Genomic DNA, 288,358 nt, shown 5'->3' on the forward strand with positions numbered 1-288,358 from the left:
GCAGAGGCAGATGTGGTGGTTGCATGAGTGCGAGACATAAAAACTGATGTGTGATAACGAGCGACTGAGAATCGGGCAAAAGAAGGTCATCGGGGATAAGTTAGGTTTTAACGGACAATCCCCCCTCTGATGCCCTAGTATCAGAGGGGTGAGGTTTAACTAGTCCCGGCCACATCAAAGTTACGAAGGACAGGAAGGTTCGACTTAGCGCCAAGTTGGTCGACGCAATTCTGAGGGGGTTTTTAGTTTTAGGAACCCATTCCCCACCTAGTGATAAAAAAACTTAAAATTGAAAACGATGTCTCTTATCCTGTTTGTTTGTTGAATGTGGGTGGTTTTAAAATTTTTGTTATTCTTATTTTACTTGATTCAACTATGGAAGGTAATGAAGCTGTTTGTATAGATTTTACGTTACTTACTGTGTAACGATTAGATAAAGAAGCTTGGGTATTGATTTTTCTTTCTAACTCAATTGTTTGTCGTTTTAAATTAGATTGTAAATCGTTTTTATGTTGTATTAGTTTATTTTATAAGTCGGTTTTTAAATTGGTTTGTTGTTCTACTATTATATTTTCTAAATTATTCTGTTGTTCTTCTAATTTATCTATTCCAATCGTGATTTGACTTACCTCTAACTGAAAATTTTCTTGAATTTAAGATAAACTATTTATGATTTGTACCTCTACTTTTCTACGCCTCTTTTTCTCTTCTTGTCTACGCTTCTCCTTGACCTCTCTATGCTTTTAATTCTTTAGGTAGTGTAGTAGTGTCATCAGTTTTACAATTCTTGATAAATAACTTTATTGATCACCAACTTGTTCACAATATTTAATACAAATACAACTATAAATTTCAAAATCTCAACATACTACTATCATTAACTGTCACAAACATCTATTTGTGACAATTATATATTTTCTGATGTTCCAAACTTCACTAGGCATTTCATAAATTTTCGATGTCATCTTGAATGTTCTCAAACTACTTCTTTTTATTTGCCAAGGAACTTTTTGTTCAAACTGTCCCCTTGAATTATAACAAGTTCACCTACACCAAATTTACTTTTGGAATAAAACAACATTGCTTATAACGTTCACCAGCTCTTCTCCATATCCTAGGCTGCCCATTTGATGAGTATCTATTAAGTCTTGATTCATCCAAGAAAAGCACAGCATTCCAATGGTCAACACCCCAATTAAGATGTTAGCGATCAAAGTGTAAACGTTGCCTCCGATGATCTGCTGTTAATAGACCTGTGACCGCTATTCTGGACCTTAATCCATATTTATTTAAGCGTCTTCGAACGGTATAAACAAAAACTGTGTTTCTATGGACATCATTTAATCGTTGAGCAAGTACTGATGCTGATAACGTACGATCGCGTCACGCTTATAACCTAAGAAAGCGATCTTTAACTTGATTTTTGTTTCTTCGTCTACCTTTACCTGGCCTCTTGGTGTATTGTCCTGTTTCTCAAAATCTTTATGTTGCTGTATTGCATCAAACACTGAGCTTCGAGAAATTACTAAAGGATTTTTAATGTACCGACTGCTCCGCCCATCATCCAGTAAAGCAACAGCTTATGCTACTTCTTCTGGTGTTATATTGTTTTTATTGCAAGTTTTAAACAGGAGACAATACAAAAACCGAGGTGTCAACGGGAACTGGACGAGTTAAGTTCTGTGTGTGAAGTACCGAAATTTTTTCAATATTTTTGGATATAAACAAAACTGTTATAAAATTTGAATAATATAGTTGATGGAACACAGTCAATCGTGAAATGATGTTATTACTGACTTAAAGTGAGTTTTACATTGGTTAATTTACTTTATATTATCTTGAAAACATAACCAACAAAGATACTAGTTCTGTCAATTGTAATAAATATTGTTCTGTGATACTAACATATAAGAATAGTCGCTAACCCAGTTTTACGACATGTCGTATTTAAGTTTGATATTTAATACAACTGAAAGTAACAGCCCTCCAGTTTCATATGCTGCTGCTGCCAGATCTATACCTAAAACTACGTACCCAAAAAAAGAGCAGTCTATAGTGTTCCATATAACTGATAACAATCTTAAATTATTTGACTACGTCAAATTAATTGGAAATATTATTGGACCAAAAATCAGCTTCGCTTCCAGAATCTCAAACAACCGATTGTGCATTTACCATATTCCATATTCTTTCCTTCCGTAGACAGGTCTACATAGTCCCACCGAATGATAATTACGAGATCCAAATTTCATTGGTTATTCTATTTAAAGGTAATGCACATCGCAAATTTTAGTCTACCGATAAAATGCTCTGTTTTTTATGCACACAATCTGGACATGTAGCTAACGATTACCCAAAATACAAATGTCCGTTCAGTTTCTACAGAGAATCCATCAACAACTGAAGAAATGCCATCCTCACCTGTCCCTGGAAAAAAGAGAGCCTTTTCGAATTTAGTAGATTTTAACGTAATCAACTTGTAAGAAACACAAGAAGAAATTTCATCTGCAATGCCTCCTCCTTATTAAGATACAAACAGCAAACCAATGAAACGGGAAATAGGAAGAAGTTAAAAAAAGATTCGTCTGATAGATTCAAAATCACGGATGCGTCAAAAAAATCAATAACAGACTGTTTTAGTAAGTCATCACACTCTTTTTCCACTTCTGTAGACAATTTCGTAAGTTTTCCTGAAAATAGTTACGGTAGTAGCAATCTATTATCTGAAGCCCAACAGTTTACACATGACATCAAATCATTACTCTCTGACATGACAGATTTACAAGAATATCAAAAAACTTAAACAAGATTTTTAGTCCAACACAGTAGACACAGTGAGCATAAATTCCCTGTCATCACTGGAACCTCCGGATGAAGAATATCTCTCAGATACCTCCCAACATTTCCAAAAATCCTTTTTTTAATAAACTTCAATTTAATTCAATGGAATTATGATTAGTCTTACGCTAGACTTAAACACCTTCAAAAATGAGCTTCCGGTCAAGTTTGCACTCTACGCAGATGATTTAATAATTTTCTGCCAAGGCAAAGACACTGTTGTCACTTGAAAATTACTTCAAAATGCTACTGACCAATTGCTTGAATGGACTTCAGTAAGTGGATTAGCCGACTTACTGAATGGACTTGTATGGACTTTAGTAAGTGGTAAGGGGATAAGCCGGCAACTCCTTTTAAAATATTCGTCTCAACTCTCAGCTAATACCGAAAACCCAGCTTATAAATTATTAAGTAATGAACTTTTATACTCTCCTTCTCCTACTAAACTTCAGTCTATGCCACAGTATCTCTCACCACATCTGAATAATATCGATCTTTTAGTCACAACTCCAATATTAATATTACCTAAACCTCCCTGCAATAAATTGATAGCAGATTTTAATCTCTCGTTAACTAATTATGATAAGCACCAGACAAATCCACAATTTCTAAGGCAAACCTTTAAAAAATTAATTTCTAACAACAGATTTGACCAAATTTTATACATATATGCTTCTAAGAGTCATATAGCTGTTGGATGTGCTGTAACTTCAAACACAGATTTAATCATATCTTTTAATCTTCCGCTCTTCTGCTGCATACATACTACTGAATTATTCTCTATTTTCGAAGCTACAAACTTTCTATTTCCAAAATATAAAAAAAGTAGCAATATGTACAGACTCTTTAGCGTCAATATATTCTCTCAAAAGTATGTACACGGTACACCCTTTGGTTCAAGCTATTCAAAACTCTTTCGATAGTTTAATCTCAATGGAAGTATCCATAACCATGATCTGGATTCCTTCTCACGTAGGAATCCCTGGTAACGAACTAGCCGACCTCTTTGCAAAACAAGTCTCGTCTTCTAATATGGAGGCTGAAAACATACAACTACATACAGATTTACAATCGTATTTTAAAAATATCAACCAAATATCTTGACAAGATCACTGGAATAAAATCCCTTCCAAGCTTCGTGACATCCATCCCAGCGTTAAAAAGCTTGAGTTTCCTTCCATGACACGAAAAAACAAAATCTTAATTCGCCGACTTGGAATCGGCCATACAAGACTAACTCATAAACATTTAATGACTTCCTAAGATACACCTACATGTACACACTGTGTTAATATTTTATCTGTTAAATATATTCTCGTCCCCACCTTAACAACGAAAGAAAAAATAATCTTTTGAGTCGAAACCTACAAAATAATATCAGTTCGCCAGATCAATTCCAAAACCTTATTAATTTCCTCTATGAAACCAAGCTTTACCAGGATATTTAGAAGAAGAAACGTAGTTTAGAATTTGATAAATAATAATTATACCAATATTAAATGTATTTAATGTATTTCTTTAATAATTGTAATGTTACTGTATATTCTTGTAATGTAATGTAATAAAATTGTACCTGTATCAGTGACCTACGCTGTCGAGACACGTAAAGCTAAATAAAAAAAAATACAAAAACCTACAGCCGAAAATCAGGTACACTACACAATAAACTTAACTTAATACTAAGTCAATATTTCACATTAATAACAAAACGTATTAATTACTATTTAAATGGGTATAAGCCACAATTAAAGGTTAAAATACGTCTATTGACGTTTTAGTTTCCACTTCGGAAATCGTTCTCAAAATACAAACATTAGTTTTAAATATAAAATATATAAAATTTAAATACTAATATTTGTATTTTGAAATCGATTTCCATAGTGGAAATTGAAACGTCAATAAACGTATTTTAATCTTTAATTGTGGCTTATTCCCATTTAAATAGTAATTAATTTAAAATGCCACAAGAAAATAGCTTCAGAACAATAACAAAACGTATGTGTAAAAGTTTTGTTGTTCGCACAAAACATCTAAACAGGTTCAAACAATTGCTAATAAGACATAAAATATAGTTTAAACTATTTGATCTAAACACAAAAAACAAAAGTTTGTAACTAATTAAACACGTTTTGATCTAAACAAAATCTGATTTTGCAAAATCCGGTTAATTTTGCACCCCAGTGTATAACACAAATTAGATACTTCAATGGAATCTCTTTATCTAAAAATAAAGAATCAGTAAAATCTAGATAAGGATGGTCATACATTCTATGAAGATTAAAAATATTTTACTTAGTTAAAGTGCCTTAATCTCGATGCAAAATAGTCAGCTTTCAATAATAATGTGTGTTTAGGTGCTTCATTAAAGTCATGATAAACCAATTTTTACAGTAGGTAGAAAGAGGTATATATAAATCAGCCCAACTTTTATTTATTTTTAGTTATTTTACTTCATATAAGTATTAGTTAATTTATTTTTTATAATTTGTTAAATTTTTAACTTAAATATTATAACGGACAAAATGGACACTAAATACAACCTCCTAAAATGTTCGTATAAATGGCTAAGACGTCGCACAGAAAACTTTTTAACAACTTTTTGGTCTAATTGAATTTTCATCAAGAACATAAAACGAAGTTATCATAATAAGATAACGCTTTAAGGTAGTTGGTGCTGGAAAGTTGTAACAACTTCTTTTGTGTGAATTTGCAAACATGCAAATTATCCACAGATTTTGGAAGCGGGCGGGATAGATAAAAAATTCATTTGGAACGTAGTTGGGCCTTTAATTTTTTTTATTCCTTCTAAAATCTAATTCTGGTATGACGCTTTCTTAAATCGATAGCATGAAGTTAATAAAAACAAATATATATGTTGAAAAACGGAATATTAAAACAAGGAAGAATTATTTAATAAAAAAAACTTAAATAGAAGTAAGTACTTCAATGTAAGTTTTTTTTAATCTATGGTATACAGCCAACCACTGAAATTTTCCCCTTTTAATTTTTTTATTTAAAACGTAGACTTTACAATAAATTTTCTACTATATTTAATATCAATAAATAACAATTTAAATTCAAAATAAGTTATATTTGTAGATTCGACTTCCATTTCAGAAACAGTTTTTAAAATATAAATTATACAATTTGTGGCACATCATGAAACAAGTGGAAATTGAAACATCAACTATTTTAGTTACAAATGTTTATAGATGACAAGTTCTACAAGAAATTAGGGTCACTAAAACCACACTTAAATAAAGGTTAAATCATTTTTATCATTCAAAGCGTGAACCAGGATTTACTGTTTATCTTCATCTTACGTCCTGTGTTTTCTTCAATTGGTTCAACAGTAACAGCTAAGACTTTCCACCAACTTTCGTACCAGCTCGTAGGCGGTTATTCAGGCTCTCAGTGTGTATGGGCGTTTTAATTTAATAATTGATGCAGTGAAAGGAAAAGTGGTGTAAGACACTTTTTTATACAATAGAAATAAGTCCATATTCAAAATCTCCATAGTTAAAGCTATCAGAAGCAACAGTGGTGTTGGTCATACCTCTTCTATTTGCTCACAGATAGCAGCACAAACTTGACAGTCAAACAAGTTCTCTATAGTAGTAGGGGAAATAGTGGAGCAAGTCATACTGACACCACTATTCCTTCGTTCCTAAGGCAGTGTTCAATCACAAGTTAACCCCTTAATTTGTAATCTCACATTATTTTTAACTTCTTAATCTATTATAGTTTCACCGTGTATAAGTGACATTGTGAAATTGATATCGAGTAATATTTTAATAATTAAAGTCCATACGGATTTACTGCTGGAAAGTCAACTACACATCAAATTCAAGCACATAGGCAGATTCTAGAAAAGTCATTAGAATACAACATAGAAACACACCATCTCTTCATTGACTTCAAAGCAGCCTATGGCAGTGTGAAAAGTACTGCATTATATAATGCAATGATAGACTTTGGGATCCCACCTAAGTTAGTTAAGTTGACCCACCTAACAATGCAAAACGTAAGCTCATGCGTTAGAATTGAAGGAGAAAACTCTACGTTCTTTGACATTAATAATGGTCTAAGACAGGGGGACGCGTTGGCGTGTCTGCTCTTTAATATTGCCTTGGAAAAGGCAATCAGACAATTAAATATTAGAATGAATGGAACTATTTTTAATAGATCGACGCAAATTCTCGCATTCGCTGACGATATAGTTATAGTGGGCAGAAGTATGAGAGACATGGTGCAGTGTTTTACAAGGATTGCGGACGCAACAAGTGAATTAGGACTTGTGGTAAACGAGGAAAAAACCAAATATATGTTGGTTTCTAAAAACCCTCAAAATATCCAACAAAGAATTCAAATTAACAACCATACCTTTGAGCAAGTCAAAGAATTTACATATCTTGGATCGCTAGTAAACGCAACAAACACGACAAGCGACGAAATAAAAAGACGCATAGCAATAGCAAACAGAACTGTTCACGGCCTCCAGAGACATTTAAAAAATAAAAATATAAAACGTGCACTAAAGCTTAATATATACAGGACCTTAATAAGACCAGTTTTGATATATGGGGCTGAAACGTGGATCTTATCTCAAAATGATAAAAGACTTCTTGGTATTTTTGAGAGAAAAATTCTTAGAAAGATTTTTGGGGCCGTAAATGAAAATGGGCTATGGCGTCGAAGATACAACTTTGAACTGTATCAGTTATACACCGATCCAGATATTGTGAAATTCGTTAAAGTGCAGAGACTTAGATGGGCTGGACACATTGCTAGGATGTCAGATCACGAATACACGAAGAGATTAACATTTTCAAAACCAGAGGGCACAAGAAGCAAAGGACGACCACGAATGAGATGGATTGATGATGTGGAAGAAGACCTACAGATTCTAGGGGTTAGAAGATGGAGGGAAGTTGCCAGGAATCGACAGGAGTGGCGACTTCTTTGTGAGCAGGCCAAGATCCACAACGGATTGTCGAGCCACTTATGATGATGAAAGTCCATTCACCTGTTAATGAATTGTCGAATAATATATTTTTTCTAATTGAACTTCCTAAGTGTTGCAATGATGGCAATAATAGTTCAAAATTGGTATGGTATGATAGGAAGCAATAACCTTTGTGCTTAGGTATGAAATATTTGTGAGATTATAAATTGGGGATTTGAGCTCATTTGAACACAGTCAATCATAAGTAGTTACCTAACGAACATCATATTGTGTAATTGCCAGTAGCTGTCATAAATCAACACTTTTACTCCACAACTTTAACCTTTTATTATACCTATCATCGTCGATCGACAAGAAGCGGACAAAGGGGCATTTACAAATCAATTCGAACCTCAAATCCAAGTTCGAAACTTTCCATTGGTCCTTCGACAAAACATCATCAAAAGGGCGTTAATTGGTTTGGAGTTTCGAAGGAGACGACCCTTAGCGACCTAAATAGCTGTTTCCCAGTTTCGTACAAGATCGACGATCAAATTCGAAGTGTGGAGAAAAGAAAAAAGAAATTAAAAAGACCAGAAAGCACCGAAATTCGGGGTAGGAGCCTTAGGAGAACCTTTCATTACAAGAGAACCTGAATAGCAGTCCTTAAGTCTACTGTTCCATCAGTTTGGAGATCCAGTTTCCATCAGAAAAATCTAGTAGCATCCAGAGATCCAGCTCACCAGTTCCAGTTGCAGTTCTAACAAGGAAGCAGGAACATACAAGTGAACGTCAGGATAAAACTGTAAGTTTTTGAATATTTATTATCATTTAGAGCAGTGCATTTTTTTTATAAATTAAAAAGATTGTTAAAGAAACTTAAGATTCAAATTTAATAATACTGAATTGAAATCTTTTTATTCTGCATACTTTTAAAAAAGTAATAGTTTGTCTACAGCTAATTCAAATCTAATAGCTTAATTATTTTAATTCTAATTATACTCGATAATTTTGATTCTTACAATTTAAAATTCTTAAAACATTTGATTTTCATAATATAGGGAAATATCGTGACAAATCGTTATTTTTATACAGATTCAGAGTTCATTCATTCCTAGCTATATGGGTCTGTGGTTATATGGGAACAATTAGTAGTATCGGGTGAAAAAATTATTTGGCGCGAATAAACATTTTTAGTCAAATCAGTACTTCTTTGTGGAATGCTAAGTAAAGCAGAACAAATTATAGGTGAGTAGATAAATACCTTTGTTACACATGTTTTATCTGATTTGAGTTGAATTAATTTCAATATTTTTGTTATGCCCCATTTTGCATACTCCGCCTGTAGGCGGACTTGTGCATTCTGGCGTAGTAAAAATTTATTTGATGGCTTATTACTAAAGCGTTGTGAGATGTGGTACAGTACATTTTTCTTTTCAGATATGGCACAACGGGGTTTCATACTGTCTGAAATGACTAATGCAGAAATCTGGGAGATGTTGGATCATATATCTGCTGCTGACGCTGAAGCAACTGATGTTGAAAGTGACTATGATTCTGATGGTAATAATAGTTTAGCTAATCCTGTTGCGAAGGATGCTGCTAATTTAAGTGCTGAAATGGAATCGGATAGTGCAGCTTTAACAGTTGCCTAGATAATTCAAGAGCAATCCAATACAGATCAACTAGTGCAGGGAGCCTCACAACCTTTTCGGCGACAGAAACGTCCTCAAACGCCAGTGATGTGATGTGAACAACATGTGATATTGTTGTCATGAAAAATGATTTTAGCGAATTTAAATCTAATGTTTGGGAAAGTAAACACCATTAACTTCATGTAAATGAGGTGGTATTTCGAGGCCAAAAGCATTTTCCAGAAAAAATTACGAAATTAGCCACTCCATACGAATGTTTCTTTATTTTCTTGACGACACAATGGTTGATCAACTAGTGGAGCAAACAAAATTGTGCGCTCGGCAAAATGATATACAAATAAAATTCAGTATCCAGTCCGACGATATTCGAAAATTTGTTGGCATTCTTTTATATGTCCATTTATCGCTATCCGAATGTCCGATCATATTGGGGAAAACACTCTTTTGAGCCAATTTGTAAGACTATGCCTTTGATTCGGTTTGAATTCATACGCCGGTACCTACACTATAATGACAAGTAGCTGTGGAAAGGAGTAACCCTGGATACGATCCTCTGCATTAAGTTTGTCCGTTAGTAAAACATTTCAAGGATAGGTTTCTATCAGTCCCTATGCCTTCTAGGTTGTGCGTAGATGAACAAATTTGCGCTACAAAGATCACTAGAAGTGACCTCCGACAATATATGCCCAACAAGCCACATAAGTAGGGCTTCAATTTTTTTTGCCTTTGTGACACTTCTGGATTTTCGTATTCATTTGAAATTTACACTGGTGCAGGAGACAACATAATCTTGAACGACACTCCAGATTTTGGGGCTGCCTTGAATGTTGTGGTTCGCTTATCAAAGCGCATTCCAAATTTCGTAAATTACATTTTATACTTTGACAATTTATATACGTCTTTGGGCATGCTTACCTATCTCCGAAGTAGAGGAATATACAGCTTGGGAACAGTGAATAGAAACAGAGTACCCAATTGCAAATTATCGACCGACGCAGATTTGCAACAGAAGTAAGTTGTCCGTGGCTATTTAGAAGAATTTGTTGGTATCACATTATATGGTATAGATATTACCTCTGTATTGTGGAACGATACAAAATATGTGCGACTTCTGTCGACTTATGTTGGCGTAAAACCATTTGCATCCAAAAATGATAGCCTACAGACCCAAAAAATTAGACGGTGGGAGAGAAAAAAAAGAGTTCACGATGAAATCGATTGTCCACAGATCATCAAAGAATATAATCGGCATATGAGAAGTGTTAATTTGATGGATGGACTATTAGATCGGTATCGCATTCATATGAAGATCAGAAAATGAAATAATCGTATTTTTTACCACCTCGTAGTCCATACGGATTTACTGCTGGAAAGTCAACTACACATCAAATTCAAGCACATAGGCAGATTCTAGAAAAGTCATTAGAATACAACATAGAAACACACCATCTCTTCATTGACTTCAAAGCAGCCTATGGCAGTGTGAAAAGTACTGCATTATATAATGCAATGATAGACTTTGGGATCCCACCTAAGTTAGTTAAGTTGACCCACCTAACAATGCAAAACGTAAGCTCATGCGTTAGAATTGAAGGAGAAAACTCTACGTTCTTTGACATTAATAATGGTCTAAGACAGGGGGACGCGTTGGCGTGTCTGCTCTTTAATATTGCCTTGGAAAAGGCAATCAGACAATTAAATATTAGAATGAATGGAACTATTTTTAATAGATCGACGCAAATTCTCGCATTCGCTGACGATATAGTTATAGTGGGCAGAAGTATGAGAGACATGGTGCAGTGTTTTACAAGGATTGCGGACGCAGCAAGTGAATTAGGACTTGTGGTAAACGAGGAAAAAACCAAATATATGTTGGTTTCTAAAAACCCTCGAAATATCCAACAAAGAATTCAAATTAACAACCATACCTTTGGGCATGCTTACCTATCTCCGAAGTAGAGGAATATACAGCTTGGGAACAGTGAATAGAAACAGAGTACCCAATTGCAAATTATCGACCGACGCAGATTTGCAACAGAAGTAAGTTGTCCGTGGCTATTTAGAAGAATTTGTTGGTATCACATTATATGGTATAGATATTACCTCTGTATTGTGGAACGATACAAAATATGTGCGACTTCTGTCGACTTATGTTGGCGTAAAACCATTTGCATCCAAAAATGATAGCCTACAGACCCAAAAAATTAGACGGTGGGAGAGAAAAAAAAGAGTTCACGATGAAATCGATTGTCCACAGATCATCAAAGAATATAATCGGCATATGAGAAGTGTTAATTTGATGGATGGACTATTAGATCGGTATCGCATTCATATGAAGATCAGAAAATGAAATAATCGTATTTTTTACCACCTCGTAGATGTGGCGGTGATCAACGCTTACCTACTGCACCACAGAATTCATTCCCAAAAATGAAAAATTAAGTTGTCAAGTAGCTGAATCGCTCTGCTTGTGTGGCATGGCTCCAGTCAAACAACCTGTTGGCCGACGTTTCAGTTGTGCACCTAAAACCACTACATGAGCACCAAAGAGAGCATATCTTCCGACGGAGGACACCTGTTACGATCAAATAGGTCACTGGTGTGTATTTCGAGATCTTACTGGTAAAAAAAGTGCAAATTGTCAAAATGTACATCCGAAACCCAACCATATTGTAAAAAATGCAATTTATCTTTATGTAATTCTAGCACAAAAACTTTTTACGATTTTCATAATAAACAATAATTTCAATTTCAGTTTTTATTTGCTTAGTTTGATAATAAAAAAAATTAAATGTTGTTACCTTAATGCATGGTTACTGCACAAGTACGCCTCAAGGCCGATGTCTATTTTTTCCTTTTAGAGGTAAACCTGACAGTAATATAAATTTTTGCCTCAGTACATTTGTGTTCGTAAGTGCAAAATCTAACTTTCCTAAATTTTTCAGCTCGAACAAAAATTTATGCATTAGAAAGTTAACTTTAGCCTATTTTTTGGATCTTCTTTGGATTGACGGCTATATTCTATTTTATAGATCTGTTTTTAGACTCTCAGGAGTATTTCTGGTGTACTTGGGGTATTGGAAGTGTGTATGGTGTACGATAGTTGATATCTCTGCTTTGTGTAGTACTCTGGCTCCTGATGTCCCAATTTCGGACAGGCCTTGTCCTATTCGAACCCTAAATTTCCTGTCTGCCAAGTACAAATCGTACCCACATATTGTTATTATAAATTTTGTTGCTAAAGGCCAGTGGGTTTTAGCTAAGACTTTCCACTTTATTCTGAAGAAAACGCAAAGGTCTTGTTTTTTTTCTTTCCTTTTTTTAGATAAACAACACGTTTTACACAATCTCCAGCTCTATACTATTTGCTAGACTTGCTATGGATTTAAAATCCGGAGTTAGGTATTTATGTGAGTATGGATATAAAATCAACAACTCTTTCTTAGTGTTTTTTTATTTTATATTACATCTACTTTGTGTTAATATTTATTTTTTTAATATCACAAAAACTAGAACTTTATAAATAGGGATAGAAATAGCAAACCCATGTATCAAAATCATCATTCAATTCAAATATTTTCTTGAAATAAGAAAACGTGGGTTTCGAGTGAATCCGTGCAGTAGTTTAGAGAGAAACGAGCTATCCATCATCATCAAGCACATTAGACCCATCAGACATGCAGAATGTTTCAATTTTTCTGGGACGTGAAAGGGAAAGACAATGAGCGCACTAAGTGAATTTTTCACTCGACATTTGTATTCTCTCACGTGAAACAGTGAAAGAGAAAACTTTCAGTGGTTTTCCCGCGTGGAAAAACAAATGAATTTTTAGAAAGTATTTGTCTGGAGTTCCATGTTCTCTACCGCTAGAGAAATGTATCACTTTACAGGCAAATGTATATGTGTTTTAGGGAAAATTGTTTGGATGATACATGAGGATTGCTTTGAGAAACTGCTTGATTTACTCTCATTTTATTTAACTGAAGCTTGTCAAAAATGGTCAGGAAAAATATATAAATCATTCTTAAACAGTTTTATTTCTATATAATAGCATTTAAAAAACATTATTGTTTGTTAAATTTATAGCTATTTCTAGTTATAGAGTATAATAAATCTAGACTAATAGCCCGTATATTATAATACATAAAATAATATAGTACGAGTAATATAATAATACCCAGTAATATAACCTGTAGTAACTTTATTAATTCTAATTTATTGCGGTGTTTCTACATCTTCATTTTTAACTGTCAATATTCCATCTATTTGTAGTTTATCTATTTTATTAATTTAAAATTGTGTGTGTAATAATATTTATTAGTTAGATTAAATTTAAACTTTATTTTTATATCCTGGGATCTATTACTACCCCAATCTCTTTTTGTCTCATATAATATACATTCCAATAAAATTATAAGTTTCCAGGAATCCCATACATTTTATAGATTTGCATCAACTGAGATTCCTGTAGCCAAAAAATAGTGGGAACATATTGGAAGTATGTTGCTCAGAACAAAGATTGATAGCAGAATTTGGGAAAGGCTTGTGTCCAAAGATGAACGATAGAAGACTAATAACAAGAAAAAGAAGTGTTTCTTGTACCTTTACATAAAGTTCTTATACCTACAAAATGAGCAATATAACTATTTTGCGAAATAATATATTTTAAGTTAGCCACAGTCAGTTAGTCACTTTTCGCATACATATCATACATACAGTCACATATATTTTCTACTTTTCGTAAAAATAAAGTTTTATTTTTAAATTTTTTTGCGAAGACACCGATTTGTGGAAACCGGTTCGTATAGAAATTTTTAGTTATTATTCCTCAGTTTAATCGTATTCAGTGTAAGAAAATGCCTCGAGTTCGAAGACACCAAAATTACCACCATGTTAGCGACTTTGACAGGAGTAGAATTATTGCATATAGAGATATCTGGTCATCCGAAGCGTACTACAGAGCGTTAAGATAGGCGCTTTAGATTACTGGCTCTGCGTGACAGTTTTGCTACTACGCGTCAAATTGCTGACCAATGGTTTAGTGTTGTAGGCAGACCTGTTAGTATGCGTACACTGTACTGTCGCATTCGAGCCTTTGGACTGGTTTTATTCCGCCCACGACTAGTGCTTCCTTTGACTGCGGACCACTGTCATCAACGTTTGAATTGGTGCAGAGAACGGCACCAATTCAAAAAGAGAACGTGGAGAGCAACGAGATATCAGATTTGCTGTTGAGAGGCATGTATATAGGACAGTTGGAGTAATGGTTTGAGGGACTATTGCCAATGGTAGCCGATCACCATTTGTGTTTATTCGAGGCAATATAACAGCTGCACGTTATGTTGATGACATCTTACAAACCACTTTACTGTTTGTTTTATCTCTCGACGGCCATCGAGACGCCCTTTTTCAGCAAGACAACGCACGTCCCCATATTGCTCGTCAAATTACGGACGTTCTCCAAGAAGGTGGCGTTAATGTTTTGTCGTAGTCACCCCGTGCTCCAGATTTAAATTATATCGAACCTGTATAATATGATAAGAAAGAGACTGTCCACTTCGCACCATCCTCAACAGACTCGGGCACAGTTAATACATGAACTTCAAGTTGCTTGGAACGAGGCGCCACAAGCAGACATCGATCATCTTATTTTGTCAAAGCCTAGACGTATACAGAAGTGTATTCAGCTACGGGGTCGCCAAACACATTATTATTATTATTTTGATTAGTTCCTAATAAAAATTCTTGACGACGTTATCGTTTCATTCTTGATGTAAATCTATCATGGTGCCAAAAAAAAGGTCAAGAAATTATTCCTTCTGGGTGTAACACTTCTAATGTCACTAAGTATATATATATATATATATATATATATATATATATATATATATATATATATATATATATATATATATATATATATATTATATATATATTATATATATATATATATATGTATGTATATATATACTTAGTATATATATATATATATATATATATATATATATATATATATATATATATTATATATATATATTATATATATATATATATGTATGTATATATATACTTAGTATATATATATATATATATATATACATCTAGCGGTTAATGTAAGCTCCGTTCTAAAACGGTATTATACTAACTCCAGTAGAATATACACCGTGTATTTTATTATCTAAGTAGCGCTTTATGTAGACTCCGACCAACACGTAGGATTAAGTGGACTCCACAAAAGGATAAACCATTTTTGGGATCCGTATTTACGATATTGCATATACTTCTAAACTCCTGCGATGTTGCCAATAATTGTATTAGTAGTAGATTTTCAAATTTTACAGCAGATACATTCTGGAACTTGAAATTTATTTAAATATCCATCAATTTAATCATGGAGGAATTTAAGGACTATTTGGCTAATTTATGTAGTTAAATATAAATTGTTAACCGCCATATACCTTTATTTTACTTTTTAAGTTTTAATAAGCAAGGCGGTAATTTATATTACTTTTATATATTTTCAAACATAAGAAAGTGTGTATTATAAACTTGGAAAAGCGAAAATTTCCGTTTTTATTAATTAGTATTTTTTATTAAAATGCATTGGCACTAAAACATTTAGTACATAAATGTATGTATATCAAATAGAGTAATCGTGTAACAGTTTCTGAAATTAGAAGCCCCTTCGGTAAGATTATAAAGTTTGTTACCACAAAAAATCTACTAGCATGCACAGAGATGAGAGAGACCTACACAGAAGAAGATTTATTTTTAGCGAATGACAGGGCAATTTATGTAGCCAACCATTGGAAATACAAAATTTAAAGCTGTTGGTGTTCCGGACACGGAAAGTAAAGTAAGTACAAAAAGAGGTAAAAGTAAAATGAAAAAAAAACTAAAATACTTATATGATATGTAGACCTGCAAGTGCACCGGAGGGTTTGAAATAAGAATTTACCTAAGGAATGAAATAAGAATTTACCTAATATAAAACAGATCTGAAAGAGAATAAAAAACAGATCAAAGAATTAATAGAGATTAAGTACATCCTTAAGTAACATATCTCAAATCCGCCTGCAGTTTTTTTGGGTAGATCGAGTAGCTCGACAGAACTGTTGCCGGTTCCAAGCCCAAATAAAGGAGGAGGGGGTCTACAGCCAGTTTAGCACCCTACTGATAGACTTTAAAACCATACAGCTCATAGAAACAGAATTATACCTCGGGACAGGAATGATTTCATTACGACGACTAACGGGAGAAAGAGAACAACGAATTTGTGGTAAACGAGAAATACACTTCGCATCGGTGCTTTGAACGTAAAGTCTCTACAAGAGAGCAAAAAATTACAAAAGAGCTTGTAGAAAAAAAATATAGACATGTGTGCGTTAAAAGATACAAAGAAAAAAGGAAAAGGGTCAAATTATTATAGATGACCATCTCATGATTTACAGTGGTGTTGCCAAAGAAACCAGAAACCATTTTTTACACCAAGTATAAAAATAGTAAGTGTAAAAATTATACTGGATGTTAAACCTCTGAATGTGGTAGCAATTCACTTCCAAAGAACAACAAAGATACCACCACAAGGGAAAACTTCTAGGAACACCTTCAGACTGTAATAAACGAGACCCCAAATGATAAATATATAATCATTATGGGTGATTTTAACGCCCGTGTTGGCAATGATTTAGTTCCAGCGATAAAACAGCGATGTAACGAAAATATCAGAAATGAAAACGGAAACCTTCTAACGGACCTCTGCAGCAAAAACCAGATACGTAATAATAATACATTTTTCCCTCACAAAGAACAATACAAATACATTTTTGAAAACAGTAGAGGACAAAGATCTATTATAGACTATATTCTGTTGAATAGAGAGCACTAACATCAGCAGAAATAGGAAGCGATCACAAATTGGTATTGTGCCGAATGAAAACACATATATGTGATAACAAAACACCGAAATACACCACAAAGATAAAAATCGAATGCTTACAGGATGACTCGACAAGATACCTATTCCAGAAAAGAAGAACCGAAAAAAACAGAAATACATATATCACAGAAAGTGATGGAGTCGAAGAAAGCTGAACAATACTTAAGTCTAATATCTTAGCCTCGGCCAAGAAAGTTCTCGGTAAAAGAAATATAAGTAAAGTGAAGGAAAAATGTAAAGAAAACAAAAAAGCTTACCTGAATTACATGTCAATCAAAACACAAGAGGCATAACATAATTACAAGACAATTAGAAACGAAACACATGCACTTATAAGAAAAATAAAATGGTCACTGGGAACGTTTTTCGAAAGAAATGGAACATAATTTTTCTCGTCTGCAAAAGGAAATATAGCGCTTCATCAGACGTCAAAGAACGAAGGTAAAGTAACTAATAGAACTAAAATACATAGAAAATGATACGTGGATTGACTACCTAAAAAAGCTATATACAGGAGAAGAACAAACGACGCTAGAACCGGAAACATCAGAAATTACAACATATAAAGAACTTAATATAAATATACAGGAAGTTCGGAAAATACTTGAAAACCTGAGGAACAGAAAAGTAGCAGGTCAAGACGAGATACCAAACGAATACTGAAATATTGTGGAGCAGCAATGACAGAACAATTAACAATATTAATTAATAAAATTATAAAACACAATAAAATGCCGGAAGAATGGAGAATGAGCGAACTAACTCTACTATATAAAAAAGGAGATAAAAACAGACAAAAAACTACAGAGGTATAAACTTGTTAAATACTACGCTAAAACTTACAACTAAAATTTTACAAGTGCTAATTAATCACAATATAAGTTTAGCAGATGAACAACCGGGTTTTTTAAGTGGTAGATCGTGTACAGATGCAAAATTCGTTATAAAGCAAATTACTGAGAAATCACTGAAGTATAATAGACTAGCATTTCTGTGTCTGATTGACCTAAAGAAAGCGTTTGACAGAGTAAGACTGAAAGATGTAATCCATCTTCTGTATAATAGAGAAGCTCTCCTAAATATTATAAAAACTGTCGAAAACATCGACCAAAACAGCAAAATTGAAGTCAGAATAGAGGGACAACTTACAGAACCTATAGAAATAGGCAGCAGAATAAGACAAGGGGATTCGTTGAGATTGAGCCCCATGCTCTTCAATTTGATCATGGATCAAATCATCAAAAGCGTTAACAAACGAAGAGGATACAGAATGGGAAACAAAGAAATTAAAATACTCCGTTACGCAGATGACGCAATATTAATAGCTCAAGATGAAGATAGTCTGCAAAGATTTGTCCACAAATTTAACATAAGAGCAAAAGACTTTAATATGACAATATCATCTGAGAAAACTAAAACAATAGTAGTCAGCAAAGAACCACAGATGTAAAATAGAAATTGATGGCATTAGCAGAAACAAGACCCGACACAGCCACAACGCAAAGAATAATGGACGCGGCAGAGATGAAAGTACTGAGAAGAATTACAGGAAATACTCTGAGAAATCGAAAAGAAAATGTAACGTATAGTGTATAAATGAATGGATACAAAATAGAAAAAAAGAATGGAATAACCACATAGGTAATGGAAATAAAATATCTGGCATTATGAATTTATTATGACAATCTCAGAAAACTAAAACAATAGTAGTCAGCAAAGAACCAACTAGATGTAAAATAAAAATTGATGGCATCAGTATTGAACAAATAATGAAAATAATATACTTGAACTTTATTTTACTGTCGTTTTGAAATTCTTAACTTTCTAGTGGGTATCTTTATGTCTTTATTACCAATTGTTATTAACATGCGTTTACACAAAGTTAAAACGTTGTGTATTATAAAAGTATTCTATTTCTTTTTATCGTAGTAAGTCATTACTCAGACAAAATATTTTGGTGTCTTATGGTATTGGTAACTTGATTCTGTAATAAAATTCATGGCAGACGACAAGCGGTTTCATAACCACTAAACATATCTATTTCTTTATTGTTTCCGTATATATTATGTTTTACAGTTATGATATTATGTTCGGTCTAATTGTTTTAAAAACTTTGTCGCTTGTATAAGCTTTAACTTTAATAATAATTTTATAGACCTTAATCATTTAGAAGTAAATGTATATATAATTTTTTTTCTGTCACTTGGTTTAAATATATTTCTTATTATATATATGAGCAGAAAATAACACTTATTTCAGTTCGTACGATTTGCGGTAATTTATTTAATGTTAATTCTGGAATTTCACGTTTATACTCAGTTTCTGTTGTTCCGCTTATTTATCTGAGAGATGTTACTTTTTTTTTCTTGTTATTATTTCTCTTTATAAGCAATTTTACTTGTTCATTGGTGGAATAATACCTCTATGGAAGGTTATCACTTCATTTTTTGCGCGATCGTCCGATACTTCTTCTGCCGATTCGTGACTTATCTCTTCCAATTTTGACGTCACGGGTCTCCTCCATTCTGCTTATGTGATTATTCCATTCTTTTTTTCTATTTTGTGTAAATTCATTTATACACTTTACGTTACATTTTCTTCTAATGTCTTCACTTATCTTTTGATTTCTCAGCGTATTTCCTATAATTGTTCTCAGTACTCTCATCTCTGCCGTTTCCATTATTCTTTGCGTTGTGGCTGTACCGGGTCTTGTTTCTGAAGAATATGTCATTATTTGTCTTACACTGGCTTTATAAATTGATATCATCTTAGTGTTAATGTGTCTGTTTAGCCATATAGTGTTATTAAGGCATCCTGCCAGTCTATTTGCTTTTAGTACTTGATCTCTCATTTCTTTGTCCAGGTCTCCGTAGCTAGACAGTGTAATTCCCAGGTATCCCAGGTAGATATCTCTACTCCCCGATTTCAGCAAGCAGTCACCAAACTATTAAAACTGCTACATTCATGCTTCCTATTATCCAACGATTAGCCAGTCCATGACTATATGCATTATTATGGTACTGATATTGCTGCTGCCCCTCATAAGTAAATAGAATATGCAAGGGCGATTTTGGCAATTTAATAGGATTTTTGTGAGTTAGAATATAATTTCTCCGAGAAAGTAAAGAATATCTATCCGCTATCCGGATTTAATCCATAGATTAAATATTAGAATACTATAGAATAATGCTATTAGCAGCAAAAAAAACGATATAGTAGTCAGTAACGAGAAAACCAAATAAATGTTCATTAACAGACAAAAGAGACGATGTAGTAGGGCATATAACTTAACAATAGATCCCTATAATTTTGAAAGATAGGAGCGTTTTAGATATCGCAGATAATGTTTTCACATAAGAGATCAAAGGGAAAATTCAGGTAGCAAACTAATATATGTATAACCCTCATAACAATTTTAAATCCAGAAGTCTAACACGAACTACTAAAATGAGGATATATAAAACAATGTAAGTAAAACTCAGGTATTAATTAGATCAGGATTGCTAGGAAAACCCCCAGAAGTGTTTTACGACCGGGAACTAATGCTAAGGTCAAACAGGTATAAAGATTGCAACGTCGTACAGGAAACTAAATCTCAACGCCAAAGTTATTGTTTTGCACTCTGTAATGATTGGTGATTCATAAGATTCATATATTTCTCTAAGAATTCTTCTTTCTGCGACGCTCAATCGGCTCTTATTTTGGTTTTTCATTGTCCGTGTTTCACTTACATACGTAGATTCTTATTTTTGGTACTGCGGGATGTATTTTTGGATTTAATTTTTTTGCTTAAAACGTAGCAATGACCAGCTTGTATTCTGTTGTTATTCTCTTTTGTAGTGTTTTTATTAAAAGTGCTCTTAAATCCCAAATATTTAGACCGATGAACCATTTCAAAGTTGTACTAGTCTATTGAAATATTATGTCCTATCCTGTTTCGTAGTGCTCTTCTTATGATAGCCATATATTTTTTTGTCATCGTTGATTTGGAGGACCCTTCTTTGCGCTTTTTCCTATTAAATGTCTTAATGTTTTTTTCTTACTAATAATTATACTTGCTACTATATTTAACTCATCGTCGAAAGTCTGTATAATGTAAGGACCTTGCTTATTAAACTGAGATTTTCTGTATTTACTTTGCGGGTGATGCTCTCCAACACGATGGTAAACACGATTGGAGACACGGCATCTTCCTGTTTGAGGTCACTGTACATTTGAAAGTAAGTTGACAGTTAATTTCCTTAGGTATGCCTAGTTCTGCCATACAATTACATAACTAGTGTAATGTTTTTTTTATTTCTAACATTTTTTATTATGTATATAATTCTGAATATTTGATCAATGGTTCATTCAGTTTTTCCAATTTCATACTAATCTTTCCTAATTTCACATTTGTGGTTGCTGTCTGTCAAAGAAAACACCATTTTCTAGAGCTGATGCTATGATTTATATTTGTTGTTAAAATTACTTTGCTGCTGTATCGAGTACCGTTTACTGGTATATGAATTTGGTTACGAATTTATCTTGTGTGCTGAACTATTAAATCTTTTACCGCGAATTGAAAAGAATGTTTTAACCTTTATTTGTAACATTTTTATCGTTAACGTTCAGTGAAATATTTTACGTTTATCTAAATAAGTATTTACTATATTGTATAATGATTGTACATGTTTCCTGTTTGAGATCAATGTACATTTGAAAATAAGTCGATAATTTTTCTTGAAATATTACTTTACTTGTACGTTACTCCTTGTTAAATTAATTAATTTCTTAGGTAAGCCTAGTTATGCCATAGTATTCCATAGTTTTATTCTTATTATTATATCATGTGTTTGTTCAAAATCTATAAATAACTAGTTTAATGTTTTTTTTGTATTCCCAACATTTCTCATTAACTGCCTAATTGTGAATAATTGATCAATGATTTATTAAGTTTTTTCTAATTCCACACTAATAGTTTCCTATTTGATAGTTCACCTATTCACTCAATCGTTATAGGTTTATTAGAAAAAAATCTGTATATCCTAATAATTAATATATAGCTTATACCGCTATAGTTTGTGCAGTACATTTTATCATCCCTTTTGTGTATGGGTATGCTTTTCAGCAAGTTGGTACTTGCTCTTACTTTTAAATTGACAGGTTAGCTGTTTAACTGCCTATACTGAACTTTCTTCTTCATGTTGCAAATATATATAAAAATTAATAAAAACCACTCTGACATACCGTTGACTGAAATATTGGAGACCCTATATTATTCAATCAATGGAAATACTAAGATCACACGGGGGGAATATTATGGGTTATTTCTGGTTTCGTCATAATTTACACTAGTAAGTAAGTAAGTTCGTGTAACCTTCTGGCTAAGGTCTAGTGTTAGGGTTTTCAGGTCGCGCAAGCGCCCCTAACATGACTTAACGACTACTTTCGAAGCCGGGACCGACGGCTTTACGTACCCTCCGAAGCACGGTGGCAGCGCAGTTAAATTAGAAATTGAAAATGTTGTCGGTGCCAGGATTCGAACCCGGACCCTCCAGCTTTTTAAGCCAGTAACACAGCCACTGAGCTACGGCTACCACATAATTTACACTGAAAATACTAACAAGAGAGCTCTCACTTCCACATGTTAAAATTGATATATAGTACCAACAGATGCTAGTTATATACCATCAGTACTAATAAAATGGAAACTATTAAATTAATGTCAATTTCATTTAATCAAACGTACTAACCTTAAACATGGTCATTTAAGGAAACACCTCAAAAATATTGACAAAAAATTAAAAATAGCTTAAGCGTTATACAAGTAACAGAGCAGCAAAGCTCACAGCATGAGAATATTGCCTCGTACTTTTATATAGCAATTTGTTCTCACAATTTTATAGTTTTTCGAAAAATGAACTCCGATTAGAAGATTAAAACGTCAAACAAAATGTAAAAACCTATTCATATTTTGTGATACAAAATCTTCAATTTCGATATTGAATATTCTTAATAAATGTATAATCTAATATTTAAGCCTGTTTATGTTTTACAGACTTGGAAAACACTAAACAGACAAATATTTATTCCTTTATGTACTAGGTTCTAAAAAAAGTGTACTCAAAACAAATAAATATTATCTACCAAGTGTTTTATTCCAGTTTCATATGAAAGCACCAGATATTATATATGTATTATAAATTTCGTCATAGGTGCAAATTTGAGATAAAAACCAAATGATAGAGCATATAGTGAAATATAAATATCTTAGAATAGCTGTATCGAGCGAGGATAAGATAAGGTTATTGATGAGGAAAAAAAGACCTATCGCTGAGGAAGTGAAAAAGTAATTGGCAAACGCAAATGAAATATGCATTACAATCTATCACGATACACATATATTCGTACTGCAGAAAGAAGACAATTAATAAACACGTTAAGGGAATCTTAATAATAAGCAAAATTTAACTTTTAATACACAGAAGAAATAATGATATGCAGAAGAAACACAAATTAATAAACGTTATCCACTTATTGTACGCAAGAGAGATACCTCTAGGAAAAATCAAAACGACCGAAAATATATACCAAAATAACACAATAAAAGTAAAAGGAGAAGAAGAACCAACCGACCCTAATAAAGCTGACAATGGGATAAGACAGGGATATTTCCTGAGTCCTCTATTGTTCAACCTGATTATGGATGAAATAATAAAAAAGTAAGAACTAAAAAAAGATACCAAATGGAAGAAAAACAAATTAAAATTGCTGTGCAAACGATGCAATACTACTCTTTCAAAATGAAGATGATTTACAACGTGTGCTGCACCAATTTCATATAACTGCCAGAAAATTTAACATGTTCATTTCCCCAAAAGAGACAAAATTCATGGTTACAACAGCAAATTTACTAAGATGTTAATTGGAGCTGAAAGGTCAGATAATAGAACAAGTGATGGAGTTAAATATCTAGCCATCCAGTGAATAGAGCAAACAGAGCCGCAGGCTGACTAAATGAAACAATATGAAGCAATAAAACTATCGGGAAAGAAACGAAAGGCAGAATTTACAAAACAGTCATCAGACCAATGACATACGCGGCAGAAACAAGACCTGACACAGAGAGAACAAAAAGGATATTAGAAACAGCAGAGATGAAAACACTTAGAAAAATTGATGGTAAGACACTATGGGACAGAGCTAGAAGTACAGATATACGACGTAGATGCAAGATGGAGAAGATCAAGAACTGGTTAAGAAATAGAAGAGTAGAATGGAACGATCATATAAGCCGAATGACAACAAATAGAGTAGTAAAGACGGCAAGAGACGGTCAACCCGTAGGAAGACGATCAGTAGGAAGATCACGAAAACGATGGAACGGCAACTTACTGGAGGCACATTGAAAAATGAAAGTCATGTCTATATAAATAGAAGAAGAAGAAGAAGAAGATACACAGGATAAACATTAAAATTTCTGCAAGAAAGATAAAATAAATCAGTCATATTAATGTAGAATAGCAGAGGACAGAGTGTTTAGAGAAAATAATGAATCAGTCATATTAATGTAGAATAGTAGAGGACAGAGTATTTGTCATACCTTTGGACAAGTGCCCAATTAAAAAAAGAACACAGGTCGTTCAAAAAAGACGGAACTCTAAAAAAAAAATAGAATAGATTTAAAAAAATAAAAGCATAAACATGTCTTTTCCTACTTTTTTAATATTGAAAATACGTAAATAGAACATTGAATTAAAATGTAATCTTTGATAATCTGTGATAAACCCATCACCTGAACAGTGGCACCGATATATGTAGTTGAAATTGTTTACACTTATTTTAACTTTTTATTTTGTTATTATCTAGATATGAGTTGCGACCGATATCACAAACTTATTTATTTTTCACAAAGAGGCTCTTTAATACCTAAAATTATTACTATACAAATCTGATTCGAAATATCGTCAAAAAGTAATACACGGCATGTAAAATTTAAATTTTTAATAAAAAGTAAAAGATTAGGCATTACTTATGGGATTCAAAGAACGCGCGTTAAGGAAGATTGAAGTACTAATAAGATCACCGCAATCGGGCATACCCCGGGTAATGATTAATTCATTAATCGGCTAATTCTTCAGTCACCCCTTTAATATGATTTTGTCAAATTGGTCCTTGTTAGAACCAACTGTTCTAATAACATATGTCTATAACTGTTAAGGGTATATCTAGAGATCAAGAAACTTTACTTTACTTAAACTTATCAGACATATGAGCTAAACACGAATGTAACTTAGTAGTATATCTCTAGTGCAGAAAACACATATAGGGCCTAACCTAGGGTATTTGGTATATAGCTGATCGCTGAAAACCACATCATAGATATAGACATGCTATTTCTGTCGCAAAAGAAGCAAAGAATAACTTAAAGTAAGAAAGGACAAAACCAGTCAGCCGAGAGAACCTTTTAACGATGTTGAGCTTGGATCCACCATCTACATATTTAATGAAAAATAATACAACTACCGACATTGAGGATCTGAGCACAAAGCTTATTACGAAACCTGGACCAAAAACACTCTACAATGGCTTATCCGCATGATGAAAAACTGTATTCAAATTATGGAGATAGCCAAAATTTAGAGACAAGCCAAAGTTGTTACCTTGCTTAAACCTGGCAAAAAAAGACGGGTACGAAAAATATCCGGTATCAGGGGTGGTATTTTTCAATCTAAATGCCGCTTACGACACCTTAAATTACAGAATATTTCTCCAAAAACTATATGATATCCTCTTAGATAACAAGCTCACTTACATTGTCTGCGTATGCCAACATAAGAGAATATTTTTTGTATCACTCACTGGTAAGAGTAGCAGATGAAGAACGGTCTAGCTTGGGGTAGCATAAAGGCACCTACACTGTATAACATTTACACAAACAAACGATCCATACCGGTAGATACTAGGACTTCTATTATATAGACGAGACACCTATTATTGCACAATAAAAATAAACTATGAATAAATTTTCAGCCAAAACCCCTGAAAAACTCGTGGGTGCTCCTTCAATTTCCTCAACATAGACGTTTTCACAAAACTGAACATCCAATCTTGTCATACAATCATTGAACTGTAGACTTCCTATAAATTCCTTGAAAATAGTTTGTATCACACCGGGTCAGTCATAGATTATTGTTTAAAACTAAAAGGTAAATTGAGGTCCAGAAATAATATTCTTCGCAAGCTTGTCAGCTAAAAATGAGGCGCACGTCCTTCCGCCCTTAAAACATAGACGCTTGTACTATATGCTTCTGCTGCCGAATATACCTTGTTAGACAAATTAACCATTCTTTCTTTTTGTGCACACTACTACCCATTTTAACACAAAAATATCTATTGTAGCACTTAACCATATTTATTTTGAGATAACCTTCTATCGAAATATCACATGTAGTACACAAATAAGACCAGAACTAAAATATTAAAAAAGCTTTATACAATATATCGCAGAAGATTAAATAAAATAAAAGTAGTTTTTATTAATCAGATGCTTACATAAAATGTACAAAGACACTCACGTAAACAAAATATATTACGAAATTTCTGTAATTAAAAAAAACATCAAGTTCGGCATTGAACTAATAAAATTATATTAAATGAAAAAACAACATCTTTAAAAATACAGAAAAAATAAAATTTTCTATGCAAGCGAACATTCCATTCAATAATAAGCCCAAATCCTTTTGTATCTTCATACCTGTTTTTTAAAGAACCAGTTACATTTTAGTACGTAGTTATACCAGGTAATATGATATCCTCTGTTACACAGTGTTATGCGTATGACATTCCACCGTCTACAAACAGTAGATAAAAATAAGGAGCCCATATAAACCGTTCAGGGTATATGTTGAAAATATACGGTATAATCGCACAGTTGCCAAACTCTCAGAGCTTAGTTAAACCGATAAACGTATGGTTCAAATATACAATGAAGAAGATCTGAACGACCCCTATAATATATACACGTGAACTAAGCGATATACATTTATGATACAGGGATATTTACGGGCTCCAAACAATTTTTATAAATTATTAAACTCTACATGCTGATGAATCGACTGAACCAATATTACGGAATTGTCAAGTGAGCTCCGTATATCGGTATCCACTTGACCACGGAGCTCAATTGAACCTGAATTTTAACATGGGCGGAGTTCACTTAATGCCGTAGATATATATATATATATATATATATATATATATATATATATATATATATATATATATATATATATATATATATATATATATATATATATATATATATATATATATATATACTTATTTAACTCTTCCGAGTTGAACGGAACTCTTCTTCAGGGCTTCAGCGGTCTCAGTCTCCCGAGCCCCCAAACACTACCATACTTACTAGTCACTTCACAGTGAAGTGACTATTGAGTGACTTCATCGTCACTCTCATCTATATCATGCCACTGGTTTTCATCATCATTTTCAGATTCAGATATTTATTCGTTTTCAATTTTTACCTCATTATTATCATCGAATAAATCTCCTCTACTTATATCACTGTACGTTTCACCTGAAGAAATAACATAGTTTTTGTCTATCACAGAATCGTCAGAATCACAAAGATGGTCTTGTTTATTTTCACTGTTACTATTGGGCAATTCTGCAATATGAGCTCTTAAATCAGTTTAACTTTGGCGCGCATTTACAATACTTAGTTATATTCGTTATATTTGTTTTTTTTTTCAACTGAATTACACGGTTCGTTACACTCTTAAATTGTTTTTGTTTTGTTTGTATCATCTTTAAGCTAAAAACAAAATCTTTTTAATGCTAGGTGACATTTTTAGAGTATTAAAAAACGAACGTATCCACACCTGCTATTGAACTAAAAACAATACTAAAGATCGATTGTCTTCTCAAGTATGCATATATAATTATACGCAGGTCCCTTAGGACCGCTTTCGTACCTGAGTAACAAATTGTAATGTCTGTACGCTATCGGTAGCGTAAGCAAAAGAAATGTTTTCAAAAGCACGGTACATTTTTTTCTTTGAAAATTTTTCGAATGTTGAGACACGTTATAATACTGTTTTTAGCATTTAAAACAAACAAATATTAACGAATATATGCTTTCTGAAATTTGTAAAAACAAACGGCCCCAGCAGACCGGTAATGCAGTTAATACGTACAGAAGGTATTCGATCAGTTGAAAGGAACTATTGAAAGTAGTCCTTGGAATAAGCCTTGCTGCTTAGGGATTGTTAGTCAATTCCGTACAAGAAATATATGGAAATATTACATAACCTAACTTGTATAATTCGATTATATGTCTTTCTTAAAAGACAATTTGAAATAAAATAAATGAAATGAAAACACGTTTAAATCCATTTGCTTCTTCTTCTTCTTCAGTGCATTATCCGGTCCAGATGTTGACGATCATCAAGGCTCTCGCGGTTTTGTTGATTGCTCTGCGAAACAGCTCCGCGGAGGTCATCCCAAACCATTGTCGGAGGTTTTTCAACCACAAGATACGATTCAACCCATTTGCTTACTTTTGCAAAATGTATAGGAGTGTAATTTGTCGGTAATGTATCAAAATTTATCTAAAAACTATACCATTCAAAGTCAAATCTAATTTGACTGTCTAAAGCACTACAAATTAAACTTATTATAAAAGGCATACACAAATATTTCGTGTTTATCTGACCAAAAATTTATCGATGTAAACATTATACGGTTCATTTGTATTAATTTAAAAATTTATATTTGAATTATTTAAGTGTTGAGTAAATTTTTATTTTCGGTATTTACCCATACAGTGTTACAGAGTATTTTATGTTAAGTTTTATTTATATATGCATGTATAAGTAATTTAACAGTACCTGTGCCTCTCCACATACTCGTATACTAAAAGTATTGTGATTACCAACACTCGTATATACAATTTCGTTTATCACCTGATATTAAGCTTTTTGAAAAGGATAGTTCAAAGAGGCATAAAACTAGTATGCAAATGCCTTTTAAATACCAATAATAATTTAATAATGTTCTGAAGCTATTTTCTTGTGGCATTTTAAATTAATTTCTATTTAAATGGGAATAAGCCACAATTAAAGGTTAAAATACGTTTATTGACGTTTCAATTTCCACTTCGGAAATCGTTCTCAAAATACAAACATTAGTAAATTAAACAAATTTGGTTTTTTGTTACTTAGTGAAAAATATTTTTTATATATATATATATATATATATATATATATATATATATATATATATATATATATATATATATATATATATATATATATATATATATATATATATATATATTTGAGAACGATTTCCGAAGTGGAAATTGAAACGTCAATAAACGTATTTTAACCTTTAATTGTGGCTTATTCCCATTTAAATAGTAATTAATAATAATTTAAGTTCTACAGTACGATATTCAGGCAAAATGTGAAATTATAGGGCTCTAAAATCCTGCAAACAAATTCTACCGAAATTATCCCATTTATTTTGCAATCCTTTCATCTTCAAAATCAGTCCGTCGACTCCACCACCCCAAATCTCAGTCCAGTGTTTTATTGTGCATTATCATGCCGATCGGTTTTTTCTCCAAGAATTATGGTAAAAGGGCGGAAGTGAAATAAATTATTGACTTCGACGGGAAAAGGGGTTAAAATACAAAGCATAACAAATGGTGCAAAAAACGATTCGAAATATACTGCATAGCATCGATATTTATTTTTATTGAAACTGAAAAACGTTACAATCGTAAAATAGTATATATATATATATATATACATATATATATATATATATATATATATATATATATATATATATATATATTGTCATACTTCTTCTTTTTCAACCAAAGAAAAAAATAAATAAAAAAATTATCAAAAAACCCCTTTGTGTAGAATTAGAAGACATTTTACCTGTAAGTTAATCTTGTCATTGTTTGTGTATTAAATTACCATATTCTAATCTTTGGAAACAGGTATAGATTGTGTATTAACAGACTGAGGATAGAAAAATCAATTTTTATTTATTCTTTCTCTGAAACAGTAATTTGGTCTTCCCAAATGATACACAGAATTTTTAGAACAAACATTAACAGTAGTAAACAAGATTTGAGCTTTTGATTGGATAATCGTTTTTGAATGGTAATGGGATTAGCCTGATTAGAAGACGGGGAGAGGCAGTTGTAATTTGGCTATCGAAGGAAACAGTCGTTTGTTAGAAGATATGGTGTGGTTCGTGAGTTTGAATACCGGCATTGTGAAAAGAAGGGAATAGTTTTGCAGAAGGAGATAACAAGTAGAGTAAAAGAGGTCCTTGTATCTACCGCGGGCAAGTGAATGTGAAAGTAGTTTTACGGCATCAAGTTGACAAAAGGAGGTCCTTGTGTCATAAATAAGTAGCTGAGTAACTCTAACACGGAGTAACTCTACAATTCTAAGTTACGGTAAGATCAATAATGTTTTAATAGATAATATATGGTAGCTAATTATAATTTATTCTCTTTCAGCCCTGAAGAAGCCAAATTAATTCTCTTTGGCGAAAACGTTCGGCGAAACAATTGATACACATTAGAGTCTTTCTTGCAGATTTCCCCAATATTTAAGAGTTTACTATTTAACTAATCTGCAAAGATTAAATTTCTTTTCTATATATATATATATATATATATATATATATATATATATATATATATATATATATATATATATATATATATATATATATATATATATATATTGTTATGATATGTAAAATCGAGAAAAATATTGGGTTGATTAAAATATTTCAAAGTTCAAAAACATTTAAATAATTCAGATAAGTAGGATAAGTAGGATAATAACCAACAAACATTTCGAAGAAGGAAAGTTATTAAATTCTTGGATTACCTGTACTAAACAAAATGTAAGCTATGCCTAAATTATTTCTTTGTTATACTTGAGTGACCCGCATAATTTTAAGTAAAATCCAAAGACAATTGAACCGGGTTTTCCAAATACATTAATGCAGTGATTAAAGACAATAGAAGAGATTTTAGAAAGAGGTTTTTGTTAGTTTTTAAGAATTATAGAAAAATATTATTTGTAAATAAGTTTTAGGAAATTTTATAATTATAGGTAAAAATTTGTTTGTTATCGAAATGAAAAAATGGGGGAATTGTGACGAGTTTTGATTGGCGGAGATTGAAAAAGGTGGGATAGGTATGTAGGAATGAAAGTTTAGCTAGATTTAGGAGAGAGAAAAGATAATCAGTTGGTTTTCCAAGTCTGTAAGACGAACAGTAATTGTTCTCTGGCGGTTCCCGAGAAGTAGCAAGCAGTAGTATTGAATGTTAGTGAGTTTTTGTGGAGTTAGTGTATCTGACAGCAGCTGAAGCAGCAAAATATTGTAAGTCATATTTTTCTACTTATATTCCAAGAGTCACTGTTCAGGCCAACGAGAGATTCAGTTTATCGTAAAGAGAAGATATTCCAAGAGTCATTTTTCACTCGGGCCAACGAGAGATTCAGTTTATCGAGAGGAGAAAGGCTATCATAATTTGAATGATTTGTGCTTTTGAAGGAGATCAATAAGGACGATATACTTGCAACAATCTGTTGTAAGATTGCTGATTACATAGGGAGCGGTTGAGAGGAGATAATATAGTCTACAAGGAACAAGGATTTGGACCACTCATCATCAGAGAGAGATATTTTTGTTTTCTGCAGTTTTTTCTTTTATTGATAACACAATTTTTACACTTAATTTAGAAAGGATATAAATATTTTGATTAGGAGAGTTAGAATAGTTTGGGATTTTGAGATTTCAATGACTATTGTTTGTACCATTAATTTTGATTGTTCACGTACGTAGAACAAAATTTTGAGAATCATTATATGAGATTTGTTTATTGAAAACTTTTGAGTGTGAATTATTTCATTATTTTTATTTCAATATATAGTGTTAGATCATATGTGTTTTTTATTATTCCGGCATTCTTTAGACCTTACCTTTCACATGTAATAGCATAGATATTGAAGCTCGAATTTAACCCTGAGATAAAAGAATTAAAAATTGTGATAGAGTCATAATCATATCATTTAAATAATTTTAATTAATTAATCAAAAAAAATTAATTAGCTAATTATTGCTTGGCGCACCAAGACTTTAAATATCACAATAACTGGCTTCCAAAACGTGGGGCTTGAAAATATCGCAGCTTTACATTTGAAGGAAGGGAAAGAGATCTGGAATAAATACAGGTGATCCGGAGATAAAAACATATAACATTGAGGGAATTTGAATTTGAAAGTATTTTGACAATTTTTCCAGGGAATATAAATTTGATTTATTGATTGATAGTAGTTAGTGGATATTTACTGCTATTGAATTATTTGATTTTATTTTCTTTACCAATCGTACATTTGATATTTATTTTGAATTATTTGAATTTTACTGATTGCATATTTGATATTTCTCGTGAAAATTTAATACATTTGGGGAGAAATATTGTCGTGTTCTGAAACATATAGAGTGTTGTAAAATTTCACATTTGGCGGGGACAAAAACATTAACGAAAAGAAACAACATGTCGACCACAAGGAGTCAAAGCAAAATGCAAGAACGGAAGGAGGATAACAGAGAAGAGGAAACAATTGTTGAAGAAGGATCGGATAATGAAGGAAATGTTACAATAATTGAGGAGAGAAAAGAACTATCAGGAATAGATAAAATATTACAACTAATGCAACTCCAGTCACAAAAAATGGATGAAACAAAACAAACAATGGCAGAAACAAAACAAACAATGGAAGAAAACCAACGGGAAACAAGGCAAGCAATAGAACTAAATAACAGAAATATAGAGCAGCGTTTGGAAAACTATGAACAAAAATTAGAAGAAAATGATAGGAAAATGGAAAAGCGTTTGGACAAATATGAAAAAGATGTAAAAGTCTGTTTAGAAAAAGTCAGAGAAGAAACAGAGAGGAAATTAGAGATGCAGAGAGAAGAAATAGAAACTAAAATGAAAGATAGTAAGACTGTCCAGAAAAAGGAATTAGAACAGTTAGAAGAAAAATTTGAAATGGCGCTACAAGAAGACAGGAAGGAAGTAGAAAGAAGATTAAAGCAAAATGAAAAACAAATGGCAGAAATTGAACTAAGAGGGGTAGAGAGAAAAGAAGTTATCATCCATGGAACAAGCGAGGCGAAAATACAATTTGGCGGGGATATTCGGAAAACACACCCAGTACCGTTTGTTAAAAATTTGAAAACCAAATTACAACATATTAGATATTTTGACGATTGCAAAGAAACAATTAGAAACCATTTGAAAGAAGAAGCAGCGTTATGGTATGAAAGCAAGGAAGATGAGTTTGAAAATTGGACAGATTTTGAAAATAAATTTCTCAACTATTTCTGGCTGAAAAATAAACAGAGAGAAATCAACCAAGAGCTACAGAATGGAAAATATCACGAAAAAATGGGAATATCTGAAGAAAGATATGCTTTGCAGATATATAACAATTCAAAATATCTAGAATACAAATATTCTACCGAACAGCTGGTAGAAATGATCAGCAGACATTTTGAGGAGACGTTGGAAGATCACGTGATTTTGAGAAACTATCAAGATATTGATAGTTTGTGCCAATTCCTTCAATTAAAAGAAGCGAAAAGAAAAGAAATGAGAAATAGAAGACAACATGACCAATATAATGGACCGGAAAGAAGGTTTTCATCAAATTATGACCAGAGAAACCGACATCCCAGATCAACAAACGAATATAGGCCGAGAAATTACAATAATTACAATAGACAACAAAATTACGATAACCGGAATGATACACAAAATAGAACAAATGAAAATCACAACAGGAATAAAGATGCACAAAATCCTCCGAATAGGAATACTAACGAACAAAGGGACGATAGAAATAACCAGAGCTTACAACAACAAAATAGAAGGGAGATGAATCATGTAGCAATAGGAAACGAAAGACAAATTTCTAATTCTAATCTAATATTTTTAGATGCATTTATAAAACATAAAGCGATTAAAATTGTGATTGATTCTGGCTCGTAGATATCGCTAATCAATAAAAAACTAGTAAAAGAATTAAATTTGGACAGATTTGTGTATAAGATTCCTAGGGTTGATTTAGTGGGTGCAAACAACAAAAATTTGACGACAGTAAACGAAGGTTTGGGAGTACAGATAAGAGTGGGAAACAAATTCCATATTATGAAATGTGTGGTGATTGAAGATTTAAATCATGATATGATAGCGGGAATTGATGAATTGAGGAAAAAAGATATCACCATAAATTTTTCGGAAAATAAACTGGAAATCAGAGCAGAACCAGACAACACAGGAGAAAAAAAGCAAACAGATAGGAAAAAAAATTCTGGAAGGATCAATGCACAGGAAAAACGCAAAGAAATCGATATGACTGTAGAGGATAAACCGAAAGTACAAGAACAAGATCTAACAGAAGAGAAAAAGAGAAGGAAGAAAAAGAAGAAGAGTTCGAAAAGAAAGCAGGAAAATAAGATGGAGACCAGAGAAAAACAGGAAATAGAAGGTACAGAAGAATTGTTGGCAACCCACGATAAAACAGAATGGAAGCAGGAAGAAAAAGAAGGTATCATCAGAGAAATGAAAGGAATAGAAACATGGTGCTCGGAATACCAAAGGGAATTAGAGGATAAAAAGAAAACAGAAGAAAAAATGGCACTTATGGACGAGAATCCAGAATTTTGTGAAGAAGTATTATGGACAGTGAACACATGTGAACAAAAGGAGGATGAAAGAAAAATAAATTGTGGAGAAAACATGGGAAAGAAAATAGAGAAGATTTTAGGAAACCATGGAGATCTTGTTAATGAAGTAAACCGAGTGGCTAAAAATTATGAACTTTCTTTTAAGGGAAAATACTTGGAAAAATTTAAAACGAAAATATATCCAATCCCGTATAAAGACAGGCAATATACGGGGTATTTTAACATTCACGACATTTATCAGTATCATAAGTAGATTTTAATAACATAGTGAAATAATTTGATCCTAGAAAACTTTTGTCATTTTTAAATTTAACAAAGAGTTTTCGGCAGATCAAATGGCGGGGATTTGTTATGATATGTAAAATCGAGAAAAATATTGGGTTGACTAAAATATTTCAAAGTTCAAAAACATTAAAATAATTCAGATAAGTAGGATAATAACCAACAAACATTTCGAAGAAGGAAAGTTATTAAATTCTTGGATTACCTGTACTAAACAAAATGTAAGCTATGCATAAATTATTTCTTTGTTATACTTAAGTGACCCGCATAATTTTAAGTGAAATCCAAAGACAATTGAACCGGGTTTTCCAAATACATTAATGCAGTGATTAAAGACAATAGAAGAGATTTTAGAAAGAGGTTTTTGTTAGTTTTTAAGAATTATAGAAAAATATTATTTGTAAATAAGTTTTAGGAAATTTTATATATAGGTAAAAATTTGTTTGTTATCGAAATGAAAAAATGGGGGAATTGTGACGAGTTTTGATTGGCGGAGATTGAAAAAGGTGGGATAGGTATGTAGAAATGAAAGTTTAGCTAGATTTAGGAGAGAGAAAAGATAATCAGTTGGTTTTCCAAGTCTGTAAGACGAACAGTGATTATTCTCTGGCGGTTCCCGAGAAGTAGCAAGCAGTAGTGTTGAATGTTAGTGAGTTTTTGTGGAGTTAGTGTATCTGACAGAGGCTGAAGCAGCAAAATATTGTAAGTCATATTTTTCTACTTATATTCCAAGAGTCACTGTTCAGGCCAACGAGAGATTCAGTTTATCGTAAAGAGAAGATATTCCAAGAGTCATTTTTCACTCGGGCCAACGAGAGATTCAGTTTATCGAGAGGAGAAAGGCTATCATAATTTGAATGATTTGTGCTTTTGAAGGAGATCATTAAGGACGATATACTTGCAACAATCTGTTGTAAGATTGCTGATTACATAGGGAGCGGTTAAGAGGAGATAATATAGTCTACAAGGAACAAGGATTTGGACCACTCATCATCAGAGAGAGATATTTTTGTTTTCTGCAGTTTTTTCTTTTATTGATAACACAATTTTTACACTTAATTTAGAAAGGATATAAATATTTTGATTAGGAGAGTTAGAATAGTTTGGGATTTTGAGATTTCAATGAATATTGTTTGTACCATTAATTTTGATTGGTCACGTACGTAGAACAAAATTTTGAGAATCATTATATGAGATTTGTTTATTGAAAACTTTTGAGTGTGAATTATTTCATTATTTTTACTTCAATAGGTATATAGTGTTAGATCATATGTGTTTTTTATTATTCCGGCATTCTTTGGACCTTACCTTTCACATGTAATAGCATAGATATTGAAGCACGAATTTAACCCTGAGATAAAAGAATTAAAAATTGTGATAGAGTCATAATCATATCATTTAAATAATTTTAATTAATTAATCAAAAAAAATTAATTAGCTAATTATTGCTTGGCGCACCAAGACTTTAAATATCACAATAATATATATATATATATATATATATATATATATATATATATATATATATATATATATATATATATATATATATATATATATATTGTTATGATTCTTGATTTATTAATTGCGAAAACTCTTTTAAAAATTATATATGCAATCATCTGCTTTAGAATTTAGATATAAATAAAGATATTATTGTACTTCAGTGAAATGTGCGCCACAGTATTTAAATTGATTTCAAAAACTATTAATATTCAATAAATTTGAAATCACAAATATAGGTTTAACAGTTTTATGAAACAATGAACATTGAAAATTAAAATAGAGTTTCGGGTTTTTTCCTAATATTAAAATATATTTATAAGAAATTGTACCTAGAGACAAATAGTAAAGATAAGGATTTAAGCAGTAATTTACATAATTTGTTTAGGAATAATAAAGAAATAAAGGTTTCTAGGACATCCGACCACAATACAGTTTGACTTCATGATATTCCAAATGATGGTATGACGTAGATTTTGTTGTCAAGCCAGAGTGGGAAACATATGTTTTTTATTGGAGTGTTGGTTGGTCAAGGAAGAGATTTTAGGAAATGGTATGAAAGAAATAGCTTTGGTTTTGAAAAAAAAAAGAATTTTAAACAGAGTTCGAAACGAGATTTTGAAGAGAAAGGTTGTTTTGATTTTCTTCGTTCTACGGTTCCAAATAATAACGATAAAGTTTTAACATATCAGATGGGAAAATATGTCAATAAGGCGGTTTGAAGAATCTCTTCATTTTCCATACACAAAGACATCCCATTGCAGCATATAAGATCGGCGGCTGACGTCGAGACGCAGAAGACCCTACTTATTACCACCGGCACCGCGAGCAATACTGACATCTTAGGCGATAAATCGTAGAAGTGATTATATTAACTTCTGATTAACTACTTCTTTTTGCTCGGGGTTATCGGGATAGACCAACTCTATGGCAAGGAAAAGATCTTTCTACCCCGGTGGTTCAGAAATACTTTTCGAACGAATACAGACCATCATAATTAGTATAAGCTGTTATATTACGTGCGCATCGCTCTTGTGAAATGCAATAATTTAAATGAATGGTCTAAGAAATTTGATGTTTTAAAAGCATTTACGCTTTCGGGAGAATTAAAGGCAAAGGTGTTTCTCAGAGCTTAACATGTCTAAATCTAAATAAACAACGTCGACCGGCTACGAAATATTAAGGGATGATATTCAGTCATTAGCACAATGAAGGAGTTTGGTTAGATTAGAGCGACTAGAAGCAAAGCCATGTTGTTGTGTTGGAATTACATGTTCATGGAGAATGAGTTTGGTCATCTCCTCGAAAATAATGGCTTCCATGATTTAGCCAAGTATTGGCAGCAAGCTAAGTGGACAATAATTGTTGGGGTCGAAGTTGTTTCTTTTTTTAAAAACGAGAGTGACGGATGTTAATTTCCAACTAGGGGTTAAGGAATTCTAGATTAAAAATTATTACGTTCAGATAAAATAGCTTCTACTAATTTCTTTGCGTTTGCCCAAACAACCGACCTATTCTCTTTACATTCACTTGTTTCAATATTAAAATTAAATATAACGCCTGTATAAAAATTATTGAGAATTTCATCTGTGTCAGACATTTTTTAATATATATCTTCCGAAACAGATTTCTTTTTAAAAGAACAATGTAAAAAATTTGTAAATTTTTTCATCCGATCTAAAGATGAAAAGTATACTGATAGTTATTTAAGTTTTTCAATATTTTAAAAAAATGTAATAAAAACTATAAAATGATATTAACCTATAATAGGTTATCTATGTTAAACATGCCACAAGAGAACAGTTTCAGAAACGCTTTAAAGAATTTCTAGACCAATAACCAGACTTCAGTTTTAAATTATTCTCGTGTTACGGTTCATGTTTCTCCGTGTAGTAATCAACTCCACATAATTGTTGACACAGTAAAAATACCCACAAAGAGTGACGCAGAAAATGTTTGAATAAGGGAGTAGGTATTAAATCAAGCATTCGAGTTGAATTCGCAAAAGCACATTTCAATTTGTAGCCAAAGTCAATACATAAATTTGGCGGAAACCACTTTCTGAAGCAAAAACGAAAGGAAAAAGTGGAAGGGAACGGAGTGGAGTGCTACTATCAGTGCCATTAGTCGATGTGGAATTTCGTTTTTATTGGGTATGTGTATGTATCGAAGTAAATAAAGCTGTGTTGTGGAACTTGTTAAGTCCTTCATTTTCAAAATAAATTCAAAGAGTGTGCCCAAATTAGTTTGCAACAAATGAGTTATAATATAATTAAAATAATATTATTAATATTAAGACAAACAACACTAATTGTTGTTGCGATACCCAACAATAATCTTCGTGTTAAACAGAACGAAAAGATCGCCAAGTACATGGATCTGGAAACTCAAATATGAAGACAATGGAAAATGGAAAGTACCCAGACAATGTCTATTATTCTCTCTACTACTGAAGTCATTTCGAAGATCGTATAAAAAGCTAGGTCTGAATAACCATGTCTCCAAGACCATGCAGAAAGATGTACTAATCTCAATGTCCAGATGTCTACGAACATTTTTGGGAGACACTTCAGCATATCAAGTCACCTATAAGTATCGATTTTAGGTATCGATAACACGTAAAGAGTCCTACCAGAGCTCAATCCTTTTAACCCTCCGTTAGTCGCTAGAAAGAACTGAGCATTAAGAGTCGCTACGGTGTCTGAGACCGACAATTAAAAAAAATATTTATTGCTATAATATTCATACAAATATTTTATGTTGTATATAGAAACGACTGAAAAATATTTTTGAAAATATTTTATTGAGAAACAACAGATACAAAATGGAAAACACTAGTATAACAATATACTGTTATTATATCAGTGTGTCTAGCATCCCGACCACGAACGGGTATTTCTTATTGAGTCTATCTATTTGTTCGTTCTTTCCACAATCATTTCTAACATAGCGTGGTTCACAAAATATTTCCAAATAATACTGGGAGTCTTCAAGTCACGTGTAGGTAATCTCGACATCGGCAAACATAGCTACGTAATTTTCTTGTCTTTTTCTAACATTTCGCGGTGGAACGGCCTTTTTCAATCTGTTAACTCCATCTTTTTCAATAAACTCAAAGGTATTACTTCCACTTTCTTCTTTCTCGTCTGTCATATCTTGTTCCGTTTCACTTCCGTCATAGCGTTCCTCAATTTGATAGATTTCGTTTTCACTTCCCTCATCGTCAAAATAATTTTCATCGTCGGTAGGAACCATTTCCCATAATTTTAACATGAGTTTTTGTTCGGCTTCAAAGGACATCTATAAATAAGAATTGACAAAACTTACCGATAAAATGCAATAATAAGATGCTAAATATTTACCTGATCTGCAAGTTATGCCAACAAGTAATAGCTACACCCTTAGTCGCTACGGAGTCTCGCACCGAAAATAACTATAAAACTCGCACAACTGTACCCAGGCAGGTAAGAATGTGCACTAACACGAGTTTGGTTGATAGAGAGAGGTACAGAAAGTGGCGATATAAAAGTAACAGTTATTTGTAAATCCCGAATGAATAATTCTGTCGTCGGTGTGTGACACCGATAGCAACTAACGGAGGGTTAATACTGTTGGTATCTGGAATGAGAGAATTTTCCCCGTAGACGAAGTGAGAGCCGTGTGACTACATCTAAATAGAAAAATTTGGATGATCAGTATGAATTAAACTAAAAAGTGTAATGTAATGTAGCGTAAAAAACTGTTAATAAAGTAATAATAAAAACCAGAACTATGTATCTAAAAAGTAACTGCATTTAGTTTTTTTATTATTTTCAAAATATATATTATTTTTATTTTTTGGCAATGTGGTTTTTATTTCGTTTTACAAACAAGCATAAACCTCGTTAAAAATAAATTATTTAATTTGTGGAATAAACCACTTTTCAGATATTCCTAGATCTCTTTAAATTTTCAATAAAATTTAAATTACCAAAAAGTACAGATATATTGGAAAGTATTATTCATCGAGTATCAAAATTGAGGTAGTAATATTAGTCTTCAATTCATTAGTCTGCGGCCAAATCATCCTTCAACTAATTTTATACTAAATATGAAGATATCAATTCTCGAAATCTAATTTTGTTGACCGATATTTTCTATCACGTCTAGATACTCTGTTATTAATTTTTTTTCTCAAAATATTTAAAATTTATGAATTTTGTTATTTTTTGTATCAAAGCTATAAATGGTGTATATACACACAAGATGAGTTTTAGCGAGTAGTAAAATAAAGGCAGATGGATTCGTAAGTGAATTCTATATTAGTACGTATTATATGCGAACTAGCAGTTTTTGCTCAACTAGCTTTTTTTAACTTCACAGCAGCTAGTTTTAATTGTTTACGGTTTGCATCGAATATTTTGGTAACTTTTGCACAAAGTTCATATTTTTTGTATGTTAATAAAGTATTTTATATGTACTTTATGTATTTACCTAAGGATTCAGCCAATAAATGTATCAAAACTATTCTAAAATCTTCTTTTAAAAATTTTCTTTTATTTTATCTATATTAGAGATGGTCAAAGAAGCCTATTAGCTTAATATTTGACTTCCTATCGATAAAGGGCTGCCAAAATTATGTTGTACCTGTTGTTCAAGAACGTTCAATTCAATCAAAAATTTGTTAAATTTTTTGCTCTATTTGTTATTTTCAAGTATAGTTTTTGTCGTTGGTGATTATATGTTTCACAGTACCCTATATTGTAACTATTTTCAGTTTTGTGTTGTTTCTATTAAAGACCATTACCCTGTTTTTTTTCCATTTATTTTTATTTATCTATTTCTATTTATTCTATCTGTTTTACCCATATATTAGTTATGTTCTAAATTTTGGTCAATTAATTTATCTTTAAATATTATGTCGTCTGCGTACAGTACGCCTTTACCTCTATGAGTTGTGCTGATTGGTAATCTATTACTATTTGTAGTCAAACACTTTTTACTTAAATAATTCTCATCAATTCGTTCAATATAATTAAAATAGCAATTAGCTGGGATTATCTCCTTGTTTATTACCTTTTCCAATTTAATGTTTTCGAACTTTCCCATACTATTTTTAATTTGATTTTTTAATCCTATTATATATATATATATATATATATATATATATATATATATATATATATATATATATATATATATATATATATATATATATATATATATATATATGTTTATTATAAATTTTAAGAGGTCGCTGGTTAAATGATATTAGATAAATGAAGAAAAAATGCAATATTTTGTAGTTATTTGTAAGTCGTATTCTTAGCCAGTGGAATCTCGTTGGTACCACGTCGGGACGCCCGGGAACGCCGAGGCTCGATGGCACGAGAGCCAAAAAACTTGGTGCGTTTCGTTCGCTGTCTTGGGATGAAGTGATTTTAGACTTAAGACGGTCAGAAAAGAACCCTCAAACCGTTACGTGTGGTCTGTATACCAAGAGAGTACACCAATAAATCACACTATTGTATTGCGATTTTGAGTGGCGATAATTTAAGTTAATTGTCACGGTAATACGAAACCGTACACTTGTTTCTATTTTTGTGACCCATGATACAAAAGAGAAGCCAAATTCTCCGCACTTAAAACATAATAAATGAGATAGCTAGTTTAACAACTTTAAGAAATAACAGGAAGCAATATATTTTAACAAAGTCGTTAGAATACAGCATTGAATTAGATCGCATTATAGTACACTAAAAGGAAAATATTAAATGTAAAAATATGAAAAGAAATAGTACATACTTTCCCAAACAATATATATATATATATATATATATATATATATATATATATATATATATATATATGTGTGTGTATGTGGTGTGTGTGTGTGTGTGTGTGTGTGTGTGTGTGTGTGTGTGTGTGTGTGTGTGTGTGTGTGTGTGTGTGTGTGTGTGTAAAAGCTACCAAGAAGGTATAACCAAATAATTAATACCCGTGGATCAATGTAGTTACAAATTTTAAGATTAAATACTTATACATACATACACCATACTTAAAAGTATCAAGTCACTCGGACACATCATAAAAGCTCTGGGTATAAAAATAACAAATCTGCCGGAGCTCCAAGAAGTTGTATAAAAGTCAATTAAAAATAAAAGAAGAGGTTATTCTTTGTATGTGGGTATATTTTATTTTATAAAAACCCTTAAAAGGGCAACATTACAAGCACGAACGTTTTCGGAACAACTGTTCCATCATCAGGTTAAAATGCCTAAAATAAGTATAAACCATTTAGTTACAACAAACGTGGTTTAAAATTTTGACTAAGGTTAAAAACAATGAAATGGTTATACTTACAGGTTAACATGCCTGAGCCACCAAAATATTTGGGTAAAAACCCTTTAAATTGAAAAATGTTACCGAAGAATGTACATGATGTTTATAATATTATATGATGTTTAATATTTTAATTAGATTTTACTTCAGGTAACATACACCCATGCTTAAGTGAGTTCCAGTGTCCGGAGAGTACACCTCTTCAAACGGACTACGGTTGGCAACTGATTGATGAAATACTCATGAGCGGTGTCAGAAACAAAATGTCAATGAACCATGAAACAGTGTTAGTTAAACATTATATTACTACAGCCAAAAGATTAAAAAAACTTTGATGATATTAAAATGATAACAGTAATCCAGGTGTTGGAATTTAAAAATTTCTCTATAATTATTTAATATTGGATGTAAAAGATGTAAATTACTGGTGTTGTTGAAGGTCATGTATAAGAAGATGACGTATGTATTAGGCAGCTTATTTTACTCTTTATCGTATGGAGTGTGGTCTAAAAGGTGTAATTTGTGAAGAATTAGCTGAAATATATGGAAATGTCCTTTTATGTTGCTAACATCTAGGACAAGGAAGAATAATTAGTATATATTTGTAGCTAATGTAAGACTTTTTTAAGTAGATGAAATTGTTTAATACTGCTAGTATCGTAAAAATTTTTTTAATATAAGTGAGTCCAATAGTTTGAGAAAAAATGATTGAAAATCTTCCGGCTGAAGGAATTAAAGTTATAATTTATGTGATTAAATTTAAAAATTTTATGGAAAGACTGAGATCCTCAGAGACCTGGCAGGAATAACAGTAAATGGAATGACTAAAGAATAAAGGGGAATGGGTTAAAGGGAAATGAATGAGTTAATCAACAAAATTAGAGATGATAGAGGTCCTTCATGCTTAAAGCATCTAGCACCCTGAACAAAATATATTTTGGTTGTGTTAAAATCTGATACATAAAAGTTTGAAATTTTATTTGTGAGTATGGTGTAGTAAGTTGTTGACTAAGAGAGGGGGGAGCAATGGTTGATTAAAGGTTTAGGTAAAGTGGGAGAAAGTGAATTCTGATGAATTGCTGGATTGTGTTTAAAGGTTTAGGTTTGGAACTAATGGGTGGATGGTGGATATATGAAAAGACAGAGAACTAGCAAAAGAAAAAAGAATGGACAGGAATATGGTGCAAAAGTGAAGATTGTAAAATAATGAAATAGTGAGGTATAAAAGATATGATGTTAACAATAGGGGGCTGAAAAATTCTTTTGGAGGGAGTGTTTTGACAGTAGTGTAGAGAGAATGGTTGTTTTTTAAAAACAATAATTGTTGAGAAGGATTAAGGTGTTGACATTTATATGTCAATTTATGTGTATATTTATATTTATAAATGTCAACACCTTAATCCTTCTCAACAATTATTGTTTTTAAAAAACAACCATTCTCTCTACACTACTGTCAAAACACTCCCTCCAAAAGAATTTTTCAGCCCCCTATTGTTAACATCATATCTTTTATACCTCACTATTTCATTATTTTACAATCTTCACTTTTGCACCATATTCCTGTCCATTCTTTTTTCTTTTGCTAGTTCTCTGTCTTTTCATATATCCACCATCCACCCATTAGTTCCAAACCTAAACCTTTAAACACAATCCAGCAATTCATCAGAATTCACTTTCTCCCACTTTACCTAAACCTTTAATCAACCATTGCTCCCCCCTCTCTTAGTCAACAACTTACTACACCATACTCACAAATAAAATTTCAAACTTTTATGTATCAGATTTTAACACAACCAAAATATATTTTGTTCAGGGTGCTAGATGCTTTAAGCATGAAGGACCTCTATCATCTCTAATTTTGTTGATTAACTCATTCATTTCCCTTTAACCCATTCCCCTTTATTCTTTAGTCATTCCATTTACTGTTATTCCTGCCAGGTCTCTGAGGATCTCAGTCTTTCCATAAAATTTTTAAATTTAATCACATAAATTATAACTTTAATTCCTTCAGCCGGAAGATTTTCAATCATTTTTTCTCAAACTATTGGACTCACTTATATTAAAAAAATTTTTACGATACTAGCAGTATTAAACAATTTCATCTACTTAAAAAAGTCTTACATTAGCTACAAATATATACTAATTATTCTTCCTTGTCCTAGATGTTAGCAACATAAAAGGACATTTCCATATATTTCAGCTAATTCTTCACAAATTACACCTTTTAGACCACACTCCATACGATAAAGAGTAAAATAAGCTGCCTAATACATACGTCATCTTCTTATACATGACCTTCAACAACACCAGTAATTTACATCTTTTACATCCAATATTAAATAATTATAGAGAAATTTTTAAATTCCAACACCTGGATTACTGTTATCATTTTAATATCATCAAAGTTTTTTTAATCTTTTGGCTGTAGTAATATAATGTTTAACTAACACTGTTTCATGGTTCATTGACATTTTGTTTCTGACACCGCTCATGAGTATTTCATCAATCAGTTGCCAACCGTAGTCCGTTTGAAGAGGTGTACTCTCCGGACACTGGAACTCACTTAAGCATGGGTGTATGTTACCTGAAGTAAAATCTAATTAAAATATTAAACATCATATAATATTATAAACATCATGTACATTCTTCGGTAACATTTTTCAATTTAAAGGGTTTTTACCCAAATATTTTGGTGGCTCAGGCATGTTAACCTGTAAGTATAACCATTTCATTGTTTTTAACCTTAGTCAAAATTTTAAACCACGTTTGTTGTAACTAAATGGTTTATACTTATTTTAGGCATTTTAACCTGATGATGGAACAGTTGTTCCGAAAACGTTCGTGCTTGTAATGTTGCCCTTTTAAGGGTTTTTATAAAATAAAATATACCCACATACAAAGAATAACCTCTTTTGTTATACGTGGTATACAGCCAGCTACAGGAATTATTTTCCTTGTGGATTTTGTCAATTAAAAATGGTATACTAGCCAATTGGCCGCTTTATATCTACAGTAAATTAGAAGGTTTTAAGACTAAACAAATTTGCGCGAAAAGTAGACGATGTCTTTTGTATTAAATTAAATATAACAGGAGTTTTAACTAAAATATGAGAAATGAGTTGATACTATTTCGTAATGGCCCTTATTTTTATCTCTCCTACGGAATGTATCTGGTGGACGAAAAAGAAATTCAAAACACACCCTCTATCTGATTGTGTTCTATTATACAAGTTATGTAAGTCGATCAATCAAGATCTCCGCACACAATGACAGACCCTCCGATATATTTAAAATAAGCGTTAAAGGAAAAGTGGCGTGCAAAGGGTGTAAACCAATTTTCCCTTATGATGAGAAAAAACGATTTTTTCAAACATTCTTGACGGGGAAAAGCTTTTCTCAATAATGGCAAAAATATTTTGAATCCAGTAGGGTGGTTGACCTGTCCTTCTTAATGTACGGACAAAGTTTTCTCATTTATCAAAAATATAACATCATATATATATATATATATATATATATATATATATATATATATATATATATATATATATATATATATATATTTATATATATATATATATATATATATATATATATATATATCGCATCTTTTTCTTTCATTTAATGGTTCGTAGAGACAAGGTTTTTGCCCACTTTTTTATTTTTTTAAACTTACCGCTTTATTGCATTGGCGGTTGGTAACTCGCCTTGTTGTTTGTCAGGTTTTGACATCAAGGACACTGTCTTTTTACGTGATAGCTACGTGGATCTGAAATGGGCTCCCATTTGCCGGGTGTTTCCTGTAAGCATTGGAAGCTTTTTGTAATAACTTCATTACATTTTTTATAATATTGCTATAATAAACTCTTAATCTTTTCAATAATGTTACCTTAAGTAAAAATAAAATTAAATTAATATCATAATGTCAGAAGTGTGATCTTATGATCTTGTTAGTTCTCGGCAAATAACTCTACGTGTGAAATTGCTTGGTAGGGTCACATATCAGATCAATTTACGGTTGCAAAAGGCTTGAGACAGGGAGATCCTTTATCCACTACATTATTTAACTTAGTGTTAGAAATTGTAATCAGAAAATGCAGCATGAAGGTGGAAGAAATGATCATGAAAAATGAACACCAGTGCTTGGCATTTGCTGACGATCTAACGATCCTAGCAAAAACCGAGAAAGAATTAAGAATGGGTGTAGTTTTCAAAGAAAATGGAAAAGAGAAATGGGAGCTCGAAGCCAGAATAGTAAAAGGGAATAAAAAAATTAGGTAGTTTAAGAGCCCTACTGAACTCAAAATACATTTCTAGACAAGGTAAACTCAGAATATATCAAACAGTAATTCGACCCACAGTAACATATGCCGGTGAGACATGGACATTAATAAAGACGAAGGAAAAGGATACTCTGGAGAGATGGGAAAGGAAAATATTGAGACGCATATTCGGAGGAAGGAAGACAGAAGATGGTTGGGAGAGCAGAACCAATAATGAATTAATGGCTTTATACAAAGAACCTACCATTATCAAGTTCGTCAAGTCACAAAGAATTAGATGGTTGGGACATGTTGAAAGAATGGCAGTAAACAGAATGCCTAAACTAGTAATAACCAGAACACTAATCGGCCCCAAAAAAAGAAGTAGACCCAGAACGAGGTGGATTAGTAAGGTGGAGGAAGACCTTAAACACGTGAAGGTGAGGGACTTGAAAAGAAAAGCAAAAAATAAAATCGAATGGAGAAATATTGTCCAACAGGTCCTTTAGAGTAGTTAAGAATGTTGTATATACATATTTAAGTTAAAATTTCGTTTAAAATAATTGTAATTAGTTAATATTAAAATTATGTTTAAAAAATGCCCTAGGCCTTAACGGCCTGTTGTGCGTAATAATAAATAAAACTACCGCCAATAGTCAAACTGTTACATGTTTAGTATAGGTATACCGATTTTCTTGCAAAAATGAGATTTTAAATAAAATTTTTGAATCGTTAAAATATAAGTGGACTCACCTTTTTATCACAAATAGTACAGAAAACACTTTCATTGTCTATAATCTTCATTTCACTGTTGCCACCAACACAACTCCGCATAGACTCCACATTTTTGTTTCGCTACTTTCGGCATATTTTTAAAAAAGAAATTATTTTTATTTTATAAGCACAATATTCAAAATCACAAGTTGCTTTGCCAGCTGGTAAAGAGAATTTAAAAACGAATGTACTGTATAATACCCACCTACAGGTTGGCCCTATTCTTCTGATAAATAATTCCCAGATGGGTTTTCCCAAACAATAAAACTTATAGATTTAGTAGATATTTGTATTAAAATTATCACGTAATTACATTATCTAGTTCCTGCTATGAATAATTCCAAGAAACTATTATTGAAATATGTATAGAAAACCATTTTATTTATGTGATATTTTCAAATATGTAGCAATATACTCCTAATGAAGTAAATATGAATAGCATATGCATTTATAAAGAAACCCTCAAATATGCTGCATATATATGCACATGCATTTTGAATATAATCCAGTCTCTACTGATATCTCATGATTTACTGTCATTAGTGTATAATTATTTTTATATGGGCGTATCATTGATGTTTTCGAAAAAAATAAAGTGGAGATATGTTAGGACTTTAAGAGCTTTTTATGATGTTACATTTATTATTATTTAAATCAGATTGAAATATATTTTATTTAGGTTTTGTGTATCTTTTTTGTCATTTATTGCGTTGGAATTTCTTTTTATTTCTATTGATTCGTGTATCTCCCTCTTCTTTTTGTTTTGTTCGGTTTTTAAAATTTTGATGTTTTCGAAGTCAAATTTATGCTTCTTCTCATTTTCATGTTTTGCGAGCGCAGTGACATTGTTCTTGTCATATTTATGAGAACGAATTCTGGATTGAAGCAGTTGACTGGTTTGCCCGATATAGACACCTTCACAGTTAATACATGTTATCTCGTAAACAACATGTGATTTTTTGAGTTTTGGAGTTTGTGTTTTTAGTTTAGTGAAATATTTATTAAACAGGTTGTTGCCTTTGTATATATACATATATTACACTACCTCTATGGATACAACTACTTACACGATATTCATGAAAATTGGTTAATGGTGGTTTCAAGTTTTATGACAATCAGCTAATCCATTTACAAACAAAATGCCTTAAAAACTTTTGCACACAAAGAATAGATAACATTCTTTCAGTAATTTATATCAAAATCGAATTGCTAGTTACAGGGAGTTCACAAATGATACGTCCTTTCATTAAATTTCAAACAATAGTAAGTCAATAATTTTAAATAAACATTATGTATATGTATTTTAATTTTAAGAAAAAAAGAAATAAGTTGTGTTTCAATAAGTATTAGGTTCTCTTCACCTAAATTTAATATTTGTAGAGATGATTGTGGTCTATTACTGAAAATAAGATATTTATTGTTTTATTTTAGCAGGCCATGTATAAGATAGAAAGATAAAGCCCCCTAAAAGAAGAAGAGACAGCTAGCTGTCAACATCGCAAAAATCTGACCGAACGCAACAGACCTTAAGACCTAACATACGAAGAAGAAGGTCGTGTATGAATATGTCATGGTCATGGTCATTATTTCTGGTTATTGGCACTTTTGCAAGTTAATAGAAATGGCTCGTTAAGAATTAAACAATAAAGAATGCACAAGTTTACTTTTAAAACATATAAATAATGTAATAGTTATTACTAGAACATAGGTATATTTTATTTGCTACAAAATATCGACTACGAACTGCCTGTGACACTGTGAAGACATTACTTACATTACATTACATTAATACATTTTGATAGTTTAAGCATGTAAACAAGTTAACAAAGCGTAATCTATTGCCGATATACTTGTTTCAATGTACTTTGCAATTCTCCTATCGTATAAATCTCCCATAAATTTTCTCTTTTTATATAAATCCTTTTAAGCCTCCTCTCGGTGTACTTCCACTCCACTTCCACTTATTTTTTTGTTTATTTTTAAGTTTATTTTGTATTTTATATATTTGTGAAAAATTAAAACTTCTGTGTCCAGTACGTATCATTTTGCAATTTCTCTTATTATCTGCTGGCTCGCTACCGTAATGTCGATGTGTGGCTTCGATTGATCTTTTTTGAACGTTGGTTTATTAATATTTAATAACACCAAGTCCATTTTTGCTATCCACTCATTTTATATTTTTCCTTTTTTTGTCATTTCCTGGAGCTCCCCAAAAAATGGACCTTATGGAGTTTACATTCCCCACAATTGTATATAGTCTATACTTTCTTGTGGTGTTTATTATACTCTAAAACCTTTCTTTTTTTCATACATATTAAGAGGTAGTTTGGGGATACGCAGCAGGTTATTATAGTGTAATTTTTAATTCTAGGCTTATGTCATATTTTTTTTATGGTTTTTATTTTTTCACCTATATTTAGGTGTTTTGAGGAGTTTTAAATTAAGTAAAGGCAGTTCTGTACTTCGCGGAAGACGGCCGGGCGGAAGAGTCCTCAACTATCATACGGCGCATCCCTTTGGCTGATAGGAAAATGTCCTACAGATATGTCGAATAGGAGTAAATAAGGTATTACCAAATAAGCATCCAGGTATATATGCCCATAACAAATGCCCCAGATAACGACATTGGTGACATTTATTACAACATAAAAGACATCTTAAAGAAAATCTTACAAAAAGAGCCATTATATATTATTGGAGACTTTAACGTCAGGGTGGAAAAAACTGAAAATAAACCACATTAGAGAAATATTGTCGGGTCATTTGGCTTGGGAATTAGAAACAACAAAGAAACAATGGAACGTCTCCTACAGTTTACCAGTGAAAACAATCTGGTGATAACAAATACACCTTATAAACACCACCCAAGAAGGCTGTCAACATGGACTAGTCCAAACAAAGAACATTAAAGTCAAATAGACTATATATTTATGCAGAAAAGATGAAAAGCCATAGTATTAAATGTGAAAACTATGCTTGGAGCATACTGTGGATCAGATTATAAACTGCTTAAAATGATCTGCAGCCTCAAACTACATACAACTAGAAAAATACATCATACAAAGCAGCTAAAATTCCAAATGACACCGATCAACAAAAAAAGCCACAAATATTAGAAGACATAAATAAAACGTGGAATGGAATAAAAAGCTAGATATATTTAGCGAAATAAATGCACACCGCGTGAAACCTAAACGAACAAATATTAAATATCTGGAGAAACCTTAAAATTAGTGAAAAAAAAAAAGATTCATTCTACAACATACAACAAAAACAGGAAGCCGCACTCAAGAAATAGTGGAACTGAACAAAAAATTAAAGGTATGTGCACCATAGCATATTAACAGATAAAAGGGAAGAATTACAAAATATGATGGATGAATTAAATAGCGAATCAATAAAAATAGGTCTACAAATGAATTATAATAAAACGAAAATTATGACCAACCAACCAGAAGAATTAATAATTACAATTGCACAAACAACTAAAGGACAAGTAAAAGAACATGTATATTTGGGACAACTAGTTAAATTAAATAAAGAAAATCAGACCGCAGAAATAAAGAGAAGGATACGGTTGGCTTGGGTATCCTTCGAAAAACTTTGCTATATACTACAAAATAGAAAATACCCCAAATATTTAAAAACAAGAGTCTTCAACCAATGTATACTTCCTGTTCTCATCTGCGGTTCTTAAACTTAGACGTTTACAAAGGAAAACATGGAAAAATAGCAAAGACCCAAAGAGCCATGGAAAGGCAAATGCTGAACATCAGGCTATCAAATAAGAAAAGAAATACATGAATCCGCAACAAAACAAAAGTGACCATTGTATTAACGCAGATAGCAAAACTTAAGTGGAAGTTTGCTGGACATAACATAAGACAGAAAAAAGACAGATGGAATGAGATGATTATACACTGGAGACCATATAGTTACTAAGGAAAAACAGGAAGGCCACAAATTAGATGGTCAGATAACTTAAAGAAACACGCAAGCCCGAAATGGATACAGACTGCCTACAATAGAGAGACGTGGAAGAAGGAAGAGGAGGCCTATGTCCAAAATTGGACAGCAAGGGCTGTATAGATAGATAGATGTGCACCATGGATGAAAATAACCATAAAAGTAACGTGTGTCAAGAACTGGAGACACGTGAAAACCGCCATGAAAGTCATGCACTATTTAAAAATTGTAAATATTAAGTAGAGATGGCTATCAACCAACTAAGAAATAAAAATTTCACAGGGGTCAATGACATACCAGCGGAGACTAGAAGTAATGGGTGAAATTGGCATAGATGTAATACTGGATATGGGCAACATAATGTATGCAAAAGGGCCTAGAACCAACCCTGTCAATTCTGGAAGAGTTTCCTCTCAAAGAAAGGTTATTAAAAAAAGTAAACCGAGCATACCTAGTCACATAGCTAGAAGAACGGGGATCATAGAACTATTGGTAGTACAAGGAAAGATAGAACGCCGAAGACCAAGAGGAGATATCCAACACGATAGGCATATGATCGCAGCCAATAGAGGAAACAAGTCCTTTTAACAAGTGTTAGCAAGCTCTGACAAGGGCTCAAGGAATGAGGAGGAGACATTTTTATTTCTAGTGAATACTGCTACATCTTTTATCTAAACGCTGGATCGAAAATCATTGTGAAATACTAAACAACTGCTAGAACTAATTTTCAGATTACAAATAAATTACTCAGAAGTCCATATTTTTGATAAGTTGGTTTTAATTAATTTAAAAATTATTTCATTTTATTCTATTAAATAAATATACCAAACAGTGACATTATTGCGTGACGTTATTGATCTGAAATAATTATTCTTTCTTTCAAGCAATAATTGATTACTTTTCACTTTGAACACAATAATCACTATTGATGTTGTTCACGCCAAAATAAATAAAAAATAATTAAAATATTAATTAAAGTGGACTGACTAGGTTTTTATATCAGACAAAAATCGTTACATAAGTATAGGTATTCGGTTAGTTTAATCTTACATTAATATTAAAACGCCTGATACAACAATCTTTTACAAAATTTATATTGTGTAAACTATATACAATCTTACTTATATAATATTTTCTGGAACTTTTATGAAAAATTACAACAAGCCGTTCACCTTCACCCCTCCTTATTGTATCGTCTCGCAACCATTTTATAAAAGTGATCTATATCAAAACTTCTTTTATATGTTTTTCAAAACTGCTGGTGGCGTCTTGCTCGGGATCCAAAAGGTGCAGAAAGAATCTTTACGACATTTCTCAGACCATTTGGTCCATTTATCTGCCAGTATTTCTGTCGGATTTCCATAACTGCTACGCACGACAAATAATTCAGAAGTTCTTGAATGTTTCAATGACTTTACGACGGCCGTATGGGGGTGTTTTCTTGGATAATGCCCTTTGCTGCACAAATTATGGCTAAAGGGGACAACTTATTGTAAATTGTCTGAAATATTGAACGAATATGGATGTTTGCCCAAAATTTCGGTAAAACTTAACAGTTTTATAAATTAATAATAAATTAATTTAAATAAAAAAAAAAGAATTAGATTGTATTCTTATAAGTCGTAGATTTTCTTTCGAGTCATTATTAGAAAACAAGTTAATTAGTCTAATTTTTTTTTCCTTAAATTATTTTCGATTTAATCTAATTTCTATGAAAAAAGATATTATAGAGTAGGAAGTAGAAGCTATAGACTAAAATGGAAAAATGGAAAATAATTAATAACTTCATTCTTCTATATATAATTAAATTATATACTTAAATACAGGGTGAGTCATGAGGAACTTTACATACTTCTACCATATGTAGAGTCCATCAGGGAGCATATCATGTGGCCACTAAAAAATGTCAACTCCTCTTCTTTATTAATTAACAGGGTGATTTGTGTAATCGACCATTTATTTCATTTTACTGTAGTGTTTATACGGCTAATTTGATTTTTTTAATTTTTGCATGATACAGTACACTACTATCAAGCATTCGACTGGTATTAGCTAAACTAAAAAATTCCAGGACTGGCTTTGGAAAAATTAATTTAGGGATTCGTATTAAATATTACACCCTGTATATATATTTTTTAAAATGCAATAAGTGATTTTCAAACTACATAAATAGCCAATGAAAACGACATATGCGACAATGTTGTCGCACTTTTATTAAATTTTTAGTGAACGATCAAATCTTACCAAAAATAGAACAACCATAATGAAGTATCAAATTATAAGGTAATTAATTTAAACAAATGTTATAAATTTTAAACATTTTAATTGAAATGATAAACTGAGTCACTGCACAACAAAAAACAGTAACTACTAACAATAACGAAGAACAATTTAAAAAAAAAACTAAAAATATGTACATAGTTATGATAAACCCATAAATTAGAACTGGAAAAGATACAATAATGGTAACAAAATAAAAATAATTCAATATAAATTTTCGAAATGGAACCCTGCAGCCTGTACACATTTTTGTTGCCGAATTGTTAATTGACGTATTGAATTACGGATACTCTGGGGATCGTTTCTAATAGTATTATAACAATGTATAATTCTATCAATTAATTGTTGTCGGTTATTAATATTCACTGCGTAAACTAGCTGCTTTAATCGTCCCCAAATATGGTAATCAACGGGATTGAAATCAGGGGATCTTGAAGGCCACGAAATAGGACCTGCACGTCCTATCCACCTGTTGCCATAAACATTATTAAGATGTTGTCTCACTGCCAGTAAGAAGTGTGGGGGTGCCCCATCATGCTGAAAATACATCCCTCGGATAGCAACGTTCGCGTTGGCTAGCAAATTCAGCAAAATATTTTGTAGAAAGTTCAAATAGACCTGCCCTGTTAAACGACCATCAAAAAAGTGAGGACCTACTAATTGGTTATTTATGACACCAATCCATACGTTAACCGAAAACCTTAACTGAGAACGACGTTGTAACCTGTATAGCGTTGGTCGATTATTGTTAATCCATCTACAAAATTCCAACCTATCGATCTCATCTCCAGCATGTAGTAGCTGAACCATTTGAATGTGATATGGGTATAGATTATTTTTTTGTAAGACTCTACTTACTTTTGATTGACTAACATTGAGTTCTCGACTTACTTGTCTAGTGCTTATTGTAGGGTTCATAGTAACGGCGTCCATAATGTCATCTTCCTGCGCTTCATCTACATGTCGCTTTGTTGTTCCACTAGGAAAAGTGCCATTTTCTCGCAAATAATTAAAAACTGACCCAAATGTTGGATGACTGGGAGTTCGACGATTAGGAAATCTTCTGCGATATTCTCTACTAGCAGCCCTACCATTCCCATTACAGAATCCATAAACAAATATTATGTCTGCATATTCTGTGGTCGAAAACTGATGTGGCATTTTTAACGAAAGTAACAAAAGCTCTACCAAAACTAACACAATGTACTTAACGTAGATATGACAGAAGAAATATGTATTCTTGTACACATAAATAACAATTGATAATGACAATAATGACAATGGGTATAAAATATCAAGAAACGTCAAACGGTCAAACGGTCAAACTTTTTTAGATTTATTTTTATTTAGTACAGTTGATGTAATGTATTATTATTTGACACACAATTTTAATCATTTACAATCAACAAAAACTAACACATACAAGAGGTTTGACTTTTGAATCAATTTAATTTATTATTTATCGAAAATAATGCCCCAATACGATCTATGAGTAAAAATTTAAAATTGAAAAACAATTGATTCTATCGTAGAGATAATACAAAGTGACAGTAAAGATGTTGATTTTCTACGTATTAGATTATGTTGTAGGAACTCATTTTAATTAAAATGTTTGAAATTTATAACATTTGTTTAAATTAATACCTTATAATTTGATACTTCATTATGGTTGTTCTATTTTTGGTAAGATTTGATCGTTCACTAAAAATTTAATAAAAGTGCGACAACATTGTCGCATATGTCGTTTTCATTGGTTATTTATGTAGTTTGAAAATCACTTATTGCATTTAAAAAAAAATTATACAGGGTGTAATATTTAATACGAATCCCTAAATTAATTTTTCCAAAGCCAGTCCTGGAATTTTTTAGTTTAGCTAATACCAGTCGAATGCTTGGTAGTAGTGTACTGTATCATGCAAAAATTAAAAAAATCAAATTAGCCGTATAAACACTACAGTAAAATGAAATAAATGGTCAATTACACAAATCACTCTGTTAATTAATAAAGAAGAGGAGTTGACATTTTTTAGTGGCCACATGATATGCTCCCTGAGGGACTCTACATATGGTAGAAGTATGTAAAGTTCCTCATGACTCACCCTGTATAAACTATTGTCACCGAATGTCGTAAATTCAACACCTTTTACTTTAGCGTCTCAATGGCAACTAAATAAATCATATACCGACGCGGTATGCATCGGAATTAGCCTTATATAGTTATTTGAATATAGACGGACAAGCACATACATATAACTAATAATTGTTAACGAAATCTTGAAATTGGTAAAAAGTCAGCATACAGGAACGACATCAGGTCCGCCAGAGGGCCAAATTAAAAACACCACGGCGTGTAAATGTAGCTTCATCCGTTAATAATATTCTATCGACGAAATAGTGGTCAACATTTTCCCTTTTTAAATATCATTTCGCATTCGTACTCCGACTGTTGACTAGTAAAAGGTGCTATCATACGCTATACGAAGTGACATCGGTATTTGTAGGTTATTTGGTCCTCATTATTAGTTGTAAGTATATTAGTTTGTGTTTAAAAGGAAAACTACTGTAAGTACATTTTGATTTTTTTAATATTTCTGCCCTGGACCGATGTTTAGGGAAAACAGTCCATCCACCAGCGGCAAGGGGCCGCCGAATGGTAATTTTAATAAAGATAATCGAGTCAATGTTCTTGTTGAGAATATTAAGGATGTTCAGGTCATGAAGATATTAATATGTATTCACAGTTTATGTATAAATAATAAAAATAATAATCAATTAAATGGATTATCTGGTACCGATTCACTCGACAAAAACTTGGAATGCGACAAAAACTCGTATTATGATAAACAACGTTTATTAAATCAATTAATAAATAAATTTAAACCTAATGATTTGGGACCGTTTCATGTTTTTTTTTTGAACATTTAGAATTAAATATTGGGAGATTACATGCAATGAAACTGTGTGACAAGTTAATATATTTAAAAGGGCATGATAAAAATATTAGTGAAATTAGTATGGTTGGTTGCAATCGTATAAAAATCAAATTAAATTCGGGTAGTATTGCCAACAAATTAGTTAAAGATCCATTCTTTGAAAAGAATAATTTACTTGCATATATTCCGGGCCATCTTATAGGGAAAATACGGATTAGTTCGTTCAGTTGATACTTCCTACAGAGAGGAGTTCCTTCTACAAATGATTAATTCTAGTGTACCTATTAAAAAAGTAAAACGCATGACTAGAGTTAACCAAAAAGATAACAATATGTAACGTGTTCCTCGTCAAATGATCATTGTTACATTTAAAGGAAAACTAATTTCACAATTTATTTATATTAATAAAGTTGAACTTATATTAATCCAATTATGCAATGTTTTCGTTGTGTCCGATACGCCCATTCCAGCTCACAGTGTAGGAGAAAGAAAAGGTGTAAAAATTATGGGCCAGAAAATGAATCTGTGTGCGAGGCATACAATATTTTTTGTGTTTATTGCAAAAACAATAGTCACAAATCTACTTATAACAAATGTCCAGAATTTAAAAAGCAAATTAGAATCAAGAATGATATGACTAATTTGAATACATTTTTCAAAGAAGCTGAAAAAATTATTAACAATCCGGCCTATTCTAGCCTGATACCAAAAAAATAAATTTGCTTTATTAATTAATTCAGCTATATAATTTCCTGTTTTAAAAACTTTTACAGCACAACTTCCTGTCCGTAATACTTCTTCTAAATCGAACGTTAGGTCAACACATCGTCAACCATCTTCTCCTAAACCCTTGCAAAAAAAAAGAAAAACTAGTGATTCATCTCCCAACTTTCCGCCCATTAGACGAGAATATAATACTAGCTTTTGTGCACGACCGGTTTTCTAGTTTGGAAAAGAGCCGCAAAATGATTTTTCATCAATTTTCAAAGAATACATTATCAAATAGTAGTTTAAATTTTGAAGATATAGAGTTTAAAAATAAAATTATAAACATTATTTATAATATATTTAAAACCTAACAAAACAAAAAAAAACTCATAGATGTCCCTTAAACAAAATCTTAAAATTATTCAGTGGAACGCTAGACCTCTTAAAAACAACAAAAATTCTTTTTACCAAATTTTAATGGAGGAAACGTTTGATATTGCAATAATTTCTGAAACATGGTATAAGCGTACTGAAAAAATTAAGTTTAATCACTTTAACGTCATTTCAGTTAATAGAGATGAAGGTTATGGGGGAGTAGCAATTTTCATTTCACATAAAATTATATACGAAGTCATTCAATTTAATCATAATATTAATCAAAAAATTGAAGTTTGTGGAATCAATATCATTCTTGGTAACCACAGACTGGCTATATTATCTTCTTATAAACCCTCCGATGTTACTTTAATGCCCATCATGGCATGTGAGGATCACCTGCATGTTCACATGATGGCAGAGTTTTGGTGGATGCTTTACATTATTTTTCAAACTTGATTGTTATAAATGATGGATCTGCCACAAGGATTTCCCCTCCTGGTCAGACTAAATCTGCCGTAGATCTCACAATTGCTTCATCTAAGGTATGTTCTACACTTGGTTGGTCTGTTAGTCAGGATACGTATGGATCAGATCATTACCCAATCAGTATTACTCTTAATAACTATTATCACAATGATGCAATCACGTCCCCATTATATACACAGTCTATAAATGAAGCAAATTGGACCTTATATACAGCTAAAATAGAGCAATCATTATTTTACGCCACTAAACTGCTTCGATACCAACGGTATATGTATATTTTTAATGGAACAGATTACGAATGCTGCAAACAAAGCTTGCAAAATTCTAAGACCATCCTCAAATATATTATTCAAGTCACCCAAATAGTGGGACGAGAAGTGCCGTGAGATATCAAATAAGAGAAAACTTGAATGCAAAAGGTACAAACAAAATATGTGTCTGGCAAATTTTGTTGAATATTAAAAAATAAATGATAAATGTTAACGAACCTTTAAACAGAAATGCAGAAACAGTTGAGCCAACTTCTGTCTCAATCTAAACAAACAAACTTATTCAACTGAAATATGGGATAGAATTAAGAAAATAAAAAAAATTTAAATCTGTATGTGCACGACGAAAATATCGTTGAAAATTTGTTTTTTAAAATAGCTTCTTGCTATGTTCCTTATCCAATATATTCCACTAAAGATAAATTTAAATTACATTTTTTGTCATCTCCTATTAGTATCAATGAACTAACTGCTAATATCAAGTAGACTAAGAGATCCTCCCCTGGGATTGATGGTATTAATTATCTTATGTTATATAACTTGCCTACAATAGCACTTCAATGTTTCCGTGATGTTTTTAACAATCTTCTAATTAAAGGTGATAACTGTGATTCTTTGAAGCAGTGTCTTGTAATACCTATCCCAAAAGTTAATGATCCCAATGTCCTAAGACCGATATCTCTTATGTCATGTATATTGAAAACATTTAAACGAAACATGAAAAAGGAGTTAGAATGGTGGATGGAAAGCAACAACCTATAATAGACGGTCAGCTTAGGTTTCGTAGAAAGAAAGGTACTATGGATTGCATTTCACACTTAGCAACCGATATCCAGTTAACTTATTCTAAAAACCAATATACAGCTGCTTTATTTGTGGACATTTCTGGTGCATATGATAACGTTATTCTCGACCTTCTGCTTGATCAACTTGTTAAATTAGGAGTGCCTAGTAAATATGCTTATGTCCTAGTCAATCTATTTACAAATAGACAAGTCCTATTTCGTTTAAATAATTCACTGATTGGCTCAAGGATAGTTAACAAAGGATTACCTCAGGGCTCCGCAGAATTTGGTGTTTATTGAAGGTAAACTAAATGCACGACCAAATACTTACCATGTCGGGATAGTATAATGAGGTTTTTTACTGGTTTTTCCCTCATAATTTACTATGGAATCACTAACAGGAGAATTTTACTGTCATCATGGCATGTATTTGTCTTTTTAAAGACAAATTACATGCTATGATCTTTTCTGATGGATATTCTTAAGTTAATGTTGCTTTCATGTAATCGAATGAACTTCTTATAATAAGTAAAGTCGCCCCAGGAGCGCAACTCAACAATATTGGCAATATCATTTTAAAGTCGTCTACTTTAAAATGTATAATGTATGTCTGAATTGTCAATATAAATAAGTCAGATAAAATTAAATTATTAGAAGAATTTTTCACTTCACTTAGAAGAAGTATCAAAAAAACAAAAATTTGTTTAATTTACTAATGTTTGTATTTTGAGAACGATTTCCGAAGTGGAAATTGAAACGTCAGTAAACGTACTTTAACCTTTAAATGTGGCTTATTCCCATTTAAATAGTAATTACTGCATCTTGAAAGTAAGTCTAATGGCAATAGATTCAGCACATGTTTAAAATAGTAAATGGGGAAATGCTCACGGTGTTGGATTTTTAAAACTAAATTTTTCTGATTCCTTACATTGACAAAACGGTTTGGGTACCTTCTTAAATATTTCCTTTTCGCTGCATGTTCGTTAAAATATTAGAAAAATTATGATGCTTCGGCATTTTCTGCTTTTCTACAAAAGTCTTCAAAATAAACTACATATTAAAAAGTCATAAATCGAAATAATTAATTAAAATTAGACCAATTTTTAGTAGTTAAAAGCATTTATGACATGATTTTCAATAATGCATTAAAATAAGACTGGGGTTGCCTAATGATCACATCAAAACTGGCTGCAAATGAAACATTCATCGTCCATAACAATACATTTTGTGGTGTTACATACCACAAATCTATTCCAGATTATACGTCACTGATCTTACCTTGCAATTACAGTAACCTATATTTTTAGAAATTTTGCGAAAAAATTAATTACCGTGAAGTTTTAAAATTTCCTATTAAGAATATCTGAAACATCAATTATTTGTAAAATGAATTATCAATAAATCAACAGTATCGTTTCAAGAACAAAATATGATTGAAATGTCAGATGTTCGTAGTTCAGATTTCTTTCCTACATGGCGTAGTTACCTTACTGGACAAACAGTCTGACATGTCATCCTAGCCTTTTATGTAGGTAGATTTCTGTATACCCTACGTCTTCAGCCAGTCGGGTAGATTTAAACTCAAACACGGAAAGTCAGTGTGTACCTACTGCTATTTCTAATATTCTATAGTAAGATACCAAAAACGCCATCTATTTTGGTAGCCTTAAACGAAAACTACTGCCGTTTTCTCTCTTTTTAAGCTGTACGAAATGTGTAAAAGAATAACAAATTTCAGAAAAAACTTTGTTACGACTTTGATGAATTGAGACGCCGAATATATGAAAATAAACGACGAAAGGAACACAGTTCGTCAAACTTCCCGTGTACAAATTGGTAATAATACACTGCTATAACGTTATTCTGTATGCCCTACATCTTCAGACAGTCAGGTAGATCCAAACTCAAACACGGAAAGCCAACAAATGTGTCCTGCTATTTCCACTATTCTAGTGTAAGCTGCAAAAAGCGCCACCTATTTTAGTAACTTTAAACTTAAACGACTGTAGTTTTCTTTCTTTTTAAGCTGTATGGAATGTGTAAAAGATTTACAAATTTCAGAAGAGCTTTGCTACTAATTCAAAAACTGAATCTGTAAATTGAAATTTATAAAAGTCACAATAGGTCCGGTCTTTAATTTGAGGTACCTCGTGGCTTAGATCATGAAAATGCATTTGTTTAATTTGTGAATTGTTTATTGAACCAACTAATTTGTTTAAACAAATTAAAATAAATATATGTTTTGCAAAATGTTACTTTTCTCTTAGTATTCTTAGTAGAAAAGGTTTGAAATAATAAGCAAATTAAACATTTATGCAATATAGTTAAAAATAATATCTTTTAACAATAAATTTTACGAAAATTAATTTTTTATTTAAAAATCAAATCTATGCTTGGTAATTGTTTTTGAATTAAGCTTATTATTTATACAATTAGTTTTTTTTTAAAACATAAGATATATTTTAAAACTATTTTTTTTTATAAACTTTATAATAATAAATAATTAATAATATTATTTTATTATAATTAATATTATAATTTAAATAATTATAAATTAAAATTATGGAACTAATCTGTATATTATAATTTTATATATATATATATATATATATATATATATATATATATATATATATATATATATATATATATATATATATATATATATATATTGAAATGATATTGTTTAAGAAAATAATTTATAAATTATATACTAGATAATATTAGATATAAAAAAGTATTTGGTTATTTTAAGAAGTTATATACTAGAGAATTTAATAAAAATTATTTATGTGAGGGCAATTTTAAGAAATTAGCATATAATAATTATAAAAAGTTGTATTTTAGTAATTATAATGTGGTAGATATATTTAAGTGAGCCATGTGACTAGGCAACCAAAAATACTCTTTAAATTGACAGACAGGAATTAATAAATTACGAATATAAAGTGGGGTTATAATAATAATGTTAGTTTAAAATGTTTAATTTATATATATTTAATGATTTAAGTGTATATTCTGATCTGAAAAGCCTAAATGTCAACAAAATTATCAATAGAACATTAACGAATTCTCCAGAATTCAGAATTTGACCTTTGTTTATGTTGGAACATTCTGGAATAATGATTATGTCGGTGGATCGAACAGATAATTTTTTCGAGAACATCCATATAGAAGAAATAGAACTAAATCGAACATGATTTCTTACCAGATGGTTCTGGAAGATTGAAAAGATATAAATACCCGTGATTTGGATTCAAGATGGCAGTTTATTATGAAAGTTAGTAGAAGATAGACTCATTTAGTTAGTGAAGTCAATTGTTCAGAATTTTCAAGACAGTCAATCAGTTACAAATAGTCCAATTGTTTAATATAGTGAGTTAAATGAAGATTAAAAATTATGCACATTTATAATTATACACAAATAATTATTGAAGATTAAAAAAGTATATTAGAAGAATATTGGAAGAAATTAAAATTATATTATGATTGGAGATTAGTATAAATCAACTTATAATAATTGGATATTGGTATATTGAAAAGAAGAATAAATATAAATGCTGTTTTGCTGGTTTGCTTGGTGGTTTATAAATGCTGGTAAAGAAAAATATATCTTAAATTGGTAGAAGCTGATAATTGGAAAAAGTAATTTCACAAAAACAAGGATAACTGAAGTACGAAGACATTTAGTGGTGATTAGAATCTATATAGTGGAAAACAGTTCATTTAGGCATTCAGTGAAAGAAAGGTACAAAATTTTGTTAATATAATTTAGTTAGTGTCATAACAATTTCAATTTTGAAGATAGTTTGTTTAAATTTTACATTGTCTATAGAATTTAATTAGTTTTATAAGAATATCAATTTAAAGATAGTTTATTTTAAATTTACATTGGCTAGGTTAGATATATATGTGTGTTTCATAATAGATATAATAAAGATAATTTAAAAAAGTACTTACAAACTAATTCTTTGAGAACCGCGATAAAAACCCTATATATATTATATTATTAAAAATACTCATTGCTCATCATTCAAACAAACAATACATCATAACAATATATATATATATATATATATATATATATATATATATATATATATATATATATATATATATATATAATATTTACAATTTACATATTTATTTTACTATTTTTGTTTAAAATATACAAAGTTTATAACAATTAATTTGTTTAAAATATATTTGTAATGTTTTCAGATAAGAAAAGTACCCAATTGTAAAATAATAATTGTAAAATAATAATATTTGAATGAATTTGAATTTATTTATTTTTTTGTCAAATTTATTTTAAAAAGATATAATTCATACTATTTATAAATTTATATTTGTATTAGTTACCCATAAAACATAAATATATAAGTTACCGATCTTTTTATAACGTTTTCTACCACAAATAAGAAGAAAAAAGTAAAATTTTGCAAAATAAATATTTAGTTTCAATTGTTTAAACAAATTACTCGATTAAATGAATAATTAACTAATTGAATTTTTACAATCTATACAACGAGGTACCCCAAATAGAAAAAAAAACATTCCTTTATTTTAATTAGAAACAGAGAAATAAAAAAAAAATTCTCAGGTTCTAAGAGTCGTAGGATATTTATTTTTTTTTAATTCGTATAAAAATGCTTACATTTCGAAAAAAAAAATATTAACTTCCAATATGTTCATACGTTTGAGTTATTTTAAATTTTGATAAGCTTAAAATCACTCTATTTTATAAACCTATTTTACAATATTTATCAATAATTTTTTAATCACTTAAAAGTAAGCCTTTCTGTCCAATTTGGTGCTTTCAAAATTTATGGAGGCCTAATAGTTTATGCATAATAACGTTGTAGATAAACGCTTTTTGGGATAACTACTACTACTAATTGTCGGTTTATAACGTTCTCCGCCGTTTTCCGACTTCCAATCGCCACTTAGACCGGTTGTTCCATAGACCTTCTTCTATGGCCCTCTCTCTCAGTTCTTTATTTATTCCTTCGCTCCAACTTTTTCTCGGTCTACCTCGTTTTCTCTTTCCTTCTGGTTGCCACTTTAGTATTTCTTTTGGCATTCGTTGTTCGTCCATTCTTTGTAAGTGTCCGAACCAGATAAGTTGTTTTGTTGTTAGGTCATCTGTGATTGTTCGTTTGATTCCCATTATTTCTCTAATGCGTTCGTTGGTAATCCTTTCTCTTCTAGATCTTCCTGCGGCTCTTTTCCAAAAATCCATTTCCGTCGCTTTCAGCGTTGACAGTGTTCTTTCTTTCAGTGGCCATACCTCACAGCTGTATAAAGTGATACTTTTTACTATAGTCTCATATATCCTCTTTTTATTTTCTTTGCTGATGGATTGGTCCCATAAAATGGTGTTTAACATTGTGATGGCTTTTCTCCCTGACGTATTTCTCTCTCTTATGGCTTTGTCTAATGTTCCATCTTGTGAAATAGTGATACCTAGGTATTTGTAGTCACAGCAGTGCTTTATCGTAGTGTTATCGTCTAATATGAGATCTTTTTGTTCTGCTCCAATGCACAGGTATTCGGTTTTCTTTTTATTTACTTCTAGACCCCATATATCATACTCTTCAATTAATTTTCGTGCCATATAGTTTAAATCGTCATAATCTTGAGCCATTATTACTTGATGGTCTGCAAAGTTAAGCGTATATACCATAGTATTGGTGAGCGGTATCCCCATTGTCCTGCATTTTTTGTTTCCATCTTTTTAAAGCACTTTCGAGGTATATTTTAAATAAAGTGGGAGACAAGTAACATCCTTGCTTTAATCCTTCTGGGATAAACAATTCTAATTTTGCAATAACTGTTAAGTATTTGAAACTTCTTGAAATTTTTACAGTTAAATACATGGGAAATTCCCCCTGTTTTTGCAATATTTAAGCAACAAATTAACCAAAATACCTTTACGAAGCCTCATTTTAAAGGATTTTATGTGATTTTTCAGTAAAATTGTATCATTTTCCATATATTTGTCCCGTCTTCACCGTTAGTATTTAAAATCAAAAAGCGATCTTATATTGTTTATAAGTAAAAAATGACGTTTCATCTTTTACGTATTATGTATATTACAAATTTTTATCACCAAATTTATCAAAAGCACTTGTTACATACCTGCATCAAAGATTGTCACGAAAAAAGCTTTTTATTTGCTAATCTCTCTGGTCTTCACATATATGGAGAACAGCTGTAATGAAAATTTATTTGCAAAATGAGAATAATGACTATGTGATATACTAGATATTATTTAGAAGCACCGTAATTACAACCTCTTTAGAGCAAAAGAAAATGTATTTATTGTCCAGTCAGGAAAAAGTAATCTTGTTTTCAGAATATTTCACGAGATAAATAGACAATATGTGAAAAAAAACGCATTATCATAATAAAACAATATTACATAATATGTCGAAAATATGATATTCGTGTTGATGTACAATAACAGAAAATATGGTTACAACATGGTATACACACCCAAACATTACCCAAAAAATTGTAAAAGAAATATTATATGTAATTAGACATTAATTTTTATCGTATCTCTAAACTTATGATCTAACAAAAAGATTTGTTTTTTTCAAACTAGCAATAAAATTATTCTCGTATGTCTCTATTCCATTTCAAAGGTCTATTTAATTTAATACTTTCCCTTTTTGGAAACGTATATCACCAGAAACGTATTTCTTTTTTATATATAAGACGTACAGTGAAGAGAAGTGCATTCTATTTTGAGATAAGAAATTCCAGATACGTATAGAAAACCCCTCCAAAATTATAGCAATATTTCAGCCTCCAACCCGATACAGATGTGATGCGATTTTCTGTTGCTAACATGTTTGTCGGTATTGATTTTACGTTAACTTTATGAAAAGTATATTCTAAAAAGAAAATTTAGAAAACTAAAATCACAAATAATAGTGTTCTGGTATATTAATTCATTTATATAAACAAACTAGATGTTATTTTAACGACAGTAATAAAGTTAATGTACCTCAACTGTCGTGGTAATTGATAGAAAAACTGTAATCCATAATATTTGAACAGTAAGGAACAGACTTTGAAGATTAAGGATCATTAATAATTAATAGTGTAACAGTTGATTAAAAATAAGTATATATAGATAACAATAAGCTAGCATACATACTTAGTATTTAATAACAGTGATTATTATTGTACAATTTTGTCTACTTTGTCTACTTGTGAGGAAAAAAGTTTACAATTTTTTAAGAAAACTAATTACGTCACTCATTGTGTAATTAGCCTAAAATAATATGTATCTATAATTGATGTCGTGAACACTATGGTCTTCTTTGTACTTGCAATATTCGGCAACAATGTGGTTTACATTTGGCCTGTAGGTACAATGTTTACTAATATTAATTAGTTCCTTCGAGAACCGTGAAATAGATAAGTTAAAAATCTTTTTTTTAAGGCTTCTCATCGAAATTTCCTCCTTTGTTATTATTTTGCTATGTAGGATCAGTTAAATTTATTAAATGGGGTTTATTTCTGTATCTTTTCAATGATTTGGCCACTTTTTTTTCATTAGATGATGCATCAACCACACAGGGTTATTAGCGTGTATGGATTGTGATACAGAGTTAGAACTTAGAGAACAGAATATTAACCATAGCAGTACAATAATAGAAATAATCCTAAATCGATACAAAGTAAAATATTAAATTTTTGATAACAGCTTGCAATCTTTGAGAAAGGCGAAAATATTTTTAGTATCACCACAGTATAGATAACAACCAGTATTCTCACTCTACCGCGGTACCTTTGATCTTTTTAGACAAAATTCGGTGACCTTGACGCCATATTGTCTGGACGAAAACCGTGGACTGGCCCTGCACATATGGACGCGACAGAGCCGACTTTGATTTATTTAACAAAATTGATTTTAATTTCAACCAATTTCAAAACTCTTCTTGCTACTCTTTCATTCTTCGAGAAATTAAAAAAAAAAAACCTAAAATTGTTTCTTTCTCTGCGTTGTATTTATGATTTTGTTTTCTAACGTATCACAACTATTTGTTACAGGACTGTCTTATACACTATCAAAAAAAAATCAAATGGAGAGTTAAGCAACAGTTTTTAATAAATATGCTAGTTTTAAAGCTGTATGGTTATAAAGTAGAATAAAATGCAAAGTTTCATTTCAAAATTCAAATACAGAGTTTGAAATCAGTTAATATATTTTAATTATATGTCACTAAAAACACAAGAGGATGTGAACAAAACTCCTAAATATGTATATTGATTAGTGATTGATCTTACCTGTTCATTGTAATAGACTATTTTGACTTGTTATTTCGATATAAACGATTAAATAATCGTGTTATTGATGTTTCCAAATAATCGTTTTATTATTTTTTTCTTTTAGTTTTATTTTCATATTTTTGAGTATTGAAATTTCTGTTGTTGAATTTTAATAAATAGTACAAACGTATACGGCTAAATAAAGTTGTACAATATTTTTTGAGTATTGAAATTTCTGTTTTGAATTTTAATAAATAGTACAAACGTACAAGGCTGAATAAAGTTGTACAATATTTGAGTGGTCTTTGTTCAAAAGGTGACTAAAATTTATGGTACTAAATCGAAAAACATGTTTTAATAATATTCGGTTGTACAGCTAATATTTCAAAATTCTTTTGAAATATAATGTCAAGTGTACCTCCTTATAAAGTCAACAGAATCAACAGTAGGGATTTTTAGATTATCAAATGTGTCACCGGTTGTATTTTTATAATACAGTCTTATCCTACAAATTAGTTACACTTTTTGAGTAGCTGTCTGGTATATTATTTTTAAATAATATATTAGGGCTGGGTAAACAAAATTTGCTACACAAAACATTTTTGTAAAACTTTTGGCCCCTTGAAGTACATCTTAAACCAACTAATTACTGAATCTTCTACCTCTTGCCTTTTTTCTAGACTGTAAAATTTGAACATTAATGAAATTAGCTAAATTTAACGAAGGACAAAATTTAGATGTAAGTGCCATGTAGTCTTCAATTGTCACATTATCGACACATTTCTTTTCTGTAGAATGTACAGAATGTTTTCTGAATTTTTTATTTAAATAATGGTTTTCCTTCCATAATTTTATAACTGTACTTCATAGCACAATTTTTCTTTGAGTTTTTTCTTACAATCCTTGTTGATGTACATTAGATGTCGTACAAAGGAATCGTACAAAGTGCTAAAAGTAGCGTCATCCTGTTAATGTTAAGAATGTATTTGTGGAAATAAAAAATAAATTTTTAAATGAACTTCATTTATTATTACATGTTGCATTAGATATTACATTTATTTATTTAATAATAACAAAGGTGACAGACCCACTGTCAAAATTAGACAAAAATACATTGTAGATAAATACAATAACAGATAAAAATCAAATATACATGTATAAAATAAGTACACATTAAGTTTACAAAGTATCATTTTGTAGTTTAAAATTTCAGAAGTTAAACAAATTATATCTCATGAGCACTGATTTGCATGTATGAGAAGTCAGATCATACCTATATTTGAACCATAATTAGTTCTGCGATGAGATACATGGAAATGTAAATTCTGAAGAAGTGACCGGGAAAGAATATGAAAAGAAATTAGCTAAAGCAATTTAGGAGTATGGACTATTCTCTATGGATAATTAATTGCTTTTGTTCAAATGTGATTTTAAATGATATTTTACATTGTTGTTTACTTGATCTTGATTAATGTCAATATAATTAATTATTAATGAATTAGAAGAAACGCTCTAATACATTTTTATGGAATATGATCAGATATTTTAGTTACATCTCACTAAAAACATAAGATAATGTGAAGAAAGCCCCTGAATGGGTATATTAATTATTGATTGATATTATCTGTTCATTGTAATAAAAAAGAGTATTTTGACTTATTATATTGTTATAAACAAGTAAATAATGTTTTATTGATGTTTCCAAATAATCAATTATTATTTTTTCTTTTGGTTATATTTTCATGTTTTTCAGTCTTGAAATTTCTCTTCATGAATTGTAATGAATAGTACAAACATACACAGCTAAATAAAGTTATACAATATTTTATTTTAATAATATTCGGCTTTGCAATTAATATGCCAAAAGAATATGAAAAGAAATTAGCTAAAGCAATTTAGGAGTATGGATTATTCTATACACAAATGCTTTTGTTCAAATGTGATTTTGAATATTTTACATTGTTGTTTACTTGATCTTGATTAATGTCAATATAATTAATTATTAAATAATTAGAAGTAATACTCCAATACATTTTTATGGAATATGATCAGATATTTTAGTTACATCTCACTAAAAACATAAGATAATGTGAAGAAAACCCCTAAATAGGTATATTAACTATTAATCGATATTATCTGATCACTGTAATAAAAAAAGAGTATTTTGACTTTTTATATTGATATAAAGAAGTAAATAATGCTTTATTGATGTTTCCAAATAATCAATTTATTATTTTTTCTTTTGGTTATATTTTCATGTTTTTCAGTTTCAAATTTCTCTTCATAAATTTTAATGAATAGTATAAACATACAAAGCTAAATAAAGTTCTACAATATTTTAGTGGAAATTGTTCACAAGGGTGGCTAAAATTTATGGTACTAAATAGAGAAACATATGTTTTAATAATATTCGGCTGTACAGCTAATATGTCAACATTCTTGTGGAAGAGACAGTCAAGTATACTAATAAAGTTAACAAAATCACCATTAGGCATTTTTAGATTACCATATGTCTCACCAGTTCTATTTTCATATCCGTTAAATATGAATATACAATAGTATCTCACAAATTAGTTACACTTTTTGAGTATCTGCCACATATTTCACAACTATGGAATTCTTAAACATTTTTTCATTAAATATCCACACAAATATGTTATAAAATTTCAATTTTTCAATTGTCAATATACTTCTTTTCTATAGACTGTAACTTCTGAAATTTTTTTTTAAATAATGGTTTTCCTTCCTTAATTGTATAACTGTACTTCATAATACATTTTTCAGGGAGTATTTATTGATAATTGTTGTGACACTTGAGTTGAACTTAGTGTTACTGGACGTGTAGTTACATGTTCAGGTTATCCATGGAATATGTTGTTTTTACCAGGAGTAATAGTAATATCCTGAAGTTCAGTTATAGTGGATGGTTTATGTTTAATACTAACATTTTTCTCTATATCCATTGCTGAACTTTTCACTACTTCTAAAAGAAAAAGAGAAAGCTTAGATATGTGTTACATCTTAATTATTTATTTTATTTACCTTCATTAATAGGACATCTTGGAAGACATATGTTTTGGACTACTGCAGAATAAGTATGATCAAAAGTTGATGAGCCCTCCATTAAAGGAAAATTTGTGGGAACCGCTGAAGAATCGATTTTGTCATATCATTCAGAAACATCTTATTGTCGAAATGAGTACCACAAAGACGATGACTTCTATGTAAACGTTCTGCCTTATCCAATTAATCTTCTCGTCCACATGCCATTAACCAAATGTTTGCCCTAAATACAAACATTTTTTAATACACGATAAAAATCCACCGGTAATAAATAATATAACATCTTAACATCTGTAATACACAATTTTAATCCTAATAACACTCACCTATTAACATCTTTTGGAAACGAAAAAAAGCTAACATTACTTTTTCTAGAATTATTACAACACTTTATAGCTGCACAAGTGTGGCAAGTCTTTTTGTTTTTATTTTTGTACATATCGACGTACTTATACAACGCAATTGCGAAATAAAAAATGTATAAAGATTATTTGTATCTATAAATACACAAAAAGTAAACAAATACAATGGCCTCTATATTATTTATCTATGACAAATGACATTGGCCAATGACCAATGAGAGCCGTCAAATTTTTCGGAGTCCAGAGAAAATGGCGTCGCTGTCTGCGCGAGTAAAATGCGCGAACTTTCGCGCCAAAGCGGAGTGGGAATACTGGTTGTTGTCTATACTGTGGTATCACTGTCTTTTCCAAGAGCACTATTTAATATTGATGGTATGTTATACATTTTGCGTTGCGCATCGTACTTGGGGCACTGCAATAAACAATGTTTTACCGTTAAGACACTTTTACACATGTCACACACAGGTTTATCAGCACGTTTTAGTAGGTAGTCGTGTGTTAACCGAGTATAACCAATCTGTAGTCAAGTGAAGGTTACTTGTTTTCTTCTATTGTTAAATTTTGGGAATTTTTTATGATTAATATCAACTTCGTATACCTTGAATGGTGAGTTCTTTCATGTATCCTGCCATATTGAATAAATATTTTTTTAAAGAATGCTTTCAGGTCGGTATTAAGGGATTTCGTACTCTCTTCTGCGTTTGGGTTCGTAGGCGCATTTTTTGCGACTTTGTCTACATCCTAGTTTCCTTCGATTCCAGTATGTGACGGTACCCATATAAAATTAACTTTAATGTTTATATTTTCTGCATATTTTAGTTCCTTTTTAATGAGAAGGAGTAGTTGATGATTGCAGTAGAGTTGGTTTAATGCCATTATTGTGCTAAGAGAATCTCTAATAATGATATTTTTCTTTTTATTTTTGTTAACTATCAGAACTAGTGCTTTTAGTATCGCATACAGTTCAGCTGAGAACGTTGTTGTATATGAAGGTAATTTGTAAACTTCTGTATAATCTGATGAGTAGATTGCTGCCTTAGTTTCGTCTTTGTTTTTGGAGGCATCGGTGTAAACTTTGAAAGAGCTACCATATTTGCTTAATATTTTTAAAAATTCTTGATTAATTTGACTTGCAGGCGTTTCTGATTTGTTTAGGCGCAATAAGCTGATGTCAGTAGAGGGAAGTCGAATTGTCCAAGGAGGAAAGGTTTGAATTGAGGAGATATCGTAGGTGTTTGGAACATGGATACCCATTGTTAACAAGTAGGTATGTAGGCGGTAATAGAAAGGGTAATCAGTTCGATATGAAGTTTGGAAACAACTTTTGAAGCGGTCAGCGAATACGTTGTGTATAACTGGATTATATTGATTAGACGATACTGCCGCGGCGTAAGAAAGACTTAGATATTGTCTTCTAAACGCAAGTGGAATCTCTCCAGTTTCCCAGTATAGGGTTTGTATTGTACTTGTGTGGTGTGCTCCTAAGGAAATTCGAAGAATTGTATTTTATATAACATCTATTGTGCTTAAGTACGTTTTTTTGGAGGAGTTGTAAACAATTGAGCCGTAGTCAAGTTTGGAGCGTACTAGAGCCTTGTAGATGTTTAGTAACGTAAAAGAGTCAGCGCCCCATTTTTTGTTTGCGAGTGATATTTTTTTAAATATTCTAAATGTATCTTCCAAGTTAGTTTTTGGAGCAAAGATCATACCATGAAATCTAACTTAATCTACATATTTAAGTTATCCTCCATTTAAATATAAGTTCTTCGGTTGTATTTGGTGACTTTTCGTAAAAGATACTGCTTTGGTTTTGAGGGTATTGAACTGGAGACCACTTGTGAATGACCATTCTTCAATGATTTATGGATTTTTGGACATGGTTATGGATGGTTGTCTTTGGATCTTTTTTCCTCTACAAAGTATAACTAAATCATCTGCATATAGCCTAGCTTTTACAGGATGTTTAATTTTTGCGGTAATAGAATTCATGGCTATAAGAAACAGAGTAGTGCTAAGGTTCGATCCCTGTGGTATACCATTTTCTAGATTTTTTGTTGAGGAATATACGCCGTCTACTCTGACTTGAAATTGTCTATTTTTTAATAAGTTTGATATGTATTTGAGTATATTACCTCTTATTTTCCATTCGCTGAGCGTTTTTAAAATTGAATAGATTTGGCCACTTTATTGACGTTAGTTTTCTTCTTAACGTTAAGGCCATGGAATACTTATACCAATGATCATAACATAAATATTTAAATTTACCAGTCTGTTGCATATTTCATATACGTGATTCACTATATGACTTATTAAGTAAAGACTTTAAAAAAAGGACAGTTTAGATTTGATTTCACGTATAGTGCCTCTGTATATTTGCCTATACGTATTTCATCTCAGCAAGAATCATCAGTGCTACTGATACAAAAGTTCTAAACTTCAAAACAAATATTTTTCATCAAATGAAGCAACAATAAAATAAGTTTAATTTCAATATTGTGCCGCTATAGCTACATCTGATAATAAATCTCGAAAGTAGAAGTCCGAAGACGAAACCAAAATTTAGATTTTTGCTTTAATTTATGTCTTCTATAAATTTGCAAGGCAAAACAGACGATACTAAAAGATGTAAGAGAGATATGAAGATTCTAAAAGTAACATTTCACAACATATCTCCTCATTTAAGCAAAAATCTTTGGCAAATTGGTTTCTTGTACTAATAATGATGTCGCTATAGCGTCCAAAATAAAGCCCTTTTATTGCTGCTTAAAGTTTTCACATTTAGAGCTTCTGTACAAGTCGCTCTGATGATTCCTGTTAGGATGAAATACGTATTCTACCCTCACGTCCTTGAAGACATATATGTCGCGTAACCACCGGGTATATGGCGTACAATGGATGTGCGTTATATAGCAGCGGAGAGAGGGTGAAAGGCGAGTTTCTGCCGCCTTAAGCTGCGTTGACATTTAAACTAAGTTCGTATTCGATTAGCTGGAATACGATTGCTACCGAGTACTAGAACAATTCTTCGAATTCGAGAACAGTTAACTTTTATTTGAATTTTAACAGTGTGTCGATTTCGAGCTACTAAACACCATGAGTGAAATAGAAGCAACTTTAGTGATTTGTAAAATAATGGGTCTATAACTTAAAACACTCATAAAAAAGAAAAACCGTAAAGTCTGGGTACGTGACTGGATCCAAAAACGCGATACATTTGGAGTATATACTACATTATGTCGTGAATTAACAACTGAAGATCCAACAAGTTACAGAAACTTTTTAAAAATGGATGGAAATCAGTTTGAATATTTGCTAGAAAAAGTAGCACCTGCAATTGAAAAAAGTTCCCTTCGCCGAAAAAGTATTTTAGCAAGGTTAAAAGTGGAAATAGTTTTAAGTATATTTGCAACTGGTGATAGCTTTGGAAGCTTACAATATATGTTTAAAGTTCCCAAAAGTTCTATAAGTAAATTTTTAACTCAAGTTTGCGAAGCAATTTATAATGTTTTAGAGAAGTATCCTACAAAATATAATGCAAGGAAAAATCCAAGGATGCAGAAATCCAGGCCGTAGAAGAATGTCCTGGATGAGAAATTTAAGAAAGTGGTTTATCTGTACTACTAACGAATTATTCAAAACAGCAGTAAATAAAATTAGAATCGCCCTAATGATATCCAATCTCCGATAGGAGAGGCACTCAAAGAAGAAGAAGCAGAGTATATTAAAGTAAGTAAATTACACTAAGTACGTTTAAAAACGCATCCATTTTATTGTTAACAAATATTTAATTCTGCTGTTCGTCAAATAATAGGAATTCATGTACGCTGGAATCACTTCTAAAAATATCTGAAAGGTCGCTTTGATTGTATGACGAACTTTCCAATGTTGACGTTTCCACGTTGATGTACACGGGATGTGTACTTGGTGGAGGTTTAAGTGCTTCTACTTTAATTTTATGTAATACGTGATGAATATTCATTTCAGTTTCTGCTGCCATCGGAGGTGGTAATTTTTTAAGCGTAGCTGCCACATATTCACCAAATATATCAAAGCTGTCCTTAGTAGGTGACTTAGTAGGTCGAGTTTATCCAATGCTTGAGTGGTTGCCGACATTTTTCGTTTATAGCCTCCCGATGTTTGTTGTGGCATAGCAGCAGAAAATGTTGGTTTTGCTATAGCAGTAGATGGTGGAGTTTTTTCAGGCGCTTCTTGTTGGGTATCTTCGCTAAGTTTATCACAATTTTTAGTGGCTTAAGATGTTTCAGTATATTTACTTTAAGTTTGAGATTCTATTTGACATTCTTCCTCTTCATTTTGAGGTGGACTATTCTGCAAAGAAAGATAATTGTAAGTTTTTTTAAATTCCAAACACCGAGGAAGAATGGTGAGTTATAGAACATTGTCTTAATGCAAGATGAAATTTTCCAAGATGTGTAGGTGCCATAGACGGCAAACATATAAATATACTAGTTCCACCAAATAGTGGATTCGATTATTACAATTATAAAAACCACTTTGATATAATATTGTAAGCTGCAGTTAATAATGATTATTGCTTCCATTATATTGATATTGGGTCAAAAAAAAGAGCATCGGATGGTGGCGTATTTAGCAATATTTCCTTGAAGCATGCCATCGAAAACGATTTATTGTCGCTTCCAGAAGGTACTCTATTTGTTGCAGAGGAAGCTTTCCCTCTTACTTTATATATTGTAAAACCATACAGCAGAAGAGATTTAACTTTAGAACAGAAAATATGTAATTATAGAATAAGCCGCGCCAAAAGAATCATGAGAAATGCATTTGGCATATTAGCAAGTACTTTTAGGGTTTACAGGAAACCTATTCACTTGACATTAGAAAAAGCAGCTAAGTTGGTGAAAGCTACTTGCGTCTTACATAACTGGCTTCTTAAAACGTCGAAAAAATATATTCTTTCCGAATTGGTTGACCAAGAAAATCTGGAGAATTTTACTACAACACAAGGGAGCTGGCGAGATGATGTTAATCAAGGTTTACGTGACATAACAAGTTTATGTCCTTCCCGTCCTTCAAATAAAGCTATACTAGTACGTGAAAATTACTTTGCATATTTTAATGGAAATAGGGCTGTCCCGTGGCAGAACCAAATGATACAAAAGCATAACATATTGTTTCGATATGCGATTCAGTTATAAATAAATAATATTTAAAATATTACTTACTATTTCTAAATTTGATTCTGTTGGTCTTGACTGCACAAAAAGATGAAGACAATTGTGTGAAATAATAAACCACGGCACTTTCGGTTTATAAACTTTATCTCCTGCCATATCAGATCTTTTGTATGATTCTATTTTTTTTAAGTTCTTGGTAATACGTAGAACGAAATTTTTTTATTTTATTGGCCACATCTTTTGTGTTTGTGAGTTTGTCTCCCATTTATTTTAATGCGACGTCACGAGCATCTCTATCTTTATATGATTTTAATGTTGTATTCCACAAACATGGATAAGTGCTATATAATTCAACAAATTTTACATTTTCATCTTCCGTAAAACGCGACATACTGATTATACAATATTTTTAGGTTACAAATGCTGATTCTACTCACAAAACTTGTTCTCGCATTCGAGCAATTAACCAACACGTCGGTTTTTCTTACTGGCGTGCGTGTACGAATTCGTTTACTAGCATTCCAGCAACTTGGTTGTTTACATTCGTTCCAACTCGTATGCCAGTTTGACTCGAATTCGAATTCGAATTAATGTCAACGCAGCTTTAAAACTGAAACATGTCAACTAAGGGAAGAAACCCTAACAGAAAATCCTGGTCCTCCAAGCTTGGGGGTTGGAGCAATGGGCCAGTCCCTCATCATCTGAAAAAAACTCTTGACTAAAAATTCTAACGCCGAGACTCGGAATATGGATGGAAACTTACGACGACGACACCTGGCAAAGAAAATGTCTTTGAAAATTGGTTCTTGAAACACTCAAGGCATGACTCACAAGACAACGAAAATTTTAACTGAAATGACAAAGCAAAAAATGGACATTATAGTGCTCTCTGAAATCAAAAAGAAAGGCCAAGGAAATGAACAGATTAAAGACTACATTCATATATGGTCAGAAGTAGAGAAACACGTACACGCTAAATCAGGGGTCTTAATTCTTATAAAAATTTTTAAAAAAATATATAAAAGACAATGCGTACATCTCTGAAAGAATTCTGACAATGACTGTACATTGTACGGCATCGAAACAATAGTTGTTTGAGTCTATGCGCCAACAGACGATTTAAATCAACAAGCTAAGATTAAGTTAGAGACCGAAAGAAAGTTAAAGACCTAAATGACAGAGTAGATTCTCAAATAGATGATCACGTGGTGGAGTTACCGTCTATTTAAACCACCACCATATGTGTTGGTGGTTTAAAAATAATGAATACCCAATTTCAACATAAAGATATTCATAAATACACTTGGGAACGATCTTCACTTTAATAAAAGTCGATCATAGACTGTATAATAATGAGACATAATGAGACAGAAATCAAAATTTAATTATTAAGACTTCGGAGTAAAAAGAGGATCTAACTTTGGGACAGATCACTACTTTCGTTTACCTAATCTTGTGTGCCCGTTTAAACAAACTACAAACTACAATACTACAAACAGAACACCGAAAGTGAGAGAATCAATACTACACAGTACAAAACGGAGAGATATAAATTTCACCTTTTATTTTAACCAAGTAATAAACATCTTTTTTAATCTAGATTAGAAAAGGAACTAAATGAGATGAAAAGAAATATGCAAGTGCAACAAGAATACAACAACCTAAAAACAATAATAAAACATTGCTTATGAAATATTAGGAACAGAGAACCACGACAAAAAATACCACGTACCACCATGGATGACAGAAAACTTAAAAGAAATGATACAATAAAAAAAACAAAATATATAACAAATGGCTCAAATGACAAACAAAACATCTAGCAATAGAGTAACATATCAAAGAAAAAACGGAAATAACGCAATCAAATAAAAGAAGCAAAAAACAATTTCTGGGAACAAAAATGTCTCCAAGTTGAAAATTCAATTGGTGGTTCTCAGACTATGAAAGCATGGCGAACTATCACTAATCTAAAGAAAAACACCCATAACTCTTTAAGCAACTTAATTTCTATAGAAAAGTGGGAAAATCACTATAAAAATTTACTCCAAGAGTTCACATTGGAATATATGGGAGAGGAATACAATGGAGAGACGAACAAATAGTAACATTAATACTACTAACAACGAGGTCCGTACTGCGTTAATTAAAACGAAAACCGAGCGATCTCCAGGACCTGGCAATATAGCTGTAGAATTACTTAAAGCAGGAGGTCCACCCCTAATAGAACGAATAATTTTTCTAATGAAGTAATGCTGCCAGCAAATCAAAGAACCATCTGAATGGAAAACCGCTCACCAAGTGTCCATCTCTAAAAAGTGTAATCGAAAAGATCCTAACTGCTGCAGAGGATTAAGTGTCTTACCTACTTTCGGGAGATTGTTTGGAAAGATAATAAATGGAAAAATACAAGATGATGTAGAACATCTAATTAGCGAAGACCAAAGTAGATTTACGCCTGGTAGATCTTGCACTGATAACTTGTTTATACTCCAACAATTAATAGAAAAAAAAATAGCGGTTGGTACCGAAGTACATCTGGTCTTCATCGACCTAGAATAGGCGTGTGATACAGTTCTAAGACTTAAATTGTGGAAAGCTTTACATTAACTCGGTATTAGTCAATACCCTTTAGGAATAATCACAGAAGTATATAGGGATAACACTACTTACCTAAAAATCGGAAATAGACTATCAGAACCAATAAAAGCAAGTAAAGGACTAAGACAAGGATGCAGTATATCAACCTTACTGTTTAATTTATATATTGAGGCAGCCCTCCAAAATTGGAAAAACCAGTGCCAGGGAATGGGAATCCCCATAGGAAATGCCGTACTGTTCTCCCTTAACTTTGCGGATGACCAAGTCGTCCTAGCTTAAAATTCTTATGATCTAGAATATATAACAAAGCGTCTATACAGAGAATATGTAAAATGGGGTTTACAAGTCAGCATGAAGAAAACAGAATATTTAGTTACCAATTTAGATGCAAGGTTTGAAGTGTTGATAGACGAGGACGTGGAAATCAAACAAGTGGAAAAATTTAAATAATTAGGTGCACTCATTGATAAGAACGGCTTGGGAGAAACCGAAATTAAACACCGAATTAATCAGGGACGTAAAATTGTAGGATATCTGAACTCCTTATTGTGGGATCGCAAGCAGAGCGGAAAAGCTGAATAGATGTTGTATTGAACCAGATTCTGAAGTTCTTTAACCAAGATGTTCTTCTTCTTCCTGGACCTCGGTTTCCAAATATTTTTCTTTGCAGAATGTTTTGAAGGAGAGCATATCTGGATTCATTTCGCATAATATGTCCGAAGAACTGTAAATTTCGAGATATGATGGTGGTCAGTACTTTTCGGTCAATATTCATTCTTTTGAGGACCTCCTTATTTGTGACTCGGTCAGTCCACGGGATCTTAAGCATTCTCCGATATAGCCACATCTCAAATGTTTCCAGTTTTTTGCACATATCTTCGTTCAAGGTCCACGATTTAACACCGTAAAAAGGACAAAGAAGACGTAGCATTCTTACTTTTGTATCAAGAGAGAGGTTGTGACTCTTGAAGAAGGCCCCCATCCGATTGAAGGTGGATCTAGCTTTTCCGATGCGTGCTCTAATCTCCTAGTTGTTGGTCCATTCTTCATTTGTTATGGTGCCGAGGTAGTTGTAGTGAGTCACTCTTTCTACAGGGGATTGGTTGACATAGAGTTGACCTTCTGTTATCCTTTTCTTGCTAATTATCATAAGCTTTGTCTTCTTAACGTTTATATTAAGTCCATATTGTTGACTGTAATATGTGATTTTGTTCATAAGAACTTGTAGGTCTTCTAAGTTGTCCGCAAATACTATGGTGTCATCTGCATATCTGATGTTGTTTAGCCGGTGGTAACCATTTATATATATATATATATATATATATATATATATATATATATATATATATATATATATATATATATATATATATATATATATATATATATATATATATATATATATATATATATATATATATATATATATATATAGATATATTTGTTCGAAAAGTTATCTTCCGAAGATGCTGAAATAACCAGACAAGACATCTCTAGAGTTCTTAGAAACTCAAAGCCTCCTGCTCAGAACATTAGCCAATCCGAGAAAAAAGCCCTGAAAGAACTTCGGTCAAATCCAGATCTAGCCATTCTTCCCGCCGATAAAGGAAATGCCACCGTCATCCTAAACACTTCTTCTTACATCAATAAACTTTCAAATCTCGTTAACACTCCAGACTACAAACCAATTCCTAATAATCCAACAACCTATCTGGAGAAAACAACAAAAGCCATTATCAATAAAACCTCTCTTCCTGTTGACATCAAAAAATCTCTAATTCCTCGTGAAAAGTCTTCAAGAACACCTCGAATATATGGCCTCCCCAAAATTCACAAACCCGATATTCCTCTACGTCCCATTGTCAGTGCATACAACTGCCCTACACAACCATTGGCCAAGTATTTGGCCAAAACTCTACAACCTTTCGCCGAAAATGCTTCATCCTTCGTCAAAAACTCTTTTCATTTCATCGAACTTCTTAAACAATACCCTATATCACCGTCAGACATTCTAGTAAGTTTCGATATTGTCTCACTTTTTACAAACATTCCTATAGATGAAACTCTAAACATTCTGAAAACTAAGTACAGTATCCAACAAGACCACTTATCTCTCATTAAACATTGTATGTCCAACACCTATTTCATCTTCCAAAATCAATTCTACAGACAAATAAATGGTGCCCCAATGGGCTCCCCTCTATCTCCAGTGATTGCCAATATCTTTATGGAAGACTTCGAGACCCGAGCACTATCCACATCAATGCTCAAACCCACATGTTGGCTACGATATGTTGACGATACATTCGTCATTTGGCCCCATGGCAGGGATGCTTTGGTGTCTTTCCAAACCCATCTGAATGGTATACATCCTAGTATCCAGTTCACGATGGAGGTAGAAACTGATTCATCCCTACCGTTTCTCGATGTTTTCATAAAGAAACACCAATCCCAAGGTTTTCATTACTCTGTCTATCGAAAACCCACACATACCAATCGTTACTTGCATGCCAACTCTCACCACGCACCTTCACAAATTAATTCAGTCATTAATACTCTTGTATCCAGATCAATACGCCTTTCCGGTGATGCAAGTAGATCCGCTGAGCTTTCTTGTTTAAAACAAGCCCTCATCCAAAATGGCTACCGCGAAAATCACATCAATAGGAGCATCCACAGACATCAATCTCCCACTCAATCTCAATCCAAAGACTCAGACCCTTATCATACGAAAGCGTTTCTTCCTTACATCAAAGGTGTCACTGACAAAATCGACAAAATTCTTAAACCAAGAGGAATAAAAACAATATTTACCCCCCAACAAAAACTTTCATCTCTTGTTCGATCAATCAAAGACAATATTCCAAACGAACAGCACGGAGTTTATGAAATTCCTTGTGCAGACTGTCCCCGATCCTATATAGGCCAAACAAATCGTAGAATTCAAAATAGGATTTATGAACATTCCATTTCTGTTCGCAATTCCGATTCAATTTCAGCTCTCGGTCAACACCATCTTCATACAGGTCACAAAATTGATTTCGAAAACTCCAGAACCATAGCCCCCATCCGCTTTTATAAACCAAGAATTATCCGAGAAGCCATAGAAATAGAAAAAAGACCAAATTGCCTTAATAAAAGAGATGACGCCATACGGTTACCTTCTACATGGAGACCTCTCATAAACAAAATATCGCCCCCTCCATCTTCGAATCAAAATCCCACTGTCGGAAATGTTCGCGCCAACTCTCGCGCCGATCCCCACCCTAACCCCCACCTAGGCCACGTCACCATCGACGGTATAAATGAACCGTCCCCTGGTCCCAGTCGTAGTAGTGAACTAGTGAGTGAACTAGAAGTGACTAGTGAGTGTAGTAGTGTCTGGGGACTCGGGAGACTGAGACCTCGGAAGCCCTGAAGAAGACATCAGAGAGGATGTCGAAAGCTCGGCAAAATGGATATCGACGCGGTTCAACCCGGAAGACTGGTGAGTTTAATATTAATTTTTATAATAATATTAATCTTAGCTCTAAGTTTAATAGATATATTTATATATATATATATATATATATATATATATATATATATATATATATATATATATATATATATATATATATATATATATATATATATATATATATATATATATATATATATATATATATATATATATATATATATATATATATATATATATATATATATATATATGAAGTACGTATAAGCGAATATACAGAGGCTCTATACGTGAAATCCAGTCTTAACTGTCCTTCCTTTTATTTCGGTTTACTCTTTATGAGTACAAAAAAACAATTCGCCAAAGATTTTTGCTTAGATGATGTTGTGAAATGCAATTTATATTCTCTATAATCCCTCTTACTTCTTTTAGTATCGTCTATTTTGCCTTGCAATGTTGTAGAAGGCACAGATTAAAGCAAAAAAATCTGAATTTTGCTTTCGTCAATAGAAATCTTTTAATTTCTACTTTCGAGATTTAAATACTTTTAACATAAAATATTAATAAAAATGTGTCATCGATCATTTCGGAAATTTTTAATTTTTTTGTCCCAAATTGGGATTTGTAGTACTTTATTTTATCGCAAGTAAAATTTTTAATTAAACCCAGACTGAGAGACTTATAAATAAACCCCTTGAGATGATGTTCGGATACAACCGTTCATTGGAGCGAGGTGTAATAATTGGTGTAAAACAGGAATCACTTTACTGCGGCCAATGCTCCAAACCATCCCTGTCCCCCCAAAGCACTTTGATGCGCGATAGGGGCACAAATATTAGCACAGATATTAGCCAAATGCTCTTCATGCGGGAAATTTGGGTACTAGAACTTCAACGTGGTTCCCTAACCGATCAATGCAGGTAAGCGTGAGGTGCTTTATTTCTGCTATATTTCTTCTCTAAGTTATCCTTATCAGGCCTTAAGTCTCTGCACTGGGTTAAGCCCAGTTCGACGACTAGTGCGCCCTTCATGTCTGGGTTTTTTGGTTTTTGTTGGTTTTCGCCAGTTTTGTTAGTATTTTTTTCATTTTTTGTTCACCGATGCTGTTTGTTATGTTTTATGTGGTTTTTTTTCAATAGTGTTTAAAAAAATATCTTTATTATTGCTTACACAGTGAATATGGGTATCTACAGCTACGAACTATCCTCTGATTTTACATATTTGCGTTTATTCCAGTATCTGTTGTTTGGGACGTTTGTGCTCTCATTTATGGAACGCATCATACCTCATTATATCTCGCAATATTGGACTTGGACGGTTTTTCAGTTTTGCGATTTTACTCTGACTTGTTGAATTTGTCTTAACGAAACATTCAAAGACTTATATCGATACATTGACTGCTTCTCTTAGACTGCTGTTGTAGGCCGCTTGTATCCTCTTCTTATTTATTTTTCACACGCGTCACACTATTTATGAGTTTATTTTAGTTTATCTTCCTAATTCACTTTTTCTATCTGCGAGACCCTTATTGACGCTTTTGTCATACTTGCTTTTTGTAGTGTGGCGTCTACATATTTTTGAAAAGTCGTTCCTTGATCATTTATGTCTCCCAGGTACTTCGCATCACTTTTCCAGTCAATGTGATTATTTTGCACCGTCAGTTGTTTCTTTGAGTGTTGATGTCTCTTTTTAAAGAGCACCGTTTGCATTTTCTCAGAGTTTATGGCGATTTTCATTGTATATTCCATTATTCAATGTGGTCCAACACTGTTTGTAGGTTGCTTACTGCAATGTCTAAATGGCTATGCTTCATCGCTATCGCTGTATCATCGGCATACAGGCTAAGTAGTGTTTCAGGTGTTTCTGAAATGTCGGCGGTGTATACTGTATACAGTAGTGGTGACAGGACCGCTTTCTGTGGTACCCCAACCTCCGGAGTTCCGAGTTCGGATCGGACTTGTCGTGTCCATACTTGGAGGTTCCGGTTGCACAAGTAAGAAGAGATCAGTCTCGTCATGGCCCCACTATATCCGTATCCTGTCATTTTCTATGGTAATCCTTTATGCCAGACTCCAACAAAAGCTTTGCTTACGTCTAGGAAGATTGCTTCTGTATATTGTCATCGTTGACACCGGCTGCTATATACTCTACTAATCTGAATACTCTTTGCTCTACCACGTAAAGTTTCGCAGTATACGTGCTGCTGGTTATGGGTAGTAGTAACACGGGTATTGTTGAATATAATCATGTATATTATTTTTGAATGCATTGCATCGATAAAACTATTCATTATGAATCATATCATTAAATGTTCGTTTTATATGCATTGCAAATGTTATAAATTTTAGTACTTGCAAAGATTCACGTCATAAGCAAATGACGGACGGACGAAAAAATGAGATTTGTGATATTTAAAATTTTTTTTTAGCAATGACCTTCATAGTTGTATTGGTGAATAGAAAGATCTATTATCATTTTGTATCACTGAATGAAAATTTTAAAAACCTTTGATTATTGAGACACGCAGAAGCCATAACAAACTGTAAGTATAGTAGTCTTCTACCCTTAAATAGAGAAGTAGAGAGGGCTCATCGGACTGAATATGTAAGCTTTCTGAAGAAGTGGATCGAAGTCTGAAGACTGTTTTTATCATGGTAGTAACTAATTCATTGTTTACAGTTTTTTGAGAACGATTTCTTTAATTCTAATTATTGTGGTTTAGTCCTAAATATATATTAATCAACATTAATAAAATTATTAATACTCATAGCGTCATAAAATAATCCATTACCTATTTTGTGCTCGATTGGCGCCGGCTGGTGGATATTTGTTAATCATCGTTTATTGATTAATATGTGCGACTTACAGTATAACAAATACAAACAATAAAATATTAATTAACAAGAACACATGTTTTTTAATTTGGCATTATGATAATTTCTTTTCATCCGTAGGTACTTAGGGGAATAATATATTTGCTAGAAGGAGAACATTTAATTTTTATTAAGGCTTTAATTAAAAATACAAGGAAATAATGTTCCTTAACAATAAGTAGTCCACATTTAGCTTTGTAATTAGTTTTGGCTTCAAATGCTTTTGTATTAAACTTTGTATAATTATAATTGGCTACTGACTATTTTTGATCTAGAAGCACTAGATTTTAACTCACATAGCTTGCCACAATGTCATTTTTGTAAATTTTCTTTGAGCATGGTATTACTCATAGTTATTTTTTTAATGCTTTTACAAAATTTATTATAATTATCACAACAGCTGTTTCGGCAGGGCGCCTTTCTTATGTATGCTATTTTTGTTAGGCGTCTACACTTTATAGTCTTTAATTAAATAAGTTGAGGCCTTTCGTCTCAAATTGTTCCTATTCTAGCATGTTACATAGATTAAACAATGGGTACAACGAACAGACAATAAAAAAAATGTTAAACCAAGGAAGTTGTGAAATTAGTCTTTTCACCAACAGAGAAAAAACCCAGCATTTTCTGCTTCATTATTACATATAATATATATACATATAATTATATACATATATATATATATATATATATATATATATATATATATATATGTATATATATATATATGTATATATATATATATATATATATATATATATATTATATCAATGGTATTCCGGGTTTGACTCCGCGTTAAATGTCGTTGGTTTTGATAAAAACCATTTTGACGACGTTTCGGCAAGATCTCACTTGCCATTTTCAAGTCTCTCTGGATGGTCTGCTTCTTGTCGATGTTCGAGTGGAAGTTCCAGTTATTAAGTTTCTTACGAAGGTGTGTCATGGATTTATGATATACAAAATTAAATTTCTTATCTAAAGATGAGTCAAAAGTGTCCAACAAATTGCCAGGAAGGTGATTATCAAGAAAAGCAGTGACATTATTGATTTGAGAAATAATAAACTTAATATCGGTGTGAACCTTAGAATATATATATATATATATATATATATATATATATATATATATATATATATATATATATATATATATTTATATATATATATATATATATATATATATATATATATATATATATATATATATGTATATACATAATATATATATATATGTATATATATATATATAATATATATATATATATATATATATATATATATATATATATATAAATATATATAAATAAATATACATGAAACTCTAAACATTCTGAAAACTAAATACAGTATCCAACAAGACCACTTATCTCTCATTAAACATTGTATGTCCATCACCTATTTCATCTTCCAAAATCAATTCTACAGACAAATAAATGGTGCCGCAATGGGCTCCCCTCTATCTTTAGTGATTGCCAATATCTTTATGGAAGACTTCTAGTCCCGAGCACTATCCACATCAATGCTCAAGCCCACATGTTGGCTACGATATGTTGACGATACATTCGTCATTTACCCCCTGGCAGGGATGCTTTGGTGTCTCTTCAAACCCATCTGAATGGTATACATCCTAGTATCCAGTTCACGATGGAGATGGAAACTGATTCATCCCTACCGTTTCTCGATGTTTTCATAAAGAAAAACCAATCCCAAAGTTTTCATTACTCTGTCTATCGAAAACCCACACATACCAATCGTTACTTGCATGCCAGCTCTCACTACCCACCTTCACAAATTAATTCAGTCATTAATACCGTTGTCTCCAGAACAATACGCCTTTCCGATAATGCAAGTAGATCCGCTGAGCTCTCTTGTTTAAAACAAGCCCTCATCCAAAACGGTTACCGCGAAAATCACATCAAAAGGAGCATCCGCAGACATCAATCTCCCACTCAATCTCAATCCAAAGACTCAGACCCTTATCATACGAAAGCTTTTTTTCCTTACATTAAACGTGTCACTGACAAAATCGACAAAATTCTTAAACCAAGAGGAATAAAAACAATATTTACCCCCCAACAAAAAATCTTTTGTCCGATCAATCAAAGACAATAGGGTAAGAGCACCAGTTATTGGCCTCTTAAGGAGAGCACGTCGATATATCTATGAAATGTTTTGTCACTGCGGCCTATTGTAACTATTTTTAACACCATGGAATTTTATTATTATTTCTACATATTGCAAAATTTTATTACGTTAATATTTCATGTATTAAAATATTTTATATGTGTTCTTTTGTAAACGTGCAAATGAGCCAGTTATTGGCCACCCTGTTCCAGTTATTGACACCATATGTGTTAGTGATTGGCCATCATTTTTTAAAGAGATATTTTACCAAATAATTCGTAAGTTAAAATAGACAGATAGGTAGGTGTTTGGGTAAGCAAGGATTTTGTGATCAGTGTGGACACAAAAAAAAAGCACATGTCAAAGTAAACTTTTATTTTTTATTTTGGCAAGATTCGCAAACATATACTTGATCTGTGTCGCCATAGAATCTTGCAAGTTACATGATATGTTCTAAGACACATTTGGCATCTAATGCCTTCTTTACACTCTGTAATATTTAGTACACATAGATAACACCCACATGTAGTAACTTTTTGGTTTTTAAAATGTGATGGAATGTTTGATACCAAGTTTTTATTTTTAAAACGCGGAAGAACGTTTGATACCAAGTTTCGATTTTCAAAGTGTGAAGAAATATTTGATAATAAATTATCAGATAGAATTGTAATTTTTGTTGAGGACTGATCTGTATTATCATCATATCATCAAATAATTTTCGTTTGGGTACAATTTTTTTATCAGGGCTTGGAGATTTAGTGTGGGCGAGAAATATTTGCGGAGATAATCTCGAATTCACTTCTGGTGTATGCTTGAAAATGTCAATATTATCTTGGTTATTTACAGAGCTTGATGATTTTGTGAGAATGAGATTCTGGTATAGGAACTTTGACAAATTCAGGTAGTGGTGGCTCAAAAACCTCAATATTGTTACTTCTACTTTCCTGGTTTAAAGGAGAAAACACTTTCAATGCTTTTTTTTTTTTTGATCTTTTTCAATAGGAATGTGAACTTTTACACCTTTTTTTAATTTTGTTGAGGTCATTTCTATGGGTTGTCTACTTTTTTCTTCAGAATTCCCCACGAATTCGGCACAGCACTTAGTATATCATTTGGCAATCTTTTATGGGGATAAATTATCATAGGAGGTAAAATATTGCCTATTGCAGAAAATGTGAACATAACTGTTAAGTTAACCTTTGGGTTATGTTCAATTTCATAGACGTTTTTGGAACCCTTCATAGCCAAAACCTTTTTATTTTTGGGACATAGATAAAAACATGTCTCGTCACCATTGAAGATTCTTGTTGGGTCTTGAAGAACATCTGAAAGTCCTTTTTTATTTAGATAAGATTTTATGTTGCCAAACCATTTGGTAATATCCCTTTGGTTAATGTTTGAACTTGCTGATGTCACTCCCTCTGAAGTCCTTAGCGAAATGTTGGGATTGCGCTTTAGAAATGCTGATAGCCATGTTCTACCTGGTCTATTTTCAACAAATGGATTAACTCTAGGGTTACTCTCTAAAAATGATTTAACGGAGTCCTTAATGTCGTCAACACGAACAGGAAATCCTCTATTTTGACAATGAAAAATCCAGAGTTTCAGTTGTTCCTCTTCATCCTTCGAAAGAAATGGATCTGGTCCATGGGTTATCTTGTAATGAAATTTTTCACTTTGCCGGTAACTTATAGTGGCTCTGGGAATATTAAAAATTCTTGAGGCTTCTCGCTCACTCATACCATCGTTAATTAACTCTAACGCTTTTTTAACATCGTCTTCGGAATACTTTTTTTTATAATTGTTTTCAGATTTAGATCGTTTTGGCATATTTTCTAAAACAATTTATAATAATTAGTTATTGGCCACATATAAAACACTGGTTATTAACATATGTCAATCACTAGATTCTTACAAAATCTAATGTTTCAGTTATTGGCCATCTAGGCCAATAACTGATACATTGATAATTTCATGCATTAGTAGTTGGCCACCTTAAAATTTACGTTATTTGTATAAATAACGTTATATTCGTTATTCAGTTTGGAACAGGACATACACTAGATTCTCACAAAAACATAAAATATAAAGTAGAAAGTAAATTGCAGTTTATAGTACTTACCGACCAACACAAGTTTCTATAGGTAAATAACAAAATTTCGGTTGCAAACTAGCGGCACACAACAGTGTCTCATTCAACATCGAATACTGACTAAAATTTAATGGTTACCTTGAAACTAGATGTGTCATACTCTAGGAGATATGTTGCCAAACTTAAAAAAAGTAGTTAGAATTAACAAAATACCAACATTTTCCTAATTCTAATCAAAACATATTAGTAGGCCAATAACTAGCACATGGCCAACAACTGGTGCATTTACCCTATTCCAAATGAGCAGCACGGACTTTATGAAATTCCTTGTGCAGACTGTCCCCGATCCTATATAGGCCAAACAAATCGTAGAATTCAAAATAGGATTTATGAACATTACATTTCTGTTCGCAATTCCGATTCAATTTCAGCTCTCGGTCAACACCATCTTCATACAGGTCACAAAATTGATTTTGAAAACTTCAGAACCATAGCCCTCATCCGCTTCTATAAACCAAGAATTATCCGAGAAGCCATAGAAATAGAAAAAAAAACCAAATTGCCTTAACAAAAGAGATGCCGCTATATACTGATTCATTCCATATTATATCTATCAAAAGTTCCAAGTTTTTAAAAAAATTTTAATATATAACCTTGTCGTTTTCGATATTTTTCAATAATCGCCCTGTATCTCGCCAACGTGATAAACTATTAATAATTTGATTGGGCAATCGCTACTATAACGAAAAAAATAAATATCTTAGCTACTTTTTTCCAATCTCAGTTTTCGGTATACCCACCCTGCAGAACATACCAATTTGGAACACTTTGGTTTCGTTTTAGGATCTAATTTTTACAATACAATAGGGGGTTTGGTAACTGCAAATTTAGCATCATAGCCTCCCCTACTATTACAATTTTCTCTACAATTTTTGCTGTTCATCTCTAATTTTAATTAGATATTAAATCTAAACGTACATCAAATTTAAACATTATTATCGCTATGTTGTTCAAACATAAGAACATTGATTATTTTTTTAGTATTTACTCAATTTTAGAAATTATTTAATATACTGGAAACGTTGTCCATTAGAAAATTATCTGAACATATATAAAATTTATTGACAAGCATAACAAAATAGAACTGAACTGGAAAGAATACAACCGTGGCTATTTTTATTAGGATGGCAGTAATAGAACAAAATTAAAATGAAACGATGTATTTCAAAATGTATAGGGGAATGTGTTTTATTGCTAAAGTGCTACGTTGTACACCAAATTTGCAACGAAAATCACAAAAAAAGCTTGCTGTTTCTTGTATATTATTATATATACTTTTGGGGATTTCATATTCCGGTTTTCATATATATGGTCTTAGTGCAAGATTTAGTACTTTGGAATCTAGTACACTGCGAATTACTGATTTTCTGCATGGTATAAATGAAGCATGTCTAATGGGAAATATTTTTGTGTCCTCTTTTATTTTTGAAAATAAGCATAAGAAATTCTTTTTAAACTTACAAAGAGATTTTATAGAATTAGGTGTATTGCAGAAAAGGTATATTGCAAATGTGTGCATATTTGTTAACACTTTGACATTGGTATTGTTGGCGATGATAGAAATTCAGCAAGCAATTTACAACGGAGATCTTGTTTATGCAACATTTTACACGACGAATATTTACCACATGTGTTTTACAATATTTCTTACTACCATCGTTTATATGTTATCTATGCAACAAATATACATCACTAACCAACTACAGATATTGAAACATAAAGTATTTATTTTAAATAAAAATGATTTTTTAAGGAGATTGATCAAATAAAACAGCACTATACTCGGTGTGCTGTAATGTTGCGCAACTTTAACCTCTTGTTTGGTTGGCAACTAGTATTTATATTTTTAGGAACAGTTTTAAATATTTTAGTGTTTGTTAATTATTATATGTTTCGTCAAACTGCACTACGTAATTTACTTATGGACACTGGGGACTTTTTAAGAGCTCTTATAAAACTAGTAAGTATAATATTGTTACGAAAATTTGGTAAGATTTATCCCGTCGCTATCAGCAATGTAACATTTTTGAAAATAACTTTTATTCAAAACGAACAATATTACAATTCTTGTTAACAATAACTTAATAACAACTATAAACTTCAAAATACTCAAACAGTACTGTTATCCAAACTGTCAGTAACATGTTTATATACATTTTCTGACGTTGCAAAAATCACTATAAATACATTTCATAATTTTTCAGTGGCATTTTAAATATTCTAGAATTTAAATACCTCTTCTTTTTCGTCAACGGCTTTCTTTTATGTAGAATAAATATTACGAAATTTCGTAAAACTGCTTTCTTGGTTATAGTTATAATTGGTGTATTAGGGACGGATTGAAGCCAACAGGATTGATCAGTTCCATGGTATGGAGCTAATTTCCCGATATACACTACCTTCGGTTTAATTCTAGATAAAAATTGGATGCTGTAGATTAGATCAGTTATTTTCTGCAGGACGATGTACTGACCTTCCCAGATTGGTTGAAATTTCAGACAAAGTCCTTTCTTACGTGTAGGATTTTTTAAAAATACTGGATCACCTCTTTCAAATATTGTATCTGTAGCATGCATGTCGAGCCAGGACTTGGTAAAGCCTTTTACTACTTTAAAACTTCAAACTGTTACAGCCAAATTCGTAGACTAGTTCCAATCTTAATTTTCAATTTTCTATGTACGTTAGGCATGAAAATAAGATCTTGATGAAGCGACATTTCTCTTCCGGTGATCATCATCGATGGAGAATAACTGGTTGCTCTATATTCGAAACTATAAACTATTAGGAATAGAGGAATTAAAGTAATCCAATCTTTTTTATTACAAATTTAAATTTAAATTTAAATTTAAATCTAATCTAAAAATTTAAATCTACAAATTAACTAATGTAGCCCTTGAAATGGAAAACCTTAAAATTGATGTCCTAGGTATAAGTGATGTACAGTGGCCAGGATCAGGAAAATGCACGAATAATAGTGGAACACTTTATTATTCAGGCACCATCAGTTTAACTCATCGTTACGGTGTCGCTGTCTTGGTATTAAAGAAAATCAGTAACTGTGTAACAAGCTTTACTCCCTTCTCTGATAGAATAATGGCACTACAACTTCAGTCAAATCAACAAATTATAAATATTATACAAGTATATGCTCCTACAGCTGATAAAGATGATGATGAAATTGAAAGTTTCTACTACGATCTGGAACAAATTCTAAAATCAATGAAGAAACATCACACTACAGTAGTAATGGGCGATTTTAATGCCAAAATTGGACATGGATGTGTGGACGGTTACGTGGGTGACTATGGATTAGGAGAACGAAACGAACGAGGAGACCGTATGGTACAATTTTGTCAAGCGGAGGAGTTAGTAGTTGCTAACACTCTTTTCAAGTTACCTAACAGACGACTGTACACATGGAAATCTCCGAGTGACACCAAAGGTAGAGTAGTCAAAAATCAAATTGACTTTGTCCTTGTTAGACAAAGATTCCGCAACTCTATACTCTCAGCTAAAACCTACCCAGGAGCAGATATAGGCTCGGATCACAATCCTGTAGTAGTCACATTAAGAATAAAACTAAAGATCATTCAAAAACACATACAGAAACAAATTGACGTGAGAAGACTGAGTGAACAACATATAAAAGAGAAAACAATAGTGAACATCAAAGAAAATTTACAAAATATAGAGAAACTGAATAGAAATATTGATAACATAGACCAAAAATGGGAGAATATTAAACATGCCGTAATGCTGGCAGGGAGAGAAAATTTAACACCGAAAGAAAGGAAACATAAAGAATGGATGAATGAGGAAATACTACAGTTGATGTGTGAAAGAAGGGTACACAAAACAAATAATCCGATAAGATACAAAGAAACAGATAAACTGATAAAAAAGAAAATAAGAGAAGCTAGAGAAAGATGGCTAAGTGAGCAATGCCAGGAGTTGGAACAACTGGAGCGCAAATATGACTTTTTTAATGTACACAAAAAGATTAAAGAAATGACAGGAAGGAGAAGAACAACACAGACAGGACAGATCAAAGATACAGATGGTTTACTCATAACAGATTTACAACAAAAAATGAATCGATGGACAGAATACATATCACAACTTTTTGATGACAAAGATAGACAAGAAATCTCAAACGAATATACAGATGATACAGGGCTTGATATAATCAGAGAAGAAATAGATTATGCAATCAAACAAGCGATAAGTGGTAAGGCCCCCGGTCCTGATGAAATTCCCGTAGAACTGCTCAAACTTATGGACGATGAATCTATTAAAATACTCCTAGATCTATTTAACACAATATATAGAACTGGAATAATACCTAGGAAATGGCTCCGTTCGACCTTTATACTACTGCCAAAAAAGACAAATACAAGGGAATGCAGCGAATATCGTACGATAGCCTTGATGAGTCATGCTCTAAAACTGTTCCTGAAAATAATCCATAATAGGATCTATAGGAAATTAGACGTAGACATCAGTAACACTCAGATGGGATTCAGAAAAGGGCTGGGTACAAGGGAGGCTCTGTTTGCAATGAACGTTCTCTCACAGAGATGCTTAGACATGAACCAAGAAATTTACACCTGCTTTATTGATTTCGAAAAGGCCTTTGACAAAGTACAACATGAACCACTAAGACAAATTCTAATAAAGAAAAATATAGATAGCCGAGATATTCGAATTATATGCAACTTATATTGGAATCAAACAGCAAATGTGAAGGTTGAGGGTAGGCTAACAGAAGAAATTCAAATCCGTCGAGGAGTCCGGCAGGGATGCATCTTGTCGCCACTTTTATTTAATCTGTATAGTGAAGCTATTTGTGAACAAGCACTCGAGGAAGAAGATCTTGGTCTGATAATAAATGGTGAGACGATCAACAATATAAGGTATGCTGACGATACGGTTCTCCTAACGGGAACGCTAGTAGAACTACAACATCTCGTTCAAAGTCTCAATATATACTGTAACAGTTACGGCTTGAAAATTAATTTGAAAAAAACTAAATTTATGGTAATCACGAAATCAAAGAACATCAGAGCTAATCTTGTAATAGACAATACAACGATTGAGCGTGTGTCCTGTTATAAATATCTAGGTGCTTGGATCACAGACGATACTGATCAAACAAAAGAGATTAGATGTAGAATAGAAATCGCTAGATCAGTCTTTAATAGAATGCGCAAACTCTTTTGCAATCGTGATATCAATATAAAGTTACGAATACGAATGCTGCGGTGTTATGTCTTTTCTACCCTGTTGTATGGAGTAGAGGCTTGGACACTAAAACAGTTGACCACAAAAAACATCGAAGCTTTCGAGATGTGGTGCTATAGGCGCATTCTCAGAATATCATGGATGGACCGCGTCACTAACACGCAAGTACTCCAAACTTTAGACAAAAGATGCGAAATTCTAAATGAGATAAAAACTAGAAAGATGGAATACTTGGGGCACATTGTGAGAGGTGAAAAGTACGAACTTTTAAGAAATATCATGCAGGGCAAAATTAAGGGCAAAAGAAGTGTGGGAAGAAGAAAAATATCGTGGCTTCGTAATCTACGTGAATGGTTCGGGTGTAGTTCGATTGAACTTTTTAGGCGCGCTGCTAACAAAGTCTCAGTGGCCATGATGATTTCCAATCTCCGCTAGGAGTGGCACGAGAAGAAGAAGAAGAATATTTTTGATCACTGGTGTGCAAAAACAAATTTTTCCTTCTTCTTGTTTTCATGCATAATAGCGTTAGTTTTAGTGGTCTAAATACGAAATTTATTATAAAAATAAATACAGGACATATACTTTTCATACAATATTCATTTAATCAAAAAACGATATGGTTACAGTAGCAGCTATGAAAAAATATATAAAGTACTACGTTTAAGTTTTACAGTAAAAAACACTAATTTTTTCACGCATAAATCATGAAACGTTCACTAACTTCATCTCATTATGATAATAAAATCCAAGTTAGTTTGTAGTTTTCTTTTCTAAATTTCCACCTCTACATATAAAATCGGGTCCAATCAAACAATTCGTTTGCCAATGCCATTTAATAAAATAGAGGCCGATATTTTTGATACTCCATATACTCGGCAGCGTCTCAAAAATGAATATTTCACCCGTACAATGTCAGAAATTGCACCTACCTGCAGTAATGGTTACACATAATATTGCTGCAGTTAATGGCATTACTTTCATAGAATGGAATGAAATGTTTTTTTTTCATTGAAAACCTTAACTGAATGAACCACATTTCATTGAAACTTAAAATGAAAATCTTTATCGTATGAAAAGAAGAGATAAGTAACTACGCATTTCTTTGGCACACTTTGCATAAATAATGAGGGGTGTATAAATCTTTTTTCAGCAGGCATTTGTAATGGAACATTTACATACAGTTCTGGCACTTAATTCCAAAATTTGCTACTGTTGCATTTTGCGTACATATAAAACACAATCCCTTATTACGAATGATATTATCCTTAAAAAGGCACATTGAGATTGCGCACATTCCATCGTTTCTTGGAATACTTAAACTTAACTCCGCTGGGAGTTACTTACTTAATATAATGGATTTTTTGATCATAGGAGCTTTGTTTTTCGTCAAAAAGGCTGTTAAACTGCTGACGTGTATTGGTTGTTCTGGCCTCTTTGCTTCTTTGGTCATTTTGTTCATTTCACGCTTTTTCCTATTTTCTTCTTTCTTTATCTTTTTCTGTAGCTTAGCTTCTTCCTTTTCTTTATAAATTTCTTACCACCCTCCAGATGATATCACGTATGGCAATTTTTTGTGTTTTACGCTAAGACTTTCGCTCTAGTGTTAGTTGCCATAGAAAAGTATCGCGAAAGCCATGATCAGCAGATTCTAGGATATAAACACAATTGTTTTGCGTGTTACATTGAACGTGGCACTCCCTTTCTTGACGTTTTTTGCCTCCAACATACGGTAGTTCTTGATCAATATTTTGTTGATTTTATATGTTTCGTTGAAATTTTAGGTTGTCTAAAATTATTTGGTTGTCAAGTTGGTTGTCTTCGGAATTTAGTTTCGATAGTGTGGCTTATGATTTTAGATTGCTCTTAGATAAGTACAATATCTCCGAAAACTATTTCCATATCTTCAATACTTTCTTGGGTGAAACACGGTACACAGCAGATTACACTTTTCAAAACGCCTTCCTTCATTTTGATGTGACTCACACTCTTTACCATCAAACAGGACAGTAACAAGGGAATAATCTGCACTAAAACTGCATGATTTAACAGCTTCTTTTTTTGTAAATATTAAAAATATTTTTACAAGCAACTGGAAATCTTGAAGTGATATAATAACAAATTGGTTTGTGTCTGACGAACCCTCATGTTCGGATCACAGACATATACGATTTGACCTTGATATTTTTCCATCGGAAATTAAATACAGGAATCCTAGAGATACAAACTGGGTAGGATATAGGGAGTCCCTCAGTAAAAATCTCGAGGAATGTACGATTTCGTTTAAAAGCCCAGAGGTTATAGATTCGGCGGCAGAAACGATAAGCGAAGCTATTATGGCGGCTTACCAGGAAAATTGTCCAGAAAAAACAAGGAAAAGTACGGGCAGTAATACAGTCTGGTGGAACAACGGCTTAAGGAAGATGAGGTCGGAAGTCCGAAGCCTATTTAATAAAGCCAAAAGTAACCAAGATTGGGATGCCTACAGGTATAAGCTAACGCTATACAATAAAGAAATTCGGAAAGCCAAAAGGAATTCATGGAGAGAGTTTTGCGAGGAGATTACAGATATCCCGGCATGTTCTCGAATTCATAAAGTCCTGGCAAAGGATGGTGCTACAACCAAAGAAGTAGGTTTCCTAAAGAAAGCTAATGGCAAATTTACGGACACCAAAGAGGAAAGTCTTAGAGAACTAATGAACACGCACTTTCCGGGCTCAACAATTCTGGATGATGCAGATAGGCAAACCAACATAGACCAAAGGCTCACTAGACCAAGGTCTACAGATTGGAAAATAGCCACAGCAATCACAAGACCAAACAGAATTAGATGGGCTATAAATAAGTTTCGGCCATATAAGTCTCCAGGGACAGATGGCATATATCCAATACTGTTGCATATGGGATTAGAGGTATTGATACCACACCTATGCAAGCTCCTCAAAGCCACTTTAGCATGGGGGATCGTACCGGAAATATGGCAAAAGGTCAAAGTCATATACTTGCCTAAGGTAGGTAAAGTATCAGACCTAACACCAAAGTCATATAGACCGATAAGCCTATCTTCTTTTCTATTAAAAACGCTGGAAAGGCTTCTTGATAGGTACATCAGAGACGAAGTGCTAAAAGATAATCCTCTAAGCAATCGTCAATATGCATACCAACCTGGTAAATCTACGGACTTCGCGTTGGATGATCTAAATAGGCTTATCTCAAAGTCAATGGAAGACAAAGAGATAGCAATGGCCGCTTTTTTAGATATAGAAGGGGCATTTAATAATGTTACCACCAGCTCTTTGATAGGGGCTATGAGTAGACGAGGTGCACCTGCGGTAATATGCAGATGGATAAGGGCATCCCTGGAGAATAGGACAGTAATGTCCACTCTGGGTAAAGCAACCATCAAAGCAAAAGTAGGCAGAGGCTGTCCACAAGGAGGAGTTCTGTCCCCTCTACTTTGGGCAACCTTGGTAGATGATCTCCTCAGAAATCTGTCCACAGAAGGCTTTTATTGTCTAGGATATGCTGACGATATAGCAATCGTTGTCAGGGGCAGGTTTGCTCAGGTAGTTTCTGAGAGAATGCAAGCAGCCCTAAATATAGTTGACGACTGGTGTAAACAAGAGAGACTGATAGTCAATGCTCAGAAAACACAAATTGTCAACTTCACCAAAAAAACAGCACTACAAGGCCTAAAACCACCGGTGCTGGGAAGAACAGAGATTTCATTTGCCAAAGAAACAAAATACCTTGGGGTATATTTTGATCATAGGCTTACATGGAATACTCACATTCTAAAAACCACACAGAAAGCTACTATGTCCTTGGGCAGATGTAGAAGAATGTGCGGTAAGAATTGGGGACTTAACCCCAAAATGACTCTATGGCTATATACAAGGGTTATTAGACCCATGATAACCTATGGCTCGGTGACGTGGTGGACAAAGACGCAGCAAGGGGGAGCAATAAGGCTGCTAGGTAATACACAAAGGCTAGCATGCCTGTGTATTACGGGGGCCTTAAAAACAACTCCTACTGCATCGCTGGAAGTCCTGTTGAATCTACCACCACTTCATATCTTTATACAGGGCGAAGCCAGATCCGTGATGCACAGATTAATCCATAGTCAGCGACATATAAGCAAGATGCATGGTACTGACAACAGAAAGCTAATCGAGGAGCTAAAAGCCGATATTGTGATGGGGAAACCTATCGATGCAACAGTTACGAGATATAGCTTTAACAATAAGTTCACAATTAAGATACCAGGCAGGGAAGACTGGAATAAAGGTGTACCCATACAAGCTGCTGCTACCTGGTACACGGATGGCTCAAAAACATCGGAGGGTGTAGGAGCCGGCGTAGTAGGGACAAATCAAGGGATAGATTTCCCGGTAAGTCTATCTAAGGATGTGACAGTTTTCCAGGCGGAAATAACTGCAATCCATCACTGCGTGGAAGAAATAGAAAGGCAGGAAAGAACGTTCTGTTCAGTTGCTATCTTCACAGATAGTCAGGCAGCGCTTAAGGCACTCAATTCCGTAGAGGTCAATTCTAAGCTAGTATGGGATTGCGTGTGTGCCCTAAATAAACTAGGAGACCGTAGCAAGGTTACGGTAGCCTGGGTACCGGGGCACGAGGGTCATAAGGGCAATGAAAAAGCAGATGAAATGGCCAAACAAGGCTCATCATTGCCATTCATTGGACCGGAACCCTTCTGCGGAGTTGCTAAATCAGTAACAAGAACGGCTACAAGGAAGTGGGTAGCTCGCAAATCTCTGGAATGGTGGAGGAATTCACCAGGACAAAGACAGGCGAAACAGTTCATTACAGAACATTCGCCAAAATTTACGGCAGACCTAATAAGCAAAGACAGGAAAACAGTCAAGGTCATAGTAGGTCTTCTAACAGGGCACTCTAAGCTGAATAGGCACTTGAAGCTGATGGGATTATCAGATGATGACCTGTGCAGATTCTGTCACCTCGGAGAAGAAACAGCAGAGCACATTTTATGTCAGTGTGACAGTCTGGCAAATGTGCGGTTCTTTGCATTAGGAGAAGAAAATCCACCGGCAAATAGCTACATGGAAGGTACAGTCTCGAAGCTACTAGACTTTATAAAAAGGGTCAGGCTAGAGAATGTTATCTAGGACTAGAGGACCACAATAGATCTGAAAAGGTCGCAGTGGAATGGGCCGAAAGGCCACCTCTCTTAATCTAATCTCTAACTGGAAATCTTCACTTTCATCACCTTTCCCCCAGTTTTCCCTGTACTGTCTAAGTTGGTTAAATTTTTTTGTGCAACAATCAAAATAAAGTCATCATTCATGTCATTTCGCAGCTGTCCTTTCCATTCTCATTTCCAACAGACGTTTCAGGTCATGTTGTCTTCTTTCCAATACATTTTGAAAAGTCAATATATTCGACATTCCAGAAATATAATCCGCAAATTTTAAAACAATCACAAATTGAAGAACTCTTTAGTGATCTGAAGGAATTTTCTATTGGTGCAAAATAAGTTTTGGTCAATCCAATGAGGGGACTATTTATTCGCTATTTCGGAACTGAACGTTTTTAGGTATTTTTCAGAGGTTTAAAGCAGCTAACATCTGTTGGTTGAAGAATTCTGATAACATTTGAACATAATGCAACAAACACTAATTGAAGCCTCGTACAAAGGGTACTTAGTTCATAGCTCATGTGAGTTTTATGACCATGCACAAAAAGAATGACAAAAAACTGTATTTCGATTTTGCAAAGATAAGGATGGAGTATATTTGAAATATAGTCTACAAATAGTTCATATTTCATTCAGCCGTTGTCGTTTGTTCCCATTCCCCACGCATGAGGAATACTTTTACCAACAGCAGCAGAAAGCCTTTATAGGGGTACATGATCATCGGAGGAGTTACTGAGCCAGCAGCTGAGAAGGTGAACATCACAGTAATATTGGCCTTTGCTGTTCCTTGATTAATCTGGTAAACATTTTAAGGAGCGCAAGGTACAACAACTTTATCCTCCCTAGGACAGAAGAGGAAACAAATTTTCTTCCCGTCGAAAATTATTTTTGGATCTTGCATTATATCAAAATATTTTTTTTCCTTTAAATAATATTCGATGTTGCAAAACCAGTTTTCATGTCCTTCTCAGAAACGCAGCTGCTTACTTTGGTTACCGCTTCTGGAGTTTTCAGTTAAGTTTTGATGACGCTTAAAGAAGGCTTCATACCAGTGTCTTCCAGGTTGGTAATCCTTGAATGGAGTCTTACGTGTATCGGCGTCCAAGAAAGTTCTCCCTGAATACTAAATATCGTCCCTTTTTCTATGGAAATCTTTCCTGTGGCAGTCAGTAATCCAGTCCTCCAACATATCCTCCCTATGTTTTGTTAAGAACGTTGCAGGCCCGTGGATATTTTTTTTGAGTCTGTCATTCAGTTTATGTTGAAGGGTTTGTCTGGGAATTCCATATTTCCTTGCTACCAGTTTCTTGGATATTCCATTTTCAATGTCTATTAGAGCACTCTGGAAGACTTTACTGGTATATATTTATTTTCTGATATTTAGTATCTCTTTTGACTTTTGGCATTGTAACCAATCTGAAAACAACAGTGAAATGTTTACAAAAAAATAATAAGTATTTTATATCTATATATGTGATCATCTTAAAAGTTTAATAATTAATAATGGAAAAGTCAATTAATATTTCTGATGTCCATAACTACATTTTACCAGTAATTCTGTAGTTTCAGTTATTGGCATACGTGCCAATAATTGCTCGCGACACTTCCCCAAGCCCTAGTAACCGGTACTCTTTTATTTTTAATAACCACTTAAAAAATCTGCAAAAATAAACCAAAAATTTCAGTAAAATAGTATTCTTAAAAGTAACATTATTGAATACTGCACTTGTAATGAACAGTGGCTAATAAAATCAAATCACAAACCTACTTAGGAAAATTGTAAGAAACTTACCTTGTCGATGGTGTCAACAATCGCAAGCCAACGTTTGCAGCCATATGCAAATATAAAACCAATAAATACCTACATTACCGACAAACAAGAAGGCGCCATCTATCAAATAGCGTACTGATTAGTATTTACGAATTCTTTTCTTATAAAAGAGTAAAAATATTCGAAGTGCCAATAACTGGGCCCGTGCCGACTACTAGGACACTTACTCTATAAATTTTATTGACATTTTTTGTCAGTTGACTTTACAAGTTCCGATAATCAATTATTCAGTTCTCAATAAAAAATTATGCACATCTTTCTTAATTTTACTTTTATCGACTCTTTTTATCTGGTTACTCACTTACTTCGTTTTTTCGGTCATTGTTCATTTTACTTGGTCTCTTGTCTGCAAGTAATAGCTTTTTTCTGTTAAGCATATTCATCAATTTTACACTTTTGTACTGTTAAAATTTCAAGTCCTATCCTAAATTTACCAACCAGAAAATGGAATTGGTACGAAGAATGTCTTTACTTCCGGATCATTTTAATGGACTAGATTTCATTATTCGACTATTCTCGACTAACTTTTATTTTGGAAATTTTTTTAGTACAATAGTTTTAAGAGTTTTGCCGGACATTTAATACCATAAATGCTATATAATACCTAAATTATGCTAGTAAAATAAAAAAACTAACAGTTTATTCCTCCCCTATTATTATTATCAAGAAGGAGCAAAAGGTTAATGCTGAAAATATAATACTAGGTATAAAAACTAATATACAACTTAAATGATTTTATTTCAAATTATTTCAAATAATTATTTATTTCAAATAGACAATTAGTTTTTCTGGTAATTGAGTATTTCCGAAAATATTAATATTGGATGTGTTTACCTTATTCAAAACATTTTCTTTATCTCCTTTGATGATACGGCTGGTTGTTTGAATTAAGGAGAATATATTATTATTACAGAAAAGCATATAGTTTTCCATAAATAATTGTATAAATAATAATCCAAAAAGGTATATTACGAATAATACAAAAATTTTGCTGTGCATTAGTGCCATAGTTGAATGACATAAATTGTCAAATAATTTAAAAACATGTAGCCGATTCTTCTTTTTCTTTCCGCAGCGAACGTTGACTCATAACATGGCAATTCTAGTCTTGTTTATGATACTTCTGAATACTTTAACCTATTTGAACCCGAGCAATAATCCCTTAATATGTGACTTTTTAAATTAGACTTTCCAAGATATTCAAGTTTTCATTGCATTTCACCCACAATTTCCATGTACATCGCCATCGTGGGTATTTTGGACACAGAACGTTTTTTAATATTAATTTTTTCATACGATTTACGATATAATTAGTTATGGTTTAAAATATTCCTTCATTATATATACACAAAAAATAAAGGAGTTCGGCCCTGAAAGCGGTCAAATCTACCATGTTATCAGTTGTCCCGAAATTATAGTCATTTTAAATGGTAAAAACAAATCATAATTTAATATTTTATATCTCTACTACAAATTTAAGTGCATTAGTTAGTGCTGACAATATTATCTCAAGTGAGTAGCACTTCTTTTCGTATTATTTTTGTAACAACTACAAAATAACCTTTAAATAATACCTACGTAAAGAGATAACAAAAATTCCAGCTGGATTTTGACCAGTTTTTTGGACCGGCCACAGGACCGGCTCAACTACTGATCAAGAAAATTAATAAAACGACTTCATACAACAATAATACTACACACAACTCCACTAAACACAGTTACTCAGATGTCGTAAATTATTTTAAACATCCAACAAAACAATAAGCAACAGTCATTTCCAGCATTGAAGGTACAAAAATCCATGATTACGTCGTAGCTGTTGGATCACTAGTGGGTCCAATTAATGTACTTTTTGCCTCCAGAATTGCTAACAATAATAGTCAAGTCAAAGTAAGAAGATTAATTTCTCCAGTCCAGAGACTTCGAATTTTTAATGCATGTCCTACAATCCCGAACGAAATAATTATTGAACAAGAATTAAAAAAACTTAATATTCACACTGTATCCAATATTACTTTTCTTCGAGTAGGTATGTTTGAAAGTGAGTACAGTCATATTCTGAGCTTTAGAAGGCAATCATTGATTACACCCCTGGAAAATTCGGATTCAGTTGCTCCAAATGTAAAACCATTGGTCATTAATAATCAGAATGCGCTCACATTTCAAACCAAACTAATTCAACTACTCTCTTAGATTCAACTCAAACCACATCGTCATTATTTAAACCTAATGATAAAATATATCAATCTACGGAAACCGACCTCATCCAAAACATACCTAAAGATAATCCAAACACTTCGTCGTCTTCTTCCAGAAAAATATCACCAGCTGTAAATAACACTGAAAATACTACGACACCACAAACACCAATAACCTTAAATAATGCAGTCAATCCTAAACAGCTAAAAGACATAACATATCATCTCCTGAAATTAACGAACACCACCCAAAAACCAACTCATCCGTTTTTAATACCCCTAAACAATATAAACCAAAAAAGAAACCCAAAACTTCTTTCAAAACCCCCTGCGAAGATGTCATTAACTTCCTAGAATCCATCAAAGACAAAATCGAAATAGATTACCTCCATTAATTCTTAATTTTAATGAAATATGTAATTTTATGGAAAATGTTTTAAACTCTCATAACCCTGAATTAACTTCTAAAGATTACTCCAATGAACCAGAGGAACTAATTCAGATTCCTAATATTGTTTATTGTTACACACAAAATTCTAGGTTAAGAAGTAATATCACCCGACTAAAGAAAAAAATAAACCCTAACCTTTCTTCAGCTGACGAAACTGACGAATTATCACTAGTTGAAGCATAATCAAGTGATGAGTAATTCATTATACGCCAATCAACTACAAATCCGATTTTCATTAAACACTTGTACTCCAAAGTGATATCTCATTATCTTAATTATCTGCAAATTTTTAGTGATGCCGCTAAAGCTCATGACGGACACTCTGCTGCATACTACTGTAAATACACTAGTCACACTATATCCATACCTACAAACTGCTGCATCCTCACAGGCGAGACCACAGCCATTTTAGAAGCTCTAATTTTCTTCAAAACGCGTAGAGAGAATAAATGTGTCATTATCACTGACTCATTAATAGCTCTATTAAGTGTAAAACAAATATACCCTTTTTATACCCTATTTCGAGCTATAAAAAATGAGATAAATATAATTTAATCAACTTAAAAAGAAGTAGCATTTATCTGCTTCTATCATTAGAAAGTGGACAACCTAGCAAACACACGTCGAATAAACTCACAATACACAACCAAATCAAGAAATTACCCATACTTCGATCTCAAAAACCTAATTAAAGACTACTGTATAAATATATGGCAAGACTACTGAAAAGATTCAGGAACCGAACTGTATGAGATTTATCCCCTTGTAAAGACCATCTTGAATAATTAATCCAATAGAAGGGACCGAGTAATAACTAACCGATTAAGAATTGGACACACTGCACTGACCCATAATATCTTAATCAACAAAGAATTTTCTCCAACGTGTAGAAACTGTTCTCTCCCATGGACGGTGAAGCATATTCTGATTGACTGTACCACGAAGAAACAAGAAGAAAATTATGAAATCTCAGATGACATCAAACCCACTTTAACCATAAACACTGACCATATAATACATTATTTAAAAGATTTTCGTTTATATACATCTATTTATTGTAAATAAAATGAACTCTTGTGTACGTTACTCCACTAATAACGCTGCGTGGTTGATGTGAATTATATGTTTTCTCTAAATAAAAAAAAAAACAAAAAATAAAGTAGTTGCTAAAAAGTAAATGTCATGTACATAATGAATAATGTTAAATTGGTAATTTTTTGAGTTTTTTACATAGGATGGGTACTTTATACCCACTCGAATTATTTGCGTGTATAAACAATATTTTGTGTTAATTTGCCATTTATTGTATCATGGTCCCTTCCATACTTCCTTTTATCTATTTGGTCAGGAATTTTTGAATAGGATGTTTGTAATTTGTATGTATGCATGCGAAGGAAGAAAAGCGGCATAATCTGATGTGTAGTGGTGAGCGACTGATAATCAGGGTTCCGCCCTGATGCCCTAGTATGAGAGCAGTTGTGGTATTATGCCTAAAATATTACAATTCATATGACGATTAAGTTAAAAATAACGTGTAATACCTTTCTCATTTGTTTATATAAAATATGTTTTTAATAAATCAAATTAAGAACATACACAAGAAATGGCGTCGTTCGGAATGTGTAAGTCATCAGAATGTTGGAGTGCGGCCTTGTTGTCGTCGGCTGACAAAACAAACCTGACCCCTTTATGAACAACTGCTGATATAGCGAGGGCGAATAAAAGAGACAACAATGATTATCAGAGATCTCAGAACTAAATTAACGTCAAGATGGCAAGTCGATATACCACGTATTGCTAATTATGAAGTAGTCTCTCTGCAACGTCAATTAAGTACTAATTACATGTAGCATAAGTAATATTTTAAGAGTGTACAGTTAGTGTTTCAAATAAACGTATCATCTAACACAGTTAAGCTGATCCCGGCCACATTGGAGTTACGGGATGTAGGAGGTACGACTAAAGCTGACTGACCTGACTCTAAATGAGGTTTTTTAATTTAGGAATCCAGCACTGTCGGAAATGTTTACCTCCAATGTCTCTTTGTAGATTCACCACCTAGTTATGAAAAAAAGTTAAGTTTCCTTTTTTTCATAGCATATCTATCAGTTGTTTATGATTAATATTTCCAATTTTTTTTTTAAATCCACAAAGCACAAATCAACATCCGTATTATTGGGTCTACACCGCTGTATAAGTACTTTTCGAGCAAAACTGCTTCTCTAGTTCCAGATTTCAAAAGCCAAAGTGTAGTCTATCAATATTTAACTTATATTTCTTTATTATATAGGTATTCTGCTATAAATGATCTTGGTAAACGCTTTACTGATGTGGTTGAGCAAGCATACACGGTAGCTATCATAGAGTTAGGAATTTGATATTTTCAGGATTGTTACAAATGACGCCTGCAGCCAGTCATCTGAGAATTTATACTATTATATATTTCTTATGATGTTCTCCGTTAAGTTGGTGGGAGATTTTTGTGTATGTATTCTACGATTGGGAAGCTTAAAAAGTGTGTTACGTAATCGCAGTTTATATTTCCCGCAGAAGCATTTAAGCTTATCGCCACTATCTTTTGACACTATACCTCTGCCAAAAATTTCAATAAAATCTTTCATCACTAATGTTATCTCATTTTATCTGCTGCTGGGGCGTATATTTGTAGTATGTTAATGTTAACCAGCGTTGCATGAATTTTAATAAACTTTATCAATATCTAAATATATTGTAATGTCTAGAGTTTAGCCAGTGAGTTTCACTAATTCCAAATATGTCTATTTTTAATTGTTTTCTTTTTTAAGTCGTAGGAATTTCGCCAGCTGAGAGGCGCTACTTATTTGATTTCGTGTTATTCTGATGCCGTTTCTGTAATATTTTGTGTTTTTTTCAGCGTATTAAACCCTATATCTAAGTAAAGTCCATTGTCTAGGGTTTAGAGGTCTATAATTTTTAATCTTTTCATACCTTTTACAAAATTGATTCCTGACGAACCGCCAGGAATCAGCCGACTTAAATCAAGGAAAAGGTTTATGAGAAATGTCAGCGTCGAACCACCCGAACTGTTCCCCCTACATCCAGAACGACCTAATGGAATGAACCTGGACTGGAGAATTTGGCGGATACTCAATCGCATACGCACAGGTGTTGCCTCTGTGAAACAGAACCTCATTAAATGGGGCATCAAGACAGACAGCGACGCACTTTGTGAATGTGGGGAAATACAGAACGTGGAGCACCTGAGAGTATGTAGACTTCCCAGTGCACCCTCGATAATTTATGGCTCGCTAATACAAAGGGTGTAGACGTAGCCCGATATTGGGCAGAAAAGCTGTAGTCGGATCCAGACACGAAAAAGTAAAGTAAAGTAAGTTTTACAATTTTATGGATTTGTCGCTCTCTTACATACTTTGTACAGTCCAAGTTTTGATCCTTAGGAATTAGAAAATTGTTTTTTGTTATAAGCCGTAAGGATTTCGCTGGCTGACCTACCAGTAGGCTCTACTTATTTAGTTGTGTGTCTCTTTCCCTGCCAGATCTTGGGATCTTAACACCATGATCAGTAATGTTTTTGACATGGTATTGCTATGCTAATTAGTGTAGAAAGTTTATATGGGATGTTTTTTGGTTGCCTTACTTATCGCAGTTTTCTACTCGGTTGAAGTCAGTATTTAACTCTCATTTAAAAATATCTGTTTTCAAATCCTTAAAGAAGCCATTCTTCAGTGAGTTCAGCACAATACTTGTACAGCTGCTGCCCTGCACTATGTTTGCTTTGGTCCGACTTGAATATTTGATTTCTCGCATTTATAAAAGGCACTCTCTTATTTATAGAGAACTCAGAACCTCACACGATATGCTTCTTTACTACCCAAAATCCGGGCTGCCACCTTAGCAAAATTCAACATTACGAATTATCTTTTTATCGGACGTCATCGTCTTTGTGGTCTTCATGTGCAACCCTAGCCAAGGAGCCCCCACAGAGTGGTATAAGCCTTCTTCTTCTTAAAGTGCCCTCTCCTCAATGGAGGTTGGCTACTACAATTTTAAAATCTTCTCTATCTTCAGCTGTTCTTATTAGCTGTTCAAAATTTAGCCCTGTCCATTGTCGGATGTTTCTGAGCCACGATAGTCTTTTCCTTCCTAGGCCTCTCTTTCCCTCGATTTTTCCTTTCACTATAAGTTGGGCATATTGGTACTTATTATATCTCAGTATGTGGCCTAGGTATGATGTTTTTCTAACTTTTACTGTGTTAAAAAGTTCTCTTTCCTTGCCTATTCTATGCAGCACTTCTTCGTTTGAGGTATGCGATGTCCATGAAATTTTAAGCATTCTCCGGTAGATCCACATTTCAAAGGCCTCCGATTTATTTACGGTTGATGTTTTTAGGGTCCACGTTTCAACTACATATAGAAGAGTCGACCAGACGTAGCATTTTGATAAACGTAGTCGAATTTCGAGTTTTATTCGAGAATCACAAAGCAGTTTTTTTATTTTTTCGAAAGATTTTCTGGCCTGTTCTATTCTCGATCTTATTTCTAGATCAGGATTTAGGCTGCTATCGATCCAACATCCCAAGTACTTAAATCTATTGACCTGTTCTAAAATGTGCCCATTTACTGTGCAAGGTTGAGGTACGTTTTGGTTTTTTCGGATTGACATCACTTTGGTTTTTTTAATGTTTATTTTCATACCAACTTGCTCACATTTCGAGTTGGTCTTGTCGATGAGTCGTTGTAGACGTCGGAATCCGCAATTAACACTGTATCATCGGCGTATCTGATTCTGTTGATATTTACGCCATTCACCTTGACTCCATCCTTGGAATCCTCCAATGCTTCTTTAAATAGAAACTCGGAGTAAAGAATAAACAGCAGAGGCGACAGAACACATCTTTGTCTAACTCCCCTCCTAATTTCTACTTCTGCGTATGTGGAACCTTCGATCCTAACTCTGGCGTTTTGGTTCCAGTACAAGTTTTTTAAGAATTTGATGTCTTTTCCATCTAAACCGACTTCTTGCAAACGTTCTAATAGTAGGTCGTGTCTTACTCTATCAAATGCTTTTTCGAAGTCTATAAAGCATATAAATATATCTTTCTGTTGGTCGTAGCATTTTTGGGCGAGAACTAGTAAACTGAATAGGGCTTCTCTCGTTTCCATGCCGGCTCCGAATCCAAACTGATCGTCTCCGATGATTGTTTCGCACTTTCTATAGATACGATTATGTACGATTTTTAGTAGGACTTTTACTGCATGACTCATAAGGCTTATCAGACGGAACTCATTGCGGTGTTGTGGGTTTGGCTTTTTTGGTAGTGGGATGAATATTGACTCCAGCCAATCTTGGGGTATTTTACCTGTATCATAAATGCGATTGAATAAAAGGACAAATATTTCGACATTTTCTTCGCTGATTAATTTTAACGTTTCTGGGTATATTCCGTCTGGACCTGGGCTTTTATTTGTTTTAAGATGATTAATTGCATTTATGATTTCAGATTTCAGAATTGTTGGCCCTTCGTTGTTATTTTCCAATCTTGGTTCTTCTCGTATGTCGTGAAAAAGAATTTTAATATAGTTTTCCCATTCTTTCAGTTTGTCTTCCGTTGATTCTAGCAGTTTGCCATCCGTTTTCAGCATGGTGTGAAAAGTCGTTCTCTTGGTAGTCGATGTAAACTCTTTTACCTTTTTATGTAAAATAAAAAAATCGTGCCTTTGTTGTAGTTCTTCTATTTCCACGCATTTTGTTTCCAGCTATTTCTCTTTTGCTTCGGTTATTTTTTTTTTTCGAATTATTCTATTTAGTCTTTTGTATTCTCCGTCCTTGTCATTTTTTCCTTTGGATTCTCTTCGTTTGTTCATTAATTGTAAAATCTCTTCTGTCATCCATTCCTGTTTGTTATTTCTAGGTGTTCCTTTTAGATGTTTTTCCGTTACATTGTTCATTTGTTTTTTAATAGTTTTCCAGAGAACGTTTATGTCATCGTACTCGCTAATTATATTGTGGTCGATATTTCCTAAATTTTTGTTTAATTCTTTATTTACTGTCTGATGTATGGTGTCGTTTTTCAATAATTGGATGTCTAATAGTTGGTGTTGAGGTTTTTGTTTCTTTATTAGTTATCTTGCGCGAACTTTTGCAACAACAGGATTATGATCGGAATTGATGTCAGTTCCAGGATATGTTTTTGCACTGATGATTGCATTGTGAAATCTTTTGTTGACCAATATGTAATCTATTTGGTTACGGATTACTCTGTTTTCATTGTGTTGTGGTGAAGTCCAAGTGTACAATCTGCGAGGGTGTAATTTAAACCATGTATTTGTCGCTACCATGTTGTGTTGTTGGCAGAATTCTGTCATTCTCTCTCCCCTGTCGTTCCTTGCTCCAAGTCCGAAGTCTCCAATCAATCCAGAAACTGTTCCTCTACCTAACTTAGCATTAAAGTCACCTAAGATAAATGTTAGGTCTCGTTTTTTGGTCATCTTTATAAGTTTTTCTACGTCAGCATACCACGCTTCTAGCTCTTCTATGGGTTTATCGGCCGTAGGGGCATAAGTTTGAATGATGTTAATATTTACTGGCTTTCCGGATAGTTAAATAAGAAGACATCGGTCCGAAAATGGCACAAAGTTTGTGACGGCATTGTTATATTTGTCTTCTAAAATTACTCCAACCCCGTTACGATGAACCGGATCATTATTACCCGAGTAATAGAAAGTTTTGTTCATGGTTTTAACTTTACCTGAACCTGGCCATCTAACTTCACTCAAACCCAATATCTGCAATCCTAAACGTTTCATTTCGTGGCATGCATTTGCTAGTTTTCCTGATTCGAACAGACTTCTAACGTTCCATGTTGCAATCTTAAAGTTTGTATTTAAAATATTTAGGCTATTCCTCCCGGGGATTCTTCGCACCCCTTGATCATCTAAGATCTGCCGGGGACTAGGGGCCATTTCTGTTTGTGCTTTCATTGTAGTTTTCTTGGGAAATATATACCAGAGTGGTTTCCCGTTGCCTTCTCTGGTTTGTATTTTAGCCGATCCAGCTGAAATCCAGGTATAAGCCGAGTCAGCTAAAATCTGGTTTTTAAAGAGGTGTTACTCCTATATTGCTTCTCTAAAAAAATTAAGATAAAAATTGTTTCAAAATTGTACAGATATTTTATTGTTTTTTACATTAGTTTTATTTTTTTTATTGTTAATAATTATCTTAAATTAAATATAAATATAAAACATATAATAGTAGATAAGTAAAAGCTTTTTGTTTACAAAATAAACAAACAACGCCGAACAAAATTGTCACACCTTCCATCAACTATGTATAAAACAATCCTTTATAAACAAGGTTACGTGACACATTATTATTAATCGTACACATTGAATTAACCACACATTATTTATTGGAAATTTATAGGTCATCAGATATCGATTATATAAGTTTAATATAATTTAAAATGGAAAATTTAAACTAAAATTGTTAAATAGAAACATATTAAAAAAAGACTATCTAGAATTAATTGACATCCTTTCAAATACAGTTTAAAAAGAACCTTTAAAAAAAGTATTTTCGAGAAAGATCTTTTAAATTTACATGGCGGTTACACTTCTTTTACATACTTATTAAGGAAAAACTATAGTAACTTACACTTCTTTAAAACGTGTGATGAAATGAATTTATATTTCCGTTATACTACTAACAACTAAAAAAGACAAACCAGTGCGACAAAAAAAAAAGATACCTAATGGTTTCACCTAGGGATGGGAAAAACCTACCGGTTTTAACCGAAAACCGGTTTTTTTACTTCGCAATAACCGGTTTTATCGGTGGTTTTTTTGTCCCGGTTATAACCGGTTTTTTATTTTTAAAGTAAAAACCGGTTATTAGGTTTTTACGGTGATTAGGAGTAGGTTAGGTATTATTTTGGATCCCAATCATAATTATTATTCTTAAGTAATTATTCCAAACAAAACCATAATTCAAATTTTATTTTACTTTATAAATACAGAAGCAAACTGAAAGTGCAAACTTGTAACCTATTTGATTAAAAAAACCGAAAACCGGTTTTTGCAAAAACCGGTTTTTTTGGCCGGTTATAACCGCCAGGTTAAACCGTAAGCAAAAAAAAACCGGTATAACCGAAAACCGGTGTTTTGTCAAAAACCGCCATCCCTAAGTTTCACCGCTTTTTGTAGGAGACATGTAACAGCAAAAATTCTTTTCCTAATTTTCCTAAATCTGTAATTGTTAGTCAGGTAACAAATCGTAAAAATTTTTTTTGAGGATGCAAGACAAAATGTTAAAATAACAGACAATTTTCCTCATCTAACCAAGAAATGTTCAAAATTAGTATTAAAATTTTTATGAGTGGATCTAAACTTTTTTTTTATTTAGAAAATCGCATCGACCAAATGGCCATTAGCAAAAAATGAATAAATTACATTAGGTACAATTACTGCATTTTAATTTGGTTTAATAAATATTGTGGTACTTATTAATGTCTTTCGAGAAGTTCAGAGTATTCTTAAAGTTACAGTCTGCACCTAGAGCTTCTAGAAGTGTTCCTGGTATCTTGTTGTTACTTTTGTTGATTGTAGAGAGGATATTCACATAGTATGTGCATTATTGTTAGTGTCGTATTACACGTTTCACATCGTGGCGGTTCGCACTTTTTAATCAAGTAATCATGCGTTAACCTAGTATGTCCGAGTCTAAGGCGCGTTACTATTATTTCTTGGCTTCTTGTCGTAGGTAACACATTCCATGTCTCTATGCTGGGTTTCACTTGTTTTAATTTTGAATTCGACACGTTCCATTTATTTTTCCACGTACTTAAGATTGATTTTTTTATATAAGCTTTTATATCCGTTGATACCAATATGTTTACGATTTCGGAAACGTCACTCATTATCGCGTTTTTCGCACTATAGTCAGAAGTTTCGTTGTCTTTTATTCCTGTATGGGATGGGATCCAGATGAAATTTATATCATTATGATTGATATAAGCCTGAAGAAGGACCGTTATAATTTTTTTTAAAAGCGGGTTTTACGGATACATTTGTCGGATCCTTTGTATGGCACTCAGTGAGTCTGTTAAGATAATACATTTGCAGTTTGTTTTTAGATTGATTAGTTCTATGGCGCGATTAAATATTTTGAATTTAAGGACCTTCTCTGGAGACGCACATACACCTTTGGATGATATTGAACCATCAGTGTATATCTGGGTATGATTTTTATATTGACTAAAGATTTTTCTAAAATGGGAAGTAATTAAATCATGATTAGTGAAGTTCTTGTCAAATGACGTGGTTGAAAGTTCAAAGAAGTTCAAAGTTATATGATGGTATGTTTTGAATCCAAGGTGGATTATGGTCATATGTGTATGGAATACATTTAGTTATGACAATATCAAACAGATGCAAATGGTCTTTTATTCATTTATAGAAAGGTTTAACAGAACGGTGATTTGCATTGAGGTTTGGGAAATTACCAGTAAAAGTATTTTTATAGACAGGATTTTTATCCTTAATTTTTGTTGCATACGTTAGACTGAGGTAAGCTCTTCTATCATTTAACGACAATTCATTTGCTTCAGAAAGTAAACTTTCAATCGGTGTTGTACAAAAGGCTCCCAGACATATTCTGAGTGCTGTGTTGTGAATAGTGTCGAGCTTTTAAGTGCTGATTTCGATGCTGATTCATTAGCTATAGCCGCGTAGTCTAGCTGTGATCGTATAATAGTTCTGTATGTAATTAACAAAGTACTCCTGTCTAAATCCCAATTCTTGTGTGCTAGAATTTTTAGTAAATTTAATCTTCTTTAACATTTACATGTTAGATTATTGATATCTTCTTTCCAATTCATCTTTCTATCAAAAGTAACTCCTAGCAATTTTAGCGAATCTTTTTATTGTAGTGATTGGTTGTATAGATATAATGAGATCGGTGTACTGACTTTGTTTTTAGAAAATAATATTTAGTTTTAGTTGTTGAAAAGATAGAACCAGTCTGCTGTGACCATTTTTCAATATCTAACAAGAAACTTTGTGCAAGTTGTGAGAGGTTGTTTAAGTTTTTGATTTGACCAACCATTACGAGATCGTCAGCATATAAGCGGCCTTCAAGTGGAAGTTTTAAATTTCGTAAAACATCATTTATGGCGATTATAAATAGCGTACGACTTATAACAGATCCCTAATTAATTCCATTTTCTAATTCCACTTTTTACGACAAGTTATACATTTACTCTAACTTGCATATACCTTTTATATAAGAAGTTTTTTATAAATGCAAGGCAGTGTCCTTTAATTTCTAAATCGTACTGTAATCTGATGATACGGTGGTGCCAAGCTGTATCAAAGGCTCTTTTAATGTCGAAGAATATTCCAATACATTTTTGATTACGAGAGAAGGCTTCATGTACACTGCTTTCTAGGTCTATAATATTGTCTAGAGTTGATCTATTTCGTCGGAAACCACTTTGTTCTGAAATAATAATATTCCGATCTTTAAGTGTCCAGAGGAGATGACCGTTGACCATTTTTTCTAACAGTTTGCATGCAGTACATGTTAGTGCAATTGGTCTATAAAACTCAGGATCTGTTTTGGGATATTTTGGTTTTAATATTGGTATTATAATAGAATTTCTTCACGCTATTGGAAATTTCTGTTCGGTCCAAATAATACTAAATATTTATGTTAAGTAGATGATTGTGTGCATTCTCAGTAAACGCTTAAGAAAAACCATTGGGATATTATCTGGACCCTCACTAGACTCTTTAAATGAGTTTAATACATATTTGTATTTATTTATATTAAATTTGGAGTTTAAAGCATCTGTGTCATCTACAAACGGTATAATTACATTGCATTCTTCATCCTGTTTAAAGTTGATAAAATTATTATTATAATTGCCTGTATTACATCTATTTTTATACGTATTAGAAATTCTTCTGCTATTTCTAGGTCATCTGTGATTATTCTATTATCTTTCTTTATTTGTCGTTTGTATTTGTTAATTGCTTTTTTGGAAGCTTCGATTGATGTCTTACATTGTTCATTCCACCAAGGAACTGGTTTATGTTTTGTAACAAGTGCAGTTTTTTTAATGGTTACCTCGGCTGCATCTAAGATAATGCTGAAGAAGGTTTCGATGTCTGCATCAATATTGTTGGATATTTTTCAGTTTGTGACATATTTTTCTATGATATCTTCAAATAATGTCCAATTTGCTTCCTTCGTTTTCCACTTAGAGGTGTGCTTTCTATTTTTGGGCTTGAACAAGTTATTGAGTAATGATCACTGTTATAAGTGTAGTCTAATCTGTCGCATGTCATTAATGCAGAGAAGTTATTATCCGCTATCGTTAAGTCCAAGGGCGTTTATTCGCCTGTTTGTATATTAAATCTTGTAGGGCGTCCATCATTCAACAGTGATAAGTTATACTGATCTATTAATTCTTCAATAATAAGTCCTCTTTTGTCATCGTATGTAGAACCCCAAATACTAATGTAAGCATTAAAATCACCTGTGAAAATACGCGGAGAAGGTATTTGTCTCACGAGGTTAAAAAGGTCCTGTTTATCAATTAGTTGTCTTGGGGGTAAGTAAATCGTGCAAATATTTATTTTTGTTGTTCCTTCTAGAGAAATAGGTACAGCTTCTTAATGTGTTTGTAGGGGTAACCTACTTGAGGTTAATTTGTTATTTACAAGAATTGTCACTCCACCGCTAGCTATTCTTTGGTGTACTATAATTTTTGAAAGATTTTGATAATTATGTAAACAAGATTCTTGGTTGCTCTTAAGATTCGTTTCTTGAAGACAAACAAATAATATTATTGTAGAATTTTTAACATCGGTAAGTTATTATAGTATCCGTTTATATTCCACTGAATAATTGAATTAAACGACGCTATTTTTCCTTTCTAGTTGTAAAAAAGTTTTAATTTTATTAAGACCCTTGGTCTGTGTCTAATAAAAGGGCGCTTTCGTTGTCAGTAGAAGAGAGTTCGTCATTTAGGTGTTTTGTGATTATTTTTTAAAGTTTGGTATATTTGATTTTAACAGATCTACCTGTTATGTGAGCTTAGTTACTAATCATTCCTAGTAATCCAGTAAAATCATGTGTATAATTAGTTATAGTGGTGATAATATTTGGAGAACCTGGTGCGTTTCCTAACAGATCTATAAATTGGTCGTGATTAAGGATATATGGTGGTGAATGTTCATTTAATATTGTTCTTAGGTCAGTATCAGAACTTACCTTGGGTTTTTCGTTGGGTTTTTGTTTAGGTTACCTAAAATTTATTTCTGTTTATTTGTCTTTTTCTGACAAAGCTGGTGTATATGTTGGTGAAGGTGATGGAATTTCATCTACGTCACCGTTACGGCTTGTCTGTTAAGGAATATCTAATGATATAGCGCTGTTATTTTCTAGAGGTATAATGGTATTGGTAACTGAGGATTCTTTTGGTTCGACATTTTCAGGATTTGTACTGTTTGTGAAGAAAGTAGATTGCTGATTGAAAAGTTTTTCTATGATATCTATTTGTAAAGGAGTGTTTAACGATGTTGAAACAGTTGGAGTTGTCGGTGATTGTTGAGAGTTTGTGGGATTTTTACAATTATTAGCATTACGTCCTTGCTGTTTGCAGTTAAAGCATAACTGATTATCTTGGGATAAGAAAATTCGATAGGATTTGTTTACTTAATCAAAAAAGATTCTTGCAAAGGATTTATAACAGGGTTGATAAAAACTTGTCTTCTAAAACTGTAAATATGATTGAATTCCGGTAAGGTAGAGCTAATACGAAGAAAGGTCATTGATGACATTATCTTGAGACCTAGGTTTTCTAATTCGTGAATAAGAATATCATGAGGAATTAAGGGGCATAAATTTGATAAAACTAACCTATCCACTGGAGTAATATATTTTCTAGCTTGAACTGGTTCATCATTTATTAGCATTACACCATCATGTACCTGCATAAAGTTATCCATAATTTCTTTGTTCGCTAGATACATTCATACTCGATTATTGGACAGCTGTGAAGAAAATAAAATATTTTTGGGTTGTATAAGTGTTTCTAGTGATATGAGATAGTCATGTAGGTGTAATCCATCCTTTAAAGAGTAAACGATCGGTTGTTCAGGAGTAGGATATGTATGTTAGCTTAGAACTTTTAAGTAGGATTTAACTATGCTGGTATGTTATGGCACAGAGCTAATTACGTTGGAACTTCCATCTAATGTTACGGACATTATGAATTCTCTATATATGTGATTTTAACAGGACTTAAAAGTGATGTTTTTTCCCAAACTATGATTAATTGGAAAGAAGTACTTACGGCACTCAACAAACCACAGTAAACTTCTTTACTCACAAAAATCCAATTTTAGAACAGATGATGTAAAACACTTTAATCACTTAAATATGGTTAAACCCAACTTAAATATAAATAAACTTTTTATTTACATTTATTTATTAACGATTTCTTTATAATAATTTCTATTTGATAAGGAGTTCGTCTTTGATACGTGTTTACGGTTCGAAGGTTGGAACTAGAATGGGATCTAAACTTTGTTTATCTATTTATTGCCATTTGTAATACATCCTTCAAAGTATCATAAGATTAACTCTACATCAACCAAACAACGGTAGAAATAGTGAAGCACTACAACTACCTCGGACCAACAACCAGCAGATAAAAGCATGCATCAAAAAAGCTAGATCCACCTTCAACCGGATGGAGGCCTTGCCTATGTCTTCTCTGTCTTCTGTCTCTTCTCTTTTTTATGTTGTTGAAGCTTGGACCTTAAACGAAGATATTTGCAGAAGATTGGAAGCATTTAAAGATGTGGCTATATAGGTGAATACTTAAGATCCCGTGGACTGACCGAATCAGAAATAAGGAATTCAGAAGAATAAAGACGAACCAAGAAGTACTGATCATTATCAAATCCCGAAAGTTACAATTCTGTGGACACATTTTGCGAAATAAATTTAGATATACTCTCCTACAAGCCATTCTGAAAGAAAAACTTTCCAGAAGCGAGATCCAAATACAAAAAATATACTGGTTAAAGAATCTTAGAACCTGGTTTAACACAAAATCTGTGCAGCTTTTCCGCGCTGCTGAAAATAAGATAGAGATTTCCATGATGATCGCCATCATTCGTCACAGATAAGCACATCAAGAAGAGGATCGGTTGTCTGATAAAATATGTTTACAGAAAAAATGGTAAGAAGTATTATCCATATAATATAAAGCGTTAAACGAATTTTAAGAGAAAATCAGTATAAGGGAATTGTTACTTTGAGATGAAGGGTTGTTAACTTCAAATAGGTAAATCACAGCTATCTTATATCTGTAAAACAGATATAGATATCAGAAATAACGTACAGTTCCTTATACCTTGTTTATCGGTTTATTTAAACTGATGCAGGATACCACACGATATCATCTTGCGAAAACAGAGAGTGCCTTAAGTTGAATACTCTAGTTTTAGAGTGGTCGACACCGATCCACTTAAGCCATATTGGACAACGGCCGTAAACAACTGCGAGATTTATTAGCTACTGACTAGGAAAATTGAGGCTTTCTCTGAAAAACCACATTTTTTGTTAATTACAACATTAAAAACAATTAAAAAAAATGTTTGCGGAAATTCAAATAAGTGATTTATTATTTTGATGATTACACACATTTTACAGTATAAATAATGTTTTTTTTTGTTTCTACGAAGGTCATTTCATAATTCGATTTGTGGGGTTTTGGCAGAAAATTTTCGTTTACTTATAAAAAAAAGGATATTTAAAGTATTAAACTAAAATGGGTAATAAACGACAAAGAATTCTTTGAAATGTATAGAAAATATTTAGTCTTTATCACTTACACCACTGCTGTTATCGTTTTCGTCTAAATCAGTAATCTTTTCAGACTGATAACGAGATTCGGTGAGCAGTTGGTTATAAAAATTTTGAGCCTCTTTTGTTTAATGTTGGGTTAAATCTCTAAGGTTTTCTTTTTCTTTTGAGGAATATTCAAACGCGTACTATAACACGGTTTAAATTAAAACTCTTTCGGTATACCCCGTTTGTTCCTGATAAGGGATTTTTACCAACTACCTGTATAAGTTCTTCTTCTTCTTCTTCTTCTTCGTCTAGCCATTCTTGTCCACATCTGAACATAAGCCTCTTCAAGTGTTCCTTTTCATTGTTTTTTATTGTACGCTACTTGTATCCAATTTTTCCCGGCAGTCCTTTTCAGATCATCTGTCCATCTCATAGGAGGTCTGCCTCTGGGTCTTTTGTGTTGGTATGGTCTCCAGGTTAAAATTGATCTGTGCCATTTGTTTAGATCGCTTCTAGCTACATGTCCAGCGTATTCCCATTTCAACTTTAATGATTTTTGCACCACATCGGTGACTTTGGTTTTTTGTCTTATTCATGTGTTTGTTTTCTTATCCTTAAGTGATATACCTAGCATTGCTCTGTCCATCGCGTGTTGAGTGACTCTAAGCATATTCATATTCTTTTTTGTGATTGCCCATGTTTGTGCCGCACAAGTTAATATCGAAATAATGCATGCATCAAAAACTTTAGATCTAAGATGTAATTGGATTTGTTGATTTCTGAGTATATAGTTCAGTTTACCGAATGCTGCCCAAGCTAACTTTCTTCTTCTTTTTATTTCTTCGGTTTGAATTTCCCTATTTACTATTATTTTTTGTCCTAAGTATATATATTCTTCAACTTTTTCTATAAATTTATCGTTTATTATTGTCACGGTGTCTTCGGAGTGCATGACTTTTGTGTTTTTTTTTTAATTCATTTTTAGTCCTATTTTAGAAGATTCGGTATGTAGTTCTAAAAGCATGGTTTGCATTTCCTGTAGGTCAGTAGCTATCAATATTATGTCATCTGCAAATAGTAGATTACTGAGGTAGCGGCCATTGATGTTTTTTCCCTTATATTTCCAAATTAGGTTTTTAAAAACGTACTCCAAAACTAAGGTGAACAGTTTGGGTGATAAAGTATCTCCCTGTTTGACTCCCCTGTTTAATGGTACAGGGTTCGTGTGTTCATTTTCATTTAGGTAGTATGTAGCTGTAGCTTGGTTCATAGTTTCTTTTATTAAGTTAATATATCTACTGTCTATTCTACAATTTTGCATTGCATTTATTACGGCCGTGTGTTCTATGGTATCGAAAGCTTTTTCGTAGTCTACAAATGCTAGGAAAACTGGAAACTTGTATTCGTTACATTTTTCTATTAATATTTTTGTGGTTAACACGTGATCGGAAGTTGACTAGCCTTTTCTAAAACTTGCCTGTTCATATGGTTGGTATTCGTCTAATTTCCTTGTTAGTCGAGTAGTTATGAATGTATAACAACTCTAGGTCATCATAGGAATGTCTCAACATACGAGCGGTTTTGATTTTCACTGAATAACGAGCTGATTTAAGCAAAAAATGTGTAGTAGGCTAGTGAGCCATGGCCCAAAGTTTCAAGAACACAGCACATTTGCTTCGAGTCGAGGAATAGCCAGTGATTACCAGCCATCGTAGTATACAATAGAGCTGGTAAATATAACCGAACTTTTAAATGAACATTTTAAAATAGTTGTTTTACTTCCATATACTCTCAATTTATCTCATAATCAATCGACCTTTAATTTATCTAAGTTAGTTATATTCCTAAATTTAGTAGATAGGTTCTCTTTTTTTAATTTAGTATTTTTAATTTTGTAAGTTTGTTTTTTTTTGGGATAATTAAACCTGTACTTAATTAACTTATTTATTATTTTAGTCTTACTTAAAGAATTAGATAAACGTTTTATCACCTCTTTATAAGGTGTAATATTATACAAAAGCGGTAGTGAATAATAAGAGTCCACAAAGGTCATTGTGACCAATCTATTTATCAACAAGTTAGGCATTTAACCTAAATTTGAGCAGTAGATAAAAGAACAATAATAAAGCTACCTCATTTTGTCCTTTTTTTCCAATGATTTCTTGGTAAAAGAATATAGTTGCAGTATTATTTCCATCATTGTGCACACCAAAAAGATACAACCATAGCTGTCTAGCATAGAAAACTGAATTAATACGTATATGTGATATTGGAAGGTTTTGCATATAGTCAAACGACAAGCAACTGTAGTTCTCTGGTTCAGCACGTGCTTTCAATTTATATTATCTTTTTGGTTTATAAAACTTCTTAGCTTTCCTTAAGTGGAGATTTTTCTCATTATTTATTTTTCACACGCCTCTTCACAACCAGCTAATAGTTTACTTTGATACCGATCGCAATTACCACAAATGTCACTCCTTGGTTAGCTTAATTTAAGATTAAATTCGGTATGGAATATTTTCCAATATACTTTATAAAATGGCTTGCACTGGGATGTTCTTTCTAAGAACTTCAGCGTTTTTTCGACTTTTTCTTTGCTTTGGAATGTGATAAGAAATTAGTCCTACGATGTAATATACATGTGATTATTTTAATTGTTTATATAAAACGAATAATTTGACCTGCCAAATAACTATTGTGCTCGGTTTTAGTTTCCAAAGTATAGGAGTAATCGAAAATTCAAGATTTCTCTTCATCAATAATTTTAGAATAAGATTTTAACCGCGAATACTGAAAAGGAGCATAAATGTTTCACTTACCATTTTAGAATTTATATCTGAAACTTACGTGCAATTTGGACTCAGTTATGTTGTGCTTCCTCTCTGTCCTAATAATTAACATGTTTTTATCCCTTTACTCTTGCCTCTTTTATCCCTGTACGTCTCAGCACATTCCTTTTCTTTTTTATTGGTACATTTTCACTTGAACCTTGTGGTTCGAGTTCATTGTTACTTGTATACTACAGAACGAATGAATGACTACAGAACTCATCTTACTACTTTGGTTTGTGGTTCGAGTTCATTGTTACTTGTATTTAGTACAGAACTCGTCTTACTGTATTGGTTTATGGTGTTTACCTAAAAAATCTCACAACTGGACTATTCAAAGTAATGTTAACCTATAAAAACCTACTGACAACCAAGCGATAATATTTCCCGCAAATAGACCAATAGCCATTGACAACTGTGGTTTTTACAGGAAACTGCGCTTCACATATGGGGTTTATCGCCTATATTTTTGTCGCTTATATCTTAAATTACTGCGATTTTGATGAAATTTTCTAATGCAAAGAACGTAGGTAATTAGTCTTTAAATTCATAGATGGGGTGATTCCATTTCAGAAACAAACTGACATATGGGGTTTTTTAAAATATTTTTAATTGTTATGAACCTATTTCAAGAAATTCATTGAATACATGGCACACAATTGATACAATATGATATGGCTTTAGCTAGAGGATTGAGTAGACTGTAGTTAATTTAATAATTTTTTATTTCCAATATTCTCTAATTTCACATTTCATTTACTAAACTTCGATAAAAATATAACTTTTATATTATTTTATGTTTACTTTGATATTTGTTTTACGAAGTATGGTTACATAGTTTTTTCCGATAAAACGCAGCGGATTTGTTTAAACTTTTTCTATATTTGAATTATTTAATTAAATGTTTATCCGGGTTAATTTACACATTTGTGATCTGATAGAACCAGAAACGTTTTGATACAATTTAATATTTATTTTTGATATATTTTTTATATATAAATATACCTACTACAAACAAAGATTTTATATTTCCTTTTTGTTTTTTCATATCTCGTATATCTTTTTTTTAAGTTGGTATATAAGATCCTAGTTACAGTCACAAGCTGTGTTATATTTTTCTCTAGTGAATAAAGTAAATATTCCTTTATTTGTTTTCATTATCTTCCAAAGTAATGCCAATAAATTTTTTTGTTCTATTGATATTAACTGCAAATGCCCTTAATAGGGGCATAAAATTCATGTGTAATATCGTATCGTCCCTTGAATTGAAATCATCCATGGTACAATATCCATTAAAAATTAGACAAAATAAAACAACAACAAAAACTAAACAAGAAATAGATCTTATAAAAGGATTATCCGAAAAACGATAGGAATTAAATTCAACATTCAAAACAACAAATACATTGAGCTCTATTTTGAATTGTAAATGCGATTATTTTTATTTAGGTAAACCATCAAGAACCGACCTTTATAGAGCAAGCCATTGAAAACAACAAAGGCCTAAAATGTCTAAGACCAATACTGGGTGTCCTAAAAATCATTAAAATTAAAGACACCAATAATAAGAAAGGGAACGACAAATATAAAATAACAAGGATAGTCGAAGACTTCTACAAAACATTGTACGGCTCGCAGAGGCCAATGAATCAACAAAAGAACACGTCAAAAGAAAAATAAAAAACGTGGAATCAGAGGTACTACCAAATATATACATAAAGGGATTCGAAATAGAAAGAGTTATAAAAAAGCTAAAAAATAATAAAGCTCCAGTGCTTCTTCTTCTTCTTTGAGTGCCTCTCCTATCGGAGAGTGGATATCATTAGGGCGATTCTTATTATATTTACTGCTGTTTTAAATAATTCGTTAGTAGAGCAGCCAAACCACTCTTTTAAATTTCTCATCTAGGACATTCTTCTACGGCCTGTATTTCTGCGTCCTTGGATTTTTCCTTGCATTATATTTTGTAGGAATGCGTACTTTTGTCCTCTCATCAGGTGGCCTAAGTATTAAAGTTTTCTCTTTTCTATATTCAGTATAGCTTTTGGATCGTTATTTATTCTGCGTATAACCTCTTCATTTGTAATTTTATCCACCCAACTTATTTTTAGTATACGGCGGTAGCACCACATCCCAAAGCTTTCAAGATTTTTTAACATTCCTCTGTTTAAGAGTCCATGCCTCAATACCGTAAAGCAAAGTACTGAATACATAGCATTTTAATATTCTAGTTTGTAGCTGAATACTAATATAACGATTACAAAATAATTTTTTCATTTTTATAAAGGTGGACCTGGCAGTTTTAATACGTATTTTTATCTCGTGATTTTGGTCACCTGTTTCATTAATGAGGGGTCCCAGCTATTTGTATTTGTTTACTTTTTCGAGTTAAGTACCGTTTATTGTGATAATAGTGTCATGTATTGGATTCTTACTGAAGGTCATATATTTGTTTTTTTTTACGTTCATCCTTATGCCGTAGTTATTACATATCTCATTCATACTTTCAACTAGATGTTGTAGATCTTCCGCTGTTCATGCCATTATCACAGTATCGTCAGCATATTGAATGGTATTGATAACTTCTCCATTAACTATTATCCCTTCGTTTGCATGTGAGAGAGCTTCTTGGCATATTTTTTCGCTGTAGATATTAAACAAGAGCGGTGGCAATATACAACCCTGTCGTACTCCTCTACGTATTTCTATTTCGTTAGATGTTTGGTCTTTTATTTTTATATAAACTCGCTGATTCCAGTGCAGATTTGGCCTTTTCGAAGTCTATAAAGCAGGCGTGTACCTCTTGGTTAACATCTAGACATCTCTGTGTTAGGACGTTTAAGGCAAAGAGCTCTACCTATTCTGAATCCCATCTGTATATCGTTAATATCGATATCTAACTTTTGATAGATTCGGTTGTGGATGACTCTAAGAAATATTTTAAGCAGATGACTCATCAAGGAGATTGATCGATGATCCAAACATTGCATTGCTTTAGTTTTCTTCGGTATGGTGACAAACGTAGACAACAACCATCCTTGAGGTATTATACCAGTACTGTATATTGTATTGAATAGATGTAATATTATGGTTACAGATTTATCATTCAAAAGCTTCAACAGTTCTGTAGAAATTTCATCAGGTCCATTTGCTTTTTAATTTTTACCGTTTCTTATTGCGTATTCTACTTCTTCTTTCAATATGTCTGGCCCAGTTGTATTGATTATCTGAGTAAAGTTGTTTCTATCGTCTTTAAATAATTCATTCAGGTGTTCTATCTATCCTTTTATTTTATTCTCCAGATCTACAATAAGATTTCCATCTTTGTCTTTAACTTTACCTATTTGGCATTTCTTTATGCTTCCTGTTATCCCTTTTACTTTTTTGTGCATATTGAACGCATCATACTTTTTCTCATAGGTTTCCATTTCTTCACACTGTTCTTTAATCCACGCTTCTTTGGCTTCTTTTATTCTCTTTTTTATGTGTTCGTTTATTTCTTTGTATTTGTCTAGGTAATTCTTCATCTTTTTTCTTTGTTCCTCCTACTATATTTTGTGTCATCCACCCCTTATTCTTTGTTGTTGTTTTTGTAAGATGTTTCTTTCCTGCTGTTTGTATAGCTGTATTTATGTACTTTAATTTTTAGTTAATGTTATTTGTATCGTTAATTTTTTGCTGCACTGAACGGAGATTTTCATTTATTTCTTCTCCTGTTTCTTGTCGTATATTTTTGTTTCTAAGTTTATTTAAATCTGGTGACTTCCTGTGTGGTCTTCTAATCTTTTCTGGTCTTGTCTCTATCACAGTAACTACCGGATTATGATCTGAGCCTATATCAGCTCCTGAGTACGTCTTAGTATATTTAACAGCATTACGATACCTCCTTGCTATCATAATGTAGTCTATTTGATTTCTTACTATTTTTTTTTGGTATGTTGTGAAGATATCCATGTATATAACCGTCGAGGAGGTAAATTGAAAAAGGTATTTGTTATTACAAAGTCTTCGCTTTGGCAAAATTGAATCAATCGATCTCCTCTGTCATTTCTGTTTCCAAGTCCAGAGTTTCCTACTTGTTCTCCTACCTTACCTTGACCCACCTTGGCATTAAGATCGCCCATTATTAGGTTAATGTGTTGCTTTTTTATTGTTTTTAGCATTTCTTCTAAATCGTTGTAGAATTGTTCTATTTCATTGTCATCTTTATCTGCTGTTGGTGCATAGACTTGAATAAGATTTATTAATTTATGTCTTTCTTTAATTTGTATCAATATTAAGCGCTCTAAATAAGAAGTACAGGTAGTCAGAGAGTTTTTCCATTTCTTTAAAATAATGATTCCAACTCCATAACGATGGGTATTGTTGTCGATTCCGGAGTAATAAAATACGCCATCATTTCGTGTTGAACATTTCCCAGATCCTGGCCATTGTGTATCGCTGATTCCTAAAACATCAATGTTTAGTCTATTCATTTCTTGTTCAACATTATTCAGTTTTCCTGCAAAGAACAAACTTTTAACATTCCACGTTGCAACTCTTATAGTTGTTGGTTTCTGCGCTCTTGTACAAGGAGTTTGCATGTTTACTACCAAGTGAGCCTTAAAGTTTTGTGTTTCTCTCGCTCTGCCGGATTTTGGTATCCTATTGCTATGATCAGTAGGGTTTCCAGTATTTTTGGTGTACACCATAATGACTTAACTATGGATACTTTATGAATCCCTAATGCAGTGGTTCTCCGTTGCCTTCTGCATCCTTCCGCGGTTGACCATCCTTGGTTCATCCTTCGCCTTCGAGACTGATTTCTCGATCTTAGGTCAAAAGAGTGCCCTTCCAGATACTAGCTCATCCGCCCGAAGGCATTGGCCAGTAAATGGTGGGATCGCTTATACCGGCAATCATTCGGTGAATTACCTGTTGGTTCACGGGAGGTATTTTATTTCCCTCCTACCCACAGGTAAACCGGGTCGGGCATTCCCCTATGAGCCACCTGGGGATGCGCTCTCTAGGGGTTAAAGGTTCTCTCAAGAGCTCCAGGGCAAGACTGTATAATTAGCGGAAAATAAGCCAGAGAGTAACAATCCCTACAGAGCTATTTAATAGATCTCTTGATAATAGCAAAATTCCTAAAGACTGGACCGTAGTACTCCTGCCAAAATTGGGACAAATGTCTTAAAGATTTATAGACCTGTATCGTTGCTCAGTCAAGTATATAAACTCTTTATGAGAATTTGCCAACTACATGTATTTCCTGCATTCGTAGACTATAAAAAGGTATTTGATAGTATCAACATGTGGGCTATAGAAACAGTTATTAATAATTGAAGAATATGTTCGAGAAAAAGGCAACTAATACATAATATATAGGAAGACGCAAATATGATCGTACAATAAGATAAAAATAAAAATCACATCCCCATTAAGCGAGTAGAAGCGACAAGGTGACGTAATATCTCTAAAGCTTTTTAATCTTGCCCTGAAATACGTCTTCAAAACTACAAATTAGTCAACATATGGCATCAACGTTAATGGCAACAAGTTAAACCACGTCGACGTCATAATTAGAGCAAGCGCATTCAAGAAATTACAAATTATATTGAAGGAACTCCCAGACATCCCTTAATACGTCAGCCTTAAATTAATATTACAAAAAAAAACAATGACCAACACAGACGATCCTAAACATATATATAAATGGCAATGACATAGAACAAGTCCAGGAATATGGACCTGATATATCTACCTGGGCCAAATTCTAAAACTTGACAAAGAAAACCAAAATGCAAAACTCACTAGAAGAGCAAGACTGGCATAATAAGGATTTAGAAAATTTAGGAGCACAGTGTTTAACCAATGCGTCCGTCCTATCATGACATATGGATGTTAAACCTGGATCCTAACCAAGGCAAATACAAATAAACTAGCCACAACAGAAAGAGCAAGAGAAAGATCAATGCTAGGTATAAGACTGTCAGATAAAAACGGGAACGACTGGATTAGATGAAAAACAAAACTTAGGGCTGTCACAACAAAAATTGCTAAACTAAGGTAGAGATTCGCACGTCACACTGCTAGATAAAAAGACCAACGTTGGAAGGCCACAATATAACATTGGAGACCTTACAAAGGTAGACGACTAAGACAAAGACCAGAGATGAGATGGGTGAACGACATAAAAAGAATAGCCGAAACAAATTGAAAGTAGTAAGAAACCAAATCGATTACGTAATTTTAAGAGAGATATCGTAACACCATCAAATCATTTAAAATATAATATTATTATTATAGTATTTGGGTACCCAAGTATCACGATTATTTTAGTATTCAGTCCTGACTTCAATTAAAAAAGACATCTTAGTAAATTTAGTTTTAATTTTACTAATAGATGAACAGCGTTAACGTACTGTCAGGAAGACAAAGATGAAAAAAATAAAAAAATAAAAAAATGAATGTCAATAACCCGGGTATTCAGTTATTGACATCGGGATACAGTAAAAAATTTTATCAGTTGTACAGATTATTATAAATTTTTTAAATGATTTTTAGGTCAATCTTATACTTCTCATCAACAACTGTGAGAACGTTGAACGAAATTCTGAAAAGTTTGTTATGCTGTGCTATTTGTCGCAAAACAGAATGAGGAAATGCTATGTCAGGGAAGAGCTCGATCATTTCGCAAAATACGCGTCTAGTATGATGTGCAGATGCAGCGCAGCAGGATTTTTTATTATTAACAGATATTTAGTAGGTGCTCTTTTTTCTGCTGTTACAAGCTATATGATTATTTGTATACAGTTTAATATAAGTCATTAAATAAAGAAAATTAATTTAAAAAAATCTATAGTTGTTTTAATTATATTTTATAATATAGTTACATATTTTGTTCTTTCTAGAATAACCGTTTTTTTATTTTGGCTTTAATTCTCTATTGGTATAAATATTCGACCTAAATATTTCCTTTTAGGTTATCAAACTGTAAGTTTCTGTTTTCAATCTTAACCTTCAACCCTGTATGCCATGCTTGTTTTTGAGCTACATAAAACTATTCCTCGACTGTTCGACTTCTCCATTATCTAAGGATGTGTTTTTTGTACCAGTTTGTTCTGAATGAATAACCAGAGTAAGTGGCGGAATAAGATACGCGGACGACACGGTGGTATTCGTTGACAGAGATGTGGACTTTAAGCTGGATAGAGAAAGCATGAATTTTATGATTTATCGATATCCCTAAAAATCAGGTTACTACGATATTATGTATTTTCTATACTTTTGTACTATTGTACGTTGTCTTTGTCCTTCACAGATACTAACTGCAAGAGAATTGAGGCTTTCGAAATGTGGCTTTATTGTGGACCAGGTTACTAACCAGGTCGTTTTATTAAAAATACATAAAGAAAAAGAGCTTATGATTACAATAAAAAAAGTTAAAATCAACTACCTTGGTCACATGAGAAACAGCGAAAAATATGGTTTGCTACAAATAATTTTATTGGTAAAAATAGCGGGAAAATAAGGACTAGGAGGGTAAAGGATTTCCAGACTAAAAAATCTATATACTTGGTTTGACGCAACAACAAATTTGTCCACAGAAGCAGTATGCTAAGTACAGATTGCCATGATGGACACCAACATCCGAAACAAATAGGCACTACAAGAAGGAGAAGTATATTACCAAAATATTGGACCTTTATAATTTTTACGGTGTTTATTAATTCAATGTTTTTTTTATAGAATTTTAGCCCAATTTCTTATATATTATGATGTCAGCTGTATACATATTCGCTAAATGCTTGATTGACGCGACACCTAGCGCCTTCATCTGACAGTTTGGACCTCCCAATTTAAGGTTAAACATACGATAAATACATACGAAATTAAAATTATTAATTAGTTTTTAATTATATTTTTTCAGGTTATGTATGAAATGGAGGTAGTATTAATAACTGAGTTTCTAAAAAATTATCATAATTTATCTTTTCAACCCCCAAACGGATAAGAAAGGCAAAAATCTAGTACTGGCAAATCACGTTTATCATGTCGAAGAACATGTAATTAAAAACAATCATAGTATTAGTTATGAAATAAAATCTCAAGTCATCAGGCAGGCTGTAGTTAACCTGAAGCCTTATGAAGCTTCATTAAAGTAATATAATTGTTGGACTTAATTCATTTTCAGATTTTTTATTGCCAACGAAATGAGCACTGAAAATTTGATCATAAGATTTTGGAGACCAATCTGAACCGTCAGCACTAAAAAATAAAAAACAACTTTTAGATATACACACTTATTTCAATTGAATAAGAGTGAGGTTATGTGATATTTACTCCTTCATATTATTAGCACGAGCTTTAATAGTAATATTGGCTGGAATATTCTGTCGCAGTATTAATAATGATGACATAATTTTTACCCCCCGGAAATCTTGGAAAATTCCGGAATACTACTTATATTTTTTAAAAAATTAATTTCAGGTAATTTTTTATTATATTATTATATTCCTTATATTAACTTTAGTTATTTTTTAAAACAGTTGATTTTTTTTCCAGGATTTTCCGAGATTTATGGGGGGGGGGTGAAAAGGGAGAGGTTTCCCATATTTCCCGCCCAGTGAAAACTATGTAGTTATTCATATTTCGACGAGCTACCACAGATTAAAAAAAAGAGGCTTCTATATAAGCCGAAATAATGTAAATTTTTCCTACGTGTTTCAATTTGAAGTTCCGATCTCAAAAAAAACAACGGAGCTAAAACAGTTATCCCCTCCACTTTCCTATGTCGATATTTCACCTTCGCTTCGAAGGGCTGTAAGTTTTGAAAAATTTGATGAATTTATAGCTATAAGTTTTAATGTAAACTTTAGATTTTCATAAAAAATTTGTGCAAATTTTGCTTCTTAATATTTATAGGAACGAAGGATCCTGAGAAAAATATTTGGTGGCATCTGTGAAAATGGTGTTTGGAGAAGGAGGTACAACTACGAGATATATCACAGATATAAACATATATTTGGTGGTAAAGACGTAGTATCCTTTATAAAAATAGGAAGACTAAGATGGGCAGGACATCTGGCAAGATCACAGCAGAACAACCCTCCTAGAAGAATCCTTATGTCACAACCTGTGGGAAGTAGAAAAAGGGGTAGACCAAAACTCAGATGGAGGGATGGTGTAGATGAGGATGGTAGACAAATAGGCGCAGCAAACTGGCAACAGTTGGCAATGGATAGAACTGACTGGCGTAATAGACTTGGGAAGGTCGAGGCTCTTTTATAGGGCTGTAGCACCAATGATGATGATGATGATATTTATAAGCAATGAAGATATGATTTTTTTAAAAATAGTCCCTAACTTCGTTCCTATTGGTGATATAATGGTTTTTTTAATGTGAGTTTTTTTACCGGCTATCCAATTGTTGTACGTTCAAGTCTGTAGCTTAAAAAATATAGAATTTATTACAATTATTTATAAGTAAAAAACATATCCCTTTTTCAAACGTTTGTTTTGTAAATAATTTCGATAAAAACGGAATATGCATTTAACTTCTGAGATAGTTTAAGTCTTAAAGAATCCTATGAAATTTGCTAAATGTGTCTAGCATCATTAATAGAGCAAGTTCAATAGTTTAAATATTTAGCCTCAGGGATAAACAAATTAAATAACTTTTAAGCTATTTGACCGATCGGGGGGAAATTTCGTACAAATTTAGAAGACGGTAATTCCTGGATGTTTAAAGGTATTAATAACATTTTATTTTGTTAATAAAAAATAATAATAAAGTTTATAAATTAGTACAAAAAACTGCTTTTTTGCAAATATCTTCGTAAATTATTTATCAATTTTAATTTAAAAACGGGAAAATAAAGCTATTTTTAATATAAAAAATATTATAAATATTGTTTATGTAAAATATAAGGAAAAAAACTTATAGACACACAATCAAATTGTGACCATAAATTATTGTTTAAAAAAAACGCAAGGTAAAAATACAAGTACTTTTTCATCTATTCATCATCTCGTAAACCCCACCTATGTCTTAAAAGCTTCAGATATCTGCGAAAAATTTAGATGGGCGACTGGGCTAATTTAGATTATTTTCTTTCATTGTTTAAATTTAACAAATATAAATATGCCAAGCGGACTAAATGTAGCACTTTAATGTTCTTAGACAAACATTCAACGAGAGACATTGGCGGCGCAAGATCATAATTTTACGTGGGCAAGATACGTTTTGTGAGACCCTCTGCTCGCGCGTACAGACAGATTTTTTAAAACAAAAAACGAGTGTCATTTCATTATTGAACTTTTATTCATGCAAAATCTAGTCAAACTTACAACTAACATAAAAATTTTTGGGATATTAGGATAAGACGTACAAAAGTTAAAAAAATGTAATTTAAATATTACAGGAACAGAAATTTTCTACTTATTACACTGCTTGAATTGTTTAATTACGTGCTCGTAATCTAGCTGTACAACTATATTTCCTCATATCACATAAACAATAAATCAATAGTTAAGTAATAGGCTACGTATTTATTATTTTATAAGTAGGTATAATTATAAAACAGCGTTTTGAAACAGTGAACCACAGTTTTTAAATAGAATCTCACGATGTACAGGGAGAGGCTGTTGTTGACGAACGGGGAACACACTATTTTGTTTTGGGTGGCGACGTGCGGCGAAAATTCTTCGCTAGCGATAGGAACGCAATTTCAGAGGAATAACCTTTTTAGGCCAGCGGTGACGGGCATTGCAGCAGGATTTCTCCCGAGCGATAGAGACGCAAATACTTTTTTCGGCGCGAAAGAATAGAATAGATTGGTTTTTAGCAGTAGTTCCCACATTGAAGGAGTTCTTGTCAGTGAGTAAATAGAATGGGAAAAGCATGTTGAAAGTTAAGTGGGGTAGATATGCGTGAGTAATTTTTACTACTGTTGTATATGTAATAATTATCCTAATATGTGTAACATATATATTCGTTATACCTGCTCTAAGTATGTTTAGGCAAAGTAGAAGAGAAGTAGGAAAAAAGTTGTTTGTATCCCCTTGTGTGCCACCACCTAAAGAATTAGCGTTTTCGTCCATTGAGCTTTTGTAGTCTGTGTCTCTCATTCTCTTTGCCATTCTGCTAGTAGTTCATCTCGTATGGCCGGTCTTACCTGAGGTAAGTGACCGTTCCGGTTAGCACAGTTCGTTGAATTTAGCTTATTACTACCTAGTTGGAAGCTCAAATCTGGCCAGGCTCTTGGGGCTTTCGGGGTGACCACTTCGGCCTTGTTGCCTGCAAGTTCCAGGTCGTTATTGTCATTATTGTCATTATTGTTATGTCATCCACCTATTTACTTAACTGAAGCAATCATTTGCAGCTTTAACGATTTCCCAATACTTACCACTTTTTACTAATATAGCTAGGTCGTCGGCATAGGCTATTGCCATACTATCTTCACCGTAACCAATGTCTAGTACCCCATTATATAGAACATTTCATAACGTCGGGCCTAATATGGAGCCTTGCGGTACGCCAGCTGTTAATTGGATCTATGTGTTTCTAGCCACTGAAACATATCTATCACTCAAGTATCTCTTTATGATGTTTATTAAATATCCCAACACTTCTGTAGTTTATAATTTGCTTCTGATGTGCGCCCAGTTGGAAGAGTTTAAGGCATTTTTTACATCAAACATTATTAAAACGGCTCTTATTTTCCTTGTGGTCTTCACAGTGTCTATAATAAATTTAACCGCATCTACAACTGATTTTGCTTTTTTAAATGCGTATTGTCTAGTTGAGATGATGTCTTTTACCCTCAACTTATCTTCAAGGCGATTTTTGACTAGATTCTCGTAGAGTATCCCTAAACAGTCAAGTAGACAAATCGGCTGATATGCGCTGGCTGCATCCGCATCTTTGTCGGGTTTAGGTATAAGTGTAAGTCTCGCGAGCTTTAGCTAGTCGAAGAATGTTTGTCGTGTCAGCAGCTAATTAAGGATTTCTATTACTGGTTTTGGTTATAATGTAGTTATATAGTTTTATCTCCTCTGGTGGCACACGGTCTGGTCCAGTGGATTTACCTACTGGAATGTGCGGCTCTCATGAGTTCCGCAGGACTAACATCGTCCGGACAGGTGTGTTTATTTATAAAGAAGGGTGGTACAAAAATTGTACCACCCCATAACTAAATATTAAGAAACTTCCAAACAAACATCTGATTGTGTATCAATAGTAGATAATGAATGGGTTCCTCCTTATTCATAGCTTTGGTTTGTTGTAATTTGCTTGATAGTCTGGGCAATTCTAACACATTTTTTCAACTTATTTTGTTTTTTGACAGAGTTATTTTTTTTGTTTTTAAATGAAAATAATTAAGTACTATGAAATTTAGACGCAATTTTATTTTTTTTTATGTGTGAATTTGGTTAGTATAAGCTTAAATTTAAGTTTAAGGGATTGCCACCCTTGTCCTCCGACCTCCATCTTGCAAAAAGGGGAGCAAAGGGTTTTCGCGCTGTATCTTGTAAATTAGCAACCGGACAGAACACTTTATAAAAATTATTTGTAGCAAATTAAATTTTCTATAACTCTATCTCTATTACTTTTTACTTTTTATCGTAAAATTGAAAATAAAAAAGTTGTAAACAAAAATGACTAACTTGGACAATTTTTTTTAGAGCCTTATAACTTTTTTTCTAGTCATTTTACAATAAAATAACGTTAAAGCAATATTATTGAGGATTTTTGAAAGAGTATTTTTTACTACAAATTTGTTTAATTTCATTAATTTCTCTGGACTTTACAGCGTTCCGAATTTAACCCGTTTTTTGAATACCCGTCATCGTGAAATAAGTGGTGCAAAGGATTTTCACGTTGTATCTTGCAAATTGGCAACCTTACAGAAAATGTTGGTTATTATTTGTAGAAAATTAAATTGTCTATAAATTTATATCTATTATTTTTAATCGTAAAATGGAAAATAAATATGATAAATAAAAATAATGAAAAATAAATAAACAAAAATAACTAAAAACTTTTAAACTAATTTTCTTTTGTAATAAATAAATTTGTAGACAATTTAATTTGCTACAAATAATGTTTAATAAAATTTTTTGTAGGGTTGCTAGTTTACGAGATACAGCGCGAAAACCGCTGGCACCCCGTATTTCAAGATGGCGAGATTTCAAAAACCTGGCCAACTTCAGAGCGCTATAAAATCCAGATGAATTAATGAAATTAAACAAATTTGTAGTAAAAATTATTCAATGAAAACCCTCTATTATATTGTTTTAATATCAGTTTATTGTAAAATTACCAGAAAAAAAGGGTTATAACCCCTAAAGAAATTTTGTTGCAAAATTTTAAAAATAAAAAAAATAAAGTTGTAGTCAATTTAATTTGCTACAAATAATGCCGAATAAAATTTTTTGTAGGGTTGCTAGTTTACAAGATACAGCGCGAAAACCCTTTCGCTCCTTTTTCTAAGATGGCAGACGGGGAACAAGGGTGACGATTTCACAAACTTGAAATTCAGCTTATACTTAACCTTATCCTTCCGATACATAAAAAAAAATTGCGTCCTCTAAGAAATGTTAAGGCATAAAAAATGTAACATTTCAATGAACTATTTGTATTTGTATTTATCTTTCAATTTATCCATATACCACATATCTTCTAAATATGTAAAACTTCACGAAACAGGAGTAAATACGAAATTACCGATACATTTAAACAAGGTCTTACTTGACAATTGGATCCCATATGCAATTTTTTACAAACTCCCGAATATAAAAGTAAAATTTGAGCAAGCGTAAAAAGTCGACTTAATACAATCAAATCTAGAGTGGTTCAAATTTTTTTTGGTCAGGATATTTTCCTAAGAAAAAGGCCTTGTGATGCCTCTGTCACAAAAAACTCGTATAAGGCTGTATAGAACACTGATAGTCCCCGTTCTCACATATGGATCAGAGGCATGCACGCTAACGAAAACAGATGAATCCGCTCTATCCATTTTTGAAAGAAAGGTGCTACGCAAGATATTCGGAGCGGTCTGTGAGAACGGAATATGGAGGCGTAGATATAACTTTGAACTGCAGAATATCTACAAGCATACGTTTGGTGGTAAAGATATTACCACTATAATTAAGCAAAACCGCCTGCAGTGGCAGGACTTGTAGCCCGGGCCCCTGAGAATGAGAAGACGGGGTAGACCAAAGCTGAGGTGGATGGACGGGGTAACACAAGATGCCGAGAAGATCGGAGTCGGCAACTGGAAAATGCAAGCGAAGGACAGAATAGAATGGCGTAGAAAGCTTGAGAAGGTCGAGGCCCTCTAAGGGCTGTAGCACCAAGATGATGATGATGATGCGTAATAGATGGATCAAATTATATATTATATAATAAAGTTAAAGAAAACTAACCGAATAGAACTATGAGTATTTACGTACTCGAAATAATCCCAATTGAAACATTGCATTATTAAAATTCAAAGACATAAATTTATATTTCTCTGACATCTAGTTGCAGGAACTATTTAATATACTAAAACTCCTGTCCATTACAAAATTACTTAAATCCATATAAAATTCATAGACCGCAAAGGATATAACTATAAATACTTCTACTTTAAAAGCAGAAAGAACAAATAACATAAACTAAAAGATGTATATAAAAGTGTATAAAGCTTTATGTACAATTGCTCAAGTGTTGTGTTTTATACCAACGTTACAAAAGTCGCAAAAAAAGAGCAGTATTTCGTGTAGACTATTATACGTAGTTTTGGGAAGTTTATTTTATATATTGCATTTATACGGTGTTATTTTAAGACTGAATAACACACCCGCGAGGGATGTATTGCGAATCACTGATTTTTTTCATGGTACCAATGACGCCTTGATGATTGGAAGTATTTTCTTATCTGCTCATATCTATGAAAACAAATACCGAACGTTTTTTTTTAAATTGCACAAACAATGTGACGATTTTACTTTGGTAAACAAAAGTGTCATTACAAACGTGTGGGTAGTTGTTAATATTCTGTCGATGGTAATCTGCATGATGGTCGAAATTCATCAGGGAATAACCAATGGAAATCTAGTTTATCTGTCATATTACATAACCAACGTTTGTCATTTGTTCTTTACTATATTTGTTACAACGATTTTGTTCATTGTATCTGTACAACATACATCTGCGACAAATCAGTTACGCACGATAAAATTAAAAGTACTTCAATTAAACAAAAACGACTTTTTGATTGAAATCGTTAAACTACAGCAGTACTATACTAGAAACGCTATTCTTTTACGTAAATGTAATTTACTTTTTGGTTGGCAGCTGCTGTTTATATTTTCGGGAACAATTTTAAATATTCTAGTGTTCACTAATTTCTTTATATTTAATCAAAGTGTAAACACAATTAATCTAATGAATTATGGAGACTTTTTAAGAACTTTTATTAAAGTTGTAAGTATAAAACCATCAAGGTGCTAGAGTCCTTGAAGGGCATCGACCTTCTCAAGCTTTTTGAGCTATTCTGCTCTCTACCTTTGCCTAGACTTTTTAGTTGCCAACACCAATCTCCTTAGGATCCTCTATTACCCCATCTATCCACCTTAGCTCGTCCTTCCAGTTTACCAGTTCTGCTGTTAAAAAATAAAAGTTGAACAGTAGGCGGAACTGTAGACAAGCACGAAGCTTCATACTATGTTTTCTACATTTTTAAACTTTAAATAATATGTTTTAGATTTTTATAAAATTTAAAAAGTTTGCATGTCGTATAACAGTCAGTCCTCTTTACGGAAATAGACTCTTTCATTTGTTTACTGTGACTACTATTTCTTAAATTGCCATACTTAATAGGTGCTGATTTAGAAATCACTTCGAAATTATAAATATAAAAGTTCAACTTAAATGTGTTATTAATAAAACTTCTTGTAACACTTTAATACAATTTTTGAACTGATAATTATAAAAATCTAACATTATGTTTATATAAAATTATTTTAAAATGAGAAGTATATGGAATAAAAATTAAAGCCGATTTTATAATGACAACCTAAACTAAACCTTAACTAATGTTCACTTTAGGCTAAAGTATACTTTAGTTTCACACAAATTTAGGTGTTTACATTAGTAGGTTGGTAATTGTGTTTCTATTATTTTTGATTCATTTTGTCGAAATAACCTATTTAACTTATAACAATAACTTATTTTTTTTTGTTGTACAATACTTTATGTATAAAATTGTTATTAATTATGTCTGTATTAAAAAGCAGTTCTTTAAATTTTACAAAATCACAGCTTTTTCTTATTGTGGAAGTATCCAAACATAAATCTATTGAGTATAAAAACCAAGAAAAAATATTAAGAAACTAGAATTAAAAATCAAAATAATAAAAATTAAATTATAATTAAAACACACTACACACATTTTAAGAACAGAATAGAGAAATTCTGAACTAATATATTTATCTACAAGGAAACTAAGTTCCTGTAGCTGGCTGTATACCATGTATCACAAAAATTTTAAGTAAAAATCCTTTATAAAAGGTATATAAATTAAAAACCCAAACGGGCTATGTCATGAAGACAAAACGTTTTCGGAAACCATGTTCCATCATCAGTGTCTAGGTGTACATGTTTTGAGCCATTAAATATCAGGGTAAAAACCCGTTAAAAGTTATATGTTACAATTTAGTTTACATTATTTGGTATTATATTTTAAGATGTTAAAGTTACCAGTGAATATGATAACATGACGACGTAGGACTCCACATGAAGTTGCTGGTCCACTTTGTCTCAGGACCAGCAACTTCATGTCGTGTCATACGTCGCCATATTATCATATCCACTGGTAACTTTAACATCTTAAAATATAATACCAAATAATGTAAACTAAATTGTAACATATAACTTTTAACGGGTTTTTACCCTGATATTTAATGGCTCAAAACATGTACACCTACACACTGATGATGGAACATGGTTTCCGAAAACGTTTTGTCTTCATGACATAGCCCGTTTGGGTTTTTAATTTATATACCTTTTATAAAGGATTTTTACCTAAAATTTTTGTAATATATTTATGATAAATATATGTAAAATTATAAAAACCCAAATTACTGAAATATAAGAATCATAATATTGTATATAATTTATCTTGACAAAGGTGAAAGTAAGTGTAAGTCTTATACATTGTAAATTATTTCGGAAAAAAAACAATTGGTTTCATAGATAATATTTTTTTAGACATTTTGAATCTAGTACTGCAAAATGTTGTTTAATACACAATTCAAAATAATCTTCCTTAAATTTCGTCTTGAAATTGAAAAAAATTGTCTTCTTTTTTTATTTTTACTGCTTTAATTAAATTATTTTGTTGCTCATCTATATTACGATCTACAGGAAACAAGACTCCATATTCTATGGTAGAGCTATGAAATACTTCTGGTGCTACTATTACATTCATAGTCACTTTCAAATTTAATCTCATTCGATTTTTAAAAATTGGGAATCATTGTTTCAACACTCTGTATTGCCTGTCCACAACATTCCTATTTCATATGGGAGATTCATTATAAAGATTATCTGCTTTTGTTCCCCCATCTTGTCCAGTTGTGACATCAAATATGATTTCATACTGTAATCACATTGACCAACTATAAAAAATAGTACAAACCTAACAAATTCTCCAACTTCAAATCTTTGTATGCCACTAATATTAAATGTTGTTTGATCATCTGCAGAACTTAGTCCTTTAGCAATAATATTCCCAATTTTTAAACTAATCACTAATTTTTTGGACAATTAATGAGTAAATTCTATTTCTAAGCGATTATTTCTGCATTTGCACCTCAATAAGTATTAATTCATAATATAGTACAAATAGCTGCAGCTATGCATTTTGGAAGTCATGGAATGGCATAAAACTATTCTTTTAGTAGCTGAATGTATAAAGGACAAAGTGATAGCTTTTAATCCTATCTCTGTTAGGATGTGTTCAATACGAATTAAAAGTAAGAAAAATTGGAGTATAATCAATATTCATGCACCGTCAGAAGACAAGGATGACGAAATAAAAGATCTTTACTATAAACAGCTAAATGGGGAATACGAGCGCCTACCTAAACGTGATATAAAAATAATAATGGGTGATTGTAATGCTAAAGTGGGAAAAGAACCTCTGTACACTGCAGTAACTGGTAACTACAGTTAACACGAAGTAACAAACGATAATGGTCAAAGACTTATTGGATTTGCCATGGAGAAAAACATGGTAGTGAGAAGCACACAACTAAAATAAAAAGAGATGTACAAAGGAACGTGGGTGTCCCCAGATGGAAGGACGATGTATCAAATAGATCATGTTATGATGGAAAGTAAATATACGAATATCTTTCAGAAGGTAAGAAGTATGAGAGGAGCTGAAATCGACTCGGACCATTGCCTTGTTAAAGTCACATGTGGGAGGAGGCTGGAAGAAAAAGAGAAATCGAACAATAAAACGAAGAGAAAGTACAATATTGAAAAACTTAAGGAAGTAGAAATTAAATCTACCGTAGGAGAAGCTAGCGAGAAAATAGTTAAGTGCGACTCCAAGAGAAGTACAAACAAAGATTGGTTTGACGAAGAGTGTCAGGCGATAGCACAGGAAATGAAGAAGATCAGACAACAAATTTAATATCAACAGATAATAGAGAGTGTAAAAAACAAGAATATAGAATAATTCGAGAAAGATTGAAAGTTCTGTGCAAAAGGAAAATGAGATACCACAATGAGTTGAAATTAAAAGAGATAGAAGAGAAGTTTAAACACAAAGAGGTGAGGTCATTCTATCAAGAAGTTAAAAAGATGGAAAAAGGTTATCAAAGCCACTGTAGTTATATGAAAGGTAAAGACGGAAATTTAATTATCGATACGGCAGAAATAATGACGGAATGGAAAAAACATTTTAAAGAATTATTAAATGGCGAGGTGGAGCATGAAGCAGTAGACAACTGGACAGTTGAAGAAGATGCGATAGTTGAAAGGCAGCCTACAGAGGAGGAGGTGGTGACAGCCGTACAAGAAATGAAAAATAACAGAAGTCCTGGTAAAAATGACATATGCATAGAAATGATCAAGTTTGGTGGAAAACAACTACAAAGAAAAATATACCAGCTACTAGCCCAAGTATGGGAAAAGGAAATAATGCCATCGGAGTGATATGAGACCCGCATATGCCCTCTGCATAAAAAAGGAGACAAACTGAAGTGTGACAACTATAGAGGTATAGCCTTACTAGACACGTTATACAAAATCTTGGCGAGCATATTGAGAAATAAACTAAATTGTTATACGGAAACAATCCTACATGAGTATCAGGCCGGCTTTAAAAAGGATATATCTACTGTAGACCAAATCTTCTCATTAAAAGAGATACAAATGACTCGTTATGAAGGTAAAGTTCCGCTGTATGTTTTGTTTGTGGATTTTAGACAAGCATAAGATAGAGTTAATAGAATCAAAATGTATCGAGCAATGGAACATTTGAGTTTACCAAAGAAACTGATCCGGCTAGTTAAAATGACACTAAATAACTCTATGTGTGAAATAACTTGGCAGGAACACATATCAGATCAATTTACGGTTGCAAAAGGCTTGAGAGAGAGAGAGATCCTTTATCTACTACATTATTCAACTTATTGTTAGAAACTGTAATCAGAAAATGCAGCATGAAGTGGGAAGAAACGATCATGAAAAATGAGCACCAGTGCTTGACATTTGCTGGCGATCTAACGATTCTAGCAAAAACCGAGAAAGAATTAAGAAGAGTTGTAAAGAAAATCATTGAAGAAGCACAGAAATTGGGATTGGAAATAAATGAAGACAAAACCAAATAAATGATCATGGGAGGGACAGAAGGGGAAAAAAGAAGACTGTAGTGTGAGGTCTGTAAGTGGTGAAAGCGATAGTCTTAAAAGGGTGGAAAAATTTAAATACCTGGGTGTAGTTTTCGATGAAAATGGAAAAGATAAATGGGAGCTCGAAGCCAGAATAGCAAAAGGGAATAAAAAATTAGGTAGTTTAAGAGCCCTACTGAACTCAAAATACGTTTCTAGACAAGGTAAACTCAGAATATATAAAACAATAATTCGACCCACACTAACATATGTCGGTGAGACTTGGGCATTAAATAAGAAGGAAGAGGATACTCTGGAAAGGTGGGAAAGGAAAATATTTAGTTGCATATTCGGAGGACGGAAGACAGAAGATGGTTGGGAGAGAAGAACCAACAACGAACTAATGGCTTTATACAAAGATCCTACCATTACTAAGTTCGTCAAGTCACAAAAAATCAGATGGTTGGGACATGTGGAAAGAATGGCAGCAAACAGAATGCCTAAACTAGTAATAACCAGAAAACTAATCGGAACCAAAAGAAGAGGTAGACCCAGAACGAAGTGGATCAGTAAAGTGGAGGAACACCTTAAACACGTGAAGGTGAGGGACTGAAAAAGAAAACCACAAAATAGAAGCTAATGGAGAAATATTGTCCACCAGCTCCTTCAGAGTAGTTAAGAATATTGTATATACATATTTAAGTTAAAGTTTTGTTTAAAATAATTGTAATTAGTTAAAATTAGGATTATGTTTAAAAAAATGCCCTAGGCCTTAACGTGCGTAAAAATAAATAATAAAACTATTCTTTAACTTAGACCATTTAATTATTTGTTTGATATATTTTCAATTCTTGAAGGTATTGCCCTCGATATACCCATATAGTCCTTATACCCATATATACCCATTAGAACATTAATGTTGGTTAGTTTGACTTTGTAATGATTTTTTATCCAGCAAATATAATTGTGATGACAAATTTTATTATATCATAATGATATTACTTAGGTACCTCTTTGTTACGAAATTTTATTAAAGGTTAGATGTGTTTAAATAAAGACATAACATTAATATCTTTTGTTAAGGAAAACATTTTAAAGAAATATTAATCATGAAGATAGCAACAACAGAGAAACCAGGTTTGATCAGAAGAATATATAGCGATTTACTGCGGAAGCAAGAGTTTCCTAGGGAACTAAAGAAAACAAATCTGATTTTGGTCCTAAAGCCTGGGAAACCGCCTCCCTCCATTCATTGTAGACAAGATTTTCGAACTTGGGACCCCGGAATATGTGTCCAATATAATAAGGGACTACCTATCGAAAAGAAGGGTATGCATATCGAAGAAATTAAAATGAAAATGACTGCTGGAGTACCCCCAATGTCGGTCCTGGGACCCACACTATGTAATATTTTATACAACGGGGTACTAAAACTAAACAAAACACAATGAATAAGGGCTATTGCATATGCAGACGACCTAGTCCTACATATGGAAGATATGAATTGAGGCATTATAAACAAAGTAAATAAAAGCAATAAAAAAATTGCCAGATGGATAAAGAAAAATGACTTAAAACTTGCAGTAGAAAAGACAGAAGTATTCATCTCTAGAGGACCGCAGGACCAAATAACCGTAAATTTTTGGTTCAGAGGCTCCGACCTGAGACCCTAGAAGACCGCAAAATATTTGGGGATCATCCTAGACGACAAAATAATATTCGAACACTATATACAAGAGGCATGTCAGAAGGCGGAAGAAAGGAACCTCGATAATGCTAAATATAGGAGGCGCCGGGTCACGCAATGCTACAATTAATTATGTCCATCTTACTATACGGGGCGCCACTGTAGCACAAGGTCCTCAACAAAGTGAAATATAAAAATATGCTTGTTAGGACACAAAGGAAACCGTTGATCAGGGTATCTAGTGCGTACAGGATCGTATCAACTATTGCCTAACAGGTAGTGGCAGCTTCAGTGTCGTTGCATGAGAGGGTTCGGATGCACTAAGAGGGCAACGAAGCTTCAGGTTTAGGAACACAAAAATCAAAAACGAGTTTGGAGAAGTGGCAGGATCAATGGTCAAGAGAAACAGACAAAGCTTACTGGACGAGGGCCCTTAACCCAGATGTAGTAAGATAGTATAATTCTAAACACATACGTGTCAACGAATTACTGCTTTATCCAATTTTTGACGTGGCATTGATCTTTCCGGTCTTATACATATAGGATAAAGAAGACCGTGGACGATCTGTGTCCTGAATATGGAGTAATGAAGGATGCGCTTTATGTGGTATTCGTATGCCCTGCATACAATGTGTGGCGAACTTTGCTGCAGCTGGACCCGCGGTTACTTCTAGGTGAGCTACATGGACTAATGGATAAAGCAATAGAAAAGAAAATAATTTATGACTTGGCCATTGGTTTTGTGACAGAAACCTAAAAAAACAAGAAAAAAAAAGAGAGGAGGCTACAACAAAGGTGAACTGCTAATTTTAATGTGTCGTATCTGTCGGCATCAGTGGGATAAGCCACTATTCAGCTTCTACTACTGACGACGAAATGTTTAATGAAATTTATAAATTTTAAATATTAATCTTAAATTTTAACTGTATACTTCAGTTAACTTGTAACTATCTTAACTCCATAAAATTCTAAAACTCAAAATCTCAAGTTCTCACATAAAAATCATAGATGGTATTGGAACACTCAATAATATTCTAGTCTTATCTTTTTCTGTTTACACTTACATGTCTTGTGGTTAACCAGGGGAGCCCACTTACAGCCCCCAAAAAACTTGACAATATTGCAGAAATCAATTTACATATATGTTGTTCTGTTTCTACTTATATCTAGTGTATGGTATGTGTCGTTTTTTGGAGCAGCCTATTACTTCGTAATAGACCGCTCCTTCCTGCCAATCGCTCTGCACAAGGATGGTTACCTTACAAACCAAGTTCAGTGCAGAAGTGGGTGTGGTGGTGCCACTGGAATGCTACGACAATCACAAAGCTTATATGAAAATCGACAGATGGGAGTTATGAGCAAAGCTGACAGGTCAGACTATGCTAATGCCCGCTAAGAGCGGTCCTAGGAGCGTCGGTTGGAAAAAGAGGGGGTGAGTTTAGTTGGTAGGCGGTCTGCTACGGTAAGACGTAGTCGTCCGAATTCAACACACCTGGGACTTCTCAGGGGTATTTTGAAGATACCAAAAAAAAAAAGATTTATATGTACGAAAACTGCATGTAATTCGCCCAAATGACATCCTAGTGCATAGGGACAAATTGACCTTTTTCTTAAAAATGAACCCTTTTAATAGTAGCACTCCACGGTTTTTCATATTTGGAGGTTCTTAAATTATATGAAATAATACAACCCCTTTAGCGTTCTAGTTCCTTTTAGCCCTATTGTTTTTAAAATAATCAATAGCCTTTTTTTGGTCTTATAGGGAGGATAATCAATAGCCTAAAGTAAATTTATAATTGTTGCCACAACATAATAAGTTTCAATTTTGGTCACTATAATAAAAGTATACAGTATGTTCCTACGAAAATTTGACCCCCTAGAAATTTGAAGAAACCAAAAGTTTCTTCAAATTTAAAAAAAACACAATTTTTTTAGAAGAGGGATGCATATTCATGCAAATGTCATGCCTTCAAATAACCCCCTACGGCTCCACATCAAACCCCATTTCTTTTTTAAATAGCAAGTGTGATCGAATGGTACATCATTTGAAAGATAATTTTTTTCTTACACGACACTTTATTTTATTTTTATTTAAGTAATTACTTTAAAGGTAATTTTGGATTTAACTAATTTATTGGTTGAAATCAGTTATATCAAGAAAAATCTTAAAATTTCACCAAATTAACCAATTAAATGCCAAATGTGTTGAAGATATTTTTTTTTGTGAAAATATCACTATTATATATGAATTTTTATTTTTAAAAGGTAACGAATCCTAATTATCTTCTTTAGTGTTTACCAGGTAACCTTTGAGTTGAGATTTGTCAACGACAGAATAATCAGAGATATTATTGTAAAGGATTACAAAAATGGAATATTTTTTTCAAGAAAGAATAGAATTATTTAAGCTATACTATGGAAATAATCAGTGTACTAAGGCTACGGCAAGGATCAAATTTTATGTCAAATGATGAAGTTAATAGACATAATTTTCGTTATTTGAGTACTAGCAATCTTCATTTATTTATGGAAACACATACACAAATACCTCAGAAATTAAATGTAAGGGTTGGCATTCGACTTTGAATTTTGTTTGTGGGGATTCCTAAAATTAAAACTATACGCCATTTTGCCTGCAGATCTTGTTGCTACAAATAATTGTGACAGAATGCTGATTATTGACACCGGAGGTATTCTGCAAGTACGAAGAAGCCTTGAAAATAGACTGTACTATTGTATGATGGTCACAGGATGTTATTTCGAACAGTTAGTTGATTAATTTGATAAAATTTGAGGTTTTTTGTTATTACTTATGTTCAACCAATAAACCAGTTAAATAAAAAAATATCTTCAAAGTTATTCCGTAAAAAAATAGTGTCATGTAGAGAAAAAATACCTTTCAAATGATGTACCACACGACCACACTTGCTATTTAAAACAAACTGGTGTTGATGCATGGCAGTGGGGGGTTACGTGTGAGGGCATAAATTTTGCTTGAAAATTCGTTGCCTTTCCAATACAAATTAAAGTGATTTTTGTTTTTTTTTTTTTGAAGAAACTCTTGGTTTCTGAGTTTCTGTTAGGTCAAATTTTCATTGGAACACACTCTATAATATATTGTTTGACAGTAATAAAATTATTATTAAATGTTTTTTTTTGTTTATTTTTTTATTTACTTTTTAATTAGTTCTTTTAAATGAAATTGTTTGTGTTGATTCTTCTAAATTAAATAATCGAGAACAACAAGCTTTTTATTTAAAATATATACATATTATGATACAAACACAATGATCACGCCTTCCATAAACTATATATAAACCAATAATTGATAAACAACACTACGTGGCACAATATTATTAGTCGTACCTATATTAAAGCAAATATTACGTGGTGTACATAAATAGGACATCGAGTTTATTAAGAACCTTGATTAATGTTATTTACATAATATGTTCAAGGAATGTAGGTTTTAGTGGCCGGTGTTTTGTAACTGTATATTTTATTCGGGATTTATAGATGTTGTCTGAAGTTGATTATTCTCGACATTTCATTTAACTTGTGTCAAAATTGTTAACGAAAACCTTTAGTTTTTGCGTACAGTGGGTCGAAAATTTACACATGGATCGTTAGTTGAATAATAATTCGAATATCCACCTGATGGAAGAGCCAAACATAAAAAAAACAGAGAAGTGTACTACCCAAATAAAAACCTAATAAAAAAAATGTAAACCTAAATATTTGGTAAAAGAATTACAACTTCTAAAAAGACTACCGTATCGACTTACTGTAGGCAAGAGGGATACCGCTAGGACCAAATCAAAACGATCAAAAATATCAACCAAAACAACACAATAAAAGTAAAAGTAGAAGAAGAATTAACCGATCCTATTGAAGCTGGCAATGGGATAAGACAGCGAGATTCCCTGAGTCCTCTATTATTTAACCTGAGTATGAATTAAATAATAAAAATAATAACTAAAAAAGGTTACCAAATGGGAGAACAGCTTAAAAAATGACTTACAACGTATGCTGCACCAATTTAGTATAACCGCCTGAAAATTTAACATGTTAATTTCCCCAAAAAAGACAAAATGCATGGTTACAGCAGCAAATTTACTAAGATGTTAATTGGAGCTGAAAGGTGCGATAATAGAACAAGTGATGGAGTTAAAATATCTATCTAGCTACAAAAAGCATGAAACTCAAATGGAAGATCAAGTGAATAGAGCAAACACAGCCGCAGGCTGTTTGAATGAAACAATATGGAGAAATAAAAATATCGGGAAAGAAACGAAAGGCAGAATTTACAAAACATTCATCAGACCAATAATGATATACGCGACAAAAATAAGACCTGACACAGATATGACAAAAAGGATGTTAGAAAAAGCAAAGATGAGAACACTTAGAAAAATTGATGGTGAGACACTATAAGACAGAGCTAGAAGTACAGATATATCAGGTAGATGCAAGGTGGAAAACATCAAAAAGTGGATAAGAATAAGAAGAGTAGAATGGAACGACTATATAAGCCGAATGACAACAAATAGAATAGTAAAGAGGGCAAGAGACGGTTCCCCATGGGAAGACGATCAGAAGGAAGACCACGAAAACGATGAAACGACAACTTACTGGAGGCACATTGAAAAACAGACAGAGTCATGTCTATATAAAAAATAAAGAAGAAGAAGAAAAAGACTACCTGTTTTCTCCTAGAGTTGTAAAAACACTTTTTTCGCCTCTCTTACAGAATAAATAGTTTTAATCCTCAATTCGCAAATCCCCCTGTCAGCTTAGACGATATTTCACTTATTGAATATTCTAAGGCCAATTTGAATTACAAGGGGTCTCCTTGTTCAATTCTTGTTGTTATATTAAATGGCATCAATGTTTTATTTCTTATATTTACCTGTGCATATATGTATGTCACGCACATTTAAATTAGCTCCACTAATTTTTTTGGTATTCATATTTCTAGCATTGCTAGCCAAAGTCTACTTCTTTTTATCGAATCATATGCTTGCTGAAAATATTTGAAAATTTGGTGTACATCTCGGTTGAATTTCGAAACGGTTGAATTTTATTTATATGTAACAGAATACCAATAATAAACATCAAACATTTTCAGGTCCACCTCATATTTCTTATCAACAAGTGCGACTCCATAGAACGAAACTCCGAAAAGTTCATAACGCTGTGCTATATTTCTCAAAACAAAATGGGGAAATGTCACATCAGAGATGAATTGGATCATCTCGCAAAATACGCGTCCAATATAATGCCCAGGTGCAGCGCAGCGGGATTTTTTGTTATTAACAGATATGTGGTGGGTGCTTTATTCTCTGCTGTAACTAGCTATTTAATTATTTGTATACAGTTTAATATGACTAATTAAGTAAATAAAGATTAACGAGAAAAAATTGTAGTTGTTTTAATAGGCTTTTATATTGTTTTTTTTAACTTTCTTCTTATGAGGAACTTGTGCATCCTTTCTGTGGTGTTTGACTTTTAATAATAAAAAAATTAATTTTTAAAACAGTTTTAAATCGAAAAGTTTTAAAGTATAAAACGTATAATATTACCTTAAAAAGCTGTATTACCTAATTCTTAAGTATTACTGTGTTACACCTGTTAGGTTCATTTACCTAGTAAGCTAAAGACTGGTTACCTAAAGTCAAAATTAAATTTAACTGATAATATATTGTTGGAAGTGCTTATCTTATGATCTTTCTAGTTCTCTACATATCAATTTTAAAGTTTTTTACAATAATTTTTTATATACTTGTATGATTATCACATGTTCTTTTGCTGTGCTAAGTATGTTAATTTGTAAACTGTACCTAGTTTCAATTAATTGTTTATACAACTTGATCTCTAAATGTCCAGTGTCGTAAGATTTTTGACACATTTAATATCATTGACTGCTACATGTCTTTTTAAAGTAACACACATGTTATAACTTTTCTATGGATGTTTGGTTTTTCATATTGTTCTTTTTAGATGAACTGCTGATGCTTTCTGAGTAGAAAGCGAAACGTCTTTAATAAATAAATGAAGTAGTCACCTTCTTTGTCTTTTATTTATCTACTTTGACCGAAAAACCCACCACTCGGTTTTGGTGGTGTTCTTTAGTTTATATTTATATATATATATATATATATATATATATATATATATATATATATATATATATATATATATATATATATATATATATATATATATATATCGCACTAAAAATACAATAGTGTCGCAACTCGAACTGTTTCGAAATTGACATAACACTATATTCACATGTAAAATTCAATTCCCTGTAAGTCAATAAAACTGTCGTTTTAATAGTGCAATAAATGAATAAGAGATGGCGCCATAAGACGGTATTCATGACTGACCGACTGTCGTCATCCTCCTCACAATATTGTCGTACGGCCGTAGTGTCCTCCTGGTTTTCAGGAGTTTCTGGGCGATCTACGACCGCCGCTCTCGAAGAGGATCTCAAGTTTCGAGAGTCCATCTTCGTTTCAAGGAGTTAAATTTGGATACCGGCCTCTAAGGGCGAAAAGTTCCGCCGAGCCTTTGTGGTAGGTGAGGGGCCACCGGCAATCAGAATTCTCTAACAGTTCGAGCTTTCTTACAGACAATATTTCTTACAATGACTTAATTTGTGCTAGAATTCTGATGCGTAGTGTATACCTCAAATTCCACAGAGATGTCGGCCTTCTCACTTCGTGTAGCCGCGTTCCCTCTCCTCGAGAGAGGCAAAAGAATGCCGGCAATGTCGACTCTTCCTGCTGCTAGTCGTTTCGTGTTGCTACCTTTCGCTAACAGTAATTCCTATAGTTACTATTTGCGTAAGCTTTTGGAGACGAAGTGTTATTGCAACTCGACCTGATCGTAAAAGCAATTACAAGTCCCCGTCGGAGCCTTTAATCGCTCTTTACCGTGACAGGCCCAAATAACGCTGTGGTCAGTCCGACGCAATTTGAAATAGTTCTAAGACCAATGTCTTTTCTATCTCAGAAACTCGTGTTCTACTGTCAGGAAGCGTTTTGTAGTCGACAGGTTCTCGTATTCTTGATAATTTAACTTCTAAATTGGATAATTATTCTTGGCTTCGACGTCTTCGATGATAGCAGGATATTATTTAAATAATAAAACTCAAAGTAGCGTGGTAGCACACCGAGCCAAAAAGGTCTAATGGGGCTAGTAGTGTAAGACGACTGGATCCCGATCTGAAGATGTGGTGCTCTTTTATGCACATCGTATTTGAGCATTTGCAGCAATCTTCCGCCGAGAGGCCGGTGATTGGTTACCTTGGTGACAATATCGCGTCATCTTTAGTTGCGACCAACAGTGAACGGGAACGCACGTGTTGCTTTGCTCATCATTTCGAGTTTCCAGGGTATTACTGAATCAGGTATGTTATTTTCATAGCTATATTTCGAGTTATTACATTCTTGTTGATTTGAACCTAACCATAACATTGTTATTTTTCTAGTTATTACGCTATTACTGCAACAGCACTTTTTAAAGTAATATTTTTACTAACGACACTATTATTGGTTTAGTTCATTATTTTTGAAACGCTATATTATTGTTAAATCATCACTTTCAATCATTTTTGTTGTTGTTTGTAAAACATTTGTTTTTAATCATCATCTATTTGTCGATCACCGCGTAGTAATAATTAGTCCGGATATGTAGCAGTGTTATTAAGAAAGCTTACTAACAACTTTATTTTATAAATTTAGAGTTACTACACTCTTTGTGACATTCTTGCATCAATTACCTTTATACTTAATTTAATATTACTTGATTCATTTTTAGGTTTAATACCTGAGTCGTGGGCGATTACTTGTTTCTATGGCAACAAATACTGTGAATTTCGAGCAGGAAATCTCTTCACCGTCGTTCTTGTCACTGGAGAGTACAAATAATGAACCCGATGCCCAAAGAGAAAACAGTGACTTTGGGAGAGTACCACCACTACCTATACCTTTACCATTTACGAGTCATCAAGTACTTAAAGAAATTGACGCAAACAGTGAAACAGATTAACAGGCAAGTAATTGTTGCGGGCAGCAAAACAATTAATACGTTCTTACAGCATCTGCGTACGCAGTACAGAAAATGAATGTCAAAAGCATAACCCATAAATTTCTGATTTGCAGTCACTCTCACAAAGAGGGTGACAATGTGCATAGCGTCATAGAAAAGCAAGTAAAGCGTTTCGTAAAATCTGGTCCAGTGTATGTCCCACAACAATATATGGCATAAGACAGGCAAACCGTATAGCGTGACTGAAATGACTATTGAAAAATTTTATAATCCGACAATACTTTAAGAAGAGTAGGGTAACAATTTTAATGTTAATGAGGAGAAAGACAAAATAAAATGGCATGACATTAAGGTGTTTCGTGTTAAAAACGAACATCCATTTACTTTCTTTTATAAGAATTCTTACGAAGATGAAGACTACCACAAAGTTTTGAACTGAAAATCAGACTTCGTTATTTGCTAATGCTTTGACACGAGAGTACACAAGCAAGATACCTTTAACTCAAAATAAGAAAAGGAAGTTAAATTAATTACTTGACAAAACTGTAATACCCAGGAGTTATCGTGAAACTTGCTATAAGGTTTTGACCGATTAAACATCAAAATTGTATTTAATTGTAATCAGTAATAATTTATTTTTATACTGATTCAAACTAAGTTTTAATAATTTGTTTTTTTAAGTATGTCTTTTTATTTGACTACAAATTACTTAAATATGACTAGATTTTGGATAAATTTCTGTAAGAAGTGTATCCAAGTGTTGCTACGCCACTGGTAGCAATTAACTTACAATTCTTAACTTCTACCTAGGTAAATTCTCATGAAAGTCGAAAATTTATTTAAAAGATATGTTTACCCGTAAATTAACTTTCTCCGACCAACTCCAAAAATTTCTCTGTTAGACAAGAATTCAAAAGATCGGTTTTAACCTCGCTCTGTATAGAAATATCGAAGTTTTCCCCCGCTGTTCGAAAATTCCTTGCAATAGTCAGGTATTGAAAATCGGAATTTTAAGTCAGTATAATATTCTACCACAGCTTAGCTGTTCGCTCGCATATTAGTTAGTTTTTAGTTTCGAATTCGATATAATTCGACGCATTTTTGGCTTTTTTTAGACTATCGCGTAATCAGTATCAAATTGTATCCCAGCTGAGCTGGTCGCTTCTTGGTTTTAGAGTTTTATCTCGCCTATTGTAGTTATCGTTACATAGCTTAGAGTTAAAAGCTGAACGCTCATTAGTTATCAAATTTATTCATATATAAGAAAACGTCCTTAGTTGAACTGATAGTTAGTAGTAATATTTAATCTGTATCAGTGCTTGTGTTTGTAGTGTGTCGTGGACCAGTGTATAGGCAGTGATCGGGGCTATTTCAATAAAGAACTTGCGCTAAAACTTTGGCTAGATATTAACTTAGTTGTAGTAACATTCAATTATTAAATTACGTATTGCTTGAACTGCTTATGTTCTTATTCCCCACGGCAGCGGGTGGTCCTTCGGATTGGAAGTAATTACAAGACGCTCTAAATGGTAGCAATATCGCCATCCTAATTTGTTGAGCAAATGTCCGATTAATTTTACCAGATTTCGTGTTCTGTTTTTGGAAGATTTATTTTGTTAAATAGGTATATAGATTAAGTACAAAATGTTCAAGAGTACTGTATTTTGTTATCTGTATTTCTGTTATACTGAATTTGTTTGATTATAATATAAACTTAATTAAAAACAGTCTTTATTTATTTATTATTATTTAATACCAAGAATTAGTTCCCAAAATTGTTATTAAGTCCAAATACTAACATAAACCGCAGAAAAAAATAGTTAAACAAATTGTAGTAGCACAAAATATTTCATAAATAATGTCATAACTAAAAATAATATTTCATTTCGAACATTTTGCTTAGAGCAATACAGTGTTAACTCAAACATTTTATATAACTTCACTGTCAGTATTTTTATTTAGGTAAGAGTACAAAGAAACTTCCTTTAATATTAATTAGAAACATATTATGCATAAATTTTTTTTGCAGTTTTTCGTTGATTCTGAAAAATCATCTTTTTTGAGTTAGGACACTATTGTATTATTAGTAATATATATATACTGGGGACAAAAACGGTTAAAACCTACATTATATTTATCCGATTTTAATAAGTTTTGGTCTATATATTTAATGTCTCTTACTAGTCTCTTACTGGTAACATAATTAACTTTTCAGTTTGATTCTTTAAATTACTGCACTTCATGTGGTACTGACGGACTATCAATAAAATTTGTCTTAAATCTCCCAAAAAATATGTTGGCAGCCCTCGTCTCACTAATTAATGATTACTTTGAAAAACGTACATTTCCAGAGTGACTAAATACAGCCATTATTATTTATTTTCATAATGATGCAGAAAATTTTAATGCCTGCAACTTTAGACTGCCTACTACTGCTACTATTCAAAATTATTGAGAGACTTATAAAAGCCCGACTTATTTTTTTTCTCGTTAAAAACATCTGTCACAAAATTAGTTCGGTTTTCTATCTAATAAATATACCAGTGATGCTGTTTTCTGTGCTATATGAGGTTTACTAAGCACTAAATAATAATCTTTACAATTTCACTGTTTTTTGTGACTATGCCAAAGCTTTTGATTGTGTAATCAACAACATTTTGATGAAAAAACTAAATTTCTACGAAATTCGAGGGACTTTTTAAATTGATTTTAACCTTTCTTGGGGAATAGGAAACAACGGGTTAGAGTAAATGATGAAGACTTTAGTCACAAATAAATTGTGTAGAGTACCGCAAGGTTAAGTATTTGGTCCTCTACTTTTTATTTTCTTTATAAATTACATCACTTATTTAAAAATCGATGGAATTTTTTTGCTGATGACACAAGTATCCACTGGAACAAATCTAATATTGCAACTCTTTATACAACTATAACTTCTGATCTACTTAGAATAAAAACCTGGTCTGACTCTAATTTACTCTGTTTTAATATAAATAAGACAGTAGAATTATCTTATAAAGCAGCTATTCAACCCTTACTTCTTAATCACAGCCAGATCAGTATCGTTGATTCTGTAAAATTTCTTAGTATTTTTATAGACAGCAACTTCGTCTCCTAGGTCTCCTCGTATCGGTTTGTTAAGTAATAGGTTTTCGAAACTTTGATTACTTCGTAAACACCTAATGTTTTTCCAGCAAGGCCTAATCATGATTGCTCCACCAGAAATTTAACCTTTGATGTTTATTGACCAATACCGTCCACTAAAAATAAGTAAAGAAATTTTATATTATATTCTGCAAAAAAAACTGTACAACTCTCTTTCTTTACAACTTAAATCTGCAACATATTTCTTCAAGTTCCGTAAAATGACAAAAGCCTAACTACCTGAGAGACGATATTGTTTAGTAGGAGAGTTTCTTAATGACAAACTAAGAAATTACTATAAAGTTAGAAATAAAGAATATAAACTGGGTTAACCCATAATACATAGTATAAAAAGGCTTGGTTTCAGAAAACAATGCTTTACCTGAGGTACAAGGTCTTAACAAGGGGCCAAGTCAGATAAATTTAATACTATTAACGACCGCACTAATTGAAGTCAACCATTTTCTGCTAAAAAAACTTTACCTTTTTGTACAAGTAACTAGAGTATTTTAATACTTATTAGTTCGTTAGGTTTTTTATGCAATTTTCTTAAATTTTGAAATAGATTGCTTATTTTATTTTATTCTAATTTGTAAAATTGATAATTTATGTAAATTTACTAAATTGCAATTATTATTATTTTCATTTTCTCACTTTATGTAAACTTTGTCCATAAAATTCTACAAGTTTCAATGACAATAAGGCATATTTTAGTTCTAATTAAGACTGAACGAGAGACGCTCTATTAAAATTATCCAAGTATATGCACCCACGAGGAGCCATAGCGATAAAGTATCCAAAACTTGTATAACGATATACCTAGAGCTATAAAAAAAAGATAAAACACACCACCTAATCTAAATGAGCGATTTTAACGCTAAACTTGGATTTAAATTGGATAACGCAGAAGTGGCTAAGGGCTCACTTGGATACTGCAATCGAAACGATAGATCGCTGCTAAATTTTTTGTTACATCATCGGCTCTATGCCAAAAACTTATTGTTCAAAAATAAACAACAATGTAAATTAACGTGGGCTAGTACAAATGGTATAACTAAAAACTAAACGAAATTGATTTTATAATCATGAACAGAAAAAATATTGTCCAAGATATTACAGTAATTATTAAAATCACTCTTGCGAGCAATTATCAGTTGGTTAGAGCAAAAATATTGATCAACATTAAAAAAAATGAGAGCAATGCTAACAGAGGGCCATTCTAGGAAATGGAAATTGATAAAAGATAGAGTAGCTTATCAGAACATCATAGCTTCAGAATTTAAATAAGTAGAATATCTCAATGAAAAGAAATTAGATACAGAAGTGACAATTATGCGAAAAAATACCGTGATTAAAAACGCTAAGCAAAAATATAAAGAAAAAGAAAACAACAAGGAGGATAACCGCACCCAAGGTACTAAATGTCTCATAAACAAAAAAAGAGAATTGAAAGACAAATACACAAATAATTTTGTAACAGTTGGATAGTTAAACAAACAGATCTCAAAATGAATTAAAAAATGTCAGAAATTACAATACTTAACACATAGCTGAAGACATTGTTAAAAATAAAACTTTAATTAAAATTTCTGTGCCAAAAAATGGCCGAAGGATCGAAAAATATTTGCAATCTTATGAATAAAAAGAGGAAAAACTAAAACAAATACGGAAGATATTTTAAAAAATACTTAAGATTCTTATTCAGAATTGTTTAACAGTGATCAAAGTAGAATACCAAAAGTCCAAAATAGTAGGCTCAGAAGACATCTCAGATATCACAACAGAGAAAATAAAAAGAAGCTCTCTCGGAGATAAAAAGTAACAAATCACCTAGAAAAGATCAGATAGTCATAAAAAAAATCAAAGAAGAAGGAGAAACATTAATACATGTGTTGAAATATATGTTTGTTTGACAAGAGGCGTAACCCTCTTTCAATGGCATAATTCAATAATAAACATAATTTACGAAAAAGGTAACATTTCGGACCTAAAGATCTACAGACCTATTAGTTTTCTCTCCTATACATACAAACGTATCATGAAGATTATAATAAAATGGCTTGTGAATAAACTGGATATTTACCAACCTTGCGAATAGGCTGGGTTTTGCAACGAATACGGAATAAATAATCACCTTCTTCTTCAGGTTCCTTCTCTTATCGGAGGTTGGAAATCATCATCGCTATTTTAATTTTATTGGCCGTACTTCTGAATAATTCTAATGAGCTGCAATCGAACTACTCTCTCAAATTTCTCAGCCAGGATATTTTGCGTCGTCCTGGGTTTCTTTTCCCTTGTATCTTCCCTTGCATAATTCACCTAAGTAATACGTACTAATAGGAGCAAGGATAGAAATAGCAAGAAATGCGTTTGGAAAAATGAAAACAATTCTCTGCAACAAAGATCTTAGATTAGAACTGAGAGTAAGAGCACTGAGATGCTACATGTTTTCGAGACTGCAATATGGACTTGAAAGCTTGACATTAAAGCAAGAACACATAAATAAGTTATATTCCTTTGAAATGTGGTGTTATAGGAGGATGCTAAGAATAGTTTGGACACAGAAGAAAACTAACACGGAAGTGCGAGAAATGGGCAAAGAATGCAAAATAATAAATACAATAAAAATAAGAAAGTTACAATACCTGTGACACGTAATGAGGAGACAGCGATATGAACGGCTAAGGCTGACAATACAGGGAAAGAAAAACGGAGGAAGGAGTATAGAAAGAAGGAGAGTGCCATGGTTGAAGAATTTAAGGGACCGGTTTAAATGCAGTTCTATAGAACTCTTCCGAGCAGCAGTAGATAGAGTAAAGATAGTGATGATGATATTCAACCTCCGATGGGAAGACGGCACTTAAAGAAGAAGACGAATACGTACTTATTGCCCCTGAATATATGACCCAGAGATTGAATATTTCTAATTTTAACAGTTTTTATGACTTCACATTCTTTCTTCATTCTTTGTAACACCTATATATTAGTTACTTTTTCAGTCCACTATATTCTGTAGCACCACATCTCAGAGGAGTTTAATTTTTTGTAAAAGGGTTTTGCAACAAATACGGAACAAATGATAACCTAAAAGTTATTAAACCCCTAATCGAAAAATGCACAGAATTAATCAAGCTGTAGACGTTTATTTTCGTATACTGTCAAAAGGCGTTTGATACTATAAATCATTATAAAATGCTTCTAACATTGACTGACTGCCGCATTGACTATCAATATATTGCCCTAAGGTAAGATGGGGCAAGTGCAGAACATTATCATAAAAACCTATCACTTTTGAAATATGGGCTGCCATCTATTATTTGGTATCTTTAATACCCGTGACAACAGTCTTTAACAACAGCGAGTGTTTTGCAACTTCTCGAGCAAAACTGATAAAAATTAATCCATTTATATCTACCGAATCTGTGAACATCTTTATATTATTTTTGGTAGGTGAGTATCTTAGGCACAATAGTTTATGATAAACATAATATATTTTTTAAATATTTACTTTTTGACAGTTTTTATTGTTGTACCGCTCTTGCCCCACGTATTTTTAAAGTCGGGGCTAGTGCTGATAAAATTGTGGGGTAAGAGCGGCACATATTACGCACTTGCCCCAAATCTCACACAGTTTTTCTTTATGCTTTTAGTTCCACTTTTAGTTCTAAAGAGAGTTTAAAAATTGCACTGTCGGCAATTAAATCTGGGCAAATGACTTTATACCAAGCTACTAAAGTGTACACAATTCCAAGAAGTACTCTCCATGATCACCTTAAAGGTAGGAGAGGACAAAAAAGTTCCAGCTATGGAAGAACTCAGGACATTCCTCAACAGGAAGAAGAAAACTAGCAAATGGCCTTCATACTATGGAAAAATGGGGTTTTGGCCTTTCTAGAAAAGAAGTGTTGCAGGTTGTAGCTGATTTCGTCAAAGAGAATAACATTAAGACACAGTTTAAAGATGGTAAACCAGGAGAAGATTGGTTTCTTAATTTCAAGCGTAGACATAACCTCTCTATTAAAAAACCCCAGAGTGTTGAATTTGCTAGAAAAAAAAAACCTTGACCCATTCCTGATCTACAACTATTTTGATTTACTTGAAAACGTTATAGAAGAACTTGGTTTACAAGAACGCCCGTCGCAAATTTGGAACTTGGATGAAAGCAGTTTTTGCACAGATCCGTCAAAAACAAAAATTGTCGGACAAAGGGGAGCTCCATCCACAAGAACTATTAGTGGGCCTGGCAAACAAAATACAACTGTTCTTATGTGCTGCAGCGCAAGTGGCAAAAAAGCACCTCCGCTTATTGTCTTCAAAGGTAAACATGTTTGGGACCAGTGGACTGCTCCGCGTGGCACGGAGTTTTTAGATACTACCTACGCTGCCACTCCTAAAGGGTGGATGGAGACAACTGTATTTAGAAACTATTTTGAAAACAGTTTTTTAAAGTTTAATAGTTCAGAACGACCGGTATTAGTAATTTACGACGGACACGCGAGTCATCTTGGAGCAGATGTCATAAATATAGCTGTTAAAAACCATATTACGATACTTAAGCTCCCTCCTCACACCCGTCATGTACTTCAGCCCTTAGATTTGTGTGTATTTAAATCACTGAAGACCCGTTGGGATGCTAAACTTGTTGAATGCCAGAGAAGAAATGTGGGGGCTGTAACAAAAAGTATGTTTTCCAAGATGATAGGAGAAATATGGCAGGAAACCAGGCCCGAAATATTAGTGAGTGGTTTCATTAAAGCAGGAATAGTTCCGCTGAATAGGAATATTATTCAGCAAGATTTATTTGACTCAGTGGCTCTCCAACGTTGGCAAAAAACCCGTAACGTGGCTAGGTTTGATGGTCCTGACTTAACTTTGCCTAGTACATCAGCAAAAAATAATGAAAATCCAATCACAGTCGAAGCACAGTCAACTTCCAGCTCGATAGATATACAAACATTTCAAGAAACTGAGAAGATTCTGGATGTTTCATTCGAAGAGTTGTTATTGAGGTCAACCAAACGTGAAAACAATTCTAATTCGAAGAAAAGAAAACGCGTGTGCTTGGGTGCAGAGGTGATAACAAGAGCCAACGTTGATAAAATTTTAAGTTCAAATACAACAAAAAAATATAAACCAGAAAAAAAAATTAAAAAGATTTACAAAAAAAAATTGCTGAAAGCAGTTCCGAAAATGATAATAGTTCTTGGTACAGTGATTCAAGCGAAAACAGAATTGTTGAATTTGACGAGCTAAGCAAAAGTGATTTGGAAGAGTTTGATGAAAAAAACCCTACTGACAAACTTACATTTACCAAAATACAAATTGGGGATTTTGTATTAGTAAATTTTCCTGGAAAAAAGAAAATGTTTAAATATGTTTGTTTGGTGAAACAACTGATCAATGGTGATGAAGCCGAAGTAACAGGCTTGAAAAGGCTCATAAATAAGTGCCATTTTATTTTAAAACCCAACGATGTCTGCACTATTCTACTGTCGGACATAGAAACAAAACTACCTGTTCCAAAAATATCAATAACTGCTGATTACGAAAAGTATATTTTTGAGACTGCACCTGAAGTGTTTGAAGCATAGCATAAGTATTTTTTCCAATTATTATTATTTTTTGTTACTGTTAACAGGATTTATTCATTCTGGTACGTTTAGTTTATGTTTTTATTTTAAATAAATATTTTTCAGTCAAAATATCTGAAATTGTTTTGATTCTCTCCTAAAAAATATTTCGTAGCATTTTTTTCTTAATATTTTATTAAAGGTAAGCATAAAGAATAAAAATTACATATATGTAGGATTTCTGCACTAGCCCCGTATGGAACACTTATTATTATTAGCAAAAATAATGGCACATTCTGCTCTTACCCCGGATCAGTGGGGCAAGTGCGTAACATGTACTTGCAAAAAAAAATGTATAGGCAAATTTGGTAGGTAATGTATTTTTGTTATCTAAATAGTTTTAATTGGTCGGTTAATAATCACAATTATACGACAGAAGTTTAAAAAAATCTTAATTTGAAAGAGGCAATTTTTGTAGTTAAATGAATATTAACTATGAATTTTTTCGTTCGCACTTGCCCCATCTTACCTTAATTAACATTATCTACGAAACTGGTACATCTTGTGTCCGTTTTCATCAAGATACCAAAAAGTTCCGAATAAAACGTAGAATTAGACAAGGTGATATTATCTTTCCGAAATTGTTTACATCTGTACTCGAATATATGTTCACGCGCGAAACATATATGAAACATATATGAAACATATATGAAACGAGAGGATAATATGAGAATTAATATAAATGAAAAGAATATTAATCACGTAAGGTTTGCCAATGACTTCGTTTTAATATCTCATAGAGTTGATAAAGCTAAAAAATGCTGAAAACGCTTTATGGAGCGTCAAAAAAAGTTGATCCCAAAATTAAAAACTCAAAGACAAAATTTATAACCAACCTTATAGTCAGCGATAAAATTCAGATTGGAAGCCATAGAATCGACCAGGTAGTAGTTAACAAATATCTATTGCATGATATTAGATTAGGGAAAGGTAATGAGACAACGTGAATACAAAGAAGGATAGGTTTCACATGGGCTCTCTTTGGTAGATTAAACAACATTTTCAAGTCTAGTATCCCAGTTTGTTTAAACAGAACAGTTTTTAATCAATGTGTTTTACCGTTTCTTATATAATGGTGCAGAAGTACAAACTCTGATAAAAGGCACAATAAATAAAATAAGAGCCACACAACTCACGATGGAACGATCGATGATAGGTATTACCCTCAGAGATAAAGAAGCCAACCTAGAAATAAGAAGAAGAACATAAGACACGGATGCAGTTAAATGAATAATAATATCTAAACGGTTTTGCGGGACGAATATGTTGACAATTTAACGTATGATAGATGGACCAGAATTCTGGAATAGCGACCAAGACAAGAGGCATATCGAAGCAGATAACGACTACAAACTAGATGGACGAATGATAATATAGCCAATTACCACAAATTGGATGCAAGAAGATCAAGATAGAAATAGGTGGAAAATTTTCCGGGAGTTCTACGTTCAGCAGTGGAGAAACTAAGGCTCATGGATAATAATATTTTAATATGTATAAATTTATAAAATTTATTGATCGCTTTAAAAACATTTGGACTAATTCATCCTACGACAAATAATTGAAAAGCGTGTCGAAAGAAGTAGAGAGACCCATTTGGTATTTATAGACCTTGAGAAAGCATATGATAGTGTCCCGTTAAAGAAAATGTTTGAGGTCTTCGAAAGGTCCGGATTGGATTCGACGTATATCCGAGCGATATATAAATTGTATGAAAATGCAGTTAGTTGTGTAAAAATTAGAACCAGAACCTCAAATGAATTTAAAGTCACTAAAGGCCTAAAGCAAGGATGCTGTTTGTCACCGACACTCTTTAAAATATACGTCCAAGAAGCATTGAGGAATTGGAGAAATAAATGTAGATTTATGGGCATCGAAGTGGGACAAGAAACTCTGTATACATTGTTGTTTGCAGATGATCAGGTGGTGGTTGCAACCGATGAGGAAGATATAAATTATATGAATCGAAAATTATTTGAGGAATATGCCATATGTCATATCAGCAGATGGCAGAGTTAAGATAGATGTACAAAACCGAATAACTCAAGGGAAGAAATGCATCCGAATACTGAATTCATTACTGTGGTCTAATAAAATAAAATTGCATACCAAACTTCGCGTATACAGAGCAATTGTAGAACCAATTACCACATATGGTGCCGAATGTTGGACGATGACAAAGAATGAACGAGATAGAGTAGACGTTGTGGAAACGGATTATCTTAGAAGTTCATGTCGAGTATCGAGAATGAAAAGAATCAGGAATGAGGAAATACGAAACCGTACAGGAATTAGAGATACTCTTTCAGATAGAATACAAGGAAGGCAATTACAATGGTATGGTCACGTGATGAGAATGGAGGAGGAGCGGTGGCCAAAGAAAGCCTTAATGTATTTTCCGCCAGAAAGAAGGAAAAGGGGAAGACCACCAAATTCCTGGAGAAGAGAAATTACAAAAAAAATGCAATCTAGAGGCTTAGAAGAGGGAGATTGGAGAGATAGGAAAAGATGGAGGCTGAAATGCGGGAAGCGACAATCGCCGTAGGACCCCCGTTATATGATGATGACTAATTCAGTGTCATTCATTGTTTATTATTACTACGAATTCATATGTTAAATATTATTTTTTAGGTCACGGTTAATTTGTATTTATTTTAATAAAGTGGACAGAAGATAACTATACCTAGATTGTTTTCATTTAATAGTATAAAATGCATACTTAAAAAAAAATAAATTCAAACACAAATTAAATTTATTTATTTTATGCAACAATAAGTTAAAAGAACTATTAATTGGTAAAAATCTTAGTGGATATTATTAATGTATAAATAATATTATTAATATTTAATAATATTTGAAAAACAGTAAATACATTAAACATTAATATAATTTAACAATAGAAAGTGATGGATAATTTTTATAGAGATCTACATAAACATTTTTTACTCAGGTCTCATGTTTTTCATCTGTTTTGTTCAAAATTCTTCTCCGTCAACGATTTTCAAAGGGAAATATTTTCCATATTTCAACTAAAAACTCCTCCCTTTTCAAATAAACGGCATTTGTCTTGATCCTGAGGCAACGGGAATACTGTGTTCAGCTATAGATAATATATATTCGTGGCCGTTGATGGTGTGATTAATTTTTGCTCCCGTTTTCAGAAGTTCAACCCGGGCCTGATGGATACATATTAGTTATTCCCTTTCAGTTAATTATCTCTCGAGGATTTATCGTCATTACTAATTGAGAAATTGAAATAGATCGGTTTTTGAAAGAATTTCTGCTGTATTAAAACACATAATACTTTCCCATTTGTTATAAATTTAATAGAATAAAATTGAATCTGTAATATATCCAAATTAAATTTAAAAAATGAAAATTTTAAAATTTTATTGTACACCATTACAAAAAATTGATCATTTTAAATATAAAATTCTTATTTTTAAATGTTTTGTTAAATTATTTATTATTTTAGCTGATTTATATAGACGGGTCACCTAAAGGTTTTGTAACAACAAATCATAGATTACATAAAAAACGGGTGTGGCAGTCCAGTGGGACTGCCGGTGGAAGTTACACTTCTATACACGCATTCGCCGTTACAAATTTATTTGGGAGTCAATCTGCACAATCATTACATATATAATTCTGTAGGTAAGACATAGCAGAAAGAGAAACAGAATTAATAACAACTTACTAACAATGAAGGATTGAATCAATATTTTGATGAAAATGTATATTTTTATTTTCATATATGTATGAAAAGAGTTGAATGCAAAATTTTTTTACACATACTCTGCAGTAAAATTCATTATTTATTTTGTTATTAATATAATAATACAATACAAATTAAACTGCAATATTCATAAGTATTTAAAAATGACAATAATATACATAAAAAAATACACTACAATACAGTGCAACATAATTCCATATAATAATACAATACAAATTAAAATGCAATATCCATAAGTATTTAAAAATGACAATAATGTAATAATATTAATAAAAAAGTCCTCCCCGACTGGGAATCGAACCCCGGTCTCCCGCGTGACAGGCGGGGATACTGACTTCTACACTACCGAGGACATGACACAAATGTATTTCAAAATTGACAGTTTTGGATCATACAGTGATTTATTGAGATTATTATTTTTATATATCTTTATATAATATATATATATATTATTAAATTATATATACAAAAGGAACATTTTTATATTCGAGACAGGAAGAGAGAGAAAGTATATCTTCTGTCTCTCTCTTACTCATTATCTTACATATGTAATGATTTCACAGATTTACTCCTATACACATTTCCAACGTGGAGCGCGCGTATAGAAGTATAACTTCAAAAATAGACACTGTAGGGACGTGTCAACTTAAGCTGGCCTTAGCTCAAGTTTACTCAAGTTGAAATCTCAATCTATTAAATTATTTTTATTATTCACAAAAAAACTAAATTCTTTTAGTTGGATGTATACCATGTATCATAAAAAAGTTTATTTAAAAATTCCTGTATAGAAGGTATAATAATAAAAAACCCTGTTGAGCTACATCATACAACGTTTTCGGAATAACTATTCCATTATCAGTGCTATCTGGATGTACATATTTAGAGTAACCAAATACATGGGTTAAAACCCATTAAATGTTATATGATTATTTTTGATTTACATTTTTGAAAATTAAAATTTATCGAGTACCAACGATTTAATTCTGAATTACCAAGTTTAAGTCATCCACATCTTTGTTCTTAGCCATCAAAATTGCTCGCTTACTTAACCATTTGTAATTTTGTGGTTATCAGTGATGTTTGGAACACTTTTTTGATGACGTCATATTTCGATGAAAAGAAATTGTAATAATTTCTGAGAAATCTGTCGACAGAAACACGACCATTACCGATAGTCAAAAACTGCTTGAAGAAATCTTCAGAAAATGAATCGTTCAGCAATGCAACTATCATGGCATGTAACAAATATCCTCCTAGATTAACCAGGAGTATCCAGGAAAAAATAAGTCACTATGTTCATCATTAATTGCCTTCAGTAATGTATCGTACACTTCCATTGGTTGAGGGTTCAGCAAGGGTATATTTGTTTAAACTTGTTGGCCTAAATATTGAGGTTAACCAATTAAGCTCAAGATGTCCAAGAAGTAATGCTTCAAATCATGAATGTGTTGCTTGTGTGAGTCCATTTTAAATAGGTAAAAGAAATAAATTAGACTTACTCACAATCAATTTAATTTTACTACCCAAAACGGCCGGTTTCGCTTTTTAAAATTTGCAAAGCATCTTCAGGTCAAACGGTACAAAGTAAATTAAATGATGCCGGTACAAGAATTTTTATATAAAGATTCGTAATACATAGTTCAAACTATCCTGTATTGCTGATAATGGGTGATCTTCGGTTAATGTTGTAACTGTCTGACAATTAATGAGGAAGTTTCTTGGGGGGACAGATGTTAACAGATGATATAGGAGTAAGGTATATGTGATTGTTTGTTAAATAAAAGAGTGATGTTTTATATTATTTAAATTATTAAAGTTATTTATATTTATTCAAGAGATATATTTTAGAAATGTGTGTTAAAATATTGAAATTTTTTACAGAAAGAGGACAGTTATATGACAATGAATGAAAGTAGTTGTGCTATTTTGTGGGTGTGCAATTTCTTTGACTTGTAATTATCAAATTTTTGATAAAAAGCATTCAATGCTTTTTATCCATTTAATTTATGCTTCATTTAAAATTGCAGATCCTGAGGCATAGTCTCAAAGACTTTTAAATTGTGAACTATGGCCTGAGAGTATGAATGAATTTTTTCGTTCCTTTATGTATAAACAATAGTTGCAATACCTATATTATTACTAAAGAAACGTGCTCTGTGTTTCACTTAAATGTACAAAGTATTACTAATAAGGTAGATAAACTAAGTGCATTTTTTTTAAAATAATAAGTAGAACATTTTTTGTGTTTCGGGACACTGGTTAAGTCCTGATAATTTACAAAGAATAAACTAAGACAATTTTCAACTTATCTCTTCATATGTAGAGAAAGTATACTACATGGAGGTGTAGTTATCTATGGTTCAAAATATATTATGTAAGTTAAGCCTATTGATTTAAACACATTTTGTGCTCCATTGAATGCTGAATTCTGTGGTGTTAAAATTAAGAATAATCGTTTTCTGATAATTGCACTTTATTGATCTTGTAATGGAGATATTACTGTTTTAAAAGCTAAATTATATGCTTTAATTGATTTTGTCTACAAACATTATAAAAATATAATTATAGTTGGGGACATTAAAATACATATGGAACTAAATACAGGGCATGTTTGTGAAATACGAAATTTCTTAACCATGTACGGCTTAAAATGTTTCATAAACGCGCCCACAAGAGTTTCACTTACTTCAAGCTCTTGCCTTGATAATATATTTACTAATCATAATGAACTTAATTTAAATACAGGTGTCTACCATCCTGTAATATCTGATCATTAGGGTATATTTAAGTTAAGCTATTATAAGTATTTTAAAAGAATGTGTCTACAATTATACACTTGAGTGCAAATTAATAATCGACTCAAAATTATTTTGTAAAATTACGTCTCCTGTTTTAATCTAAAAAGTGTAAATTTAAAAATATTTAGTGTACAACCAATAACCTCATTATTGTTTAAAAAAAATTGTTTTTTTGGTGAATTGGATGACGCATTACAAATAAATATTGCAACACGTAGAGAGGGGGTCAAAATTTAACTCATCGAAATCGACACGCACTGACTTAACGCGTTCGGTTGACATCGTCCGCATTAATTTCCATAGCATTACACTAATACATCAGTCACTTAAGTTCGCAACGGCATTACAAATGGATACCACACCCGTCAACGCAACTCAAGCAGTAGCAATATTGAGAGAAGGCCTGAGCCAGAGGGCCGTGGCAAATCGACTAAATTTAGGCCAATCTGCTATTTTCCGAGTGTATCGTCGGTATCAAGATACTGCTGATTATATCCGTCGACAAGAAGAAGGTCGTAAACAAATAACAACGGAGAGAGATCGATTTCTTATATAGCGAAATCCCTGAGAAATCGACATTTGAGTGGTGCTAAACTTAAAATAGAGCTTAGAGAGGTCCGAGGTGTGGTGACTAGCATTTGGACAGTCAGAAGGAGAATAAAGGCAACCAACCTGACACCAAAAAGGGCAGCTATGGGTCCCAACCTAACTGCAGCCCAGAAACAAAGGCGATTAGAATTTGTTAGCGAACATCTGGATTGGAACGACTATTAATGGAGTCAGGTATTTTTCTCCGATGGAAGTAGGATCTGCCTACATGGTAACGACAAGAGTCGTCGGGTCTATGAAAGGCCAGGAGAGCGATTTGCTCAATTTTGTATACGAGGAATTGTGCCATGAAGGCGATTCTTGTATGTTTTGGGCAGGCAGTTCTGTGGATGGAAAAACCGAGTTGATTTTCGTGCCTGGTGGAGGACGTGGAGGAGGTTTAACAGCAGATCGTAATATCAGAGACATTTTGGCGGAAAATGTGGTTTCATACGCGGGATTTATTGGTAATATCTTTATTTTAATGCACTATAATGCACGATGTCATATCACACGAGTAACCACCACCTATCTATCTGAGATCGGTATACCTAAAATAAATTGGCCTGCGTTAAACCCGGACATAAATCCAATAGAGTATGTTTGGGATGAGCTTAAACGAAAGGTCCGGTCCATAATAGAATTAGGAGCTGCGCTTAATGATGAATGGGAAGCAATGCCTAAAGAATTTAGTAGAAAAATTATCCGATCCATGCAACATAGATTAGAAAGTGTAATTAGGAGTAAGGGTGGTAATATTTGGAAAGTGTAATTAGGAGTTGGGGTGGTGATTTAAATACTAAATAATTAAGAAATTTATGTTGTAATTGATATTTTCTCTGTTCATGACGTCTTTCTTGCGTTAGTTCCAATAATTAATATTTAGGAAACTCTGTTTGTATTGCATATTGTTTTTATAATGCGTCTACCAAATAATACAATAGCAGTTTTTGTAAGTTCAATAATAAAGTTAGTGTTTGCACATTACATTTTTTTTATTTTCATACTTCTTACATTGAAACAGTAAGTGTAATCTCAAATACCGCTTTAGAGTCGATTATTTTGCACTCAAGTGTAAAAAAGACTAATAAAAAAAGTTTAATTAATAAAACAAAAATTAAAAACTTTATGAAAAAAATTAAATACAAAGATTGGACTGTGTTTGACGATATCCAATGTAATTATATTGGATATCTGATTTGATATATGTGTGAAGAATAAAGCATTTGTTTTCCTTTAGAAAACGCGAATAGCAGAAAACGTGCTATTCATTGGTTTAATCGCAAACTTCGAAATTTAAGAAAACAACTCTACGATTGTAAACAACTTTTAGGAAAACACATACTACTGACAAATGTGAAAGAAATACAAGCAAGCAATAAAACCTGAAAAACGTATAGAAAAATACTACGTCTAATCTGAATTTAAACCAGAAGAGATTAACCAATACTTTACGAATATAGAAGATATTATATCGAAATCAATAGAAAATTCTGAGCATGACATAAACTACTATCTTAGCAGGCTATCTGGAAGGTCATGTTTGTTCTTTATGGTCCCAATAGTGGCTTCTTCTTTTTCTTCTTCGTCTAGCCATTCACGTCCACATCTGAACATAAGCCTCTTCAAGTCTTCCTTTCCATTGTTTTTTATTGTACGCTACTTGTAGCCAATTTTTCCCGGCAGTCCTTTTCAGATCATCTGTCCATCTCATAGGAGGTCTGCCTCTGGGTCTTTTGTGTTGGTATGGTCTCCAGGTTAAAATTGATCTGTGCCATTTGTTTAGATCGCTCCTAGCTACATGTCCAGTGTATTCCCATTTCAACTTTAATGATTTTTGCACCATATCGGTGACTTTGGTTTTCTGTCTTATCCATGTGTTTGTTTTCTTGTCCTTAAGTGATATACCTAGCATTGCTCTTTCCATCGCGTGTTGAGTGACTCTAAGTATATTTATATTCTTTTTTGTGATTGTCCATGTTTGTGCCGCATAAGTTAATATCGGAATAATGCATGCATCAAAAACTTTAGATCTAAGATGTAATTGAATTTGTTGATTTCTGAGTATATAGTTCAGTTTACCAAATGCTGCCCAAGCTAACTTTCTTCTTCTTTTTATTTCTTCAGTTTGAATTTCCCTATTTAGTATTATTTTTTGTCCTAAGTATATAATATTCTTCAACTTTTTCTATAACATTATCGTTTATTATTGTCACGGTGTCTTCGGAGTGCATGACTTTTGTTTTGTTTAAATTCATTTTCAGTCCTATTTTAGAAGATTCGGTATGTAGTTCTAAAAGCATGGTTTGCATTTCTTGTAGGTCAGTAGCTATCAAGGTTAAATCATCTGCAAGTCGTAGATTACTGAGGTAGTGGCCATTGATGTTTATTCCCTTATATTTCCAATTTAGGATTTTAAAATAGTGGCATCTGATGTAAAAGATTGCATACACAAATTAAAAAATTCCTCATGTGTTGAGTACTATGGTTTTAACAATAAAATAATTAAGGCATCTCTAGATATAATTATTGAACTATTCACAATAATAATAACAAATGTATTAACGAGAGTTACTGGCCTGATGTATTTAAAATATCAAAAGTAATTCCACTTCATAAAAAAGAAAATAAAAATGTTCCAAACAATTATAGGCCTATTACCATAGTACCAATAATAAGTGAAATTATCGAAATCTTAATTAAAGATCGTATAACAAATTATATGAATAAAAAATCAATTTAGTCTAGCTCTCAATTTGGTTTTAGAAAAAAATACTCAACTAAAGATTTATTAGGAGTAATAGAACATATTTTTCACAATTTTGATGCAGGTAAACCTACTAATGGATTAATGTGTGACCTTATAAAAGCTTTTAATTGTGTGGATATTCAAACACTATTGATAAAATTGGAGTACTATGGAATAAGGGATACCATACACAACCTTTTAAAATCATAACTTACAGGAAGAACACAAAGTATTGCATTTAATAATCAAGAATCCAATCCTCTACCAGTTTTAACGGGAGTCCCACAAGGATCAGTTTTGGGGCCTCTGCTATTCGTGATATATATAAATAATTTACCAAGTGCGTTGAAAAACACCAACTGTGTTCTTTTTGCAGATGACACAACCTTATAATGTAGAGGTAAAACTGATTATAATCAGGAAATATTAGAAAAATCTAAATCCGGGTTTAACTGTAGCAAACTTAAGTTGAACGAGCAGAAAACCCAGACAATAGTATTTACATAATTCCGATAGATGTGTTAAACCATTTGAACCAGTAAAGTTACTAGGTGTTACTATGGACACAAGTTTGAACTGGTCGCAACATATTGATGGATTGTGTAAGAAGCTCGCATCACAGATTTTTGCCATGCGCAGATTGGCTACTTCTGTGATTCGAGATATTCTTAGGTCAGTTTATTTTAGAATGATTCATAGTATCCTGACATATTGCATAATTCTTTGGGAAAAATTGTCCTATACATCAATATTTTCAATATATAGCATATATATATATATATATATATATATATATATATATATATATATATATATATATATATATAATATATATATATATATATATATATATATATATATATATATATATAATATATATATATATATATATATATATATTTGAAAGTTTGATAACTGTTCATAATAATATAAAAGATGCTGATCAACATCAGTGTAATACCAGAAACAAAAGTCATATCATTATAATACCATATTCCAGATTGTATGTTACACAACTTAATACACTAGATTATAATTGTTGTTTAACCTTGAACAAAAATATTAATATTAAGTCAATAAATTCTAAACAATTTTATAAATTAGCAAAAGATTTCTTGCAGGAACACTGTGTCTATGGTATACATGAATTTTTTTGTTTGAGCTCCTAGTTGGTCGTTTATATGAAAACTATTTTACACCTAATTGAATTGTTTTTTTTTATATGTTTATATTTCTATTTTTTACCGTATATGGTATATTACGTGTTCTTATAATATTTCTTAGTTATTTCCTATGTATACATAAGTGACGTATTTATATTGTGACATGTATACTATGCAAAAATTGTCAATAAACGTATCTATTTATTCATGTCTATTATATTCATGTTCAGGTTTAAATTCGCGATTTAACGCGTTGTCCATTCCACGATTTGGCGCTAACATTCCTAACTTCACTCATAAACTGCTCCACATGATGTAACACATATCTTGTGTTACCCATTTAAGAGCAAAGCCTGGTTATGCATCTCCTCGTTTACCTAATTATCGAGATAACTTACACAAATTGAAAGTGGAATGTCTTATCACATCTTATTCTTGTATTTGTTTCTTAGGTCACGTGAATAGGATGCAAAGATATCTATCAAAGATAGGTAAATAATGTGCGTATCTGACTTGAAAAATCAAAAATAGCTGCTTCATCCATTTTTGTGTCCTAATAATAGTTTTCAAGCAAATTGAGCCCATGTAAACTAATTCTGTTTTTGCCACCATTTTACTCTATCAATTCTTACAATATTTTAAATATTTAATTTTTTATAAAGGATACGACTTACTGACATAAGATATAATTTACCTATATTTTCATTATTGGTGTTTTCAATAAATACATAGACAAAATCTGAATACATGTTGGGTTTTTGTAGATTAAAAACATTACTTTGTGCTTGATGTCTGAAGGTGTGTGCGTATTTTTTCGGTTTTGTTTTTATTGTCTTAATAGTTGATTGTCGTGATGTTTAACGTAATCATATCTATATTTGCTCCTTCATTATTTACTGATACACCTGTCCATGGTGGTTCATCGTCCATTTTTACAGCTTATCGACCACACTAATTCATTTATTTATTACAATTAATAAATCATCATTTATGTTTTATAAAGCTAGATAATTTTATCATAATATAAAATTTGTTCGAATCACCTAAAATACTTATTAGCGAGAATTGGATTTTAATGAGAATTCGGTAATGCACTTCATACTCTACAGAGATTTAATTAATACTGGATACAGCCGTTCTTGATTTATAATTTAAATAAATTTATGTGAATTATATGAATGATATTATTAAATGTAAAAGATATAGGTACACCGGTAATCTATTTCGTTTTAATTTGACTAATAGTTAAATTATTTAAATTGAATAGGATTTAGAATAATAAAAAATAAAAAGATAATGAATTTATTAAAACTTAAAGGCTCTGCCCTGTGGGTAATCGAACTCGGTCTACCGCATGATAGACGGTGATATAAACCTTAATGAACGATAATTATGTATCGGTAAAATCCGCAAATATAGCAAAATTAAAATAGACACAAAGAAAAAGAAGATTATTGGTCTCTTTTGTGTCTCCTATAGGTTTCAACACTCTGGGAAAAAGAAAATTAACCTAGGTCGATTGTTAGATTTGTTTATAAATTGTTTACAAAAATGGGAAATTTAAAAGTCACTTATTGAGAGCGGGAAACTTTATATGATTTTGAAGGAATGAAAATTTATTTTAAATAATTAAATAATTAATTTAAAGACAAGAATTTGGTTATCTGATGCTGATATTTGAAAGGAGAGCATCCAATCCTAACAAGTGTACAAGTGTCGACAATTTTAAGCGTTGTAAAAGTAGTTTTGTGAGTAAGAGTTTAAAAAGTGGTAACAGCTCTGGCTTAGGAACACTGATTGGGAGAAATTTGCAGTATTTAAGTTTTGCTTAAAAATTTTACTATTCATCGGGAGAACTATAGATAAGGATATTTTGGCAGTTAAAAGAGATTGAAGTTAAGTCTAAAGCGTCTTTCCATTTCTTGATGTTCTTATTCAGAAACACACCCTCACATCCTATTCCGTGTATCGGAAACCGACCCATCTTCATGATCATCAATCTGTATACGTCCACTGCTAGACATAGGTCTCCTTCAGCTGTTTCTATACACACCCACATCACATCATCACCCCGCCAAAATCAATTCAGTTATCAACACTCTTGTTTCCCGTTCCATAAAACTTAACAACGACAATCACAGATCGTCCGATAATCAATTCAATGACGCAAACACTCATACAAAATACGACAAAACCCAAATCAATATTAGCATTCAAAAGCATCTAAATCCCATTTCATTCAAAAAAGAAACCTTGCCGCCTGATCAATATAAAATATCTCTACCTTTTATCGAAGGTGTCACAGACAAGATCATTAGAACTCTTAACCCTCTAAACATCAAAACCATCTTCACTACTTATTCCAAGTAATCCAATCTCGTCAGATTCGTAAAAGACAAAATCCCAATGAAGACTATGGTGTCTACGAGATACCTTGTTCCAGTTGCCCACGTACATACATAGGATAGACAAGTCGATGAATCGAGAAACGTACTTACGAACAATTCGAAAAAGCAAAAACCATCGCCCCTATCCGCTGCGTAAAATCGAGAATCATTCGTGAAGCTATTGAAATCAAAAAACACACTAACAGCTAACGCGCGATGACGCTAAAAACTGCCGATAATATGGCAACGCTGCTTCAGCGATCCTCAGCTCCAAACAATCCCGCTCACATCGTTTCCGCGCATACCGTTCCCAAATATACATGAGAGTATAAAAGCAACTACGCAGGGTAAGACTAGTTGTTACTCGATACTGAGGAGTAGGCAGTCGAAATGTTGAAAATCGGTGGAAGAAAAATAGAACAGGTATTAAATATTTTATTTAATAAAGTAATTGATGAAGGAAAGATTCTTCAAGAATGGTACAATTCCGAAGTCATTTTACTATTCAAGAAAGGAGACAAAGCAAACATCGAGAATTACCGACCAATATCCTTGCTCTCACATCTGTATAAATTACTGACCAAAATCATAACCAACCGCCTAACACATAAGCTGGATTTCTATCAACCTATCGAGCAGGCTGGATTCAGAAACCATTTTAGTACCATAGACCACTTCACACCGTAAGAACACTGATAGAAAAATGCACCGAGTATAATGTTCAAATTCATATGGCGTTCGTCGATTTCCATAAAGCATTCGATTCCATCGATTTATGGGCAGTGCTTGAATCTCTAGAAAATGCACGTATAGATTCAAGATACACTAACATACTTAAAAACATATATGAAAATGCCACCATGCAGATAAAGCTGGACGAAAGCATAAAAACTAATCCCATAAGACTACAACGGGGGGTAAGACAAGGAGACACCATCTCTCCCAAACTATTTACCCTTGCTCTAGAAGACATTTTTAAGAAACTAGAATGGAGCAATAAGGATATCAACGTCGACTGATCATACTTAAACCACTTGCGATTCGCAGATGACATAGTTTTAATAGCCGATAATATCCAAGAACAAAATGATATGTTACAAAAATTAAATGCAGTTTCAGGAGCGGTAGGCTTAAAAATAAACTACAGCAAAACAAAAACACTGAGCCGAGACCAGACAAATATAACAATACAAAATCATACCATAAAAAACGTTGAACATTATGTATATCTAGGTCATGTTATCAAACTAGGAAAACCAAATCAAGATGCTGAAATTAAAAGAAGAACACAACTGGCATGGGGCACTTTCGGCAAATTAGCATATATCTTGAAAAATACCTCCATTCCTGTAAACTTAAAGAAAAAGGTGTATAACACATGCATACTATCACTTTGTACTTACGGCTTGGAGACAGTAGCCCTTACCAAAAAATCTGCTAAAAAATTAGAAACAACGCAAAGAGCAATACAACGAATCATGCTTGGAATATCACTAAGAGACAATATTAGAAACACCGAGATAAGACGTAGAACGAAGATTAGGGATATTGTGGAAGAAATTGCAAAAATGAAATGACGCTGGGCAGGTCACGTAGCCCGATATAATGACAACAGGTGGACACGGAGAATTCTAGAATGGAGACCAAGGACGACAGCAAGAAGCATGGGAAGACCTCAAAAAAGATGGGTAGATGACATAAGAACAGTGGCAGGCAAACAGTGGATTAGATTGGCGCAAGATAGAGAAAGATGGAAGCATTTGGGAGAGACCTACATTCAGGAGTGGATGGAAAATGGTTGACAAAGAGAGGCAGATTGAAACCTAACTGCCGTTTGACGGTTGTTGTATTTCTATAGAACAAGATACTGGTACGTTACGAGTGAGGGGAACAGGTAGGTTGAGACTCCGAACTCAAACGGAATCATGTCCCTCTGATGATGGCTTCAACATGGGTGCCGAAACATAGAGTTTTAAGTTCTCAATGCGGTTTTTCTCGCAAACTTACCAATTTTCATTTACCTGACGGCTGAACTTTATCCGAACGTACATATTTTTTATGGGGACCAACACGCTGTTGTAACATTAGAAGGAAATAGCACGGCTGTACAACTGATAAGTAGAGTACTGAGACAAGGCATAACAACTCCAAAGAGTAATTTACTCAAGCACTTGAAAACTGTACAGAAGGATTCAAGATACCTACGATAAAAACATTATCTCTGAAAGTGAAAAAGACCTGCAAAAGCTACTATACACAATTTATGATACTGGGGAACAGTTTGGTTTAAAGATAAACATAAAGAAAAAAAAGTGATTAATAGTAAATGGGGTAAAGTCCATAACAAGGATCCAGATAAAAAATGAGAATATTAAACAAGTGGATAGAATGATATACTTAGGAGTCTAATTTACTGACGATATAAATCCAAAATTAGAAATTCGATCAAGAATTGAGCAATCAAGAGCAGCTTTTTTGAAGACGAGGAAGTTTGTGAGTAATTCAAAACTTAATTCTGTACGAAAGATAGATGAGCGGTCATCTGCTCAGGTCTTTCAGCCACGAGTTCTAGCGTCTTCCAACTAATCTTTTGCTCTAGACTTTACCTTCCAATATGATTTGAAGTAATTCATATCTTTCAGCTCTTAACTCTCCAATTAGTAGTAACTTTTTGTACCCATAGAATTCTCAGCATCCCTCTATATATATACATTTTAAAGGCATTTTTTCTTTTTTCTGCTTTAGAGTCCATTGTCCAACTTTCACAGCCATACAGCAAAACAGAAAAAACGTAAAAAAAATTTATGATCATACCCCGTGTTTATTGTGTTTTCCCCGCTTGTTCGACTTTTGAGAGGATTTTTTTTGGGTTACACTGGCTGTTGATATTAGCTCCGAAATATTTTACCATCCGATATCGGATAGTAAAATACATAATGTCTATTAAAAACATACCAAAATGTGTTTATTTGGAAAAAGTTATACTTTGAGTCATGCATGACATTAATCATATTGTTACAAATACAATACTCCCCGCAATTATTTCTAACAGAACGAAGCGCAATTATCTAGCTTCAGAGTTTATTTTTAAGAAAAATTTAATTCTCTTTTCTTCTTCTTCTTCGGCTTTTTCCATTATAAGTTCGCCGTTTTCGTCCTCCACAGCACTCTATTCCCCAAGTCACCTTCACTGAGGTCTCTATCTATCATAGCATTTCCGACGTATGTTTTCCATCTTGTAGCAGGTCTTCCTCTTCGTCTTCTCCCCGACGGGTCCCAGTTTAATATTCTTTTCAGCCACCTATGCTCTGGCATTCTTTGTACATGCCAGTACCACTGCAGGGCTCTGTTTTCCAACTTTTTTGTAATATTGAGCATTTTACTTCCATTCTGTTCCATATTTCCTCCGTTCTTATTCTATCCGCTCTTGTGATTTGTAGACATCTTCTCATAAAGTCTAGTTCAACTGTTATTTTATTTCGTATTATTGTCATTGGCCATACTTCCGCTCCATATAGGGTAATATTCATCACTATGCTTTGAAAGATCCTCTTTTTGTTTTCTTTGGTTAGAGTGTTGTTCCATATCACTCCAAGAAGTGCTCTTGTGGCTTGTTTTCCTCGTGCTATTTTTATTTCTATATCTTTCATACAAGTACCATCTCGGCTAATCATTGACCCCAAATACTTAAAAGCCTTACAACTCTTAATAGTCTCTTCTTCTAAACTTAAATTCAAATCTGCAACCTTGGGTCCAATACATAAGTATTCGGTCTTGCACATATTTATCTTGAGTCCCCAAAATGCATATTCTTCTTTTAATTTCCTTATCATATATTCCATATCCTCCGTCTTGTGCAAAAATGACTTGATCATCTGCGAGAAGTAGTGAATGTAATATATTCTCTTGTACTGGTATGCCCATTGTTCCGCATTTTCTATACCATCTTTTCAAAGCCTGATCTATATATATATATATATATATACATATATATATATATATATATATATATATATACATATATATATATATATATATATATATATATATATATATATATATATATATGTAAAAAAGTGTAGGTGAGAGACCACATTCCTGTTTGAGGCCTTTTGTTGCGGTGTTTGTTTTTGTTATTTCATTACCTAACTTTACTTGTGTTTCTTTATACAGTCTTTGTGTTATATTCACCCATTTCTCTCTAACGTGCATTCTTCTCATTGCTTCCCATAGTTGTTTCATGGGCACGCTATCGTATGCTTTCTCTAAGTCGATAAAGGTCATATGTGTTTCAATGTTTTTTCTTTGTTCTTTTCAATCACCTGTCTCATAATGCATATATTTTCTAAACATGATCTGGCTTTTCGGAATCCGGCTTGTTCTTCGCTATAATGGTCCATGTGTTGTTCTAGTTTTTCTTTTATAACTGACGAAAAGATTCTTGCTATTGAAGGCATTACACTGATCCCTCTGTAGTTATTTGGTGACTTTATGTCACCTTTTTTGAAAATGGAGGACATGTATGATAAATTCCACTCATCGGGAATCTTCTCTCCTGCTTCGATTTTATTGAACAACATTCATATAAAGGATACTATCCTTGCGCCTCCATATTTCAGCAGTTCCATTTTTATGTTCCCTGGTCCTGGTGCTTTATTGTTTTTGTATTTCTTTAGTGCTTTATTTATCTTCCTCTGTGATTTCTGCTTCCTCAGTTATTATTGTCACAGGGTCGTATGAGATATACTCCGACCTATTCTCCTGCAATAATTTTGTGTAATGCTTTGTCCACTCTTTTGATGTAATTATCTGTATGGTATTTTTACTTCATTTATTACTTTTGATGTTTTTTATTTTTTTCCACGCTTCCGTTGATCTGTTATACTTTATCGTGTTGTTTATGTCTCTGCACATTCTCTCTCAGTATTTGTTTTTCTCGAGCTTTATTCTTTGTTTAACTTGTTGTCTGAGGATAACATATTCTCCCCGTGTTCCTGGGGTTCTGTCGTTTAGCCATTTATGAAATGCACTTTTTTTCTTTTGATCATCTCTTCTAAGTCGTCGCTGTATTTCTCCAAATATGTAATCTTATGTTGTTCAATACCCAGCACTTCGTTTGCCGCTTTGTTTATTTTTTCGTTTAGGTGTTGATACATTTCTGTTGGGGTCCATTCTTCATTCATCTGTAGCATATTCTGTAGCCTATTCTGATATAGAGTTCGAGTACTAAATTGTTGTAGAAGTTCTACTTTATACCTCGTATTTGCGATTTTTGCATCTCCTTATCTTTCTGGATATTGACTTTTTGCCGTCTTCATGTGTATATGAATGTCTGTATACTCTTACATCTTGTATTATTGTTTTGCTGGCTTTTCTTACTATTATTAAATTAATAATTGATTTTTGGTTTCTACTAGGTTCTTCCCATGTGTATCTATGTATATTTTTATGGTGGAATCTTGTGTTGGTTATGGCTAAATCGTATTCTCGGCATATTTCGATTAGCCGACTTACATTGTCGCTTTTAATTTCGTCTTCTCCGAATCGTCCCACTATATCTTCATCATCCTTTTCTATGTGGCTGTTAAAATCTCCAATTAGTAGAATATCTTCTTTTTCCTTTGTCCTGTCTAATACATCTTTTAGTGCGTTGAAAAAATCTTCCTTTTTCCTTATGCTCGCATTGTCACTCGTTGCATATACTCCAACAATTATTGTTGGTTGTTCAAATATGTTCATCCTAATTTCCATTATTCGTTCATTTATTTGCTGGTAATTTTGTATGTATTTTCTCCATTTATTTTTTATTAATATTGATACTCCTTTTGTGGCTCTTTCATGTTTGCAAACTCCACTCCATATGTGTGTATATTTCCCTATAATTTCCTCACCTTGACCTTTTTTTTTGTTTTGCTTAAGACTATTATATCTGTGCCTAGTCTTTCGACTTCTAGGATTATTTCATTTTGTTTAAATGCGATTCCTTGTATATTTCACGTTCCTATTTTTATAGTCCTTTTTCTTCGCCTAAGTGGTATATCCTTGTTTCCGTCCAAAATCCGAGGCTGTGTTGGATTGGTTTTTGCATAATGACTTTTTCCGAGTGTCGGGTAGTAGGCCCGGCGCCTCAACCCCCTATTCTTCGGAGGACCATCTTCCTATTCGTTAATCAAAAATCATTTCCATATTCAATCTAGGGTCGTTATCGGTAAATCCATCCAGGGTACTGGGAGAGAAAAGGTAGGTTTGGATACGGACTGAGGGTAGGACAATGGTTTCCCCTGTATGGTATTAGGAGATAAACCAAGACTCGCGTGGGCAGGGTCGCATCCCTAAAGTAGATCTGTCACCTATCGGGATCATAGATGAGTATCTACCCGCTACCACTATTTAAGTTTCAGATTTAATTCTCTTAAGTGTCAAATAACCGAGAAATCTATTTAATAACGGAATTATTTAATATCCTGGCATTATGCCAAAATGTGTTAGCATAGCAAAATAAAGACACAACAGATGAATCAGCAGATTTTGGAAACTACACAACGAAGCAAATACTGCATTTTATAAGCGTCAATAAAAACTAAAAATTCCGTCAAAGGAAAAACTGGAATACAAAGTAAACGTTTAACTTGCATGGATGGAACAAAAATTATAACACAGCCCAACAAAATAAAAAAAATGGTGCTTAAGACTAAGGAGTTTTAAATATTTTTGATACTCTGATTTTAAAAGTGACTTTTTTTTCGTAGTATTTTTTTTTAAATTGATGGTAGAATTTTTACTTCTCTCGAAAAGACATACACAAAGGCACCTGAAAGTGACCAGAAAACTTAAAGTAAATATGATAGATCATTCTATTGTAGACCCCAATCTAATATAATAAACGTTCACACCAGAAGAGGAACACATGCAGGTTCTGATCACTACTGTATAGAAAGTGGGATAAGGCCAGAACTTAAAACTTTTAAAAAAGGAAATTGATTCTAAATATAAACGATACAATGTAGAAAGACTTAAAAATACAAAAAATATAGAATATAAACAAAATATAAGAGACTTAAAAACTACTAGACACTACTAGAAAACAGACTAAAACATAAAAACATAAATCAAGAGGGGAAAGGGTACAGAAGCATCATGAAAGAAGCAACTGAATAATTACTAATCATGAAAGGTAAACATAGAAGAACAAGAACGAATAACGATTTTGACGAAATATATCAGATTATAATAGAGAGAAGAACACAGAGCATATTTGAACATGCAACAGGGGTACAGAATCCGACAAGCAGAGGAGTAACTAACTACGCAAGAAAAAAAAGATCTACCGCAGAAAAAAGAGAAAACTATGAACAAAGAACAGTAGAGACGAAAAAATTTTACCAGAATCTAAACAAAAAAAAATTTAAACAAAAGAAGTAAAACGATAAGGAAGGTACTATATTGACAGAACAGCAAGAAAAACTGAGAAGATGTAATTCCTGAATGAGACCGAAAATGTTTTAGATTATATATATATATATATATATATATATATATATATATATATATATATATATATATATATATATATATATATATATATATATATATATATATATATATATATATATATATATATATAGATATATATAGATATATATATAGATATACATATATATATATATATATATATATATATATATATATATATATATAGATATAGATATATATAGATATATATAGATATACATATATATATATATATATATATATATATATATATATATATATATAGATATATAATATAATGAATATTATTATCCCTATATCTCTTATAATGAATGCTTCTTTTAATCAAGGTTCTCTCCCCTCGTCCTGGAAATTGGCTTCGGTTACTCCTATATTCAAGAAAGGAAATAAACTTGATTGCAATAATTATCGTCCAATCAGCCTGGTTCCTATTGTCGGCAAGGTCATGGAATCAATTATTTCGGAAGCTATGTCTGAGTTTCTTCTTCAAGAAAATATCATCCCTCACCAACAGCATGGATTTATCAAAGGTTGTTCATCAATCACAAATTTACTTCATTGTGTAAATAGTTGGTCATTATCTTTAAACAATCGGAATCCTGTCGACGTAGTCTACTTAGACTTCTCCAAAGCTTTTAACCGTGTTCCAAAACGTCGATTACTAGCTAAATTGGATCACTATGGTATCCGCGGAAAGTTGAACATTTGGATTGAAAATTTTCTATCCGACAGATACTTCAGGGTTCATGTTGGGAAAGACCACTCACTAGATAAGCCAGTCAAGAGTGAAGTCCCACAAGGATCAGTACTTGGACCGCTACTATTTTGTGTCTACACTAGTGATCTTCCGCTCATCGTATCCAGTAAGGTTTCCATTTACGCTGATGACACGAAATTATATGTGAATCCAACTATTAACCAACATGTTCTTCAACAAGATCTTGACGCAATATTCAAATGGTCCTCAGAATGGTTACTTCCGCTTAACATTAAAAAATGCGTTGTTTTGCATATCGGCAAAAATAACCCATCACTACCGTACTTTATTAATGGACATCCCTTAAACTCGGTAACCTCCCACAATGATCTCGGAGTGATAATTAATAGTGACTTAAATTGGTCTGAACATATAGTGTCGGTATGTAAACGTGCAAACTCGAAACTGTTTTTGATTCGTAAATGTTTTACACGTATACACGTATACACGTTTACTAACTTCTGTTAGTAAACTTTACTCAATATACGTTAGACCTATTCTTGAGTTTGCCGGACCAGTGTGGAATCCAGATCTCATTCGCGATAAGATCCTACTTGAAAATGTTCAGCGTAAAGCCACAAGACTGGCATACGGCCGTGTAAGACCTAACTATGAAGATAGATTATCCATGGCTCATCTTACGACATTCGAGCAGCGACGTCTTCGAGGTGATCTAATTATGTCCTTCCGTATTTTAAAACATAATTTTGGGAACCTAAGCACCATATTCACTTTGAATCAAGACGAAAGATTAAGAGGCCATCGATACAAAAAAGAGGGAACAAACTACTGCAAGGTCCAGGGTGAACTTCTTGCCAAATAGAATCTTTAATATCTGGAACAATTTGGATCAAGACACCCTATCGGCAACTATAGTTAACATCTTTAAAAATAAACTTGATAGCGGTTTATTTTATTTATAGGATTGTGTTTTTTTTTCTCGGACAGCATTATTATTTATTTATTGTCTCACAATTCAACTTGTGTACGATATACTTAATTGTTTATGTTTACTTAACTTTATAATTGGTATTAGTTTTATAAGGATGTTTTTTATTTTTGATTTTTGGGCATAATAGGAGCTCGCTCCTCTGCCCTTATTTGTAATATAATAATAATAATAATAATAATAATAATAATAATTAAAAATATATAAAGTCGATGATAACATAGTGACCTTTTTAAAACATATAATGTCAGATTGGAAGACAAAAATTCACCTCCAAATACCTGGTGAAAACAATATCGAAACTGAAAATATTGCAATCAACCGGGGCCTATTTCAAGGAGACTCGTTGAGCCCACTGTGGTTTTGTCTAGCGATGAACCCCCTATCCCAGCTACTGAACTCAACTGACACAGGTTTTAGCATCAAAAATAACACTACTGTTGTGGCAAAGCTTAATCATCTATTGTATATGGATGATTTAAAACTATTGGCTTCTACTCGATGCCACCTGGATCAGATGCTGAAAACAGTGGAAAATTTCTCTAATGACATTAGTATGCACTTCGGCCTTGATAAGTGCCGTGTCTTAAATATAATTAAAGGAAAGGTTCAGCCCGGTGGATTCGATATGCAAAACGGCCAGAACATCGAGGCTATGGGTGAAAATGATATGTATAAATACCTCGGAATAAAGCAAGCGCGGAAGATTGACCATAAGCAAATGAAAACTGAGATAACAACTGAGTTTATACGAAGGGTAAAACAGCTGCTTCGTTCACACCTTAATAGTAAAAATTTGTTTAAGGCACTAAACACCTATGCATGTTCCGCGCTTAGCTACTCGTTTGGTATTGTTAAGTGGACAAAAACGGATATAGAAAATCTTCAGCGAAAAGTACGAACACACCTCACAAAGGCACAAAAACACCATCCTCGAAGTGCAGTAGAAAGAACGACATTACCGCGGTATTTAGGAGGACGAGGACTTATGGATATAAGTGAGCAACTAAAAAAACACATTACTAATTTAAGAACTTATTTTCAGGTGCAGGCTGAGACATCTACTCTACATCGCGCGATTTGTGCAGTAGATGATACAACACCGATCAAACTGAGGGAACCAGAAATGCGCATAAACCATCTTACTAAGAACAAAAAAATGCGCACCTGGATGGGTAAACCTCTTCACGGGCGACATCCTAATGAGGTCAGTCGAGACCACGTCGACAATAAAGCGTCGAACTATTAGCTGACATCAGGAAAGTTGTTCCCTGAAATAGAAGGTTCATTACTCGCCATTCAGGATCAGGTTATAACAACAAAAAATTACCTGAAATATATCGTCAAAGACCCTCAGGTCCAAAATGACAAATGCCAATATGGATGTCAAGCTCAAGAAACCATCCAACACATTACCGGGGGTTGCCAGGCATTTGCTACAACTGAATATAAGGAATGGCACGACTCAGTAGGAAAGATCCTTCATCAAGAGATAGCCATCAAACTGGGACTTCTCCAAACAAACCATCTCCCATATTATCAATACGTTCCTGAAAGTATACTTGAGAATGATAACTACAAGCTATACTGGGACCGCACTGTGCTCACAGACCAAACAGTGGCACATAATAGACCAGATCTCATACTAGTTAATAAACTAAAGAGACAGACAACACTAATTGATGTGGCGATACCCAACAACAATAATCTTCGTATTAAACAAAACGAAAAGATCGCCAAATACAGGGATCTGGAAATTCAAATACGAAGACAGTGGAGAATGGAAAGTAACCAGACAATACCTATTATTTTCTCTACTACTGGAGTTATTCCGAAGAACCTCCTAGAAAACACAAGAAAGCTAGGTCTGAATGAACATCTCTACAAGACCATGCAGAAAGCTGTACTTCTCTCAACATCCAGATGTGTACGAAAATTTTTGGGAGATACTCCAGCATACCAAGTCACCTAGGGCTCGATAACACGGAAAGAGTCCCACCAGAGCTCAATCCTTTTGATACCGTAGGTATCTGTGATGAGTGAATTTTCCCCTTAGAGGGAGTGAGAGCCGTATGGCTAAATCTGGGAAATAATAATAATAATAATAATATTGATAGATTGGATATTGGTTTGTAATACTCCATTTAACGTTTTTTATAAAAATATTGCTTTTAATTATGTGTTTTTAATATGCCATACGATAAATAAATAATAAATTTTTAGTTACTGATACGTTTCTTGATAAAACTCATAAGGACAATTAAATTATATAATATCTTAGAATATATCACGCGTATGACTCATTTCATTATTTCGTTGCTGGAGTTTATTGTCATACTAATAATTATAATGAAAACAAAAATTAAAAACATATAATAAATAGTATCTATTTATCTTATCCAGCACACCCAGTGCAGAAAAATTATCATATAATATTTGATTGAAAATGATGATTTCAGATACCACGTGCAACACATTGCCACTCAAATATTAACCATGAAATTACGAATCAGTTAGGTTTCTGTCACTGTTATTACTGTTCTTACCGGTAAAACGGCTTACTAATACTACTAATATTGGTTTATAATTTGAATATCCAAATCAGTGTAGAGTAGTTAACGAATTTTACTAGTAGCTGTCGATTATCTAAATAAGAATGATGTTGATTTTTGGTAGTATGAATTTCATTTATTGTAATACTCAAAGAATAAATTGAGGAGAAATAATTTAAGAACCTGCAAAAAATATTTGCAAAATGTTAGACCAGAAATTTCTCCAAATCGAAACCTATTGAATAAAAAGTTGGGCAAATTTTAATCATGAAAAAATAAACCTAAAAAATATTGCAATGAACATTACGTAATTTTATATTTTTTTGAAAGTAGAAATATAACAAATTAATAATTTGTGGTAACTCTTTAGGACAAACTAAATTACTACGAAACATATTTTATATATAGCAAAAAATAAGTATTGCATATAACACAAAAACCGATGTTTTATATTTTACATATTGATTTCGAAATGAATCCATTCGCTAAGCTGTTAAGTACCCTCAAAAAATAAATATTCTCATCTCTTAATTGGTATTTAACGATAAATGCTCAACCAAATGGCAAAACTAGTTCGTTCGGGCAAAAAAACTGAATGAAAATAAAACCCTTCCCGAAACAAATTAGCTGCTAAAAAAGTTTTCGTCCAAATTGAATATTGATAGGAGTTTATGCATTTATATGAGAGAGCCCCAATTATGTCCGGATTGTCGGAATAGAATACTGGCTCTCCGCAGATATTCCGGCTCGGAAATAAAAAATACCATCCTTATCATGGAATTCAATTATGGAAAATCTTCTTGAACAGTCCGCTCGGTGGAGACTTTCAAAATTGTAACTTAATTGGATCTTTGCAAAAATTCATTTTAGATGCTGTTCGTAAGAGATTTTCATGTCCAGCGCAGCGTTTTTATAATAGCAGGAGCGACTATTCATGCTAAATGGCGACGGAAAATTTTGCTTTTGCAAGACCTGCGTTATTGCCTTCATATATCGCATGGAAATTCTTATATATACGACTTTTTGTAATGCCCACTTTCTTTAGCTGAATGGACGTTTTTCTTCAGAGAACTTCGCTTTGATCGCATTTTTGAATTAGAGTATTTCAATAGTTTCACGCTGTTCTCTATAGTCGGGATGAATTTTTGCATAATAATGCCGAAAAAGGCAAATATTCCTTAAAGATTTTTGTAGTAAAATATTCTTTTATTATAATAGTTTCTAAAGTTTATAATAAATACTGAATGAACAAACAAAACCTATTTTATTTATATTTTTAAGTAGGTTAAACTTGGTTTCTGATTATGTGAAATGCTATTAATAATAGTTCTGCCTTAAATTACATTTAGTTTATCAGGAGTGGCATTTAGACTAGGGAAAAACAACAATGGTGAATATACCGGAAAGCTAATTTCACCAAAAATTTAGCATTTGAGGATGAGCAAGGGAAATACACTTCAAAAAGTTTAAATAAGTTTATACTCTTCGTTTCTTTGTTTTTCTGGAAGTCAAAGTTTACAAAGACACCTGAGATTATTGAACTAACCATATTTTTATCAAAATTTTTCTCAAAGTTTCTTTTGAGATATCGGGTTTCTTTGTTATATTTTGTCACTTGTTTAGGTAGATAACCACTCTTGGTTGAATTTGCTCTTTTTAAATAACCAAAATAAGTATTGATTTCAGTAGTGAATTTTTGTTTCTTTGAAATGAAAAATGAAAAAGACAGTAAAGATTCCATTTCACGTACAAATTGTCTATGTATCTGTTTATACGTATTTCGCTTTATTAAAGCTCATCAGAACAGTTATTCATAGGCGTTCTCAACGTGAAAAATAGATCTTTCCTGTCTCTAAGAAGCAACAATAAAATGGCTTCAAAACGGACGCAATAGCGACATCTGATATTAAATCCGTAAAATAGTTTCGAAACACAATTCAGATAACTGCTTTAATCTGAGCCTTCTATAAATTGCAAGGCATAGCCAGACGTTGATAAAGATGTTAATAGAGACATGGGGAATCTAAAATTTGCATTCCACGACATGTCTCCTCAACTAAGCAGAAATCGTTAGCGAATTGGTTTCTTGTACTCATACATAGTAGATCCGAATAAAATGAAAAAGACAGTAAAGATTTCATTTTACGTACAAGTCGTCTATGTATCTGTTTATACGTATTTCGTTTTAATAAAGCTCATCAGAACAGTTATTCATAGGCGTTCTCAACGTGAAAAATAGATCTTTCCTGTCTTTAAGAAGCAACAATAAAATGGCTTCGAAACGGACGCAATAGCGACATCTGATATTAAATCCGTAAAACAGTTTAACATCAGATTCAATGACTACTTTGATGACTCTTATAGTAATAGTCTTTAAACTAAAATTTGGTTTTATAAATGAAAGTTGCTGCTGAAGAAATTTGTTTTTAAAAATTTGTTTAGCGTCTAGCAGAGATTTTGAACTTTCATCCGTTAAAGCTTCAATTATGTTTTTTAAATGTACAGAATGTGCGGCATCGAAAAAAAACGGCATTAAACCATGTTCTCATCTTATTAGAACGGGTTCTGGTAGAAGAGAAACATTTGGAAGCGTTTCTTTATACAGTTGAATTTTAAGGTGAGATTTTAGAAATATTTTTTTATGCTTGATATCAGGGAGTTTACAAAAGAAAACTCTTTACTAATTACTTTCACAACTCTGTTTATTCCAAGTGCTAAACAAGTAGTGTGTTTTAAATTGTAGTAAAATATTTTTAAATTTTGTCCTGCCTTGACAATGGCAGCATCTGATAAAAAAAAGCAATAATTTATGGCTAGGAACAGCTGCAGGAAGAAAAAATTTTTAGATTTCTTCTTGTACAAAACGTGAGATTTTTGCGGAGTTGGTTCTTTTTAATTGTTTGCATGAAATTAAATAGGATTTTGGTAAGATCTGATCGCTTAAAACACCAATCATTATATATCATAAGCGATATATTTTCGTAATGAGTGGTTTCGTTAACACAAAACTAGAAGTAATTGTTACTAATATTAGTTTTAATATTGTGTATATGAAAACCTGAGAAGTGCGCTTACGACAAATATCTCGGATTTATTACAGTTTCTAAAGGACATAAACAATAATAAATATTTATAATAAACTTTAATTTATCAAACTGTACTACTGTGTATGTCCCCCCACTAATATCCCTTGGTGGTTGATGTGGGTTCTCTATGTTTAAATAAAAAAAAAATATTGTGTATTACTGACGAGTTGACTTGGTTTCTCTTTAGAGTTAATTTAGTTGGAATATTTAATTTACAATATTAAAAAAAAACGTTGAGTTTTCATTGAATAATTTTAACCTTTGTGTCTATACCCAGGTACCTGGGTATCCTTGGTAATTGTTTTATGTAAATCATTGGCGATAATATAAATATTTTTATTCCAGCTTCTACTTTTTCCCAAAAATTATTTAGAACGAAGAGATTTATTTATTTAACCAAAGAAAAAAATGCATATAATAAATTTAAAATACCTGTCAAACTTTTTACACCATTACGTCAACACCCGTGGCACCGGGGTAACACTAATGTTTGGTAAATTATGAAGCTGTGTCTAGTTTTTTTATAATGAAAGTGATATAGAAACCTGAATAAAAGTTACGTTTAAAACACATTGTCCGCACTTACTGAGTGTTCGTTACATGGTAGACGATTACAAACATTGCATGATTTTCGTGTCTTTCTTAGCCGCATTTTTGCTAATGACATACAAATGTAGCAATTTCCAACAATTTTAAGCCGTCCGGTAGAATCTCGAATAGGTAATGACTCTGCTGTATTACTTGAATCTGCAATTAAAAGTTTTCCTAAACTCAATTCCTGACCTTGATAAAAAATTTCGATATAAATTTGGTACTTTAGATCTAACAGAAATTGCAGGCATCACTGGTTGTTTCTCTAAGTCTTATAGAAAAATTCTACACTTACTAGCCTCAGCAGAACTCTGTAGATTATTTTCTGTATAAATTATATATGTTGCTAGGCAAGCTACGTCTAGGATATTGTAAAAGAAGGTTACTGGCCAACGCAAAGTTCTGTGTTTAGTGGAATAATGAGAAACCATTTTGTCCATGTTGTCTACGCCTCCTTTAAATTTATTATAGAACTGAATTATTTCAGATTTCTTTTTTGAGCCGGTTACATTATCGTTCTCAGGCATTGTTGACAGCAAGATAACGCTTTTTTTCTTTTTTGGTACATATGAACAAATAGTAACACGATCTGCACTGAATCCGTGTAATGACAATTTAGGCTCAGGCTCTGGCAAAGACAGCATTTCTTGTGGAATATATGGTTTGTTTTTTTTTTTCAAAGTACCATTTAATGATAAATTCCAAGACAACAGGAGACGGGCTAGTGGAAGAGTTGTGAAAAAATTATTCATTGTTATGTTTCGTCCCGAATTTTTGTATCGGTAACACAAATCTTTTATCATGCGTTTACCTTAATTATTTTCACGTCCAGTTGAATTTTTTCCGGTATAAATTTATCCAGTATGCCCAACCTTGATGCCATACTTGGCAGGTTTTACTGGCATGTATTGCGAATTACGATACATTAACCCCGATTGTCAGCAGTATTGCAGTTCAATAGCCCAGCCGATCAGCAGTTTCGACACATATTGCAGACAGGTCGTCATCAATTAATTTCATATAAATACTGTAAATTTTTATTCTAAAACCAGTTGTAATTATATTAAATAAAGTGCTGTTACTCTGTCAGTTGTACCTTTAAAAGGGCCTTTTTAAAAAGTACCTTCGGGAGTGACAACCCTTAAGTGGCGCATTCAGTAGATTAGTGGGAGAGTCTCCAGAAGATCCTCGTCGTTTTCAAACGTTTACCCGCTACCGAACCCAAATCCAGGGAAAACTGCAGCTGTTTAACCCACGGATTCCAGGCAAATTGGCACAGAAACATATTTATAAAGAAAGCTGAAAAGAAACTTAAAGAAGAAAAGAAACTTGTACCTAAAAGGAATGCATCCAAGCATCATCCTATTACTGTAAGCAAATTTCATCTTATTTCTAATTCTAATATCAATTCACAAGTATCATCGTTTAGAATAAGCGATTCTCTTTCAACAATTTTTGAATCTAATATAGAATCTACTGAAAATATTAAACCAGATTTACATTTAGTTGATAATAATCATATTTTTAAGTACACAAATTTCTTTGAAATACCTGCTATAATTATTACACCAGCATCCATTCCAAATAATTCTAATATGGCACCCATTTTTGATGTTAATAAAGACCTTTCTATCGTACCAGAGTACGACGGTAATCCAAATGAACTCCACAATTTTATTGATGTTATTTCCATGCTCCTAAACCATTTCTGGGATCATACAATTCCCGAAAATTTTCAAAATCATATGCTTACCCGGGGAATTATGAACAAAATTAAAGGAAGAGCCAGAGAAATTATTTCTGTATACGGCTGTAAAGACTGGCCGTCAATAAAATCAATTCTTGTCCAAAATTTTGCAGACCAACGAAACGAAAACTCATTAACTAGAGATTTAGTTAAAATTCGGCAAGCTCCAAACGAAAACCCCCATCAATTTCATGAAAAAGTTATGAGTCTTTTAAATACCATTTCAAATCATATTGAATTACACACGGAAAACGAGGAAGTTTAAAGAAGTAAAAAAGAATTTTTCCAACAACAAGCTCTAACCACATTTTTAGCAGGCCTAAGAGAACCCCTAGGATCAACAATTCGATCCATGAGACCACCCAATCTCGCTCTTGCTATCCAATATATTCAGGAAGAAAATAACATTAGATATCTTCAAAAAACTCATAATTATTCCTCGCCATCTTCTAATAAACCATCTGCGACTTCACAAACACAGAGATCCAATTTAACTCATACACCTGCTCCTACACGATGGCAGCCCGAGGTGCCTAAGCCCCAATGGCCACAGCCATTCTTTAGACCAAATCAAATTCCTGTGCAACAACAATCATTCAATAATAGTCCAAGAGGGACATTTCAACCCCCTAGATTCCAAAAAAATCATCAACTCACTCCATATGCACAAAATTCTAGGGCTAATCAACCCAATTTTCATAAACCAGTTCCATCTCAATCATATAAGCCAACACCTATGAGCGTATCTACACGCCCAACCGGCTTTAATAGACCCCAATCTCAAAGAAACTTCCGCTTTCAACAAACAGCCAGCCCCCGATTCACCGTAGAAGAACTCTTTAATATCGAACAAGAGGAAAATAATTACGATGAAGGTATAGACAATGACACATACCCAGATTACACTTATTATAAGCAAGAAAGCCAAGAATATGAGGAAGATGTAAATTTTCAAACGTTTCAAGACGAAAAAGAAGAAACGTAGTAGAATTGCATTCCTATGCCGACAAAAAAGAGCTTCCTTATATTAAAATTCAAAATCCCCCTCTTAAACTTCTTATTGATACAGGAGCCACTAAATCTTTCCTTAATCCTGATATAGCCAATAAATTCTACAAGAATAATATTAAATATGAACCATTTGTCGTTACATCAATTTTTCAAAATCATTCACAGGATTATTGTGTAGAAATCCCAATTTTTCCCGAATTTAACTCCGATATTAACCTAAAATTTTATCTTTTCAAATTTCACAAGACATTTGACGGTCTTATCGGCCTCGATAATCTTAAACTTCTAAAAGCAAATCTCGATTTTACCCAAGCTACTCTTACTACAGAGCATTCTATCCTTCCTATTAATTACTACGTCACAAACAAAGCCCAATTCTATACAGTCCAGCTAGAGCCCCAATCAATTACCCAAGTCCGCTTGCCAGTAAAGGAAACATCAGGTACAATCGTCATCCCAAGACAAGAAGTCGAAGGTGCCATCCTAAGAGAAACTCTCACCTACAAGTTGACAAATGTGAATTCCTTAAGAAAGAAGTCGATTTTCTAGGTCACGTCGTAACCTGCGAGTGAATTAAACCAAACCCAACTAAGATTAAAGCCATCATAGACTATCCTGTACCAAAAACAACAAAAGAAATTTGAGGATTTTTAGGATTACTTGGTTACTATAGAAAATTCATAAAGGACTTTGCCAAAATTACAAAACCACTTACCATATGTCTTAAAAAGGATGCAAAAATTGAACACACCGAAAAATTCTTAAACTGTATCAAAACCTGTAAAAGCTTATTGATTAATGAACCACTTCTGCAATATCCAGACTTCACTAAACCCTTTAACCTCACGACTGATGCAAGCAACTTCGCTATAGGAGCCATACTATCACAAGGTTCAATAGGAAATGATAAACCTATCGCCTATGCATCCAGAACTTTAAATGAAACAGAACCGAAATATTCGACTATCGAAAAGGAGATGTTAGCAATTGTGTGGGCTACTAAATACTTCCGTCCATACCTTTTCGGACGAAAATTCTAAATTTTATCTGACCATCGACCTCTACAATGGCTATTTTCACTTAAAGATCCAAACTCAAAGCTTGTCAGATGGAGATTAAAGCTGGAGGAATTTGATTACGAAGTAATATATAAAAAAGGCAAATCCAACACCAATGCAGATGCTTTATCCCGTGTCGAAATTCACACGAAAGAATTAAACAATGTAGACGAGAATATGCAAGAAATAATGAAACTCCTCTCAAAAGATGACGATGATATCTCCATGATTAACCACCCCAGTTCCTTATCCGATCTGGAAAAATTTCTAACCGACCCAGCCGAAGAGTCTCAAAAAACTTTGAATCCGTCAACCCCTTTAGGTGACAGATAAAATCATCCTAAAAAATCAAACTGCAACGTTAACTCCCGAAGAAATAAAGATAATAGACGAAACCCTACATGAAGACAGCAAACAGCAAAAATCTAAAGCTCAGCCATTAAACTCCCAATACTTACAAGAAGATAACGATACAGATGTAACCAAACATTCCACGGGAGAAAATCCAATAATGGGAATTTCAATTAGCGAGAAACCACTAAATTGTTACAATAATCAAATAATTCTCAAGATAGTAAACTATAGCCCGGCGAAACCAATCATAGAGCAGTGTTTTGTAACAAAGAAGAGAATATATGTCCAATTGGGAAAAAATGATCTTCACAACGACATTTTCCAGTTTTTCAAGAACTATATAGATTCGAAAAAGAAGTACGCCATTCTGTTTGAGAATGATGAACTCTACAAATCCCTATGCAATATTCTACGAGAAACCTTTAAAAATTCCGCATTCGATCTTGTCAAATGCAACAGCCTCCTAGAAGATATAAACAGCACAGAGAGACAGAAAGAAATTATAGAGAACTACCATCAAGGGAAGACTAACCACAGAGGAATTAACGAAACCGAAGCTCAAATAAGAAAACGCTACTACTGGCCTACGCTAAAGAAAGACATCGAAGAAGTTATCAACCTTTGTGATACGTGCCAAGCTAACAAGTATGACAGAAATCCAATTAAGCCGAAATTTATGGTAACACCAACTCCAACAAAACCGTTAGAAATCATTCATATGGACACATTCCAAGCTAACAGACAAAAATTCCTTACAATAATTGATGCATTCTCGAAATATGGCCAAACATATCCCATAGAAGGATCCAACGCAATAAATGTCCTTAATGCCTTCATGCTATTTATAACCCACCATGGACTCCCACACATGATAATCGCAGATAGTGGAACCGAATTCAAAAACGGCCTTGTTCAGGAATTTGTCGATACACACAAAATTTCGATTCACTACACAACACCAGATAATCCACAATCGAACGGAATGATAGAACGTTTTCACTCTACAATTTTGGAACACCTAAGAATACTTAGAGAAAAAAGGAAGACTCTGGGTATTAAAGAACATATGTTGTATGCTATTTTAGGATACAACAATTCCATTCATTCATCAACTAAACAAAAGCCAATCGAAATTCTAAATGGCCATATCGATCCTCACGATCCATTTGACATCGATATTAACAGAACTCTAATAAATAACTATACACAGAGCCACAGATTAAAGACAAAAGAAATCTACAGTGAAATAAACAAAAAGCTACAAGAAACCAAACAGAAAAATATTGAAAAAATAAATCAAAAAAGACAAACACCAATAACTTATAAACCCAGCACAAAAGTTTACACTAGAAAAACAGTAAAAAGAAACAAACTTCTTCCGAGATTTTCTTCCCGCATTGTAAAAAATAATAATCCCGTAACAATAGACACTCAAGATACGTCAATACACAAAAAGAACATTAAACACCAGCCAAAGACTAACGCTAAAACTGCTGTACAGATGTACCTTAGTAGCAGCCCAACAAGTTCAAATTCAAAACCTGAAGGACAATCCAGGAATCCTCCCAGTTAAACTTGGACAAGCGAGGATACAGACCAGTACTCATGACTTCATCCACTATTTCCATCTAGAACTCATCGCAGAAGAGATTAAATCCATAGAATCTCAGTATATCACCACCAACAGAGCAATAGAAAATGGACTTAGTCAACCATATTTTGACAGCCTACAAAACTTTGATAAAACTGTACAGTACCTCCTCCAAACAGCAAAAGAGAAACTAGACACAATATATCCAAAATCCAGAAGCAAAAGAGGACTTATAAACGGATTGGGAAGTGTAATAAAATCTATTTCTGGTAATCTAGATCAAGAAGATGCTGAAAGATACAACGCTGCCATTAAATCACTTGAAAATAACCAACAAAACATTATTACCAACATCAATAGCCAACTCAGTCTCAATAAAAGAATAATGACAAATTTTAACCAAACAATTTCATTACTTACACACAACCAAGAAATCATAGCTGAAGAGACAAGCAAAATTAGCTTAGAGATGAACCAATTCGTTTTCGATTTTAATGATTATATGCAAGTTCGAAATATCCTTGACCAGATAAATCTAAATTTACAAACAATTATACAAATACTGGATGATCTACAAACAGCAATTACATTTGCAAGAATCAAAACTTTACACAACGGTCTCATTAAACCTGAAGAAATAAAATGGACCGTGCAAAAGATGCTTGAACACCACCCTGCATCACAGATTCCCTATATTCAGGAAGAAGACTTAACCAAATACTATGATATCATAGACATTGATGGTTACTACACGAATCACACCCTTGTTTTCATTTTACATTTTCCTATTCTTCATTCCAAGTCGTTCACATACTTCCATTTATACTCCCTTTCAACTAATAATCACACAATAATCATTCCACCTGGTCCATACCTAGTCCACAACTCAGACCTTTTTCAATATATGGATGTACCATGCAAAAGAAGCGAATCCAAATCATTCATCTGTCCCGAGAAATTTCCACAAGAGAATGACCAGACTAATGACTGCATTATCCAAATTCTCCAGTTAATCAATGATGCTGCCCAATGCCACAGTGTTCCCGTCACTGTCACTACAACGATCATTCAAAAGGTATCCGATGCACACTACATTGCCGTTTTTCCAAAGGCTACGAAAGTATCTACCCATTGCACCACCACTGAAATAGAAGTACTCGAAGGGACCTATCTAATTGAGTTACCGCCAGGATGTGAACTACGAACCAATAATGAAGTTTACATGAATTCCAAAACAACAATTAAAGAAGAACCACTAACATTACCAAAAGTCAAGACCACCACTATTCTGAAGAACCACCCAATAGTCAAACCCCTAAAATTGGACAGAATTCCTCTAGACGAACTACACAAGTTATCACAGGAAGAAGAAAGGTTCCAATCCATCCTTCCAATACAAATGGACCACAGCTACATATGGACACCACCGATATATATCCTGGTAGCAATCCTTTTAATTTTTGGTTTTCTCAAGCTACGCAAACTGAAAAAAGAAAAAGATAAGCAGAATCCAACCACAGCAGAAGACATCCCTGACCAAAGCCAAGAGTCCTCAGAAACAGTTCACAGAGTTTTGTTCATCCCTCACAAAACTTCCCCAGGGGATGGAGAAATTACGATACATTAACCCCGATTGTCAGCAGTATTGCAGTTCAATAGCCCAGCCGATCAGCAGTTTCGACACATATTGCAGACAGGTCGTCATCAATTAATTTCATATAAATACTGTAAATTTTTATTCTAAAACCAGTTGTAATTATATTAAATAAAGTGCTGTTACTCTGTCAGTTGTACCTTTAAAAGGGCCTTTTTAAAAAGTACCTTCGGGAGTGACAACCCTTAAGTTGCGTGAAACGTGTCCTACCTCTAAAAGGAAATACTTATTCATTCACAATAAGACAATCCGATGGTACATAGTTACGACGTTAATTATCATTTAGAAGATGGACTATATCTGATAGCTGCAGCTGCATCATTTTACAAACGTTCTGCACGCATTTTGTCATTGTCAAACCGTAAAAACTTGAAATTGAATTTGATGAGAGTCTGTTTTCCATCAATCTTTCGAGTGCTCTGAATTTGAATGCCGTACTCCTGCTGTAATAAAAATACCTAAGTATGTATCAAATTCTTCTGTTGTGGGCAACTTCCAAATTTTTCCAGGTTTATCGGGTTTTAAGCCATATATTTTTCACAAACGGCAATATGTTTTTGCTTGGTTTCGCGTATAATTATGTCACAAATTACGTCACTAAAAACACATTTGAATGTATCTCTAATAGAAATAGTTTTAGTAGAACTTACTGGGTCTTTTCATTCAAAACTTTAGGTTTTAGTGTTTGACTTGCAGTAAACGGTTTTTGTTGTCAAATCGTTTTATCTTTTGCAACCAGAACATTACTTTGCTAATAACTTCTTTCAAAATTGTCAAAATTTTTATCACCAGTAACGTTGTCGTTGGTATCGATTTCAATCTTATTATTGATATCAGTAGAAACGTCCTCTACGTCAGAAGCTTCATCCTCATCTAGTTTGCTTTGTGGAATATATAATCTTCTTATAGTCTTCATCTAATTAATGGTTTCAGATATTTTTGTCTACTTCCTCATCTATCAATTGTACTGATAATATTAAAGACTGAAATATTGAAATAAAGTGAACATTGAAATTTTCAGTTACATAATCATACCAATATCTAATTTAATCTATATTTTCGTAAAATATGCAATATATGCATTTAGCAATTTCCTATGAACAATTGTAACAAGTTTAACTCCCTGTATAAATATAGATAAGCACGATAACATCGATCCATTGCTGTCAGATTTTATATGGATTGTCAAAATTTTTTAGAATGATTGATATCCTAATTTCCTTTATATCAAATACAGGATATGTCAAAACGCAAGTACGTTATTTTCTTAGTAATTTTAAATAGAACACCTGAATTTAATGTCACTATCAAAAAGTACCATTATCGTATTTAAATTTTTATTTAATAAGAAAAGTTATGTCTATTTCCATAACTGTTTTCATGAAATATAGCTTCATCTCAAAGGACTACATTATCGAAACAATCTCTCTGATGATTAAGTTTATTTAAGGCCCATTAACAAAATACCCTTCTCTTTTTAGGATGTTTCTGAAGTAAGTCTTTGTGCAATTAAATAGCTTCGGTAAGAGTGCATTATGTTTTTGCAAGAGTTTTAGCAAGTCGTAAGTAAGTTAGTTAAAAGTTAGTCGTAAGTTCTTTTTCTCGTATGTAGATTTTTGATAACTGCCAGCAACACATTTATTTCATTTTCCTTTATCACAGTACTTTTTGTTCGTTCGGTTTTTTAATACACAATTGGACGTTTAGTGTAATTCAACCGATTCTATAATCTTGCTGTGGTAGGTTGTCACCTCTTAGAAAACCGTTCTTGATGAATTCTTACTATTAATAACGAATTTTTATTACAATGAAGTTCACAAAATTCATAAGGTTGAATTCATTTTTTGTAATGTTTTCATTCAGAATTCCTATTGGTTGAAGTTGTAGATCCAGTTCATATTTATGACAAGAAAGAAGTTTACTGGAATATAGGTTCTGCAAATAAGGTTGGATTTTTCTAAGAGTTGTTTTTTAAGAAATTTTTGTTGTGAGCCATTCTCTTCTTTATTTTAATGACAGTTCTCCAGACTCTGGTAACAAGGCTTGGATTGAAGTTGACTTCATGCATCCTGTGATAATCCGGATACTTTGGTAGTTCATCTGATCTGATTAGTTTCTTCAATATATATTTAGGGCATGTAGATACGAATTGGCCCCCATAGTTAAAATGACTTAGGATAAGTGATTCATGGACCATTTTTAATATTTTTGGGTCACAGCCCCACATGTTCCGCACAAGGCACGCATTACATTCAATGCTTTACCTATTTTGACTTCCAGCTGGTTAATGTGTGCCTTCCATTTAAGTTTCTCCTGAAAATCCATTCCTAGGTATTAAATTTTATCTACCCACTGTATATGTTGTCTCTTATAACATATATTTCTGGGCATTATTTTGGTATTACCCGATGTAAACAAGACAGCTTTAGATTTGCCCACAGATATGTTCAAATTATGATGGTCCAGCCAGACCTTAAGATTGGCTAAATATTTGTTTATTTTTGGTTTCATATTTTCTACATTCACTACTTTGACTAGAAATACAAAATCGTTAGCATACTGTATGACTTTAACATTATTTGGAAACACATCGTGTAATGAGTAGGTATATATGCTAAATAGCATTGGACTTAATGGTGATCCTTGTGTAAGTTCAGTGCTAGTGGTAGTGGTATTTGGGCTATGTACTAACCATCTAGTTAATTTTTTTTTATAAAAAAAATTTTTCAATAATTTAACACACATTTCCAAATATATCTCTTTAATAAATATAAATAACTTTAATAATTTAAATAATATAAAACCACATTTTCTTTCAACAAACAATAACATACCTTACTCATATATCATCTGTTAACATCCCTCCCTATCTTCGTAAAAATTTGATTGAATTTTGACAATGTGCCAGTTTCTTGTATAGAATTTCCAATCTCCGAAAATTTTGAATAACGCTGGGCCCATAACGGTTTCTTAATATTGTTCTGAAGGTATTTTCTTGTGGCATTTTAAATTAATTACTATTTAAATGGGAATAAGCCACAATTAAAGGTTAAAATACGTTTATTGACGTTTCAAAAACACTTCGGAAATCGTTCTCAAAATACAAACATTAGTAAATTGAAACGTCAATAAATGTATTTTAACCTTTAATTGTGGCTTATTCCCATTTAAATAGTAATTAACATCCCTCCCCTCAAGAAACTTCCTCCTAAGTTGTAAGACAGTTACAACATTGATCGAAGATCACTCATTATCAGTAATACGGGATAGTTTGAACTATGTATCACCAATCACTATATAAAAACTCTTGTACCGGAATGTAAGTAGTATTTTGTTTATTTCTTATTTATTTCTAATTTATTACAATTCAACAGATTTTTTTCTCTTACCAATTTGTGGGTTGTTACTCTGTCTGCTAAAGCAATTTTATGCATAATAATAAACACAGACATGTAATATTAGCATAATTACTAAAACCTTTTTTTGATCTATAACTTTTTTGATTTATATCCTTATAAGACAGCACCCTAATATGGGCTTTTTATAAATTCAGCATTTAATTTACTTTGTACCACTGACCTGATGATGCTTTGCAAATTTTAGAAAGCGAAACCGGTCGTCTTGGGTAGTAAAATTAAAATGATTGTGGGTAAGTCTAATTTATTCCTTTTTACCTCTTTTTAAAATGGACTCACACAAGCAACACATTCATGATTTGTAATTAATTAATCACGCATAAATATAATAATTTTTTAATTTTTAATTTGTAAACCTTACAGCCACCATTCGTTATTATTAGGTCAACTTTATTATTTGCATACTTTTCATTACCAAAATTTATTTATATGGCAAATATATTATATAATTTTTATTTTTGGTGTAGTTTTATTTTCGTAAACACAGAATTATCTTTTACGCTTACTAAATTTTTGTCATCAACCACCATTTTAGTAAATAAGACATGTTTCCGAGAAATAAAGAATAAGGTGGGTGTGGCGGTTCATAAAATACCCAACCACCTCGACTTACACCTATCCCATTGTGAAAAGTGGCTTTTGGATCCTGAGGGAACAGCGCTCTGGCGCCGTGTGAGATATAGCGGCGTTGGACCGCTGCCGCGGCGGAAGTCCGGTAGACATCACTAATGCGCCTTCCCTAAAAACCGTGTATTTCCGAGATGTATGCGGTAGTCCGCAAACTTGAAGTTACATGTATTTACTTCCATTTATATAGCGATTGTCATTTATACGGAATTTTTACTCTACAGAATTATCTTACATTTGTTATATTTTGAGCGCCAGAAAATAAAACACAAACAAAAAGAATATAAAGACTTTTAAAAAATACTAACAATAAAAATCCAAGCTACTGAAGAAGAGAAAATAAAAATAAAATGTAAAAAACCTGAATAAGAACGTCAAAAATATCACACATTTAATACATAAGGTTAAAGAAATTAGTGAAAACACAAAAGCATGCTTTCGATAAATTGAGTGAGCGAACAATAAGAAATACTTAATATAAACGAAAAAATATAAACAAAATCAGAAACTACTAAAAACAGAAAAGTAGATGGCCCAGACTTGAACAGCGCAACGGTTGAAGTATTTAAGCTTATAAATAAAGAACACATTCATTAACTTGTCAAGCTTGCTGTGGAAAACAACAATTTGGCCTACACTGTATTCAACCGTAGCAACTTCTATTAAATTAAAACCAACTACTGAGTCAACTCACAGTACACAACTGAAAAGCATTTCTAATGCTATCATCTGCCAAATGATACCAGTTTTTCTGTCATTATTGTAATAAATTATTATTCACGGTTTGTTCTGTTACAAAAATCTCCTTTTTTGTTATCTGTGAATGAGAAGTCATCTGTATGAAACATCCGCAATCAATTCTTCTCTTAAATTCAATTCTTTAGGTTTTATTTATCAATTTAGCTTGTGTGTGATCGCCTATATCCTATAAATAGGGTAGTTTCAAATCAAATCGAAATGGAGAGCGGTGTGATCACAGAGTTACATCATTAATTATCCTCGTTAATCTTCATCATTAGAAGGTTAACGCATTATCCACTAAGAGATAAACTAGCAGGGGTTTATCTCTACATTCAAATCTACTAGAATCAATCACTGCTTCTTATTGTAAAGCTTTTAAAAGCATTGCTGACCAAGGAGGAGATAAATCACAGCTAAAAACTATCATCATGTTAGTCAAACGTACCTGGTAAACAGATATACACAAGTTACAGACAGCAGGTATTTATACAACTTTTTATCAATAAAATCATTTCATGAATAAACATCTTCTCTAACGATTGATTCCAAAACCCTCAAAATTTGTAAAGTAGCACATCGGGCTCCAGATATTACTACAGTTCATCATATTGTATTGCAAACAACGTTACTGTTGTGTATTGATTTAACTCATTTTGTCATTTACTTAGTAATATTAATTGTAATAATTTCTCTCATTTGTCAATAGTAGTAATTAAATTTATAAAACCAATTTAAGTGTTTCTATTATCCATTTCAAGGTGAAACTCTATAAAGTAAGAAATTTACTTATAGAATATAAAATGCATGTCTAAGGGAGAGTTACAACAGTAGCTCCGGTCTTGTGTTTTCCTACAGATATTGCCTGTACAAAGCTCTTTAATAATATCTATATCTCAGGTCAGATCCCAGAACACTGGTTTAAATCTCTATTTATAGCTATCCCTAAAAAACCACAGCCGATAAATTGCGCTGATTAGCGACTAATTATCCTTATGCCTCATATTTTTAAAACATTTTTTTAAAATAATACAAATTATAGAATATAGAATAATTGCAAATAATAAATCAGGTCGAATAAGAAATAAATACGAAAAAGATTTAGGCGATTCACAGTTTGGCTTTATAAACGCTTGTAGAACACGCCAAGCTCTATTTAGTATAACCCTACCTCTGTAGAAATGCACAGTTTAAAAAAAGAAGGTATTTGCTTATTTTGTTAAATATGAAAAAGCTTTTGATCAAGTTTGATCATAAGGTGATCAAAATACTTGACAAAACGAAAATTGATGGAAATATATCCCAATTTATGTTGAAGTCAAAAGAAACGGGTAAAAGTAGAACACTGTAAAACATACGATATTAAATACAGCAAAGAGCTCGACAGGGTTATGTATCACCTCTTCTTTTAAGCTATATTTCGATCACATATGTATTGAAACAGTAGAAAGTCTAGCAGATTTAGACGTTAAGAAAAATGGAGTGCCACTAACTACAATTATATATATGAAGACAATAAGTACCACCATTTTGTCTGACACTATAAAAACACTTCAGGAGCTTTAAAACAGCATTAATCCAACAAAGGAGACTAAATTAAACTAAGCATAAATGTAGCTAAAACTAAGTTCTTAAAACTTCAAGTTACAAGTCAATGGAACACAAATAGAACACGCTGAAAGACTTAAATACCTGTAAAGCAATATTACGCAAGACCTTGATCCAAACTCTAAAATTAACATTAAAATTAAATTGGCGAGAGCAACATTCAACTTGTCGATATATACGAGATATACAGCCCAAAGGGTATATTTTTTCCACTCTTTCTAACAGTGTATCGCCTATTGTAATTTAGGCGTTCTTACTAATGATCATTGTTTTTGTCTTATTGCAATTAAGTTAATTAACCTTTGTTGCTTGGGTTTGAGATCAGTCTTATATCCTTACCTGTTTGTAAGTAATCAGTCCTGATGTTTGTAGGATATCGATTAGTTTTCCATGTGGGACTTTATCAAAGCCTTCTCAAAATCAATGAAACATGCATACGCATCGCAGTTGATATCCCTGGCTCTCTGTACTAGAATTTGCAAACTACAAAAGTGTTTCTCTCGTTCCGAGTCCTGCTCTGAATCCAAATTGAACTTCACTTAGATGTTCTTCTAATTTGGTGTATGTGCGCGAGTGAATGATAGTAAGAAGTAATTTAAGTACATATCTCATCTAACTAATTAATCTATGTTCCTCATATTTTCAAGCATTAGCCTTTTTAGGAAGTGGAATGAATATTGATAGTAGCTAGTCTTTTGGTAAATAACCAGTGTCGTAGATGTTGTTGAACAGCTTCGTAAGAGCTCTGATTTAGTGTGCCTCTAATAGCTTTAAAATTTCACCATGCACATCCTTAGTGATTTCTCATCTTTTTTGTGCTTAATTGCCATAGTTACTTCTTCGTTTATTATTTCTGGGCCGTAGGGATTGTTTATTTTACTCGGACTTCGTGCTACATCTTCGAATAATTCTTGCATATATTCTTTCCATCTTTGTAATTTATCTTCAAAGGTAGTCAAAATCTGGCCTTCAATGTCTACAACTATGCCTGTATTGCGTTGTTTTCTAGTATTCTGTACCCCTTTAATTTTTTGTGCATATGGAAATCGTCATGTTTGCGTTGTCTTTGCTCTTCCATCATCTGCAATATTTTATCTGTCATCCATTCTTGCTTCTTTTCTCTTTGTGATTTTAGATATTTTTGCAATATTATTTGTGATTTTTATAGCATTTTTAAACCTTTTGTTTATGTTGATAAAATCAATGTGGTTTCTTCTGATTTTCCCTGGAATAGCAACGGGTGCTTTCCATGTGTAAAACCTTCTTAGGTGTAATTTAAAAAGTGTATTCGGTACAACCATATCCCGCTCTTGGCAGAATTGGATCAGTCTTTCTCCTCTTTGGTTTCTTATACCAAAACCATATGACCCCACGACATTATCGACTGTACCTTGTCCTATTTTGGCATTAAAATCGCCCATGATAATAGTAAGTTCATGTTTTTTGGTCAGTTTTAGAGAGTCTGCTAGAGTCTGAAATTTTCTTTTTCTTCTTCAGTGGATTCTGATGTCGGTGCGTAAACCTAAATGATGTTTAAATTAGAGGGAATTAAATTAATTTTTAATAGTACAACTCGGTCTGATATGGGCGTAAATCCTATTACTGCTTAAAACCGGTGGTTTTAAATGTTAGTTATCCATGCAAAATTAATTTTAAATAAAACTTGTATCAACTTAACGGTGAAAATTCGATATCTTATGATCAGAGTAACCTATTAACAAAAATCACGTTTTAAAGGTGAAGAGCAAAGCTTTTAAATGCACTTTCTGTATTTTGTTGCAAATAAAGTCAGTTTTTATAAAGGTGTCAAATAAATAAACATTGCGTGATTTTTGCCATTTTTTACGATTTTCATTAGATCAATAAAATTAATTACTTTTATTAACTCATCATCATAACTGGCTCGACAATGCGTTGTGAATCTTGGCCGGCTTACAAAGAAGTCGCCACTCTTGTCGATTTCTGGCAACTTCCCTCCATCTTCTAACCCTTAGAATCTGTAGGTCTTCTTCCACATCATCAATCCATCTCATTCGTGGTCTCTGCTTCTTGTGCCCTCTGGTTTTGAAAATGTTAATCTCTTCGTGTATTCGTGATCTGACATCCTAGCAATGTGTCCAGCCCATCTAAGTCTCTGTACTTTAACGAATTTCACAATATCTGGATCGGTGTATAACTGATATAGTTCAAAGTTGTATCTTCGACGCCATAGCCCATTTCATGTACGGCCCCAAAAATCTTTCTAAGAATTTTTTTCTCAAAAATACCAAGAAGTCTTTTATCCTTTTGAGATAACATCTACGTTTCAGCCCCATATATCAAAACCGGTCTTATTAAGGTCCTGTATATATTAAGCTTTACTGCACGTTTTATATTTTTTTTTACATGTTTCTGGAGGCCGTGAACAGTTCTGTTTGTTATTGCTATGCGTCTTTTTATTTCGTCGCTTGTCGTGTTTGTTGCGTTTACTAGCGATCCAAGATATATAAATTCTTTGACTTGCTCAAAGGTATGGTTGTTAATTTGAATTATCTGTTGGATATTTCAAGGGTTTTTAGAAACCAACATATATTTGGTTTTTTCCTCGTTTACCACAAGTTCTAATTCACTTGCTGCGTTCGCAAGCCTTGTAAAACACTGCACCATGTTTCTAATACTCCTGCCTACTATAACTGTATCGTCAGCGAATGCGAGAATTTGCGTCGATCTATTAACAATAGTTCCATTGATTCCAATATTTAATTGTCTGATTGCCTTTTCCAATGCAATATTAAAGAGCAGACACGCCAACGCGCCCCCCTGTCTTAGACCATTATTAATGTCAAAGAACGTAGAGTTTTCTCCTTCAATTCTAACGCATGAGCTTACGTTTTGCAACGCAAGTCTATCATTGCATTATATTATGTAGTTCTTTTCACACTGTCATAGGCTGCTTTGAAGTCAATGAAGAGATGGTGTGTTTCTATGTTATATTCTAGTGACTTTTCTAGAATCTGCCTATGTGCTTGAATTTGATGTGTAGTTGACTTTTGATCAGTAAATCCGCATTGATATTGACCAACAATATCCTTTGTAAAATGTTTAAGTCTTTCAAATAATACATTGCCGAAAACTTTATACGCAGATGCTAACAGAGTAATGCCTCTATAGTTCGTACACTCTACTTGATCACCCTTTTTATGCAACGGACATATTATTCCCTTCAGCCACTCTTCTGGTACCCATTCATTCTGCCATATAAGTATTATTAGTTTATGGATTGCTGCAAAAAGTTGATTACTACCTTTTTTATACATTTCCGAACAGATTTCATCGATTCCTGGGGCTTTATTGTCTTTGAGTTTTAGGATTGCATTTGACACTTCTTCTCTCGTTGGGTCTTTAATGTGTAGTTGACGTTGTATATTTTGTTCATTTTCTATGTTGTACTCTCCTTCAATATCGTTTATATTTAGATGTTCGCTGAAATGTTGTGCCCATCTGTTAAGAACTGAATTTTTATCATGTAGAATTTCACCGTTAGTGTCTTTACAAATTTTTAATAGTGGTTTGAATTCTCGACGGCTAGTCGTAGACTTTCACTGATTGGTCACTATTAAATTGTTATTGCAAGGGTCTAAGCTTTGAAACCTATAGCATTAAATTTTGGTTTTGAGTTTTGGCAACAAATGTGAGGCATTTGAAATATGCCTAAAAAATGCTGAATTTAAAATTTTTACATTAAAATGATCTACAACATTTAAAACTGCTTGTTTTCAATTTCACAAGCACGCTTTTTTAAACTACACAACTTTAGCTGCAAATTTGACCCAATAGCGTCTTCGTAAAGGCATTTTCCGTGACGTGCGACCGTTTTTAATGTGAAAGTTTAAAATCTGGATTTTTAGGCATATTTAAAATGTCTCATATTTGTTACCAAAGCTCTAGGTTAAAAAAAAGCCATAAAAACTAATAATATCATATATTACTAATTACTTTTAAGATCAAATTCAAATATTAACAAAAATGAATATGTTTATCCCCTATCTATTACCTTTAAAATTATTTTTGTGCAAAGTGTTAATTTTATATTATTTAATACATATGATTCTTAGTGGACTGCCCTATATGCTCTGAATTCCCCATTTTAGAGTTATTTGTTTCTGTTGGCATTGGCGCGGAAAGAGATGCACTGCCGATGGTGAAAAATTGTGGGACATAGTGGGTGGAGTTGGAACTTGTCGAAATGAAAAAGTTGCCAGGATGTAAGTTCGAACTTGAGAAACATGGTGTCGAAAAGTTGGCTGTTGTCAACAGGAAATTGAAAATATATTCCAAGAAGTTGGAATCATTTTCAGATGAGTGGGATGTGAGAGATACATTTTTCTAAATAGTCAATACCATTCTTAAAAGATTAAATTTTACAAATCAAAGTAATAACATAAGAAAAGGTAGTTTTATGTTTACTAAATTAAATAATAGGAGTCTCATTCGAACATTCAAACTGGAAGCACGCTGTAATATCTTTTTAATAAATGAAAAGACTAATAATGTTTTGTACGCACTTACGACTTTTTTTCCATTCTTTGATTTTTTTAATAACATAGGCATTAGTCATTTAGCCATTGCAATAGATTCCTCACTTAGGTAAGAATAGAATCATGTCACCACTAAAACAAAATTAATGTATAATTAATAAAAGAAAATACGATAAGGAAACATACGGAATTCTTTGCTTCTTATCTAGGGACCTATCAAGATATTTTTAGTAAACAAACAATACTGGACCACGGATGAGATGTTATAAAATTTAGGATAAACCGTGCACGTGAGTGACAAAAAATCCATACCAAAATTGTATATTTGTTGTGAGCCTGTAGGCTCATTGAATCATGCGTACATATTAAACTTGATTACATATTGGTAGAGTTTAAATACTGTTGAAACTAAGGACATTCAAAAAATATGTGATTAAGATTATCCAGTTTTTTGCACTGTTTGCAATTATCGGGTTCAATCATATTTATTTTAAATAAATGATATGATAGCACGCATGTCCAAAGCGTAGTCGATTTATGGTGGTTATATATTTACGTGGAGCTTTACAACTCTTTAACTAATTAACTTGTGGAAGAGCCGATTGAATATTTAACTCTATATTGCGGGATTATGTATTATTTAGATAAATCAGCCATTAACGCCCAATAATTTATTTTTTTGTTCAATTTCAACATTTTATTTACATAATTGTCAGTAATATTGTTCTTAATATGGAAATCAGCATGAAATTGTTTTATGCATTTGCATTTTTGTATTTTGACGCGTCTTAAAAAAATTTGACGTTTTGATTTTTAGTTTGAAAATCGTTTTAAAAAAGACTATTTATAAATTTTGCTAACAGCGTGTAACCGCCAAAATTGAGGTTATGTCTTCCCAAAAAATTGAAAGTAGCTTTACTTGGCACTTGCTCTCGGTGTCAGAGGCAACATCTTTGCACAACACAACCAAGTGCCAAGTACCGTCAACTTTCATTTTTTGAGAAGATATAACCTTAATTTTGGCGGTTACACAACAAAGTTAGTCTTTCTGAAAGGATTTCTGGAGTGGATATCAAAACTTTAAATTTTAGCTAATCTTCTTCTTCTTCAGGTGTCATCTCCGCTACGGAGGTTGGAAATCATTAAAGCTATTTTAATTTTTAAGGCAGTAGCTCTAAATATTTGTTTTAAGCTACATCCAAACCATTATCTCAGGTTCTTAGGCCATGAAATTTGTCTTTTTCCGATGCTTCTTCTGCCATCTATCTTTCCTCGAATTATGAGTCGCAGGATGCCATAATTCTCGCCCCGCATCACATGTCCGAGATACTGTAGCTGTTTTTCTTTAATTGTTACGGCTATTATTACTGTAATAGCTGCATACCTGATGTTGCTAACTAAGACTCCATTTACCCTTATGTTGACTGTTTCATCTTCCAGAGTTTCTCGAATTACCTCTTCAGAATAAGCGTTAAAGAATAGAGGTGATAGTATGCAGCCTTGCCCGACTCCCCCCTTTATTTCCATTTCTTCAAATGTCTCTTTTTCAATTCGTAATATTGATTGCTGATTGTAATAAAGGTTTGTTTTAAGCCTTAAATCTCTTTAATCTAGGTTTTTATTTTTTAGAATTTCCATAAGTCGGTCATGTTTTACTTTATCAAACGCTTTATTGTAGTCTGTAAAATAGAGGTAAAAAGGACGGTTAACATCCAAACATCTCTGCGTCAGCACGTTAAAGGAGAATAGTGCCTCTCTTTAGCTAATAAAAAAATGCAATTTTAATTATAATCAGTTATCGCCTGATCCTATATATGAACACAATATTTAACTTAGACGTGCCACAAATAAACAGTTTCGGAACCTTCGGAACGCAATATAGAGGTTGTAACGTTTATAACGTCAAACAAATCGTGGGAATACGACATTGACGTCCACAACATATTCATAGATTTCAAACAAGTCTACGACTCAATTAATAGGAACAAGTTATATCAAATATTGCAGAGCTTTAATATCCCCCAAAAATACATCCGACTGGTAAAAATAACAATGTATTCGTCAATAGCAACTGTCAGAGTCCAAAATGAGCTCACTGAAAACTTTACGATGGCCCAAGGATTAAAGCAAGGAGACGGGCTGGCACCGACACTATACAACCTGACCTTGAAATGTGTGATAAGACAGCTGAATATAGGAAGAGGTAATCTCCTAACAAATAAATCAATACAGATTGCTGCCTATGCCGATGATATCAGCATCATGTCTCGCAGAACAGAAGAGGCGGCACAAATATATTCACAATTAAGATCAAAGGCAAAAGAGACCGGACTAGAAATAAATATTCAAAAGACAAAAAAGTTAACACAGGCAAAAGCTAGGAGAAACAGACGCACAGTTGAATTAGAGGACTATATTGAAACAGTAAAAAGTTTCACATATTTAGGAGTTGCATTAAACACGGATGAAACAGAAGAACCAGAAATCCAAAGAAGAAGAGTAAAGGGAAACAAAGCTTATTTTTCACTTGATCATGTGTTTCGCTCCAAAAACACACACTGGACATCGAAAATCAGGTTCTACAAAACTATTATCAGACCAATAGTATGTTATGCATGCGAGACGTGGGTGATGACAGAAGAGACAAAAAGAAAACTGGAAGTCTTCGAAAGAAAAGTCCTAAGAAAGATATTTGGACCTATTAACGAAAACGGAATATGGAGATCCAGGTATATCCATGAACTATACCAACTGTTTAAAGAAACACCGATCTCAGAATTCGGAGACAGAAAGATTGCCGAAAAGAGCCCTAGGTAGTAAAATGCAGGGCGCAAGACCAAAAGGAAGGACACGAAAAAGATGGGAGGATGAAGTGGCAGCGGACGCGCAAAATTTGCTAGACATGAGAACCTGGAGAAGATCGGCGCGAGAACGACAAGGTTGGAGGCATAGTTTGGAGGAGGCCATGGGCCGATTTGGGCTATAGCGCCATTGGAGAGAAAGAGAGAGAGAGAGAAAGAACGTTTATAACGTCAGATATTTGTTACTTTTTTTTTAATAATAATTATTTATTGCCATTTCTTTTGATTTTATTTATTTATTAACTTAAGCTTTCATTTCATTTTACCATTTTTATTTTAAAAATAGTTGACGTTCAATTCTTTAATCAACAATATATCCCATTTAATCCTTATTTTTATTTTTCACTAAATATTCTTTTTTCTTTATTCAGACCATATGTTATATTCTATGAGACGTTGGAACATATAAATTTTTTATTCCTCATTTAAATAAACAGTATATCAGTTAGTTGGCAACTCTGCTCTATCCTGTCACTTCTCTGCCATTGCCAAAATTCTGTAGTGGTATATTTTTTATAAATATCGTTCATCTATAAAAAGACATGCTTGGATTGAAAATTCATTTATAATATTAAATCTTTTCTGGGGTAAGTTATATGTAATATTTAACTAATATCCAGTGTCTTTTTATGATTTATTTTTTTTTTCATTTTTTAAACGTAAAATTCGTTTAAGTTCCAGCAAGTTATCCTGTGAAGCCAACATTATCAACCAACCACTATATTTTGAAATCCTTTGAGGCCAACAACAAGTTATACAGTGACGCCATAAGTATCATATTTTATATATTTGTAAAGCTTATAAGCAAGATTTGCTTTGATTTTTAATATCTTATTAAAATGTATTTAAGTCTTTTTATATACAATAAATGAATCGCTTATTTATAAAAGGATATAAGTCACTACTTTATTGAGATTATGACGAAAATTTGTTTTCAATACTTATATCCAACATTTAGTCCTAAAAGAATATAACTCTTTAGTGCTGTTGATAGGTAGGCAGCTAACAGAATACTTCATTAATTCATGAAACGATATGTCATTGACTTATATCGTTTTATAAATTTGCCGCTGATCTTTGACTGGCGCTAGTAGTGTCATGAACACAGCAATTTTGCTTTGTGATAAATGACAAGCAGGTTGTTTTGTTGTTGTTTATAGACAAATTTTTGATATTTCGGCAATTTTTGTGTAAAATACTACATATTTGATTTTATATGAGCGATACTAAGAATAAAAAAAGAGAAAGAAGGGAGTTAAAAACTCAGATAAGAATAAAACTTTTAAAATGTAGACAAATTGGTTGTTGGGAAAACCATATATACATTACCAAGGATACATGGTTCCAGGAAAGGCCATTGGAAAACCTTGCACGTAAGTTTCAAATGTTTTATTCCTTTTCTTTATATTTCAAATTACTTTTTCAACAAAAAATGAACAAGATATTTAACTGCAAGGTTTAATAGAGTCGAACTTCATTCTTTGACTATTTTGTGTTGGTTAATACAGAGCGACGCAAAGTTTGTAAACATGCATTTTTAAAAGTTCTAACGCAGTAAAACGCTTACAAGCTATTTTCATCTCGGAAAATCTCCTAATGATTTGAGGGGTCTACAGAATAATAGAAAAACTGTCCCTGGTAATATTATGCACATTGTACGTGAGCACATTCTTCATTTCCTGTCAAACAAAGTCATTATTCATCAAAAGAATCTCAATACCTAGACGCAAAGCTTAGTGAAAAAATTACGCATTCCTTATTCAAATAGAGTGAAAAACTGAAAAGCATGAAATTTTCATTACCGTCGATTCCAGTTTAAGATATTTTTTATTTTTGTCAGCTCTCAGTATTTCCATTCAGTATTCATGACTTAAAAAAGACAAAGTTTTTTCTTTACCATGAAGGAGTGGCTAAAAAAGGTGCAAATGAAACTTGTTTGTTTAGTTTCAACTATTTGAAGCAAAACATACCTACCACAGTAAAAGAACTTCACCTCTACAGTGACGGCTGTGGTGGCCAAAATAAAAACAATTTTATGATCCGATTTTGCCTTGCGCTTAGTGACGCAGGAATATTTGAAAAAATTGTCCACAAATTTCCAATTCGTGACCACTCTTTTTTGCCATGCAATCGGGACTTTGGCTTGGTAAAACGCATGGATAGGCTGTATACACCAATGGAAGTTTGTGCAGCCATCTGTAGTTCTGCAAAGAGGCAGAAATTTACTGTACAAATAGTCAGAACTAATGACGTTTTGGATTTTAAGAATTTCAGTTCCTTTGTTATAAAAAGTCAGAACACCGAAAATGTTCAACTTCCAAAGGAAAGAGCTTTTCTATGGAAAAAAATTCAATTAACATTAACAAAATTAATGATATTCAAAAGATAACTAGGTATCTACCTGAAAATTATCAACAATTTTTGCAATTATCAACAATAATTGGTTGGCCAACCACTGAAGTGAAAAGTACTTACTTATGAGTATCTTGTAAAAAACTGCTTAATGTTTGGTTTTCCAGGTTAAAATATTTCATTTGTTAATGACTGGTAATAAAATTGATCAATAAACGTTTTTTTGTTAATTAATTCGTGAAAAGATATGTCAGACGAAAAGAATAACAAATAAAATATATATTAATTAACTAAAATCAATATACATACAATATATACAATAGTATCAAACTTATAATAAAATAATTTATTTTTGAAAAAAAATCACAAATTTTTTATTTGTTTCAAATTTACACTTTTTTTTGAATTTTCTCAAAACTTCATTCTTGTGACTTATATCCTTTCATAAGTAAGCGATTCAAATATGATTACTTAATATCTTGGTTTATTTTTTCCAGTCAAACTCATTGTTTGAATTTACTTCTAAGATAAGACGTTTTCATACCTGAGATACTGAGCTAAACGAGGCCTAATTGGCTCTCAAAGAATGTTGTGAGTTATATTGTTCTACATTGGCTCTTAACTTTCGAAGGTAGCTATATTGTTACCCATTGACATCCAACGTTTCTGAAGGCTTAATGGTTCCAAGTTTAAAAATCCATTCTTAAATTCAAAATAACATGTTTTAAAATCATCATAGAGGGCATCATATTTAAAAGAAAACAAGTTTAAATTAGCTATTGGTAATGTTATACTAAATATTAATACTGTTGCAAATTATTCGACAAACTATTAGTCGAGATAGAGTCAACTGCATATATTTGAAAAAAAAATTGAAGTATCTATTATTAAGATTTGGCAAAAAGTTAACCTGATTAACTTGAAAATATTTAGAAAATTTTATTTAGCACAAATATAATCAGAAGTAAAATACGGTATATATAATGATAAAATTATAAAAGTTTGTGGTTCAGATAATATACCGACTGAGTTATGGAAATTAATAGATAAAGATAATATAAAAGTAGGAGTAAAACTTTATAATGCAATATGTATTAATGAAGTGATTCCCTTAGACTAGCTTAAGTCTAGCATTGTCGCAATACCTACAAAACAAAGAGGAAATGCTCAGACTATCGATTAATTAGCCTAATGACCAACACTCTTATGATTTTAAAAATCGTAAGAGTGTTGCTCGAAAAACTTAATTTGGTTCTAGAAATACTATGGGAACTAGGGAGGCACTTTTTGCACTGAATATTCTAGTTCAAAAATGTCATAAGTAAAGAAAAAATACTATTGCATGTGTTAAAGTCCTAACATACCATACAGAATCCCTTGCAGTTTTAATTACAATAAATAATTTAAAACACGAATCGATATCATGTTTGTCATCAATATTTCCCATCTTAACAGCTTATTTGGTCATAAAACGTTTCTTCCTCGTATCTAACCCGCTTGTAAATTAATTAGAAAAACAGGTACTATAATGTTTACTAAGAAGTTAATCAGTAAGATTTATTGTTTTTCGAGCTCTTGTTTAAAGGGTAATAAATCTTTAAGTTCTATTATTTTATATTATGCATTTTACTCGTAAATATATTGCAAAAAATCGTTTACTTATGAAATTATAACTCACTATATGAAAATACGTTAAAGTCCATTACATTCGTTAAGTTTGGTGGTTCTGCTTTCTTCTATAAATTATTATTGGATTGGAGCGGCATTCTGTTCTCGTGTCTGGTATGAGACAGTGATCTAGGCATTTTAGCATCGCATCTCAACTCGGCTACTTTCTCGCAATACCACAATATTGGCGCGTATGCATTGTACGAGTACTACATAAAACTATCTCTGTGTATAGCAGAAAAATATGAACACAGTTAATTTTAGTCGAATAAGTTTGGTAACAAAGTATTTTTGTAATAATGCAACATAAAATAAAGTGCTTTTATACTCATCAAACATTTCTTATTACCAACTACTTATGTTCTAGAAAGTAGACAATTCACATTATCATGCTTCGTAGATTTTGAAAAGACATTCGATAAATGCAGCATGTAAAATTAGTGCAGATGATAGAAAATATAGGAGTAAACAATAAATATATTTATCTCATTAAGAATCTGTACTAAAATCAAACCGTTATCAGACAAGGTTACAGTTTGTTCCCCACACCATTGTTCAATATTTACTTCGTTTATTTATTAAAAAAGATCTTGAGAGACAGCGATATAAAATAAAAATCAACGGGGAATTACTTAATGTAACAAAATATGCAGACGACATAGTAGTTCTGTCAAAAAACATTGAAGGTCTGCAAATTCTGTCTGACCCTATTTGGGAAGTATAAGAGAAAATGTACATTAAAATAGACTCAAACAAAAGTAAATTGTTACTTTTTAGCAGTCACCCACATCCAGATGTAGAGATTTAATTAAATAAAGTCTAAAAAGAAAAAGTTTACTACATTTAATATTTAGGAACTATTATATTGGACCAACTAGATCCAGATATATAAATAAAATGCCGAATAGCAATGACTAAAACTTTTTTGAAAATGCACACTTTTCTGCAAAAATCATCTCAATTTAGAATTAAGAACAAACATGTTTAAATGCTATGTTTGGTGTGTACTCTTGTATGGAGCAGAAGTGTGGACCCGAAAGTATCAAGCATAAACCGAATTGAAGCACTAGAAATGTGGATTCATCGACGGACATTGAAGATATCATTAACGGTAAGAAAGAGTAACAAAGAAGTACTAAGGAGGGTCAACAAAGATAGATAGTTACTAAAGATTGTAAAACACCGGTAAATGTTTTATGTGACGTGGGACATATATTGAGGGGTAGTCGATATAAAATAATATAAATATTTTTTAAAGGCAAAACAGATGGTCAGGGAGGACAAGTTGTAGGCACACTACACTCGTTGACTTTGGTAACAATAACAACGTGGTCCCGCAGTGTACATGTGCAAAAAAGTTCCACAGATGAATCAATAGGTACAACCCGAATATATTGAAGACGATTATGCACGGTAATAAAACTACCACCCCCAGGAGACTCCGGACTAGTTAGAACATTTCTGTTACTCCTGCATACATTAAAGTTAGTTAATCGGAATTCAACATCCCAGATAAGAGATGACATGTGAGCCCAAATTCAAAAACTACCAAGTTTGGTGCAGATACAGCATATTGTGGAAGTGTATATTCAAGTTTCGTTTTTACATTAGTTTGTCATATCTTGAATTTTTCTATGTTTTAAATTCTGATTTGAGGTGTCAACGGGAACTGAACGAGTTAAGTTCTGTGTGTGAAGTGCCGAAATTTTGTCAATATTTTCGGATATAACCAAAACTGTTATATCTAAAATTTGAACCATATAGTTGATGGAATACAGTGAATCGTGAAATGATGTTATAACTGACTCAACGTGAGTTGTACATTAATTAATTTACTTTATATTATTTTGAAAACATAACCAACAAAGACACTAGTTCTGTCAATTGTAATAAATATTGTTTTGTGATACTAGCATTAGAATAGTCGCTAACTTCCTGGTTCGTATAGGCAACCAGTTTTACGGCATGCCGTATTTGAGGTTGCCTATAGCAAACACAACCCACAATAATATTAGCGACCAGGCTGTTATCGCTTCTGACTACAGGGGCGAGATGAAATCTAATATAAGCTCCCCAACGGCAAATAATAGTGATACAACTGAAAGTAACAGATCTCCAGTTTCATATGTTGCTGCTGCCAGAGCTACACCTAAAACTACATTCTCAAAAAAAGGGCAGGCTATAGTGTTCCATATAACTGATAACAATCTTAAATTATTTGACTACGTCAAATCAATTGGAAATATTATTGGGCCGACAAACATCAGCTTCGCTTCCAGAATATCGAACAACCGATTGTGAATTAACCTAAACAATATAGAATGTGTGGACCTATTACTCACAAATAATCCTGTTGTTCGCGAAGGAGACGTAGACCATAATATTAGAAGACTAGTTACACCAGCTAAACGTCTAGTTTTATCAAATATATGTCCATCTATTCCACATGAGCTTATCGAGACAGCACTCAAAGATAATGGCCTACAGATTTCTTCACCCATCTCGTTTCTAAGAGCAGGAATTCCAGACGACGACTATAACCATAAGCTTTCCTTCCGTAGACAAGTCTATATAGTCCCACCGAATGATAACTACGAGATCCAAACTTCATTGGTCATTTTATTTGAAGGTAATGCACATCGCATATTTTTGTCCACCGATAAAATGCTCTGTTTTCTATGCAAACAATCTGGACATGTAGCTAACAATTGCCCAAACACAAATGTCCCTTCAGTTTCTACAGAGAATCCATCAACAACTGAAGAAATACCATCCTCACCTGTCCCTGAAATGAAGAGAGACTTTTCGAATTCAACAGATTTCAACGTAATTAACGTGTCAGAAATGCAAGAAGAAATTTTACCTGCAATGCCACCTCCTTATCAAGATACAAACAGAAAATCAATGAAACAAGCTGGGAGGAAGTTAAAAAAAAGATTCGTCTGATAGTTCCAAAATCACGGATGCCTCAAAAGAAGCAATAAAAGACTGTTTTAGTAAGTCACTCTTTTTCCACTTCTGTAGACAATTTCATAAGTTTTCTTGAAAATAGTTACGGTAGTAGCAATCTATTATCTGAAGCCCAACAGTTTACACATGATATCAAATTTACACATGACATCAAATCATTACTCTCTGACATGTATAATGTGACAGCAGACACAGTGAGCATAAATTCCCTGTCATCACTTGAACCTCCGGATGAGGAATATCTTTCAGATACCTCTCAACATTCCCAAAAATCCTCTTTTTAATAAATTTCAATCTAGTTCAATGGAATTGTGATGGGTTTTACCCTAGACTTGAACACCTTCAAAAGTTAATCGTTGATCCTACTGCCAACATAGTATGTTTACAAGAAACAAATTTCAAATCTAACCACAAAAGACTTCTAAATGGTTTTGTAGGATATCATTTCTTGAGAACTGACTATCTTAGATATAGCGGTGGAACATCCATATTCGTATCCAATGATCTCTACTCCACACATCTTCCCATTTGCACAAACCTAGAAGCTACCTATTTGGTATCCAAACAAAATTTCAGTTTGTAGTATTTATATTCCTCCAAATTATAGTTTATCCGAAGCTGATTTAGTGGACCTCATATACCAACTTCCTTCACCTTTCATTCTTGTTGGAGATTTCAATGCCCACAATACATTGTGGGGTTCTGAAAAAACCTTCGGCCGGGGAAAGACTGCCGAATGTATTTAATATTACCGATACTTGTATGATGAATAATCATTCTAAAACTCATTTTAATATTGCTACTGGTACATTCTCCTCAATAGATTTAAGTTTGTGCCACCCAAAAATATATCCTAACCTTATATGAAAACTAGCTGACTATCTTTATGACAGTAATCATTATCCTATTTTATTATCTGAAAAATCTGCAAAACATTTCGACCCCTTTAAAAAATGGAACATTTCTAATGCCAACTAGGATGGCTTTCGATTATATGCTGAAAGCAAATTAAATCAGGTGCAGTTATCAGAAGATGCAAATGAAAATATTGGCGCTTTCAATAACTGTATAATCTCCGCTGCTGAAGCAAATATTGGACAAATAGCAATTTCTTCGTCTCGTAAAACAACACTTTGGTGGAATGAAAGATGCTCTCTGGCTTTACAACAAAGTAATACAGCATTAAACAAATACCGCAGAGACAGTACTAAAGACAATTTAATTACCTTAACAAAACTGAGAGCCAAATCTAAGTATGTAATTAAACAAAACAAAAAAGACTTTTAAAAAAAACACGTCTCATCCATAAATACTGATACTCCTTCTAGCAAAATTTGGAAAAAAATTAAACACATGACAGGAAAGAAAACGTATTCAAAAATTTCTGCCATACTTACTTAAAACAGCACAGTCACTTGTAGTCAACAAATTGTTAACATCTTGGGTGAAACTTTTCATAAGAAAGCAACTAATAGACTTACTTTAAATTGGCAGCTTCCCATGTCTACTAATCTAAACTTCAGTTTATCTGATAGCAGAAAATAGGATCAAATTTCTCTAAATATGCCGCTTACATTACAAGAATTATCAGACACATTGTTCTGTTGCAAAAATTCAGCTGCAGGTCCACATAACATTCCTTTTATCTTTATTAAAAATCTTTCAAGTCCTAGCCTATCTAAACTGCTGGAAATTTACAATTTAATATGGACCAAAAAATCATTTCCAAATTTGTGGCAAAAATCCATAATAATTTCTGTTAAAAAACAAGGCAAACCTTTAACTGATCTAAATTCCTACAGACCAATTTCTCTTACATGTACAATGTGGAAACTTATGGAGAAAATGATCAATAAAAGACTCCTGTGGTTTTTGGAAACTATAAAATAATAAATTTGGCACAATCAGGTTTTAGATCACACCGAAGTACAGCAGACAATCTAGCAATCCTCCAAACTTCAATCATTAACGCCTTTTAATTCAAACAAGACCTAATAGCTGTTTCGTTTGATATCGAAAAAGCATTCGATACTCTGTATAGGCCTCTCATTATAGCTAAACTCGAGGAGTACAGTATATCTGAAAATATATCTTCATTTATTAATCAATTTCTAACAAATAGAACCTTTAATATAAGAGAGAATGGCAAAATCTCTAGGACTTTCAAACAAACTGATGGCGTTCCCCATGGGTCGGTATTGAGTCCTACACTCTTTATTCTTATTTTAAACGATATATGTAATAAAACTGAGCTTCCGGCCAAGTTCGCACTTGATGATGATTTACGCAGATGATTTAATAATTTTCTGCCGAGGCAAAGACACTGTTGCCACTTGCAAACTACTTCAGAATGCTACTGACCAATTGCTTAAATGGACTTCAGTAAGTGGATTTAACTTTTCTGTTGAAAAGACAAAAATCATTAAGTTTTCTCGCAGGACAGCAGTACTATAAATCCTAAAATTACCATAAATGGTACTTGTCTACCTACAGTAAAGAGTATGTGGATTTTAGGACTCACATTCGACAGTAAACTTACTTGAAAATGCCATTTAAAAGATCTTAAAACTAAGTGCATGACAAATGTTAACTTATTAAAAACTCTGTCCAATCATCATTGGGGTGCAGACGAATACTCATTGCTTCAGATTTATAGATGTCTTATTCGTTCTAAAATAGACTACTGCAGTTTTATTTATATGTCAGCTAGCCCATCAGATTTAAAACTTCTTAATTCTGTACACAACACTGCACTCCGAATATGCCTTGGAGCCTTTAGGTCGAGCCCTGCAGAGAGTTCATACGGAGAGGCTAATGAACTTCCCCTCTGGCTACGTCGCCGGCAACTCCTTTTAAAATATTCGTCTCGAATCTCAGCTAATATCGAAAACCCAGCTTATAAATTATTAAGTAAAGAACTTTTAAACTCTCCTTCTCCTATTAAACTTCAGTCTATGCCACAGTATCTCTCACCACATCTGAATAATCTCGATCTTTTAGTCACAACTCCAATATTAATATCACCTAAACCTCCCTGGAATAAATCGATAGCCGATTTTATTCTATCGTTAGCTAATTATGATAAGCATCATACAAATCCACAATTTCTAAGGCAAACCTTTAAAGAATTAATTGATAACAACTGATTTGACCAAATTTTATACACAGATGCTTCTAAGAGTTCTACAGCTGTTGGATGTACTGTAACTTCAAACACCGATTTAATCACATCTTGTATTCTTCTGCTCTTCTGCTGCATACATACTGCTAAATTATTCTCTATTCTCCAAGCTACAAACTTATTATCTCCAAAATATAAAAAAGTAGCAATATGTACAGACTCTTTAGCGTCTATCTATTATCTCAAAAGTATGTACACGGTACATCCTTTGGTTCAAGCTATTCAAAACTCTTTCGATAGTTTAATCTCAATGGGAGTATCCATAACCATGATCTGGATTCCTTCTCATGTAGGAATCCCAGGTAACGAACTAGCCGACTTCTTTGCAAAACAAGCCTCGTCTTCTAATATGGAGACTGAAAACATACAACTTCATACAGATTTACAGTCGCAATTTAAAAATATTATCCAAATGTCTTGGCAAGATCACTGGAATAGAATCCCTTCCAAGCTTCGTGACATCCATCCGATGCATCCATCCCAGCGTTAAAAAGCTTGAGTTTCCTTCTATGACACGAAAAAACAAAATCTTAATTCGCCGACTTAGAATCGGCCATACAAGACTAACTCATAAACATTTAATGACTTCCCAAGATCCACCTACATGCACACACTGTGGTAATATTCTATCTGTTAAACGTATTCTCGTAGACTGTCCCCACTTTAACAACGAAAGAAAAAATAATCTTTTGAGTCAAAACCTACAAAATATTCTCAGTTCGCCAGATCAATTCCAAAACCTTACTAATTTCCTCTATGAAACCAAGCTTTACCAGGATATTTAGAAGAAGAAACGTAGTTTAGAATTTGATAATTAATAATTGTACCAATATTTAATGTATTTCTTTATTAATTGTAATGTTACTGTATATTCTTGTAATGTAATGTAATAAAATTGTACCTGTGTCAGTGATCTGTGCTGTCGAGACACGTAAAGCTAAATAAAAAAAAAAAAAAAATTCTGATTTATAGATTTTACTTGCTTACAGTACAAGGAAGTAACATCAGCACTAATGCAGTATTACATTCAGTCAAAGTCCTATAGTCTTTTAAATAAATTATTGCTGGGGTAATATTATTAAAATCAACTAATACCTAATATTAATTTTACGAAGTACTTCTATTTTCCTTCTATACATTAGATATGGTAGTTTGGCTTTACGGTATTTGATAAAGAATACTTTTTTCTATACTAATTTTGTGCTCTATCATGCGCTTCTCAATAAATTCCATCTGCATTGATAATATCAGATAGATTCCTCTTAGACTAAAAAGGTCTCATAAGTCAAACTACTGCTATTTTAATGTTATCAGTGTACCTCTCTTTATTGGAATGAAAAAGATTAGTTTTCAAAAATTTACTTAACTTACTTTTAATACAAACAGGATAGTTGCTTCATTAATTCTTGTGGCTGTAGTTTTGATTTTTTACACTCGTTGCAATGAAAAGCGCCATAGCGTAACACTAATTAATGTTTAGCTGAGATCATCATTTGCATATAACCTTCGAGAAGCCACCTAGTTCCAAAAACAACAATAAATTACCAATTAAACTCGGTACTGACAGAAAAGGCAGAAAAAGTATAATAAAACTTCATACATTAACAGATTAAATTCATAAGCAGTATTATATAGATTTAATAATAGTAAAATGCTTTACATGCTCATAAACTTATCTTAGTATATAATATATCATTATTAATTTATTCTGACATACTTTGTTTTATTCACATATTTTTATGGTTTAAGAGGGTCACCCTGTAGAATTGTACAATTAAATAATTAATAAAAATGCACCGACGCTCATTCCGTCAAACATCCTAGGGCATGCAATAGCTCTTCCATGTCAGTCTTAATTTAAATCGCCACCCCAGCTCCACTTTTTTCTGTTTTTTTCCCTGCGGGAGAAAACTTTTTTATAAAGAAACATTGAGTCGTCGTCGTTGGGCTGGCATCCCTGTAGATACGTCCCAGGGGCCTCCGGAGGAGCACGTTTCCTGTTTCCTTTGAAATACAATGGACCAACCTCTGTTTTACCCCATTTATTTTCACGGTGTCGAATGAAAAATGTGCCTTAGACACTTGACAAACTTTTCAGAAGATGCTAAATTTAATTTTCTTTTTGCTAGCAATGCGCTTTCTAACCGATTGCCGTCTGCTAGCAGAGCACTGTATTATTGTTATGTTTTCCGAAAGCGATTTACAGACTGCAGGTTCCTCTATTGGGTTTTTAATAAAATACTTCTAAATATATAGTTAAGGGACGTAATACCAGATAAATTGAATACAACATAAATTAAAAAATAAATGTATCATAAAAAACCACTTTTTTTTAATAAAAACGTACACCAAAAATATTTTTGTTAGATATAAAATTTAAAAAATAGTATTTGTTAGCCTAGATTGAATGTAGAGTAGAAGTAGGTTTAAAACCATGTATATAAAAAATGAGAACGTGCTTATATTATTAAGAGAAAACAATATACAAGACCGAATACACAGGCCTACATTTTTTTTTCATGAAAAAGTGTTTTAAGTTTAATAGGTGTCTTATAGTAAATAAGATGAACTGATCTCAAATCTGTAATTAGTTCTTTTCCAGCGCGTTAGGTTTTCCAGAAAAGTGTGTTTGAAAATTTTTTGTAGAAACTGCCAAAAATACTGAGAAAATATTTATTGAAACTATTTCATACAAAATTACACTGCAAAATTGAGTTGTTTTTAAAAAAAGAATTCAGTATAACCTACATTAGACAATATGTGGTTTTTTTTAATAAAACCGTTCTCTTTTTTCATAAAAACTGCGTTGTGTGGTCTTCTTTTTATGGATTTTTGTAATCGTCTCTTTTTAAGGTTCAGCAGTGATGAGCCATCATTATATCCCATCTTCCTTGGTAACGTCTCTCCATCTCCTTTATATCTTGATGGAATTTCTCTGCCTGCTCCTCGCTGACAGCTCCGAGATTTTCGGGAAAATAGTCAACGTGGGAATCCAGAAAATGAAGTTTGACGCTCATATTGCATCCCATATTTTTATAATTTTCGACCATGTTGGCTATATTCTTTATAGTTTGGAGACTTTTTGTTTTCAAGGAAACCGTCTATGACTTCTCCAAATAAGTCCATGTTCTGAAAATCTGTTCAATTTTTAGATACAAATTTGAGGGCCTACAAAAATTCGTTCTTTAAGTTTACCTTCAGAAAGTGTAGAAAACTTGTCGCACAGATATTTAAAGCAGTCACCTTATTTATCTAAAGCTTTGACAACCTGCTTAATCAAACCTAACTTTATGTGAAGAGGAGACAAAAGAACTAATTTTGGGTCACCTAGTGTATTACGTTGCACATTTTTTTGTGCCGGTTCAAATCTTTCTCTGAGTGGCCACTCGCACAAAAAACATGGTACAAAAACAGCTCAAGATAAATGTTTCTTTGAGATACACGAAGTGAGCAACAGGCACTGAGGCATAAGTATAAGCATTGTGCAACAAGCCACCTCTCAGACTTCTCTGAGAAGAATCAATAAATAATCGCCATGATGTGGAATCGTAATTGTCAGCTCAAGTTTCATGACTACTTCAGGAATATTCAGAACTTTTAAGAAAAATATTCCGCGAACTCTTCTTCACGATGTCTATACCACGAAAATGTGCTACCTAGAGCCAATAGATTTTTTTATTTCAGTCGTGATCCTAACATGTGCAGAATCCTTCAACAGGCCCTAATCTCTTACTAAGCCATTTAGTTCAGCTTGAATAAACTTTTGAGGTTGGTCTATCTCAGAATTGAATTCGTCTTCATCGGTTTTTTCATCTGAAATTTCATCTGATCATTACTGTTGGATGATGTAAAGAAATGGTGAAGGAATAGGGATTCCTGGTCTATGAGATACAGGTCGTTTAGCAGAAGGTAAATTAGGATATTGAATTTTATGTTAATTTTTTGAATTGAAACCCTTGATATCGCAAGAAAAAAAGTAGCAGTCGTCTCCATAGTTTTCTGGTTCCCTCCATACCATAGGAATGCCGAAGGGTAAAGAGTTACGTGTGTACCTTTTGTCCATTTTCTCAGTAGTTTAACACACTGAAAGCACACTTTGTGTGAAGCCATAGGTTTTTCCTGATCACCAAGCTTTGCACCGAAGTAAGCTTTTTTTATAAAGTTTGTTATATTTCGTTGATGCTTTTCTATTGTTAAATTATCACATACGTAATAAAATATATCAGGACTGTTCTTATACTTTTTTGATGACATTATGGCGAGATAAACACTCATAAAACAAAATACTCGATACTACAAACAACTGACGCTAACTACCTCTATTTACGCAGTACACAACTGCCGCTGCCGTCAAGTTGACACATGCTAAGGACAGATGTCAAACTCAAAACACCAAAAATCATGTCGGCCTGTGATACTTATCATGTCAAAATATGATGTGTTTTTTCCTGGCTCTTCTACATTATTTTAAGTGGGATTACTAACAAAAGAATTTTACTGCCATGATTGGATGTGGTTATCCAAAATTAAAAGCAAAGAGTGTTTATTTAGTATTGTTAAATGTAAACATATTTTTCTCTCTTTTTGATGACACTCCTCCTAATGGAGGAGGTGAGATTTATAGCATTTTGAATTTCGTTGCCAAGAATTGCAGGTGTCTACTTAACGAGACTCTAACATAAATGTTAATATAATAAAACATATTTGATATATTGTAGTTTGGTTAGACACTCAGATAATGACGTTATTGTTATAAGTAAATTAGAAATCCAAAATATGTAATAACACAAACTGTTTGGAAAAGTATCAAGACTTTTTAAATATTTAATTTTTAATATTCAGAATATGACCTTATTTAGTTTTAAATCTTTTATTCAATCATAGTATATTAGCTAAGTATAATATGGCTTTAGTTTATCCTTTAAATTCTCGAACTCAAATTGGCTGATTAATTATTGTCAAGTTCTGAGAATTCACTTGTCTGAAAACAACATGTTTTTGGGAAACATTTATCAACCCAAACACGTCAGAGTCCTTAAGGAAACGTACCCATTCTTTGTGTAGAAAATTTAAAATGCCACTTTAAGCTTAATTTACGGCTATTCACGGAGGTCCTAAGAACAGAAGAACCACCCCAATGGATTCGCGTACATACATATTTTGTTTCGTATGATCGGCCACTTGACAACAACCTCTCATCGTGGACAGAACCAAGCTAACCAGCATCGGGTGTGCATCCCATTTTTTACCCTTAGACCTTAGACTCCGAGCGAGGCCCAACCACAGACAAAAGGTAAGTGAATTTCATATAGAATTGACAATAAGATATTAAATCTGCCAATTGTTATTTGAATTGCATTTTATTTTACATATCTATTTACGAACATTTGCTATTTTTCGCTAATTTACTTACAAACAAATTATTCCATTTTTTCGTTATTATTATTTATCGATTATCATTTAACCAGCGACCTCATTAAGTTTTATACAAAACATTAGGTCCTTCGAGCCGGATGATAAATAATTATAACTTCAATTCATTTTGTTTCATTTAATTAATTGTTTTTTTTTTCTTTTCAATTTAACTTTAATTCGGTCCTTTAGCATTATTTTTAGACTTAATTTATTTAATTAAATCTGGTCATATTTACGTAACAATTTTTAAATTTATTTCGACTTTTATAATTTATAATATCAATAGGTACTTTTATATTACACATTTTGACTTATATTACATATATTAATTATTCATTTATATCACTTTTATGATTTATTAACGTTGTATTACATTTTTACGTTTTTTTTTTGTGTTGATTTTATGAATTATTTTTATTCGACTTTTATCATTCTTTCAACTCATTCTCTACGTCTAGCGTAATAATTTAAACACAGTTCCTTTGATTTCTTTCGTTACGATACCTTTCGTTAGTTACCTTTTTATCGATACTTCACTTGTTTGTTCAGAATTTTGTCTGAAACCAAGTAGCGCATTTCTCTTCTTTCAATCTAGGGCATTTGTTTAGTGTTCGATTTGCTTAATTTTGTTTGCATTGTCGACTTTTTCGTTTCTTTTACCTTACAATGTCCAGCAAAATAAACAAAGCCAACTTGGCGCGTCAAACAGCGTATTCTAGATTGAGGGAAGCCCATGAGGCAGGCATTCAAGCCTCAAGGGATGATACTGTCAAATCGTTATTATTAGCCAGGGCAGAGGAAATCGATGCTATTTACCAAGAATTCCATACAGCTCACAATCTAATTATCGGATCAATAACCGATGAGGAATTTTCAGAGCAAGATAAGTTTAGGGTGGCCACCGATCAGGCATACTACGGAGTAAAATCCATCAAGAGTGATTTTTTAATTAGGGATTCGTCTTCTTCTTCGAGTATCTCCTCACATTCCAATGCACAATCTTCAAGGCCTTTAGTTAGACTTCCAAAGCTTAATATACCCACATTTTCAGGCAATTTTCGAGATTGGCCTAGTTTCTTTGACCTATTTAACAGTTTAATTCATTACAATCACGATTTGTCCGATGTGGAAAAATTCCGGTTTCTTATTACGTCTATTAGTCAAGAACCTTTGGCTCTTATTAAAGGCATTCCCCTGACCGATGCAAATTATCAGATTGCTTATGAGATTCTAGGGAAAAGGTATCAGAATAAACGAATTCTTGCTACCCATTATTATAACGATATTTTCAACGCTTCGGTTATTAAAAATTCCACTTCTTCTAATTTAAGAAATCTCTTAAATACTTTCACGGAAAATGTTGCTGCTTTACGTGTTCTTGATTTCCCGGTTGAGCAATGGGATTTCCTATTATTCAATATGTTGTCGAACAAATTGGACAATAAAACTCAAACAGATTTTGAATTAGAAAACAGTCGAAGCTGTGACATTCCCACTTACAGGCAATTGATTTCATTTCTAGAAAGACAATGTATAGCTTTGGAATCTGTTCAGTTTAATTCATTAACTCTTTGTACCCAGTCTCACTCGCGATCATTTGCTCATCATTCTAATAAAAACAGTTTACATCTAGTTTCGTCAGTGCCACCAATCGAACGAAGGTAACTTATCAAGGGGGTAAATGTGTCTTGTGTTCTGATGTTCACCCTTTATATAGATGTTCATCCTTTCTCGCTAAAACGACGCAAGAACGTATCTCGTTAGTTAAACGCCATAATTTATGCTTCAACTGTTTGGGTACATCTCATCCCGTCGTGAACTGTAATTCTTCGGGAACATGTAGGGTTTGCCAATCACGACATCACACTGTTCTTCATTTCTACTCCACTCAGGGTACCACGTTCTGTCATATTAAACCGTGTGATCGTGACGGCCCGATCTTCTCGTTGGACGCAATCATTCTGAAAAAGGTGTGTTCAAATCAACCTAAGGTATTTATCAATCCTCACGATCTTATTCATATACGTGATCTGAAATTAGCAGATCACACATTCTATCAACCCGGTCCGATAGACATGCTGATAGGTGCTGAATTAGTTCCTCTCTTTTTAAAGTCTGGTCGAATTCTTAGCGAACCAAACCAACCTGTCGCTTTAGAAACCATTTTCGGTTATGTGCTACAAGGGCGAGTCTCTACGGATCTTTCAAATTGTAATTTTACCGCTTTACATACGTCTATGGATACAAACATAGATAGTCTTTTACAAAGGTTTTGGGAAGTCGAAAATATATCTAAACCTGTCATTTTGTCCCATGACGATCAAGTTTGTGAAAATATTTATAAGGCATTCACTTTCCGAGAGTCAACAGGCAGATTTTCTGTTCCTCTACCGTTTCGACAACCCAATCCTGTCTTTTGCGATACTTATTCTCAAGCATATCGTCGTTTTTGCATGTTAGAGAATCGTTTTAAGAAAATTCCGGATCTCAAAGAAAAATATGTTGAGTTTATGAATGAATATATTACTTCCCAACATATGGTCCCGGTTCCTGAATCCGATTTTAAATCGCCTACCTCGTATTATTTTGCTCATCACGCAGTTTTCAAAAAACAACTTGTTAATTCGTCTCTTGTTTCCAAAATTCGTGTTGTCTTCGACGCAAGTCTACGTGACGTTCTAGGTGTGTCTCTCGATGATACTATATATACAGGTCCTAAGCTTCAAAAGGACATCTCTTCGCTTTTACTTAATTTTCGATATTTTCGTTACTGCTTCACGTGCGATATAAAGCAAATGTATCGACAAATTAACGTAAACAGAGAATTTTGGAATTATCAAAGAATTCTCTGGAGGTCGGATTCTTCTAAACCTCTCCAAGAATACTTCTTTCGTACTGTTACGTACGGTGTTTCTTCTTCACCTTATCTCGCATTAAAAACCTTACAAGAGTTAGCTGAGTCGGCAGAGTCTCGTTTCCCTAATGCTTCACAAGCTTTAACGCGACATTTTTATATTGACGACGGTCTATTAGGAAGTGATTCTCTGTCATCTACCCGCTCTCTACAGTTAGAGCTCATTCAACTTTTAAAGCTCGGGGGTTTTGAGCTAGGCAAATGGGCCAGCAACCATCCCAGTCTACTCCAAGATTTTGGCTCCGATATTCTGACATCTTGTTCGTTTGATAAAGAGGAACCTTCCGTTATTAAGGTGCTAGGCCTGAAATGGGACCCGTCGACTGACGTCTTTTCTTATTCTTACTGTCCCCTTGACAAAACTTGTACAAAGCGGGCTATTCTTTCGGAAATTAGTCGTATTTTTGATCCTCTTGGTTTCATCTCTCCTTGTCTTTTAAGGGCCAAACGTCTGCTACAACAGTTGTGGCAATCCAATGCATCTTGGGATGATGAACCACCTGAACAAATACAACAGGTATGGCATCAGTTTAAAACCGAGTTACCTGACCTTGCAAACATTCAAATCCCTAGACACTTCGGCTTTAATAAATCTTCTAAAGTTGAGATTCATGGATTCTGCGATGCTTCAGAGTTAGGATACGCCAGCGTTGTATATTTCCGATTTAGTACTTCTGATAAATTTGAAACTGTACTTGTGTGTGCTAAATGTCGAGTTTCTCCTCTGAAGACACAATCTATTGCAAGATTGGAAATGTTGGCAGCTGTATTACTGGCGGATCTAGTCGCCTTCATTAAAGAGTCGTTTAAGCATATCTTTTCTTTTTCCGATATTCATGTTTGGTCGGATTCCACGATTGCTCTTACTTGGGTTAATTCTTCTCCGCATAAATGGAAAACCTTTATTGCCAATCGAGTAAGACACATACAAGAACTTATACCATGTTCTTCTTGGCATTATGTGCCATCTAACCAAAACCCTGCTGATTGTGCTAGTCGTGGTTTGACACCGGCACAACTACTACAATTTTCACTCTGGTGGCGTGGTCCTGATTTTCTTTCGAAGTCAAGGGAGTGTTGGCCCTCTCAAGTTAATTTTCACTCCTCCCACTCCACGGAAATGTTAGAAGAAAAATTGCCCACTGTATTATCATTGATACCGGTCATTTCGGATAATATCATCTCTACTTTACTTTCAAAATTTTCATCCCTGATAAAAATTCAGAAAGTCATGGTTTACGTCTTAAAATTCGTGGCTAAACTTCAGAGAAAAAACAATGCTGCATCTTTCGATTCCCTGAACAGTCATTTAGAGATGGAATCTGCGTTACGATACATTGTTAAGCACGTACAAGCTGACGTTTTTTCGGATATTTTCCTCAAAATTCAACAAAATTCGCTGTTACCCAAACCTTTTCGTAAACTCGCACCCTTTATTGATGAATATGGTCTTTTGAGAGTAGGAGGTCGATTACAAAAGTCTCGGTTGTCTTTTGATGTAAAACATCCATTGCTATTACCCAAAACTCATTGTCTCACCGATTTAATCATCGAATGGACTCATCAAACGCATCTGCACCCTGGTTTAAAGGCTATGCATTATTTATTGCTTCAACGTTTTTGGATTCTGTCTCCGAAAAGTGCCATTCATCGCTGTTTGTCGAAGTGCATTCGTTGTTTTAGATGCCGACCTAAATCTTACAACCCCTTTATGGCAAACTTGCCAACTGTCCGAGTTACTCCGTTACGTGCTTTCCTGTCTGTTTGTGTGGATTTTGCAGGACCATTCTCGTTATTAATGTCCAAACATAGAGGTGCAAAACCATATAAAGGATATGTTTGTGTATTCGTGTGTACGAGTACAAAGGCCATTCATCTGGAAGTAACTTCAAATCTTAGTTCTGAGTCCTTTTTGGCTGCCTTTCGTAGATTTGTATCTCGACGCGGTAAGTGCCTAACCATTAGGAGTGATCAAGGTACCAATTTTAAGGGAGCCAGCAACGAAATCATTAAACTAGCTCAATCTGCTGCTGAGACTCTTTCTATTACCTGGAATTTTAATCCACCCGGTGCCCCTCATTGTAATGGGTTAGCCGAGGCTGGGGTCAAATCATTCAAGAACCATATGTATCGTGTTTTGGGTACACAAATTTTGACTTATGAAGAGTTCTATACTCTTATGACTCAAATCGAGGCAGTTCTTAACTCCCGTCCTTTGTGTGCAGCAAGCTCTGACCCTAATGACTTGCAGGCACTGACTCCTGGTCATTTTTTAGTTTTTGAACCCTTAGTGGATTCAATTCCCGATCCAGATCTAAGCGCTTTAAAGATTAACCGTCTGAGTCGTTGGCAGTTAATCCAAAGGATAAGAGGGGACTTTTGGAAAAGATGGTCTAAAGAGTATATTCATTCTCTTCAAGAGCGATCTAAATGGCATAGTCCAACCCCATCTCTCATTAAAGGTTCTCTAGTCCCCATAAAAAATGAACAACAGCCTCCTCTTCGCTGGCAATTGGCCAGAATCATTGAGTTGCATTACGGCACCGACGGTATTGTACGCGTTGTTAGTCTGAGGACAGCTTCAGATGGCATCCTACAACGTCCAGTGGTCAAGATCTGTCCACTACCTATTTGTTAACAACTATATTTCTCTTCATTTCTATTGTTATTATAGTAATAGTTAAGTGTTTGTTTTTTGTCCTTATCATTGTAGTTGTTTTTAAAAACATTCGTTTTGGGGCGGAGAATGTTTGGAAAAGTATCAAGACTTTTTAAATATTTAATTTTTAATATTCAGAATATGACCTTATTTAGTTTTAAATCTTTTATTCAATCATAGTATATTAGCTAAGTATAATATGGCTTTAGTTCATCCTTTAAATTCTCGAACTCAAATTGGCTGATTAATTATTGTCAAGTTCTGAGAATTCACTTGTCTGAAAACAACATGTTTTTGGGAAACATTTATCAACCCAAACACGTCAGAGTCCTTAAGGAAACGTACCCATTCTTTGTGTAGAAAATTTAAAATGCCACTTTAAGCTTAATTTACGGCTATTCACGGAGGTCCTAAGAACAGAAGAACCACCCCAATGGATTCGCGTACATACATATTTTGTTTCGTATGATCGGCCACTTGACAACAACCTCTCATCGTGGACAGAACCAAGCTAACCAGCATCGGGTGTGCATCCCATTTTTTACCCTTAGACCTTAGACTCCGAGCGAGGCCCAACCACAGACAAAAGGTAAGTGATTTTCATATAGAATTGACAATAAGATATTAAATCTGCCAATTGTTATTTGAATTGCATTTTATTTTACATATCTATTTACGAACATTTGCTATTTTCCGCTAATTTACTTACAAACAAATTATTCCATTTTTTCGTTATTATTATTTATCGATTATCATTTAACCAGCGACCTCATTAAGTTTTATACAAAACACAAACTAATCATAAACAAACATAATCCTACTTGAGGATGGCGATAAATTTTAAGAAGAAGGATATTACTAGTAATTTAAATTAGTTAAAATGTGTTAAGATAAGATTCAAATTCTATATTTAAGTTAAATTGTACCGTGCAAGGTTAGGTTAAAATATATTTTTTAATCATGTATAGGATCATGGTTAATATTAAATGAGGTAAGAAAAGTTAAGGATTATTGGAACGGAAAAAAAAGGAATGGACAAGAGGAAAGTCGCAATAATTGCTCGGAGTAAAAACCATAAAAAAGTGACTAACAAAGTTGATATTTTTTTTTATTTACATTTACGTACTCAGCAACTATGGCCACGTGCAGAAGGGAGATTACCAACAACATTACAAGAGGTACTAATAAGTTATGTCATATAAAACTAATTTAGAGTTTATGATACAATAATATTTTTCTAAAAAACCTATTCAACTCAGTCTATCTGGTTGGGATCACTGAGAATGTCGCCTAGCTGCGGTTTGAGATTACTGTCGTATTACTTTACTGAATTGATGACATTCGGTAAGAATGTGTTTCACTGTTAGTTGGCACTGGCATGTTGGATAGACAGGCGGGACATCTGATGTCATCAGGAAACTGTGTGTTAGTTAGTGTTATTGTAAGGTCCTGTCTAGATAGTCCAATGGTACCAGTGTATAATGGCTTATACAATGAGGGCTGGATTGCACGGAAGGATGTATTTAAGAAGTACCAGTGGGTTTGCTATAATCTCCTGGTAAATCTGTATACTTATGTTTATAAGTCTTTGCAAATTTGGATGTGAGTTGTTAATCTGGTATCTGTTCGAGCCGTTTTAGCATGCTGATTTGCGAGTTTTTTGCCATATAAAGGTAATCTTAGTGTTTTATATAGAAAGGTGGTAGTAGCAGTGATGGATATTTTGTACAAGAGATTGATCGTTAAATAGTTCCTAAATGCATAAAATGGGAGCTAGAGAGTCTGTACAAATAGCAACATATTTGTTTGGAAGGTTAATATGCTTAATAGCCTGTAAGATACTATACAATTCTCCAGTATGTACGTTGCACAAAAGAGAAATAAAAGGAGTACAAATGAGATTGTTTTTAGAGGTGACTGAACAATCAACCCCAAATCACTTTTGGGAGAATTGGTGTATAATACTTGATCAAAGTGATTATTGTGTATAATTTCTAAACAGATAGTTTTATTATGAGTTCTTTACATGTTTAATATTAATTGAATTTTGTTAAATATGAGTTAGTTTGAGGGTGGTGCATAATCCAAGGAGGAATTGGAAGGAATGGGATGAGATTTGTGAGTGTTAATTTGATGTCATTTATTATTGTGGATAATATAGAAAATATAGGGTTTATTATTGGAGAGAGTATGGTATAGTTTGTTGTTAATAAAAGGTAGACAGGATTAAGGGGGTTAGAAAAAAAAGATGCAGCATAGGAAAGGAAAAGGTATTGGCGTCTAATCCAGAGGATGTTCGTCCACTTCACAGTAGAGACTCTCAGATCAACTGAAACGAAATGTACCAAGAAAGAGTCGAAGGGCTGTGTTATGGATAGGGTTTGAGTATTCCAGATCTCTCTTGAAAGTGGACATATAAGCAATGCTGCCATAATATATTGAATATTTTTTCAATATTTTACACATGGTACATTGTCATTGTCAATGATAACCTTTTGATTAAAAAAGAGATTTAATATTTTAAGGTTATTTTTTTGCCCTATATTTGTTAATTTTTTTTTCGAACTAGGCTTAGAGTATTTTTATTTATGTAGGAGATGTATTTTCTCCATAAATATTTTTTACTTAATTTAATAGTTTGTCTGGATTTGACTTTTACTCTTTTTAGTGTAATAAGGTTCTCCTCACATTTGTTTGTGCTGTAAATTTTTAGAGCAGATTTTTGTTCCAGCACAGCATCTTCGCAAGAAGAGTTTCACCATGCGACACTCTTTCGTTCAGCTGAAATTAACGATTTTCCAATATAATTAGACCAATTACAATTTTTTAAGAGCCAAAAACTTTTTATCAATATTTGAGAATTTGTTGTATCTGAGTTGGTTATAAAGATTGGGAAATGATTGCTGTCGTGGAAATCATTAGATGTAAGCAATGTTAATGTAGCAGCTAATTTTGGGTCGTTAAAGTTTAGGTCAATATTGGAGAAGGAATCAGTAGAAATATTAAAATACGTATAAGAACCAGTGTTTATCAGACATGTACCAGCGCAGGTAATAACATTTTCGACAATTTTATCCTTACCATATGTGTGATTTTAAATCCACAACACATATTATGAGCATTGACATCCCCGACAAGTATGTAGGGGCTAGCTTGTTTAATTATTAAATTTAGCAGTTCTTTCTCCTTGAGAATGTAGTTGGAAGAAACGTATAAATTATAGATTGTAAGTTTATTAAAACACCAGAAGTTACAGCTATGGCTTCTAATTTAGAAGAAAATGGAAAGAGTGATGAGCACATGTCGATAGAAATAAAGATAGAATTGCCGCCACTGGCTCTTATGTAATTGGTCCTACTATAGTGGTAGCCCTCGAAGTATTTTTTGAATTCTTTGCATTGGTTTCTTGCCGGTATAAAATGTCTGGTTTAAATTGTGACGTTAGGGGTTCGATTCTCTCCAACTGAGAGAAGAATGCATGGCAATTTTACCGAATTAGCCTTAATACGCAAATGAGATAAAAGACAAAGAAAAATATATACAGAGAAGAAAGAAAGAATAAATGCGAGAGAAAGAAAGGGATTTCCATTTATTATGTATGCTATTCGACATCAGAGGGGTTATCACTTACATAATTTTGTAAGTCGGAGGTAGGCTGTTGTTTTAAATTTTTAAGACTCTGGTGATACGGTTTTTTAGTAATATTTCCTTTGTACCTACGTAGAGCTGCAATAAGTCCTTTTAAATACCATCTACGTTAAAGCAAAATTTTAAAGCTTCCTGTAGTCAGGTGGGACATCCAAAAGAGTGTTTAAGAAAAGCAATAAGTTGCGTGGAATTGAGTGTAAAATAAGTTAAATTATTTTTGTCAACCCTTTCTGTAGCGAAAATACAATAAGGTTTCATCCAGTAATCCGATTGAAGTTGGATTTATACCTTTTTTGGCAAATTTGGGTAGCATTGAATGTCGAAGGAGGAAAAGAAGTTGAAGAGGAAAGAATAACGGATGACAAGAGAATGGTAGGAGTGTCAGGAGGAATATCAGTGGAGTTTCCTCTATTTTGTCCTACTGTTAATGTGGGCTTTGAATAAGTATGATGAGGGATGGATACGTACATAATGACAGCAGGGGTGGGTGTGTCGTTAAGGGGAATTTCTGAAGATGACAGTTCTTGTGATGAAGTTAAGGAGTCAGCTAAAAATTAAGAATAGGGAGTATTGCACTGCAATAAGTATGTGGTCTGGTCCACTGGGGACTTTAGGACAATACTTCGTGGTATAACCCATAAGCTTACAAAAACACTCTAGTTTGTCAGTGGATAAAAATATTCTAAAGGGTGTATTTTTATGGTTAATTAACAAAGAAGATTGCACTTCAAAGTCCTTCTTGTCAGGTATTACAAAAATGTTATCCAACGAAAACTCATGATATGTGCATATTGATCATATGACGTTCCGCATTTTACAAAATTAACAGGTGCTGCTAGCTGTAAGCCAATACCTTTTAGGAACACGGTTCGATTGGATACGAGATTAATACACGATATTAAATTCAAGATGCAAAAGTAATATTTCTTAGATAAACTGTTTTACCAATTACTTTAGTATATTTAAATAAAACAGTATTTAAAATGGAGTGCATGACAATAGCTTGTTCCCTTTTAGAAAACGAAGGTGGAGGAGGCCTAGAGAGTGCGGCAGCGACATAATATGACTTTTGGTTGGAATTGGAGTTGGAGTTGTTTTGTGTAGATGTAGATGATTGAGTGCTGTTTATGATTTATGTAGTCCTGGTTACCAAGACCGCAACGCAATATGTAAGAGTATCTAATTAACCCTCTCCCAAAATGGAAAGGAAGGAAAAAGGATCTCACCTGATTTCTCGGGATTTTCACTGGTTTTCTTTAATTACATCAATATAGCCACAGTTAAATTGGACTATTGAAATATTAAACCAAATTTGATATCATTTTCTTAGTACATTATGATTGAAGCATTTGACTTCGTATTTTTAACTCGTCGGTTAATGACTTTACCTATTTAACACTGTTTAAATCTTTAAAATCCGTGTGGAACTTTAAAAAGTTTGTTTAAACTTTGACAGTTATTTGTTGTTTTATTAAGTTGATAATTGAAATAATTAATAGTTCACAATATTAATTGAGAACTTATGAGAACTTATTAAGAACTTTTAATGTTTAACAGTTTAATTTAGTAATTAATGTATAAAGTTAGGGTTTTACACCAATATATTAAGTTTTTTTAATCGTCAAATATTGATGATGGTATAACAGAACCAAAAATGTTTTGATATATGTTTTTATACTTCTTTTTGTAAAAAAATAAGACCCAGAAAAATATTTTTGATGTCATAGTAGTTTCTCACGTTTTAAATTACGTCTAAGTTTAATTAAGATAAGAAAAAAAAAACAAATAAATAAATATAGGTGTATATATATATGTATATATAAAAACAGAAAAAATAAAAAAAAACACACAACAAAAGGAAATTATTCAAAACAAGCTGAATATGTTATAAGAGAAATAAAAATCTAAGGTATAAATATTGTAAAATTAGATATATAGGAAATATTTCTTTGTAAAATTAGAGCAGGACTATGATTGTATAGCAAACGAGAAGAAAGCAAGGAGCACTCCTTTAGAGCTTCCGAAAAAAAAACGAAATAATCCGATAAAGGTAAGATGGCGAATGGACAGACACTCCGAAGCCAATAATGCACAAACACACACACACAAATTAAGTCTCCTGTTTTGTTACTAAGGTCTCCTTTATGGTTTTTTTTTTATTTATTTCACAATCATGGTTAACCTATTAACTTTCGTTAAATTATGATTTACCAATTGGCAAACTTTTGTTAAATGTTAATAAATTTTGTATAACCGGAAGAACAACTAGTATTATTAAATATTCCATTTATCAATACTGATGTACAACTCAAGTTGATTTCGAATAAAGTCAATATAATATAGAGGAATATATCGGGAGGAAATGTATGTATGCAATCCTGGTAGAGAGCAAGAAACAATATATCGTTTCCGGGAAAGCGAATGAAAAATGCCATCCCTTTCAGAACGGGAAGTTTAATTGGAATGCCCTTGGCGTCGATATGTCTTTGACTTTGTCTGCCCGTTATGCAAATCAAAGACGTTTGTTTTAATATGACGTCAAAAATTCAAAGTATAAATTTCGTTATTGTCACAAATTATAAATTATTCACCTCGTAATACATGCTGTTATTAAGAATAGTGGTTTATATAATCATATTTTATTAAATTTTTAATGCATTATCAGTTATTATGGATACTTATCGAAAATTAATATAAAAAATAAACCTCCATAATTGCTCCTTCTCTGTCCTTTATCCTTTGTAAGGATGTGGTGACGTTATGGTATTGAACGTATGGCTGCTATTCGATCTTGTTTCTTCTGCGAAGTTCTGCATTAGAGATAAAGAAAGTAACCGGTGGTGTTCTTTATTTTGTCTGGCGATCTTCCTTGAATTCTTATTCCACCTACTTTTTCCTCAACCACCAATCTCTCCATCCCTTTCCTTCTTCTGGTTTTGTGCCGAAAATACCTCAATATATTTTGGTTGATGACTGTGGTAAGCCTAGTGGTAATGTTGAGTTCTGTTAATAATATTTTTGCGTTGTCCAAGGTATGCGCAACATTCTACGATAAACCCACATTTAGCACAAAATGTAACGAGTCAAGATACATTCGTTGGTGGAGACGCAGGTTTTTAGATAGACTATTATATTTTATTCTTCTTTGTCTTTTCTTTTTTTTTCTTTTCTTCTTCTTTTTTTTTCATCTTCTGTATATTCTTCATTTTTTTTGCCTTTCTGTACGACATGATCTTGTTTATTCTATTATCAGAGCTCTTATAATATTGATGTCCAGGTGTCATGCCACGTCTTCCTAATTGTCTTTTTTTTATCGGATTTATGTGCGTTTGCTCATTTCGCGATTTATTCCTGATCCATTCGGTTGGCATGATCTCTTCACTTACAGCATCGTGCTTGTGCCCATGTCACCACTTCTTGCACTTAAGTTTCTCGTAATGTGTCTTCATTGTATCCGATTCTATCTCTGAGAGATTCTCCTTTAATGATTGTTTATACTTCTATTTCTGTAGTTCTTATTATTCTTTTTATAAGCTAAATTTCAGTTTTTGTTTCTGTATGCTAGTACTGGCCTTACATAATATGCTTTACATATCTGGATTTTGCTCCTTACGCTCTTATATTTGTTTTTCTATGATATCTCTTAAGTACCCTGATATTTAAGCTGTGTTGTTCTTTTGTTTTTTGTTTACTTCCTCTGCAGTATATCTATCATACGATACGTCTATTCAAGAGTAGTCGAAATTCAATAGTTTGTCGCTGTGAAATTAAACCGGCATATGTACAAAAATTCGATATTTAAGATATATTATGTATAGATAGATATAATTAGAATATTTATTATCCTAATTCCTTTATTTACGCCCTATTATGTTCAATAAGGTGATAGAACATATATAAATTTCTATGCCACACTTTAGTCAAAAAAATGGATCTGTCAGCTGTCTACTCTGTGGCTTCTGTAATGTCAGCTGTACTTAGAAATAGAAAGGGAATAACAACAAGAGAAATCATAAGATTTCCTACTTGGCGAAATGATGAACGGAATGTGGAATGCATATTTTAGATTCCCTTCTAATTCTAGACTAATCTAGACTAATTCTATGAGACGTAAAGAGGTTGAAATATGTATAAGCGGCTTGCCGCTGCCCTGCATCGAAATCTAATACCGTCATTATGTTTTATTTCTTTACTCTGAAAGTGATTTGAATTCACTTTCGCCAAGTAGGAAATCTTATGATTTCTCTTTTTGTTATTAGATGCCGTTGTAACGTCCGTAAATAATTATTTCGATAATTATTGTCCTACAACGGGATATATTTTGTTTCGATTCAGAGCAGCAGCATATGCCATTCTTTTCTTCAGCATTTCTGGTGTTCTTTAATGCATACAATATTTCTTCCTTTGTAATTTTTATACTTATTCCTGTGTCCTTGAAAGATACGTCTTGTAGGTTTTCTCTTTCATCGTCGAAGAGCTCTTCTATATATTCTTTCCACCGTTTTAGCTTTTCCTCAGTTGTTATTATTGTATTTCCATTTTTATCTAAAAGAGTTGTGTTGTGGTTTCTTTTTTGAAGTCCTGCCATTTCTTTAACCTTTTCATATAGATTTAAAAGGTCGTATTTGTTCTAAGGATCTTCTATCTCTTTACATTTTTTCTCATAGTAAGTTTGTTTTGCCTCTCTTATCATTTTTCTGATTGTCTCTTTCTTATCGGTTAATTTAACATCTCTTTGCATAAAACGAAGAGGCAGTATTTTAAAGTTTTCGTATATTTTCTGTTGGAGTTTGTTTTTCATATCAGCTTCTTTTAGTTTGCTTACATCTAATTTTGGAGTCCTTTGGGATTTTCTAATACATTTAAGCTTAAGCGTGACATTAGCGATTAGTGGGTTATGGTCTGATGTGATATCTGCTCCTGAATATATTTTAACTGATTGGATGTTGTTACGATATCTCTCTTTAATCATTATATCGATTCGGTTTATTACTCTCTTTTCCGGTTTATCTGCTGGTGAGCGCCATGTATATAACGGTCTCAAGTAATTTAAAGAACGTGTTTGTAATTATTAGACTTTGTTCTTTTCAGAATTGTATTAGAAGATCTCCTCTATCGTTACGTTCCCCTATCCCTAGATCGATTTTTATATACTAAATTTTCCAGGGGTACCCGAGTATTATATTATGTATGATATGAGTATTATATCTGACTTTTTATAATTCGACTTTTTATATACATAACCTACTCTGCGCATGTTTCTTTTAAGTATAATTCGTCTCATATGCAGCTATTTCATCTAATATTAATTATATTCATTTTATCCTTGCCAATTTGTTATTTTCTATTTAATATTGTAATTATTTTCAATTTTCATATGGCAAGGAAATATTTCAAAACATATGATATTGCTAACACAAGAATTACTATTTTAGTTTTTTGGCCTTAATAATTTTTCCTGTCCACCTTTTGGTGGAACATATCAAAACCACATAAGGAACTTAATAAGCTTTCCCTTAAAGGCTTTCCACAGCACATGATCGACCATACAATATAACATATAACATGAAAGTATCTAAAAAATTTATTGAAATCTTTTATACAAGGTATATAATTAAAAAACCCAATAGGGCTATATCAAAACAACAAAACGTTTTCGGAATCCATATTCCATCATCAGTGTCTAGGTGTACATGTTTTGAGCCACTAAATATCTGGATAAAAACCCGTATTGGTTTAAATTTGTTTTACATTATTTGATCTTATATGTCAAGATTTTAGAGTTACCAGTGGATTTGATAACATGGCAACGTAAGACTCTATATGTAGTTGCTGGTCCTGAGACAAAATGTCTACGAGGACTTGATGATAGCAACTCTAGTTGCTATCATCAAGTTCTCGTCCTCAAGTCCTCGTAGACACTTTGTCTCACGACCAGCAACTACATGTAGAGTCTTACTTTGCCATGTTATTAAATCCACTGGTAACTCATCTCACTAACAGCTTAACATATAAGATCGAATAATGTCAAGCAAATTTAAACCAACTTTTAACGGGTTGATGATGATGAAATATGGATTCCGAAAACGTTTTGTTGTTTTGATATAGCCCGATTGGGTTTTTTAATTATATACCTTTTATAAAGGATTTTAATATATTTTTTGTGATACATGGTATACAATCAGCAACAGAAACTTAGTTTCCTTGTGGATGAAAGTATATAGATTCAGCTACATCAGCAACTAATCACTATATTTTGCAATCCTATCTAGTTACTTAAAGACTGCATCAGAAGCCATAAGTATCATTTTATTTGCTCTGTTGATTTTATTTTAATAACACAATTTTTATTTTATATTTTATTATGTATAATTAATATAATTAGTTAATATCCAGGATTATTTGTCCCAGCCAAACTCATTTTTCAGATTTACTTTTAAGATTAGACGTTCTCACACCTGAGAGATTAAGCTAAACGAGGTCTATAATTGGCTCCCAAAGAAAGTTGTGAGTTTTATTGGTTTACATTGCTCTCAACTTTAGGAGATTGTTATGTATGTGGCCTCAACTTGGGCGGTCAACGTCGTTTAATGGTTTTACACATTGGATTTAATGTGTAACCATTGAAAGACCCGTTAGAATTGGGCAGTAATGTGGCCCACACGCATAGTGGATATCTATTGGCACCCACGGTTTCTGATGCATCATTCAATGGTTATACATTAACGCCCACATTGATGCGCCAGGCATCTTCTTCTTCTTAAAGTGCCTATCCGTTCCGGACGTTGGCGATCATCACGGCTAGCTTCACTTTGCTTATTGCAGCGCGGAACAGTTCAGTGGTAGTCGTGTTATACCACTTTCGCAAATTTTGAAGCCAGGAAATGCGTCTTCTTCCCGGTCCCCTCTTACCATTTTTTTTCCCTTGGAGAATCAGCTGGAGAAGGCCGTAACGTTCTTGATTTCTCATTACATGACCTAGATATTCCAACTTTTTAGTTTTGACGGTCATGAGAATTTCACATTCTTTCCCCATTCTACGCAGGACCTTCACATTAGTAACTCTGTCAACCCAGGATATACGTAAGATGCGCCTATAACACCACATTTCGAAAGCTTCGAGCCGATTCATAGATGCAACAGTCAGTGTCCATGCTTCCATTCCGTAGAGCAGAACTGTGAATATGTAGCAGTTCAATAGACGGCATTTTGTTTTTAATGATATGTCTCGACTGTTGAACCAGGCATATCGAACGCAAACATCAGCATATTGTGTTTTCAATTATCAATTGTAACAGAAACAAGAAAAGATTCTTGATGGTGTGTTAGAATTTTAAGAGATAATAAATAATAAAAGAAAAGAATAGAGTCAAACAGCTGTTAAACAAGATCAGTAGAGATGAAACAAGAGCTGTGTAAGATTAGCAGCTTCTTATTTGAAAGCTATACACAATATATGATGAAACTAGATGGGATTGAAATCAAGCTATCTTATATCTTGGGTTGCTGCAAAAATCCGTTAAGTCCGTAATTGCTTGTTTCGCGAAAATTAACTTTTAATGTGTACTGTATAATTAAAACTAAACTATTAATTCTTATAATTATTATTTAAAAAAAATTAAAGTTTGAAAGTTGATATATTTCGGCAATACATATTTCTGATGCTAAAAAAAATATAGGACTTAGATGATTTTGGCAGAATAAACATCTAGTTAAATCTTAAACTAAAAGAAAAATGTTATAGCATATATTAGCAAATTCCTTGAGTCTTCAATATCTTCATCACTGTTGGTTAAGGAAGGAACTTCGTCCGCAGCTGATTTCGATGTTGGCAAAGATTTGTACCAACTGTGAAATTCTTCTGGGATGTTTCCTTTACGACACAGTTGCATCAGGCTATTTTTTTTTCTTCCCTGTTATTGGAATTATTTTTGAATATAAATTTTGAAGGGTTATTTTTTCAAAAGAGTTTAGATAAGTTTTACCAAATACTTAAATTAGTTGGAACTCTGAAGTATGGTCGTACCTATACTGAATTATTACTGGTTTATTTTTTTCATATTTTAGGCACTTTGTTTTGAGTCAATTTACTGTGCTTTTTGCCTTTTGTATTTTTGTTCCGGTTTGTTATCAAAATTTTTTTAACGATTTTCTGTTTTTTATTTAAATTTTGTTTCCATTTTGAAGGTTCAACTTTCTTCCATCGACCTCTTTTTTGCTTATTTTCTGTATCTGTTAATTGTTCATTTAATAAATTTTCTTTCATGCCTGCCTCAGTACTTGAAACACTTTCTTTATCAGTAGTCTTACTGTCTGATGAAGGTTCGTAATGTGAATCTTGAATTGATCAATCCGAGTCAAAATCTTGTACTTCAGGAATACTCGTGATATGTTTAGTGAGCACTGGGAAAATCAAACAACTTGCACAAGCAGCAATGTTTGGATCATATTTTGTTGTTGGAGTAGAAAGAAAACAAGTGGAACAAATATCAACAAGAAAACATTACGCACACCACTTAATAGATCTTTTAAAATAAAAATACATAATTTTTACCAAACATAACCTCACCTTTAGGAAAATCAAAAATAATAATCAAATATTCATTAATAATGATAATTAAAAATAATCATTAATAAACAACATATCCAAATTATGGTTTTTCTCTTCTGATGCCATCTAATTTTAAAATCTACGTTTGCCACTTGTCATTATTTTATTTACTAAAAAACTGGAAAACTTAGCAAAGTAACACATGAGGTTTATTCATTACAAATCTGACTTTTGCTGGACAAGCTATTACCGAAAAACATTGTGATAAACAGCAGAAATCGTTTAAAATACCTTAACGGTTTTTAGCAATACATATATTTCTGCAATATCGGATTTGTGCTCTTAAAGTATTTTGCTTGTATAAGATTGTGTTAAGGGTAGTTAATATATTTTGGTCACATTTAGTAACTTTTAGATAAGCGCTTTCATTAAACTGGTTTTACCAGTCGATAATTTCTCTCTTTCTAGTACTCTTTATGAACAAACCCAAAAAATGACCAAACATGGACTTAGCCGATTTTTGCAGTAAGCCCACGATATTTAATATAATCATTAATGTATTTTACAAATGTGGAATTTTTGTTATTTTTATTAATTTTTATGTATTACCACTATCTAATCTTTTTTTTATAGAGGGGGTCTGGAATCTTCAAAAAACATCTCAGTCCAGGATGCCGCCTGACTGACCTTAGTGCAGGATTCGTTCTTCGTACTCCCGGCGATAGTTCCCAAGTTACTTTAAAATGTCCTCTCGTCGCCGAGTCTACGCCGAACGCCTACCTGCTAAACCAGACCCTCCTTTGTCATCCAGCCATCCAGCGGTCTGGCCGCTGTAAGGCCGGCATCACTTCCGAAGCACTACCTTTATTTATTCATTCTCCATTCATACACATCCACACTCCATTCATCAGCAAGGAGGCTCACAGACGAGCATTTTCTCCTTTCCCACAGTCTGACTCACCCCTATTTAACTCATACAGTGTGACTCACTTCTCTAGCTTCAACTTTCAGCATCTTTTACTCTTACCCTTGCCGTTGGTCCAGCTGTCTTTCTTCCTCTTCCTTTTTCTTGATCACTGCACGGATATAGCTGTATATGTTAGTCCAACCTGATTTATTTTCAATCATTCTCTCAATCATTTCTTTCACTGTAACAAAATTCACACCTGTCTTTCTCTCCATTCTGTTCCTTTCCACTATCCATCTGCTGCAATCTAACATCGTATGTATTACAGTGTCCGAGTATCCACAGTATACGCATTCATCTGTGTCAGGCTTTCCGAACCTAGAGAGGTAGGCCCTAAAACATCCGTGTCCTGTGAGCACCTGCGTCAGGAAATAATCCAGTTGCTTATGGTACATTTTACGAGTTCGACTTTTGCTGATATGAACTGCGCGGGTCATTTTTAGTTTAGTAACTACTATATTTCTCCCAAAGTGAAAGTTTTATTTTAAAAATAGTTTAGATAAAGGTTTTGAATTCTGAAAATGTGAACATTTTCTATATTGGTCAATATTTTTTCTACGAAAATATCGAATACAATACCATACACACACGGAACCTCTAAAACTGTTCGGATGTACAACATAAGTAAATTTATGGATTTTCTAGTTTATGCAAATCGTACACTAAAAAACATATGCATACATTTAACTTCACTTAAAATTGCTATTGGTATATTATCAGCAAGGCGGATTATATTTTGTAAATAACGTTTTCTTTAAAAGCTAAAACGTTTTTAATAACTACAAACATTATTGCTATTTTATTTTCTAATTTGTAATTTATACTTAAAAATGATTGTTAAATACTATGATAGGAATCAAGTATTGCAAAAAAATTTAATTTTTTGTTTCAGTTAATATTACAGTTATAACTATTTGTTGTTCTTCACTAGTTAACGAAGCGGAATGGTAGTCCCGGAGCTTCCGTCATGAACAAAACGCGCAACAATAACAACACAATCTTAATTAAATCTAATTGTGTGTGGCTTAAATCCTAAGCAAAAATAAACGAGTATTACACGGAAGCTCACACGCCCCTGTCCCGCGTCAACTATAAAGGGCACACTAATTACCAACTTCCTAACTCCTTCCGTGTAGTAAAACTTACCTTTTGCAACTTCCCCGCCAGGGAATTGAAATTCGCACGTGTGTAACTCCTAAACAAAGGGGATGCAACAACCCCAGCAAACTGCCATAGAGTCAGAAAGTCGCAGTCAAAGACATGGCATCGCCAAGGGCATTTCAATTAAAGTTTCAGCCCTACTAGGGATCGCATTTTTCATTCGCTTTTCAGGACAGTATATTGTTTCTTGTCTGTTTGGTACACATTCCTCCGAATTCAAAGTCTTAAATAATATATTGGTTTTATTGATCCACACTTTTCAAAGCTGTAAAATGAATCAGAAAATTATAAAAATATGTAACTTAAAAAACAAAACTGTTAAAAAATTCAACGATGATTATTTGGTGTGTAGAGTGAAGAAAAGCATAATAATAAACAAATTGCATGAAAAATTAAACTGGATTGCATCATACCACAAGAAGTAGAAGATAGTCATTTTTATAATAATATTAGTTATTAACTGAAAAAAAAGCAAAATCTCTGCAATCGGCATAATAACCATAATATAAAAAGATGATATATAAAACCAAAAGAATCTGTTTTAAATCACATATTTATCTGGAAATTCTTGTCTTCTCTTCTTTTTCGTTTGTTAGTATTTGTTTGTCCGGGAATAAAGTATTACATATCATTTTAACGCAATTCTCTGCTGTTCCATGCAAATGTAAATCCATTGCTTAAATTTCTGCAGCTATAATAGTTTATTTTTTAAGTCTATTTTTTGTCTTTTTCTTCGGTTTTTTCTCATCACGAATTCGCCGTTTTCGTCCTCCATAGCACTCTATTCTCTCAGTCACCTTCTCTGAGGTCTCAATCTATCATAGCATTTCGTATGTACATCTCCGGTAACTTAATGGTTTACACCTTCATTTTTACATTGTAAAACTGTAAAATCACAGTGTCATTTTCTTAATGTTAAAGTGCTTTTCAAAAATTCTGCACATAGTTAAATATAAAATAAAAAGCTATAAACGCGTCCAAAATTCCTAGGAAGCATTTGAATGACGCACAAAAAACAAGAAGAAGGTTAGTCACTAAGGCAAGTAGCTGCAGATTATAATGTGAGCCATATGTGCATATTGAAAATCAAATGAAAATAAAGTCATTTTTACTCTATAACACGGTTTGGTGGTTCAAGAGTGCTGAAAAAAATTGCCACAGAGAGAAGTTCTTTTTGCCACATTTCAAAAGCTAGCAAAGAGACAGCGTTTCCGGGCAGCATTCGCACTGCACGTAAGAGAATTAAAGCAAGTGAATTTATAAATTGTGCAGCTACAAGGAAACCTTTTGTGACTAAGAATCACAAGGAAAGATGAAACAATTTTTCGGTGTATACGAATGGACTATTTTTTCAAAAATAGTTGGAAGAAACTTATGTCAATGTTTTTTTGATGCCTTTCCGGAGTCCTTATTAACCCCATAGAAAATGTTTAGAGATAACAAATAAATTAAATGAAAGCAATCTAAGGCAACAGAATAGAATTTAACTATGAAAAGCAATTGAGCCGGCATAGGTGGAGATTGTTGAAAATAAAATGAGGAAATTTGGTGCTATCTCTGAACAGAAATTTGCAAAGTTGTATTGGGAATAGTGGAGCTTCGATCAAATATTAATTGTGTACTGTCATTATTTAATATAAAAGAGATTTAAATTAAATAAATATTTTTAAGCCAGATTTAATTATTTTCGTTATTAGGAAAATAATCAATTTTATTAAAAAAAAATTTTTTCTATAATTTCCATTTTGTCACGATTTTGTCAAACAGCGAGGACAGATGTACCTACTACTCCCAATAATATAAATTTTCTACTTACTGAAAAACTCAACAGCTTCCTTTTACAATACAGTGGATCTCATAATCCTAATTTACTCGTAATATTAATATTTGGACATGAACAGATGTTAAACTTGTTACTGAAACATAAAAATTGGTTAGCCGATGGAACTTTCAAATTTGTATCTGATACTAACCACGTTCAACTTAATGGCATAACATTTCATTGTATTGTTACGTTACTACCAAATAAGACTGAAGAAACTTATCGACGATTATTAAGTATGAAAAAATCCCGACTATCAAATTTAAATCCCGATTTTCGCCTACTTAATTTTCAAAAGGGGATCGGCAACGGTATACTAAGCAGATAAAAGTAAATTTATTTTTCTCCTACTAAAATCTCAGATATCGCGATTAGTAGCGAAAAATAATTTACGGTTTGTTTACATCTGTGAATTTAAAGAATCTTCGTAATACCGCAGTAAGAAATTTCTGAAAAAAAAACTCGCTTTTAGTAAAAACTAGTGTTTGAAATGATAAGAGTAAGGTTATTTACAATTCGAAACAGTCATAGTTATAGTCAGAAGTTAAAAATAATTCTGCTAACTGAGGACTGATAGGAACTGGATTTTTGACCGGGTGAAATGGATCTACGGATGCACACGGATGATAACGCGCCAGAAGACAAGAAGAGAAAAGATAAAGGGTCAACTTCACCTTTCCTGCAGAGCAAAAAAAAGACTGCCAGAACCCGAAGCAAAAGAAAACCAAGGGAAGACGATTCAGAGGATAAGGACGACGTTATAAGTATGTTCAAGAAAATGATGGGGAACTAAAAGAAATCAGAAATGAAAATAAGGAATATAGAGAAGAGATGATAGCGCTGAAAAAAGAAAATATAAAAATAAACCAAGAATTGGACGAAACAAAAAACAAATTAACCCAGCTTGAAAACTAAGTAGAAAGAATTGAAAAGCAGATGAAAAGAAATAACATGGTGATTACGGGTCTACCAATAGTCGCAACAGACGAAACACTCATAAAAATGAACGTTAAAGATTTTATACAAAAGCACCTAAAAGAGGATGTCGAAATAGAATCTGCAATGAACCTAGAAAACAATATATGTCTGGTACAAATGAAGGATTATGGCGAAAAAACTAAGGTAATGAAAGAAAAAAGCAAACTCAGATTTCTTACTGGAGGAAAAATCTTTATCAACGATGACCTGACCGAAAAGAAAAGACACATGAAGCAAGAAATTGTAAATAAAGACAATGAATTAAGATGTGAAGGTTAAAACATAAAGATAGGTTACAAAAAACTAACTGTGGATGGATAAAATGGGAATGGGCTGGAAATGGTACTTTTAAACATACATAGAAAATTCTAGAAATATGGACCCAAAAAACGGCATATAGTAATGGAAAAAGAAAAAGACGGCCCATTATGCCGACGGAGCGTGGGTTTGAACATAAATAGCAAAGCAGAAAATTAGAATACGTACCTAAATATTGCGACATGGAATGTACGAGGAGTATACGAGGAGGGAGCATTAATTAACCTAATAGAAGAACTTAAAAATTATAAAATACACATCATAACAATGCAGAAAACATATTTGACTAAAAACAACATTAAAAGAATTAGCCTATACACGTTTTATACAAGTGAAGGCGATAACAGGAATTTTGGAGTGGGTTTTCTGGTACATGAAGACGTGGAGCAGGTAAAACGATTCGTAGCAAAATCTGACAGAATGTGTGCAATTAGAACTAAATCAAAAGAGAACATGATATCGCTGATAAATATACATGCTCCAACAGAAGAAAAAGAAGAAAAAGTGAAAGATAAATTTTATGAAGAATTAGAGTCATTGTCTGAACAAATGCACAGACAAGATATTAAAATTATTATGGGTGACGCCAATGCAAAGGTCGGAAAAAAAGATATATATAAAAAAAACATAAAAGGGGGTGAAAGTAAACATTTAAATACAAATGATAATGGCCAAAGATTGATTACATTCGCAATTGAAAACAGCATGAAAATTATGAGTACGCATTTTAGGAGAAAAAATATATATAAGGAACGTAAAAAATTAGTGCAGGATTATCAAAAGGATATACAAAAAACTTACGCCAAACAAGATTATACTACTGTGAGTAACATACAACAAAAGTTCTTGAAAATGATAAACACTATAAAGGAAGCAGCATCAAAGAACATACCAAGATCAAAAAGATTTAGAAAAAACAACTTGTTCGATGGCAAATGTACAACAGAGTTAAAAAAAAGATCAGATTTAAGACTGAAAAGTTTACGATCGCAAAAACAAGACGACCTAGAAAAGTATACCAAACAACAAAAAAAAAAAAAGAAAATCCTAAGAGAGGGGAAAAGAAAGTATATGGATGATAAAGTAAAGCGTAGTGAAGAAAATTACAAGAGAAATAAAATAAACAATTTTTACAGTAAAATACATTAAAACTGGGTGTCAGGAAAGAACGATGAATGTAAAAGATAAGCAAGGAAACCTGATAGTGGACCAAGACCAAATACGTGAAAGGTGGAAAGAATATTTAGAAAAGATGCTAAATGACGTAGTGGCTACTGAAAAAATTTATAATGTTCATAAACCTTAAAATCAAAGCCCACAATAGAAGAAATTAAAGAAATAATAAAAGATATGAAAAATTAAAAAAGCCCCGGGGAGAGCGGCATTGTTGCAGATAACTTAAAATATGAAGGAGAGGCTTTAATAAACCAACTTGGGGAGCTAATACTAAAAGTGTGGGATGCCAAAAAATGCCTCAAGAATGGAATAAGTCGATTATATTTCCTACACACAAAAAGGGAGATAGAACTGAATGCGCAAACAATAGAGGAATAGCCTTATTAGATGTAATATATAAAGTGTTTGCCACACTAATTAAAAAACGATTAAAAATATATGTAGAGAATAACCTAGGAAAATACCGGGAAAGATTTCGGAAAGTAGAATCAACAACCGATCAAATTTTTATGCTTAAACAAATCCTGATCAATTGCTATGAATATAACATTTCAGTAGAAGTACTTTTTATTGATTACAAAGCGGATTACGATACAATAGACAGCAACAAGTTAATAGAAACGCTAAAAGAATTCCATGTGCCAGAAAAAATAGTAAGATTGGTAAAAATGACAATTAGACAAACCATTTTTCACCAGAAAAAAGGTTTACGCCAAGGAGACCCGTTTACATTGCTATTCAATATATGTAGTTCTAGAAAAAATTGTAATGTTTAGTGAGATATATAGGTCTGACACTATTTTATACAAGGAGCACCAATGCTTAGTATACGCTGATAATGTGGTTTTTATTGGAAGAAATGGAAAAGAACTGGCAAATCTAGCAAAAATGGTGTTTCGAGAAAGCTTTAAAATGGGCTTGAAAGGTAATATTAATAGATCAAAGTACATGGAATTTTCGAGCAAAAACGAATAAACACCAGAAGATCCTTTACATTGGAGGTGGTGGATGGATCAGTTGAAGAATTTGAGAAGATGGATAAATATATGTACTTAGGTACTCTTATTGATCAGAATGGTAACGAAAAAACTGAAATCAACCTGAGACTGGCCAAGAGCAACAGATGTGCTAGAACCATGAGCAAAATAATTAAGGCCAAAGACATATCTCATAATACAATACAAAAAAAATATAAACAAAACCATACAGAATAGATTGGAAGCATCAGAAAGAAAGATACTACGCAGAATGTTTGGTGAAAAAGTAGTAAAGGGAGAATGGAGAAGACGAACTAATGCAGAAGTGTACCATTTGTATGCTAACCCTTACTTACTTACTTACTTAGTCCTAAGCCTTTCTACCGTTAGGTGTAAGGCTATGCTAACCCTACAATAACAAAAGTAGTGAAAAAGCGTAAACTAGAATGGCTCCGACATCTAGAAATAATGCAAGGTAATAGATTAGTTAAGAATATTGCTAAGAGAGTACCTGAAAAAAAAAGGGAGGAAGACCAAGAAAGAAATGGAGAGATGTAGTGATGAAAGGTGTCAGAGAGATGGGAATCAGAGATTAGAATCTGATAGCTAAGAACAGAAAAAGATGGAAATTATCGGTCTAGCAATAGGCATAAAAGGCCTATTAACGCTGTTTCATAATTTAAATAAATCCAAAGCTGGATTTTCTGGAATTAAAATAAAAGGATGTTTTTTTATTTAAATCAGTCAGTAATCCAAAAGGTAGGGGACATTGGTTTAAAACATGAATTTAATTATTCTCACATGGAAAATTTTGCAGTTTTCATTAAGTTACTAATTTCAGTATCAGTAATCCCTATAAAAAAATGAATATACCCTGCTGCATATTTACAAGTCGCAGTAATTTTTTTTTAATTTAAGAGATTGATTTTAGAGAATTTAAGAGATGATAAAACTGAAGAGTTTTTGCAGTACTTTGAAAAAACGTATATTAAAAATCCCGAATGAGAAATTATCGTAGGCGAGATCGAGCATTTCTCCAAACTTATAGAAACATCGTCAAAATGCAGCAGTTGGCTAGGAATACCAACAGCATAGAAATCTTTCACTATTCACTTTAAACTTTATTTTAATGTGCCTATCCCACAATGTGGAAATTTCTTGATAGACTTTTTGCAGAAGTTACTGTACAACACACATATTATTTGGAATATGAAAGAAGACAAAGAATGCTGCAACGCTTGAAATACAAACAAATAAAAAAACGCATATTTTTTTAATTTTTACAATAAATAAATTAGCATACTTTTAAAAATATATATCTGGTTATACTTTCTTGTTTTTAGTAGTATAAATTGTATTGGTTATTGAAATAAACACATTAAACACATTATAGTAATAATTAATAATAATTCAGACTTTGTTTTCTACTTTAACGTGATAATTTACGATAAAAAATAAAGAAACATTTTATAGTTATACTTTTTTAGTCATATTAACAAAAATTATGCAAAATGTATGTACAATTTATTTAAAAAGAAGTCTTAAAAAAGTACTAATATTTTTTTAGTGTAGGAAAGTATGCAAAATATATTTTTATTCACATCAAGTAATGCTAAATTTGCTAAAAAACTAAATGTTGGTATTACGAATTGTACCGTTACGAATAGGTATTGTTACGAACTGTCGATGTTATGAAGTGTCCTCGTTATGAATTGACGGCGTTATAAATTGTTCGTTACCATTTGTGTAACTGTCGCGTTACGAAATGTTATGGAACTAAGGCTGCGTCTATCCCTTCTGTTGTTTAAATTGTATTTAGAGAAAATCTTTACAAAGGCCTTGCATAATGTACAATAAGGTAAAAATGCAGTGGAAAAATGCCCAACATCTAATATTCTGACGATAGTGTATTAATTGCTAACAATAAAGATGTACAAACTTTGATAAAATCATGCAAGAAGGAGAAACATATGACATGAGAATCTACAAAAAGAAAAAAAGTAAATATTTCTAAAAACAACCATTTTACAATATACAGATCGATTAACAGGTTTACTGATTGAGTAGTTGGACAGGTGCAGACACTTTATCTATCTAATCAAGAATACACTAGACTCAGATAAAGATACAAGACAGTGGAATAGAAAGTAGAAAAGACCTGAAAAGTTTTGATAAAAATGACACCGTTCTTTATGGTAAATGGTCTTAAATTCATGCTCAGATACAACAAGGTGAAATGTTTCATATGTAGCACCCTGCTGTATGGCATAGAAGTATAAACGTTAAAAAATTAGTACAATGTGAAGACCGAAAAGGTTTGACGTGTAGGTATTTTCTCACATGCTGAAGATTTAATAGGTAGACCACGTTAGAAACAAAAAAGTTCTATGGTAAATGGCCATGGTTCAGAAACCTTTAGGAATGATACACAATAAATAAATAGCTTATCTTGGGTAGAGAGATATAGCTTTTTACATCTGATAATAAAAATATTGAATAACAGTAGACCAAGCCCAACTAGGCAACAAACGACGGTAAAACAATAAAATCAAATCAAAGTCTAGTATTTTCAGACTTCATTCTTCATTAGAACAGGGCTTCTCAAGAAGAAGACCAGAATGACAATCTCTCATCTTCAGCTAGATCAAGTTGCCAAAAGTAAGAATCTAGCTTGTTGTGGATACGTTTTAAAAGAAAAACAAAGATATTAAAGAAAATTATATATAGCTTACTGTACTCAAGACCTTAATATGACCAATCGCTTCAATATTTAACAATAAGTTCAGACACTTAAAAAATTTTAAAAATAAGAAGCTTGAGGTTTTTAAAGTGCTGCATTTTAAAATTGATAGCTATGGTACCTAATGACCAAGAGATATTGTATAGAAGAGTAATATAAAACAGATGAATTATTTTTGTTTCTAGAGGAATTAACTTGAAGTTAACGAGCCTTTTTTTGTAAAAAAATATACCATAATTGCTAGGTATGATCGTCCAGGTTCAGCTGATGGTGGCTCCCTAATTCTTTCTACAAATAATGATTTCCCTTCTATAACAAAATATGACTTTCTGTTGAATGAATCCTTTTTTGAGTTTTCATTGGCTTATAACAAGAATCCTAATCTATATATTCTCTACATTTATAGATCACCTGACTCTCCTAAGGAACTATTTTGTCAGAACCCGTTAAAGTTGTTAGACGATCTGCCAAATAAAAGCAGAAAGGTTCTATGCGGTGACTTAAATATTAATTACGCTGTTGCTTGTGCTACCCAAGTATCTTTGATGAATATATTCAAATCGTATACAGCACTCTCTGACCATGAAGCAGTATATACTAAGTTTAATATTCTTAACAAACAATCCTCGAAAACCCAACGTTTAGGTAGGATTTTTTCAGCCCAGAACTTTCATAAATTCCAAAATTTGTGCTTGATTTCTGGATGACACTTTCCCTCTGTGGACGTGGACTATAATTTCAGTATTTTTTAAGAAAAGCTTGTCTGTACTTTCAATAAGACATTTCCTTTCGATAAGGTATCCGCATATCAGCCAAGAATATGCGTTCACTACTGTACATCAAGAAATTTACTACCAATGTCTTTGTCACTAAATATATTTTCAAGTACAGAGGGACTCATCTAAAACTTATCAAAACAGCTAAAAAAAATGTACCATGAGAATCGTCTTAGAAGCTCCAAAAATGTTTCAAGGGAAACTTGGTCCATAATAAACGATCTTCGAAATAAAACTAACAGAGCTCAAACATTTTCTATTTCAATCCCTGAAAATCTAAATGAATACTTCGTTAATGTGAGTAAAAATATAACATCAGCTATTTTGCCACAACAAGATCCTATTTCCTATCTTTCCAATTCAAAAAAGGTCTCGAATTCATTCTTTATAAGACCAGTTGTACCAAATCTTCCTGTAGTACTGATGGACTATACATAAAAATTTTCTTAAATCTCACAAATAATGTGCTGGAAGTCCTGGTCTCAATAATTAACGATTCCTTTAAAAAACGTATATTTCCAGAGTGCCTAAAGCCAGCTATTATTGTTCCTCTTCATAAGGGTGGTAATAAATCTAATATCTGCAACTGTAGACCTATTGCCTTACTACCTGTCCTATCCAAAATTATTGAGAGACTTATAAAAATCCGACTTATGTCCTTTCTTGTTGAAAACAACATTTTATCACAAAGTCAGTTCGGCTTTTTATCTAATAAATGTATCAGCGATGCTGTTTGTTTTCTGTACTACATGGGGTCTAGCAAGCACTAAACAATAATCTATATACTGTCACTGTTTTTTGTGACTCTGCCAAACCTTTGGATTGTGTAAATCATGATATTTTAATAAAAAAAATAAATTTCTACGGAATTCGAGGTATTTCTTTGAATTGGTTCCAATCTTACTTGAGGAATAGGAAACAACTAGTTCAAGCAAATGATACTGACTCTAGTCATAAAAGCATTGTATGTGGAGTACAACCAGGTTCAGTATTGGTTCCTCTACTTTTCCTTATCTTTATAAATGACATCACTAACTTAAAAATTGATGGAAATATTTTTCTTTTTGCAGATGATACCAGTATTACCTGGAAAAACTCTAATATTGCAACGCTTCATGCAATTATAACTTCTGATCTACTTAAAATAAAAACCTGGTCCGACTCTCATTTACCCTCTTTTAACGTGGATAAGACAGTAGCATTATCCTATAAAGGAGTTCTTCAACCCTTGCTTCTTAATAACAGCCAGATCAGTATAATTGATTCTGTAAAATTTCATGGTATTTTTATAGACAGCAACCTTAAATGGCCCCTTCATATCGATTTGTTAAGTAAGAAACTAGCTTTAGCCTGCTATGTAATAAGATCTGTTGCGAAGGAAATGAATTTAGCATCTTCCAAAATGACATACTTTTCTTTGTTCGAGTCTCGTCTTCGATATGGCCTTCCTTTTTGGGGTTCCAGTACAGCTGCTTAATCTCATGTTAAATTACAAAAAAGAGCAATACGGTATCTTTTAGGCCTCAGTACAATAACACATTGCAAAAGCTACTTCAAAAATCACGGGATTTTAACTCTTCCCTTTCTATATATTCTAGAAACTGTTTGCTTAATTTGTAAACACCTACATGTTTTTTCAGCCAGACCTAGTCATGACTACTCCACTAGAAATCCAAGCTTTAATGTGTATTTACCGATCCCATCAACTGAGTTAGTAAACAAATCTATATTATATTCGGCAAAAAGAATATATAACTATCTCCCTTTGCAACTTAAATCTGCAACTTCTTTTCTTAAGTTCCGTAAATTGACAAAAGCCTATATATCTGAAAGACCTTATTATTTAGTGGAAGAGTTTCTCAACGAATAATTAAGAAAGTACAGTTCGTTTTAGGTACAAGTAACAAAGTATTTTTATATACATGTGGGTATGCAGCAGCTTAAATTATTCGTAAACTAGTTCGTAAGGTTTTATTATGTAATTTGCAATATAGTGAAATCTTGCAATGGATTGTATATTTTATTATGTTTTATTTTGTGATATTGATGATTTATTAATTTTAGTAAATTTTAATTGTTATTTTTATTATTATTTTTTTTTACTTATACAAGCTTTGTCCATAAAATTGTACAATTTTCAATGACAATAATAAAGCATATTTCTATTCTATTCTATTCTATAAGCTTCGAGAACATATGGTGCACGTTAATTTATTTGAGACAAATTATATGCAAATATAAGAAAAGAATATCTATACAAATATAACAGGCTGTGGGTTGAAAAACCTATATCGTAACAATATGTGAAGCATGATGTGAAAGTGAATTTAAGAAAACATCTGCCAGTTCGACAACTTTACAGTCCTGTCGAACTGGCAGCCAAACTGAAATGGAAATGGGCTGGACATAACAAACGTGTTACAAATGGCCGATGGAATAAAGAAATCGGAAATTGGCGGCCATATGAAGACAAAAGTCCACGAGGAAGACCGCAAATGCGATGGAGCGACGATATTAAAGGAACTGCAGGGCCAATGTAGAAACGTCTTACAAACAATAGAGATGAATGGCGAGAATTAGGAGACGCCTATATTCGGCAATCCGAATGGAGAAAAGGGCTTAAAAAAAAGGAAAACATCATGCTCTTTGAAGATAGTGAATTGTTATTTCTTCTCCAAAATTTGTGTAGACTGGAAAAACCTCTCTTTTCCGTTACTAAGAAAATATGGCGGGAGCTCGTGATCCCGATGATGAGTGTCGACTATTAAGAATACGCTGGGTCGACGGAGTTAGAAATAAGGAGGTCCTTAGATGTCTGAACCAAAAAATACAATTAAGCTGGAATACTTAGATCACGTTATGAGATATCCTGAAAAATATTAACTCATAGATCTGATTATTCAGGAAAAGATCCAAGTAAACGTGGTTCTGCTAAAAGAAGAATATCATGATTGAAAAATCTAAGACAATGGTATGAAAAGTTATTATTTAGAGCTGCTGTCAATAATGTCACGATAGCGAATATGGTAGCCAGCATGATATCCAACGATCGATAACGGTCACGAAATTAGAAGAAAAAGAAAAAGGTGAGTGTTACAAAAGCGGTAGAGTAACTTCCTTTCTATATTAATATCTAGGTATTCTTCTCTACGAGTTTTTAGTTTTTTAGGTACCGAAAAATGTTCTCCCAGATACCTTTTAATGCTCTTTTGACTTATTTGTCTTTCATGTGGCAGTTTCTTGTCAAATTTTCAAAATTTTAAAATGGTGGTGTATTTCCAAATGTAGAATTCTCACGATTTCGATTTATAAATTAAAATTTGCGCTAATAATAAACCAACACACGTGAGACAAATTTTTACAAACAGATTTTTGTACTAAATTTTACTTGTCCATTTTTTCAAACTTTTTTCTATAAACTTGTTTCAGCCAGTTGCTGCTTACTTATTCTGCTGTTGTTGGTGCGGACTAACTCTCCAAGGAATGATTTTCTACAGACTACAAAACCGCGTGATGCGTTACGCAGTGTTTTGCGGCAATCCCATCGGGACCAAACTACGTACCTACACATATATCCAACCCCTCAAGTTTGTACTTTCTCTTGGTGAATCATTTATTTTTAAGTTTTTGAGCTTATGAAAAATGTACGAACGTCTGTCTTTCCGAGGTCAAACGACGACACAAAAAGCCCTTGGGGTAAAGTTGGATGGGTCTACTGGCTTTTAAGTATTCGGAAAGTATATAAAAATATCTGATACATGATTTATTATAAGAGCTTTGTTTATACATAACGCTTGACCCGCCACATACTTACAGACACTTTATAGTGTTGTATTATACAGGGGTGGAAAGATATATTATAAATAATCAATTCTATTTAAATTAGATAATTCATAAAACATAAACGACTGTAAAATGGTTGCATCTGTAAAACAGTGTTTTTTCTAAGATCCTTCCAGAATGCTGTATTTAAGATGTTTTTTTATTCTTTATATTATTTATATTTCTAGAATATCTCAGTCATTTTTGTCGTTTTTAAGACTAAAACTATTAGATAATTCGGCTTATTGTTTGTACTAGTATAGGAAATACATAATTCTTGAAAAAGTGTACCAAGCTTAACGAAATAATTAAACTTAAATATAATGTAAAAGTGTCTAGTGTTTAACCGAGCTTATAAGGGTTTTAAAGGTTTCTTCTTCTTTAGGTGCCATATTCGTATCCAAACGTTAGCCGTCATCATGTTTACAATTTTCTGAAACCTTTCTCTGTTGGCTGCTGTGCGAAATAATTATTTAACTGTGCTACCATACCAATTATCTAATATTATGAAGCGATAAAAGTTCCTGTCGACAAATCTATCTCTTTCCCGCCACGTTTCCTTGTATTGTAAGGCGAAGTAGATGGTATTTGTGTCCTCTAATTATATGATTGCAGTATTCTGTTTTTCTCTTTTTTGATTTTTTTTTTTCGTTTTCTGTTGTTATCTGGTTTTAGATTAAACTTTTCTTTATTATTAATTAATGACATATTAATCTAAAAATTCCAGAACACTCTTAATATAAGACTACGGAAGCAAGGTTACCTTTCATAATGTATAAAACGTCGTAATATTAAAATATGCAAGGAATGAAACAGAAAAAATATCGCAAATATCTGCTGAAGAAATAAGCTAAACAAATTAAATGACAAAAACGATTATGGGTATCAGATACAAATAATTTTTGTGAAGAAATAAAAAAAAGTAAATATTTCATGATTTCCAGAGACTGTCTAATGACTATGGAATACACAAGCATAATCAAATAAATTATTGTATTTTTTTTCTTTTAATTGCAATAATACAAAAAAAAATAATAAAAATATTTACAAACTAAAAGAGTTTCTAAAAAAACAGAAACGTCAATCAAAATATTTGACCTTAATTTAACTACAAAATGGTACTATTTCTTACTAAAAGGTAACACCTTTTAATTATACAACTCATGTTCATTATTAGCCAGGTATTTCAACTTTACTCGTTTTGATGACTTCATGCACAACTAAATTAAGTTCTATGCTCCATGCAGTATTCGTTTTTCTATCTTTTTCTTTACAAAAATAATACCTAGTTTGATTTTCTAAACTTTTAGCATGTTTTGTTAGAAGGCGTTTAACTTGAAGAATTTCACAAATTTTTTGACTGAGTGGTTTATGTAAAGAGGGTATTTGCAATCTCTCTCGCATTAGTGATTTAATTCAACTCATACCCAATCATTTTAGAAATGGTCTTCTATTATTAGATATATTTTTTGTCCAATGGGGTTTTGCGAGAGAAAATTGCAACTTCTGTATCTATTAGCTCGAATTAAATTCAAAAACGGCGTTAGAAAGGACTTGGCAAGACGCTTTATAAGATACAACCGTTCAATGTTGACTGGCATTTGCGACGAAGTTATAAACAATAAGATGATAATCTTTAAACCATTACCTTTTTCTTTCAGGGGTTTTTCTCGATCAAAATCTTTGTCTTCGTCTTGAATTAATTTATAACATATATTATAATAATAAAATCCATAAAAAAAATACCAAAAAAAAAATAGGTTTAAGAAAATTAAATTTTAAAGTTCAAAAGCGGTATAAGTCAAAAAAATATATTTTTCGGCTTCCAATGAAGCTATTTTCTTTATTTTTTTTTAATGCAATGAAACTTGAATAGAGAGTGACCTAAAAAAACGCATTACCAAATCAAAATAAGCTTTAATTTTTATATAAATAAATGAATTTCTTTAAACGCCAGTCGTCAGAGACGAAAATACCACTAAACCTCTAAATATTATACTAACAAGTTAAACTTTGTTTATCACTAGAAGCGCGGACATATCTGTCAGTCTCATAACCACGAACGGCTCATTTTTGACTCGTATGATCTATGTCGAAAATTTAAAAGGAAACTCTAAACAAAATATTATATATTTATTTTATAATAAATGATGGTAATAAACAAAGTAAAAAACTAATATAAAATATTACTAGATAATGCTCTTACCTACATAATGAACATACAAAGTACTCATTATAAAATACAATAGTTTCAAGTTTCTTTTCTCAGTAGATGCATTTAAGTGCATTGTACTAAGCATGGCCATATTTTTGTTGCTTTTGGCCTGATAAACACTCAATGAGATATTACCAGTCTCGGTTTAAAAAATTTTGACAGGCTAAAGAAATTGTCACAGGTAACATTTCTTTCTTTTTTAACACGAAATTGCAATAACTATGTAATTTGTGTCTTTTTTCACGGCTTTACATTTTGATGGAGACAGTTGCTCGTCGACAGTCTTGGAATGTAGCTCCTCTGTGAATTTGCAATGAAGTTATAGCACATTTACGACATTAATGCAAACTTGTCATTTTTTAGTCCAATACTTCATTATTTAGGTACAAAGAATGATGAGTATTTAAAATGGACTCACACAGGCAAGATATTCAAGATTACATTATTTCTCGTAATTTGTCACATCATTGCTTTTGTCATAAAAGCATTGCCCCACTTCTCGGACCACAGCGAATAAAAATCTATAACTTTAACACCCATGGCTCCTCGTACATACATTACAGCTATAAATGATTCTAACTTTTCCATTGTTAGAGACCAAGTGTTTGAATGATCTCGACGTTCTTCTTGAATAGTACAGTCGATGATATATTTTAAAATTTTATCGTCAATAAGAAGTTGCCAAGAACTGTTAGACGTTTCACCGTCACGATGCTTAGCATATGGTGTACGCCCGGAAATATATTTAAACAATGCTTCGCACAATGTTTCGATCTTTCAGTCTCAGACTGAGGCACTGTCAGTTCCGTGTCGTCATCGGACGTAAAATAAACCTGAGCTGGTTGCTGCTACTCTTCATCAGATAAGGAGTATAATACTTTGCCTTCTAAAATATCATTTATTGCATTAGGAAGTTGTTGATGATTCAAATGTCGAATATTGGTAGTTATAACACTTTATATGTACTTAATAAAGGTAAAAAAAAACGTACTACCACTTCACTAGTTCAAACTCGAGTGAACGACACGATGAACGATCTGGCGAACGTAAATAGGGTATTCCCACCATTCAGACGGTATTATGTATTTGGACATTCTATTGCTATAAGTTATAAGTAGTAACAATCTTAACTCCAATTTAAATTAGTACGTATCAATTGTAAATAATTTATACTAGTATAGAGAGTTGGGTCATGTATGAACCCGCACTTTAAGGTAATTTCTTAAAAAAGAAAAAATTAGTAATGTGATTAGTAAATGAAAAAATAGATAATTTACAAAATGTCATAAAAATGTAAGGATATGGCGTAACATGTAAGTATAAAATATTTACTGCAAAGGAATGAATTTTGACATGGGTCAAAATTGGAACGGCCGCGCTTCTAATGTTAAACTGTTAATTTTGGGACCCCAAAAATATGTAAAAAGTTTACTACTCTTACTTTCCGACTCCTTTCTAAAACCACTTCCCTCGTAGGAGATGAAAACGGAAAAATTCGATTTATCAAGAATCTGTAGGCGAAGAAAAACATATTTTATAAAAAATGTAGCAGAGATAATTTTCTAAAATAGAAACTTTTTTCTTCAAACGTCAAATAATGATGACATTACTTATCTAACTTGATCCTGTCTCCGCCGGCAGCAGTTTTTTTTTCCCATTTCTTTACGGCGGAGGGAAAAATGTTGTCATGGCAACAATATGAAACATGTCACAAAGCAACAATACAAATGTCATTAACAACAATTAAACATCATTTTTATTTATAGTAATATTAAAAGTACAATTAGTGAATGAGGTATTTTCAAAATTGAAACCGTGCAAAAATGTTCCCGACTCTTGATACGCATTGGTAATAGGTTTTCCATTTTCGCACTAAATTTGCGCTTGCGGTTGCAACAACAATAAGCTGTCTTTAATAATTGCAAACAACTGTCAAACAACTGTAACCAGGGAGCCACAAATCCCACCTACGACTTAATTATTTTAATTTCTAACATCTAGACGACTTTGATAGTTGTCACCGTTAATTTCGAGTAAAAATAGCGTATGAATTGTACTATTTATGGTTGAAAATTGCTACGTTTGAAGAAAACATAGTATACTTTATTCGGTAAAGAGGCGACTTTTCTTAACTTGCCCTATATTACGCGCCTCACTTCGTTCGGCGCGTAATATTGGGCGCGTCAAGAAAAGTCATGCTTCTCCACCTAATAAAGTAATATACTATTTTCTAAAATAAATCGTTCTACAAAATTTCTATCAATTTGACGATAACACTTCGATATGTTTTGGTCAGAGATCTCTGATGACTGGCATATAAATAAATTTATTTATTTATAACAAAACTAAAGCAATTTCGAGATTTGGTAATGCATTTTTTAGGTATCTCTATTCAAGTTACATTGAATAAAAAATAATAAAAAATAAAAAATTGCTTTATTGGTCGCCAAGCAAATACATTTTGTTTAAGTATACCGATTTTGTTTTTTAAAATGTAAATTTCTTCAACTTAATTTTTTTGATCATTTTCACGTGCAATACCCATGATTTTTGTTATTATACCTTATATTATAAGAATGATTGCTTGTAATTTAACTTTCTTTTCTTTTAAAAGAAGCGTCTTACCAAGCCTTTTTTAATGCCAGTTTCTGAATTTAATTTGAGCTAATAGTTACAGAGATTATATTTGTTTAAAACTAAAAAAATTGTTTATAATTTTAAAACATTCGTGAGTCACTGCAAATAATCCGATTTTAATTGTATGAACTACGTTTCCCCCTCTTTTTTGTAATCATTGCTATTTTGCAGCAAGAAATAAATTAATAGTTATTTAACGAACAAGTGTATTAATAAGGGCGATTAACAATTGAGATATTTTAACGCGTGAGCGAAGCGAGCGCGTTAATGTTCGAGATTGTTAATCGCTATTTTAATTCACGAGTTCGTTACAAAACTTTTCCGTCGACCGTACTTTTCAGAAATAAAGATAAACATATACATACTTAACGATAAACAACAATTTTTTCAGCTTTCATTGACTTTATTCAAAGTTTCCTTAGCGGTAGTTTTATTATAGTAAACATTAATATTCGAAATGGTACAATTACTGAAATTAAAGAAAGATATTGATAAATGATTATCTGTTGTATAGCATTTTGACAAATTTATATTTAAGTCTTCTTGGACCTCTGTAAATTCTGTGATAGAAGAAGTTAAATTCTGGTGGAGTTAAATTAAACTCATCGTCAATATCCATCCTTTGATTTTTCAAATACACAGAATTTTAAACAATAAAGTAAATAATGACATACAATGACAGATAGTACTAACAGCGGCTACTTCATTTTAAATTAATTTTTTAGTGGTAATATAAATAGGTATATGTTTGGTTGTCTACACCACACGTCACTGCCAATCACAGAGCGTTTAATTAATTTATGCAAGCAATGTGTGTTGTGTTGCCTATAATAAAATCGTTTATTAATAGAAAATCATTCATTAATAGGGGTCATTAATCAATGATTTTGAGGGTGTTAAAATTGATCATAAATGGACGGTCGATGGAAAAACATTTTTAACGAACCGTATCTTATAAAAAATTTAATTGTCGCTATTTTATTTTATTACAAGTTTGCTTCAAAATAAATTGTTCTAAGTAATAGGCAAGGAAAGTGGAAAAAATCGATGTTTTTAATAATTTTTAAATATTTTTATTTTTTTACTTATTATTATTATTTTAAGTCAATTATTATTCCTAAAGGTATTACACAACTTTTTCTACAAAAATCTGAAGGCCACCTCTCACATACAAATTTAGTCTTTTTTCCCAGATCCGCCTTGGTCTACTACCGAATAGTCTTGGATTACTTAGATAAAACAATAAAATTTTAATCCGATTTAAAAATATTAATTTGCGCGTATAACGCATTTTTTATTTTATTAAATTTACCTCCCCCTATAAACCAAACATTTATATTTAACTTGTTGACCTAATTTCTAGTCCCCCTTTTTTCCATTTGTCTCCAGATTGATCCTGAGTGTAACAAAGTTATATTAAAAAAGTTAGGTCATAAACGGCTCTTAATTAAGTAGATTAAACGAAAAGAAAATCCTTTTTTATGTGGCGTTGAAAGAGTTCTGAAGTTTTGTAGACGAACTTAAAAAAGTTATACTGATTTCAACTGATAAAACTCAAATATAAAAAATAGGTCGATTTTATCACCTTAGATAATCGGAAAAGGTATTTGATATATTTTTTTCATCAAAATCTCTGTTATATCAACATCTTTCTTATCTGCTTTAAATTTATAATTGCTAAATATGAGTAGCTTTAGAATATGGCCAGCCCGTAAAAAGGGAAAAAACGTAAACAATTTAATATAATACTTTTATTTTTGTTAACTCAAAAGATAGCTTTGCTGAAAAATGATAAAATGGATGACAAAATAAAAATGAGTTTATTATGTGAAGGCTAGGTTGTTCCGAGAATCTGCCTAAATAAACAGAGGCTATTTTTCGAAAGCCATTTTCTTAGATATTAAACGTAAACAAACTACGTCACAGATCACGGGAATGATTATGCATCGGAAGAAGGTCGAATCAATTAAAAACAGTTAGTACCAGTCTACTTTTGGGGCGTACAGACGTTGTCGTTTCCACTAATATTCGGAGATTGAGAGTCGAGAAGTGCTTTTCACCGTTGGGGGTTATACAAATGTTGCTAGTTATCTCGAAATGAGAATCATGGCTTTTTATCGATGAAATATGTTCGCAAGTAGTTGGAAAGTATTCGCACGTAGCGTGGAGAATAGTAATAGTTCATCTATGGTAACTCGTATCAATACCAGACATTATAATTTGAAGTATTTGTAATAGTGTAAAAATTAGCTAAGTGTGCCGTATTCATGCAAGAATAAATCCAAGTGTTTATAAGTGCTACAACCACATTAAGGTTCAACAACAAGAAGGACCTGTAAGGACAGCCAGGATTCCAGTTTTAACCTTGCTCAGGACAGGACTTGCTAGATATAAAAACATTTTGACATTTTATTTCGTCATGGTATATAGTGTTTACTGACTTCATATTTCGGTACAAAATTGTGCTAAATTATTATTTATATAAGGTCCATGCTTTTAGTATTAGCGTTTATTCAGAAATAAAATCTGTATTTACTATACTCAACTTTTTATTCTAATTTATATTAAAAAAGGATTAGACAAACTTACCATCCCGGGACGGGGTGTGATTACAATCAAGCGTTGGTGAAATTAATACAGTCCATTATGGGTCATTCGGACGCCTCTTAGTTAATGATAATAAGGCATATAGCCTTCATTAATCATAGGTGTTTTCCCAAAATAAAATAATGAGATTAAGGGAGCTAGGTGCTCCTCCAATAGAGTACGTTTAACGCAAAAATTATGAATACGCAACAGATAGAAGCACTGAGTGATTACTTAAGGAGATATAATTATAATTATTTGTGAGTCTTTCCCGTCTTTATCATTGCCTTTTATTTTTGTCAGTTCTGTGCCACTTTTATTTATCGTATTGCACTTGACACATTTACATTTAAATGTAGATATATTTTGTATAAAACAATACATATATGTTTACAAACGAACATCTAACTTCTTTATATAATCTATTGACTCTGGAGTCGACATTAGAAAATCCTCTGACCTGCCTTGATAGGATCTTGTCGGACACTGTTCTGTAATGTGATAGTGGGTTGGGGTTGTCCGCAGTCACAGAGTGGGGATGGTTGTTTACCCCATTTGTGCATCATGTAACCGCATCTGCTGTGTTGGGTTCTGATTCGGTACAGCGTAGTCCATGTGTTGCATGGTAAGTCAAAACCTGGTGGTTTTTGTGTGATGCAGGGTAAGCTGCTATTTTGTTGTTCCATCCATTCTCGAGTCCAAATGGTCGTTAAGTTTAACTCATTTTCCACAGCAATATGTGCTGTTTTTTTGGCGGTCGTTTTAAACGGTTACCGTTGACAGCATCTATATCTTAATGAATTGACAGGATCTTGTTACTACGTATCTTTTTGTACTCTACAAATAATAATGGCCCTTCTCAGGAACCAACGACTAGAAAACTCGGACCTATGATCCGAATTTGTCACTTAAATGTAGAAAGCATATGTTATTCAAAGAGCCAGTACTTATCAAAATTTTCTGTGCCACTAGTTCCTATTGTCCCACTGCCAAGATCCTCTTTGACTGCATCATTTCACTTTTTTAGACCATTTAGTCTTTCTCAAAATACTTTGTATATAAGGCGATTGATGAGATATAGTACATATTTATAAAGAAAATAAATATTGATATTATACACTATAGAAACTATAGAGAAATGTAATTAGTAAAGACTATCACCGATGGTGATAGCTTCTCAATTCAAGCTCCAGCATTGCTCTTTACGTGTTTAGAAGTATTCATCTCTCATCAGAAGCAGTTGTAGTAGCTAAAACTATAATTAAATATAACATAAAAATGAAAAGGCCTAAGCACGCTAGTAACGTCCTCTGTATGAAGCAACTAGACGTCAGGAGACTTCTATTCTATAGCGAATTACGTAAACAGCAAAACCAATCTTGCTTCTTCATAGAATATATATATATATATATATATATATATATATATATATATATATATATATATATATATATATATATATATATATATATATATTTATATATATATATATATATATATATATATATATATATATATATATATTTATATATATATATATATATTTATATATATATATATATATATATATATATATATTTATATATATATATATATATATATATATATATATATATATATATATACAGTAGGACCTCCCTAATCTGGACTTCTTTTTATTCGGTGATCCAACCTGTCGTCAGTTTTTTGTTTATCGCTTTTTGTGGTGGTATAATATCAATTTAGCGCTCTTGCTAACATCATGGCGCCACCACGAAAACTTTCATCATTAACAATAAAAGATAAATTGCAGGTTATAAAACTGTTAGATAAAGGTGACAGCTAACCTATTATTGCTAGGAGGTTTGGTATAGGCAGGTTAAGTGTGGGCGACATAAAGAGAAACAAAGATAAAATCTCAAAGTTTATAAGCCTAACAGAACGTGGTCCTGGTGTACGAAAAACAATAAAGAAATCGAAAAATCCCGTTTTAGAAAATGCTTTGTTTATGTGGTTTTTGCAACAAAGACGATTGTTCCTGTAAGAGGTAATATGATTTGTAAAAAAGCTCGTATTTTTCATCGCCAGATTACAAAATCCAATATCGAGTTTAATGCAATCCGGGGATGGTTGGACAAGTTTAACAAACGGCACGGAATAAGACGTTTAAAAATGGCTAGTGAAAAACTATCGACTAGAAGTCGGCTTCAGAAAGGAAAATGATGAAAATGAGAGTGACATTCATGCCTTGTGCTAATGCGACTGGAACCCTAAACTTCAATTGTTTGTTATCGGAAAATCAAAAAACCCACGGGCATTTAAATTAACACGTCTTAATTAGCTTTATTTTAATTGGCCTCTTCTAGTTTAATTTGCCTCCTCTTTTATTGATAGATATTTTTCCTGTGCATCCATCAGCAGATGAATTTATCTCTGAAGACGGAAACATTTTTGCAATGTTCCTTTCAGTTAACATTACGACCTGTATACAACCAATGGATCAGAAGAATTGGCAACCTGAATTTCTCACTCGTAATGATAAACCAGAAAATGTTCCCTTAGCCCAAACTTTTAGTAGGTTGAGGGGACACAATGACCCATAAATAGGTGAAGAAGAAGCTCAAGAATGAACTGCTAGAGGTGCCGAAAATAAGTGGTAAATACAAAGGTATAAAGTGTTAACTAATTAGTAGATTGTGCGAGCGGCTATGTGTGAGGACGATGAGAAAAATGAGGACAATAGCGATGAAGTTCACACCTCCGAAAAAATTAGAAGTTCATAGGCAGTAGGAGTTTTACCACAGCTTTAAAGTGGGCTGAAAAAAACGAATTTGATAGCGACGAATAATTTTTCTCCGTCGGCGTAGAGATCGGACTTTTGAAATAAAGTGCGCGAATTATAAACAGAAGAGCATTACAGATTTTTTCAAGAAAAATTAACTAATGTTTTATTTGGATTCACTGTTTTTCTTATGTGGTTGCAATTTTGAATATTTGCATTTTTCTTCCTTTATACTGCAGTTTAAAAATCGAATAAAGAAACTAAAGTTAAACATATGTTTTACTACCATTAAATAGGGCATAATATATTCCGGATGCTTCGATAATCCGCAAAGGGTCTTGTTTTTGTCTTTCTGGATTAACGAGGTCCTAGTATATATATATATATATATATATATATATATATATATATATATATATATATATATATATATATATATATATATATAATCATCAATATCATTTTTGGCTGTACAACGCTGTGGGGTCTTGGCCTGTCCAGAATTAGTCTCCATTCCTCAAAGTCATCTTGAGTTTTAAATCTAGATCTTGGCCTGCTTCTCTTCTATAATGTCCATTCAAATTCAATGTCCAAAAATTATGTTATATATATGGTGATTGGAGAATGAAAGAGAGTATTAATTGAAAATTAAAATTATATAATGTATATGGTGATTGGAGAATGGAAAAGAGTATTAATTGAATATAAAAATTATATAATTATAATGTATATGGTGATTGGAGATTGAAAGAGAAAAAAAATTAGAAAGAAGAATAAATAGAAAAGAAGAAAGAACAATATTTTACCGATTTATAAATACTATTAAGAAGAAAAATATTCTAAAATGGTGGAAGCTGATAATTAAAACATTGTGGTGTATTTGGCAAGGCAAGTTTACAAAAAGAAGGATAACCGAGGTTGACAAATAGTTAAAGATAGTTTGTTTTAAATTTACATTATCTATATTAGATATATATGTGTGTTTCATAATAATTATAATAAAGATAATTTCAAAAAGTGCTTACAAAATAATTCTTTGAGAACCGCAATAAAAACCCTAAATTATGATTCAATATTTGAAACTTAAATTATGAAACAAAGTCTTCAAAACCATATATAGCCTAGATTCTCTGTTCTACGTTATAGATATAATAAAAACAGAATACGAGGCAATTTAAATAAATGTGCAAAAGTATTGTCACCAATATGTTGCAAAGCTGCTTCCTTATAACTTCACCGCGCATATCATTACCAAGTGTACTTATAGTTACTGCATTATTGCAAGTAGTAAAAAGTCGAATCCAATAATTTTGATAATTTAAAATAATTTATATTTATCTTAACCTTAAATGAAAATAAGTTTCACAGGCGATTTGTTTTATTTTCCATGTTTTAAACTATACCGAACATATTGCTTGATCATAAATGTCGCCCTGTAAATGAACTGCGAAATGGCCAATCTGTGCCTTTCAAAACACACATACTCATTCTTACCTCTTGAGCTTCTGACTGATGGAGCTGTCGTCGTCGGAAATCGCCAGGGATTCTTTGGTGATCCTTAGAGGATACTTTGGAAATCCTACCAGGAGTCGGAACCGAGGTTTCGCAATTTTCCGACCGACTGTACATCATTGTTTCTCGGACCACACGACACAGGCCGCCTAGAGTGGGTAATTCGGTATTTCGAAATATACGTTGAAAAATTGACGGCGTTTCTTTGTTTTCTTTTGCTATTTTTGTTTCACTTGAAAATTTTTTGGAATTTATTTGTTTAAAAATGGACTTGCTTTTGTAAGTAAGTAATACGTTTATTCTTGATGGATAAGTTCGAATATTCTGCATTTAATATTTCTCCACACAACCTACAGATTGAATTTATGCTGTACTTGAAAAATCAATCAATAAAAGGAGAAATAATTGTTGATGAGTAATTAGAATACAAATCAGCAATCAAAAATGTTCTATTAAAAGAAAAGAAAATTAAAAGAAAGAAGAATGCAATAATATTGCAAAATTGGGCTTAATATGTTGTTTACTTTAAAATTGTTTCCCAAGGTGTATGAAAATAAAATATTTTCTTACTTTATTTAACATAGATTCATTCAACTTACATTTTATTGATTATTTTGTCAATGTTACATTTACATATGTGAAATAATTGTTTCTGATCAAATAGTTTAATAAAATTTTGTAATTAAAATTAATTCATAGAATCTTTATTAGTCTCAGTTCCAAATGTTATTAACCTTGGACTGTTGGAAGTTACATCAATCTTCACCTGTTGACTGACTATTCAGCCACAACGTAGACTATTTAAATACGCCTTTCTATTCTGTCATATTTTGACCTCAAGACCACTGTCTTTTCTCGTTGGTTGGCGCGGTTTCTATTTGTTGCTCCCATTTAACCGGCAGCACTAAGAAGCTTAAGAGTGGTAACCTAATTTTTTTTTTAATATCACTATAATTCAATCTTAATTAATTTAATAATGTTACCTAAAGTTAAAATTAAATTTATCTAATAATATACTGTTGGAAGTGCTTATGATCTTTTTAGTTCGCTGCAAATTAATGTTTTTTACTTAAGTTTTTCCCATTTTTTTTTTGATATACATGTACAATTACCACATGGTCTTTTGCTGTGCTAAGTTAGAGTTAATCATTGACTGCTACATATCTTTTTGAGATAACACACTATAATAACTTTTCTATGGATGTTTGGTTTTTCATATTGTTCTTTTTAGATGAACTGATGATGCTTTCTGATTAGAAAGCGAAACGTCTTTCTTCAATAAATAGATGAAGTAGCCACTTTCTTTGTCTTTTTATTTCATTATGTCATTATATTCATGCTCCCCATGTGCTATTTGCGGAAACGAGATAGTGCCTAAACTATCATAAAAACCATATTTAACACCTTCACTTTCTTATTAAAGACGACATTACGAAATAATAACTTTAACCTATCAAAGTAATTTACTCAGAATTTGATTATAGAAAATAACAGTAATTTAGTTAGCCTCAGAGAACTAAAACAATAGTAATCAGTAAAATATAAATTGATGGCATCAGTATTGAACAAGTAATGGAAATAAAATACTTTGGAATTACACTGTACAGCTATGGAGACCTGCACAAAGAAGTGATAGATCAAGTACAAAAAGAAAATAGACTGGAAGGATGTTTTAATAACACTATATGGCGAAACAGACACATTAAGACTGAGATGACCAATAATGACATCTGTCTCAGAAACAAGACCCGATACAGCCACAACACAAAAGCTACTGTAAACGGCAGAGATGAGAGTACTGAAAAGAATTACAGGAAATACGCTAAAAAATCTAAAAAGAAGTGAAAACATTAAAAAAAAATGTAACGTACAGTGTATAAATTAATGGACACAAAATAAGAAAAAAGAATGGAATAACCACATAAGCAGAATGGCGGAGACCCGTGTAGCCAAAATAGCAAGAGATAAGTCACCAATCGGCAAAAGAAGTATCGGACGACTGCGCAAAAAATGGACAACCATTCATAGAGGTATTAATTCGCCAATGAACAAGTAGAATTGCTTATAAAGAGAAATAAGAAGAAAGTAATTTACCTGGAAAATCCACAATCCACAATCTACAACAGACCAAATTATGGTTCCTCCAAAACACCTTCTCTACAGTTTCTCAAGCACTTTCAAAACAAAAAAGAACACAAAACAAAGTTCTTTCGAAGCAGAATATACATAAGTTACATGGTCGATAGGTGACGGTTAAATATAATCGTATTTATAAAAAATACAGAAATACTAGACGCACTTAATTCAATAAATAACTGCTAGGGTTGTAGCCTAGTCTTACCGAAATCTTAAGTTTAACAGTACTCCTCCCCTAATAGGGTACTTGTTCTGGCGTATTTCTGTTCGCGAAAATAGTGGTCATTTCTCGACACCAGTAACTTATGCATAGAAAAGGACAATAAGGCAACTAGAAAAAAAGACCCAGGCTAAATTTACCCTGGAAGGAATACATTAACAAGACTCGTATGACAAAGATTAGAAAGGATGAAAAAAAACTTATAGGCTAATTCCTTATCTTAGCAAGAATTTTTTATGGAAATAAATTTCTACGAGAGGGCTTTGTTTATTATAAATTATAATAAAATCCGAATACAAAGAAGCTTTGTTAGCGTCAATATTCTTGCTTATTTACAACATAATAAACTTAAGCATCAAATTTAAATAATCTAGTTCTTTTGGTTACCAAAAAGCCATAATTATACAAAAATAAGAAGAAGACTAAAAAATCCAATATTTAAAAGAGTATTTTTTATAGCTAAAATATTATGTATACCAAGCTTCAAGAATCAATGACTTAAAAACTACAAAATTCTAATAACCTAAGAATAATAACAAGCTGACTCCAAACATAATAAGGTTTTTACTTACACCAAGAGGTACTAAGTGCCAACTTTAAGGCTCTAAGACTTTTGTTTTAAGAAAAATAAAAGGCATAATACTACAAAAAAAATAAGGATACCTATAAAACGCCATATTCAACAGAGTTCTTTCTTATACCAAGAGGAACATATATACTATATTATTTTCGTATCACCAAGGCGTGATCTACACAATCGAAACATTGTCGCAACAAAGCTTGCCTTCTTCCACACAAACTAAGCCATGACCCCTACCTGCAAATTTCTGAAATAAGATGGTGATGACTATCATAAAAACCATATTTAACACCATAACTTTTTCATAAACGACCGTATTACGAAACATTAACTTTAAGCCATCAAAGTATGTAGTTTACCTGCGGAAAATCCTACAATCGACCAAATTATGGTTTCCTCAAAACACCCAGTACAAGTTTCTTAAGAACTTTCAAAACAAAAACATTGCGAAACATCAACTTAAAGCGATCAAAGTATTTTACCTGCGGGAAATCCTACAGCAGACTAAATTATTATGGTTCCCCCAAAACACCCAGTCTAAGTTTCTTAAGCACTTTCAAAAGAATAAAGAAAACAAAATAGAATAGACATGGTCGATAGATGACACTTAAGTATAATCGTATTAAAAAAAATACAGAAACACTAGACGCACTCAACTCAATAGATACCTGCTAGGTTGCAGCCTAGTCTTACCGAAATCTTAAGTTTAAGAGTACTCCTCCCCCAGTAGAGTACTTATCCTGGCGTATTGCTCTCCCCTAAAAGAGTGATCATTCCTCGACGCCAGTAAATTATGCATAGAAAAGGACAATAAGGCAGTAAATACCACCAGAAAAAGAGCCAGGCTAAATTTACTCTGGAAGAAACCAGTGGCAGAATACATTAACAAGATTCATATGACAGAGATTGGAAATGTTAAAACAAAATTTTCTACAAGAGGGCTTTGTTTATTATAAATTATAGTAAAATCCGAATTCCAAGAAGGTTTGTTAGCGTAAGCTTCAATATTCTTGCTTATTTACACCATGACATACTAAAGTATCAAATTTAAATACTCTAGTTCTTTTGGTTAACAAAAAAGCCATAATTATACAAAAATAAGAAGAAGACTTGTTACTCCAATATTTTATACAGTTATTTCTTTCTTCAGCTAAAATATTATATATACCAAACTCCAAGAATCAAGACTTACCTTTTAAGAACTACAAAAAACTTAAGCTACAATAATAAGAATAATAACAAGCCGACTCCAAATTCAATACGGCTTTTACTTACACCAAGAGGTACTTAAGAGCCAACTTTACTAAGACTTTGGTTTTAAGAGAAAAACAAGGCATAATACTATTATTAAGAAGAAGGATACCTATTAAACGCCATATACAACAGAGTACTTTCTTATACCAAGAGGAACATATGTACTAACTTGTTTTCCTACCACTCAAGACGTGATGTACATAATCGAGACATTGTCGCACCACAGCTTGCCTTCTCCCCCATACACTAAACCATTCCCCCTCCCAGCAAATTGCGGAAACGAGATAGTGCTTTACCTATTAATAAAACCATATTCATTACTACCACTTTCTCATAAAAGACCACATTACGAAACATCAACTTTAAGCGATCAAAGTAATTTATCTGTGGAAAATCCTACAATAGACCAAATTATGGTTCCTCCAAAATACCAGTCCCAGTTTCCCAAGCACTCCCAAAACAGAAAAATTCTTAGAATAATTTTTATATAGAATCACTCCTTAAAGAGCACTTGTTAGCCCCAACTTCAACCAGACTCCTGCTTTCATCAAGGACTCTTACATAAAAAATTCATAATTGTATCATGATAGCATCAAGTTAGAATCTATGGAGAAGCTATGAGCACATTAACGTGTGTATTAAAAACGGCGTAGGTAGGCGTGGCTAACGGTGATACCAATATGGCGGGGGGATCATGGCCGGACTCAATAATATTATAACTACTATAAAAATATGACTAGTTATTTAGAAGATTTAATCATTTAATCATATATTCATAATCATAATCATTTAATCATAATCAAAGTACAATACATTTTTAATAAACTATGATTTATTTATCCCGCGGTAAACACTAAAAACACGATATATTATACATAAAGATAAATAATTACAGTCAAATACTATTAATTTATTCTCTGAAGTACGGGCCATTACTTTGTTTACATATTTGTATACTAACCTGTAGAACGTTATTCCTGAAGATTTATTATTAACATTGCTTCTGCCACTGCAACTACGTTGAGAACAAGAAACTATTATTATGCACTATCACAATATATTATTACAGTTTCTATAAAAGTATTATAAAACTAAAAATATTCGAAAAACGACAAACGTAAACAAACATATACGATCTGTCAAAAGTGTCAAAACAATATGGCCGAAGTGAGGTCGTTTTTAGTCACGTGATGCCATCTCTCCATAGATTCTAACTCGATGCATGATAGATAGACAACAACAACACATCTGTACACACTGAACTAAAGTCATATCTCAACACACAAACTTACTGACATATTATATCAATAAATTTGGCGGTACTTATCCAAGAAATATCAATATCCCCAGAAGCTGCAAATAAGAAACAGAAAATCAGAATCAGTGACTCACTTTTCTACGCATCGGTCATACGCGATGTACCCATGACTATTTATTTTCACGTAAAAATAAAACTATATGCGGATGTGTAATAGTTAACTAACGGTAAATAATATGTTACTACAGAGCCCCAATAAGTCAAACCCGACAAAAACAACATTCTAAAAACTGCTCTAGAAGAAAACGGCTATAAAATAAAAACTATTTTCTTATCCTACAAACCGTGCTTTCTTTAAAAAAAAATCCAGCTACTCTTGTATTACTCCTGTATCAGATAAGAAAATTATTTGGTGTGTATATATCTCCCTGCTAATAACTACTGGTAGTTGATGTGGATTTTCTTGTTAATTAAAAAAGAAAAGAACAATCAGTTAACTCCAAATTCCTCGCGGTTCTTACCTACACCAAGAGGAACCTAAGTACCAACTCTCAAGGCTCTAGGACTTTGGCTTTAAGAAAAATAAAAGCTATAATAATATAAAAAGAAGAATAATACCTGTTAACGACACATTGAATAGAGTTATTTCTCAAGAAGAATCTATATACTAAGTTTCAAGACTCTAGGAAGTTTAATTCAAGAAAATGAAAAAGCCTAATAAAATGAAAATACGAAAGAACTCACTGGACCCCAACTTAAATTAAATGTTCTTGCTTACACCAAGAGAAACTTAACTACCAAATTTCAAGACCATGGAATTTTTGATTAAAAAGCATAATTGTATAAATAGGAAAAGAAGAAGACCCACTCACTGACCTCATATTTAATAGAGTTCTTCCTTACTCAACGATATTTTATATACAAAGTTACAAGAACACTTGTGTTTCAAGAACAAGACAAGGCATGATAATTTGAAAAGAAGAAGGACAACTTTTAAAATTCCAGGACATTGTACAAGATAAAAAATAGCATAAACGTTAAAAACAAGTCCCATACTCTTCTTCTTTGTTTATTAGTTCTTTCTTAGCACAAAAGTAACCTAAGTACTAACTTTAGACTCTATTAATTTTATTTTCCTTTAAATAAGAGAAGAAGAAAAGTTGTTAACCTCAATTGTAACTATGTGTAAAAATACTACTGAGAGCGAAGAAGAAGAAGAAGACATGACAATACCAAAATCATTAGTGTTCTTTCATACACCAAATATGTATATGCCAAGTTTTAAGACTTTAGGAATTTTAAGATTAAAAAAATATTTAAGAACAGGATAGAGAATAAAGAAAAAGAGGAAGAAGATATATCGACACCAAAAGCAAAAGATCATTCTTATATCATGGAAAACTTGTGTGACAAGTTTGAGAACTCTAGAAGTTTGCTTTTAACAAAGTTAATAGGCCTAAGAAAATTAAAAAGAAAAACTTAGACCTGGTAAACCAAAATTAACAAAAAATACTTATTGACGCCAAATTTGCTAAGTATCCAATACGCTTATACCCATAGAATCGTACGTACCAAGTTTTAAATATCTAGGATTTTTTGTTTACAAAAAACAAACACAAAACAATACGAGAAGAAGAAGAAAACAGTTTATTTATATTATATTATTTATAGTACATTACAATAATCCAACTAACTGTTTGTTTAGTGTTCAGTTTAATATACAAACTGACCTATATAATCTACAATAATATAAAAAAATTAAAAACTCACCTGAAAAAAATTTAATTTTACAATTATATATGCGTTTTATAGTACCTTTTCTGCTGAAGACTGGCCACTAACTGAGGGGCCTTTTAAAGGTGCACCGTTTGTATTCCTGATCTGCATACTGGATTTGTACCGGTTGGTTCTAGTTCGGTATTGAAATTTTGTGTTTAAAAAAAATTTAATTTTACAATAACTCCGTATGCGTTTCATATTACCTTTCTTGCTGGAGACTGGACACTAACTGGAAGACCTCTTAAACGTACACTGTTTATATTCCTGATCTGCATAGTGGTTTTGTACCGGTTGGTTTTGGTTCGGTATTGGAATTTTGTGGTATTGCATACCCATACAGGGCATTGGACATTTTATTTAAATAGCGGATTGTGTCACTTCTCTTTTCAGGGAAGACATTGAAGAGGATCATGGATGTAAAGTGGATTAGGGATTTCATATCCGAGGATAGGTTGTATGAAGATAGAAGACTTTTATTGATTTTAAATCTGGGATTAGATTATTGTCTGATAGTAGACTTTTAAGTAGGCTATGCTGTTGGGAAGAAGTTCGTTTGATTTTAAAATATTGTTGAGATGATTTTGTTGGCAAATGTTTAGAGGGATGTGTTCTATAAGGTATTTATATGCGTCCTGTTGGGTTGTCTTGTGTGTTTGTGTTGCCTGTGTGTGATGGCTGTAGGAGATAGTTCGTATCGATTGTTTGAGTTATTTAAGGTATTTGGCTCCGGGAAGAACTTTGAAGTTTTTATTTAGAGATTTGGCATCAATGAGGTTTGTTAGGTAAAGGTAGGCTATTTTTTCCGATTTATTTACGTAGACTGCAAAGAAATTGTTTTTGTCATCTACATTACCTAAATGATTAGAATTAGTAAGGTTTAGCTGCAGAATTTGGTTGAGATGTGGTTTATCATGTATTTTGTGTCGTGTGAGTGTGTTACGTCACGTTATTTACAGGACTCGTCGTTCAGGTAATCGTAATAGTTTCGTAGACTTACTACTGCTTCAGTGAGTTCCTCATTTGTTTGAATCGGGCATCCATCTATAATAATGGACACTCGGTACAAACGGAATGAGCGTGAGAATACCGACTGATTATCAACCTCCTGTTCAAATACTGTAAGTATTTTTATGGGCTCTGAGTTGAGATGAGGGTTTTGTGACATAAAGTTGTTTATGTATTGTGTCATAGTAATTACTATTTAAAGGGGAATAAGCCACAATTAAAGGTTAAAGAATTTCCACTTCGGAAATCATTCTCAAAATACAAACATTAAATAATGTTTGTATTAATCTGCATAGCAAATTATTTTAAGTTGTTTTTCTCCCATTTGGTATGTTTTTTAGTTCTTTCTTTTTTTTTTTATTATTTCATCCATAATCAGGTTGAATAATAGACGACTCAGCGAATCGCCCTGTCTTCTCCCATTACCAGCATGAATGAGGTCGGTTAGTTCTTTTACTTTTACTTTTTTTTGTGTAGTTTTGGTAGATATTTACGATTTGATTACTCCTAGATGTATCTCTCTTGCGCACAATAAGTCGATAATGGCCTTTAATTTGACCCGGTCAAATGCCTTCTTAAGGTCGACGAAACATAGATATGGCGGTTTCTTGTAATCTAATGATTTCTCTTGCACTTGCCTCATTATAAATGTAGCGTTTGTGCATGATCTTCCCGACCTAAAACCTTGTTGTTCTTCTGCTAATGTTATAATTTCATTCAGTTTATTGGTTATCACTTTGTTTGGTAATTTTAGTGTTGTGTTTAATAAATTAATTCCTCTGTAATTTTCCGGGTCCGATTTTTCTTACTTTTTGAAGAGAGGTATTAGCAGGCTTGATCTCTATTCTTGAGTAATTCTGTTTTGTTCTATTATTTTTTGGATTAGTTTTAATAGTTGCTTGGTCAGATCTGATCCTCTGTGCTTTAGAAGTTCGTTCGGTATTCTATCCTCTACTGGTGATTTTCTATTTTATAATTTAATTAACGCTTTCCTCCTCAATATTTATTTCTTCGTTTGTCGTCACCTCTGGTGTTGGTGCTTCACTATCGTCACCTTAAGCAAATGGGGATCGAAAATAGTCTACCCATGTTTCCTTCTAATAATGTTTCGTTTTTATTAGTTTGTTCATCTCTTTTCTTTGTTCTCTGATCATTCTCCATATTTCTTTTGTGTTCCGTAGACGTCGTGTTCCATCTGTTTTGAGAAGCTCTGCCAGTGTTTCCATTTGTCTAACTAAAGTATTATGTTCATTTCTGATTTGTTTATAGTGGTTATGTGCCTGCTTTTTTTTATTATGTTTTGTATTGTAAAGAGGCTTTCTTATTTTCTTCACAATTTGTCTTCACTTCCTCTCTAAACCATGGAGAGTGCTTATTGATGAGTTGGCTGCTACTAAATTGTTCATGTTTATTGAAATAAAGTTCACTAAGTTTCTTATGAATACTGAGAACTTATTTAAGTGCCTTGGGTCAATCTACAAAAAAAAAGTTTTGTGTATGGTTACCCTTCTACATCTTCAGTGCAGAAACAATCAGCTTTGAACAAGCATATTTTCTGTCAATTAATATCTTACAAATGTGACAGTCAGAGCTAACTTGCACTACAACCACTGGCTTTACCTTGGACACATCGAGTCCGACATACAATGCGACCAGTCGTGCGCCACCAACGTGAAGCTTCTACGTTGGCCGCACCTCCGGCCAGGTTTTATACATTAATTTTTCTTTTTGTTTGCGAGGTAGATGTCATGCAGATAGCCGGTGCTGTGTATATGTATAATCCTATGATATAACAAAAGGAAAAAATTTTGGGTAAATTCAATTTTTAAATAATCCTATACAACACAAAGTATACAATGCACATACAGATTACTTTCTGCCGCATTCTGGCTTTTCGTCGTGCGCGTTGTTCCACAAGAGTACATACTAACTTTGGTCGCAACGACCGGTTGGCGGGTGTTTGGGAAAGTATATACTATTTCTTTTCATATTTTTACTATTAATATTTCTGTTACGGTACTGTTATGTGATCTAATATAATGCTATGTATTCTAACGACTTTGGTAAAACATATTGTTTCCGGTTATTTCGTAAAATTGCTAAACTGGTTGTCTCATGTATTATGTTTGAAGTGCGGAGAATTTGACTACTTTGTATTCTGTGTCACAAATATGCACAAGTATCGCATTCTAAATCACAATACAATAGGGTGATTTATTGATGTACCCTCTTCGACCCAACGGCCAAAAGATTCCTTTCTGACCTGCAATCTCAAAACACTTCATCAACAGACAGCGAACGAAACAGACCTAGTGCGTGATAGGTTCTTCGCCATCGAGCGTCGGCCGGCGCCCCGACGCGGGACCACGAGATTTCTTTGGCTACGATTTCAATATTTCAAAAGGTAAGTCTTTCTTTGTACAAACATCAATAATGAGTAAGACCAGTAATTTTCCTAATTTATTGACAGTTATATTTGCTATTTTTCGCTAATTGATTTACAAACAAATTATTACATTTTTTCGTTATTATTATTTATCGAATATCATTTAACCAGCGACCTCATTAAGTTTTATACAAAACATTTGGCCACTTCGACCGGATGATAAATAATAAGTTTTTTTTGACTTTGATTCAATTAATTTCATTGTGTTTAAATTAATTCATTTTATTTGGTTTTTTTTTTCTTTTCAATTTAACTTTAAATCGGTCCTTCGGCATTATTTTTAAACTTAATTTACATAATTGAATTGGATCATATTTACACAGCAATTTTTTAAATTTATTTACCTTTTTAATTTATAATATCAGTAAATACTTTTATATATATTTTGATTAATATCATACATTGATTATACTACATTTATGATTTATTGTTTTACATATCTACATTGTTTTTGTGTTGATTTTTGTGAATTATTTTTGTTCTACTTGTACAATACTTTCCAACTCATTCTGTACGTCTTGTTTGTTAGCTTAAACACATTTCTTTTGATTTTATTTGTTACTATACCTTTCGTTACTTACCTTTTTATCGATATTCTCACTTGTTTGCAATTGATTTTGTTTAAAATCGTTCACTTCTTTAAATCTAGATATTCTCTTCGTGTTGATTTGTTAATTTATGTTTGCATTGTCCTCTCTTTCGTGCTTGTATCTTACAATGCTCAAAAAATGAACAAATCCAACTTTTCGCGCCATACTCGGCATTCTCTAGATTCAAGGAGGCCTATGAAACGCATTCAAGTATCAAAACCACACGCCTTCATTATTATTCGTAGCCAGGGTAGATTTTTATAAATCTCACAACCTTGTTTCGATTGAATTTATTGTCTTCTTCTACTCGCTTTCGATTATCGCTGTCTTATCCCAATATTTTTTCTATAAAATCTCTGTTACTTGTGGTTTCATTAGTGCCACAAAGCACTCTAAGGTAACTAATCAAGGTGTTAAATGTGTCTTGTGTTCCGGTTCTTATCAGTCATATAAATGTTTGTATTTTTTGTGACTAAACGGCTTCAAGAACTTTTCTCGTTGGTTAATCCACATAATTCTTGTGTACGTGACCTGATTCCACCTCTTTCGAAACGACGAATTGCACGGTTAGCGAATCACGGTCTCGCGTTTTGCTTCGTTTGTTAACCAACGCTCGAATTTATCTTGTTCCTTTAGACAATCACTTCTTCAAATACCTACATTTCTAATTTGCATCACAAACACATTTAATGTCCTCGTCTATTTCGTGCTTTGTGTTCTGGTTCTCACTATTCATGTAAATGTTTGTATTTTTTGGGACTAAATGGCTTCAAGAACTTTTCTCGTTGGTTAATCCACATCATTCTTGTGTACGTGGCCTGATTCCACCTCATTCGAAACGACGAATTGCATGGTTAGCAAATCACGGTCTCGAGTTTTGCTTCGTTTGATAACCAACGCTCGAATTTATCTTGTTCCTTTAGACAATCACTTCTTCAAATACTAACATTTCTATTTTGCTACACAACCACATTTAATGTCCTCGTCTATTTCTTTCCACATAGTTGATACAGATCAAATATGTTTTCGCATCTTTCTTATAATTCGTATCCTGCTAGATACAGGCTCCACAGCCAATTTTATTTCCGTGATCTACCAAATCACGCATTTTGGCAATCAGATCTTATAGACATACTCATAGGTGTTGAATTGGTTTTTCGTTTCGTAAATTTTGGTCAAAATTCTTGGCGAACCAAATCATCCTGTGGTCTTAGAAATCATTTTCAATTATGTTCTATAAGGGCGAGTTTCTACGACTTATTCTATATTTTATTTCACCTCTTTCATTACTTCTATGTATACAAACATAGATCTTTTCTACAAAGCTTTTGGGAAGTCGGAAAGAGTAGGCACCTGTTAGTTTTGTCCCAACACGACGAAGCTCGTGAAGGATATTTCTCAGTTGTTGATTTTTCGAAAATTAACAAGCCGATTTTCTGTTATTCCACCGTTTCTACAACCCAATTCTCTTTATTTATCTTTTTCTTTTGTTTATATTCGCTACTTATTCTTTATTCTTATGCATATCTTCATTTTGTATGCTAGAGAATTGCATTAGGAAACTTCCGAATCTCAAAGAGACATATGTTGCATTCGTGGAAGATTTTGTTACTTCTCAACATATGATGCCGGTTTCTGAATCCGATTTTAAATCTATTATTTCTTATAGCTCTTACACAGTTTTCAAAAAACAAATTTTTATTTCGCTTCTTTTATCCAAAATTCGTACTAGCTTCGACGCCAATCTATATGACGTTCGAGGTGTGTCGCTAATCGACGCTTCTGATACTGGTCCTAAAAGGGCATCTCGTTCTTTGCTTAATTTTCGATATCTTCGCTGTTGTTTTATTTGCGATATAGAGCAAACGTATCGACAAATTAAAGTAAATAAGGAATTTTGGAACTATAAAAGGGGTTCTCTGGAAATCGGACTTTTTTAAACCTCTCCAAGAGTTTTTACTACGTATCGTTACTAACGGTACTTCTTCGTTTTCTTTCGCTTATAAACTCTGCAAGAGTAACGCTTAGTTTTTAATGCTCGATGGTTTTCCGCTAGGCAGTGGGCCAGCAGCCATCTCGACGCTCTTACGTCAGAATCACGCTACAAGTGATTCTCTTTGATCTACTCACCTTCTGCAGTGAGAACTTGCTTAGCTTTTAAAGCACGATACGATGGTTTTCCGCTAGGCAGTGGGCCAGCAGCCATCTCGACGGACCTACGTCAGAATCACGCTACAAGTGATTCTCTTTGATACTATTCACCTTCTGCAGTGAGCACTCGCTTAGCTTTTAAAGCTCGATTGTTTTACGCTAGACAAATCGACAACGTCAGCAACCATCTCTAATTATTTTCAGGCTTTGGCTTACGCATTTTGACATGTTGTTCGTTGGCAAAGAGGAACCTTTCATTTTTACGGTACTGGGCCTAAAATGGAATCCTACGACTGATTTCTTTTCTCATTCTTCTTGTCCCTTTGACAAACCGTTCACAAAGCGGGCCATTCGTTTGTAAATCAGTCGTATTTTTGTTGCTATCCTCTTGTTTTTATTCATTTTCCATGTCTTTTTGCAAGTCAAACGTGTTCTAAAATCGTTTTGGTACTTCAATGTATCCTGGGATGATGAAACATCTAAACAGATACATCTGACCTCTGTACTTGTATGTGTTACATTTATGGTGTTATTTCTATACAGGAACAACTATCGCGAGATCGGAGCTCTTGGCAGCTATACTGCTGACGGATCTAATCACTTTTGTCAACGAGTCTAGTCCAATTTTTATGCTCGCTCTGTCTCGACAAGATTGGAACTCCTGGCAGCCATATTGCTGGCTGATCTAGTCACTTTTGTCAAAGGGTTGTTCGTCCGATCTTCCGATATTTCGATTCCGATATCGACGATTGCGCTCTTTTGAGCTAATTTTTCTACCCCAAATTGGCAATCGTATTAAACACATACAAGAACTGATACCACACTTTACTCGGCATCAAATGCCTTCTAATCAACACCTCTCTGATTGTGTTAGTCGTGTTTTATCACTGGCACAATTATTACACTTTTCACCAAACTGGCATTTTCCTACCGTGGAACTCGTCAAAATATTACTTCCTGGCTGTCATTGAAGACTTGAAATGGGACACCACGCTGAGATTTCGACGCTATTCTTCTTCTTGTCTTTTCGCACCCCACGGAATTCTTATAGGAAAATCTGCCAACGGTATTGTGTATGGCACAGTCTTTCTAGTTTATTCGGTCGAAAAATTCTACTGATTCGACGCTATTCTTTTCTAATTGATGACATTGTACGCGTTGTTAATCTGAGCACAGGGTCAGACGACATCCAACAATGTTCTGTGGTCAACATAGGACCGCCGCTTATTTGTCAACTAATATTTTGTTCTTACTTAGTTCTTTATTAGTATATCGATCTTTTCATGTCTATTTTTTACACTTATATTTTCAGCTGTTCTTAAAAACATTCGTTTTTGGCGCGGGAGAATGTTTGGGAAAGTATATACTATTTCTTTTCATATTTTTACTATTAATATTTCTGTTACGGTACTGTAATGTGATCTAATATAATGCTATGTATTCTAACGACTTTGGTAAAACATATTGTTTCCGGTTATTTCGTAAAACTGCTAAACTGGTTGTCTCATGTATTATGTTTGAAGTGCGGAGAATTTGACTCCTTTGTATTCTGTGTCACAAATATGCACACGTGTGTACGGTTTCGTATTACGGTCTCAATTAACTTAAAGTATCGCATTCTAAATCACAATACAATAGGGTGATTTATTGATGTACCCTCTTCGACCCAACGGCCAAAAGATTCCTTTCTGACCTGCAATCTTAAAATACTTCATCAACAGACAGCGAACGAAACAGACCTAGTGCGTGATAGGTTCTTCGCCATCGAGCGTCGGCCGGCGCCCCGACGCGGGACCACGAGATTTCTTTGGCTACGATTCCAATATTTCAAAAGGTAAGTCTTTCTTTGTACAAACATCAATAATGAGTAAGACCAGTTATTTTCCTAATTTATTGACAGTTATATTTGCTATTTTTCGCTAATTGATTTACAAACAAATTATTACATTTTTTCGTTATTATTATTTATCGAATATCATTTAACCAGCGACCTCATTAAGTTTTATACAAAACAGCGGGAGCTGTCGACGAAAATGTGGCCCCGTGCGGCCAGCAGGTTGCATCGGCCACGTGCGCGTTTGCTCATTACAACCTATGTTCAATTGGCCGTATCCGACCCGCCGCAATCTTGGCTATGGCCGGTGTCGCAGTAGGGCGCGTTAGCTCTTAACCTTAGTGCCTATGGTTATAGTGATTGTCTTCGATTTCATTTGGATTTAGAAAGTAAATAAATTATTTATTTATAATCATATATTATATATATATATATATATATATATATATATATATAATATATATATATATATATATATATACATATATATAGATATATATATATATATATATATATATATATTTTTAAGGAATATGACCGTTTAATTTAATATAAAAAATGTGCACTCGTAAGTGAAAGGGATATTTTCGGTCAATTTGGAGATTAAAAAAGAAAAGAGTTGTGCTACTTTATCTTTTTATTGAATACGTTTCGCCCACTGTTCAATGGGCATCGTCAGTTCATCTAAAAGAATGGTATTAGCGATACATCTAATATAAAAAACAATAAGTAAATGATCTTACCTTTAAAAGATCTGTACAGATTTTTTAAAGATTACAGATTTTTTACAGATCTTTTAAAGGTAAGATCATTTACTTATTGTTTTTTATATTAGATGTATCGCTATTACCATTCTTTTAGATGAACTGACGATGCCCATTGAACAGTGGGCGAAACGTATTCAATAAAAAGATAAAGTAGCACAACTCTTTTCTTTTTTAATCTCCAAATTGACCGAAAATATCCCTTTCACTTACGAGTGCACATTTTTTATATATATATATATATATATATATATATATATATATATATATCAATTGAACTTTAAGTAAATTTATTTTGTAAAAATTTTGCAGGATTTAAAATTTGACCACTTAAAATAATTTTAAATATAAAATTTGTTCTGAAAAAATAGTAATAAAAACTTCGAGTTCACTGTTGTAAACAATAACATAACCTTGTGCCATATTACTAAAAAATTATCTAATGGTGTAATTACTATTTTTTATAAATATAAAACTTTTTTTTAATTATCAGCAATGGAGAAAATTAAAATTTTCGACGTAACTTTTAGAATTTTCGGGGCAATAGCCTGTTTCCTGGGTAACCATTAGAGCGTCATAATGAATATAAGAATTTACCGAATTTCCCGAACCCCTAACATTCTCTGCATCCCTAACTTGTTGTTGTGTCGTTTCAACTTTGATTAAATGGATTTTTACACATTTTGCTCGTTGACTTCCAGCGTATCGAATGAGTTTCCGGAATTCGAATGAATGGGTGATTAGGGTCTTTCTTTTCGGTAAAATAAGGGTGACCGTATTGTATTGACTTGATTGGAGACCGTGTTTGTAATTACATAAATAATTAAAAGAGCATAAATAAAGATATATACGGAGTATTGTTTAATTTTTAAAGCACCAGTGATGCGTAGATTCTCTCCTATATACTTAAATCATTATTTCTTATGACCTAACACAAGGGTTAAAATTGTTCGGAAGCTAGTTTCTTGTGGCATTTTAAAGTAATTACTATTTAACTGGGAATAAGCCACAATTAAAGGTTAAAGTACGTTTATTGACGTTTCAATTTCCACTTTGGAAATCGTTCTCAAAATACAAACATGGTAAAATTGTAAAAACTAGGAGAGAATATAATTTGGTAGAAAAATAAAAGACATTTTCCTTTAAGCAGGTTCTATGGTAAAATATTTTATTAAAAAAACACAAAAATACTGTTACACTGAACTCCACAACAAAACATATTAAAAAAGAAATCCAGGTATGAATTAAAAAATTTGGGAAAATATACCGACCAAAAAAGAATGCCCTGTATATTAATTTT

The 288,358-nt window shown here is 32.6% G+C and overlaps 1 protein-coding gene and 1 long non-coding RNA gene across 2 annotated transcripts; one reads left to right on the top strand and one right to left on the bottom strand.

Annotated features, from left to right (window-relative positions):
* Positions 1–71,377: 71,377 nt before the first annotated feature.
* On the bottom strand, positions 71,378–72,023 carry LOC140433392 (uncharacterized). The gene is made up of 3 exons (XR_011949950.1): positions 71,802–72,023; positions 71,455–71,698; positions 71,378–71,395 (listed from the first exon to the last, which is right to left on the bottom strand). It is a non-coding gene; the product is annotated as an uncharacterized lncRNA (long non-coding RNA).
* A 155,464-nt stretch (positions 72,024–227,487) lies between these two features.
* On the top strand, positions 227,488–232,373 carry LOC140433850 (uncharacterized). The gene is made up of 2 exons (XM_072521826.1): positions 227,488–228,482; positions 228,539–232,373. The coding sequence occupies exons 1-2, from the start codon at positions 227,488–227,490 to the stop codon at positions 232,371–232,373; spliced, it is 4,830 nt and encodes a 1,609-aa protein (XP_072377927.1).
* Positions 232,374–288,358: the final 55,985 nt, after the last annotated feature.

The sequence above is a fragment of the Diabrotica undecimpunctata genome, chromosome 2 (assembly GCF_040954645.1).
Source record: "Diabrotica undecimpunctata isolate CICGRU chromosome 2, icDiaUnde3, whole genome shotgun sequence".
In the NCBI taxonomy this organism is placed as follows: Eukaryota; Metazoa; Arthropoda; class Insecta; order Coleoptera; family Chrysomelidae; genus Diabrotica; species Diabrotica undecimpunctata.

What these genes read in the sequence shown, in the direction of transcription:
- LOC140433850 (XM_072521826.1), top strand. Translation starts at nt 227,488, where the DNA reads ATGTCCAGCAAAATAAACAAAGCCAACTTGGCGCGTCAAACAGCGTAT. An exon ending in GTGCCACCAATCGAACGAAG is followed by an intron (nt 228,483 to 228,538) that starts GTAACTTATCAA and finishes CCCTTTATATAG; the next exon opens with ATGTTCATCCTTTCTCGCTA.